The sequence below is a fragment of the Amblyomma maculatum genome, chromosome 8 (genome assembly GCF_055883805.1).
Source record: "Amblyomma maculatum isolate TAMU_Amacu chromosome 8, ASM5588380v1, whole genome shotgun sequence".
Taxonomy (NCBI): Eukaryota; Metazoa; Arthropoda; class Arachnida; order Ixodida; family Ixodidae; genus Amblyomma; species Amblyomma maculatum.
In genome coordinates this window covers 88,497,874-88,740,373 of record NC_139351.1, presented here as the reverse complement: position 1 = coordinate 88,740,373, position 242,500 = coordinate 88,497,874, and the positions used below count along the sequence as shown (strand labels likewise).

General features: G+C 46.0%; 13 protein-coding genes, 1 long non-coding RNA gene and 1 other non-coding gene across 18 annotated transcripts in view; 10 read left to right on the top strand and 5 right to left on the bottom strand.

Annotated features, from left to right (window-relative positions):
• LOC146181736 (uncharacterized) overlaps positions 1–8,835 on the bottom strand; it is a 17,061-nt gene extending 8,226 nt beyond the window's left edge. For both annotated transcript variants that reach the window (XM_084575540.1, XM_084575541.1), the window contains exons 1-2: positions 8,583–8,835; positions 4,826–4,912 (exon numbers count right to left, since the gene is read on the bottom strand). In XM_084575540.1, the coding sequence (XP_084431666.1) occupies positions 4,826–4,912; positions 8,583–8,739 (244 nt within the window). In that variant the 5' untranslated portion in view covers positions 8,740–8,835. The remainder of the gene's footprint in view (positions 1–4,825; positions 4,913–8,582) is intronic.
• Positions 8,836–14,710: 5,875 nt separating this feature from the next.
• On the bottom strand, positions 14,711–14,782 carry TRNAA-UGC (transfer RNA alanine (anticodon UGC)). The gene has a single exon. It is a non-coding gene; the product is annotated as a tRNA-Ala (tRNA).
• Positions 14,783–15,001: 219 nt separating this feature from the next.
• mRF1 (mitochondrial translation release factor 1) lies at positions 15,002–24,612 on the top strand. The gene is made up of 7 exons (XM_084576740.1): positions 15,002–15,458; positions 15,791–15,882; positions 16,732–16,915; positions 18,844–19,007; positions 22,360–22,477; positions 23,126–23,262; positions 24,375–24,612. The coding sequence occupies exons 1-7, from the start codon at positions 15,002–15,004 to the stop codon at positions 24,573–24,575; spliced, it is 1,353 nt and encodes a 450-aa protein (XP_084432866.1). The 3' UTR covers positions 24,576–24,612.
• On the bottom strand, positions 24,612–32,107 carry RpL12 (ribosomal protein L12). Its single transcript, XM_084576741.1, has 5 exons — positions 31,941–32,107; positions 31,733–31,806; positions 31,457–31,637; positions 29,982–30,181; positions 24,612–24,698 (listed from the first exon to the last, which is right to left on the bottom strand). Exons 1-5 carry the CDS (start codon positions 31,975–31,977, stop codon positions 24,693–24,695), a joined length of 498 nt encoding a protein of 165 aa, XP_084432867.1. The 5' UTR covers positions 31,978–32,107; the 3' UTR covers positions 24,612–24,692.
• A 2,337-nt stretch (positions 32,108–34,444) lies between these two features.
• Mtr4 (exosome RNA helicase Mtr4) lies at positions 34,445–63,165 on the top strand. Of its 2 annotated transcripts, none has more exons than XM_084576735.1 (26): positions 34,445–34,634; positions 34,853–34,966; positions 35,073–35,139; positions 35,915–36,093; positions 37,105–37,279; positions 37,681–37,771; positions 38,315–38,439; positions 40,255–40,353; positions 40,481–40,589; positions 41,397–41,528; positions 42,069–42,148; positions 45,635–45,745; positions 47,607–47,708; positions 47,799–47,924; positions 48,077–48,227; positions 48,917–49,089; positions 49,673–49,747; positions 51,363–51,491; positions 52,148–52,258; positions 53,470–53,562; positions 55,278–55,373; positions 56,123–56,286; positions 57,640–57,802; positions 58,532–58,694; positions 61,340–61,444; positions 62,850–63,165. In XM_084576735.1, exons 1-26 carry the CDS (start codon positions 34,516–34,518, stop codon positions 62,900–62,902), a joined length of 3,105 nt encoding a protein of 1,034 aa, XP_084432861.1. In that variant the 5' UTR covers positions 34,445–34,515; the 3' UTR covers positions 62,903–63,165. The 2 variants fall into 2 exon arrangements, with proteins under 2 accessions (XP_084432861.1, XP_084432860.1); XM_084576734.1 differs by having other exon boundaries at positions 42,069–42,152; positions 45,639–45,745.
• Fdx1 (Adrenodoxin-like protein 1, mitochondrial Ferredoxin 1) lies at positions 57,822–65,631 on the bottom strand. 2 transcript variants are annotated; one of them, XM_084576739.1, is made up of 7 exons: positions 65,388–65,631; positions 65,237–65,291; positions 64,978–65,084; positions 64,614–64,701; positions 64,485–64,537; positions 62,994–63,097; positions 57,822–57,840 (listed from the first exon to the last, which is right to left on the bottom strand). In XM_084576739.1, the coding sequence occupies exons 1-6, from the start codon at positions 65,536–65,538 to the stop codon at positions 62,994–62,996; spliced, it is 558 nt and encodes a 185-aa protein (XP_084432865.1). In that variant the 5' UTR covers positions 65,539–65,631; the 3' UTR covers positions 57,822–57,840. The 2 variants fall into 2 exon arrangements, with proteins under 2 accessions (XP_084432865.1, XP_084432864.1); XM_084576738.1 differs by lacking the exon at positions 57,822–57,840 and adding an exon at positions 61,309–62,918.
• Positions 65,632–65,805: 174 nt separating this feature from the next.
• LOC146181730 (VWFA and cache domain-containing protein 1) lies at positions 65,806–137,754 on the top strand. The gene is made up of 28 exons (XM_084576733.1): positions 65,806–66,451; positions 72,679–72,741; positions 105,402–105,550; positions 106,089–106,195; positions 107,242–107,380; positions 108,376–108,520; positions 108,737–108,872; positions 109,263–109,349; positions 109,611–109,748; positions 110,982–111,082; positions 111,826–111,958; positions 112,364–112,513; positions 113,011–113,134; positions 113,834–113,960; positions 114,480–114,648; positions 116,006–116,148; positions 116,726–116,823; positions 117,752–117,946; positions 118,337–118,459; positions 120,811–120,913; positions 121,363–121,461; positions 121,899–121,964; positions 125,328–125,414; positions 126,002–126,117; positions 131,056–131,172; positions 132,841–132,986; positions 133,672–133,902; positions 134,623–137,754. Exons 1-28 carry the CDS (start codon positions 66,077–66,079, stop codon positions 134,982–134,984), a joined length of 4,029 nt encoding a protein of 1,342 aa, XP_084432859.1. The 5' UTR covers positions 65,806–66,076; the 3' UTR covers positions 134,985–137,754.
• Position 137,755: 1 nt separating this feature from the next.
• Positions 137,756–141,075, bottom strand: LOC146181729 (calponin-2-like). Its single transcript, XM_084576736.1, has 6 exons — positions 140,753–141,075; positions 140,018–140,172; positions 139,634–139,700; positions 139,410–139,514; positions 139,312–139,344; positions 137,756–138,506 (listed from the first exon to the last, which is right to left on the bottom strand). The coding sequence occupies exons 1-6, from the start codon at positions 140,804–140,806 to the stop codon at positions 138,312–138,314; spliced, it is 609 nt and encodes a 202-aa protein (XP_084432862.1). The 5' UTR covers positions 140,807–141,075; the 3' UTR covers positions 137,756–138,311.
• A 25,097-nt stretch (positions 141,076–166,172) lies between these two features.
• Positions 166,173–169,680, top strand: LOC146181728 (uncharacterized). Its single transcript, XM_084576728.1, has one exon. It carries the CDS (start codon positions 166,274–166,276, stop codon positions 167,624–167,626), a length of 1,353 nt encoding a protein of 450 aa, XP_084432854.1. The 5' UTR covers positions 166,173–166,273; the 3' UTR covers positions 167,627–169,680.
• Positions 169,681–178,586: 8,906 nt separating this feature from the next.
• On the top strand, positions 178,587–180,043 carry LOC146181727 (uncharacterized). The gene has a single exon (XM_084576729.1). The coding sequence runs from the start codon at positions 178,669–178,671 to the stop codon at positions 179,842–179,844; it is 1,176 nt and encodes a 391-aa protein (XP_084432855.1). The 5' UTR covers positions 178,587–178,668; the 3' UTR covers positions 179,845–180,043.
• Positions 180,044–194,065: 14,022 nt separating this feature from the next.
• On the top strand, positions 194,066–201,070 carry LOC146181726 (uncharacterized). Its single transcript, XR_014700280.1, has 3 exons — positions 194,066–194,222; positions 195,595–195,720; positions 200,207–201,070. It is a non-coding gene; the product is annotated as an uncharacterized LOC146181726 (long non-coding RNA).
• A 2,112-nt stretch (positions 201,071–203,182) lies between these two features.
• On the top strand, positions 203,183–209,483 carry LOC146181725 (gamma-interferon-inducible lysosomal thiol reductase-like). The gene is made up of 3 exons (XM_084575840.1): positions 203,183–203,229; positions 207,036–207,585; positions 208,831–209,483. The coding sequence occupies exons 1-3, from the start codon at positions 203,183–203,185 to the stop codon at positions 209,263–209,265; spliced, it is 1,032 nt and encodes a 343-aa protein (XP_084431966.1). The 3' UTR covers positions 209,266–209,483.
• A 9,495-nt stretch (positions 209,484–218,978) lies between these two features.
• Positions 218,979–221,212, top strand: LOC146181724 (gamma-interferon-inducible lysosomal thiol reductase-like). The gene has a single exon (XM_084576731.1). It carries the CDS (start codon positions 219,206–219,208, stop codon positions 219,899–219,901), a length of 696 nt encoding a protein of 231 aa, XP_084432857.1. The 5' UTR covers positions 218,979–219,205; the 3' UTR covers positions 219,902–221,212.
• Positions 221,213–234,996: 13,784 nt separating this feature from the next.
• On the top strand, positions 234,997–235,764 carry LOC146181723 (gamma-interferon-inducible lysosomal thiol reductase-like). Its single transcript, XM_084575839.1, has one exon. The coding sequence runs from the start codon at positions 234,997–234,999 to the stop codon at positions 235,762–235,764; it is 768 nt and encodes a 255-aa protein (XP_084431965.1).
• Positions 235,765–238,790: 3,026 nt separating this feature from the next.
• Positions 238,791–242,500, top strand: part of LOC146181722 (gamma-interferon-inducible lysosomal thiol reductase-like) — a 4,401-nt gene continuing 691 nt past the window's right edge. The window contains exons 1-4 of the mRNA XM_084576730.1: positions 238,791–239,074; positions 239,968–240,247; positions 240,392–240,511; positions 241,541–242,500. The exon at positions 241,541–242,500 is cut by the window's right edge and continues 691 nt beyond it. Coding sequence (XP_084432856.1) covers positions 238,791–239,074; positions 239,968–240,247; positions 240,392–240,511; positions 241,541–241,720 — 864 coding nt within the window. The 3' untranslated portion in view covers positions 241,721–242,500. The remainder of the gene's footprint in view (positions 239,075–239,967; positions 240,248–240,391; positions 240,512–241,540) is intronic.

Here is a 242,500-nt window from a genome sequence, read left to right as displayed (position 1 = left end):
TGATTATGAACTGTGCCCGAGGCTACAAACAGCGAGGGGGTCAGATGTCAGAGTGCTTTTAGAGGCAGCAAACATCTGCAGAGTGGCACAGCCGCAGCCATATATTTTTGTAGGCTGCAGGGAACTGGGTGCATTCGGGAATAATGAACATGCAAGTCTCTTTTCCATTCTGTTTTCTTTTTCATTATATTGGATTTTAATCTCTGACCATAACGCCCAAATGTGCAGTACCAACAGCTTTTCGGACATATAACCAAAACTGTAGGTTAATAGGAGAACACAGGCAAAATCGAGAGTGCCAAAAGTAGAATAGACCATGTGGAAAGCAAGGATCAAATTAAACGAAACGATTGCAGTGAAATTGCTGTATCGAACGAAAGCCCAAACAGATATTTAACAGCAAAAAAAATGGCAAAAAGATTTTTCTTGCAACGATGAATTTCGATTAGGGAAACTAACGTAATTGTTTAACGTATGAACAGTCAAATAAAAAACAATATATTGCTCAAAAAATACGCCAAAGCTTCAAGATATGAGAACTGACCCTGATCCAAAACAGACGTCAAGCCCCTTGTCTCTGACACGGGGCTTAATTCTGTTTAGGTAGCTATATATACATATATGAGCTCATGGGTCTTAGTCCTCCAGTCCTCAGGCTGGCAAGTATCCAAATCGGGCGAAGACAGCTGCTAGCCCGAAAAGAAGTTAAAGAAAACAGGTTTCTGCCAAGCTAGACAGCCTGTCACCTCTTGACAAGCGTCCGACTCTATACAAAGAAGGAATAGTGGCTCACAAGCAGCAGACTTTCTGGGCAGGAGCTTTTTTTCTGAGCATCAAACATGTGTAAACAATAGCGCATGAAAGCCCCTCGAGGAATTAGTGAGCAGTTATAAGGTTTCGTTTAGGAAAAAAGAATCGGTGTTCGGTTAGGAGTGAAGCTTAGGAGTTTTTATTTAAAAGCCGTAATGGCCATTGCTTTATCTTTAGGCAAATAAAATTGAAAGAAATGCGTAATACAGTAAGGCCTACCCACCCCAAGAATGGCTCCTGTACCGCCAATCTGTCATCAAAGGTCTAAGGTCAAGTGGTGGTGTGCTATGGATGGTACACAATATATATAGCCACGTTTCCCTGCGCTCGCAGCAAGTAGCTATAGCTGCGTTATTGAAAAAAAAAAGTGTGACGTAGCTATGCAATATTGTGAGGGAAAGCTTCACTATGCCATGTATCAGTCAAGGCCGACTTGGCAGGCCCCTTGACTTTCAGCGAGCCAGAGGTGCACAGCCACTGGACATTAGACCTTTGGCGGCAGATATGGCCTCAAGTGTTCCCTCCTTTGTTGACACCGTCCTCGATTCTGTATTCACGAAGATGTAATCGCTGCAAGACCATGTCTGCCCGTGTCTAAACCTAAGCCTAACTAAAGCAAAACCAAGCAAAACGACGCTTCCGCTTCGCCTAACTTGGTTTTGCAGGGTTAAACATCAGCCAATTTTAAGTACATATTGATATAATTGCTGTAAGCTTCCTATGATCACAGCGAAATTTTTGTTTCTGGAACTTGTCCTGAAGCGTTTTTAAACAATTGTCAGGCAACTGGGGATCATAGTAATTTACCTTTTATAACCATTCTGATATAAATGGTCTAAGATTCCAATGCGTGCCAAGATTTTGCTTTTGAAGTTTGTCCTACGCTCACAACGAGTAATTACATTATCATAGAAAACAAAAGAGGCGCGTTTTTTAAAATTAATCGTAAAAGAAATCTAAAAACCTGCCGAGTGAAGATGGGATGATATATCCATTGTTATAGTGATGTTAAGTATGATATGTAAAAATTTTCACTCAATAACTTTTTTTTTTTTTCAGAAAATGTACAAACTTTGGGGGTTTGCCGGACTGTATGCGGTGTGAGCAGTCATGCTGAGAGCTTTATGAATATCAGGAGCATAAATAAATAAGAAATCTAATCAGCCCTTAGGTTTTAGATATCATGGGTTTTCAATGACGCGAGCCAAAAAGACATCGCTATTTTATAACGGTCGCGAGATCTAGTGTGGTTTATTACACCTACTTGGTCGAACTGACACAAGTCGGTCGAACTGCATAACGGACACCTTTCGCGACATTGCCTATAAAAAAAAATCTCGCGGACAAGTTTTTCTGGCTATGGACTTGACTACGGAGGCGGAGCTATCGTCATGGTGTTGCTACACCGTGTAGTTCTGCTAAGTTCTGCATATCTCGCCTCAGGTACGGTTTCAGTTTCAGTTCCGCCTTGACTTGAAATGTCTTCCGAGTCTCCAACGAAGCAGAAATGTATTTCCTTACACTGCTAAAGGTGTAATGAACGCATATTTATGGTTAATGAATATCACGTGCTACGTACGCTGCCGAAATAACAGTATTGCGAAAGTGCGCAGAAACTGACGGGTAGACGCAGATGCAGCAGCCGACGTACGCTTCGGAAGATTGCCGGCAGATGGCGGAACCATCCCGTTTGCGCGTTGCCGTTTACTGATATTAAAATGCGCTGCACTAACGTTGTACTGGCCTATATTGTAGTACAATCTTGATGTAATAACAACATAGGCACTTCTGCAATGATACAATATTCCAGAGCACGATCCTCGAAATTTTTCAAGGAACTCTGCTGCGCAGTGAGCTGATGCGTTTTGGCTCTATAGCTATATCTGCATAACCATAAAGTATCGATTTCGCTGTCTATGCTGTAGATATAAATATCTAAAAGGTCAAGCAAAACGTTACGGATAAAAGTCTCTGGACCGCACGTCTGACAATTTTGGACTAAAAGGGTGATGTAAACAAATTATCACCTTATTTCTCTAAAACAGATTAAAACTGAAGTCCAACTTTCAGTAGACAAATATGGTCCGAGGTAGGGTATCCGAGAATACTGGCCGATACGAAGGTTGTGCGCTTTGCTTGCTGTTGTCCACAGACTATTGCCCCGATAGTACATTTGTGATTCACCGCCAATTTTATTGTTTTTTGCCACAAATACAGTCACTATACTTTAACAAGATGCATATGCTATTCAGCTTGCCCAGGTTTCTATTATTTGGCGCTCTATAAAATAAAGGTAAAGCTCCAACTATAGAATAGTTTTAGGCCCATTTTATTGCAAAAGCCTAGCCTGAGAATTCTGACATCACAAATGTTTGCCCAGGTTTTAGGTTAGCCCGGTTAACTTGGTTAACCCGGTTAATCCGGTATAGAAAGTTCGTTGACCTAACTGGAGTGGTCGAGAGAAGAAAAGGGATAAGAAATGTGGTGTCTATGTTGGTCCCCTGCACTGGCGAAGAGGAATGAGGCGATTAAACTGACTGAAGTCAACTCTATTGCACCGTCGTGTTTCACACCTTGTGAAGCGAAACGATGTTAAATATGCGTTTCTCGCAAATGAAAACGCTTAGTCGTTTGGTCTGGATATTGGTCGTAAGTATTTATGTACTAGTGCCCCAAAATAAAACTAAGCACTCGAATAATCCAGATTTCGTTTCGCGGTGCGCTGTGCAAGCGGATGGGCCAGTGTATGGCTTGGGTCTGTGTATAGTTACCTGGATATGTTCCGCTTGACGCTCTTGGTGTTCACCTCATCTGCAGCCTGGACGAAGGAGAGCACTTTTTCCACGGCCCGTGCTCCGTTTTATTTTAGGGGCACAAGACGGGTACGTACTAGTATATGTATATGTATATGTACAGGTGCGGACATAAGTAAACGGAGCACATTTTTCCGCTCAAATTAAAATCACGCCTCCTGCAATGGATATAAGAAAACAATATCTGTGCATTTGAAAGGGCACTGGATTCTACTACCGGTTCGCACATACTACGACTGCCAGTTTCAATTATGCAACGCATGAAAAATTTTGGAGGGAAATTGCATGCTCCGTTTACTTTTGTCCACTGTGGTACATATGTATGTATGTATGTATGTATGTATGTATGTATGTATGTATGTATGTATGTATGTATGTATGTATGTATGTATGTATGTATGTATGTATGTATGTATGTATGTATGTATGTATGTATGTATGTGTGTGTGTATATATGTATGTATGTATGTATGTATGTATGTATGTGTGTATGTATGTATGTATGTATGTATGTATGTATGTATGTATGTATGTATGTATGTATGTATGTATGTATGTATGTATGTATGTATGTATGTATGTATGTATGTATGTATGTATGTATGTATGTATGTATGTATGTATGTATGTATGTATGTATGGCTTTGCCTATACTTTCAGTGTCACGACCTTTACTAGTTTCAAACGCGACACATAAATACGTATCAAGAAACGTTTCCACTTGGATGTAAATAATATATGGAAACGTAATATGCTGTGAAATTCCGAGGGAAGCGAAATTATGAAAAAGTTAGTTTTAGCGAATTCAAGGGGCTGACCTGAAATACGGGGGTTTTGCTCGGATAGCCACACTCGCGCAGTTCGATTGTTCGAACATAAATATACCAATCCTTTCGCGGTTCAGATACACACTATACTCGCCAGTTTCAAATGGCGCAATAGAGCAGTAGAGACATCAAATTTTAGTTGCGAATCCCGTCTTTGGAATGGGCGGTGCATATTACAAAACACGAATGGCCACATGGATTGTGCTGAAAAGCCGTGAATTTAACTCGTAACTACTTTGCCGATATTGGTATTGCAACATTGGTCGTCTTGAAAGTTTGTCGACGTTGTTCTTGCCGACTTTGCATGTGTTGCGCTCTGAAAATGACAGAGATAGCGGTGCAAATGGGCGCTCGTAAAACCAAAATCATACTTGCCTGATACGCCATTGGCGATAACCTTGGTCGTATTCTTAGCGGCGGCGAGCACTACTCCTGGGGTACTGGCAACCACCGAAGGAAGCTCTGACGAAAGAAAGCAATGAAGAAGATCGTTCATCTCTGCTGCACTTTAAATCCTCGCACCGTGACTATAAAAAGGTGTATTTGCCTACAAAAGCGTCCTTCGCCAGTGCGGTTGCATTTTTATTGCGAAAGCAATACTGCTAGCACTTCAAGCCTTTGGCGTGTCGTGGCGCCTCCATACATGACCTTTCACCTGACCGTGTGACGTCACGCCAGACCGAGAGACGGGGCCCCAGCTCGCGTCATCGGATGGTGGCGGTCAGTCCTTACAGGATTGATTGATTGAAACTTTAATTTCCACCGATTTAGGAGGCCCCCTACTCCCCGCTTCTGGCACGCAGGCCTGAGAAACGGGGGCTGGAACCTCCGCGACTAAGGACTGGCGAGTATACATTGGTTATTCGCGGCCTCAGCCGCTAGGCGGACGGTTTTTTTGCTGGTCAGCGGGGACGTCGCTTCGCAGCAGGGTTACCCAGGCTTCTCTACTTTTGATGTTGTCCCTAGCGCCCGGAGACTTAGGGCATTCCCAAAGTATATGGTCGAGGGTCCCCCTCGCTTCGCAGGCTTTACATTTATCATTTTTTCTCTCATCTATCTGGGTGTGAAACAACCAGAGCCGCAAGTGACCGTGTGACGTCACGCCAGACCGAGAGACAGTGCCCCAGCTCGCGCCATCAGATGGTGGCGGCGAGTCCATACACAGCGCTGTGTCGCAACCGAGAGAGGGCGCTCGCTGTTTGTGAAGAAGAAGAAAAATGAGCATGATAGCTACTGCTACCACCCCGTTTCAAAGGGGACGCTCCTATATTCCATCCTTCCATCCATCCATCCATCGAACGCTCGGTCACCCGCAGCTAATGGTTTCGCTGAATATTTGGTTCAGCAGCGTTGAGCTCTTGTAATTTTTCGCGCAGCCCAGCAAAACAGTTGAGGCGTTTAATGCGGTTGACGGCGCAGCTGAATGGGAATCACATGCGTCTCATATCGACTATCAGTCGTGTCAAAAATGAGTTTAATTAGGGCGGTAAGATAGTAATTTGGGAACACTTGCTTGATATCCTGTCCGTGGCGCGTGAGGTTGCATTCTTCGCATTTTCGGACCTATAGTTGCAATCTTCGCAACTTCGGACTTATAGCTGAATTCTTCGAAACTTCGGACCTATAGCTGCATTCTTCGCAACTTCGGATCTATATATTTTTCTTCGCAATTCAGACATATATAGAAGTATTCTTCGCCTGCATATCTATAGTAACAGTTTTGCAAGCGTGTCTGCACAGCTCAAGAGATGTGGATGGTATTAGTTGCCGAACACATTCTCGCCTATAAAAACTGATCATCATCGAAGGAGAAAAGAACTGAGTTTAGCCACTTGCTTGAAGCGTCGCCCATGATGAGTATAAGAATTTTTTAGCGTTTCCCAATGAGTATGGTGCGTCTAAAGGTTTGAAGGCATTATAGTTATTGATTTCAATTTTAACACGAGCTAATTAATTAAGGACAATTAAAAATATTGCTGTTTGTACCCATGCTCACAATGTTGCCAGTGACCAGCTCTTCACCATGCCCCGTAACACTTTTTTAGAGGTTCAAAAGAATAGACATTATAAAGGACGATATTTAAAAAAACATTATCAGTTATCTATTTTACGTGCATATATTAATTTATGTGTGGTCAGATAGGAACTATTCTTACCTCCTGCTTGCAGAAAGCTTTGTCCGCGACAAGTACGATAACGTTTTCGCTACACTTCGCAAGGCTGCATACTGTCGCCCTGCCTATTTAATCTATATGCAGAGTGCATCATGAGGAAGGCCGGTCTGGACGAGTCTTCAGCTGGAGTGAAGATTGCTGGAAAACGTATCAACAACCTTAGATATGCGGATGATACCACTTTAATGGCAGAAAGTGAAGTGGAACTCAAGAGACTTCTGATGCGCGTACAAGAAGAGAGTGAGAAGTTTGGGCTTAAACTGAACATTAAAAAGACGAAGATCATGGCATCTTGCCCTATCAAGTCCTGGATCATCAATGGACAAGAAGTGGAAGCTGTGACAGATTTTCTGTTCTTGGGCGCCAAGATTACCTCGGAAGGAGACTGCAGCCATGAAATTAGGAGACGCCTGCTTCTGGGAAAGAGAGCAATGGTTAGCCTTGACCGCCTAGTAAAGAGCAGAGACATTAGTCTGCCAACCAAGATCCGTATAACTCGTGCTATGGTCTTTCCAGTTGTGATGTATGGATGCGAGAGTTGGACTGTGAAAAAGGCTGACCGCCGAAGAATTGACGCGTTTGAATTGTGGTGCTGGCGAAGACTCTTAAGAGTTCCTTGGACTGCCAGAAGATCAAATCAGTCGATATTGTCGACCATAAACCCTGACTGCTCATTGGAGGGTCAAATTCTAAAGTTAAAACTCAGCTACTTTGGTCATCTGATGAGAAAAGAGGAGTCGCTGGAGAAAGATTTGATGTTGGGAAAGGTTGAGGGTCGCCGGAGAAGGGGTAGGCAGCGAACGCGATGGTTAGATGGCATTCTCGAGGCATTGCAGATGAAGCTATGTGATGTTAAGAAGATAGTGAGAGACCGGAAAGCGTGGCGTGACATGGTCCATAGGGTCACGAAGAGTCGGACACGACTGAACGCCTGAACTGAACTGAACACTTCGCAAGGATTGTTCTGCAACTTTGACGGAGCATATGAAGACATTGGGAATGTTATATAGTTTCATGCTCATTTTATCAATAGAAAAATTTGTCTAATGAAGAGAAATACGTTCCATTACTTGCTGTAATACCACCAGAGCCAGCGCAGTCGCGTTCGTCGCCATACGCAAGAAACCTTTGAAGCGCTCAAAATATTTCTGGGTTCGAGAGAAAGAGGGGCGTTTCTTGAAGTTCATTTGATTGTCGGAGCCTAATAATTTTTATATTACAATACACTAAAATGATAACTGCAGTTGTTTACTATGGGTAGTGGCAAGCGCCATGTGTATTACTCCGCTGAACAGTAAACCGAATCAGTTATTATTATTTGACAACACCAAACAGGACAGATGCGCCGAAACTCTTGTGTTCGAATTTGTTTTGGCGGGTAGCTTTTTTTTTTTTTTTTTTTAGGTAACCAGGAAAGCCTTTAAAATGGTCTACTTTTTGTCGCGGAGTAATTGCATGTGTCGGTTACTTCAGATTTGAGTTGTATGTGAGTGTAGTAAGTTATATGGATTGAAGTATTGTTCGCGACGATTACGGTGGCGTTTTTCGCTACGCACCACAAGACTTTCGTACCGTTGCGGAGTGTTTAAAGTGCATCTGAGGAAGTTTGAGTATAACAGAGCGACGTACAGTGCGCATTTGACTGATAAAAATTAAGGTTGCTGAACACAGATTTTTGGAACTGCATAAGTGTTGGAAGTGCTGTTTAAGAGTGTCGCACGCAGCTCCTTATTTCGTCAGGAAATATAATTTCAAAGAGTATGTCTCGTTTACACGCTTATAATTTTGTCTTTTACAAATAAATAAAGGCAACATTTTCATTTTTTTATATATATAAGATGCCATTCTTGGTGATCGATGCTGCTGGCAGCATCGGGTTATCCGATTTACTTCAATTCTGATTATTGAGAATTAGAAACAAAGAAGAGGCCTAAACGAATAATCAAAAGTGGACTCACTTCCAATTGCTCCGGTAACAGGCGCGGTCAAGGTTTGCGCTGTATTCACCACAGCTTCTGAAGTGCTGAATACAGCGTTTGTCACCGGATTATCCACGATGGGTGAGGTCACGTTCTTTACCGTGCCGATCAACGTTCTTGCAAACGAAAACACCATCGTCAGGCAGGCGGTAACCCCAGCAGGCCCACCTCGCAACCAGTTCAGAAACCGATCGTATTTCTGGGCGCTCCAGATGTAGAGGACTGAAACAGCGTGCGCCAAACGACGCAAGTACCGAGAAGCGACAATACAGTGTCCTTTTTCTTTATTCACTTTTTTTGTCCTAGCTCAAGACGGATTGCGGGTAGCCCTTATGCATGGTCAAGTGTATTGTTGAGAGACACGAATAGACTTCCTCTAACAATGGCAGGGCGGTACAGCTCGAAGAAAAAGAATTACTGCAAACAAAAAGAAAGGCAAAGCTTACTGCGTCACGATTCTTTAGTCGCAGGTACCCCACTCACGAAACTCCATTTCAAAATCATAGCTATATTTCTTGATTTCATTTTTCGGAAGCTGGGGCTAACCTATGCGCTACCTACGAGTAGCAAAAACTCTCGTACGTTTGGGGGACATACTCCGCCTCTCTGAGTCAAATAGATTTTATCAATAGTTTATTTTTCTAGCACAGGTGACGCGACAATGTGTCGACATATGCATGTTTTGTGTATTTTTCAAAATTGTAAAGGGAGCATGGAGTTTCCTTAACTCATGGGATAGAATTAAGGTGCGCTGTCTGCACATGAGTTAAGGGGCCGTTACGAACCGCCTTCCAAGTAGCTTATAGAAAACATTATTTTAACCTTACGTTTTTTTAAGAACTGCTATATTTGTTATTTCCTAACGTCATGTGCTGTGTGATGGCGTTACTGCAACACCCAGGTTTATCACGCAATGTACTTGTTCTGACTAGAACGAACGCGTCAAGCAAAAATAATGTCATTGCCTAAAACTAGTGTAGGATATTTTATTTACTCAGGCATATTAACAAATTTTAATGCATCTAAAATGTTTATAGTTACCGTTTGTTTGCATAAATGTTGAAATACTATTCAAATTAAACACATTACGTTCGTCTTGCCTTACTAAAGTGACATAAAGGACAACAACGTCAAATTACCGTTATCAGTAAAAACATTAACTCTCTGGAACTTTCCTGGCTCTGTTAACGTTTGCTCCAGCAGCGAAATATGAATTTATCAAAGAGAAAATTGGATTTTAAAATCTTCCTGCCGAGATCCAAACTTGTGAAGCCCTTTTTGGAAAAAATTCGCGATCTGGCGCCATCTTGAAATTTACGGCCGTGTTGTGTAACCTCCGAGATCCGCGTCACAAAGAGAATGGATACATGCGCATTTTTCTTGCGAAATTTACCGCTGATCGCGACACAATTGTATCTTAGTTTTTTTTTTTTTTTTTGTCTACTTAAAAACAGTTCTGAGGTAAACAAGTTTTCTGTGTGATTAGAATGCAGCACAGCATTGATGCTGACGATTTATACTATACTTCATCTCACAAGATGTTTGCAGCACTGCGAAAGGCAGAGGCACCCCTGTCCAATCAGGATCACGCGCACTACAATAGGCAATTGTGCTCCTATGTGCCTCTCGCCCTCCAAATTCGCTGGGGTGACAGTAGGAGCCCAATTCTCTATTATAGTGCCCAGGGACGAGAGGCACTTAGGAGCACAATTGTAATGGCTCCCTTTCGCAGTGCTGCAGATATCTTGTGAGACGAAGTATAGTCCTCAGTGTCCCTGTCAATTCTCGACGTTCAGATTGTACTGTAGGGCAAGTGTATACTACCCGTTCTACAAGCCTAACTACATTTGAAGTGAGAACAATTGGCCGAATATTGTCGAGATTAAAACCGTTCTCCTGGCCTTTCAGTAGTAAAATTATTTTCGCTAATTTACAATCTTGTAGAATCTAGGCTTTTCCAAAGACCAGTTCACAATCTGCAAGAGGTCCGAGAGTATTTTCAGCATGGCAACTGATACTCAGCCAACCCCCGGAGTAGCAGACTGCAGACAGATAACTATAGACACCAATTCAGATGCAGACACTTCAGTGAAGTGAACACCCGATGAAATAGGGTCGAACAAAAGATATAGTGTGAGTTTGAAAACGAGCAGAAAGACTTTGGGCTATGGATTCCAGATCTTTTTATTCTCTTTGTGAGACAATACGTGGCGATATGAAGGGGGTGAACATGTTGGTACGTTCCATGTATCTATAAAGATATTTCCGGTTGACTGGGTTAGACAAATAGGCGTTCAGATTTGCATTATATTCATCCTTAGCCTTAGATATTGTTATTTTTAATGAAACTGCAGATAATTTGTAATCTATCCAGTTGCAATTGGGCACTGTTGTGCCCTATAGGCGCTTCCATGCGGCTTTCCTCTGATGACTTATAGCGCTGCATTGTCCATCACATGTATACAATAGGATTTTTCGCATTCTTCATTCCACTAGTCTTGTTTTTAATGGCTGACCGAACTATTTATACTGTCTGCCGAGTTGGATCTAACACTGAAGTCAATACTTGAGGACTGTTATTCGAATCAGAGGGGCCAGCGGACTAGAAGACCACACCTAGAAGTTTCTTGAACAGTGTAATACTGACAAAGTTTTGTTAAGAACCGGTTGGCCTAAGCGGAATGCACGCAATGGTGAAAGTGAATGAGCAGAGGTCACTTGACGTACCATAGTCAATTCTAGACCACGAAGATGCTCCAATACCGCAGCTAACATTAAATCAATAGCTGAATGAGAATTTGCCCTCATATAAATAGTGGTGCTACTGTTGTAACAATACACGTCACTTGTTGAGATACAAGACCAAAGAACTGCCCACTATAGTCTGTTCTGAAGCCCTGTATACAGCATGATGCGAATTGAAGTCCCCAGCCAAAACTACATTTGAGTAGAACGTTATGCAGTAAAGCACCTAAACCGTCCGCCCTACGGACACCTGCGGAGAAGTAGATATTTGGAACAGGGGAACACTGCAGAACAAGGGTTTCAACTGCAAGTATCTCACATCAGGTCCCATAAGTTCATGAGACAAAGTGCGATGAAACAGTTTCGTTGAAATCAATGTTAACAAGCCCCGTCCACCCGTTTAGGTCGCTTGGGCGATCAGTTCTAAAAACACCAGAAATTCTTACTGTGAAAAACAATTATAATAGAAGAAAGCAAAGTTTCCTGCAGTAAGATAATGTCTGGAGTGAATTTAACAGTAAGCTGCTGTAGGTAGTGGGAAGAAGATGAGATAGAGCGACAATTACACTGGAGTACAAATATTCCCGTTTGGATTATTGCTTTAACAACCATAGGCAGCAACAGCCTTCAACACATCTGATTTCTTTGTAATTTCCTGGGAACCTTGCTTAGTTTTGACATGCGAATGATCTGATTTAGAAGGAGAGGAGGAAGCACGACGTTTCTGAGATCGATGGACATGTCATCTCAATGCCTGAGGGGCCAGTGCTTTAGAGAGGGAGACTGGGTCAGTACCGTTTACAGCCACAGGCATGGACGCAGATGGGGTGGTATAGGTTGAATATAATCTATTGTGATATAGGAGGTAGGACAGGTAGACGAGAGTACCTGTATAGCCGATGAAGCAGCTTGCGGCGGAAATGACTTGTGACAAAGCGTCGCTGAATGTAATTATCATGCGGTCAAGTACACCAGCGACAGCCTTCTCCACCGCAGCTACAGCCGACTTTATATCATTGTCTCAACATCAGGAGTGGTCATGCGGACATTATTTGCGCATGAACTGTATTTTGTTAAGTACGGAATAAGCATCCGTGCACGAGCACCTGTCGCGCTGAATGATGTCTAAGACGCTTTGCTTATCCGCTTTCTTTGTACGAGTGGGATCATCAGCTGTGTGATCGCACCGGCAAAGGCATGCAACTAATTGACTCAGAAGTGCAAACATATGAGGCTTGATCACCGCCGCAAACGCGACAGCGCGTTGCAGACCTAAAAGATTTGCCACTGTGTTACTGCATCGAGGATGCAGTAACATGGTATGTTATTGGCCAAACTTTTATCTTACACGAGTAAGAGGACCCTGCAAATCTTGCGATAACTGACTTTGTTGGTACGCGAGAGCCCCCCTCCTCTCTGCTACAGCAGTAAACTGAAAGCATACCAACACCGGCATCATATGGAGGTCAATACCGCGTTTTATTCCTTTCACGCAGGCAAGTTCCTCCGGAATAAATGCTTTCACCGGCAGTGAGGCAAAAGAGGTGCACTGCAGTAAGTCTGCAACACAATCCAAGTAATCTGATTTGCATCAAATTCCTGTCCTGCCAAATGATCTTACCTCGGCAATGTGCATATTGGCTGGTTGCAGCATTCAGCTGCTCCTGGATCAGACGGAGTTTTTTTTTTTTTTCTTTTTTTTTATCACATCCACGAAGATAAGCTTGATACCATTTTCAGAAAAAAGATTTTAGCGGCATGTTGTCAGCCGGTAAACTGGCGAACCAGGTAACCGGACCTGTTCTCGGGAAAGACATATATCCATGGTCGCAGTCCTAGATAGACATATGCCCTAAATTCAAAGGGGAACCCTGGCCAAATCCCCGGCTTGCGGAATGACCACGTTAACAAGACTAAGGGGCAGGCAGTGGATCAGGCAGGAGTAGGTCAGGCAACCAAGAGAGGCGATGACGGACGGGTGACTTGAGAATTGGGGGCAATTCGCAAAGCCCATATAGTTGCTGTGCCCTTAGATAATGACACATACCCACGAATAAGGGGATTGGCCACACATGTACCTTGTAGAAATAGGTATGATGTCTGATATGAGATGCAAATTGGTTGGTTGGTTTGTGGGGTTTAACGTCCGGACCTTGCAGCCTATTTGGCCTCATTGTAGAGCTGCCAGCCCTTTATTGATATAGTTGCTTTGTAGATGCACAAAAATGTTTAAGACGGTCTTTACGGAAGTCTTGCTCTATGAACGCCGCAAAAGCGCGACATTTTGGATTTTTTTTTTCGGGCATTTCAACACAATTGTTTCGACTTTCTTACTTTCTTTCCTTGCAGCCCATTTGGCCTCATTTTTATGTATTATTTTATTATTTTTTTTTTCACAGCAGCACGGCATCACAGTGCACAACAACGGAGGCAAATGTGCCCTTTCCGCGCAAACGACGTCTTGTGCACGCGACGTTTCGAAACATCAGGAATGGCATATTGCGCACGTTGGGCAATCCAAACCGCCTATGAAACGTCAACAGAATTTAACTGGCGGTTCAAATATGGGAACTTGGGAAGAAACAAATTCTCAGGGACATCTAATTAAGCATTAGTATTCAAAATTCGAAATTTAGACCGAGTTGTAAATGAATGCGATCAATATACACAGAAACACTTCCGGTCCTAGAAAATATTTTCGGCCTGCGCTGCATTTTAGTTAATGAGGTTTCTAATGATATCGTACTGAAAAAACACAAAATTGCAACAGGCAGCGTCGCGTGCCGATTTCTAAGCCTAATCTGAAAAAATAAAACGAGAAGTCTCGACTTCACATAAACACCCTTTGCACTTTCTATTAGCCATGCACAGAGTGAATTTTTGCGTGCAGGGAGAAGGGAGTACAACGGCTCCAAGCGAGTATTTTAGCTCGGCTTTTGTCGTCCGGCCACTATATTGCGGATCGATCCCTCCTGCCACAAATAATTTCGACAAACAAATGCATTTTAATTCACTATTTCGACCGGCACAAATCGAGAGTGCGTCTTTGTCGGAAATATGCAAGCCGCGTGCTACTACGCAATCTCGTCGTTACGAGGTACGTATCTTGTTTGCCCAATGAGGTTTAAAAAAAAAAAAAAAAAGTTTTTCTATAACCTCCTTGTCACACTTCTCGAGCTCTTCCAGGATTCCCTCGTCATGGGATGCAATTTCGTTATGACTGCGTAAGTCATGCTACTCAGTTTCATAACACTGGTGGTAATGGATCGAAGATGCAAAACGGGAGCGGTCACTCTGAAACCATTTTAGAGAACTATGTACAGCTTTTGAAACACACTTGCGGAGAAACGCAAAAAAAAGTGTGGAGGTGCCGGGGATCGAACCCGGGGCCTTTCACATGCAAAGCGAACGCTCTACCACTGAGCTACACCCCCAACTCACTGTTGGCGGTTTAAAAAAATTATTTAAACATAAGTTTTCGTTTTATTTTTTGTTGCTTTTGTAGTTTATTATGGTATTAATGCCGCGCAACACTCCTCACATTTTATACATGCATTTCTTTGTTCTTGTTATTATGTCAGCCTTCCAGCTTGGCGCCCTTGTGCAACCAAAAACCCAGAGGCCACGTGATCGCACCATGTGATTTGGTGAAGATGGCCGCTTCCATGACCAGACGACAAACCATTTGCAGTTTGCGGATTTTCACTCATGCACGGATTTCGCTTAAGCAGTTATTGCACAGCAGTGCCTATCAGTCATCTCGAACGTTACACAGAAGCAGTGTTGGTCTTATTCCTTCACATCGAGGGATAGAAGCCTCGCTATCACGAACATGTTACCTCTTCGCATCGACGCCGGACCGGCGTCCATTCGCGACACTGCCAGAGAAAGACAGCCTAGCTGTGGATCCGAAACTTTTGTTGAAGTACTTCCAAGTTGTGGCAAAAGAACTGAAAGACATGGAAGCAGAGCTCCTTCGACGCTCGCTGGATGCGAAAAGGACCAAAGAACTCAACGAAAAAGTGGCGCGACTGTCCGGCGTCGTGCGGTTGTTTCAGAAAGTCAACGAGCTCAGAAAAGAAGTTGATGGACTCAAAGACTTGGAGAAAGGTTGTCTCTTGCCTGCCGGCTTTTACCGGCCCTTCGCTGAATGAATTGATATATCTTTGCGTAACGGTAGCGCTTTTATGCTACCTCTTTTAATTTACTGCTACACCATATCGCCAGGGCTACTTTGCTGATCATGCGGACAGGATAGTAGCTCTACGTTTTTTTATGATGTACTTTTCCTGAACTCGTGCACATTTCGTGTAGTTAGCTGCTCCGCTTCCTGCACAGATGTGCTACTTCGCGGGAGCCATAATTCCTGCATGAGCAGCGCTTCAACTTTGTGTGTGTTCTTTGCTGATTTGTTCCTGTCTTGTTCCTTCAATTCCTTCCAGACTTTGCCAAGACGGGCGACAGTGAAATGCTGAGCATGGCTCTAGATGATCTGAAGAAATGTGAAGCTGAAATGCAAGACCTTTACGAACAGGCGAGGAGCTTGCCATTCCGTCTTCATTCATAGCTTGCGGCCGCTGTACTATTCTGGCCTACCAGAACGTCTGAAGGCATTGAGTATGCATTTTTGGTGGAGACAAAAAGAAGTAAGAGCGCCAAAACAATGGCTGCTCGTGCATGCTCCATTAATTCTTATGTGTAGGACATTCAATGGGTACATTGGAAGGAAGAACGAGGCTTCTAATGCATCAGCTAAGAATTCTCATTTATCAAGTCTTACGTGCAAGGGATCTCTGTCACAACTGTGAGCCTTGTATATTTTTATGAAGTTTTTTATCGAGGCCTGTGATGAAAGAGCAAACATATTCATTAATTTATCACCCTGTGTTGAAGAACAAACATATAATGTATTACTGAAACCTTGGAGTAGTACAGAGTAACACATTTTGTGAAATAAGGGGCTGATACAGCACCTATAAGTTTTATGCACAGTGGCTGAGATATGTTTTTTCATAATACACTTAAAACTCGAATGATTGTCTTCGAATTGTCAATAACTGACACCAACATGTCTTCTGAAGTCCCTGACGCATACATCTTGTGCAGTACAATTGCATTTCATTTACCTATCTCTTAGCCATTTGGTGTCACGGTGTTTTACAAGGAATAGTTGCTAAGCAAGAAGATGCTTTTTTACCAACTACCTCCCTGGTTAGTTTAGATGTTGTAGAAACTCCACGAGCGTCTTCGGAGTAGAGCATTCCGAAAACCTGCCTGAACACTATTTTGTGGCCCACTGAAGATATAACGAGTCAGCTTGCAGCTGTAAATCTTCACATGCATGGATAGTTGCTGTTTCATAACACACTCGTTTCTTGTGCAGATTCTTGAACACATTGTTCCTCCGGATCCCGTGGACTTGAGCGAGGTGGTGCTTGAGGTGACAGCTGGCGTTGGGGGCCAAGAGGCGATGCTCTTCACTGGGGACATCCTGCAGATGTACATGCGCTACTGCAAGTGGAAAGGCTGGAACTGCACTCCTCTGGACTATGAGGCTGCTGATCAGGGTATGTGGCCTTGGGCTTCATTTATAAATGGCTGTTCAGATTAGCCTAATGCCTCCGCATTTTCTCTCTCCGCGACACTCACATACCTCGGGCCCTTAGCAATGCTGTTGCTAGTGGCCCGAGTTTTCATAGCAACAGCAATGCCATTCCTAATGGCCAGACTTGGCTAACCCTAAATTTTGACATCACTTCCATCACACTTTCTTTAATGCATTGGGAATAGAACGAGCCTCTTTTTAGTTGTTTCCTTCCTCCAAGCTCAGCTCATTGTTACGGCTTTACAAAACACGGTATTCTCTACCCTGGGAGGGAGTCTGCGCGATTTCCTTTATCCTCACGACTATTCAAAAAGAATTTCATATTTCGTAAAAAGACTGTCGCTCACAACAGGTGGCCTCCCACGTTTTTTTTGTTTTGTTTTTTTTTTTTTGGTCATCAAAATCTGTTTTTTTGTTTTGATAATTCATGCTCTACTTCACCATGTTCTGTCAATTCATGGCATCTTCGTCAGCAGCATGAGCCCCCTTTTTTTTTTTTTTTGCCTGCCGGTTGTTTCCTTCCTGCATGCAGAAAGCATACCATGAACTCCACTTCTCATTCGGCAACAAGGTAGACCAGTGTCGACAGTTCTAAATCATGCTGCTGTGCCGGGCACTGATACAGCAAAAAGGAAAGAGGGAAGCATGAGGTAGAAGATCAGTGGCAGTGCTGCCATCTCTCTACAGGTTTTCGGGATGTAGAAGCTGACTGTGATATATTCTTACCTTCCAAATGCACCTCATACGTGGGGACGCATTCCTGTCCTCTTGCATAATGATGAGCTGCAAGATGGATTGATAAATTAAGCAGGTTGGCGTCATGATGGGTGTAGTTGGCCCCTTATTTGATAGTTATAGTTATCAAACTTGTGGAAAACTGATGGTTGGTACTTTCTCATCATGGGTGTTGAGTGCCAAAGGGTGGTAGGTGTGCGCATTTTCTCAGTGATGGCTGCTGTTGCTTAAGTTTGCATTTGTACAAGTGTTTTAGAATGCACTGCCAGGGCATGTGCTTGAAAGTGCACAGTGTGCCTCATTTCAGTTTGAAAAATGTTTTATTCACTGTTAAGGTAATGCTTGTGCGTTTGTTCGCTTTGCAAGTTTACTGCATAGGGGAAAATAATCACTCAGTGGGGATGTATTTGCTAGAGTTGGTTGGAATGTGCTGGCACTAAATGGTACAGTGGCTTGGCAAGTTGATTTTGATTTTTTCTAATCACAATTCTCCTGTACATTATGCATCCTTAAACCTAAGAGCTGGTACATACTTGGACTTATCGGGCCATTATAGGTTTTGAATCTTTCCGAAACAAAAAAGAAAAGGTGCAATGCAAAGGCTGATTAAAATGCGATACCTATTAAAACTGCGTCGGTGAAATCTTTGTCAAAAGTATGGAGGCTGTTTAACACGTGGCTATTATGTGGTGACTACTGCATGTCAGCATTCTTGCACCACTGCCGATATTGGCTTGGTTTGGTTTGTAGGGTTTAACGTCCTAAAGCGGCACAGGCTATGAGAGACACTGTAGTGGAGGGCTCCGGAAATTTAGACCACCTGGGCTTCCTTAATGTGCACCAACATCGCACATTAAAGAACCCCGGGTGGTTGAAATTTGCAATACTGTTGATAGTAAGCAGGGCTGTCCATGAGAATTCTGCCACATGGTCCGACAACTGGTACGGTCATACAGTAAGTGGCCTGCATGCTTTCAGGAGAGGTTTCTTGCGTGTGTTCGCTTTATAAAAGGCCATGCTTGGAGCTCAAATTCTTGCACTTCCGCTGAACAAAATATATAATTGCTAGTACCTTGGATCACTATGAATGGCAGTGCCGATTTGTTTTGAGCTCCGAAAAGATGTCCGTCCCCACCTGCCTGTTCCTTTCTTCAGGTGGAATTCGGCATGCCTCACTGAGCATTGGAGGCAAAGACGTAGGCAAGTACCTCAAGTTTGAGAGTGGTGTCCACCGCGTCCAGAGGGTGCCAGCAACCGAGAGGTCGGGCCGGATACACACGAGCACCATGGCCGTTGCCGTGATGCCAATGCCTAGTGAGGTGAGATGCACAAGTACTAGTTGCTTTCAATGGTTCGCACACAGCACCAGCAGGACCATCAATTTAAAAGGTCACTGAAACGGTACTTGCGCTAATATTATAATGCAAGAAATCGGTAGAGGTAGTTGTTGCAAGTATTTAGGTCAGTTTTAAAATCTTTGCTTGGAGCCTATAATTTACAGTTTTTAAAAGGAGCTCCTAATGATTGCCCACTACTGATTAGGGCGACACGTCCTCGCATGCAGACTTCCCCAGTGACGTCACTGGGGCTAGAGCTGTTCAATACTACTAGTTGTGAAACTTCCCATAGGGCCCATGTATAAAAAAACTGCGATTTTGATTGGCCAAAATTTTGAGGTATACGAATAGTGGTAGCACCTGTGACCTTTAATCGAAATTGCGTCTAGGTTGGAATCTTTTGGATTGTTGATAAATGCACAACCACCTGGAAAATAAAATTAGTGGAAGAGTTGCAGTAACAAGAATTTCTGACATAACAGCTGTAGAGAGATACAGTGGACATTAGAAATAAATCAGCCTTCGGATGATTGGCACTGGGTACCCACGGCAAAATCACAAATGAGGCGGTACAGGCAGATATGGGCTGGGCATCTTTCGAAGCACGGGAAGCTCAGAGTAAATATTATATGAGTAATGCTTGAGGAAATTGGACAGTAACAGGCGGGCAGCTAAAGTATTTAAATACCTATACCTAAAAAGCGTTGACTCACATTGGAGGAAAAGAAGTAGGAAACTAACCGGTAAGTATGCTGGTCACAAGGACGGAGAAATAAAAAGCATAAAACAACAGGTGAAAAGCACAGAAGGTAAAAGTTGGATAAATTCTATGGAAAAGAAACAGAGTGTAGGACTATACCAAAAGCGGAAAATGCAGATCAGGAACTCAAGAGGCAGTGCCCTACTTTTTGAAGCTAGATCAGGGTGCCTTAAAACATGCAGCTACAAAAAGAAATTTAACCACGAAGATGACAAATGTGAAGTATGTAGTAAATTCATAGAAACAATTGAGCATCTTATATTCAAATGTGATTGTATCCATTAGGATGTCGATGCAGGCGCAGTCACTCTTCCTGAGGCCCTGGAGTTTAGAGATACCTGTGGTCAGGTGAATGAATCTGTGGTGGAAGCTAACAAAAAGGGATTGGAATATTGGTGGCTTAAAAGCAGAAAAGTGACAATGTTAGTAATGTAGAAATGAAAAATTGAATAAATGGAATGATGGTATAGTTAACCTATCTAAAACAATATTCAAGATATAGGAAAAAAAATGAGCATGAAAGCGACTGCTGCCACCCCGTTTCTAAGGGGACGGTCCTATGTTCCATCCATCGATCCAACCTAAAAAGTGCTTACTAAAGCTAATCGCTTTTTGAAGTGGAGGTTCCTCACTGGTATGATCTACAAGCTCTGATCGGGGCTTGCTGGGCGCTCCCATTCATTGGACACTCCCAATTGATATGAGCAGGATGGGGTGGGGTGGGTCGCGTCTTGTTTCGTTCATTTTTTCTTTTGTGTCGGCGTGTGCCATGTTCAAGAGGGATTGTAGGAGCCTCATTTGCGATCGTGATATCATCTATGCTAATGCAGCTAGCTTGCATATTTTTGTGTTATTGAGAAGACTTATGGGATACCCACTGCTTGTGCTTATTTTCTAGTTTTAGTGAAAAGCTTTTCATGTGCCCAAAAGTTGAGTGGGACTTCAAAAATAATTTCCAAAAATTGGCTGTGGCTGTGAAATTTACTAGAAATCTTCTAAATGGATACACATCTCATCATAGCTCAAACTATATACACATTGTTTTTCCCACTGATATACCGTTTCCTCTAAATCTACTGGATGCAGTGTCATGAAATTTTGTTTGTAGGCACAGTTACTATGCAGCTGGGACTAAAATTTTATGCTTTGAGCAAGAAATAGATTCGTGTTTTTTCTTCCTGGATGCAGTAACATTGTCACCCATTAATAACATTTTCTTTTAATACAAACTGATTTAGGGTATTGATTTTATTTGTAATTGAAATTTTTGGGAAATTGCATTTCTTTTATAGTTGCTGAAATCAGGTGGATAAACCTCCCAAAATGCTGATAATGCATTTGAAGATTCCCCTACCTTTCTGCTCAACATGGTCATGAAAAAGGATGAAAAAAAGCATTGAAGTTGAAAATCCTAAAGTGCAGTGTACTTTCTCAAATAACTTGAAAGACTTACTCTATCAGAAGGTCATAAAATTATATATTTTTGAGACCAAACTCTTTGCTTAAGGCCTTCTGAAGCAGTATTAAGAACTGGTTTAATTTTATATCATTCCAGGGCCTAACCTTACTGTGTACATGCAACAGAGTGCATGAGCTCAAGCTGTTTACTGAGAAGACTATGGTTGTTTGTGCTCATTATTCTCCTGTCAGATGAGCCAATACACTGAATTATGACCATCACATTATGGCCAGTTCATTACTCTATCCAGTGTTAGCTGGCACCGGTATTTTATAAAGAAAGCAGTAAAATCCCAATAAGGAAGGTTGTCAGGCAGCAAGACAATCTATCCTGTACTAGTCACCACTTTCTTAGAGGAAGTATTCAGAGCTGGATTGGGAACAGCTAGGGAGAAGGGTTAATCGAGAATACTTTAGCAATCTGTGATTCGCTGATGACACTGCCTTGCTAAGTAGTTGCAAAAGTTAATATTCTAAAAGCTAAAGTAATGTTCAATAGCTTCGGAATAAAGCAGCATTTTACAGTAGACGTGCTCAGAGAAAAGGGCAATAAAAAGTAGCAATTGTTATAGCATATCACATGGGATTCATACTTGCCTCACATGCATACAGATACAAGTTGCAATCAGAATGCCTCTAGGAACTGGACATCACTTTTAGGCCGCTTCAACCACTGGTTTAACGTTGCCACCAATAACCTTTTAACAAGGCCGCATTAGAAATTGCTTCAGGCAGTATCATGAAGCAGCTGAATGACTGAAGAGGCTAAAAAGTTGAACAGTTAAAACTTTATCCCGCCATAATGGTCCACTTCCGACTGTACACCCACACTTGTAAAAACACATAGAGCACCAACCAGCCAGGCCTATTAGCAAATGATAAAAATATGCTGAGGCTTCTTTAATGGTTCAGTAGTATTCAGGCTACAGAAATATATTACATAGGCACACCACAGTTCTTTGTTGGCACCTCAGAATCTAGTGGGGAATTGTGTCCCGATATTCTCTTTCATCACTGGCTTCTAAACTGCACCATGTTCTTAGGCTAATGCAACAGGAAGCTTGACAAGGGTTAGTGTTGCAGCTCTCTGTACTTTTTTCTTTTTTGCTAGAATAGGTCGATGTGGCCCTCAACCCAAAGGACCTGGTCATGAAGACAAAGCGTGCCAGTGGGCCAGGAGGCCAGCACGTCAACACGACCGAATCTGCTGTACAGATTCAGCACGTCCCAACTGGTGAGGCACCAGCGATTCGAGCTTGCAACGTGGTAGCTGCTAGGCTTCACATGTGAACAGCCAGTATCATCACTACAGCTGAGAGGCATAATCCTCTCGGCTAGATGAGCGATTTAAGTAAAACGGTGCTAACCATATTAGAAAACCTAAGCATCACAAGGCTAAGCCGTGAAACACTTGGTTGTTGGCATTTTCGTATATTCGCAAGCACGTGGTTGAAAAGGATGTGAAGACTACACCACGATAATGCACTACCTATTTTATTGGCAAAAGCATCTTTGGGCATTTTAGGAAACATAGCGCAAAGAAGACTAGTACAAAATGAGGGATACACACATGAGCGCTCGTGTGTGTATCCTTCATTTTGTCCTAGTCTTCTTTGTGCTACGTTTCCTAAAATGCAAATGCACCAACTCGCCCAATTCAGCATTCTTGTGCAGTTCCCATCTTTGGGCATTGTCCATATGCGGCTTCAGCCCTAACCTTACAGTCCCACTATGCTGGGTCATAGTTGTAAATGCTTCATGAAGTGCTCAGACTAAGCAACTGTGGCGAGGACACTAGAATATTTTTTTTTTTTTTTCATGTGAATGTAGAGAATCATGTAACACAATGACAGTTTTTTTTTTCTCCCCACTACTGCAACAGGCATCATGGTGGAATCGGCCCAGGAGCGTTCACAGCTAATGAACAAAGAGATAGCACTGAAGATCCTTAGAGCCAAGCTGTACCAGATGGAACTCGACAAGCAGCTCAGTCAGCAGTCAGCCCAGAGGAAACTGCAGGTAATGTGCACAGCACTTCCTCATAGCCTATGCAATTGAAACCATGAAAGCAGCCCGACCATTTAATTGCAGCGAGCTGCGCAAGATAATCTATCATCCAGTTTCAATTTTAATGCAGTGCCAACCAGGTCCGACACTGGCATGTTTGAACAGTACTTTTGGTTTGGTTTTGTGGTTTAACGTCCCAAAGCGACTCGGGCTGTGAAACGCCATAGCGGGTGACTCCGGAAATTTCAACAACCTAGGGTTCTTAAACGTGCGCTGACATCGCACAGCACACGAGCTCCTTGCTTTTCGCCTCCGTTGAAATGTGGCTACCGCGGCTGGGATTCGATCGCGCATCCTTGGGCACAGCAGTGGAGCGTACTTACCACCGCACCACCACGGCGGAGCATTTTGAGAAGTGTTTTCTACAATACAGTAGTAGCCTCCTAAACATTCGACCTAATGAGCTATCACAGTTCCTGAGGAAACAGACTAACTGCAGCTGTTTTGAGCCTACAACAGAAGACATTAGTACTCTTCCAACATTCACGCTGTTCCTAAATTATGGAATAAACAGCCTTTGCTCGCTCCATTGCGCAGATAATGCTGTGCTGAAAAACTTGGGGCTAGTTGACTTCAGCCAAGTTTGGCTGCCAAGAGTACGAGTTCAGGAGAACGGGTCTGCCAAATGATTTTTTTTTTTGCAATTTTGTCAATTCAGCTTCAGTTCAATGTCGGTATTTTGCTACTAAATCACGCTGATGAGGCTCCTCCCTTGCCGCAAATACAGGAACATAGCACAAAACTGTTTACCCCCTCTCATGACATTGGATAAGTCATCACTTGATCAGCAAGACGAAGCCCCAATGGTTATTGTGTTGCCAGTTCTGTTCAGGGAAATTTCATAAACATTCTGGCCAAATTTGTGGGTGCCTAGAATTTGGTGCACCAAACTTCAGCCAGTAGAAAGTAATCTGCAACTGTCCACTGTAAAGAATTGCTAGCTCAAGTTCCTTCTACACTTAACAAAATGTTTGCAGTCAGTTTTTCTTTGCGAGAATTTACTGCATGCTGTGTTTGGTTACGAGCATCAAGCTGAAGCCTGCTCCATTCATTGAAACCTCCAGGTGGGATCACGAGGACGCTCTGAGAAGATACGGACTTACAACTATGCGCAGGACCGCATCACAGACCATAGGATACCTATCACAGTGCATAACATCGCAGAGTTCCTTCAAGGAGAAAAAATGCTGGACAATGTGATACAGAGGCTGCTTCAAGAATCCAGGAAAGAAATAGTCCACGAAGTTCTCCAAGCAGTGAAGTGACAAATTAATAGAAGCAGATAAAAACTGAGACAACTGTTTTAAGGGCCTTTCTTTTTTTTTTATTTAGCCCGCCTCGAACTTGTGAAGGGGCTCCTCTGTACAAGCCTGGCGCTGCATTCACTCCTGGAAAGACAAAAGGCATTGTGCACCATGAACAAAATGCGGCATTCGAACACGACTCAAAATTCAATTTAGTGCGGAAAACTACACAGAAGGCAATCGTATACCACTATGACCACAAATGGATGCACTCCACAGTTGTCAAATTTAGCTAGTCTTTGACAGATCACTGCTGCCATGCCATCCATTTCAGGACATTCCCTAGAACGGAAGAGAAAGCTCCTGGAGCTTATTCAATAAGCTAGTGTTTGTTCTCAACAATGCAACAAAATGAGCCAGCAATGTGGCACATGGAGAAGACATCAAATGACAACGGCCACATTTGTGCAACTTGGGCACAGATGTATCAGCAGCAAGAACGGTTGTCAAATGCTGTGCTGCATCAGTATCGATGCATTGCCGACATCTACAAGACCGCAGCGCCGGTGGTGTTTCATTGCAGTGCACCGCATAGTTCAAGGCTGCTCTACAAGGCCTATTCAGCCTTGTATGCAACATATATGGGTGCATGCTAATAGAGATAACTTGACAGCAAGAATTCACAGGGCCATTTAAAATTGCATCATGTGTTGGCAATGCAACAGCACTACAAGCTGTTGCTTCATGTTGCCAGTGCGAGCGAGTGCATTTGGACACAGTGCCATCGAGCATGTTCGACAAGCCTTTCGCCAACAGTTAAATATTGTTGGCTCGGATGTCAAACCACTCCTGAACCACACGTAGCAAGCAGCATCCAAACAGGCTTTGAAGCAGCGGTCTACCACGTAGTACCTAGCACGAGTGGTTACAAAAACAACAGTCACATCACTAACAGTGCCCCAAGCTAGATTAGTGCCTTGTGCTTCGCATGCTAGCCTTGTACGGTTTACAGAGCCACATCTGGCTTAGCTGCGCCAGTTAGTGTTTACTGTCCTGTGCCTATTGAGGGTAGCATAGTGCTAGTAAAATCGCCATGGTGGTACAGATATTGTATCTTATGTACTAGCCTCCACGCTAGTAAGATATTGCACATTGCACCAGCGTGCGCACTCTATCTTGTTAAAGCTGCAGTGCTGCACTACCTGTTCCATTTTACAGTATGGCTGTTTTGTTAGCCTGCAATAAATTCTGTTGCGTCTCCTGCTTCCTCTTCGGGAGAGAATACCCTGAGACACACACACAAAACCAGAAAAATTCGACATTATCCAGTATAAGAACACTTCTGATAAGCGAACAGTGTGACAATTACAGCTGCTCCAATATCTTGGAAGCCTCCTCAGCAGCATTCACAGTGCGATGCAGTGTCAGTGGCGTCCCCTAAGAAGCGGCTGCATCATGTGCGAGACGCTTCACTCCACTAACAACAAACGGCAACGCATGGAGAGGTGTGCAGTCAACCCTGCAGCAAGGAACTCTGGCATAAGTAGGGCTATTTTGACAATCTCTCGCCGCGCCAGTCATACGTAGATGTGGCTTCACTTTGAGAGCCTTTCCGAAATAACCAACACAAGATCTGTAGCGTACGTTGCCATAGGCTTACATGGGTGTAAGCAGGCACTACATCGGCGGTTCAAGTTATCTGGAATTTACTGTACGACATAATGAGGCCTCACTGCAAACATGCCTTCAAAAAAAAGACCCTCATAGAATATGCTCAATGCAGGCTTGAGCATTTTGGAGCAGCTTTGGGAGCAGTAATAAAACCATTTTGGAGCAATATGGCTTTTTAACACTCTTGAGAGGCTTCCTAGTGATTGACACCTTTGGCGTACAAACCCATAACGCTTCAAGTATGATTTTGTCTGCCATAGGCCTGACAAGCTTGCCACTAACAAAGAGGTTTGATGGTGAAGTGCCTGCTTGTTCTCACAGCAGAACCATAAGAATAACTCGTGCAGTTTTTGCAGTCGGACAAGTTTCCTAACGGTTCACAGTAGTTTGCGCTATCTCGCTGGTGATTCAAAAGGCTGAAAGGAAGTGCTGTGTCACACACACAGTGCATTTTTTTTTTTTTCAATTATTCCCTTGAATCACCTGTGGCTTGCACTAAATTTACTTGCGAACAAATATTTATTATGCTCCATGCTTCCCTTCCTAACAAAAATTTCATTTGTACCCAGTGTAAAGAAAAATTTTTTAACATCGAAAAAGTAAGTTCTCTTTAATTCAGAGTTCTGGTCAATTTCAACTGACAGTCTAATCTTTCAAGCATTTTTTTTTTAAACTCCCTTCTTAACATAAACTCTAGATAAATGTGGAAATTTTCGCTTCTAATCAAGTTCAAATCATTTAGTCGTTTATGCTTGTGCACTGTAGCATTGATAAAAAACATCTGGGGGACAGGAGCTCTGTCTATAAGGCTATGATGCGAAGTGTTGATCACTGGAGCCAAGACAATTGCCTAGGTATGTTGTGGTGGCTGATGATAGCTGAAGGTGCAGTTTGATAGGACTATATTCCGTTTCATACATCAAGTGCAACACTGCCAAAGCTAGAGTTCTTGTTTGCGCTCACCGCATCCGCGATGAAAAATAGTGCCTGCTCTTGACAAAAGGAAATAATAGTTGCTTTGTCTGCAAGCTTAATACATCTTACATTTGCCATCAACTTCATAAAAAGTACCTTTTTTAAGGAGAAAGGATCGGATTCGGTGAATTCGTATGTTTTGTTTGTAGTTTTCATTGGTGTCACGTTTTCCCTGCCCCACAACCCTGCCAGCTGTGCCCTCCGCGCTGCGCAACGCAGCGACCCCGGCTGCCTCTTCAGAGCAGGTTTTTTATATCAGATCCGCACTGCGAAGATGTCCAGGCAGCCGAAACAAGTTAATGCAAACGTGTATGCTCGGTTTAGAGCCCATTTCCGCAGAAATCACTCTGCCTCAAAACGAGCGCATAGTGATACGTTTCTTTCCTTTTTGTTTTTGTTTTTTTTGCGGACTACTTGCATAGCCTTCACTGCGCTGAAGGCTATGTATGAAACGGAGTATAGTCTGTCGTCGTCGGAGTGAGCGCAGTCTCAATCGGTACATGCCACCATGTTTCACTTGCGGCTGAGGTCAAACCAAGCGCCCAGAAAACGCGCTGCAGTTTACTTATATCGCCAACATGACATGGCGACTGCTCGCGGCGTACCTTTCAAGTTTGGCATCAAACATGCGACTTGAAAGAAAAGCTACAAGGCAGAGCAAACACAGTCTGGATGACAAATAAAAACGCCGCTTAGACTTGTACAGCTTCTTGAGGCCAAAATTCTTGCCTCTCGATCTTGGAGGCCAAATTTGAAAGACATGCAAGCAGCAACACGCCAAGTTGAATTGCCTATCAAGACTGTGCTCATTCGACAGCGAAAGGCAATCCTATCAAACGGCGCCTCAGCTATAGTCAGCCCCTGCAAACATACACCGCGGTAACTGCCTCTGCTAAAGAGGCTAACGCTTAAGGTACTGGTGTTAGTCAACTCAACAGCATGGCATGGACTAAGCATGCTGACGGCTGTACATTCAGTTGCAGGCACTACCTTTGGAAGCCTATTGTAATGAAACACCTTGCAAAATTGTTTTAAACAGAAAAGCTGTTTTTCCCATGGCTTTCAAAGTTTAAAGTAATTATAGTCACACGCACACAAGTGCGATAATCGACAATGGACATGCACCAGAACAGAGTGCAAAAGGAAGTACAGGGTTGTCCGCACTTAGTTGGAACACTGTCAATGTCTTCGAAATGCCATTGCACCCGATGCGGCCACATATTGAAGCGGAGTGTGACAGCACAGAAGAACTTGGAGACCGTGCTTTGAATGGCCTGCTACCTAGCTTTACTGCAAAAACTCTGCCGAATGCAGAAGTTTTGTCCAAATAAACCGATTTCACCAAGCAATCTGTGCATGCACGCACATTAAGAATGTGCCCCACCGCCACGTTAGCTGTAGTCATCACCATCAACGGGAAACAAGCATTGCAGCTGTACAGCCATTGTCAAAGAAGAAGACGTTTCGCCATGATACTACTTTGTGAAAAGTTTTTAAATTATCCCGTGAAGCGAAGGGACATTTGCTGATACGTGGACCGAAGTACTCAAAGGAATAACCATTATTTCCCAGTGAAAAGAGCAATGAGCGAGCACTATGTATTAAGTGCAATGGCGCCGATATCTCAACATGAACAGAACGAACGATCTAAAGGCTGGTTCACATGCAAGTGATTGTGCAAACTGAGCGGCAGCGACAAGAGCGAAAAATTTCCGGGTTGGAACTATTCCGCTAGAGCCACCGTGGCAGAAATCGCTAGCGTTTTCGCTTGCATGTGAAACAGGCTTAACGCCGAGTATTCCGGTACTCTAGGGGTAAGTTCACGTGAGGATTCCCACTATTACCGTGAACATTTCAAGTGCACATTTTTGCGATTGCCGTTTAGGATGGAATCAAAAATGCACCGTTAGAGCATGCTGCGAATTTATCTGGATCACTTTGAATGTCTCCGCAGATGGTTTCATTTTCTCATCACGCACAGCCAAACCAGGTAAGCACCTTTGTGAAAGTTAGTAGGCTAAAAAGAGAAAGGGCCACTCAAGCTTTGTGCGCAATTTCGCCAGAAACGAGCCTCCAGTTGAGATTTTAGATTTTTTCAAAACGGTTCACATAAATTTGCAGAATACTATGCGGCAGTGCGTCTCATTTGGGTGTTATTCATGTTTACTCACACTTGTGCTTTTTACTCGTCTGTGCACCTTGTATATATTGCTTGCATCGGTTTCAGTAAGAAGCACTTAGTGAGGTCACTGTCAGGCATTGTGCTGTATCACAGCTTTACCAGCTTAGGTACCAGATCAACGCGGCACCGGAGCTTACGGCACCGACCCTTTTTGGGCTGTTTGCACCAAACACAGCAGGTAAAACTGCTCACTGCAGACCGTGAAGAAATAGCAAAAAATGCCGTGAAACCTTTCAAACGGATAAAGAGGTGGTGGTAGTAGCGACACCTGCACAGCCACAGCAGCATAACTACAATGACCAGAATGCATCGCGGCTGTGGCGGCGTAGCGAAACTTCCAGTGAAATCTGTCTACTAAGCCTACTGAATGCCAACTTCATAACTTCAAAATTGCCTTGGTTCCCCTGTCCACAAGATACCCAGTGAGGCAGTTGCCGAGGCTTTCCTGCCCATGGAAGAGACTTCACACACAATCAATGCCAAACTCCTCTGAGGAGTTTTTTCAAAGCTGTGTGCTATGCATCAACAGAATGCAGACACAACCCAGAAAGATACCTGGGCGCAATTGCAGTTCTACGTCACACACCACAGCCACTCACCTCAGGCACTTCGACGTCCCCGCTGTTCACCTTGTCGATAACGTCATGAGGGTGACAGCCGTCGACGGTGCAGCCAACTGACTGGCACGTGCCCAGGATTTCCTTTACGGTACCAGAGAGGCTTCGTGCCATGGAGCGGGCGCGCATTGTCCGTGCAATCGTCAGGATTTCATCGAATGTGAGGTTCCCACTGTGCTTCACTGAAATGAATCACGGTGTAGAACAGTATGAAATCTCTGCACTAGCAGGTGACTTGTAGCAACTGCACAAAAGTTGCAAACTGAATGTTACACTGCCTGCACAGTATTTCAGCATGTTTCTTGGATCAAAACTGCACAGCAATACAGTGAGCTAGCTACCGAGCATTTCACTGCTGACACTGAGGAGTAGAAATGCTCATCCTGCAACTGCTCGACCAGCTGGACCAAAATCTGTATACGGTCATCCACCTCAACCTTCGACAAAGCTCAGTGTCACCAACAATCAGCTGAGCACCTTATGCAGGCATCTGGGAAGCTACGTCCCCCGATATGCTGCCTGCTACAGCACATCTCTGCACTTGCTTCATCCTGTAGGAGCAGTCACCGGCACATGGTAGCACATGATAGAGCTGGGCCAACCGCCTACTGCCCTCACCACACCTACACAATAGCTCACTTCATGCCTGCGCAAGGCGATCTGCTGGTGGCATGGAGGTATATTCAAATGGGTAAGATGACAGTGAACATGAAACCTGGATTTTTTAACATTGCTTACTTGTTTTGCTAAAAAGGTAAAATAACCGCCCACAAACCAGAAGCAATGAACGTCACAGCTTAGCAAGAACAGGCCTGTCTATTGCTTAGAGACTCGCTTTATCACAGGATGGGCCAAGTACCCGTTGAGAGGTAAAATGGGAACTGCTTTTCACCAAAGTTATTTATTCTAAGAATGGCTGCAATGTTTAACCTAAAGACAATGGCACACTTTTACTTTGAATGAACCAGGAAATGATCAGTCACTGAATTTGGCTGCATCCAAACGCTGGTTGCAAGGACGCTCAAGACCGTTTGTTTAAGCAGGTGAGAAGCACTGGCCCCCATCAAGTTGTGCAACAGTTCGTACACGGTGTTGCAGCATGAACTGCTGGCAATGGAAACACATTGCTCCTATTACAGCAGAAATGCGCGTGATGCGACATGCGAGAGTTGTGTATTTATGCATGGCAGCACTACAGCTCCAGATTGCACTGAAGAGCCTACTGTACCATGCCAAGGAAGATTGCTTTTCCCCAAGGAACTTACTACCGCAAATCAGGCAAGTAACACATCTAGCTCATCGACAGAGAAGGTTGATTAAGTAGCATTACTTCCACCAGGCGCCACTGCTAGCTTGTTAACGTTTCAGTCGAACACCTTTGGAGTGCGCATAAGCAGCCGTTCGGACCCTACACACATGTGACACGGCCATGAAAATGTACGACAACGGGTCCTCACCATTCTTGACTTTCTTCCTGTCACGTGGAGGCTCTTTGAGGGCCTTGATGATCAATGAGGCAGCGCTGGGCACCACTTCGATGGTGGCCTGCCTGTTTTGGATGATCAGCTTTACCGTGATCTTCAGTCCTTTCCAGTCCTGAGTCGCCTTGGCGATGTCGTCACCGACTTTCTTGGGCGACTGCAAAGGCCGGGACGAAGAGGGGTCAGTCACGATCTCGCCGTACTTGGCTGTCAACATCGCGAGCGCGTTTAACCAAGAAACCAAAAACCTACCAGACCAAGGGGACCAATTTTAGGCGCCAAGGCAGATGTAGCTCCTACTTCACCGCCGACGGCTCGCAAGCACACTGCGTAATTACAAGAAAAAAGGTTCGAGAAAGGAACACCATCAGTACACAAGCCGCTATCTTGCAAAAGCGGTAACGAAGGCACCGTCGGCATGGGCTTCTGCGGAGAAATTTTCACAGACAGAAGCACTCACCGACTTTAATCTCCGTAGGATCAAACTTCGGAGGCATTGTGTGAAGGTTTTGATAGCAGTGACTGAAGAGAAATGCAGCAGTTTACGTTAGATTACGGTGGATTGCGAATTCCCGACAAAACCACAGGAACTCGGCAGTAGCCACCTTGGAAAAGGAGGCAAATTTGTTGCCAACGCGGTATGTTGGTTTCGCTAAATCGCTATATGGCTAAATTTGGCGAAATTGACAAAACATTATGCAAGAGTTTCTGAATACATTCAAACTCAAAACCGAATTGTTTTTAAATCTAAACAACTAAACGCAATAAACAGTTTTTTTATAATATTATTCGGTAACTTTTTGTTTTTGAAATTTATTTATGGTTTTGTTTTCAAGAGCTCGCTTTGATGCTCGCGCCGCGTGTTAGCTACGCGGTGGCTAAAAATACTGTAGCGGGGACACTTACAACGCAGTTCATGAACTTGCATAACACGTACGGCGTAATAACTTTTCAGGCACGTACCTAATATAGTCATTTATTTTTGTGTTGCTGGTGTAAGAATTTAGCGTCGTTCAAAAAATTAGTCACCGCACATATGTGGGTGGCCTTAGGGAGTATGGAAAAAGCAAATAAGAGTAATTAATTGCAGCGCGAAAAACTAGTTAAATTTAGTTCAGGTAGCCAAGAAATTTTCTCTAATTTTCTCTAAGCGGCGTAACATTCTGTAAATCGAGTCAAAGGATGCTCATGCCAGCAATGGCGCTGCATGGTCATGGACCATAGTGGAATGATTCCGTATTTATCTGTCAGAGTTGTGAAAAGTTATTCTGCGCAAACTACTGGTAATTCAGACTCAAATACCGACCACAAGGTAACGTACGTTTGGTGGCCTACATTTTTCGATAATGTAGTTCAACGTAATTGGCGAGCAGAGATCAGCCGATTATACAGGCCGCGCTATCTGGAGATCTACGAGGAAACAAATATATCCATAGGAAGCAGCGGGCATCGCAGTTCGCCAGATGGCACAGCCTGTCAAATTGGCCGATAGCTCACCAAAAAAATTAGCCGCAGTTGACGATTGCAGTTTTTCGCCGATTCCCGAAAATACAGGTAATTTCAGACGTTAAATGATTAAATACACTATCGAAAAGCGTAGGCCATCATAAGTTACTTGTGATAGCTATTTGAGCCTGTAAAATACAGTTTGCGCTCGGACACATAAATATATGCGGAACACGCGCTGTATATAAGGCTGGCATATTTAGAAACAGTGTGATATCGCACCCACTGGAGGAAAATTTCTTCTTCCAATAGGCAATTAAGTTTTGTCATTTTAAATTGTTTGCTGTCGCATCAGACAATGACGGCTTTAATACTAGCCGCATTAGGCAAAAAGTACCCCACCTGACATACTATAAATAAAAATTGCCACTATAACTACCACCTATGTGCGAAATGTGGGCCTGAGCAAGCGAACAAGATTAGGCCACGGGAATTTTTTTTTTTTCTTGTAATAACTGCATGCTAGCAGCACAACAGCTGCAGTGGCTTTCATTTGTAAAAGTGGTCATATGAGTATCGTCTGCTGGCCTGCATATATCCATTTGTGGGCATTTGGTCAGCAGTATTGGTGGGATGGGGGTATTTTGCCTTGTTCGATCGGAATAATTCGAATATCCATAAAATAATGCCCTAGCAATGACACTGGTGGCGCCATCTCAATGCCTTCCAAGCTTAGAAAGCTGCAACAGACAAAACTCTCCAAGTTCGGTGAAGTTTTAGGCAAACCAGGTTTTCGTGACTATTACTGACAGCAGTCGATCAAACTCTTCAAACTTTCCTCGAAACAACTCCACCCGTCTATTTTCCTTCGCCAAATCTGTAGGGAAATATTGATGCAAACTAATCAAGGTGGCGCCACCGGTACCATAGCTGGAACAGTGGCTTCTTTTGCTTCGCCGTCTCCGTAGACGATGTTGATATTTAACTGATTAAATCACTGATCAGGCAAGTATCCCGGATGTGGTATAAAATCAATACTGCAGACTGGATGTCGTTTGTTTCATTACAAACTGGGAGAAGCGTATCCTACGGTATGCGCGCAACATACGGGATATAGCGGCGCCGGGAAAAGAAAGACTATTTCGTAAAAACATATCTGCTCTTGGGAGCGGTTTCTTCCGTCTTTTCTGGTCTGTTATTAAGTACCGCATACGATGTGTACTTCGAATTAAATTTGTTACTGAGGCCACGGAGCAAGAAACGGTTTCTTGCTCCGTGGCTGAGGCATTGACTGAGGCAAATGTACCGGCTCAAACATGGTGTAAAAAAAGTAGGCTAAATTAAACCTGTCTATGAAATTTAAACACGAACTTTCCGGAGGTCTAGCCGAGAAAAATTTCTTTCAGGTTTTTCTGATCGACGCAATTCTCAGTATTTCAAAAAAGCTCGTCGGAAGAGCCAATGCAAAGCGCACGTCTCTACGTTAAATTTGATTGCAGCGCCCTCCGCCCATTTTTCTGCATGCAGAGTTTCAATAACATGGCGTGCGTTGACCCACTAAGTTGACTTTGGCATAAACATTTAGCAGTATGGACGACCTGTTCAGTGTGTTTGACGATGCGCCAAAATCTTCATCAAAACTGTTATCTTCTAGTTGCGTGAAAAAAGAGGATGTCAAGAAGGAAGAATCAACGTGCGAAAATGATGGGTACGTTGCTATATTGCGGATTTCTGATGTCTCTTGCGCCCGATGCCTCTCCGAGGCAGTGACCATCAAACACGCTACACTGTTGTAAAATTGAAGACGTCGTTGTTCGAATATCGTATTTCTTACTTGAAACTGATGAATTGACCTAGAACACGTCGGAATTGCATTAGTAACTTGAAAAGGCTTTCACATTTCGCTATCTCAAACCCTGTTTACAGCGCCCATGATTTTGTGCAAGCGGTTATTGATGGCAAGAGGTCTTTCGACGGCGATCTTGAAGAGGAACCTATCAGCAAAAAAAAGAAAGCATCGGACATCTGGGATGATCTTTCGTAAGTCTTTAGCGGTTGTGTTTTCTTACCATGTTTTGTGTCGCTAGTGGTGTTCGCGCGAATGGGGTGTTGACGTCATTTGCACATCGTCGCTTTTCGTTTCCAGTCCCGCTGACTACCTTCCGCACGTTCACGTGCATACCGTTGAGGGAGTTGAAGGATGCGTTCACGAGGTGAGCTTTCTTGTACCATTAACGCGCAGAATGCCGAATACTACGTCTGCTTGTCATGGTAGGAGCGCCGCACGACACTCAGATATTCCGAGGTAGTTTGACGGGTTAATGGATATTTTCTTTTCCAAACGAGCACTTCGGTTGACGAGATGCACTAACTTATTCATGAGTTAATTTAATTTCTATATTAATTTCGACCACCGGTGGTTCTTTGAGGCGCGCGAATATCTTGGTATTCAAACCCTGGCAGTCGCCGCGGCGGGTTCAAATCTACAGGCACGTGCTCAACAGCTGACCGCTATAAACACTCGAAAACTGTGCGATTGTAATGTGACAACGTTCGATCCAATTCTGTGGCCTCCTCGCCTTGTGTCAACCCATCCCACCTTGCCTGGTAGCTGACTATAATCGCATAACTACGTCTTGGTCAGCGATTGTTATTTTTTATTTGTGCTGGCTGTGTTGCTTTTTATTTAACTCATACTTTCATTCTGTCTGAGTCATATCCACTTTATTCAGATTAGACCACATGCACTTTCTGAAATCATTAGGTAACCGGGCAACGAGATTTGGGCTCTGTTGTGAAGGGTCATGATTATCCTCGCACAGGCAGCGTTTGCTTACACAGCAGCAGTGCACGACAAATTTAAAGAAAAACACATAATATACATTTTATGTTCTGTTTCATGGTTTAAAGTTTTAAACAGTTCTAATTTGGCATCATGTTTCTAATGTTATGAGTAGAACAAATAAATGTTCAATTTTTGGTTTGCAGGTTGCACTGCCTGAAGGAACAGAATATGTGCCCTTGAAGCGCAACGTAGATGGGCCCGCGGCTCGGGAGTACCCCTTTATCCTGGACCCGTTCCAGACGGAGGCCATCCTCTGCCTGGAGAACAACCAGAGCGTGCTCGTTTCGGCCCACACATCGGCCGGCAAGACAGTTGTGGCTGAGTGAGTTCCTCACCCTGTTCGCAGTATATCCATTAGCTTGAACTGCTTTCTCCTTTCACGTGTTTAGAACTTCTTACTTGAGCAAACGTAAAGGGAGGCTGAGGAAAGACTGAAAATAGCCTGTATCAATAGATTGCTGTGACCACTCCTCCACTAAAGGGCCTCTGAAAAGATATTTACTAAAACTAGAAAATGTACACAGACAATAGGCATGCCATCTACCCCCTCCAAACTGCAAAAAAAATTTAAGTTACCTAGCACCGAACATATCGGTGATCGAAAATGAAGTTCCTCCTTTCCCTTCTCAATTTAGCGCATGCTGGCGTGCAAGAAAAAAAATTAAGAAAACAAGTCATCACGCCACTCCACCGCACCCTGTCCCGTCCGCATCACTTGGGAGCGTCCAGTGAGTGGGCACACACTGTAAGCTCCATTGATGTCATAGGGGAGGGAGTTAGGGGGGGAGTCGCATTAACGGTTGCAAGGAGTCACCGGAAGCACTTTTTGAAAATTATTTTAAAATTATAGGCTCCAAGCAAAGCTTTTAAATTTGACTCGAATGCTAAATGATGGCTTCTGCTCCCTCAGTTTATAACTACAAGGGAGCTTTTGTAGAGCAGGAAATACCAGTTGACATAGGTGTCGCCATCACCTGCTGATTTCGCAGCTACTAAACTAGAGCATGTCTACGGGATTTTCAGTGCAATCTCTGAGGCCAGACTACACCATTATTTGCATCAAAATAGTGATCGCGGAGGCCTTTTTGGTGTAGATATCGATTTGTTTCGAGTGGCAGAAGTTTTCAGTGCAATTTTCCTCAGAATTAGTGTGTCTTGTCAATAAATAATTTCTGTTATCAGAAATTTTGTGGTGTCGCCTTCAGTGTCTAATGTGTAGGCTTTTAAGCTGTACACGGAACATAGTAACTCTCTTGAACAAAGGAATGAGCACGTTTCCAACTTCCTCACTGTTGATTCATGTGTCTACTGTGTTGCTGTTTTGCCTCTGCAGGTATGCAATATCTCTGGCATTCCAAGAGAAACAGCGGGTCATCTATACAACGCCAATTAAGGCGCTCAGCAACCAAAAATTTCGCGAGTTTTCAGACGATTTCAAGGATGTCGGTCTGATGACGGGCGATGTCACCATCAATCCAAGTGCCAGCTGCCTTATAATGACCACAGAGGTGAGTCAATCCTATTTTCTTTATTCAAGTGGAGGTCTTGTGGTAGAGCATCCGGTAAAGGGCCTTTGTTAAAACTCGCCGATTGCGTTCTACATTGATTTGTCCCGGTGCACCTGTCACCCCCTTAATTTGTGGAGGGTTTAATTTGTCAGATGAAACAATTAATTTTCATTTGCATATAGAAACCTAGAGCATTTAGATCTGTTTGTAACGCACATGTTATAATTGGGCCGTAAGTACAGTAGAGCCTCATTATCATAGTGTGTAATGGGACCATTCTACTATATTGCTTTCTCGTGTTTAGATTGAGTGTATTTTTGCTAACCTTGGTTTACCTAATGCTTTTCTTTTGCCCCCCCCCACACACACACACGCACACACACCCACTTCCTACTCTCCAGATCTTAAGAAGTATGCTGTACAGGGGGTCGGAGATCATGCGGGAAGTAGGATGGGTCATCTTCGATGAGATCCACTACATGAGAGACAAGGGTAAGTCAGAAGTGCATGTGGGTGTTGGAAACCTCGCTTGAAGCTTCAACGATGCTCTGATAGACATCATCTCAGTGAGCTGTTCTGGCTTTCTTGTTTTGTGTGACGACACATAGTTTCTAAAAATTTGTAACACTGATTATCCTCGCACAGGCAGCGCTTGCTTACACAGCAGCAGTGCATGACAAATTTAAAGAAAAACACATAGTATACATTTTATGTTCTGTTTCATGGTTTAAAATTTTAAACAGTTCTAATTTGTCATCATGTTTTTATTGTTATGATTAGAACAAATAAATGTTTAATTTTTGGTTTGCTGGTTGCACTGCCTGAAGGAACATAATATTGACGACACTTAGTTTCTAAAAATTCGAAACACTGCTGTGTTGTGAGAATGTGTTATAAATTTTCTATCTGATGGAACGGAAGACGGAAGTGACATTCATTATCAAATTCTTCCAAGAATGAAACATAAAATCAAGTGCTGTGGTGACGCTTTGTGGACTTGGAAGATGTGACCTTGCGCGTTTACTGGTCGTGCAGAGCGAGGCGTTGTTTGGGAGGAGACAATTATCCTGCTTCCGGACAACGTGCGCTACATTTTCCTCTCGGCTACCATCCCCAACGCAAGACAGTTCGCTGAGTGGATCTGCCACTTACACAAGCAGGTGAGAGCTTGGCGTGGGTGGTGCTGAGGTTTCGTAATTTGTCTGGGCCTTTCGTTCAGGCTCGGTTGTTAGTTGTATAACTAACGACGAAAGAGTGGAATCGTTACGTCTCAACGAACTAGAGTGGGAGTCGTATGATTTTGACCATCTTGTGGTGGGCGGTTGTGTTAGCTCAGTGAACTTTTGGTAATTCAAACCTGAAGTGAATCAGAAATATGTTCAAATGATGGACAGTTTAAATTCACAAGAGGTCTCTTTAATATAAAGCACGTGGTATTGGTGGTATCGGAGCATCAGTTCATGAAACGAGAAGTCTGTTCTTGGTAAAAACCATTTCTGTATCTTTCCGTGGCTGCATTGAGGACACCTGTCTGGCAGCAGGAGACACGTTTGTTGTTGAGAAAACTGGATTTAAAAATTTGCAAGTGTATGGCGATGTTGCTAAGCCTCAGAGGTAAGCATGTGTCTTGATGCACTGTGACACATATTCTGACCTTTTCTTATATAAACAGCAGTGTTTTTCAGTAAAAGCCACTAGTTTTATAGTAGTTTACATTAGCAGACGGACTCCGCGGCATCCCTTCGAGCAGTTCGAATTAACAGGAATATGCTGTACATGCTTGCTGCCTTTACTGGACACTTGGACATATCCGATTTGTTTTTGTTTTTGTTAACGTCTTATTGTGTGTAATTTTTTGGTTAATTGACATTTATAGAAGCTTGAAACGGAAAAGAATTGTCCATAGGGATTTAATATGAGCAATGAAATTTCTTGAGGTTGTCGTGTCTGATATTATATTTCACAAAGGTGTGATGACTTCACGACTTGCATACAAACAAACATTTGCTTGCTGCGATGAATAATTGCTCCGTTGACATCAGGGAACAGAAACAACCTGATAATTTGCGCATAACCTACTTCAGTATTTGATTTTGAAGGTGTATCATATTCTTATCATTAGTATTTGCATGCCATGCATTTTGACACAGCCAATGCTGCATAAGGTTCAATTATTTTGCGCTGATATAACAGCCCGGTGCACCTAAGATTAAGGACAACACATAGTTTTCTCCAAACATGCTGAAGTTATGGTTTGGTTTGGCTTGGTTTGGGGGTGGTGTTCCCAAAGCGACTCGGGCTATGAGAGACGCCGTAGTGGAGGGCACCGGTAATTTCGACCACCTGGAGTTCTTTGACATGCACTGACATCGCTGGAGGTATGAGGGGCGGTTTACATTTTCAACATGCTTTGTGTTAAGTACCATCAGTAGCCATTACCGATCATTCTGCAACTGATGTTCACACATTACTCAGCAAATGCGATAGCTGAAAGTAGTCATGATTGTTGCTGATGCTTTTGTTCATCATCTTCCTCTATGGGCTGTATGCTCACTTTAAGGGCGCATGTTTAGCTGCATCACAAAGGCAAAGTGCAAGTTTGCTTAACATTTTTTTTTTTTTTTGCCACATTGGTATCGTTATGTCACAAGTTGTCTCAAAATTCAAAGCATCTTACTGTGTTTCCGTTTTGTGCCATGTGAGGTAATGGGTGTGAAATCTTTTTTTCACTGGCATAATTATGGTTGCTATAATCTTTAGCGTGTCGTGTAGCATCTAATGTGCAGCAGTTGAATGCACACTAGCGTACAGAATCAAGGTTTCGGTGAGACTGCGGGGAAAGGCTGTTGCTTCGCAGAAGTGAATTTCTGTTGCATGGCCGCAACAACACATTGCTGCAGGTTTTGAAAAGTGACATTCTTGAACACTCACTCCTGTTTTCTTCCCTTCGTGTTCTTTCTGTATTTTTCGTGTAGCCGTGCCACGTAGTGTACACAGAGTATCGTCCAGTGCCCCTACAACACTACATCTTTCCGGCTGGGGCCGCAGGCCTATACCTGGTCGTAGACGAAAACGTGAGTCGCTCCTCCTTTTCTTGCGGCATTAATTTTTTTTTTCTGGGGTGTGAACAGTTGTTGGCTTGCCACCTTGTGTCAGTTTTGCACTTTGGGCTGTTTCAACGCTCTCATGTTTTCATGCCAGGGCAACTTCAAGGAGGACAAGTTTAATGAAGCTATGGCTGTCCTCCAGAACGCTGGAGACGCTGCCAAGGGAGACTCAGCTCTCAAGGGACGCAAGGGAGGATTCAAAGGTGCCCACATCTCCTCACTCGCTTAGTTATATTAAAACGAAAGCTTTGCTAGCTTTATTGCACGAAACTCCGGTTGTGTGGACTGGATGGTACCCCAAAACAGCTTCAAGTGTCCACAGAAAGAAGTGTGACAGATACTGCATCTTTTCTTTCCTGTGAACCAATTATTATTAAATACCTCTAGAGGCTTGTACTCAGTATCAGTGTTGCTAACTCTGAAATAGAAATGCACAGGAGGAAGCCCCAAAACCTGCTAAAAACTGATAAATTCAATATTTGCATCAAAATGGTAATCTTTAAGCATTTTATTTTGCTACCTGGTCTACAAGCAATATAGCCAATATTATGAATATATTGGAAACCACTTGGCCACACCACTCAGTATTACATGACTTGAAGGGTGGGTGTATGCGTGGCAACAAAGGAAAACAATGTATTGATAAAATTAGCATTTGGGAACCATTTGCACTTTTTCGTACGTTCTTGCAACTAAGTTCCTGTGGTAACAATAAGACTGTCACCTGGCTGATTTGTCGCAATTTTTTAATTTATTATTTTTATTTTGCACGTGACCTCGTGCATACCACATGATCACAGCATCATTAAAAATAAAAGAAGAAGGTTTTTGCGGCAAATCGACCATTGAGGTGTGCCCTCAGCGGTATTGTTTCGTGAGCTAACGTTCGATATCCACGTTTGGCAGCGTTGAACGGCTTGAAATGTTTTTCTTTAATTAACTGGTCTGCATAAGTGGCACCTAGATACGTTGCGGTTACGTACACCTTCGGCGTCTTGTCCTGTCCACAGGAGAGTCCAACTGCTACAAGATTGTCAAGATGATCATGGAGCGTGACTACGCTCCCGTAATTGTCTTCAGCTTCAGCAAAAAGGAGTGCGAGGCGTATGCCACCCAGATCGCCAAACTGGATCTGACGACTGGTGAGCTTTCGCTCTTTCTTACTCTGGCTTCTTATGCTTAAATATGTTCTGTGTTTTTTTTTTTTTTACTTCGTTCTGCAGTGCTCGCAAAACCGAAGCCCTTTGTAATAAAAGTTGGAAATAGATTAAATTCAGGGCAGCACAGTGGGCTGTGGAAAGGGAGAGGACAAAGATAAGCTTTAGAGTAAGTGAGTCGAAGAACAGCTTTGGGCTAAGGCTGTGATAGGAAAAATCGAGAGCAACAAGGACCTAGCAAGATGTCTGATAAAACTAACAGGTAACCAGTGGAGGGCTAGAGCAATGTGGTGGGTTCCAAATGCAGGACAGCATAGGCTGGGGAACTTGAATTCAAGGGGAGTGAGGTGGAAAGAAAGCTTGTTTGGATGCGTTGCGCATGGGTGAACTTGGGTTTAGGCACTAGCCTTCCTTTTTATGTTCATGTCATGTCACTGGTCGCCGTGGTGAACACTTAAAAGAACAAAAAACGCGGCCTCGGCATCCAACTGCTAATGGCGGTGGGCATGTTGCTTTATTGAACAGCTCATGAAAAGAAGCTCGTGCAGGAGGTTTTCCAGAATGCCATGGACTCTTTATCCGAGGAAGACCAGAAGCTGCCTCAGGTAGGTGGCGCACGGTACAGGGATGCTGGCTTTATGCAAATTAAGCTGCTGAATTCTGCCCGACCTAGCCATTCAGTCAACCAATGACATTTGTCGAACACCGGATAGATCTCAACTTATTGGGACAACAGTACAATCATAAAAGCCCCTCAAACTTAGCATCTTTTTGAGATGTCCTGCAAAATGGTTGTCTGCCATGAATATTAATCTACGGCAGAGAGTAGGCAGAATGAGAGGATTGTTGACAACACAACACAAAATGAAAGTACTCTTGGGGGAACCTCAGTACTCTAGCCTGTGTTTTGATTACTTGACCTCGCAGGTGAAGACGAGTCCTCTTGTTGAAACATTGTCTAGTGGACTGAGGCTCCTCCTTCAGCTTGGCTTGTTTTAATCTTTTGTACCATTAATGTTGTGAGGACATAGCTGTTGCCCACTGGCAAAATTCAAGTTTGGTTTCATGTGATGAGATTAAATTTTGATGATGTATCCTGGATGTGAGAAGACGTCTTGTCCTTGCAGTGGATACTCGAAGCGTTCTTTTCTATTCTGAACTGCTGGTGTACTAGTCTAGGAGTTGACATTTTGTATTAGTAGTTGAAAATATGCTTGATTGTCCTAGCATTCGTCTTAGGCGTGACGCTACTGAGTAAATTAAAAACATCTTCCTTGCATCAGCTACAAGGTTTTGTACAGGGGAATCTCACCAATTCGAACTTCCAATTTATTCGAACTGATCTTTCGGCCCTGTTAATGGCACATATTTTAGAAAGGTTATGTTTCTTTCAAAGTCCACAAAATTCAAAAGTTGCTGACTTCTACAGTAGAACCTCGGTGATACGAATCTCACGGGGCCTCGAAAAAATATGTATCATCTAAACATTCGTATTATCAAAACGAAAGAAACTAAGTATGCAGAGGGATTGGAAAGGCAGCCGCGCAGGTCTGTTTACAGCCGAGAAGATTTCTTACGGTCACGCGGGCATAGCTCGCCACTTGTGGTTCGCACAGAGTGACAGGCAATCGCGACGTCAGCAATGGGCGGGCCACGTTTCTCCGCATGCTTCACATAGCCCACAGACTGTTTGCGCTGCATACAGCGCGACTAGTGGTCGTGAAACCTACGTCGAGCAGCCCGTGCGCGCCTGCTGCGTGCGCTGCAGACTACTACTCACGGCCAAGCGCCACAGCAAGCTTTTCGCATTGTGAAAAACGATCACAATGCCGGCGATGTGCAATCCACCCGCCTACGCGTACTTCTCGCGGCGCGTATAGCGTGACAGGAGGTGGCAATATGCAGGCCCCAAACTGCTCGCAGATCACGATCGCAGAGCCAATGATGTGCAGTCTGTGCGTGCTTGCCGCGTGCGTTGCAGACTACTACTCACGGCCGTGCGCCACTGCAAACTTTTCAAAAAACGATAGGTATGCCGGTGATTTGCGGTCCACCCACCTCCGCATACTTCTCGTGGCGTGTATAGCACGACAGGAAATAACGGCTTGCGGGCCTCCCAGCGTCACAAACTGCTTATGATGCGTACATGCAGCACGGCTGCCGATCATGGAGTCAATGGTGTGCGGGCAGTACATAGTGCTCAAGGTTGCAGTCACAGTTCGCGGGTTTGTAGTGTCCGTAGTGCTGCGGGACGGTGTTCGGAATATCTGAAATTTCGCACATTGTACACAATGCACTCCGGCCGGGGAATTTCGCAAATTTGTATCATCCCGAAATTTGTATCAATCGGATTCGTATCACTGAGATTTTACTGTAGTTAAATTGTCAAGTTGACTGTGCTGCAGTAAAATCTCGCTAATCCGACTTCCATTAATCCGGATGCTCGGATAACTCTAACCAGGTGTGTGGTCCCGACCAACGCCAATGTAAGCAAGTCTATAGCATACGGACACTTGTTAATTTGGACATGGATGGGTTTATATCTGTTGGTTTGGACGTGGTGCGCTTCGAGGTGCGACTCGTGATTGACCTCATAGACATCCCCTAACATGAATTGCATGGAACAGTAGCACCAGCAGACTTCAGATGTCTAGTTCCGCGATTTCGAACATGCTTCACGTGTCACTGCTTTAATTTGATTTTGGAACAGTGCCGCGCCGTTTTACACGTATGTACATTTTTCTGTCTTGCATCCACGTGCTTCCTCCACTCTTTGAGTACGCTGACCGTTGCGTTTTGAGGATGCTTCACCACGGTCTAAGCAGTGAAGGATCCTCAAGACACGGTGGGGCCGTTTGTGAACAGGCACCACTGCTACTGCGTCGTACTGCGAAAAGGGCTGCAGAGGCGCTTACGATCTGGGAGCAACTTTTAGACATCCTCGACAATATGCGCAAACCAGCACACGTGACAGAACCGCAAAATATCTCCGCTGTTACTTAGTTTTCATCTCTATGAATGAGTGCCCTAGCCCATTAAAACTTAAGGCATACAAAGCATATATCAGACCCACACTTTAATATGCCTGTGTGGCATGGGACGTATATACATCAAATGACACCCAAAAACTTACGAATATTTAACGCTCAGCAGCCCGTTTTATTTTTAATCGATACAGACATCGTGATGACTTACCTTCATCTATGATTCTTCTTGCCGGCCTTGATATACTAAATGAAAGGAGAAAGAAAGCCTGTCTAGCCTTCCTTCAATCGTTAATAATTTCCACACTTGGCATTAAACCTTAAACCTACCTGAAAAAAGATTCCTCCAGATCCTCTCGTCATAAGCACTGTCTTGCCTTATCACCTATATTTGCCTGAACTAATATATGTACAAATTCTCGTTTTTTCCACGAACGATCGCAGACTGGAATGCCCTACCGTTTGACTCGCCGTTTTTATCACCTCCCAATTGAAGTGTCATATGTTCTACTGTGCATTGTATTCTTTGTGTTATCAGTTCATCGCTGTGGAAAATTCTTTGTTTTATTGTTTTCGAACTACATGACATCTGATGTAAACGACCTCTCCTGCTTGGGCATGTAATATGCCTGCAGTATTTGTTAAATAGAAAAGAAGTATGTATAGACAGTCATATTTTAGTCACCCAGTGGATAAAACGTAATGGTTTTAAGCTTTTGGTTGTTCTGTTGTTAAACACCATTCGATAATTCAAACACTTTTTATGGTGTTTTCAAGACTGAATTATTGACTTCCAGATTTGTCTAGCAGATTTGTCCAGATTTGTCTGGAGAATCCAGATTTGTCTGGCTTACAGTGTGCACAGGCTTAGCATGAATTATACAGAACTTTGCCTGGAGCACTGGCATGTCTGGCATGGTAGTACGTCCAAGCCCCACGTGGCATATCGATCATGCCGGCGGTTGTAATGGACGCCGATGGTTTTGGCCGGATAGTATATGATTGTGCTTGATCGCTTGTTTTCATAACTGTTTTTGGCCGCACACATTGCAGTGGGCTAAACTGCTTAAAGCTCTTTGTTCCACTGCTCTTTGCTTGTTTTTCCAGGTAGAGCAGGTGTTGCCGCTCTTAAGGCGAGGCATAGCCGTGCACCACTCCGGCCTGCTGCCCATCTTGAAGGAGACCATTGAGATTCTCTTTGCAGAGGGGCTCGTCAAGGTAGTACACACCACTTTCAGGGTGGTTTTTGCCGGAGCCGTGAAACACACTCTTGCAAGCCATTCTTTAGAGTCATTGGAAGGGCTTTCAGAGTACTGTATTCCTTTTCCTCGCACCACTTAGCATGGGAAATATGTATGGCAGATGCAGCCCAGTGTTTCTAGAAGTGTGAGCACCAAATTTTGTGGAGACTTTCATAGTAGCGCATTAATTCAGACACCATCCGTTTCAATTTTTGGGCAGTTCGAATTGCACAACCTAGTCCTTCTGCTCAGTTAGATTATGCGTAAAACAAAGCCCATCAAGTTGAATGTGAATTGGTTCCACCGCCACTATGCTTAGCAGAGATGTGGAGTGGATAGAAACATCCTGCGATGGAGAGGACAGGTAAATGAAAGTTTGGCTCCCTTCGTGTTAGCGGTAACATGGCATTGGCAATTATATGCAGATGACCCTCTGAGATTTGCGTTTGACTGTAGCTCGGGTCATTTGTAGTCGCAGACCTCGAAGGCTTCAGTAGTCTGTTGAATTTGCTTGTGCTTTTGGGCCTTGGGTGACAAGACCTTTGCCAAAGTACAGTCACTGTCACCCAGAAATTATGTGTGCGAAACAAATTGGTACCTTCACTGATGTTTGTAGCGTGCCATCGCTTAGTGATGTGGAGAGAGAGGAGAGGTGGGTTGAGATTGTAGAAAAAAGAGGTTGTATCTCCCACCTCCAGCTCTTTCCCCATATCATTCCCTTCATTTTATTTACTTAATTTTTTTTTTTGCAGGATCAGTTGTTATAGACAGACCTGTAATGATGAGAAACGGAACACCTGTCCAAAGCCTAGTTACTCTATTAACTCGTGCAGTGAGCTCACCTACATATATCTTAATGTACATGTCATTTTTTGAGATGACCCCCTTTCCCCTCACAATATTGTCAGAATTCTTGGGCGAAAGAGGAAAAAAAGTATTTGGTGAGAAAAGTTGTACTTTGTTTGGCTTTCATCAGTGAATGACTTCTGTGTTTCCTGTGTGAAGATCTGGGAGGTAGCACAACAGCGTCCCACTGTTGTAAATCCATTGGTATTGCAAAGTGAAATTGCAGTCAAATTAAACCTTCCAAAAGCTATTTTTTTTTTCTGTTTTGCTTGTAGTAAATGCATATTTTTTAAACAAGCGGTTTAGTAAACAGCGTTTGTGTCGTACATCCCACGAAGTTATGCCATCACAGCATGTGTGCAGTCTAGTACATCTCGGAAGTGGGCATGCTTTGAAGATGGCAATATGGTGCTTTTTGGCATGGCCCAACCGCCCTTGGCTTGGGGGGACGTAGAGACAAAGTGTGTGGAGATATTCTGGGAAAAAAATATATATGAGGCTCGCCCGGCATGTAAATAAAAGTGAGCAGGAAGCAAAGGCTTGTAGACACTGCGTCTACATGCTTGATGTGCTACGCACATTTCTAAACCTTTTCTTCTGAATTGACACTGAAGCCTTTTGTCTTCACCCCTTGCATCATATTCGTGCAAATGCGGTACTTCTACAAGGCTTAGATTATAGGAGATAGAAAACTTGGCTAACATGAAATGTGATCAACTGCTGAAAATAAGTCATTGATGTGCATGTATATACATCATGGAATGTTTAAAGCGAGAAAAAACATTTTTATGTGTATCTATTCTAAGCTGACAATGCTTTTTAATGAGTAGGCAAATTACCATACTGCATTCGTCATAGTTGACAACAACTTGCATAGTTGGCATCAATTTCATGGATCCGCTTACATTTGGTAATGCTGTAGCTATAGATGTAATCTTTCTTGTTTTTTACCGGTGTATTTCAGAGCACTTTCTCGTTCTTGCACCGTACAGGCACTGTTTGCAACGGAAACGTTTGCGATGGGTCTCAACATGCCTGCCCGCACTGTCCTTTTCACCAACGCGAGAAAGTTTGACGGCAAGGATTTTCGATGGGTGAGGAAGATTCTTCCGTGGCGGCGGCCTGCTTGTTGCCCGGATGTGAATTGTTTTTTTATTATTATTATTTATTATTTACTCATTCAGGTCACTTCGGGAGAGTACATCCAGATGAGTGGCCGTGCTGGACGGCGTGGTTTGGATGATCGCGGTATTGTTATACTCATGGTTGACGAGAAAATGAGTCCAAGTGCTGGCAAGGATATCGTCAAGGTGAGAGACCGTTCAGGGGCGGCCTGAAATGTGACCCTTTGGAAACAATTTATGCTAAAGTTGAGCTTATGTTCAGTGCATGTCTTCTGCACTGCATTCTCTCTTTTCTCTTGGCTGGGCGACTGACATAATCTAGCTCCTTTGGCCAACAGGGCTTGCCCGATCCAATCAACAGTGCGTTCCACCTGACGTACAACATGGTGTTGAACCTGATGCGGGTGGAAGAGGTGAACCCGGAGTACATCCTGGAGCGGTCCTTCTTCCAGTTTCAAAACAACGCAACCATACCGGCCCTTCATGATAGTGAGTTTAGGATGCCTTGAATGTGGGAGGTTTTCCCGTAATGGACTTCCAATTCATTTTTGATCAGTATAACCAAACTTTTTCATGCTAGGCTTGTCTTGGCTTCAGTTGCATCAGCATATGCAGGAAAAAATAAGCCAGCCTTTATGCAGGGCACGTATACAGTGGAACCTCGGTGGTAGGAATCTCACGGAATCACGGAAAAGATTCATATCATCCGAAAGTTTGTATCGTCAAACAAAAATCGGTATGTCAAAGTATGGGAAAAACACTCACGCAAATCTGTTTGCGGCTTTGACGGGCGCCTGCAATACCTGGCGGGATATAGGTGTCTTCTACTTAAATCGTTGTCCGTCTTACTTGGGACACCCCGTATAAACGTCCTATAGTAATGATTACACAAAATGCAGTGAACAAAGGGTCAGGTGAAGCTTCGGTCGTAGGCCAAACTTGTTTCATGTGAGCGATATCATCTTCCTTCCCTCTCTCTACTAATTGTAATGATAATTAATGATTATTTCGCAGAGAGGTTTTTTTTTTTTTTTCCAAGCGAGAGACAGTTACTGTAACTGTCTGTCTGTAATCTCTGGGACTGTATTTACTTCGAATTGAACCAGTGAGCTTTGAAAATAGGCAAAAGCATTTCCAACTTCCCCATGAGATTGCGTGCTCGCGCCTTCCATTTGCAGAGCTGCGGAAGTTGGAGGCGGAGCTGGAGTCCTTCCAGATCCCAAACGAGATGGAGGTGGCCTCGTACTACAAGGTGCGCCAGCAACTGGCCTCCCTCTCGCGGGAGCTGCAGGCTTTTCTCACTAAGCCCCAGTACTGTGTGCCTTACCTGCAGCCGGGACGGATGGTTCGCGTGAGTGCCTTCTACTTCGATCCTTCCCATCCTTTTTTTTTCCGCTCCTAGTTTTCCATCATTCACAAAATGAACCTTGAGGGGCAGATAGTTCGAGCATCTGTCTCACGTGTGGAAAGTGTGGTTTGAGCCCTGTTGCCACCGGATGCCCATTCGTTTTTCAATGAGTAAAAAATTTATTCCGGCCTGGCAAGAAACCGTCAGTTGTGTTGATTCCCCACCCAGCTGCCGTTTGCCTTTAAAGTCGACCCTTCAATATTAGAACTCGGAGTGCACCAGAAATCTGCGCGAATAAACCGACTGTCCTGCGAATTAATGAGAGTTAACTATATTATCAAATTGCAGTGGAATGCTGCTGTTTGTTGCATAATGGATTTGTGATGCCCTCTGTATGTAGGGAAGAAACTAACGCTTTGCCGTACGTGCCCCTGAGCAGAGAGAGCGCCACTGTGCGATGTGGCAAGTCTTGCATCGGCCATTCCAGTCAGTTGTCGTCGAATGTTGCGTCGCACAGTTGTCAACACGCGTCGTGACAATATTTAGCGAGTTTCCTTGCGTTCATTTTGTTGCATTTCTTTTGCAGGTTCACAATGGCGAATATGACTTCGGGTGGGGCGTCATCGTTGGCTACTCGAAAAAGAAAGTGGTTGCCCAACGAGTGAGTTGCCATTTTTTTCTCTCCCTCTCTCTCTCTCTCTCTCTCATTCGATCAACAACCCACAGGAAGGATTGTATCATGGCTCTCAACAAGCCTTGCAGAGTACCTGTTAAGTCACCCATTAAGTGTATCTAACTTGCTCATGATTAGTGTGATCCAAGATAGGGCGTGATAAGTGTACCATTGCACTGGATTAGGACCGACCAAGTGAGGTTAGGCAGTATGTGTTGACACTGATTACAATAGTAATGTTGGTGCAAGAGAAAGGAGTGGCTTGTTTTGCGGAGGAGATGCACAGCAATATAATATGGCTGCTGCCTTGCTGTTTTTGGAGCTTCGTTGAAATTCTCCCATATTTTTTTTTTTTTTAGTCGATATTTATTGCCTCAGGGCATCAGTAGGTTATGAGATGAAGGATGAATAAATGATTTCTGTGACATGTAATTGCCATAATCGCCAGACAAGGCGAGGTACACCCTTTGTCAAAAGTTCCCAGGGGGTCTACTTCTGAGCCATACTATGTGGCTTGTAATGCATTCCCAGGTTCCCAAACTCTCTGAAGGCAAGATTTTTCGTCCTACCCTTTCCAATGGCTAGCACTTCCACGATTGTTAAAGAAGTCATAATATACGGCTTAAAAGCAAACCCTCTGGGATCTAAACTTTTGACAAAGGCTATACATGTGGCATATCCTTGGAGAGTATGCACTATGTGCAGTGTAAGAACTGTTATGTTGACACTTTGTCCGACACATTGACCAAATCTCGTTTGCTGTGCTGTACTCGTGGCGCCATCTGTCAGCATTTCGGGCAAGTACGAGGAGCGGTGATTGGTTCATCAGGCTCACAAAGCCATGGAGCTGCCTGTATCTTAATGCTCCTGCATTGAGATGCATTCTGGCAATATGCGCACAATATATATATATTATATATTAACAAAACCTTGAGATGCCACCGAAAGCAGGGTACAACATTTAGCAATGTGCGCTGCATAAGCTCCACACTGCTGATAACACGAAGTGGCACTGGCGGTTATTCAACAGTGTCTCTGCACCGTACCCCCGCTGCCGCGGTCGGTGCATGCACTAGAGTGTAAACGTCTCTGTACACACTTCACCGCAGCGGGTGGTGAGTGTTGAGCACCTGTATATTGGTAAATTGTAGTACTGTCAACATTTGGTCCACTTCCGACTTTTACTGATCATTTGCCTATTTGTCTAAAAGTTCCTCTACTCTTGCCCTTAAAGCTGGCAGAGTAGGTTTTGCATAGCTATAGTTAAAAACAACACCTATAGCATTGACATCTTATTGTACAGTGTTACACAGTAACTAGGAGTAAAAACCTGACATTCCTAGTTTAATTCAGTACTGGTTTCATTAAAAAAAATTATTAACCACGAATACCGCTCTTGCAGCTTAAAGAAAGATATTTCATCATTATCCATGGCATAGTGTATGCAATGAGCACCGTTACATTTCCTTTTTTTTTTCTTACCTTTAATGAACGTGGTAAAGCTAAACTGCTGCTGTTGCTTATTGCTGACACACAGAGTGGCACGGCATATGAAGATGCAAAAGTGAATTGTTGCTTGGTGTTTGCATGTGTGTTTGCTCAGGGAGAGTCTGGCCTCAAGGAGCCCATGGTGATTGCTGAGGTACTCCTCAATGTCTCTAAGGAGAGTGCCCAGACGAAGCTCACGTCCAAAATGACGCCACCCAAGCCGGGAGAGAAGGGGGAAATGCAGGTTTGTCTATGCTCTCCATCACACACTCATTCACTCCAGTGTATTGCAGTGCTTGTGCTCTGCTTATATTGTTGGTACATTGGTTTCAGTTCAGTGCAGTCTGGCACATTTTAAAGTTTCGGTACACTTCGAAAGTGTAGTTTTAATAACTTTGATATTGTGCAGATACTTTAGTTGTGTATAGCGACACATTGTTTCTTTTTCTTTTTTTTTTTTTTGGTGTGTAGCACTACTAGCTGCATTCACGAATTTTGCTCATGTCTGTTCGAAGCCGTTCACTTTCTGTATCTCTCTCGCTGCCTGAACTTGAAGTGGCGAAAGAGAGTGGCAACGTGCATCACGCGTTTTAGCTAAGGGGGAGATGCACCCAGTGAGAAAACGGGGACGTGTCACAGTTACGGACGCCGCGGTCCAGATTACAAGACTGCGTTCGTTTGTCTGCACTAAATTGTAAATAAAAAAAACAAACAAAAATGAGCAATGTGCAGGTAGTGGAATCATATGCGTGGTAACGTTTTATATCAAAGCAAAATATAGCATAACAGGCTGTAAAGTGCTCAGAAATGTACAGAGTGATGTAGGCAGTGCCGCGCACCTACTTCGTGTTTGCAAATCGGCCGTAATATATTTTTTTCTTCTCATTTGGCTGATTCCAGGTAATTCCCATGCCCATCGACAACATCAGCAAGATGAGCTCAGTCCGCCTGTTCTACAACCAGGACCTCAAGTCTTCTGACCACCGAGCTGCTGTCTTCAAGTCCATCAGGGTGCGTTCTTGGATTAAGTTTGCCTGAAGCAGCGGACACACAAAACACGACAAATGGCTCTGGAGCCGCCGGTAGAAAGACGCGGCAACGGCAATGAGATAATTGACTACGAGCCGATTTATCCAGATGTGCACGCGGTGACCGCTTACGTTTTTTTCAAACGGCCCAACGGCTGTGGCTCGGCGAACCGGGTCACACTGGCGCTTTGTGGAGATTGTGCACGCATCCTGCAATGTAAGCAATTGTCGATTACAACAGCTCACTGTTGCCACAACTATACTGGATCACCATTTTCATTCACTAAAACCTGTGAAGGCTGCCGCGGATGGCGCGTCGACGGTCGGCTTATGTCGTTAATTTCGGTCGCCATAGTCGAGACCACGGAGTGGCGCAGCAGTGAAGTGCTGCTTGGTGGTTTTATACGTAGTACACGTTCGTATCAGAAAAGACATCATCATCATCAGCCTTTTCAGAAAAGATAAATGTTATCAAAAGGACTGCCTGATATACTCATGCAACAGCAGCGTACGCCTGCCCAAGTGCAGAGCTTTCGGAAACGGTACCTCCCGCAGGTACGCCTTGCGCGACTTCCAAAGGTCACCACCATGCGCCACCTCCTCTGCCTGCGAATGACAGAAAAAGTAGTGTTTAAAAATGAATAACAAACCGTTGGCTTTGTTCCAATGGTTTTCAAACTTGGGAGATTGCTCAAAAGCACTCATACTACACATGGAACACATTTATCAGTGGCCTTACAAGCCTTTCTTTCTGTGGCCCTTTAATAAATGGCATTTAGACTGTGCATGTAGCTGCATATGGTGGTAGTGGTTCCATGCCTTAGCTCTTATGTGGACATTGCAGGCACTACTAAAGTTCAGGTTACTTTAATTTCATTTTGACTTTTTCTCTTCACTCTTTGAGCCCTTATTTTTATATGTTCAGGACTGTGGGTTTCAGCATGGCAATTTTTTTTGTGTGTTTTGTTATAAGCTTGGCTTTTATTTCAAAACTTGTCACACTTAGCTGGTAGTCTTGGTTTTGGCCTTCCAGTGATTGGGTTGACAATAGGAGGGATTGTTACCATGGACTGCCATTTATGATTGTAGTGAAAGGCATTTTCTGCTGTCTTGGGGCAAGAGATTCGTCTCCTTATAGCATTCGTGGCACTCTTCACTGATTTTATTTAATTTCGTTCCATGAATCTGTTTCAGGAAGTGGAAGAGAGGTTTCCCAAGGGCGTGCCGTTGGTCGACCCTTTCGAAGACCTCAACATTAAAGACAGCAACATGAGGGAAGTTGTCAAGGTGAGCAGTGTGGTCACTCTGTGAAAAGAGCACGGATAAAATCTAGATATACCTTTTAAGGTACTGCACGCTCTGTGCAAGGGCAGTGTATGCAAAATTTATGCGAGATTGCGTGTATGCGCAGACAGTTATCCTTGTGCCACCCAAGAGCCCGGAAACTGCATGCACTAAAATAGAATGGTAAAGCGAATTTCTCGCAGGTTTTTGCCACATTTCTGCAACAAACGGCATGGTGGCACCGCTACCTCAGATCTAGTAATTTGTTTTGTAGGTTATGGACAACTATCTGAAATTTCAAGTCAGAATAAACTTTACAAATTTAGTGCTGTAAATTGTAAAGAACTGTTGGAACGTAACGAAGCCTTTCTAACTTCATCACTTGAGGGTATAAGAAGTGTCCACTCTGTCAATGAGACTCACTTGAGGGTACGAGAAGTGTCCACTCTGTCACGAGACTCACTTCAGGGTACGAGAAGTGTCCACTCTGTCAACGAGACTCAGAAGATGGGTTTAAGTGATTGTGAACCATCAGTAATGGAGCTTGCCAGCTCTGGCAATGGGATAGACTTGTATGAGGACTGAAATATGTGTCCGAATTCACCGAAGTGTTGAAGGTTACCATGCGGTGATGCTTTCCTTGTGAGAGTTGCTGAAAGGCATCTGTCCCTGTCAAACCAAATTCAAACAGTTTTCGGTGCACTACAACGATGAGATAAAAATCACAGCAGATGCCTCAAAGCCGGCAAATTTAGTCGGGGCAAGGATTTCGTTGTGCACGGAGGACAAGGAAGCATGGCCCAGTGTGTTATGTTTTCTTTTTTTTGTGTGTGTTAATGCTTTGTGTCTGTTATTGTAGACAAAAAGGGGATGTGAAAACTTGATTTGGCATGCATCTGGAATGTTCAGAACGGCTATGGGGCATTTGACTGCATATGTGACAGCGAGTATTATGTAAGCTAAGCTTGTTAATGATCCATTGTGAGGAATCATCGCCGCTTACGTTGAGAGGGCATCGTAGATTGGTTAGCGGATTGGTTAGTAAAATCCTTGTGACCGTTAGCAAATTTGCATTGCTCTAGGTACCGACTTTGGTCGAGCTTTATTTCAAACGCCTGGTTTTGCCAACACCATCAAAGTATCCTGCGGCTGAGGGTTCTTTTATGTTTTGGAAGTTGCAGCTTCTATTTGACTGTGCACAGCAGTTTGATACTCTCAACTCTTTACTGTGAAAAACGACTAGCACTGCGAAATCATTTAAACTTTTCTATTGTGACGGAATGTGACGAAATGAGCTGTAAAGAGTTACTGCGTTACTACAGCAGTTTATACGCACACCTCTCTACTGTGAAAAACGACCAGCACTGCGAAATCATTTAAACTTTTCTGTTGTGACAGAATGAGCTTTAAAGAGTTACCGTGTTGCTTGGGCACTAAGAGGCGAGAGTAACGATCCTGGTTACCATCTTTGCCACCTTTACTTGTGAATGTGCCCTTTTATTTCACTTGTGAACGCATAAATTTTTCTTAACATTGGCTTCTTTTAATCAGTTTACCACTCAGGTGTTTTTTGCATGTTTTTGGGAAGGAAAAATACTGATGTGTATTCTTAATGCATGTAAATGCAGTATTGCATGCCGTAATTTTCTCTAAGGTAGTTATCGATAGAAGTTTGACTGCTTTGTTTGACTGACTCTCGGTTCTTGGGTCGTTTGCAGAAAATCGAGGCTTTTGAGAATCGGATGTATGCCCATCCGCTGCATTCAAGGCCGGATCTTCCAAAGCTCTACGGAGAGTACGAGAAGAAAATGAAGGTGAAGTGATGATGAAGGGGTTTTGCAGCACACATCTTTGAGGCTAATAGCTGCTTATTGGATTGTGTATAATGAACTTGCCTGTCAAAAGCAATCGGCCATTTGCAGTTTGAGGCTTCCCTAACTACTTAACAGAGTTTTTGTTCCACTAGTCTGTACTAACAGAGCGTCTGTGTTACTGGTTCGGGCTGTTCAAATTTTACCATCTTAAACTAGGGCTCTGTTTTTTCACGCCCGAAATGTGGAACAGATTAGAGGAAGTTTTATTACCCTGAAGGTCCAGTTTTCCAGAAAATGCAGCGTCAGTGTTGTTGTGTTGCGCAGGTGAAAAGTCACGAGTACACCTCTGGCAGATAGTAGTGGCAGGCATTTTCTTGGGTGGGCTTTTCTTTTGAAATGGGATGGTGAAACGGGGTTTGAACCGAGGACCTTTAGATCTCAATTCAGAACCGCTGTGCAATGCAGGCGTGCTCGCACGGCTCGGTTAAAGTGGGGCTTCACGTCTATGTCAGGTGGTCTTTGACATAATGCGGTAGCTTGTGACTATATGCTAATCAGTACATGGGAAATAGATGCACAAATTAAGGAAAGTGCATGTACAAATCAAGGATCTTCGAAAGAAGCCGCAAGTGCATGTTCCATTAATGCTATTGTGTCATGCCCTTATGGGCAGATATTAACTTTTCCCCAAGTTTTTGTTGTTTGTTTGACCTAATTTTGATGTGCCTTCTGGACTGTGGAACCCACAGGTGGCACAAGAGATTAGGGATGCGAAGAACGAACTGAAGAAGGCGAAGGCGCTGCTACAGATGGACGAGCTGAAGTGCCGCAAGCGAGTCCTTAGGCGGCTCGGCTACTCTACGGCTGCCGACGTCATGGAGATCAAGGGCAAGGTTGCCTGTGAACTGAGCAGGTGAGTGGCTGGTGCTGTTTCAATCAGGCGCGACTCTGTGTCGCTTTGGAAGTATCATATTTTCACACTTACTGGCTGCGACAAAAATTGATAAAATGCGTTTGAAAAGTGAAGGTGGGGCCATAGCAGTTGTTTGAGGGGGAACCTTTTGTCACCCCTTAAAACCTCTGTAGTTTTCGTCATTGCATTTTTGTAAAGGTGGACCAGCGAAATTGCATGCAAATGTTTAAGGAAGTGTTCAGTTAGTAATGTGTTTAATCAGATTCCCCAAAATAATCAGTGAAGGTGAAGGTTGGGAAATCCAACCGCATCGAAACTACATTGGACCATACTTTAGAACTAGGCACTGTATACTGCGAGGTGTTTAATTTTGTTACCAGTACACTGTAAATAGAATTCTGTTACATATTAAAATTAAGTTGCGTGAAGCGGCAAAGTGGGCAAAGCATGGCAGATGATGCTCACTGTTAAGGATGGTCGGTGAGGTTGACTCCACCGCACGAGAGAGAAGTGGCGTGGTAAATCGTTGCAAGACACTGTACCGTCACCTCGTCACGCAGCTTCGTGCCCAAGGCTTGTGCAGCCAGGCAGTCTCCGCTGACAGAAGTGATCGAAGGGCTTCATTGGGACAAGTGTCCTTTGCTGGGCTGTGGCAGCGTTCAGTATATATTGCGTGTTCATGCTGAACTTGAGTTCCATATACACAAACAATATTGCTATACTTCTACGAGGGATTTACAAAGAATGTTCTGGCTGTTCAGTATAATCAGTAATTTGATATATTAGGGCTCAGCTATATTTCAAAAGAAAAATGCCAATCTACAACTAATACAATGCGAAATTTTTCTCCCTTTTTGTGAGAATTGTACGTGTAGACTAGTTATTTTAAGTATACGAGATCACACATCAGCCCTTCTAGGATAAGAAGTGTTATTCTGAAAGTACTAAGCGCCACACAGGCTGTAATCTGCGGTGGTGTTGGACTGTGAGCCTGAACCCGGCCCCACACCATGAACACGTCTGATGGCTGTGGTGCTTCTCTGCACTTTCATCCGTTTACCACAGCATTTACCGAAACTTTCCTGAACTGGGACACTCTGTTACGTATCACAGTAATAATATATATTTAGTTACCAGAATATGGTGTCCTCACAAAGCAGGCTCTTTTCATAGAGAGCTAGAAAGCATAAATTTTTACTGTAGAAACTTGCGTGAACTGTGGTGAACCGGTGCAGCAATACAATGCTTACAAGTGTGTGGGTACATAAATCATGTCAAAGCTGTGGCATTCGTTTTGTTGCTTATGTTCCAAAATGCTGGCTTCCCTGATCTTTTCTTCCTCTTGCTCTGCAGTGCTGATGAGCTCTTGGTTACCGAGATGATCTTCAACAACACGTTCAACGACCTCAACGTGCACCAGGCTACGGCCCTGCTGAGCTGCCTCGTCTTCCAGGAGAAGTCGAACGAGATGCCCAATCTCACGGAGGAACTATCAGGCCCCTTGCGGCAGATGCAGGTCTGTAGGCCCTCCAGGTTGAGGTTGATAAGATTCTCCTAGATTGGATCATCGGGTTGAGGGAAGGAAAACGACCGCGGTTAGCTTGTCTTTGATGCTTCCAGTTGGATATTGAGGAAAGGGGAAAACAACTGTAGTCATGACACGGTGATCAGCAGCGAAGCAGGTTCAGAAATTTGCTGTTACTGGCTAGCCTTAGCTGGCACAGGGTAGGTACAATAGGAAGCCGCTTAGAGAGAGGCAATTGCCCTGCAGTCTAATATATCTATTATGACGATGACTACTGTGCAGAGGCTTGTCTTCACTTTCAAAGGCTTGCCTGTTCACACTGCAGTAAGTTGCAAGTGTCACGTGGACAATCAGACAACTGTAGTCATGACATGGTGATGAGCAACGAAGCAGGTTCCGAAATTTGAAAGAAGTCTAATAATATCTAGCTTAGCTAGTCATGACGATGATTAACGTGCAGAGGCTTGTATTCAGAGGTGTAAACCTTCAAAGGCTTGCCTCTTTGCACTGCAGTAAGTTACAAGTGTCGCGTGGACAATCATCGCAGTCTCAAAGCTTTCTTTGATCGTATTACGAGCCTTGGTCATTTTGCCTCGCTATTAATTGCCTCATTTACAACTGCACACGCTTTGGTCATTTTGCTTTGCTGTTCGCGATTTCATTTTTTCTGTGGCTGTGCATGCCGCAGCAATTAATAATGGATCTGTGTTGATGGTGCAGGAAATAGCCCGGAGGGTGGCTCGGGTCACGAAAGACGCCAAGCTGTGCATAGACGAGGACACCTATGTGAGCTCGTTCAAACCACACCTGATGGATGTTGTTTATGCCTGGAGCAAGGGAGCCTCCTTTGCGCAAGTCTGCCGCATGACCGACGTCTTTGAAGGCAAGTGCGGCGGGCCTAAAAAAAGTGAACGCTTTCTCGCCTTGTTTTAAGAGGCAGCCGTTGGAACACGCTGCTTTTATATAGCGCCAAGAAGTATTGTCCCCATGGATTTTTAAGCCCATTATACCTAGTGGCACGGGCAGAGGCACATTATTTTGTTTTTTGTTTTTTGGGTAGCCTCACCATAATATATTTCCCCATGGATTGTAGGTGTGTATATGTTTCTGCGTGTGCTATTGTAGACGGAGCGCACAGGCTCGAGCGGCATGTGGTGTAGGAAGGGGGAAACCACAGGCAGTTATATAGTCCTTTCAGGCACAGTGTCTACATTTGTGGGCGTGAACTGAAAACTATTGAATCTTGCTTATAAAGTGCGCCATTTCCAAAAAAGCGGATGCAAAATATATGCCCAGATGTCTGCACAGTCTTGTATAAGAAGAAATCGAGTCAGGCTTGTGAAATGCGCACAGGAATTCGTCGCTTGGTAGATGGCCCTGCATTTTCTGTAGCTCTGGTATGTCTCCAGTGAGCGTCAATTTTCGTCTTCATCATCGTTTTTTTTTTTTTTTTAGACTAGCAAAATGTGTTGATTTGTTTACATAATGACCTATTGTGACAGGAATGAGCCAGAAGAAGTGCCTCAACTGAGACTTTGAAAACAGTGTGAAGTCGCAATATGAGCGTACACATGAGAACCTCACTGAAGCAGCGTAATAAATTAGTAGGGAATGTTGAATTTCTTTAGAGCGCTAGAACTAGAGCTTCCACTCAGCCGTTTAGCCGTTGTGTAATGTTTGAAGCCTCCAGGCTCGTGCAACAGCGATGCTTGTGTTCGTTTCGGTGGTGTGTGTGACATCACGAGACCACATGTAATAGTGAACTGGCAAGAGCCGCCAATTTGGCCGGCACTTCTGAGATGGGACCCCTTGGATTCAGAATCGGACACGCCAGGCCACACCTAGGTCGCCAGTAGGCATGACCATGCGGCTTGGTTGGAGTGGAAATTTATATCTCTGTCAGGTGGTGTTTGACATAATATGATAGAAAACACGACTGTACGCTAATCAGGATGTGTGGCCTGGAGCTGAAGTGAAAACCGAAGAGTGCTAGCAGACCCAATTCACATTTAGCACACTACTTTGCCCGTTATTGTCTTTTGTGCAGTTTTGGCATGCTAACATAAATCTGAAAGGTGATTGTAGGTGTGCCATAAGAATAAGCCTGCCTTGCTGGTGCTCAAGTGCACAGTTTGATAGATTGAATGTTCCACTGAATGGTAGTCCAATAAACGCGAACACCAACCCTTAAATATCCTATGGGATTTTCAAGGGGATATCTGAGAGTTTGGTATAAGCAATAATGTGATATATCCAAGCTATTTGATATATCAGAGTTCGATATGACAGGATTCGATTGTAATCTATGTCTATTCCATCTTTAAAGATAGGTGCTGCCTCTCCTTTCAAGTACATGGCTGTTACAATGAACCTGTAGTATTTCCTGTGTTTTATGTTGTTTATACAAGCTCTGTCTGGTTTTCATGGGATAACCTTCTAGTTCTCATGAACCTTTCGGCTATTGAGCATGAGGACCCGAGTTCAGTCTTGGCTGCGATGGCTGCATTTTCGTAGAGGTGAAATGCAAAAGGCATGCGTATGCTTTGCGAAGAGTGCGGTGCATGTTAAGGACGCCCAGGTGGCTGAGAATAATCTGGACCCCCGATACCCCACTGCGGTTCCACTGTAGTCCACAAGTTGCTTTGGGATATTGAACCACACAGTCTATGGCTTTTACATTCTGGTTGTAGTACTATCTGCATTGTTGGCATCAGCATTGTGAGTGAAAAATCACGAGCATGGATTTGGGAGGTGGGGGAGAGGGTGGTGTTTGGAGTGGTAGTCGGGTGTTGCGACGTCGTGAGACCACATGAACATGGCGGAATTGGCAGGCACTGCCTATTCGGGTTCACCTTTGAGATTGGAGAGTGAGATCGGAATCCAGCCTTCTGTATTGAGTTGAGTATACGTCAGGTGGTCTTTCACATAATGAGGTACACTAATCAGCATGTGTGTGTGATAACAGAGGAACAAATAAAGGTTACTGATTAAGCGAGTAGCAAGGTGATTGGATGCAGACGAAGGTGTGCAAGCCCCCAGTGCTGTCGTGTCGTACCCATAGAGGCAGAGCTGTCACCCCTCCCAATTTATTTCAGTTTTGAGAAGACAAATTAAGGGAAGTAGAGTCTTAGCAAGAATATGCAATTGAAATTGCCTGTTCAAATAATCTTTTATGACGTTTGTGCAGAGAAGTCGGAACATACATGCTCTGTGAAGCGTTACAAATGCCATGCAGTTCTTTTGCATTGCCACTTGCTTTGTGCTTAGCCACAATATGTAATTCACAGCACTCTGGTAACCAACATTGTGACAAGAAGAAAGCACTCCTTGCAAAGTTTCATATATTCCTTTGTCTAGCTCAACAAATGTTTTTTAAATCGACAATAGATCCATGCCCACGCTGGTGACTGTAGTAGTAGTTCGCTAGTTACTAGCAGTACTTTGCTTCTTCATAGGTAGCATTTCTTTGTAGCGCTGTAAACCGACCAACAAAACAGTCACGTTTGGTGCCTTTATCTTTTTCTCCAGGAAGCATAATCAGGTGCATGAGAAGATTGGAGGAGCTTCTGAGGCAAATAATTCAAGCTGCAAAATGCATAGGAAACTCCGAATTGGAAAACAAATTCTCAGAAGGTGAGTCGTTGACATCTAGTTGCCATAGCAAAGCGCTGCTTATTTGTTTGTTGATTTTGTTGCATTCGTGAAACAGTCTGTAGTCGACCAGGATATATTGAACACCATGGGGATAATAATATATTTCGATGTTAAGGATAATAGTAATACACAAGGTCACCGAGAATACACTGCGCACACCCTAGTAACATGCTTCTGGCAGTGCACCGCTCTGCAAGCTGTATCATATGGTTCTTGGAACAGGCAACTTGCTAACATATGCGTAATCCTGTTGCCAGTGCGCTGTAAGTATAAAAACAATTAATTAAAAATGACGTACACTCGTGGTTCCAGTTTAGCACGTACAGGCAATGTGTTGCTGCTGCTCTTTTATTGCCCCTTTCATGACCGCGGTCTACACAAGGATTGGACACAATGAGTAATTACTCCCTTAAGCAGTTATAAATAGAACTGCGCTTCCGCTGTCTTCAGTCCACACTATGTGGTTGATCATTTGTGCTAAAGATTTTCCAAAGAGAATTTTCAGCTCGTACCTTTGTGGTGGGATTAATCCCTTGTGGCCAGTATTTAAGTCATATCAATATAACATTCAGGCACCCACTTTTTTTCTACTCACTGCAGAGAGTAGGAGTCGACCAATGCGCAGAGCACCTTTCAGGCAGTCATGTAGTGCTTTGCCGGTTTGCAGTGGGCTTAATTTACGGCTATGTTGTCTGTGGCTAAAGCTGTTTATTAATGGAAGCCCAGAAGAAAAACAAAGCGAAAACTGAAATTTTTCAGATTGCTCTTTAGTGCACCTCTAAGTGCACGGACAATTGTACTATTCGCATCATACCGTATTAGTGCGAGAGCACTAATCCAGACGTTCAGAGCCTAGTAAAACCATCTAGCAGCGTATAACCTTTGCGTGTCCTCAAATTGGCTGCGCTGTGCGGCATCAGCGCCCTCTCGCTCTTGCCTGGGCGAGTACACTGACTTCCGAGACAGTACCTTGTCCAACCAATATCTCGGAGGCAACATGTAAATGCCATGGGTGCTTTTGCTCATTATAACTAAATTTTAGTAGGGCTGAACTACCGCCACTCAGAAAAAACTTTTCATTTTGCAATTAAGAATTCGTACAGCATTTTGGTCTACTGCATGCATACCTATGTAGTAAACGAGCAACAAAGAAGCATGATTATTCGTGATTTTTATCTGATGTCATAGTATATTAAACCCAAAAGATGGCGACAGTTCTTTCTGCTTGGAGCTTTCAACTGGTTAAATTTATCATTTTTCTGCTAATTCATATCACGTTCCACAAGAAGCAACAATTTCTCTTATTCAAGAAAGGAATTCTGGCTTGCATTATTATTCGTGATTTTTACCCGTAAAAATAACACAATCTTGTTCTTCGTTCCAGCTGTCAAGCTTGTCAAGAGGGACATTGTGTTTGCTGCCAGCTTATACTTGTAGAAACAACTTGCGTCCTCTACAAAAAATTAACCATCAGATTATTGACGATCAGCTCTGTACAGTGAAGCGGCTGTATTATACACGGTCATACTTAATGTGGCTGAGGAACATGACCGTCAACGTAGAAGTTGCGAGTGGCCTTTGGAAGTGTCACCACCAAGCCTTCCAAGTCCTTGGTCAGCACAATCTGACAGCCTGTAAATAAACACCAGAATGCATCGTCGCACAAAACTGCCTTTACACAGTAAAGCAATTCCTCTCGATGCTCACTGTTATTGTTCTGGACACAGCGACAGCTTGAGTATGTCTCGCTGACACTGTTGTCGCAATCAACTGAGAGAAGAACAAATAAAGGTGTTTTGGTCATCTAATTCTATTTTTTCTCCTTATATTGCATCGCATTTTTTTGTGCGCAAGCAATAAATAGACATTATCACTTTACTATGTATTGCAGGACAAACTCATCTCCCTTATTTCTCCGAATAACCCTGTCTTGTGCCAGCTGTGGTCATCTTATCTCCCGCAAACTTCCTAACCTCATCCGCCCACCTAACTTTCTCCTGCCCCTCTTAGAATCCATATCATTAATTATATGACCGACCATCAGTTCTGTTTTTGGATTAAATGGGCTGCCAGTGTCCATTTACTTCCTCTAGATTCCAACTGGGGCATCACTAACTTGTATCTGTTCTCTAGCCCACTCAGCCAACTATAACGAATTTTTATTATGACTACAATACCTCCTAGTGCGCTCGGTGTGCCGCAAAAGTATTCATAACAAAGTTTCACACTTCTCAGAAAGCAAGTTTTGTAGTTAAAAGTTCAAGCACGATTAACCCCCTAGCAGGCTTAGACGAGCCAGATTAGTCGCATGATTAATCCAATAGCCGGTGTCTTGTTTGCATCAAGTAGGGCCTAATACAAATTTTTTTGTTTAGCCATTAGATGCTGTTATGGGCACTAAACGACTGTTTGGCTGAAATTTAATTTTAAAAAATGTCCTTTGGGGGTTAAGTACCATGACGAAACTCTGTGTAGCCGTCGAGGGGCATAGAGTAGAGACGGCGGGCAGTGCCGTAAATTCATGCGATCGATGTTGACATCACATGTCACATGAATGTAACATGTGCATACTAAAGTTTCTAATAAGCAGCAGCACGCCACCAAAATGTCACAACTACAGCGCTCGACTTTCTGATTGAGCCCGTTTGTCATTTTCAGCTGTTAGTAACAGCCACCCCTTTTCCAGTTCCGATTCCAGAAACTTTGAAAGCGATTCTTGATCCGCTGTCTTCTACTATGAATGTCATATTTTGGCTTTAGAACTCTGTTGATGTAATACTAAAAAAACCACTCCTTTTACGGAGTGACAAATTTCATTGCAGTTAACGGTAAAGTTATCACTTTGCTTTACATAGCTTGCTGCGTTGTTCTCCGTTTAAGTACTTTTTTTATTAGCTTCTACGTTTCTCACTCATAGGTGAGTACCGGTAAGGTACAGCTGTCACTTCATGCTTTCCTCTTGAATGACAACACTGGTCGGCTGCCATTCAGCAACTAAAAACCGATAGCAGTTTCTCACCTAGCCTGGAGTTTTCTTTCAGGAATGGCGCAAGGTCCAGAAGGTCATCCTCCCTACAGATGAAATTAAAATGAAGCTCATATTTCATGCTTGTGTAACTTCACTTTTCGAAAAAAAAGAAAAGATTACTTTTCGTCAGGCTCTGGCAACTTGTCGTAGTAATCCTCTTTCACGTATACGTGACAGGTTGTGCAGGCCAGGGAAGCTTCGCAAGCGCCTGCGAGAGTGAAGACGTTATGGTTACTTAAGGTGGCAAAAATGCATTAACAATCCACAAGTGGCGTAAAGTGAACTTCTTATAAGCACTATTATTAATTTAATTTTATAAAGAAACTGCAGCCGTGAGGCTAAGGCGTATTCGTAGCATTCTATGCAAACACGAAGGAGGCAGCGAGAGCTTTCCGTTGAAGACGAATTCCTCGAACATACTGAAGTTTACCGGACTACACAAGTGAGTTTACGTTTGATAGGACAACAGTGCACAATGCCATACCCTCCATCTCGACGCCATGTCGATGTGCTAAATAGAGCAGATTATCGCCAACTTTTCCACGCACCGGCACCTTCGATCCATCTTTTTTAACGAAGGTAACGTTGACACTGAAACGGAGAACCACAGGGTAAGTACACCCCGCTGTGAAGCGGCTAGTTGTCATTGTGCCATCATAAAAACGGCCCATAGACACGAGAAATGTTGGCCATACAGTGAAAGTTTAGCATCTAGCATAACATAACCACAATGAAGTACTCACACTTCATCCTCTGATTTTGGATCCTTCCACTCGTACCGCACTTCGCAGCAATGCCCTGTAAGTTTAAGTAATGCATACAAAGAGATTTAGGCAAAGCCTGAGAGACACAGAAAAAAGTTTTGCAGAGATGTAGGAAAAATGTTTTGCTTACTGTTTCTTGTGTACAGTGACCTCCGCGCTCGTACGCCAGCTGAGACTGGGTGCGAAAACGAAACACTGACAGGTATAATCACGTGTTTAAGGATGCTGCAAGTGAGAAGTGTCCCATATTTATTAGCCAAGGAGATCATATTGCCTCTCATCGATGATCAAGCTTGTCAAAACACGATTTACCATCAATTTATCATCTCCGTTTTGCCTTCATGTTTTCAAATTGCGGGCGCCGCCATTTTGATTTGTAGGAGAGCGGTAAAATGTTAGTTGTAAACCCATAACTTCAAGTAGTAAAGTTCAATAATAATTTAAAAACTGCGTAATATTTTAAAATATTTCATTCTTTATTTTTAGTACTTAAATTTTTATAAAAACTTCACTTGTTTCCTGGCCAATCCTGGTAGCGCTAGGCCTTCACCGCCCATTAATGGCAGACGCCGTTCGGACGCAAGGTGTCGGACATGCGGCAGTCGGGCGGCTCGTGTGATCTTGTGTTGTGGTGGTCAAGTCGTGTCTGTGCAGCCGCCGCGGTGGTGTCGTTGGTGGTCGACCTGGCGCGATGAATCGGCTACGCCGGACGACGGTTACGTGACGAAGTCGCACCAGCGAAGCTGGCCTCGCAAGCACCGCCGGAGCTGTGGGCTGTGCAGTGCGGCGGCGGTGTTTGTTGACCCCCCGAAAGGGAACATGGCGGCAGCTTCTTCCGAAATTCGGGCCCTGCTGCGGACCGCTCTCCTCCACTTGCTCGTCATCGTCGCTGTTGTGTCCGATTGCGTTCTGTGCGCGGGCCATGGTGAAGCGAAACCTTCGATCAAACTCTTCGGGAACATTAGCAAGTTCGCGGACCGATTGGAGGTGCACGAGTTTCTCAAGAGCAACTTGTTTCTCCCGTCACCGCTCGCCAAGGAAGCATCGGCGTCGTCAGCCTCGTCTGCCGACAGTGCGGCCGCCGAGCGACAAGATGCGATCGCGGACAGCATATACCTGCAGGTGGAAGCGCGCTCGCTGGGTTCACACTTGCGCAAGATCAGCAACGAAGAGCTGGGAGTCACTGCCATGCAGGTGAGCGACCGCGCGACACCTGTGTCTTCGCCCGAGAGCAGTGCCAAATTTTGTTTAGAAACGACAGTAAACGCAAACAACAGAAAAGAAATTAACCGTTTGGTGTCAACTTCCGTAAACAAATGCACGCTTGTGCCTTTATTTTAAACGTTGCCTCTTACCGATGGTGTTTCTGCTATTGAAACCACGGGCGCTAGTTTGGATAGCTCCGGACTTCGGTTACCGCACGAAGCTTTGCGACCCATTTCGTGTGTGCCTGTCAAACGACCGGGGACGGTAATTTCCTGAATGGAGTCGATTACTGCTTGCGGCGCTGATCGTCTTTTCGGGTGTTGTGCGCTTGTGTGTGCGCCGTTTTCTTTCGCTAGGAGAGTCCTCTCTCGCTGCTTCGGCTGCCCCCGTGTTTGCTGCCTGCTGCTTATTGATTGGAAATAGGCGAGGCTGCTTTGATGCGTGCGGTCACGTTTTCGCGCTTCTTTCCTGTGTTGCAGCTCGCAGCTCACGTGCCGGTGCTCTGTGATGGACCTGTGCTTTTTTATTTCCTTTTTTTTCCGGGGAAAGAGGGTTTTTCTTACTCTGCGTTACGCCTGTCATGTGAGAGAAGCGATCATCTCGGGCCTCCGAAATAACGGTCTGATCGCCACAGTTTCTATCATGTCTATTATTATTATTATTATTTATTTATTTTTTTTTTTTTTGCCGGAACATTGCCTCGAGTACTAACAGAGTCTTTCCGGCGGTATTTGTGTCCATGAGCGCTCAGCATTTAATTGATACTTTCGTTCAAGAGAGTTGATTCCTGTTAGCAAACTGAACGCTTGCTGACACCCGACCAGCTCCAGCTCGTTACATCGACTGATTCATTTCCTTCACCGACTTGGTCCTTTCCTGTTTCCTTTGGCGATTTAAAGTCATTTTCTTCTCCCATTCGTACAGAAAAGCCCAGTCAGTGCAGTGCGCTCTCGCTTTCATCTGCAATCAGTCGCCGGCCGTTTAAAGAGCCTCAATGTCGCTGAAGGACCTTTAACAGAGCGAGTCTTGGCACCGAATGTGTGTCTGTGTGTGCGCAAATGATATTGTCACACTGACGCGGCGCTCGAGTTGGTCGCTTTATCGGAAAAGCGGAGCTCGATAGCGCGCGCATCCTCACCGACCTCCCATCGAGCGGACAAAAAAGAGTGTTTGCCGACCGTGATCGTGTTGGAACATGCCTCGCTTTGCCTGGAAAAGGAAGTAGAAAGTGGGGGGGGGGGGGGGGGGGGAGATGACTGAGTCACGTGATGTTACATTAAGGAGAGAACTGTACAGTATGGTCAGAATAAGACCCAACAGGATTTACTATCTCTAAGAAAACTTTCGAGCAGGTGTGGTACCTTGGAAGAGACCTTGTGCAAGGTCGTCACGCTCCCAGCTGTTGCTAATGTGGATCTTTTGTTGCTGCTGAAAGCTTTCTGCGGGTTGTATGCCCCATTATTTTCATGCACACGCTACGTGACAGCTCACCCACTGTTGCTGGCTTTGGGACTAAAGACTCGGCTCTAATGTTGGCAAATGCGTTGCATGTAGAGAAACTGAATTATGTACTTATGCAGCCGTAGAAGACCATGTGCTCTTCACTATGCTTGAATGTGCACCTTGTATAATACTTCTGCCATGTGTACACAAGAAGTGGCAATGATATGGTGTTAGGCGTGCTGGTTTGTAACGATGGGAAGGCATGTTGTGCAAAAAAGACAACCACTTTTTTTTTTTTACAACATACCTTCCTATCGAAATGACAGTGAGTATATAAAGTATTATGTTTGTAATGCCAATGGGCTCTTTCAAGAGCAGTGCCACATGTCCAGGTTAACATTATTGTATGTCAAAAAATGTAAATTCATGAAAGCCAATGAAAAAATTGTGGCTTCTATAAAGCACTCTTTGTTTGCACAGAGTTCTGGCAATATTGTTAAAATGTTATGCCAAAATTATCTTGCATAAACAATCTATAGTATGCTATTATTTGGCTAGCCCAAAAAGTATCCAATGAAGCTATGTGTAATGTACACATAAGCCAAGAGTAACAATCTATAGTATGCTATTATTTGGCTAGCCCAAAAAGTATCCAATGAAGCTATGTGTAATGTACACATAAGCCAAGAGTATTAAAGATGGCGCCAGCCGCAACAAAAATTTCGTGGCGATGCCTTGTCTTGTCTAATTTAATTAAACCATTCGTTACAGTATCTTTTGCTTGTGGCTTTAATTTAAAAATGCCATTGTGATGCTAGTGCTCACTGGGGAGCCCCAGTAGGTCGAAATTAATCCATAGCTCTCCTCTGCAATGTCTCCCATAGTGGATGTGCGGGTTTGGGATGTTGAGAAGAGATTCAAAACTGGATATAAAGGCCCAGTGTTTTTTGCACAATGAAAACCTTTGTGCCTAAGTTACCCTGCCCAGCTGCCAGATGGTATGTCAAAGTACAGCTTTCACCACTGCTTGCCTCTCTCCACATGTAAAGACGCATGTTGCGGTGATGATAGTCTTATACCTCTTGAGCCAGAAATTCATAACGCTGTGGCATCATCTGGTAACATCAGCTAAAGGTAATTCATCAATTATACTAATAAAACATCACTTTTCATTGAAATGGAGATTTAAGAAAGCGTGAATAACATCTAAAGCTTTCGAATGGTGAAAAGACATGGCGCTCCACTATGGCGTCCTTCACAGCCTGGGCGGCTATGGGATGTTAAACGTAATAAATCAAGCACATTTTAGAAAGGTTGAATGTTCACAATCCATGGTTTTGATCATCAGGGCAACTGCTAGCTGCTTAATAAATATGTTTGCAGCAAATGTGTTAAATACATTGATGTGCCTGTAGGTGAAGAAAACTTCCTAATACCAGCTGTTCTTTCTTTTATATTTTCAATTCAAAAGTGTTCATAAATACGAGTGAGAGCAAGATTTATAATCATTTGCACGAAGACACATACTAGGAACACCCACTGTGACGGCTTTGATGCTTGGCTGCTGGTCCTATTTGTTTAGATTTGAACCCTGTGCTGGCGGACATACTTTGGTGGAGGCAAAGCACATGAATGGTCGTGTGCTGTGCAGTGTCACTGCACATTAATAAACTCAACATTGTTTTAGATTAAAATGTGGAGCCCTCTGCTATGACGTCCATCATGCCCCATGCGTCACTTTGGCACATTAAAGCCCAGAATCCACGGTTCTCATTTTATAAACACCGTGTTTGTAGGTGACGATGTGGAAATATTAGAAATTTCTGAATATTGAATCAAATTTCCTCATATTCTGTTTGCTTACTGAGTCATATAGTTCATATGGAACTTTATTCGAACCGAATTGAGTATGGGTGCATATTTTTGGGTAATTGCTGGAAAATTCAAATATGGCATGTCATAGATTTCTTAGGATGATCTGGATCTTAGCTAGTTACTTCATGTCACAGGTGAAACAACAGGCATGAGGCTGTCGTGTTTTGCTTGACAATCGTTTTGATAAAATTAGAGGGTCTCTTAGATGTCTCTTAAGAGGAGAATGGCAAAAGCCTACCCTTCATATCCTATAATTTGCCTCCCATCATTAGCCTCTTGTCGGCATTCGTTGCAGTGCTACATATAATTATAATTGGTTTAAAAGAAAGGAAACGCGCAGTATCTGTCACACACTCTCCGGCAAGTGTGAGTTTGGACGGTACACCATCGCTCCTGTTGCGTGGCGTTCCTTGGCGCGCGTTCAAGTGTGGCATTGAAGATGGCAGGGACGCATCCCACCTTGGCCAATCAGAACGCCGAAAAAGCGGGACACACTTTGTCCACGACAGCATGAGCCATTAAAGGCTTTTGCCTTAAAAACAGACCTTAATCTCCGGTTGCCACATGATCAATCTGCAAGGGGGGAAGGGTCAGTGTTGCGGAGCAACCCATTCAGTGGCACTGTAACATTCATATGTGGCTGTTCTCTGAGGCTCTGGCTCATATGTAACTCTCTGCACTATTCTTCTGAGATGTAGTGCTAATTAGCATGCTGTCAGCAGCAGCGAAAGGCAATTTTTCTGTATGAATGAGCATTGCCCCTGGAATTCATCGCCGGCCACTACTCGGCAAAAGTGAAATTACGCAGAGCATCGCTATGGTCTCCAGTACAAGGCATCACCGAAACAGGGTTCCCTATTTTTATCACGTGCTTGCCCATAGGGGGCTGGAAATTGGAAGCTATATGTGCACATGCCTCTAGAAAGTTGGTTGCACGGTTTTCCGGTGCGCAGATTAGGCATGCAGCATACCTAATGACAGTTTGTTTATGATCGGAGCGAGCAAGACCATAGGAAAGATCAAATTACCTTCAGAGGGTCACGTGTTTTGTCGAAGCAGCTTAGCAATGTGCATCCTTCCTGTGAGTGAAGCTGAATGCACAGTTTTCCAGAACAGGCCTCAAAAACTGTATGTACCACTATGTCAGTTTTAAAGGGGGGATGAGGGTCTTGAAAATGTTTCCTTTATTTTTGAACATATCTTGTTGAAACTTCACATGCAAGTGCAGAACAGAATGCTGATTTTAAATATGCATTTACATTTCAAATATCTCAAATGAGCAAACAACAGCAATGTTTGCTCGAATTTTCTTCTAGATATGGACCGACTGTCACAGCAAATGAACAAGGAAAATTTACATTGTATAACCATGTTTCAGCCATGTATGACAGCACTGTAGATGTTTTTCATATCACGCTTCTAAGGTTGTTGTCTGTTTTGACGCCATCTCAAGTGAAGACTTGCAGTGGTATCGAGTTTTCTGTCCGTCAACGACGAAAGAGTACGTGTTCTCAACAAGAAAAAGCAGGCCTTGTTTTTTTTTGTCACAACGCATCCACAGCAGTGGCTACTGTGGGAGCGTTTCCTTGGTGTACCAAGCCTGTCGTACCCAGGACTTGCCTGGGCAAGTGCCCTTGTATGTTACTCATTATTCTGCTTCCGATGTGGACATAATTTCGAGCTGCGGACATAATTTCGAGCTGCCCGGAAACAGTTCTGGGCGGGCTAGCAAGAAGATTGCTGTTGTGTCGTTTGGCGGGAATAGCTTTTGACTGTCAGGCATAGCACTTTGCTTTTTCATACAGTTATCTGTCTTGTGCAAAGGTTTGCACAAGTAGCGAATATTCCCAAAAATATTCAAATCATTTTTTAATAAATGGTCCACATTCAGATTGGTTTTGAAAGGATAACAACTGCAGATTGGGCTAGTTGCTGTTGCTTCATAATGGTGGTTTAATAGCTTAAAACACACAGACCAAGAAAGAGACGAGACACACGAACCAGCGCTGAACTTGCGACTGATTTTTTATTATTGAGAGGAATCGCGTCATATATACGCACACAAACAATCAGTGCACATATGCAGTTTCAACAACTTCAAGAGTTGGTAAAAAGGAAAAAGTCTTTAAAAACATGAGTGCATCTGCAGAACTGCTACCCACTATACAGCATATTTATTTCCCAAAGATATAATAAGACAGAAGGTGTACTCAGCCACCTTTTACTTTTTCTGATAATGTGAAAAGCTTCAGCTACTTCTCTAGTGCGATAGTCAGGATGAACGAACAACATACCCATGTCATCAAAAAACGGCATGCATTTGCACGTAAAACAATGGTTCGCTAGGTTAGTTTCTTTTTGAACTAGTTAGCGTGCTCCATGAGCCACACATTACAGCAACGGCCAGTCTGGTCTATGTAGGTAATGCCACAAGACAGAATAACAAATAAAAATAAATAATAAAAAAATGTTGTAAGTTCAGCGCTGGTGCATGTGTCTCGTCTCTTTCTTGGTCTGTGTTTTGCGCTGTTAAACCACCATTCTGAAAAGATATTATTTGCGCACTCTGGTTAACAAGTGTGGGATAACCGCAGATTCTAAACTGTCAGTGAAGCCCCATGTTACCTTGAAAATATATCGCGTGAAACTTGCAATTAGCAAAGCTTGAATAATTTCAGTGTTGTTTATAGTAGTAGTTAACACCTGCCCTTGAGGCACAGGTCTATGCAAGGTATAATCCTTCTTTTCTATTGGCTTGATGTGGCTACAAGAAGGAATTTTTTTCTATGGAACTTGGAAAAAGTATGAAGCATTTAGTTTGTTATGATTGAATGTGTCTGAGTAGATATGCGCCTATGATTTTAAGGCCCGTACTCATGTGCGTTTTTCACATGCAGGGAATCTACGATGAGCTGCCATTCACCACAGACAACTTTGATGCAGCCAAGCAGCTTGATGAGGTAAGCGTGTGTAACCAGTTTTTCCTTCATGTGATTGTATGCGATTGTTTGTTATCCTTTCTTATCAGTTATATTTCAGGCAAAAATTTATTACACCACCAATTTCACATTTATCAGTGCCAAAAAAAGAAATAAGCCGTGTGTGTCACTATGTGATTGTAAACCCCACTTATCATTACAAAAAATAAGCATTCTCCTGTGTGTGAGAGAGAGAGTGAGTTACTATTGGCTTCCTACGAAATGGCTGGGGATAAAGTGTCCCTTATTTAGGGGAAGGGGGGGGGGGTGGATGGCTAATATTTTGTGTGTGTGTGTGTGTGTGTGTGTGTGTGTGTGTGTGTGTGTGTGTGTGTGTGTGTGTGTGTGTGTGTGTGTGTGTGTGTGTGTGTGTGTGTGTGTGTGTGTGTGTGTGTGTGTGTGTGTGTGTGTGTGTGTGTGTGTGTGTGGAAAAGAAACGTAATACCTGATTTAGTGTGATATGTAATATAATGCCCTCTGTAACATCCTTGATTGAGGGCCTTTAGCAGTATACTGGGTCAAAAGTAGAGGTGTGTGACTATTCGGAAATTCGAATAGTATCTGCTAATCGATTTGCACCGCACTTTCACTATTCGAGCGATTTGCGAGTAGTTCGAATGGTGAAAACGCGACTCGCTTTCCTCCTAAAGATTCAGTACTCACGAATACCTAGTTGACCTAACCAATTACCAAACGGCAGTGGACACATTTAGTAATTTCTGTTACGTGTTGCTGTTTGTGTTACTGGAGTTTCAGAATTCCTGCCGCCAACAGTGCTCTCAACCTGAAAACTAAGGCCACATGTGGTCAAGAAAGAAGGGTGGGACTGAAGCGCTGGGCTCAAAGCGCCTGCGCAACCGCATCTGCGTACGTGCAGCGCGCGCGGTTCGCGATAGCGTTTGTGTAGTTGGAAGCCCATCACGGCAGTCCGGCGTAATTGAATTGTCTACCAGCATTTAAGGACAACGCCGTAGCGCTGTCTTCGAAATATGGCGCGATCTCTGCTAACTCATCTGTGAAGTATAGACCGCGGCTTTTACTAAATTGTTAGTTTCACCTGGTGCATCTCGTTTTGAGTTTGCTCCATGTGCTTGATCAATTTTTTCTTGGATTTGTTGGGCTACGTATACAGCCATTGGCAGCGCTTTCCGGCTGTGGCCTTACCGGTGTGTGGGCTATGAGCATTCAGTTACTCTGTATAACATTTCATCCGGTGCTGGTCATCGTCAGCCATTCCCTGCGTGCTATTATACAGCGCGTGGGTTCAAAGAGAGCGTTTTCGCCCACCGAACGATCCGTTTCGTCAAAACACGGGAGGCGTCGGAGAACCTGCACCGCGAACCGCTGTCGCCTACGCGGCGATCCCCTTGTTCATCGTGTACCGCCATCCGTAGAGCATGCGAATACTGAGCAGCCCGTCTATCCTTGCCGCATTTCGTTCCTCAGTGCTCGTGTGTAGGCGGCATTTGCACCGTTCCCGCAGTCGCCGGCGCCGCTGTACAACAACAGCCTCTGCTTATATGAGCTCCGCTTCTCTCGGCTGTGGTCCCTTGGGCCCTACTTCGACCCCCCCCATCCCGGTTCGGCCTGTTGGTGTGGTGGTGGAGCGCCAGCTGGAGAAAATATATATCCGCCTGTGAGCACGCGTGGCAGAGAAGAGGCGGCGGTCTTGGTCTTTTTCCCCCTCCTCTCTCTCTTCCTGACCGTCGCACCCCCTTCCCCCATCAACTTCTTGAGAGTGGCGCCTTGGCAATGATGGGGGGGGGGGGGGGGGGGGTCTGCAAGGGCGAGCACCCCGTAATTTTGGGAGAGGAGGGGTGCCAACGGCGACTTGAGTAGCGGTGGCGGCGGTGATACCTCCCCCACCTTCCACCCTCATTCTCCTGACAACGGCTCCCTCTGTCTTGTGGCGCGCGGATGATGAAGTCTTTCCTGGAGCCCCTCATCCCCTCCGGCATCCTTTCTCTCTTGAGACCCCCCCCCCCCCCCCCCCCCGCTGCATTTTTCTTCTTGCGTTTTCATTTTCTGCGTGTTCTGTCGCTTCGCTTGGTTTTGGCTGTCTGGTTGGGCCCGTTTCGTTTCTTCTAGGGTTCTCTTTTCTGTTCGTCGTATCCTTTTCTTCGGAGGGAGCCGTCGGTTTCTTGAGGAACGCCGGGAATTCGTCTCTTGAGCGGAAGTAGTGTGCTGGTTCTCGCGCTTTCTTACACCGTGATTAGGTTCTTTCCGCCTGCTCCCGTCGTTTGCTTCAGCTTTACGTTTCAGCGTCTTGCTGTTTCTGCACTCTCCCGTTCATTTATCCCTCTCTCTCTCTCTCTCTCTCTCGCATTTCGGCTTCGTAGTTCAGGACACAGCAGGCATTCAGTAATGAGTGGAAGGGACCGGACAAGCGCAAGCAGCTCCCGACAAAGGCGCGCGGCCCTGTTTCTGCGAACCAGACGTTCGTCTCCGTGTTCCAAGTGCAAGAGAGAGCACGATAAGAGAAAAATAAAGTATACGAATGTTGCCAGGCAGTCACCTCTCTCGGCAGGATTTTATTGTCTGTCCCGAAGCCCATGAAGCCCGATTTGCTTTACAGCTTATTTTCACTTGACCCGCCGCGGTGGCGCAGTGGTTATGGCGCTGGACTGCTGCACCCAAGGATGCGGGAATCCCTGCCGTGCGGCGGCCGCTTTTTCGATGGAGACGAAGAGCAAGGCGTCCGTGGGCTGTGCGATGTTAGTGTACGCTTAAGAACCCCAGGTGGTCGAAACTCCGGAGCCCTCCACTACGGTGACTTTCGTAGCCTGAGTCGCTTTGGGACGTTTATCGCCAAAATATATTTAATGAGCCCCAGCATTGCTCAAGCAAAGAATGAACTATTGGCAGGAGGCAGGGAAGTAAAAAAGCTGTAGGATGATGGAAATTAAGGCTACCCCTCAAAGCCATCTCTCTATATCCAAAGCTGCTCCAAAATGCCCGAGCCTGCTTTCACCCGTCAACCTCCCTCCGCCATATTTACAAATGGACAAAATTGAGGTTGTGCTGCAGTCTGCGATCCCACGGTAGGCAAAAAGCAAGGGAGCGGCACTGGCACCAAGCTTGTTGAGGCGCATTGTTGTGGTCTAAAGGCGCCTTTTTTTTTTTTTTTTTTTTTTTTTTTTTGCAGACGAAATATCCATGTGGTCAGGAATTTATTATGCCATGGCATAGGATCAAAAGGGATCATGTAATACCCCATATCTGGGGGCTTTGATGTGTATTCTAAATGAGGAAAATAAAGTAGATATGCACAAGACAGGGAGCAGAAATGTCATGCCCATTAATCTGAACTCCAAATTTGTATCGCTGCTAGATCGCATCGAAGTGGCAGACTCGACATTTGAATCTATCAAGTCAAATTAGGTAAACGCATTAAGTGAGACTAGATGTTCACGTTTTTCGAAGGCCGTTTGTCTTGTCAGAGATAGTGGGAGGTTGGGAAGGCATTGAACTTGCATAAAAAGGAATCAGATTTTATATTTATATTTTTTTATATATTTTATATTTTATAGATTTTATATTTCAGAAAAAGAAAACTGCAGTTATCAAAGGTGTTTTATCTTAGAAACGTGCTCCAAAACGTAATTCAAATGCTCCAAAACTCTCGTTTCGTTGCCCCAAAGCTGCTCCAAAATGGCTCTACTACTGCTCCAAAATGCTCGAGGTTGCTTCCACCACAATATATTGCTCTCTTTCCACATTCAACCATTTAATACAACTTTTGATCGCTTCATGGGCTGTAGATTTAAGAACATCTTAAGGAGTATCCAAGATTAAAATATATTAAATTGTAATGAAAAATGTGTGTACTAAATGCCACCCGGCATTTAGCATGTACGTTTATCTCGCCCAGCCAACCTACCCTCTGCAGTTCGGGCTGACTTAGCCCGATAGCCGGTTTTCATTTCGGCAGGCCAACCCGACCCGACTTTGTCGGGCTCATGTATACCCCCTGATTGATCGTGCTTTCTCTATTTGTCCCCTGAATTTCTAGGATTTATCTCCTAGTGTTCAGCAATGTGAATCAGACGCAAACCGCGCGACCTGAAGGCTCCTGAACAAAACTATAGTTTTGTTCAGGAGCTTTCAGGTCGCGCGGTTTGCGTCTGATTATATAATCTGATAACAGTTATATATAGTCTGATAATAGTCTGATATATAGTCTGATAATAGTGTATACACTATTATCCGCGCTTATTTCCCTTTGCGAGTCCAGAGCTGTGAGGTAAACGTGATCGACATGTCGGCCCTACTAAAGGACATCGGTCTTATACGCGTTTCACTTTTATATCTGTTTTATTTTTTTCCTCGCCTGCTCAGATGGTGACTGCTCGGCGCGGCGACGATAAAGCGCGCATGACGAAAGTGAAGTCGTGTTTACCTTCGCCCGGCGAGAAGTATGTTTTGTTTGCGGAGTGGCGCCGGCGGTCCGCGGTAGGGGGGGGAGTTGTATTTTGCGGCTTCATTTTCCTATCCTTTCTTCTCTTTTTCTGCCGCTTTATACCACTGGCAGCTGCAGGCTTTGACGTCGAGGTTGACATCCGGCCAGAGGTGTCGTTCTTTTCCTACTGTAGGGCGGCTCGAGCAGTGTGCCGTGGAGCAAGTCGAATCAAATCTTATACACGCAGCTGCTTCGTTAGGGGCAAAGCGTTTTCAAGTCGAATCAAATCTTATACACGCAGCTGCTTCGTTAGGGGCAAAGCGTTTTTTGTATCTGAGCCGATCGCACGGCCAGAAGCTAGAGCGCAAGCGTATTCGGCTCTACACGAGTCCAAGTTGTTAGTGATGGCGGCAGTGGAGTTGTCACCTTGCCGTTCTTTCGCCCTTCTCCACTCCGAAACAAAGCGAGCGGTCACGATGAACGCTCCGGGTGCTCCGAGAGGTTTAACGTCTCAAGGCTCTGCGTGCGATATCAGAGACACCGTAACGGAGGGCTGCAGATTAATTTCGGTCAGGCGGAGTGGTCCAACGAGTACTTCACATTGCACAGCAGCGCGGGCGTGCTTTACGTTTTGCCTCCAGCGAAAGGCGGCAGCTATTCAAGCTCGGCATCTGAACGGCGGGAATTAACCCTGGCACATGCGTCTTTATTTTGTTGCTTATGCACAAGTTTTGAGAGGCACTCGCTTGCTTCGAGGTGTTCGCTTCCGATGAGTGCTTGGTGTGCGGCGGAAACGAACGCGCGACGGTGCGGTCTCCGAATCTCTTGCCGGTGACTTGTCGTAGACGTTCTTTAGCCGTTTATGTGCCTCCCGTACCTCTTTTCCCCGATTTACAACAAAGTGGCTGGATTGAGACTTAAGGACGTGTCATGCACAAGCGGGCGGCATTCGTCGACACTGGTGGGCGTTGTGCTCGCGCGCGGGTTTCGCAAGTCACTGCAGTCGACCCTCTCGCTGCTTTCTCTCCTGTATTTTTGTTTTCTTCCTTTCCCGCGGGCAATGACGGTAGAGCGCAAGCGTCATAAAGCGTGCGAAGCGCATCCGCAGTACGGTGGTAGTAGTAGTACCGTATCTCACTGGATGTACGCGACGATCAGCTGAATGCGAGTCCCTTGTGCCCCTCTTACCTCGAACCGCGCCCCTCTCCGAGCACGGAGCGTCGTTCAGCGGCGACTAGGTGAATGTACTGCTGCTGCAAACACAAGCGGACCCTTGTTGAAGTAACTCCCCCGCTTCTCGCGCTCGAGTCGCGACGTCGTGACCCTCCGTATGTCTCAACGTGTCGCAGTGTGTACGTCTCGCCGGTGCGCACGTAGTCGGAAAGGCTGTAGGTACTTTTCATTTCGAATTCGTCTGTGGGGCGTCGACGCTGTGTGTACGTTCCGTTCACGGAGGAGAGAAGGGGGGGGGGGGGTGCTTACTTCCCTCCCTCATGTTCGTTCCTTCCTTAAGCCATCCTCCTATGTCTCCTTTCGGTTTAATAAAACAAACGCTGGTCATTGAGGGTCGTCGCGGAGACGGCGATGCTATCGCCGGCGGGCGACGAGACGGCGGATCTTTCTGCGTTAGGCTTATCTGCGGCAGGCTCCTCTCTGAAAGGGAAGAAACAAGAGGTCGTCTCTGTTACCTGCCCTCCGAGCATCGGTATGTTATTACAGCCTGTATAGGTATGTTTCGGGAACTCGGGGCGTAGTACTGTGCGCGCTAAACTCTGTCGCGTGTTTGCGCGCGCGCGCATCGCACAGAGGACAAATAGAAAGGTATGCCTGCATCGCCAGGGTATCGCGTTCTGGTCGCAAAAGATTGATATCACTTCCATTGGAACCGGAGTTTTATAAGCTGACACAAATATAAACGAACACAGGTGGCGCCGCCGCCGGTCGATTTCGCAAGTGTCGACACCGATTTTTTGGACACGGATCTTGGAGGCTACGCTGCTGCACTGTTCACATCAGAGCTGTGGTATACCCGTCTTTTTCTAGGCGAATACGTTGCGAGTTTGCATCTACTGGCGTGAATATTTGTAGACAACGATTTTCTAAACGATAAGTACGTTTCTGCTACCGGACGAACGCCAACATGTCTATAGAAAGAGCCGGGGAATCCGTTCATACCACATTAATTGGGTGGGATAGAAAATCCACCGAATCACGAGCTCTCCGGCTGTTCGGATGCCTGTATCATCGAGGCGAATGTAGCTCCCATTCTGGTCAGCGCGAGTGTTTATTGCATTTTTAGCTATCGCAGGAGACGCTGTGAGAGAGATGTGGGTCCTTAGGTGAGACCGGCGTTCCGTGCGCTGAGCCCGCATACACGGTCAAACACACATCCTTTGAGGTGAGTGATAGCGATGCGTCCTACCGCCCCCTGTCCCTCCCTCCCCGCGCTGAGCACGTGGAAGCATGCGAGTTCGAATCCAGGCCATGGCTGCCGCGTTTAGATGACGCTGAAACGCTTGCTGCAACGGGGACTAGCTGAGAGTGCTCAGCGGGCAGCAGTATGCACTGAAAACTCCGCCCACAATTCAGTATTTTGTTAGGAATAAAAGTTCCCTCCTCTTCCTTTTCCCTTCATTATACATCGTCCCTCATGGTCATGCGCAGCTGAACACCGGCTCGCATAATACATCTTTCTTTTCCCCTTCACTGTCTCTCTCTCTCTTTCTTTTTAATTTACTACTCAGTCGCCCTGCCTGTTTGTCCTTTTTTTTTCCTCTGGATGAGGCTACGCTGCGTCGCGCGTCGCCCTCGTCTATTCTCGACCGTCTGTAGCTGCGAACTGCCACTTTGGATATGGCCCACTCAGATTTGCTAAAGGACGGGGGGGATATCGTGCTAGAGTGTGAGTGAAAAACGTTTATTTCTTATATGGCGATTACATAATGAGGGACGAGGAGTGGTACCCTCAGTCCAGGGTCCCAATAGCCCTCGCTGCTGCTTCAGCCCGGCGAACGAGCAGACGCTGGTCCTCCAGGTCGGGTGCGCGAAGGGCATTCTCCCAGTCCGCCTCACTTGGCGTGAGTATACGAGGGGCCGCTTGAATAGCTTGGCACTGGCCACCCTGTATACGCAGTGCCTGGTGTCATCGACGGTACCGGAATCATGGAAGAATGCAAACATTATCCTCATTCATAAGAAAGGGGACGTGACACGACGACGTCCATCCACCGCCTTCCTCAAAGCGTGTTCCTCCAGCAAGCAGCAAGAAGAAATCGTTCGCACAAAAATGGAGGTCTACTCTCCCTCAAGAGCTGGGCGTCTTCTACGTTTTACTTTTTTTTCCCCGCTCTTTTCCGTCCTGTGCGTTCGCAGCTGGGCTTGGCTCACGACGAGGAGGACGTGATGTGACCACACAACTGCTCGTTTCGTTCGCTGGCTGCTTGCCTTAGCGCGGCCTTGTTGTTTATTTCTGCCGTGACCGTCTCTGCGGATTTCTGCTTTCTTCGTCTTTTTGCCGGCTTATTCTTCTCGTGGCTTCCTCGGAAAAGCGAAGCCTCGAACGCGATGTGACTGTTTTCCGACGGCGAAGGGAGTTTCGAGACGTCCTGCATTTTCCTCACCTTTCTCAAGCGCGTATGCTCCCAGGAATAACCTAATAACAATAATAATAATAATGGTAATATTTCATTCCCATTCTTGGCTAACAGGTGTCGAAGTGCTGTTTGCTTGCCACGGTCGGCTACAGCTCAAGAAAGAAACGACAAATGCCCCGCGGACTTTCGGTCTCCGCACCGCATGTTCTTGTGGTTAGGTAATGTTATCGCTCTCTTGGCGAATTTACTCTCGCAGCGTGTTTGTTCGAGGACCTGATATCGTATTCCTTGGCTCTTTTCACTTTTTTTTTCGCGGAAATGTCGCGACGACTCCAGCCGGTCAAAACTTCAAAATTTTTTTATCTTCAAAACTATGACGCTCCCTCTTTTTCTTTCCAGGAATTGTAGCTCAAGCCGCGGTATCGTTGGTGGGGTATTCTTCTCGGACCGTAGCGCATGTCCCCGCCTGTTCCCATTACACAGAAGTCCGAACGGTCGTTTATTTACTTATTTATTTTTTCGAGCGTCGCGTCTCTCCTATCGCCCGGCTCGGTTTCAGAACTGCACTGCCGAGGCCGCAACAAAACGTTCCGGCCTCCGGTATGTACGGGACGGCTCAGCCAGAGTGTGAAAGTGCGGCTCAAGAATGGGAATAGGAATTTGCTTCAGCTCAATGTCTGTTTGTTGCTGCCGCTGCTTTTGTTGCTACTGCTCCGCCGCTTGTTCGACAAGAGTCGGCGGTTACTCTTCTTTTTCTTCGCCATTCCTCCCTTCCTTCGATGATCATCTCCCCTTTCAAACACTCTCTTTGTGGCAACATTCTTTATGCATTCCGTCCGCACTGGCACACCCCGCTCAGGGAGGGAGGGGGGAGCACGCAAATGATATCCACTCCGCCACCGCCTCAACATCGCTACCTTTCGGACGGTCGTTCTTCGATGTACGCTTGGCGAGCCGCCCTCGCTCGCAGGTTCGGTCCGAAGCCTTTTCTGCGTCTTTTTTCTTTCGCCGGTCCGCTTACAACGCTACCCGCTGCTTCTCTGTCGCCTCCTCTCCCAAATTTCGCACCTCCGTACACGGCAGCCTGCGTTCCCTTCTTCTGTGCCTTGCTGGCGGCTGCAGGGCCGAAGAACCGCCGTGTCCGGCGCGCCGCCGGACCTGTCTTCCCTCCGCACACTCCTCTACACCCGCCTCCTCCCGGAGTCCGCTACCCCGCTGTGTATGCATGTACCACCTCCTTGCTCACCTCCATCTCTGTTCCTCGACGCCTGTGAGTCCCTCCGCCCTTCTCGCGTGAAGACCGGTATAAAAGGAGAGAAGGATGCGGCGGAATAAGGCGTGTGTGTGTGTGCGTGTGGGCAGGGGGGGGGGGGGGGGGTTCAGCTTGATTCTTGCCGGACTTGACGAACCCCCCCCCCCCCCTCCCAACCGGCCAGTAGGAAACAGAGACTATCCTCTTTTCTTCCTTCATACTTCCATCTCATTTTCATCCTCTCTGACCTCCCTTGTGGAGTCAAACTTTAGAACCTCCTTTCCTACATGCCAGAGTTTACAAAAATTACAAAAGGACGCATTGCCGGAGGGAGGTGTGTATTTGGGAGAGAAGGTACGTGTTTTGGAGCTGAGGGGGGGAGGGGGGGGGGTGAGCTGTGGTGGCTGCACTGCTGGACGGTGGGAGGTAGAGGTAGTGGGGGCCGGAGTTTTTCATCCACGCCGAGCCTCCGCTTGCCGTAGCTCCCGGCGGCATTCAAGAGCTGCGGCTCTTCTCCTCTCATCTGTCCGCCCGCTCCTTCTCCTTCGAAATGAAAAACACAGAAAGGCAAGGAAGGGACGCGCGGCGCATCTTTTTACGACCCTCCTCAGCGCCTTCCTTCCTACAGTGCTGGTACTTGGCTCTTCCATATGCTGGTCTGGCGCGAAGTGCCGCTCGGCTTCTATCGCGGCACCGCCGTCTGACCCCTACCGCATCCGCACCCCCCCCCCCCCCCCCCTCCTCCTACCCGCGTTGGAAAAGAAAATCAAATAAAAACTGCCTCTCCTTTTGGTCGTCTTGCAAGCGTGGCGTATGCATGGTCGGGAGTGTTTTTTTGACCTCCTTTATTTCTTTGTGTCGCGTTTGAAGTTTCCCTGCTTTCTTCTTTCGTTCGTGGCGGCGAGTTGTGCGAAAGGAGCAAGGCTTACTTTGATGTCTTCAGCGCCTGCGCGGTTCGCCGCAACGTGGCCGTTGGAAAGAAGATGGAGAAGGTGGAGAGGGGCTCCTTTTGAAGACGCGGAGACGAACACAACCGCAATCTTTGTCCGCTCTCTTCTCTCGGTGTGGCGAATTCGTCGTCGCCCGAAGCGCACGGGCTGGCTTCTTTTAGGCCTCCGCCCGCTTCTCCTCGTTCCTTTTTGACCGGAGATTATTTATTGTACCTCTCTGTCTGGAGGCCCACTCTACAGCGTCGTCGTATTCGTGTGCGCCCGCTTGCACCTTTCTTTGCTTGGTTTATTCATCTTTTTTCCCGGGGGGGGGGGGGGGGGGTACTTGGCGGACGCAAAGCCCACTGGCCGACGCCGGTGGCTCAAGTTTATGGCCCGCAGTTAGCTTCAGCCTGTTTTCGCTCTGCTGGGATTCGCTTGCCAGCTTCTACGTTTTCTTTTTCTGTCCATTTTGGGTGTTTTCTCCGACGAACGTAGCCGTTGTTGGCTGCCTTTTCTCTCTCTCTCTCTCTCTCTCTCTCTCTCTCTCTCTCCCTCCCTCCCTCCCTACCTGCTTTCGAGGCGTCCCCTATGGTACCTTCTCGTAACCGTTGCTCGCCTGCTTCTTCTCACCTTTTTACCAGTCAACCCTTTTGTGTGGGATTGTCCGTTTGTTTTTGCTTAATCGGTTATTCATGGCTGCGATTGTGCTCAGGTACGCGGTTGCGTCAGTTTCTCGCTGCATCAACTCTTCCCACTTCATCCTGCTTTGTTGACACTTTGGTCTAAATGGGGAGAGCGCCGTCGAAGTTTGTTTCGCGTTCACCCCCCGTGGATCCAAAAATCAGGGATGGTGTTGAAAGTGCTTGTGCGGTCGATACTGCGCACCTTCTCGAAGGCATCTGCTCTGAAAGCTGAACATCGAGCAAGTCAGGTCAGTAAGGAGTAGAATTGATTTAAAGGCGCAGTATTTTTCGCACTTCTATCTGTAGACACCTGAACCGCGCCGTAAGGGAAGGGAGGACGTTGGGAGAGAGAAGAGGTGCCGTAGTGGAGGGCTGCGGATGATTTCGACCGCCTTGGGGATCTTCGCACAGCACAGGGACGCCTCTTCCTTTCGCCTCCATCGAAACGCAGCCGCCGGCGGTCGGGATCGAACTCGGGTACTCCGGCAGAGTAGTCGGGCATCTTAACCACTGCGCCACCGCGGCGGCGCCAACTCAGGTCGCTGGCATACATGGCAAAATTACTTTTGAAAAGGAATTAAATTGCATTACTAATTACTTTGCTGAAAATCACAGAAAAGTAATTAAATTACGTTACTCATTACTGCTCCCCAAAAGTAATGAAATTACATTACAATTACTTCTACTGAGTAATTCAATTACATTCAAATTACTCTCTAGTTTCCATAAATGCAAAAACTAAGTAAAGCTATTAAACAAAACAACAACTTGTTCTCCAGAGCATTCTAGTTGACTATGTTCTGCTAAATTCTGTCTCCTTTTGCCAATCCGTTACGCTGGCTTCGGATTGCAGCACGTCGTTCCTGCTTTCGCGCACTCTACTTTGTTGTCTATTGAAGGAGTGGTGGCGCACTTTAGTAAAAGTAATTTCGAGAGGAATTAATTACTTTGCTGCGAAATTACTGCCAAAAAGTAATTCACTACATTACTAAATTACCAAACTGAAAAAGTAATTCATTACATTACAAATTACCGGAAAAGGTAATGAAATTACAGTAATTGCATTACTGTAATTCAATTACTGCCATGTCTGGTCGCTGGGCAGCGATTCGGGCTCTTTTGCAGGATTTCTGCGCCAGAACCTGGCAAGTCCTCAGAAGTGGTGGGCACTAGACCGCAATCTTGATTTCTGATTTTATTTCGGCGCTTCATGAGTGTGATGGAGGAGCTTCTGAGTTCAGAGGTAGGCGAGAAACTGTGCACACGGTGTAGCCGCGACAAGGAGAGAGAGAGAGAAAAAAAAAAAGGTTGCTAGCGGACCTATAAAGGCTTCGACAGGTCTCTCTCACAAGGTGAGGGTGTCAAGCAAAGCGCAGCGCTCTTAGAGTCCTCTGACGGCGGTTTAGCTGGCGGTGAAAATATCGAACTGAAATGTTATGGGAGGGTTTTCAAGATCGGTAAGCGAGGCTCGAATGGCCGGGACTCCAGTCGTGGTGACGTCTGGCAGTTCGTTCGATGGTAACTGATCTTCTGGCGATGCCATCTCGGCAGACCGAGGTTACTGTGCGAGTGCCCTCTTCACCCGTGTGGAATGCGGCGTCAGTGTAAACAAAAACAAACAAAAAACGCTTGCTTAACGGTTCAATGGAGGCCTTGTGGAAATTTTCGTAGCGTCGTCAACGCTGAGCATGCCTGTTTGGATCCATACGCCTGGGTAAAGGCTCGACGTCAGCAACAATAAATTTCTAAAACAGCTTGAGACTGGAGGTCGGATTCAGGTGAGTCTCCGTTTGTGAGGAGGAGTCGCTTGCCTTGGTACGCATAGTAATGTATATGTCGCAGAAGATCAGTGCTTATCCCGAGAGCTTCGTTGTACAGGTTTTCAATCTTAAGAAGTTATCTTACCTGCGCGTGGGGACAAATTTCTGCCGGCTTTTCCGTTCTTCCGAAGCTAGCCTATGCTTTTTTTTCTTACGCGCTGATCATTTCTTCAACTCGTGGGATGGGCGAATGACTATGTGAATGGGAAAAAGCGCGCAGAACGAATGAAGCGCTGGATTTCTGTGGACAAAAATTGGGCTATCTCTTCTTTGCCCTCGTTCGTTCTCCCCTTTTGTTCCCTAACTCGATATCGGGACGGTGTAGGGTTGCGCGGTTTCAGTAGGACAGACCATGCTTTCCTCACGACGGCCGCTAACCCCCGTCCACTAACTGAGAGCGCCGTAGCGCTCTGAATGTTCTTTGACATACGCACAGTAGTTGACAGAAAGGCTCCATTGACGTGGTTTGGAGGAGGGTGGTCCAGCTTAGCGCAAGAGGAACAAGCACTTGAAAGTAGGCGCGTGACGGACGCCATGTCCTCTCTTCCGAATCGCTGTCTTACCAACTGGCCCAAACTTTCACATTACTCGAGCTGAGTTAACGTAACGTAACAATCGACTGATTCATTGCGGGGCGTTTGTTCACCGTGAGAGGTCGGGGTTGGAGGCGGCGGACAATTGATCTGTCCACGGTTTTATAAGGTCGTGCACTTGCTGTCGCCGTGGGCAGGTGGCTCTTAAATGCGAATACATTTGTAATAGGCGCAGCGATCGAAACGCCGCGGGTGGCGCATCCACGCATCTCTCTCCATCCTTTCCCGCTCTCTCAATTGGGAACCCGCACCGAACGTGTTCCATCGTACACGGGCGGGTGCGCGAATCCTTGCTCACGAACGACGACCACCTCCAAGCAAGCGAGCAACTCTTTTCCGTTTCCCACGCGTGTATCGCATTCGTTTCTTTCCGCCGGTTCATCTATCCGCAGCCTCGTGCAAAGAGTCGGGCCGAAAAACGCAAAAATAAATAAATAAATAAATAAAATGGAGGAAGGAAAGAACAGAATCTACCGCGGCGGAATTCCTAATAGAGGGCGAGCTGACTCGTAGCGCGTACCTACGTACCAGCCTGCCTCCACCTGCCTGCCTCCTGGGGGAAACTGCTTCGTTCGAGACTTTTTTTAATTTTTATTTTTTATTGCGGCGGCAGCTACTACTCCATTGGACTAATCTTGGCGTTGCGCGCGCGACGACTGCGACGCCGGTGCCTTTGTGTTTATAACTCGTTCCCTCCCCCTTTCGCGCGCGCTCCGCGCTGAAATTGCTCTCGGACGATCCTCGTTCCGTGGCGGCGACGGTGGCGGCTTGGTAGAGGCGGCCGTTGCCTGCCTCTCTTTGGAGGAGAGCTCCGAAGGCGCGCATTAGTCGCGCTTGATTGCCGCTGCAGTGGCGGGACTGTGCGGAGACGGAACGGGGCCTCGCTTGCGTTGTATGCCCGCTCTCTCTGGATCTTCGTGGAGGGAGAGAAGTGGGAAGAAGGGTAGGGTTTAGATCTTTGCCGGCCGGGGCCCGCGCGACGGCAACGACTGCTGTGGTGCTGTTGCTGCTGTTGCGGCCGTCGCCGCGTCGGCAGCAGCTGTGACCGTCTGGTTGCGGCATGCGCGGCGCGCGCTGCACTTTGGAGACGATGGTTCTTCGACCCCCGTTCCCCATCCCCTAGTCTTTTACGTCTTCATGGCGCTCGACACGACGCCGCTTGTGTGGTGGGCCCCTCGGAAGGAAATAATAATAAAAAGGTGTAATGGCACGAAAGCTGCCGGTGTCGTGACCGCGGTCCGCCCCTCAACCCCCTTTTTATCTCTCTTTGCCCGTGCGCTATTATGCGGCTTCAGCTCTCGCTTCAGAGCTCGTACTTCTCCGTGCTGCCTTTCTCTCCGCCTCTACTTTTACACCGCGGTGTCGCGTCTTTTTGGCGTCTTGTGCTTTTTGTCTTCTCCTCCCCCTCGCGGCTTGCTTTTGTCGTCCGCCCTGCATGCCGGTTGTGCGTGCGAGTCGGTTCAAGCGCCTGAAGACGGGCTGTTAAGATTGCCTCTGCTCAATCGCGTTATTTTGAGACTCTTAAAAGGGTTTGAACACCTCATGGTAGGAGGATAACGTTTTGCATCATTAGGCGCGTACACCGAAAAAAAAAAACCCCCCCAAAAAAACCGTCTTGTTTGTCGTAAAACTCTCTTAAGGACGTCGCCACTGGCCGCGAGAACGATCCGTTACATTATTGAGTGTGTCTTGGGGTTAAATCAGCTTTTTTTTTTTTCTTTGCGCGCTTGTCCTATACATAAACACATTGGCGATCCTCAATAACGACATAGTTGAGTGATCGTTTTTTTTTTTTTTTTTTTTTCCAACCGCAAGTTTGCCTGCTTCATACGACTGTATTGTTCAAAAAGGCGCCCCGGCTGAAAAAAAAAAAGGGGGGGGGGGGGGGGGGGTAACTGGCACTCATGTGGGGGTCAGCGGCGTCGTTTAGCGTAGTTCCAAGGGGCTGCGTTGCGTGTGTTGTACGGGGTTTTATTACAGCAGCTGGCTGGGATATATGGGGGGGGGGGGGGGGGGATTTTAATACACACCGTACGCCCGCCAGGCGCCTCCACTGGCGGCGCTGCTAGGGCTTCCTAGGTATTGAGGGCCTTTAATCCTAGGCGCTGCGTTCAGCACCACCAGTGACCCACGCGCGATTTATTAAAACGAAAATAAACAAAAAAAAGAGGAAAGAATGTTGTCAGCCGCGGCAATTGCTATCTAATAAATCAAGAACCCGAGCTGTGTGGCTGGCAGAGAGGAAAGGGACAGGAAAAGGGTTGCGAGGAGGCGGGCAGCGGGAGCTTTGCACACAATATACACGTTGGAAAAGGTAAGCTTGTTGTTGTTGTTGTGGCTGTAGGAAGAAGGAAAAGAAAATGCACGGGCCTGCCACTGGCTCTGCAGCTGAGCCACCTCCGCCGCCTCGTGCAGGCAGAAGAGGAAATAGAGAAGAAAGAAAAGGAAGAGTGAGAGAAAGACGCGCGCCGCAACAACAGCCGCCGTCCTCCACCGAAGCGGTGGAGGGTGCAATGACGGCCTACAACAGACAAAAATTCGGTGGCAGGTCAGCCCCCGCCGCAAGCGGCGGTGACCCACCTGTCCCAGCCCCATATTAAGCGAGTTCGCGTCGCTCCCGCGCAAGTATCCAAGCGGTGTCAAAAAAAAAAAAAAAAAAAAAAAACGACTGCGTGCAAGTACAGAGCTTCTGCATTGCAGGGGTGCCTGACCCTTTTGTTTTCGAAAATTCACCCGAGATCGAGTGTCGAATAAGAGAGATACCTTTTACTTGGAGAGACAGAGAGCCCTGCCTTGCAGAGAAAGCGATTTAGAGATTGGAGTAGAGTAGCCAATTGTTTGGTTTTTCACAACCTTAAAAAGAAGGGGGAAATCGAGGATTTACACCGCAGTAAATATAACCACGACAGCAGAACTAGTTGCAACGCAGGCGTCTTTAATTTCTGCTCCCAATGTCGGGTCGGAAAACCGTTCAACTTGTACGTTGCATAGAAACATCTCGAGCCGAGAGAATAACCTATTTACCTTCCTATGAGCAACAACAACGCACTTCCACATTTTGCCACCACGCCTCCATACATGTGATCAGGAACTAAAAACGTCCCGTATTATCGGGAGTGAACAAGGTTGTGCTTGTTTGTGGGCTGGAATCGGGTCTTTACTGTTCTTCATGCTAGTTTCGAACACCCTGGCATCGTAGATGTTGAATAGTGGGACTGTAGGAGACGTTTTTCACTTTGCTGCGAGTACATTGTAGATACAGGAGATTTCCTACACTGGTGTAGCTGGTGTAGGTTAAACAAACGGCGCTTTTGTGACACGACCGAGTGAAGTAAATGCCGCGAGATTACGCGAGATCGCTTTTTCTCTCTGTCTTCCTGTGTGGAGTGCTGTCGTCCACACGCTTTCAAGACAGTGTCAAACTTTGCGGGGTTTCGAGGGATTGTGTGAGACTGAAAATGCCTCGGGGAAGCTATCTGGGCGCTGTGCCCTAAACAGTTCTCTCCTACGAAGCAGGCCAACGCGGTCTCGGCACCATGCAATCACAATCGTGGAACAGCGCTGGCCGAAAGCCGAAAGCAGCGGTCCGCGACTGTTTAGGTGGTTCTGGACTGTTGCGCGGTGTTGGCTCGTGTTGTGTCGCGGAGAGGGAGGGGGGTACACTATTAATACTGGCGGCGCGCGCGCACGCTCAGGACGCCTCCGGAATGGCGGAGTGGATGGAAGAAGCCGGGAGAGGGCGGAAGGGATTTAGCGCCGCGCCTGGCGTCATCGTTAATTCCTAATGACGGCCGGAGGAGGTGCGGGAAGTCGTAATTAAGCGGGACCCTCTCCTGTTCGTTCTTCTCCGAAGAGGGAATTGCATTGCGCGTGTGAAAGGGAGGGGGGGATAACCCCCCCCCCCCCCCCCCCCCCCTCCTTTTTCCAGCCTGCTGCCGACTACTGCCGACTTGGTGGCTCCTCCTGCCGCCGGACCGGGCGTAATTAATGGGCCGCTGAGAAAGATGCGGCGTCGACCGCTGCCCGGCGCTGCGGGCGTTCCATCGCGGCCGCGGCCTCTCTTCCCTTGATGCGCGCTGTGTACGTCCGTGCGGCAGGGAGAGAGGAAGGTGGCACAAATGATGGCTGTTGTTTTGGAGGCGCCAGGTTTTTGTCTTCTTTCCTTTCGTTTTACACTTCCCCGTCTGAGATCTCCCTCGGTTGATTTTCCGGAAGAGTTCATGCCCATTATACTGAAGACTGTATAATTGCCACCGGGGAGTACTGTCCGCTTTATTTTGCGTTAATTGCAGCATTTTTTTTTTTTTTTTTTTGCTGATCGTAGGCACCCCGTTCCCATGTTACACCTATGAAAACTCGGTTGCTCTTGATCCTATGCAGATATCTGGTCGTCACTCTGGTTTATGGTGAGGTTTACACGGTGTCCAAGTCTTGGAGTTCGCGGGGAAATTTTACACGCCGCCGTGATAGTACGTAGTCTCCGGTGACTTGCAAGTGCTTAGCACGCGTCCCGTGCTTAAAACAGCAGTTTCAGTGAAGTTTTTATTTCTTTTTTTTCCCTGTGACTGGGGGTTCGTGTGTTCTCTGTTCGTTGCTACACAATCCACTACGTTTTTCGTCTTTGCGGTGGTCAAGGAATTTGTCTTATATAGCCGAGCAAAACATTGGAAAGCGAGCCTGGGCTGTTAATATAGCTCGCTTGACAACCTGGCTCAGGTTTTTAATGCTATTTTGTTTACACCTATAGGTATAAAAACATCGGAAGACAGCAACAGCCATCGTCAGGGACCCAAACCAACGACTTCCTAATGAGGCGATGAGCGGAGCATTCTCAAGATCATTGCACGACCTGCGACGCGGCGGCGTACGCTTGAAAACTGTCGATGTTACATCGTACCTTGCGAGTTTAGCTTTAATCTCGCAGTGCTCGCCTCATATGTTACTTCACGCTGATCGTCTTGCTTCTGTTGCGTGCTTAGTGCTTCGCTCTTTTAAATATTTTCCTTAGCTTCACGCGGTCAAACCCAACCTAGAACGTTGTGGCTTGCATGACCTTGAGGTTGGCATAGCGTAGCAACAGCTCTCCCACAACAGGTCATACTGACGGACATTTGCCACCAGGGTGACATTTGACCGGTGAGTATCAATGTCAACTGTAGATGTCGCCCCTATAGACGAGCGTCTTACTGACGTCAGCTGTCACTCGTTTTAGCTGCGGTTTTAGCTCCGTTTAGCCTACGTTAAAACCCTGCCGCTTTTTCGACTCGCTCTCTTTTTGGCCGGCTGTCTGGCGGTCTCAGGTTTTTTTTATAGCCGCCTGCGTTCGCACTAACGAATCCCTCATTGGAAGCCCATTCTCCGCGCGGTCTCGAAGCCGCGAGCCGCCACTCCGTAGAAGAAAAATAAAGGGAAGGGGGGGGGGGGGGGGGGGGGACAGTTGGTATGAAAGGATAAGAAAGAAGAAAGAAAGGGCGAAGAAATAAAGAATGCAAATCCCCTCCCCCCTCGTTCTCGTAAGCGCTGCGTCCGCCTCGAGTCGACCCCTGAATAGGGGGGCTAATGTGTCCGCAGAATAGCCGCCACCTTTTCCTGGCCCTTTACCGAGGCCGCCGTTTCTCGGACAGTGTCGGAAGGGGCATGTGTGTAGGCGATCCTCCCGTGAACCGGTGACAAAATGAAGGGGAAAAAATTTTTGAAGCAAAAGACAGGGGCCTGCTATCACGTGACTCCGGGCCGCTGGAGCAAATGATTTGTTAACGGTGTTGATTGGCAGATGTCCGTGGCAATGGGTATGGTTTCGGAGCTGAATAACGACACGTTGCATGATGCACCCATCTTGCGACATTTTGCTGTGCACCCTCTATTTACGGAATCTGGTAGACCGGAGAATGTCTTGAAGCGCCAGGCTAGAGTTGACGCTTCTGGCTGTCGGTCAGTTAGGACATATATTATGGTGGGGTTGCCCCCAAATGTAGAGCTGTCGGTCAGTTAGGACATATATTATGGTGGGGTTGCCCCCAAATGTAGAATAATACGCCTCTGCCCGTGCCACGAGGTATGACGGGCTCTTCAGTTAGGACATATTTTATGGTGAGGCTACAAAAAAAAAAAAAAAAAAAAAAAAAAACATAAAATAATGTGCCTCTGCCCGTGCCACTAGGTATAACGGGCTGTGGATTATGTCATCTCGCTGCCAGGATCACTGTCGGCGGCAAGCTAAACTTTCTCCGTCATAATTTCCCTATACCCCCTCCACGGCAGTGAGCCTTCCTATATAATAAAGGGCTTTCAACTCGAGCTGTCTAACGAGCGACTTTCAACTCAAAATCGCGTTGTCTTCGAGAGCTCGGACTTGGCTGCCAGCCGTGTCGACTCATCCGCTCCTTGAGCCACCCGCCTCAAGCTCGGATTCCAATGCCAACCTCTGGTCAAACGGCTTTTGTGTAGGCTGTGCCGGCGCCAGCGAGAATACTGTTCACGGAAGCTCAGCGGAACAAGGAAAAGACAAACGAGCCCGCGTTTTTCTCTCCCATTGCTATGGTTCCATTTCTTCCGAGCAGCCGCTTCCCACTCGCTGAGACGGGGGTGCCGTCGAAGCTAACAACTACTTCTAACACCGTGAAGCTAACGTTGGTTTTGGGAGCGCTGACCCCTCAGAGACGACCGCCGCGTACAGTCAAGAACTGGAAAAGCCGTCTCTGTTAATTGGGAAAGTGCTTTAAGAGACGACACCCTCTGTCGCTTGCCGCGCGAATATTGTCGGTCGGCTTATGAGTCTCCCGAGGCAACCCGCCCTTCCCGACGAGCACGACGGAGCGCGTTGAGCAGCGGATAATAGGCGCATTCAGCATTGTGCTTACCAGAATCGCTTACCCCGTTTCGCACGCCTTGAGTGCGTTTGAGGAGCTTGTCCAGCTCCGTGTCTGGGAAGAATGAGGGGTGCCATTGGCGGGCGTCTACATGGATGGAACCACGGCGTAGATGCGCCGGGCGCAGCAGCCGCTGCTATGAGACATCGTTTGCATGCATGGCTACACGTCGAATTTTTCGCGATGGTGCTGCCACCTACGTAAGCCCTGGGACTCGGCCACTTTTCCGGTTGCAACGGTTCCCGGTTTCTCGCCAGATCATTCTCCCAGCTGTGCTGCAACGCTGTCGCAGCCTTGTCAACGCCGTCGCAGCCATGTCAACGCCGTCGCAGCCATGTTAACGCCGCTACTGGGAGCGGCCTTTCCTCAAGTACTTTCATTCAACCCTGTGACGCCCGGCGATATATACTATATGCAACAGAGCGCAAAAGAATGTGAATAATGTTTATGCCTGCTCGCAAAATTACGTGGATTGCTAGCATTCTTGAAGTCTAAGTCGTCTGCGACGTATTTATGAACGAGGGGCTGAAGTGAAACAGATGCGGGAGGCTCTACACAAAATCTACGCAAAAGTTAAGCTTAAACTGGTGAACACCCTGGGATATTTGTTGTCGTGATGCTGCATTTGCAAAGATGATGGAGCAGTTTTGAATTCCGCTCTATACTTCCTGCATATTTGCGCGTGTTTTGTGACTTTTAGGCGTTCGGAAATTACAAAAATTAGCGCATGTCAGTTACCGGCTAATTAAAATTTTCCGGTTTAATCTTCCAGTGTTGACATTCCTGTGATAGACGGGCGGGCGTTTAGTGATGAAATCCTGGAACTCCGGTGAGGGAGTGAGTGGAAGACATTAGTCCGAAGACTTCCTTTTAAGTCGAAGGATTCGTTTGCTTTGGACTGCACTTACTACACCGATGCGGTTTCTCCGCAGCCGTCGACGTCGTGTCTCCGGACTCACGTTGAACGAGCGGTGGCGTGTCGCATATTTCGTTCCCCCATTGTCGACCACGCCGGCGTCATCGGATCATGTCGTCCATCCCCGCCGCCGGATGTCCTTTGCCGGTGTAATAGTATATATAAGGCGGCGGAATGTCTGCCGTCACCACGACGCCCCCGTCTGCAGAGACAGGACGCGGGCTCGTGTTAAGGGGACAACAAAGCAGCGAAATAGAAATAGGGCGGGCAAGCGAACAGTACACTGCACCGACAGCAACCGATGCCGGCGACCGTGGCGGCGTGCGGCGGCGACAATGGGCGGCTCGCGCTTTGGGCCGCGGAATAAGAAGCCTAGGTTTCGCTTTCCGCCTGTCCCGCACGCAAAACACAAAACTCGAGGACACTGTCGGTGACTGTCGGCGCTGGGACGGGGGAAAAGGGACACTGGTGACACCTTCCGTTGGCCGTACCGCCGCGACCTGATATTTTTTTTTTTCTCCTTGACAGGCGGGGGCGGCCGTCACTGGGCGGATGCCTAGGTCTCCGTCCATATGCTTGCCCGCATACGCATGTCTATTGTGCTTGTCTGTTGTGTTAGGTGTCGTATTGCTTGAAAACAATGGGTTGATGCTTCCTTTCAAGAACGCTAAAGCTCCGTCGTCTTGTTTTTTGGCCAACCCTGTTTGGATTTTTTTAACTCGTAAATAAGATGGAAACTGTCGTGGATTGGATTGTCTGTGCAGTTGCATCGAGCGCGTTTTTTTTTTCTTTTTTTTTTTCGGTTAAGCGATGTTTGGGGCTCGAGAAGTCAAGTCGCTAATTGTTGTCCGCGGCGACGCGCACGCCCGCTTTCGAATCGCGGCAGTTCTCGCGCCGATTCGCGCGTTTATTTATTTATTTATTTTTTCCCACGGTTCGTGTGCTGCCCTTCGTCTCCGTTTGCACGGATCCTAGTAGCAGACATGGCAGTAATTGAATTACAGTAATGAAATTACTGTAATTTAAATACTTTTACCGGTAATTTGTAATGTAATGAATTACTTTTTCGGCTTGGTAATTTAGTAATGTAGTGAATTACTTTTTGGTGGTAATTTCGCATCAAAGTAATTAATTCTTCTCGAAATTACTTTTACTCAAGTGTGCCATCACTTCTTCAATAGACAACAAAGTAGAGTGCACGAAAGCAGGAAACGACGTGCTGCAATCCGAAGCCAGCGTAACGGATTGGCAAAAGGTGACAGAATTGAGCAGAACTACAGTCAACTAGAATACTCTGGAGAACAAGTTGTTTTGTTTAATAACTTTACTTAGTTTTTGCATTTATGGAAACTAGAAAGTAATTTCAAAGTAATTGAATTACTCAGTCGAAGTAATTGTAATGTAATTTCATTACTTTTGGCGAGCAGTAATGAGTAATGCAATTTAATTACTTTTCTGCGATTTTCAGCGAAGTAATTAGTAATGTAATTTAATTCCTTTTCAAAAGTAATTTTGCCATGTATGCCTAGTAGCGACAGCAGTATCTCAGCCCGAATTCGACAGTTATGTGACGAGGCTGGGGGAAATCCCTTAAAGACGCCGTGCCGCCGCTTACGGGTCTTTCTTTTTATTTTTTATTTTTTTCCTACAGCGCCGTCCGTCATGTACTTCCGAATGAGGGATCCGTATGCGGGCCCTAGGTGACTTATGAGGCGAGCGGGCCGGGCCGGTGGTGAATTCATTCCAGACGGCGATTCAGAGGAAGCTTCAAAGTCTTGGTTCGGGGGCGACAGGCATTGAATTGATTGAAAAGCAGGGGTAAGAGTTACTAGGGGGAGGGCGACTTTGTCGGCTGTCGCTTTGCGCCTTTGAGTGAGAAGCTGCCATAAAAGCGACGCCATACCCCATTCTTAGGTACGTGGTATCTGCTTGACGTTGTGTGGAAGTACTCGAAACGGGGACGATGTTTGAACCACTTTGCTGACTCCATGACAAGCGGTTAAACGGATGGTCCTGAAAGCGGCGTATGTGTTGCGGCCCTTTCTTGACAACGTGATTTCTTTGTTATTGCTGTTTTTTGTTAGGTTATCGTTAGGTGCTTCCCATTTTTCGCGAGCGACTGAGGCAGTGTTTAGTCCTAATTCGGTGTGCTCGCTGAGGCTTTCAGAACGGGATGAGCGGTTGTAACGACAGCTCAGTGTCGTATCCGACGCTTCGAGGTTGTCTCCAGAGGTCATGGTTAGCCTGGTTAGGGCTAATCAACCTTTCGCTTCTGAGCCTAGCACGCTTCCCCCCCCCCCCCTCCCTATTTCCTCTCCAAAAAATAAAAGTATAATAAAAATGTAAATGACCTGCAGGGCGGGCACCGTCGCCGCATTGATTACTGTTGGGCCCCTTCCGAATGACGTGCTGTAGGTGCCGAAACGGGCGTAGTTTCCCCCTCCGCTTTCATGTCAGCTGCCTAATAGTAGCCGGGTGTCGTGTCTTATGCATAAATGCAGATTCTTTTGCCAGCCTGCTTTGATGAACAACGAAGAAGAAGTGGCGGCCGAAAGGGGTTCCTTGAGGCCGTTCTCAATTCCATGCCGGCAGGGGAACGACTACGAATGCCGCCTTCCAGAAGCGTTTTATCTCGGCGCATCCGGTGCTGCTTGCCGCCGGGAATGGAGGAGGGGTGTAAAGCAGAGGACGCCGCCTCGGTATGGTGGCATAGCCCTCGGCATGGCACTCTTCACACCCCTTGGGAGTCTAGAGGAGGAAGCCCCCTGCGTTTGAAGCGTAGCGGAAAACGCATTGGTGCTGGTTTTGGTTAACGCGAAATGGGGGGAAATTGTAGTGAGGGGAGGGTAGAGAAGATGCCAGGACGTGCAGCGAAGCGAGAGAGGGGTAGAGATTGGGGTGGCGCGTTTCAAAAGCGTTGCCGCTCCTCACGGTGACGGGAGGAAGCCTGTGGTGAGAGAGTCGGCGTCCTCCCGGCGGCGGATTGTGTGCTCGTTGGAGCTTGTCCGCCGCGGACTTAAAAACGGAGGCCCCCCTCCCATTAAGATAAGCCGGGTGCGGCGGTCGTGTCGCCTTGTGTTCGGGGCGCGCGCCGCCGGCGACCACACAACGACTGACGACGGCTTCTTTTCACCCCTCCCCCCCTCCTTCCTTCTTTTCTTTTTCCTATTGCCAGCAGCATCGGCGGCAGATTTGTGACTTGCTTGGGAAGCGCGCTTCTGATCTTCTCAGGCGTTGTACACGTTCGTTAAGTGTTTTTCATTTTTTTTCCTTTCTAGATCTCATCTGTGCCGTTCTTCTTTCGGCCTCTTCGAAGGCTTCGTTCGTTCACGATTCCTGTCTCACCGATTTTAAGGCGAAAGCCTTTAATGGCTCATGCTGTCGTGGACAAAATGTGTCCTACTTTTGCGGCGGCTCTGATTGGCCGAGGCGGGATGACGTCATAGAGTCTCGACCAATCACAGCACCACCACAGTATGCGCGAATGCGTGCCTTATATGGCCATATGTCAATCAATGATCAATTACTAGTTAATGACTAATTTGTTCATTAATTACTAATTGATGAATACTTATGTAATTCATTAACTAATTTATTACCAATTCATTAAGTAATCAATCAGTTTTCTACTTAATAACTAGCTAATTAATGACTAATTTAATGAATTAATAATCAGTGCCAGTTGCATAGCAGAATGCGGTACTCAGGCTTTCGCCTTTCACTACTTTAGTCGCTAAAGTCCCTCGTAATTTTGAAATGTGATCAAGATGCAATCGCCTTTTTCACAGGGCCACTAAGCGCATGCGCGCCTCTCGCCTGGTTGCAAACAAACCACAAACTCCGCTGCGCATGCGCAGTTGGCCTCTGCGATCGGCGCAGCCGGAGCTGATCTCGGGCGCCATGCACAGTCCATATTCGGAACAGGTGTACACGACAGATGGCGGTAGCTGTCAAGAACACGTATCACCATTTCGCAGGCGGCTGCATCTCACGAGGACGTTTTCAACCAGTATCGACGAATTCTCAACCACTCCCAGAGGGCGCCACATTCCCGGGTATTCAGGCGCAGCTTTCATGTCCGAAGTAGTGAAACGGGAAAGAAGGTTGAGCAGCATGTCTCTTGTTTCCCGAGGGATTTTTCGGCTGTCGAGCAGCACGATGAACTCGAAGCTTTCTGGACGGAAAGCTGTTGGTGGCGCGGCCTGTTCGGGTCTAAGAAAATCATGCAAGAAATGCTAGGGAGGTGATGGGGACGGAGAAGTTCGAGCTGAACCGACCACCCTTCATCATCGGACAATTGCATTCGACATTGGTGTAACTCTGCCAAGCCAAATGAAAGTAAATGTGATGTGCACAATGGAGACTGCAGCTGTAACGAAACCGTATGTAGGAAGCGATAGACTGAAATTATGATTATATGTGCGGAGTGCATACTATCAAGAGCGCACCCTAAGATAACGGTCATAGCTTCATTGGTTCGCGTGCGGGTGTCGCTTAAATTTGCATGTGAAAAAAAAAAAAAAAAGTCGTTGTGTTCACTCCGCCCAGCGACTGCATTTTTTCGCCCTGCGTTGTTGCCGCCGACCTGTCTTCCGACGGATCGGGCTGTAAAATTTCGTGTTTTCTCCTCGTCTCCCCACCTTCCAGCGTTCCTTTTTCTTTCTCGTTTGTCTATCTTTTGTGGCTTTCTGCTCCACGAACCTCTGCGTTTCCTGTATCCTATAATGGGCGCCGAAAGACGTTCAAGCACCGGGAAAACGACTGTGTCCTTCCCCATTCTCCGCTTGCGGAATGAGCTTGCTTCCAAGACTGCGACACGATGGCGAAGCGGCACAAGAAAGGCTATATGCGCGACATTTTCGGCGGAAGAAGCTCTGCCGACCAGTGCAGCGGCGTCCTTCTTTTCTTCTTTCTTACCCACTCCTCTTTTTACGGCAACGTATACATCCGTTCCCAGTAAACCTTTCTCGGTTTTTCCCTGGGCGGCGGCGTGTGCCTTTGCCGCCTGCTTTTACACACCGGGCCCCCCCTTTTTGTTCTTCTACAATGGCGGCGCATTTTTACGGCGGTGGCGTCGCGCTTGGGCGAATCTTTATTTATCTCTCGCTGTTTGCCCACAGGGCACTCACTCCCCGGCACGCCGTGGCCTGTGTGCTAAAACGGACGGAATATGGCCGCCTTTCTCCTCCTTTGTCGGCGGTGTCGTCTGCTGCTTCGCCGCCGCCGTCGTCGTCTGCTTCTTACTGCGTTTTTCGTCGTCTGCGCGCGTTAATCCTAGCTCTTTCCTGCGTTGTTTTTTCTCGTTTCCCGGCGTATTTAACGTTGGCGCTGCGCACAGAAGATGAGGGAGCGGCGGATGCGCAGATATATATACGCAGCGCGCGCCTCATCCAGAGAGAGAAGCCGCTTTTGTTTGTTCCGGAACAACGGTCTTTATTTTTATGTTTTAACCGTCTCCTTGCCGTTCTGCGTTCCCTCCGGGCTTGTTCGCTTTCCGTGTGCGTCTCGCACCGCTGCCGCCTATAGGTTACCTTCCCTTTCACGTGCTTCGCAGGCCTTTGTCGGCGCGGATCACATTTTACTCCGATGGCATCTCTTCCTATCCGGTGTGGCTCGCGGATTCCTTTCGCGTCGCGCGCTCTTGTGTGCCGGAGGATGCTTGCACTATCTCTTCGCCGGGTACAAGTGCGCGGCGTCCAGCTTAAGTACAGCAAGTAGCAGAATGAGGCTTTCGCTGCTAGCATCTTTTTCGTACGGGCCGTTCTGGGAACACGGGTTGAACCGCCATCCTTTGACGGCGGCGAGGCTTTGGTTGCGGCCGCATGCATGCGATGCGTAGCTCTCTAGCGCTGACATTGAGGACATTTTGGCGGCGCTGTATGCGCGGTTGGAGTCGCAAGAATTTTTGTTTTTTTGCGTGACGCGTGCAGACGCAGACTATGACTCGCTCGCAGACGGCGCCTCAGACGAGACAGCAGTTTCTCGCAGGCGAATGCAGACGACGCGTGCGCCTCACTCCACTAGTTCAAAAGACGGCGAAAATAAAAATGCCACAGAATTTCTAGTCTATTTCGTTGAAGACAAACTGCATTGTCAGAACCTCACTCACGCGTTTGTACGCCTTCTCACGGCTGCTGTGTCGTCCCGCATTGCGATCACGTAATCGGGTTTCGTCGCGTCGTTACTCGTCGTGCACAGTGGAAGGGGACTCGGATCGCAATAGTATGTTTTCCGCGAGAACCGATCCAGCCTGTGAGGGAATCGATGCATGAGAGGCAAGCAGTACCCATTCGCTCGCCTGGTCTCTTTTCTTTACTGAGCGAATTGGATTATCACGTACAACAGAAGACGGGGAACGTGACTCCCCGCTCCTCTATTGTGCCGCTCCCACTCCCTCCAGACCCGTCGCAGGCGACAGTTTTCGGACACTACCGTGGCGAGGTGGGAAGTAATACTAATGGGATATCCGACTCTTTGTGACAAAAAGGGGAATGCCGGCTTCTCGGCTCAGGCCTCTTGTCTTCTCGAAAAAGGAGACGGTTCTTCCATTCTTCCCGTCCCGACGTTAGATTGAGAGCTCGAATCAATTCATGGTGTGCGGCGAAGCCCCCTTTTCCGTTCGGCCTGACGTCTGGCGGGTCGCTTAAAGCCGTCTTCTCTCCGGCGGCGTTCCGAGTGCGCGAGCGCGTCACTAATGGAATCGAAACACGAACTTAGCACGCACACAAAAGACGGGACGCGCGCCAGGATCGCCGCCTCTCGAGCGAGAAGAATGGGCCAGTGCCGGAACCATTAGCATTAGCAGCGCACGAATTTCAGATGAACAGGAAAGGGAGGGAAAAAAGATAGAGTGGGGTGGGGGGTGGGGTGGGGGGGGGGGGAAGCTAGAAGAGACGTAGCTACGCTCCGCGTCGTCTTTCTGTAGTGTAGTGTTTTTGCCGCGGCCGCCCCCCTCATTTCTCGTGCTTTCCGCTGCCGGTAGGCGGCGTCCCGCTCGCATCGCGCGCGCGCTTTCTCGCCCTCCCTTCCTCTTTGGTCCGTCCCAGACTTGGCGCCTCCGCTGACCTCTGGAGGTGTAATTCGTTACGGCTCACGCCGCGGATCGCTGCTGCTGTAGCCTGTCTTTTCGCCGTCCCCCCTCGCTGTTCTTGATGCTGCACGGCGGGGCATCGCGTATTACTACCCCTCTTCCCTTCTTTGCACCCTCTCTCTCTGCACGTTCTTTCCCTGGCTTTGCTCTTTATTGCTTTTTTTTTTTTTTTTTTTTTGCTGAGCGTGGTCATCATTGCGCATTTTCTTTTTTTCTTTTTTTATCTTTCGGGCTTCCTTGCTGTTGCCCTTGTGTTGTGATGTGTTCTCTGACCGCTGCTCGTGTCGATTGGGGTAGGGGGGCTTAGAAGCAACATTCCCGTCGTGACGGTTGCGGTGAAGGGAGCCGGTTTTGGCACCACCCTCGCTCTCTTTCATTTTCCCTTGCTACGAATTTCATTCTTGCGTGCGGTTTCTCTTGCCACCGAATACCACGAAGACGGTGTATGTGTGGGAGAGAATTCGAAAGGAACAGTCTTCCTCTTCTTCACCCCGTCCGTCCGTGCGTGCATGCTCTACACACCGGGGTTGTCTTTGGACGTGTCGCCTTGTCGGTGCGCATGTCGCGGAAGAAGGTAGACATCTGTCCCTACAGGCCGAGGGCCGAAGAACTCTGGCCGAGTCGCGGTCCGCGCTGAGTTCAACGGTCGCAGGCGGGACTGTGCGGAAATAATTCGAAGTGTAAGGAGGTTGGCTTGTCCGACTGTCATTATCGAATGAACGCAATGCAGGTTTTTGCTTACTGCTAATCGGTAGCTTCTTGAATAAATGGTGCTTATGCGATAAATAGATGCGCTGATCTTCGTGCACCGCAAAAACCGCCTTATGTCAGCCGAGCACAACACAAGGGACTTAATTCTTCCTTTCATGGCTGCTGTTATTAAAATGGATCACAATGATCTTGCCAAGTTGATCATTCTAGCAACTGTCTATCCATCTTATGTCGACTACAATTCATGAACAAAGCTACCATATCTGCGTGGTATCAACCCCAAACTTGAGTGATGTGCTGCATAATTCGCTGTGAAAGTATTATTCCAGCAGAAATTAAATGCTAAACTGGTCTATGCTGTAATTGAGGTGCACATCAAAAATCCTCGTGCAGTAGAAGTACCAGAGCAGTGGCTGATAACTTCAGCAGCCTCTTCTGTGATGTGTTTTGTACATTGCACAGCATTGTTTCAGCGTATAAGATTTTTCCTAGGCAGTGAGTTGTGTGATTTGTTATTGGACAATCGTATAACAAAGGCAGTTGACAAGAGGTTTGATGCGGCTTTGAAGAATAGCTGATTATTCACATTGTTTTAACCGAACATTTGCTCTAGATGCTTTTTATAGATCATGTGGGCCACGTTGCATAGCTGCTTGATGTCTTTTCTGCAAAAATGAATCTTAACGCTCGTCACTTTGTGACCGCAGTTCAGGTATTTTGTAATGCACAAAATTCTGTGTTTGTTACTTCAAAAATTCTCTGCCTAATCATTCCCAGCCTGCTCTTTAGCTGTGAAAATCTCCAACTTAGTATTCACTCATATTGGACATTGTCAGTGTCAGTGTTGCTGCTTTAATGATTCGTCATCTGCTTGAGCGCCCTTCCCGGTTGGTTTGCTTTCATTCTTGCAGTCTTAAAATTTTGTTGCTCTGGTTTTTTATGATGTGATTTGTAAACAAAGAAAATTTGTTCAAGGATTTCAACTTCAGAAAATAGAAGTAGTTCTTTAATTATTCTATTGTTGGTTCTTCTGTTTGCAAAATCATGATTTCTTCTTAAACAGGTCGTTCCTTGTTTTCATTGTGTGTTCATTTAAATATGTCCTGGAGTGAGCGGCTTCATTCCCAAGGTTGGGCACCATTGCTGGTGTTATGAGTTTCATCACACGCAGATGGCCCACAGTTCTCGCACTCCCTTCTTCAGCTCTTGCCACATCATCTTAAGATTCCTTCAGAGTCCCAGCTTTGCCTGATACGGCCCAGAATGTTGTTGCACCTTCCTCTGTGGGCACTTGCTCTTTATCTTTCATGGCTCCCTTCTTTATCTGAGGCGAGAGATTATGCCTTGTGCGTAGGATGTATTCAAGTGGTTGTTGCATTGTCTTAAGGTGTGCAGTGGACTTTTGTTGGAGGACACAAGACTCGTAGGTGATCTGTAGGTTGTGTTCCTGCTCCGCGACGTCTCCCATTTTGTCTTCTTTTTGTTGCTTCCCATTATCTTCATGCCAGGTACAGCACTCAACGTACCTTACACTCAAGTGCCTCCTCTTTCATTGTCTTAAGACGTTGAGGGGGTACGTTCAGCTGAATTCTGTCAGCATTCTTTTTGTTATCACTGAACAACGGATGGCCCTTGTTCTCATGATCTTGTGCCTCCTTTGTTGCACTCGAGGTGACAATGGGAGCAGGCGGTGATAAAGACGACCAGAGAATGGTGACCATGTTTGCGTCTTCACTTTCTTGAGTTAGTGCTAGCAGTATGGAAGCCCTGCGACCGAGTTAGATTGCCCTTCACGGAAAGAAGTATTTCTTTAAGAACGAAGAGGAGGACACTGGGCATTGTACGCTGAATCTCTTCCATGAAACTGGGTAGCGTTTTGAGCAGTCTTGAAGGGGCCCTGCCTCACTTTGGGAGCATAGTCACTAAATCGTTAAGATTGTGTTGTCACAAACATTTGAGGCAAATGTGCTTATATGCGCGGCTTCGAAAGTTGGCGAGCCCTTTCTAGAGCTTTTTTTTTTTAACTTGTGCCTTTGTCCGTGTCGTATGTATGAGTACCGGAAATGGCTGTTGGTCAGTATTCCTTTAGACGTCGTATAGCTGCTGTAGCTGTGGCCAGACAACCGTGTCATGGTGGTGTGTCGGGAAGCACACTGGGTGAATTCCCGCTCGCGTCGGCAGCCTGATATTGGGACCAGTGAAGGAGCGTGGGCCTTTGACTGTACAGATGTGACAAGAGAAAAAAGGAAGGCAGGAAGACGTTGCAATTCAAAATTTAACGGCCTCTAATTGAGCTTCCGCAAGACTCGTTCGAAAAATTCTTGCTGGAGGATATTTCAGAAGCGGATCCCGGTAAAGACACCACAACTTTGGATCACTTTTTTTTTTTTTTTTTGTTCTTTGGAATGGTGTTCAAGGCAAAAATGTATATGAGGCACAATGTGGAATTCATCTATGCCAGCTGAATTATTTCCAGTCAAATTTTATCTCCAGCAGTTTCTGTTCCAACTGCTGAACAGCAGCTCTGACGTCACATATAAGTACAGGTCATGTTAGTCATGAAAAAAATCTGCCATAAACATTGATGCTTATCTCCTTTCTTGCGATTCCATCTAATGTGTAGGCTTGAGTTAAGCAGTCACCATACTCTACTTTCTTTGCACCTCACTGATTTCAACATGTATTTGATGTCATAGCTGCCAGTCGGCATTTCATCCGAACCCGAAACTGCACGAAAGAAACATTCACTTACAATTTATTCAGTGCTTTGTCATGCAGTCCACATGGATGTTTATCTTCTGTAATGACCTGTGTGTCATTCCAAAAACAGAACACACAGCAAAACTTTGGTCTCTACTACTTTAAGACCCTGGAAAGGATGCACACCAGTTTTTACACATTAGGCTTTGAAGGAAGTTAAAGGCACCTAACGTTATCTGAATGCACATTCCTGGCATCCTTTTGTTGTTTAAATAAATTTCAGTTTTGCCCTTCAGTTCATCGCATCTGGCAGCTCCGCAAGAAGAAAATAAAGATTTGCTCTTTGTCAGTGATTTTTCCCTGATATTGAAATCTAATGTTCGCAGTTAAGAATGTAGCAATAAGTTAAAATGAAAGGGTGCCATCAGAAAAAAAAAAGATTCTCATATGCACGCTCACATTTGTTTATGTCTCTTTGATCAGTTAAGCATGTGAACATATCGGTCAAGCTGAACAGTGTTTTTGGGTGTTTTTCTGAGCGCACTTTTACAGTATGTACGGTTACTGCATTAGGTACCTCAGTCCGGGCACATTGTCTTGAAGCAGTGTATTAAAGGTGCCCTGAATACAGTTGTTATCCCTTTCCTGTGTTTCTAATGGTCTTGTAGTATATCAGCACAGCCCCATTAGGCACTTTCATCGCAATAGCCCTTGCTTTTTTTGTGCAAAATGTTTGCTGCTGGCTGGTTACCTTACATGGAAAGAAAGGGCGTTATAATAAATAAGGCACTGTCAGTGCATTGTGTGTGCTGCTGCATGCCAACCCCTGTACAGTGCTGTTCACACTTCAAGGGAACATGCTGGCTAGAGTGCATGCTTGATGGATATTGTGCACATTAACCTTCCTTCTGTAAAGGTCTGCTTGACACATCATACCCATCATCATCATCACCTATACCCACTGCAGGCCTTCACCCTGCAGTGGGTATAGTCAGGCTGATGATGATGAACATTGTTACTCGCATTAATTTCTTTTTTCGCAAGCTCAAAAGTTTCTTTTTTTCTTTCTGTTTGTGCCTCGCAGATGGCTGACAAATTGCACAAGAAGTTGACGTCGTACGTGGCCCTTCTGAACCGCAGCTCAGACGTTGTGGAAGAGTTGTACAGGTTTCGACAGCGGTTTGCTCTGCCGGCGGTGAACCCCTGTTGCCTCATGGATCCCAGTGTGCTGATGTGAGTCTTTTTTTGGGCTAGCAAGAAATTTTTCTCTATGTTTTCACTTATACTTAAATTAAAAGACATTACATGTGAAGATGAAACATTTTTTACACTTTGTGCGCTTTTTCAGGTGTTTGTATGTAGCATAGTTGTATTAATTTCTTTTCAAGACAAGAAGGGGGCTGACTGTTTTCAATTCTATGTTTTGTTTTGTTTCCTCGCTTTTGACCAAATATAAATGTTGGCAATGCTGCGCAAACTGTCCTCTTAATTTTAAAGTTACGACGTTAAAGAGCGCTTTTAAAGGTATGCTTAGCGTAAAGTAATAAAAAAAAATAAATTGCAGTTGCTGGCTGGGTTGCAGTGTGATGCTCACACCATATTCGTGGACCTTTGGTCTCATCTGATGCTTTAATATTACAAATTGGCCCTTGCTTGTTCAAGGGGCAGAAGTTGTACTTACACGTATGGTAAAGCATGCCTTGCCTGAACTTCTTAGCAGTTGCAGTTGTTCAAAGAATGAGCTAATTTTTTTTTTTTCCCTTTCTTTCAGGATGGACAACCACTTTGGCACCGAGATCACCAACTCGACCACTTGTGACACTGCCCCACTCTCCCTTCCTAAAGGTGTTTTCAGTCCTGGCCCGAATCTCACTGATGGTAAGGCTCTTGCCTTTTCATTTGTTGGTCGAGCTTCAGCCTCTCAAAGCTGGCATTAGATGTTGATACTGGTGATCTAGTCATGATCCAACTGAACAAAAATGTCAGCACTGGCTACCTTTCTTCACCTATGTAAAGCATCAGGAAAGTTGTGAATCATTGCAGCTGTAGCATTTCTTGATTGCATATGATGCTCAGTACAACAGGTTAGTGCCTTGTCTTTTTTAACGTAGTGAATCGAGAAGAGCTATGTTTAGTTTTGTTTCATTGCTGGGAGAACATAACTTGAGCTTGCTCATCGAATTAAGGTGCCTTGTGTCTTGTAATGTAAGGTTTTCATTGAAGTGCAGTTTTTTTATTCAGGTAAATTTTTTCTGGGCAGTAGGAATATGTTAGATATCACCGTAAGCATTTTGGCATGTCACAATTCACTTTCTTAAGTTGCATTTTACATATTATTTTCTTGTTACAAATGAGCCCGTTGTCATGAAATATATTCATGGTAGTGTAGTTAATTCGGTTTTTAAGCATAATGTTTTGACAGGTTAGCAGTAATGTTCACAAAACAGTTCTGGCGATTTTGGTTTTCTACATAACACCTGTGGTTGAAAATTTATATGATATCGCAGCGTATGTCGCTGCCACGCTTCAAGATCTTATTGCATCCCTTGTTCTGGGTGGTTTATTTTGCTCCATTCTCTTTTAACCAGTGCGTAAGGTTTCTCCCTAGAGGAGAGCACAGTGGCCACAAGGTTTATGCATATTTGAAAGTCAGGTCTAGCAGTAAATCTGGTGTTCTTACGTGCTTTGGTGCCATTTTTAATAGATTTCTTTTTTTCCAGTTCTCTCACGATACCTTTTGTGAATTTGCAAAAATGAAGGCTGTGACAAACTTAGATTGTTCAGAAGCGAAGCCAGTGAGGTATTCCCTATAGCAGTGCCGTTGTCAGAATAAAGCGCACGGTGGAATCGACGTGCTCGCCCATTCAAACCGACTTTTTTCGTGAAACCCGTTGCTTTGCTGAAGTTTTTGCCTTGTCGCGCAGTGTTCCGCAAGAACCTGGAGTCACGCCCCTCTATCAAGTGGCAGTACTTTGTGTCGGCTGCTGGCATCCACACGGAGTACCCGGCCTACAGCACCGTGAGGAAGTGGTCGTGCAGGCACGTCGACGACCTCCGCCACAGGTCGGTTGGTAAAGAACAAGTGTTCTTCTGTGGTGTACAATACGGTCCACTGTTAAATGGAACGTGGGATCACATGGCCTAAATGCTTTGCAAAGCGCTGCCGCTGATAACTGTTAAGAATGGGAGGCGTTATGTGCACGCTCTAGAAAAGCAGCCAGCCATGCTTACTGTGCATGCACCTTGTGTGATTGTCGCCCGGTCGCTTGGGAGTGCGTTGTAAAGCCTGCCGGCCACGCGGTCTATGTTCTCTTTAACAGTGGACCGTAATGTATGAGACTCGTATTGAGCGTTGCTAGGTCTTGGAAAATGCTGCTGCCAAAGTTGAGAAGTGCTCCCAGGACTCTGGGAACAAAATGGGAAATAAAATTGTGCGGCAGTTGCAAAGCAAAAGTGCAAGAGTGCGTGGCAAGACAGTATTTGCCGTTATGGGGCATGCAGGGCGGACAAATCGTCTAGCTGTTGCCTATCGTATATTAATCCAAACGTGTGAATAAGTGTAGTCCTAATTATTTTAATTGGGCAGTGGGAATATCTACACCACCAGGCAAAAAGCATCACAAGGTTGGGATGCGAACAAATTTTTTTACAGACATGGCAATGGAAGCCTTGGTTGAGAAAAGTGGCAATTGTAATGTGAGTGTGTATTCAGTGCTAGATTGTGTGGCCTCTTTGTGTGATGATGATGTATGCATTGCACATCAAACAAGCATGAGTTCGCTCGGACACCGTGTCATAATTCAAGGCTTGCCAAACTAAGGAAAAATTGTTGGGATCAGCAGAATGCACTTTTTACGTGATGAAAGAGGAACCAAGTTTCATTTCGTTTAAACACCAACAAGCAGGTTTGTCAAGTTCGAGAACCCGTTATGTCAGTGTAGCTTTAATGAGTGTCATACAGTGAAATTGTGCAGGCTGTTTTATTCCTTTGCGGTGAATCAGAAGGGCAGCGAAGGGGATATGCTCGTGACCTTCTTGCACTTGTTAATTCTGCCCAGGGACATTTACCTGGCAACGGTTCAACCGTACACAAAGCACGTGGTCATTGTGATCGACCACGGCAACTCTCTCAGCCCCAAGCAGCTCATGACGGCCAAGGCTGTGGCGAAGTACGTCCTGTCAACACTGTCCCACCATGACAGGGTGAGTTGCTCTAGTCCCATTCATCAGGTGCCTCTTCCACAATCACATATTGAGTTTTTAAAATTCCAGCCGCTGCTAGCACAGCAGTTTTTAAGTGAGCTCAGTGGAGCGTTAACTGTTTTGCTGTTGTAGTTCTTCATTTAAGTAGGAAAGAGTCTTCCTTACTATACGCGTCATTTGAACGTGTCTGTGCTTTTCCGCGTCTTTTTCTCCCAGGTTGGCCTCATTGGTCTGTCAGGCAAGCCGAAGTTTCCCCAGAGTGACAAGTGCCTCTCCAGGGAGATGGCGTACGCCACTTACGAAACCAAGTACCACTTTGGGCGCTTCATAGACTCACTGCAGAAGGCACCCAGTAGGTGTTAATTCCACGCATGAAGACTGTAATGTAACAGAGACTGCTCCTGGTTCTCACTAGGGTTTCCTCCTTTACATGGCGAAATTCTGTGCAGGACCCAAATATAACATTATCTTCTCCACCTTTTCGAAATATCAACAATTGTAATAGTGGCCATGTCGGTTGCATATTTTGCAATGCCAGGAACGCAGCGGCACTTTGCAGTTAACATACTGTTAACTTGGATTTAATTTTAAGCCAGACATTGCTGTCAGTACTTCTACGTTCTCTTCTGTGGCATACATGGAGCGTATTGGAGCAGTGTACAGCTAGTTGTACTTGATGTGTTGTCTAGTGCTATGTGCTGTGGGAAAAATCCTGACCGTTCCACGCACTCATTACTCGCAGATTCCACAAACCATCGAGTTGGGTTCAGCAAGGCATTCGAAATGATTCAGAAGAGCCTCCGACCATCCAAGAACAATTCCAAGCAAGGTTAGTAGATTTATTATTTACGTAACTTGATTTTTTTTACCTGCCGGCCAACCTTGAGTTGGTTTGCAAATGTGGTAGAATATGGTTGGTTTTCACCTCATGTACTAGTCTGCCTAAACAACTACCAGGCCTAACCGTTATCAAATTAGTAGGTGTGGCTCTGTTTAAACGCCAGCCTACAGTTTTGTTGTCAGTGTTGCAGAACGTCTGTTGTCAGCCGTTATTGCTTGTCTGCTCTGACATGACAATTGCATTATGCAGCCGAGGCGCTGATTGTCTACGTGAGCCGTGGTCTGCTCTCGTCGATCGCGGATGCGCGGCCTGTGCTGGAGACGATTGCGAGTGGCCACCGAACCAGCGGCCATCGTGTCGTCATCAACACGTATGCAGTGATCGACGGTGAGTACAGGTTTCTGTTCTGCAGCTCGTCGATCAAGGTTATGTGCAGATGTTTAATGTGTGTGCTTTCACTGAATTGGCTGATTTTGTTTGCCTGTTGTAATATATTATATATATACTTTTTGAATTTGTATAGTATGTCCAGGTTATCTTATAGCGCAATGATGTGTCAATTAACAGTGGGCTACCCGCCGTGGTGGCGCAGTAGTTATGGCGCCCGACTACTGTTCCCAAGGATGCGGGATTGAATCTCGTCCTCGGCGGCCGCTTTTCGATGGAGGCGAAAAGCAAGGCGCCCGTGTGCTGTGCGATGTCAGGGCACGTTAAAGAACTCCATAGGGTCGAAATGTCTGGAGTCCTCCACTACGGCTTCTCTCATAGCCTGAGTGAAATCAAATCAGTTAACAGTGTGCACACTCTGCAACCAATATATATATGTTTTTTGTTAACTACGTCGCACCCATCTCTCGTACGTGCTGTCATCCTTGAGCATTTACTAGTGCGCTATGGATATATGATTCTCTCTGGAAAGAATGGCACATCCACATCTTATGATAGTTTGTACAGTATGAGGATATCCTGTGTGGTGGTATTGTTGATGCATTTTCAGCTTACAACATTGGCTCGTGCCCTCAAACAGGGAAGCATTTACTTTCACCATACAATGCAAAGACTGTAGTCCTTATTGATAGCCCTTATTGAAGGGTCTCTGCAGCTATGTGGACATTTCATAGCTATATTCTCTTCATATTTTTTTTTCTATTTCGTTGTAGCTCGTTTGTCTCCCAGGTGATGTCATGTTGGGCAGGAGCAAGGCACTACACGCACACAAAGCCAAATGGAAGTGGTGTGGATGGAATTGGAGCAGAGATAGAAACTTTTGAGAGAATAGCTTGGCAGGATACGGCGGCAGAGCGAAGCACATGCCTCCACATTCAGTCCAGCTGTGGCGAGATTGTACAATTCTGTCATAAGATAATGTTTTAAAAATAGCTGGATTTTTTTTCCTCTTTTACAGTAATCATCAATTTTGTTTTCAAGCAGTAAGTGGCCATGGCAAAAGATGATGCACGGTGGGAGGTCATTATTTGTCATATATACATATGTCGCACCATTTTTTAAGACGAATTGAGTGAGAAGTCTGAAAAACGAAATACGACATGTATGCCCTAGACAATGCACTACCTTTCGGTCAACTCCTGTGCTTGATTGAGTGCCTTGTTATATGCGCAGATGGCAAGCCCATCATGTACGAGACGTCATTTCTGAGGGACATTGCCGAGCTGAACTTCGTCAAGTACAACGTGCCTGGGGTCCCATCTCCAGAGCTGAGGGTAAGGGCGCTGTTTCACAAGTGCCGGTTTCCTCGATGCACCTGCCAACTGCATTCTACCTTGCAACCTGTGTCATTCTTATCAACCCCCACCATATTTTGCAGGACCTCTGAAAGCAGTTTGTAAGTGTTGCCGCTTCTTTTTTTCATGCTTACTCGTAATGGCCAATTTTTTTGCCTTAATGCAGAAGCTAGCCATAGCAGACATGCTCAGTAAGATGCTCTTTTCAGTTTCTTTCTCACTTATTTTGAAGGGAAATTAGAGGGTGGGGGTCTTCCACAAAAGTCGAGTGGACAATGGCTTAGCTGTACATCTTGGTTAAGAACTTACAGAGTGTGGATGTGAATAAGCACAGAATTTGTCGAATGTGCTTAATTTATTTCAGCAAAAAAATGCTGAAAACCGTGTGCATGGTCAGCTTCGTTATCTAATTGCCATATTTACTTGTACTTTGTGCCATGTCAGCTACTCATAGGGAGAGCCAAGTGGGCGCAAAAAAGTAATCCAAGCAAGAGTTGCTAATTGTGTAGGCAGAACAGTTTTTGCTGGGGTAAAGTGCTGCAATGTTGTTATCACCTAGCATCTATACCCTGCGCTTCAAAATTTTGCTGCTGAAAAGGAATGATGGGGCTCAGGCCACAACTCCTAAGTATTCCCCAGGCCAGTTATTGATTACCAGATAGAACCGAGTCATTTCTCATGTGGTTTGAACCAACTCTTGTCTCGCCATTTGCTGAATCCAGGGTGCCATGGTTGCGGTCAACTCCACTGAAAACCTGAGTTTCACCATGGGCCAGTTCTACTCTGCTTTGAGTTTCCACCGGCATCCGACGTCCCTTCACTTCTCCCTGCCTTGGTGGGATAACGTCAGCAAGGGTTAGTTTTCTTTTCTTTTTCTTTTTTTTTTTGCTCTTCTGTACATGTGATGAAATTCTGACTTACTCCGATCTATTTAAACCTCTTCTTTCTGCATTCTGCTTGCATCCCAGCTCAAGGCAACCTACAGCTGATATTCAATTAAAAACAACTGTTTACTTATCCCCTCCGGATGCAGTTGTCGTTAGCGGTGGCAGTTAATAATTAAAATGTCATTCTTGAAACATGACTGCTTTTTGAATTCTACAAAGCACTAGCAGCGCTATATATAGGTCAGCTTGTCTTCTAGCATAGCTCGGTGTTAGTATTTTGGAGTGCATTACATTTCTACTCGTACTATGTGTGAATACGCCGATCTTTTGGTGGCTGTTTCTCATTGTCATTTGTCATGTGACTATTTCACAGACCTGGTGATCAGCATCAGCAAGGCAGTAGTTCACCACGGTGTCCTCCTGGGTGTCGCTGGCATTGACATCTCGGTGTCGGACATGGCTGAAGACATTGTCTACTTCTCCAGGTCTCCCGACACCTACAGCTTCCTTGTGGAGAGATCGGGTAAGGGGAAACGGCCGGTGGGCAGCTTGCTGTCAAGGCGAACTTTCTGCAAGAGTGCAGTAGCATCAGCTTTCCATTAAGCTGGTTAGGAAACTCTAGTAATTACACCATATTCATGCAGCTGTTCCAGGCTGATAAGACCATTATCTCATAGAAATTATGTCCACAGTTTCTTTCTCATAACAAATCTGGCTTAAATCTTTTGGCATGAGAATGATTTGAGCTCTAGTTTTCTTTGCCATTCCGAACCATTTATGTATACCTCTTGCTAAGTTTTGTGAATCAGATTTGAAAAATATATATATCTAATCGACCTCTGGTCTTTGTCGGGTTTCTGATGGAATTAGGATGTGCTTTCAAAAATTTTACTTCACAAGCTGGCTGAGAGCAAGAGCCAGGATGTTTTGTGTTCCTTTTATTTTTACTATTTTTTTCTTGATTCAGATTCTCTGCTAACATGCATTGTTGTTTCCATTTCTTTGTCTCCCTTTGATCAGGTGTGGCCATTGTCCACCCGGCTCTTTCCAAGCCCTCATCGGTGTCGGAGCAACCCATGCACACCGACATCCTCCACTTGGAGAACAGGCCCGGATTTCACGCACTCCGACAGGACCTTCTCAAGTGAGTTGCCCCGCCTCGTGTCTTTGTAGTCCAGTTCACTCCTGGGCTTACTGCAGCCATCCGTCAAGCAGACAGCTCCCTTATCTTTGCATGCGTGAAGAGCTAGATGGACTCTAGAAAAGCTGGAAGTTATGGCAAGCGCATATTGCCGAAGTGCTCCTTGTGTTGACGAAAAGACTTGTTAGTCATGCTGCTGAAAAAATGCCTGGCATATTGTGCAATACTGGTGCACTGCACCTTCTGTTAAAGAGAATGCTGAAGATTGTGTTCATTTGGATGACTGCGGTAGGGAAGCAGGTTGCATTTTTTTTGCATTTAAGCTTCAACAGCAGTGTGGAGCCAGGCAGGTGGGTCAACCACCTGCCTGGCTCCACACTGCTGTTGAAGCTATGACTTTTATCATTTATTTGTACACCATGGCGGGAAATCATGTATTAAAGGGAAAAAAACCCCAGGTGATTGAAATAATACCACTATGGTGTCCCTTATAACACGAGTCGCTTCGGGCCATTCAACCCCCATAAACCATAAACCAGATTATACCAACAAAAATAAAGTTTATTGTATACGTACTAGCTGAGGATGAGCGTGTACAAATAGTTACCTTGCTTTCTCTGTGCTTGACAAACAGGGTAGTTGCTCTGTGGCTGGTGTGATAATAGTATTCAAGGTTTCTGCTCTGTTTCTCTGTTCCAACAGTGGTTCCAGTGGCGAAAACAAGCTCACGCTTGCGTCGGTGGTGGAATCCCCCGACCATGCCACCAACTTGGTCGAAGCAGAGCCAGCGGAAGAGCAACTCTCTGAAGTCGTGTACCGTTGGACCAGGGTGAGTTTGATCACCTCAACATTGTATTGTTGAATTTTTCTTTGCTTTTAGATCTCTCTGCTTTTCTCTTTACCTTACAACACAGCAGACAGATGGGACATGTTTATTATTAAAAAAAATAACATTCTTGAGGAAAGAAAATACAGAAAGGGTAGATATAAGGAAATTATGGTGGAATTAAGTAGGTTTTCCTTCTCTGTCTATCATGCTTCTAGCTTACTTCTTTTGTAACCTTATTTGGTTAAGTGATTGCTCTATCATTAGCTTACTTCTTTGGAACCTTATTTTGTTAAGTAATTGCAAATGAATGCAAGGATGCCTGCCTGTGGTTTGGTCACTTACATTCTCTGTTCAGTCACGTCAAATTAAAAGACAAGAAGAGTGGAACAGTTTCTTAATAACCAAGAATGTGGGAAAAAAAGAAGAGAGAAAAGAAAGAAGAAATGCCATCATATGATTCTAGATCACGATGTCTGTGCCAGTGTTTCGATGCGTCACATTATCTCGCTTACTGTGCAGGTGGCTGGTACACCCTACGTCATTGCCATTGTGAGCCTGAAGCCGAGCCGACAGCAGCCGGTGCTGAGGGGGACGGGCGACATGCCGGGGGGCGAGTTCTACTACCACCGGCTGGACCTGGTGGCTCCCCCCCAACTGTGCCGACACATGAAGCAGCTCTCCACGCTGGGTCAGTGCCTGACCAGTGACACTTGTTCTTGTTCACTACGTGCTTAGCGTCTGCCGGCTTGAGTTCTGATTTACCTAGTACATCTGTCAGTGATGGTGAAGACTGATTTCTGAGAAGATATGTAGTGTAGAAACGCATGCTTTTAAAAGCTGTATAGCATGTGTCAGGTCATTTTGTGTTGAGCAAGGTTCTTCACATCCTTTGTGTAGCTCCTTAAAGACCTTTGCCTCTTTCTGTATTCATACAGTCGTACCCGGATAATTCGAATTTTGGTTATATAGAACTCACGGAATATCCTTTTGAAAATCCCGTGTAAAAGTACGAGAAAGCTGCGTCGTATATCGAACTCCGATTTCACCGGTCGTTCATTATATCGAACTCCGCACCAGGCACTGGAAGGTGTGCCTTCCCCAAAGACGATCGCATTTCCTTCGGGCCATTTGCTACGTGATGTTTTCAAGCGACAAGCGGAAGGAATGAGAGAAAAAAGTTCAGGACGGCTGGTCTAGAGCAGTGCCGCGCCCTTTCCCCAAAGGCACACGCATCTGCGATGATCTGATAATTTGCCGCGTGCCAGCACATGATGTTTGCAAGCCATGTGAAGGAATGAGAGGCCGAATGTCTGTGTATGTCTTCCTTTCGTCCTTGTCTAAGTCTCACTGTTCTTCTTCAAAATGAGAGGCGGTTTGGCAACGGTCGGTGCGGAGCAGACACAGCCAATGCAGCCGTGATGTTCGGGAAAGGGGAATTATTGCAATAGAGCAAAGTGCGAGGGTGTGCCCACTCTTCTGCCAAGCTTTCTCTCCCCCTTTCCTCTCTCTTTCCCGATCTTCGTTTGCAGCAGCACGCATTACGCATGCGCCGACGAGCCAGCGCCGACAAGCCAGCTCAGCCCGTGGCAGACAGAGTGTCGGACGCTTTCTCCAGTGCGTGTTGTGAACCCTCTGTGCGCCGCGGTGACGTGCGATGCGCGTCTTGTGTCGTCGTGCTGAACGTGCAGCGTAGCTCAAGCTATGGCGGCTGCAGACATCAAGAAGCAAGAAGTCTAGACCAGCCGTTGCCGAACTGTTCCCTCTCATTCCTTCCGCGCGTGGCTTGAAAACTTCACACGGCAAATGGCCAATGGTGATGTGGTCATCTTTGGGGAAGGCGCACCTTCCAGTACGTGATGCGGAGTTCGATATATCAAACAACTGGTTCACTTGAGTTCAATATAACCAAAATTTTAATTATCCAGGTCCAATATAATCGGGTTCGATTGTATTCAGAAAAATTGCGCGAAACTGGCCAACTGTGACCCACTCGAAAGGCTGCGATGTGACCTGCCGGTTGACTGTTCCATGTTGTTGCCTTCCAGCGGGCAGCACGCTGTTCCTGTCGGCGGCCTGCTTCCTGTCGCCCTTTGAGTACCTGTCTCAGGAGGAGACCAAGTCCCGGGTGCAAGGATACATGGCCTACCTCATCGACACCACCATGCTCATCGCCAACCCAGGACTCAAGGTACCTCTCTCTTGTGGCCACTGCTGCTTGGATTTTCTCTTGTCTTGTTCCGCCATTGTGTGCGTTATTTTTTTTACAGCTTCAGCTATTACAGCCAGATCTTGCATTATCATCTGTATGAAACGATATTGCCACATGGGGATCATTGTATATGAGTCAAATGACGCTTTTGTTACGTTACTTGTCATGTCACCCACTTAACTGTCATTGCTGCATGAAACGACATCACCTCATAGCAAGGCCACTTGATCCTTTGTCATTCGTCACATGGCTTGGCTTGCTTTGGCGGTTCTAGTTGCCGTTTAGCCATTAGCAGTTGCCTTTATGTACAGTAAGTTAACTAATGTTAGCTTTCTACATTTATAAGTTTGTCACATGTAAAACGGTGTAAAATTACGATGCCGCGTCACGTGATGAGCAATTCCGTCCTTATGCCGAAGTGCGCAGCCATTGCTTGGCTGTTGCATTCGTGTTGGAATGATCCTATGCCTGACAGTTGCCCTGCAGTGCTAGGGCGTGACACATTTCACGACTGTTACTGGACGCAAAGTGTTCTCTTGGTTTCGTGCTGCCGCAGCCGGACGTACGAGACGAGGTGCTGGCCATTGCCCGAATCACACCCGAGTGGAAGAGGACCTTCGAGAGCAGCGAGTTCACCAAACATGTAGTGCGAAGGTATGTCCACTGTTCTTTAATGAACATTGCTAGGTAATCTCTAGCAATGGGATGTATTTGCTGGACAATGTCATTAGTTTTCTGATATCTCTCTCTCTCTCGCTCCTTTTCTTTTTTTCGTTTTTTCTTAGAGCAACACGAGCAGTTAGCTTTTCCACCAATAGCAAGGTGAAAATTCGTAGACAGCTACTCTGGGAGTGCGTTGGTTCGACTGCTCTTTGAGCAGTAGTATGTACAGAACCCCTTGTTTTCCTTGTGATCTCATTGATGCCCCATATCTGCATTATTAGCAAAATTCTAATGTAATCCACCTTATTTATGTACAGAAGACTGCTGGAGTAGTTAAGGTCCTTCTATTCAGGCCTCTTTTCTTTTCGCGGTGCTCCCTTTAGTACTTGTGTTTTCCTCTTCATCTTCTTTCTTTCTTTCTCCCTTCCCCCTCTCCTAAATATTTTTTCCTTTAGTATAATAAAAAAAATAAGTGAAGAAGACCATTTCATTGTGTTTTCTTGTCTTGCCTCCATTTTCTTCTATTGGTAAAGAGATCAAGTTTTGCTAGTAACTAGTTTCCTTGTACAAAGCTTGGGAGCAGCACACTCACACGCTTATTATTGGTAAGCGAAGAAAATGAACACTAATGACGCATTGTTGGTCAAACGCGGAAACCCCTGGACATGCTGCCTCAACAGCTTTCAGCACTCTAGCAAGCGCTGAAAGAAGAACAACAGAAACCCAGGATCAATGAAACCGCATCTTCGGCCAAAGTTGGTTTTGCCACCTTGGAAAAGAGTGGGACAGCTTACTTCCAAATTCATTAAGCTAATGAAACATGACAATCTGTGTTTCATCACGCACAGCATGCAAGCGTCCCACAGTGGACATAGTCTGGACGACTACAGTAACGGCGACAACAATGTTGTTCATGCAGGTATGCAGCAACATCGTGCGGCGCGATGGTGGCCTACCCTGGCACTGTACTGGAGCGCAGCTACGACCCCACCGAGAGGGAGTGGTACACGCGGGCGCTCGAGCACCCCGGCAAGGTGGTCCTCACGGCACCCTACCTGGACATGGGGGGCGCCGGCTACATTGTCACCCTCAGCCACACCATCTACCAGGCCAAGTAAGCACGGTCATCCTTATTCTGCTGCATGGTGCTGGGCACCGACACCCGACGAAAATTTGGCCTGTAAAACGCCATGAGTGAACCCCGCAATAATTCACAGGTCCCGTAACATGTCATGCAACGGTTTGTGGGTCCTTTGCATTAGAAACTGCACGAATGGCCCCGACTCAGTTCTTAGACCGCCGTATAAGTTATGCAGCTTTTGCCATAAAAATAGTTTAGTGATCTTCTTTGCTTCATTTAGATGTTGTTCAAGAAAAATGCAGGCCAATTGAGTGACCTCAAAAGTGCTGCTTGCTAAAGTTTTGCAATCTTTGACAGTATGGACTTGGTCCATTTGCGTCATTCTGGATAGAGTGTGCTGACTGTGACTGATGTGCAATGCAGGCCAGATGCCCTGCACAGTCCCTCAGATGCAGTTGTTGCAGTCATCGGCATGGATCTCACGTTGGGCTACTTCTATAAGCTGCTGACGGTCAACATGGAAGTTTGCGAACAGGACAAGATAGCGTGAGTGTCTTGTTCTGCTGTCTCCTCTTTTTTGCCGTTCATAGTCTTGGCCATCATTGCGAGGGTGGTTGGAATTGTGCTTTGAATGCTGAGTACCATACCAGACAAAGTATCGCATCTGGAGAGAGCTTTATATGTTGGGTTGCTTAAAAGCCATAGACTTAAGTTGAAGTAGACGGACTGGAAAATTGTGTAAAGAAGTCTTGTGGAAGTGCATTGCTGTCTCCATATCTCTGTGCTTTTATGGATAAAAAAAAAGGTTCACAAAATTGTCAACGTAAATGGGGAGACTTCCTCATATGTGAAGATTAAAGTGTAACAAAACTTCACTAGAAGCAGGTGATGACAACTTTTGGCTGTGTAATTTTTTTTTTTTTTTTTCTGTCTGATAAAGTTGAGATGTTATTGAATTTCTGTTACATTTCCGAATGAAAGAGGCTTCAACTTTGTTGTCTCATTTGGGTTCCACTTCCCTGGGGTAAATAGTGCAAGGGAAAGAAATACATTGCTGAATGAAGTGGGGGAACTATGGTATGTACAGTCAAATCATCTGTTTGTGAGGCCTCCAAAAATTTGGTAATTTGCATTGGAAGAAACAGTGAAACTCTAATGTTTTCGTTGCCAGGAGCTAGTTTTGTTTCCTGACTTGATTGTTTGTGGCTATGGTTTGTATACCATGGCATAGACAAGGAGAAAAAATCAAAAACAGCTTTGAGGTTGAGTGTGTGATTGCTTTTAAACTTTGTGCTACTTACAAACATGCATGTCACTGCCAAGATGCTAGGCTAATCTCGCAGAAGAGCTTACTTTACAGGATGGTGGTAATTTAAAAAAAAAATCATTGTATGTACTACTGTATTTACTCGCATAATGACCGCACTCGCGTAATGATCGCACCCCTGAATTTTGAGGTCAAAATTCTATTTTTTAAATTCCCCGCGTAATGATCGCACCCCGAACATGGAGCCGCCTGGTGGTTGATCTGCAGTCATCCCGCAGCGAATGCATTCCGACGAGTTCCCAACCTAGTCTAGTAACGTTGGAGTTCCCATGATTCCATGCTTTGCGGCGTTCGCCATTTTGCAATTCGGCAGCGTCGTAGTGTGCTTTGTGTTTTTGTGCGAGTTTACACCATTTCACCATGGGGCGGTATGCCAGTTACACCGCCGCGTTCAAGCTCAAGGCTGTCGACTATGCATTGGAGCATGGCAACCGCGCTGCTGGTAGGCATTTAGGCGTGGACGAAATGAGGATACGCTATTGGAAGAAGCAGCGCGAGAAGCTGATGACTACGAACAAGGCACGGCGGGCTTTCCGTGGACCCAAAACGGGCAAGTTCCCTCGTGTTGAGGAGGCGGTCCTAGAATACGTGAGGGACCTGTGCAAGGATGGTTGTGCAGTGTCATTAGAAATGCTACAGACGCAGGCGCGCACAACTGCCAGGAAGCTGGGAATCGCCGCAAAGGATTTCCGCGCTAGCTCCGGTTGGACGACTCGCTTTATGCGACGGAATGGACTTTCCCTGAGGCGGCGGACGTCGTTGTGCCAGCGGCTCCCAGTCGCGTATGAAAGCAAAGTGATAGACTTCCATCACTTCGTCACTAGGCTTCGCGAAAAATGCGGTTACCTCATGTCGCAAATTGGAAACGCCGATCAAACTCTACTGACATTCGACATGCCCCGGAATACAACTGTGAACGAGAAGGGCGCTCGGAGCGTCCTCGTGGAGCAGTATCCCCGACGAGGTAGTGGCTAAGAGTTTTAAGAAGACAGGCATATCTAACGCTTTGGATGGAACGGAAGATGACTTCCTGTGGGATTGTGAAGATGCTCCCAGCGACGACACTGCCGTTTCCGATGAGTCGTGCAGCAGTGAAAGCGAGGATGGCGAGGATTCAGACTTTGATTAGAGTACTGACGAAAAAAAATAAATGGCCATTGAGCACTCCATGTGATGCTTAATGTGCGTGTTTATTGCGAAGGTAAGCCTTACTCAGCTTTTATTTTTGGTTGTAATCGAGATATATGTTGCCTGACCTGACCTGCAACTTGTTTGCGTTTTCGGTGCTCAAAAATTTTTTGTAGAAAATTTACCCCGCGTAATGATCGCATCCTGAAATTTGCGTCAGTATTTTTAAAAAAAAAGTGCGATCATTATGCGAGTAAATACGGTATATTAGGTTTGTGTGTGTGTGTCTGACTTGCAATACCTGGTTATTGATTTCACATGCTGGCAGGGAAGCACGTCTATTGAAGTGGAGGGTAATGGTCGTCTATATGCACAACATTGTGCAAATTGCTTTTGGGGCTGTTACAAGTTTCTGACCGGCATTTTCTTTTTTTCCTGCTAGGTGCTTCATTGTCGATGACCGGGGCTACCTGATCGCCCACCCCAGTCTCATGGAGCCAACCCTCAAGTCAGCTGGCTTGGAGCAACAGCACATCACCCGCAAGGTAGGCACTGGCATTTGTTTTTGTCGACACAGAACAGCCAGCACATTTGCATCGTGGGAGCTTCTGCACATGCAAAAGTTTCAGGCAGTCAGACAGGTCAAGTTGGACAATATACTTAACCCCTTAATAAACCTTTTGCTTCTGTTGCTTTAATGCAGCATTTTTTCAGTCGGACAATTGGAGTGGCAACCAGTTAAAAGAATTTTATCTCCTCTTTAGTCAGTTTATAAGGCAAACACAAATCTTCCTCTTAATTTCGTAGGAGGGAAAAAAGCAGCTGCATTCATCCTAACACTTTTCACTTTTCAAGAGTTCTCCAAGACTCATTTCCAACATTTGTAGGCTGCTTTGAGGTGAATGTGGCAGTTAAGACAGCCCTGAATCATTAAAAGCAACCTCATGCTGTTGAGTCTGCGTTCTGGTTCAGATTGCACGCTTGCATTGTGCAGGAACCTCTGGTGGTGAGTGACATTGCCAACCACAAAGGATTCATGAAGAAGAAGGAGTGCAACCACTACGGAGACTGGACTGTGCAGAGGTTCTACAAGGTGAGCTTTGCTTAGTTTGCCATTAATTAAGCTTAGTTGTCTTGAGGTGCGGCAAAAGGAGGCACCCTTTTGGACCAGAATGTGCATTTTTTTTTTCTCAACGGCGTAAGCTTCTGGAAGCAGTCTCTAGACATATGGAAGCACATGAAGGTGTGACTGTAAAATAGAACTGTCTTTTAGCTCGAGCAGAGAGAGTGTTGGTACACAGACTCCCTCATCTAGTGATGCAAAGATCTACAGTGTGATAACCAGAGGTGGTTGTAAGTGGTCCACAAAACAGTGCTAGTTGTGTTTGGCTTTTTGTTGCGGATATTCTTGTGTTGTGCGCCTCCTCCTAAATGCTCAGAAAGTCACCAGCCTTATTATTTATTATTCCATCATGCTGGGGTAGACAAATGGAAGAAGAGGAAACTCATTTTATCTATCTTATTTTTCAGCTCAACACCAGCCTCGAAGGAATCCTCACCAACTCCGTACATGGCGAGCACTGCGCCAAATACCAGGTGAGGGCACTGCTCTGATCGAATGTGCGAGAGCCGTAAATTCAGCATCATGCAAGAAGCTTTAGGCCTAATCGTTGAGCTTGGGTTCTTTTTTTCTTTCATTTTTTTTATTGCACATTGCTGCAGAAATGATTCGCTTAAGGGGGGACACGGGTCTTTGGGACCAAAAAATGACCAAAAAACCGATTTTCTGAAAATGGCATTTTTGGAATCTGTGGCTATTAATCTACAAGTTCACCAATTTTCTTCTTCCAGAAGTCAGTATTTTCAGCATAATAACGAATTGAAATCATCGCGCGGGCTGAATTTGCGCAGCAGCAGACGGTAAAACGGCACATTTTTCGTTGCGCGCAACTGCCGTTCCGCCGGACCGATCTCGGCCATGTTAGGCTCGTTTGAAAGAGCGCTTTCTGGGTTTCAATTTCCCGCCGCTAGCGCTTGTCTGCCCTCAATGGCCACTGAGAAAAATAACCACAAAGAAAAACGAAAACGCGGCATCTGATTCGCTGCTGAGCGCACGTGACTGCAACTGAGCCATCCGATTGGCTGATTCTATCGCACGTCGTCTGCTTGCGGCGGGCCAGCAGCCGTTGAAAGCGTCCGAGACGCCATTTTGTTCTGAGTCGAGACCGAGGCGAGACGATGCCCCTCAGTAAATTCCGCTCGCGCCACAAATTCGGCAAAAAGAAGAGTGCGCGCGGCGACAACTTTCGGAACCGTCCTGCGGCACCCGAAAGCTCCGAGGATGTGCAGGAGCCAGCGGCAAGTCAAGAAGTCCCCGCGGCCGAAATAGGCCTAGCGAGCTCGGCGGCGCCTACGCCCAGCGGACGCGTCCGCCACGACACGACGATGCTGCAGCCTTCGGACTTGATTGAAAAGAAAAGAAAAGCCGAAGGAATGCTGCAGGAGCTGGGTTCAACCGCAGCGACGAAGAGGAAAGCGGATTTCATCGCCACTTCTGACGCCCGTCTTCTTGACGCGACCGGCGGTTGCCGTGCGGACGATACGACGTTCACTGTTGTGAGTTTGGAGTCGCTGAACGAACTGTTGTCTGCTGTGAAATGTAAAGTGTGTGGCGGGGATGTCCATATTTCAAAAGGAAATCGTGAATATGGTCTAGCCGTTAAACTCTCTCTCGCGTGCGTGATTTGCGGGGACATTTCATCGGCATGGAGTTCGCCGCGCGTGCAAGGCAGCCAGAAGATAAATCCGTTTGCCGTGAATATCCTTGCTGCACGCGCGATGCAAAGTACCGGACATAGGCAAACGGCGCTGAATGATGTGTTTGCGGCGATGAACATATCTCATCGTGGCCTGCACACGAAAACGTGGCAGGACTACGTAAAGAGTAAGCTGACGCCCGCAGCAACACGCGCAGCCGAAGGAGTGTTGAAAGACAGCGCCCGTTCTGTTCGGCAACTCTATAACGAGTTGAACCTTGACAACCCCGGGAACATTTCTGTCTCTTTCGATGGTTCATGGATGACCCGGGGTCATTCATCCCACATCGGTGTCGGCGCCGTAGTAGAACTTTTTACTGGACTGGTACTTGACTATGTAGTTTTCAGTAACTTTTGTGCTGGGTGTGAGCGTGGGCCCAAAGAAGGTGACCCGTCCTATGAGGCGTGGAAAGAAAGCCACTTGTGCCAAAAGAACACGGACAAAAAGTCCGGTGAAATGGAAGTTCAGGCCGGACTTGTTTTGTTCGAAAGGTCACTGCAGAAACATGGCCTTAGGTACACGACCATGCTCTCAGACGGCGATAGCCGCACATTTCTTGCATTGCAAGAATCAGCTGTGTACGGCTACATCGAAATCAGCAAAGAAGATTGCACAAACCATGTGCAGAAGCGGATGGGAACGGCCCTACGCAATGCAATTGCCAAGCATAAAGGTGATGCAAAAGAGAGCTTGAGTGGCAAAGGAAAGCTGACAGGCGACCTTGTCACCAAGTTGACATCGTATTACAGCTGGGCCCTGAAGTCCCATGCTGGAGATGTTGGGGCAATGCATAAGGCAGTGATGGCTACCTATCATCACGTAACCTCCAATGATACCGTGTCAAATCACACCCTCTGCCCGACAGGCGCAAACTCGTGGTGCCGCCAGAATGCTGCTGCAGCCAAGGGAGAGCCTGCTCCCAAGCACAGATACAGTTTGCCACCACATGTGTGCAAAGCACTTTTGCCTATTTATGAGCGTTTGGCAGACCCAAAGCTGCTAGAGCGGTGCCAGCAGGGAAAAACCCAGAACAGTAATGAAAGCTTGCACTCCCTAATATGGTCACTCGCACCAAAGGAGCGCCATGCGTCACTGTTCTCCGTTCAAGCAGCTGTTGCGGAGGCTGTTGTCCGCTTCAATGCAGGAAACCTACAAGCATGCTCAAAAATACTGAGTGAGCTAAATATGAACCCTGGCGTCCAGAATATCAGGAGGATGGCTGAGAAGGACAGGCGCCGAACAGCCGAATCAGTACGCAAGCGTGCCTCTGCGGAAAACATGCATCGGGCACTGAAAAAGCGGCATTCTAGTCAGCCCAAGCAGTCAGATTACATGCCTGGTGCATATTAGCTGTCTGCAAGTGTAAATATGTATATATCTTTTCGAAATTTTGAATAAATTGTGCCTAGTTTGTTTTTTCCCATTTTCTCAAAACTCAAATTTTGGACACTTGGCTGGTTTAGTTCGTCGATATCTCTGCATCTAGGACAGATAGAGATGTAATTCCTTTTTCTACATAAAGCTGAAGGTGCAGTGAATGCAATGATCGAAGCAGAATTCTTTATTCAAGCTTCAAAAATTTTTTATTTTGCCAAGTTAATTGAAGCATGATAGGCACGTATTGAAGGACAACTTTCAAAGTGCAGCAAAATTGCTAATAAGAGTAAAATGGAAAAACTGCTTTGATCATTGCACTCTCTGGTCATTGTACTGTACCGCCATGCATTAAAAATGATGTTTTATAGAGGCGTTTTTTTTGCGCGGAAGTACTAATTAAATGAATAATTAATATTATTATCTCGGGAATTAACTGACATAGAGAAAAACAAGTTACATTTTTGAAATCAGCATAAAAATCTGAACAAGAGGGTATGATTTTATCAGGATTGGCTTTAAAATAATGAAAATAGCTCTAAGACCAGTGTCCCCCCTTAAGTTGCAACAGGTGGAGCCACAGGTCAAATTAAGAAGCGCTGTTTATCCAAAAAAAAATGCCGCTGAGATCAATCTCCAGCATTATATGAGCTGTGGACTCTCAGCTGTTGCTGTTAGATGTCCCGCTGCCGGATCTGGCAGGTGTATCGTATGCTAGTTCTCATGGATGGATCGTGATGTATGTGTAACCCCCTGCCCTCTTTCCAGATCACTGCCATCCCTGGGACCAATGCGTTCTTGGGCATTGTGAACCACACTTGCGATACCGTCAGGGCTTTCTGCCCCTGCAGCATGGTGGGTGCAGCTTTCGTTTCGTTTTCTTGCTCCATTTGTTGCCCAGAGGGTGTTGCTCCTCAGGGAACCTGATTAACAAGCATTCAACAGCAGTATGTAGATAGTAGTACATGGCTTGCGTGGAACTGCACACCTGGCTTTTACCACGGTGTTCCCTAGATAATGCCAAGGCCGTGGGAAGCTATGATGTGCAAGGCAAGCGCTCCATAAGGCTGGGTCCAGCCTCCACCTTCCCTTTTTTCCCATTTTTGCCTTTGGACTAATTATAACTGTTAGTTGCTAGTGGTAGGCTAGACCACTCTATTAGCAGCCGTTAATAATTTAATTTGTGCATAGCTCTTTTCGCATGCATGTCTGGCAGGAAGGGATTGCAGCCTAGATGTGCAGAGTTTCTCAATCACTAAAAAAAATAAATAAAAACCCTGGTGACGGCAATAGGTGAAAAGAGGCAAGAATGGAGAAGATGTGATCTGTCTATTTGCATTTTACTGTGTAGATAAATGAAGGGATTCCTCTGCCCTTGGTTGCTTTTGCAGAGTTGCATTAGTTGAAGGTGCCTTATCTCTTTGGTCTTGTTGTTGCGACAGGTCGACCGTCTCTGCCTCAACTGCCACCGCATGGAGCAGCGGGACTGCGAGTGCCCGTGCGAGTGCCCGCTGCAGATGAACCTCTGTACCGGAGATCTGACGCACAATGAAGACAGGTGCGTCCATGTACACAAACTTTGGCGCGCAGAAGTGTAAAACTTCAGACGTTTTTTATTCCTGTAATATCTCCATTGAGCACCTCCTTTGACAAAGTTTAATCTTTATTACATTCCGTACTCATTTTCCTAAAGCTTGCTTCTCTTTCTTTTTCTTTTTTTCCCCCCTTATGTAATTTTGGATCAGGCAGGCAGTCTCCACTGACCTCCCGCGGACCTGCGGCTTGTCGGTGGGGAACTGCTGCTCTCCCACAGATGATCTTAGTACTTGGAGAGAGATTGCCATTTTTGGAGTGTCGTAAAGGAAGTGCTAGCTAATGAAATTAAGTACAATGTGGGGTTAGTTATGTTAGGTGAAAGCCTTTAATGGCTCATGCTGTCGTGGACAAAGTGTGTCCCGCTTTTGTGGCGTTCTGATTGGCCAAGGCGGGGTGCATCCCTGCCATCTGCAAATGCCACACTTGAACGCGTGCCAAGGAACGCCACGCGACAGGAGCGATGGTTTGCCTTCCAAACTCACACTTGCCGGAGAAATTGTGATAGATACTGCGCCTTTCCTTTCCTGTAAACCAATTATACAGTAGAACCCCGCTGATACGTTTTTCATGGGACCTTAAAAAAAAAACGTAAGAGCCGGGAAGTAGGACAAATTGAAAAATGACAGTAGTGGGCAACTGAATGCATTTATTGCCATGTTATTACTTGAAGAAGTCATGCAGCGTTGTCTGTCGCATCTTTTCGCGTCCGGTGAGTACAACTCGCTTCTCCAAAAGTTGCAGTGCCATGTGGCTCTCGCGATCGTCGCGAACGTACCTTCTGAGAAGGTCCAATGCCGCCACAGCCGATGTAAACGTCGGTTCCGGCTGCGGCGCATCCTCCTCCTCCTCTTCCTCTTCGTCGCCACTGTTGTGCGCGTCTACACACTCGGCCACGATCTGGTCGATAGTCATCATTTCGGAGGTGGCAACGGCATCATCCACAGACACGTAATCGTTGTACACGATCCCGTTCGCGCCAACCGCTTCCATGGCCGTGTCCAGTTCGCAGTCCTCAGGGGGTTCCGGGGTTGTCCACGGTTCCTGGTTCTGCTGCGCTGTCTGCGTCGCCGAAGCACTTCGCAAAGCAATTCCTGACCGTTGTGGCGGTGACAGCACTCCATGCCGTGGCCAGATAGTGCATGGCATCCAGGATCGTAATGCCAGTTGGCTGTTGCCCACGGTCCACAGAGGCCAGGGATCGCTTCACGATGCATTTCCTGTAAAAATGCTTCACGTTTTTGATGATGCCAGCATCTAAGGGTTGAAGGTGGCTGGTCGTGTTGGCCGGAAGGTAAACCACCTTGATGTTCCGCAGCGACGTAGTGTCCTTAGGATGCGCGGAGCAGTTATCTAAAAAAAGGACGACTTTTCTGTCCTGACAGCCCATATTCGAGTCCATGTACGCGAGGAACTCGTCAAAAATTGCGCACGTCATCCAAGCCTTGCTGTTGTTCTTGTAGTGGCAGGGCAGGTAACGTATATTCTTTAGGCAACGTGGGTTTCGAAATTTGCCGATGACCCACGGCTTCATCATCTCGGAGCCATCCGAGCTGCAACACAACAAAACGGTGAGACGGTCTTTGCTGCATTTTCCGCCGTGGCAAGCCTCGCCTTTCAACCTAAGCGTCTTTGAGGGCTGTACTTTGAAAAAGAGGCCCGCTTCATCGGCATTGAAAATGTCCCTAGGTTCGTAGCCGTCAATAATGCGCGCCACGGTCTCTTTCCAGCTGCCTACAGTAGCCACGTCCACGCTTGCGGCCTCCCCATTCACGGTTCGGTAGCAAATTCCATGCCTTCGTTTAAATCGGTCGATCCAGCCGTTTGACGCACTGAAATCGACGATCCCGAGCTTGTCTGCTATCTCCAGTGCTTTTTCGCGCAAAATGGTGCCATCAAAATTAACACCTGCAGCTCTGGCTTGCTTGAACCATTTGTACACCGCCTCGTCAAGCTGCACGTGCTCCGCACCGCGGGCTTGCTTGCTTTTGATGTCAAAGGACCGGGCATTTGCTTCGATCTCGTTTCTTTTCGAAACAATAGAGTTGAGGGTGGATGGCGTAAGTCCCAGTTCCTTAGCGATGCACACCTGCTTCCGCGTTGGGTTTGCATCCACAGTGCGGAGAATATTCAGTTTATCCTCCAAGGATAGCGCTTTCTTGATGCCATCTTGCTGTATTTACGTGCTGAACGGTTGGCACGCGCCAGGTGGGCGATTGAGTGCGCTGGATGCGTGTGCACATGACTGCGGAACGAATTCACAGCCGGAAAATACACGCGGAAAGAGTCCTAAGCTCGGCAATCGTGAAGTCAGTCGCACACACACCACTTGGCTTTTGGCCTGAACGTGGCTACCGAATTGGATTCGTGAGGCTTCATGAGGCCGTTCGACCGACGGTGCCTTTAAAGTGCAATAGTGTAACGAAAGACATATTTCAGTGCACAGTGACGCAATGTGTGATGTACTGCTCTTTTCCTTTAACTATCCATTTCCCCCTGTGGCGTTGACAAACGCCTGCCCTGAGTCAAAAGGGATCAGGACTTCTCACTTACTTACTTACGCTAGGCCAAGCCAGGCCAAGTCAATTCGCCGAAAAAGTAAACATGGCCGTCGCTGCTTGTTTTTCGGGTTGGCTTGGGGTGTGAGTTCACAACGTATCATGCGGGAACGTGTCCCAAGCTATGACGTAACAGCGGGGTTTCTAATACATGGAAGTCTATGAGAGTCATGCTGGGACTCGACCACAAGGACGTAGCAGCTGGGAAAACGCAGCACCCGGGAACACAACAGCGGGGTTCTACTGTATTTATATAGCACTGCAACGAATGCCGACAGGAGGCTAACGATGGGAGGCAAATGATAGGAGATGAAGGGTAGGCTTTCGCCATTCTCCTCTTAAAGGCCCACTGTCCACCCCCCGGTCAAAAATATTTTCTTCCCCGGTGACTGTGAGACTTCGCCCCTGGAACGCAAGGCCGCAAAATGTTTTTGAAAAGAGTAACTAATAACGCAGTTACAGCCACCGCAATCACCCGATTCTATCCTGCCTCTCTCCTTCCGTTCCCTCGCAAAGGTTTTTCACTCTCCTGCCCGAGGTCGTCTAGCCTCCGCAATACAAATTCCCCTTCCTCCTCCGCGTTTGGCGGGAGGTGAGGCGTGGCTCTCCGCGAGCGCGAAAAAAAAAAAAACGGTCGAGGGAGCGCGCGCCGCTGGATTCAGTCTGGCCGTGGTGAGGGAAAGCGCGCTGCGAGCGGTAGACACCCATCCTTCTCCCGTCAGTCAGCTAGACGAACCAATGGACGTCGTTCCCGATACGTACGTCATTATTGTGGCCCGTCGGGCCAGCGCAGGAAGCGGTGAAGCTGGCTTCTCAAAGGAGAGCATGAGGGAGCTTTGAATTGTATTTTCGATGCTTTGCGGCGCGCATGTCGCTGTAGAATTTTGCACAGACTATCTCCGGTATCTGATCGAAACACTGGGCTCCTTTTCTTAAAAGGGCCTTCCCTGGACAGTGGCCCTTTAAGGGACATCTAAGAGACCCTCTAATCTTTTTTTTTTTTTTTTCATGAAAAAAAAAGGCGATGAATCTCATTTGTGCCCGTATATGCTTTCCTGGTAATTTTTCCAAAATTTGCAGGACAAGAAATAGTGATGTCTCAAGCTGTGTGTTTATGTATGTATACTTTATTAAGGACACGGGACTTTCCTCAAATAGAACTCCATCCAATTTACATTCTTTGCAAAACACTACTGTGTAGCCCCTCCTCAGCTTACTGATGTTTGCTCATCGGCAGGGCGTGCATTCATTGTTCAGGAGATAAGGTTTAGAAAAGGAGCTCTCTCTGGATTTTTTTCTTGCACTCGATTCAGACGTGCCGAGACCAGAAAGGACTTGCATGATTACCATTTTCAGTCGAAAATGGCACTATGGCCTTGCTTTCGGGACTCGCGTGTAAAAAGAGGACAGTCTTGACAACACCGCAGTTTGCTTCCGACAAAAGAGCCGTACTGGCAGCACCTGTATTCACAGTTGTGACAATGGGAGGAGTCATTGTTATTGGAATGCTCTAATGTATCTAACACTGGCAGCAGGCCGCGGACAAAACTCTCGCGCAGCATTGCCTGGAAATTTTCGTACAGTTAAATCTCATTAATTTGAACTTGAAGGGACTGAGAAGAATGATCAAATCTCAAAAGTTCGAATTTTTGTAATGAATCAAGAACTACATTCATACTGATTAGGGGTGTGCAAATATTATGAATTTCGAATGTGAATTGAATGTATTTGTTATACGATTCGCCGCAAATTTACTGCACTGCACACTTCACCGCAATGTTTGACTGTGTGGGAATGAAGCATCTCCAAAGCGCGACGGGGCTTTTTTGCGAGAGGGCCTTACCAACAGTGTGCATGGAGCGAAGCTTGGACGAAACTGGGAAAAAAATGTTGTTCTCATTTCGCTTTTGTCACAAATACAGACAACCATTGTGCAGGTGGTCATCAGATTACTGTAATGCAAATGGTTTCCTTTTCAGGCCTATTCGATAATTCGAGCTTTCGGTTAATTTGGGCATTTTTCCGGTCCATTGAAGGCCAAATTAACAGAAGTTTACTTTATTCAGCAGTGACATGACAGCTCCAGCAAGTGTCTTGCAGGCCCTCCCTGCACAAAACACTGATATATGGAATGCTGTATATAATTTACACTAAATTGCTCAGTACGGCATAACTTCTGTGCAATCATAAATATTTGATATAACTCGTATCTGGATGCAGCCATCCTTTGGGGGCTCGTTTGAATAAACCGGCAGGAAACCCATAGCACATCCGAATCACCAAGCATACAACGCCCTAGGCTTACAAGGGCGGAGTTTAATCACTGTGGATCGTGTTCCTTGCAGGAGCAGCAACTGCCCGCGCTTTGCGAGACCTCCGCAGCTGCCCAAGCTGGAGAGCTACCACTTTAACTCGCTCGAGCAGTGCTTCAACAGCGAGTGCAGCGCCAGGATGAGCGAGAAGTGAGTTGTAAACCTTGCTGTGCATTTTGGGAGACGTTTCCTGCATTCTTTCCAATCGTCTCTCTTGCTGTCAGGATCGTTTCCAAAGTCAGAGCTAAAATTGTGTAACGTATGATCTCGATAATGTGACCACAAGTGATGCAAATTTCAGCATGGTACATACTTGTAAGATTCCTTGGCTTATCTTTGTATGCATTGTGCAGAAATTTTGATGTATACTGGACACTCCCCTGCTCCACTACGGACAGCATGAACTGATGATGCTGTGACCGCCACTCATGCATTACACGCCGCAAACACCAAGTGGCGGCACACTGCCATAAATTATGCCCATCAGCCACAATAGGTTTACATAAATGATGTCATGCTTTGGCATGGGGACATTGCTTTTTAAGGCAAAAGCCTTTAATGCCTCATCGTTGTCGTGGACAAAATGTGTCCCGCTTTTGCGGCGGCTCTGATTGGTCGAGACTGGATGATGTCACCAGCCGCCAAATTCGAAGCAACCGACCAGAAGTCTTATGCCCATCCACCATTGAATCGACCTTGAATTGAAACCTTGTCTCCCACCGGGGATTCGAACCTCCATCCCTTTGATCCGCCGCCCAGTGTTTTATCACTGCGCCATGCCCCGGATCGTGAAACGCTCTTCAAAATTCCCCTTGTCTACAGTGAGAATGATAGCAAGATTCCGCAAGTGACAGATACTGCACATGTCCTTTCCTGTAGACGAATTATAGAACGCCGGTGAACTTTAATGCGTTCAATGAAGTGCTGGTTGTGTTCGACAAGGGGCACGCGATGTACCGTCACGACAGGTCATGACGTCACAAGGCGATTCATGCATATATGAAGCTGACCCCACCGGGCGTCCAATCCTGGCGTCCGTGCACTCTTTCATTTGCTGCTTCCTCGAACGCCGCACCACACGGCAAGCAGAAGAAGAGCCACACTTCTGGGAGGTGTTGGTACAGCAGGCATCAGTGGCATTTGAAATTTATTTACAGGATAGAAAAGGTGCAGTATCTGTCACAATTCTCTGCGTACATATGTACCATGCCATAAAGGAAGGGAGAAAGGTGAAATAGTAGTCACCGTCTTTATATCATTCACCGCCACATTTGCAACAAATGCAGCACTCAGGCTTTCGCCTTTCACCATTTTAGTCGCTAAAGTGTCTCGTAATTTTTTTTTCTATGACACGAATTTCTGGTTATTCAAATATTTTGTGCAACCACTTAAGATTCTTGTCATCCGAGATTCTGCTGTGTGATCTGCCCATCAGAAGCAAACTCGCTTTTTTTTTTTTTTTTTCAATTTCCTCTTTGAATTTTTTCTCTTGTTCTTGCTTAATGTTATCCTCTTGGCAACATTTTACAGTTGTGGATAGTTTGAAGGACAAGAGAAGAACTGAAAGACAATGGCATTGGCATATATCAGTGGCTTTCTGCCTGTGTAGGATTGGGGTAGATATTTATATAGTGTACAGAGTAGAATGTTACTTACAACAATACTTCTGCCTCATAGATGTGTGCCGGCAAAATCCTAACATTATCTGTTTCAAGAAACAGAGCGTTCAGATTACAAAAAGCACAATGTTTTCACGATGTATCCATATTGCCCTGTCCGGATGTCTCATGCCACTTGGTGACCACATCTTTCTCGCAGGGATTGCTCGGGTGTGCTCGGCTGTGAGTGGTGCTCTGTGGACATGGACGGCGAGACGGCCCTGAAGACGCCCTTCTGCCACGAGCAGCCCAAGTGCTTTGGCGGCGTGCTGGGCGCCCGGACACCGTATGCTGACGAGATCATTGGTGAGCTTTGACTGGTTGCGAAAACATCTTTTAATTTTTACGCTTTGCTTTGGTGAAGGATTGTGGCATAGTCTTAATTGCCTCTTTCTGAGCTTTGGAATTTGCAACTGCAGATTGAAAAATTACTTTGTGCTCTCTACTTCCCTTGTTTCTTTTCTTCTCTCTGTGTACAAAACAAACTTCAGCCGGTGACTCGCATGTGTGTGGAGGTCACCTCGAAAATTCTCCTTTTTTGGCATATGGACCTCATAAAGCCAGACCAGGAAGTTCATTTAAACTTCGCTATTCTGCTATTCTTTTCTGGGATGTGAAATGGTTTTGGAAGTTCCGCTAATGGGCAGCTATTTTGGTGCAGTACAACTTAAGAAAGTTTTCAGTGGCATTTCGGGAAACAGAAACCTTTTATTGGCGACGTCTGCTTTTGCGCCTTCGCTACTATGGTACAACTATGGCTTTTGCAGTCTATGTATACACCGCGAGATGATGATGATGATGAAAAGGAGAAATCATATTAATGCCACTCCGTGCACTCAAGAAAAACCGACTGTCCTGCATCAAGTAAGGCATCGGCCCATGATTCTTAGCGCGCCCATGGTGGCTGAAGTGCAGCGCCCTCAGTTTTCCCTCTAGTTAGTGTAAGAAACTCTAGGCCTGACAAGCATTCACTTGCCTTGCCATGTTGCAGGTGCTCTCGGGGACGACTTCCCGTACATCCGCAGCACACCACTTGGACCTGTGGCAGGTGGCATGATTGGAGCGTTCTGCCTGGTCGCCTTCCTCGTGTACTGCTACAAGAATCGAGTGACACGGAGCTCGTCGAGCCACTACGCCCTGTCTTACCCGAGTGCACCCTTGCAGGGCGGTCAGGTCTTCCACGACATTGACGACTCTGACTTCCACGCAAGCCCCAGTCCCGGTAAGCTCCGGCTGCAGTTGTTAAACAAGTCTGAGTGTATTCCTAAGTGCTCAAAATGCACACTAACTAGTACATAGACCAGGCTTCAGGCCTATAACCATCGCTCTTGTGGATACTATAGACCTGAGGGTCTTGCCACAGGGCTCATCATGGGCACGTGAAGAGCCCAGAGCAAATGCCGGTTTGCTTGGAGTACTGTGTAAAAAAGGAGAGGTTCAGCTGAGAGAGTTCCTCTTGTCACGCCTGTGGAGAATGCGCACACTGTAAACACTCGGATTCAAATTGTGGACAAGTCCACTGCAGGTTTATTGTTTGCAACTTGGTCTTCCAGTACTGTAATTGAGCTACTGGTGAGACAATGGATTTATTTTTAGAAACAGCAGAGAAATGAAAATACGGATCACATGTGGACAGGAATTGACTTACCTGCCCTCATGTATGATGCTTCGAAAGACCAAGTGGCACTGCAGAAGTTTTTGTTGTGCAGAAGCGGACATGCAGTACAACCTGTCCACAGTTTTCGCTGTAGAAATTGGCTCATTATTCAAGCTCTTTTCAACTAGTACATAGAACATTCTGTGTGCCGAGATTCGTGTCTCCTTTGTTCTTCGTTTTGTCCTTCTAAAGGCTTTGATCTGCGAAGCTGATTGATGTTTGCACAGTTGGTACAAGTGTTGTAACCACATCGTAACCTAACCTTGTTGCTCTGCTCGCTCGCAGTGGGTCCCCACAACCTAAACCTGGCAGGCTGCACCTATGACAACCGAGTGGTGGTGTCGCCGTACCGTGTGAACACCGCCTACCGGCGGCCCCCGGGGGGTGATAGCGACCACGGCTACAGCACCATGACCCCGCACGAGGACTCTGAGCACCTACAGTACTTCGAGCCACTGCTGACGAGCAAGGAGAAAGGGCGCTCTCCACCTCAGCAGCCTTCGCTCAGCAGTCGCGCTTCATCGCCCTCGCAGCAGCCCCTGACGTTTCCAGACCCTTCCATCACGAGGCTTCCCAAGAATGTGTGCATGGTGGGAAAACGCAACTCCTTCCAGGCCAGCGTCGAAGTGCACGCCGCTGTGCGGTGAACACAAGTGGTCGCCAGGACAGTGACAACTTTGCGTGCAGGTTACGTGGACGTTGAACTCGAAACTGTTTTCACTGCCAAGTGGGGTGGGTGTGCGTGGAATCTGAGAGGGCGCTGATGTGGACGTTGTTCACTGCAATGTGTTGCTACTGGCCGCTTCAGTTTTAACGCTTGTGAGAAGCCATTTGGTGTTATGCAATCTTTGTCACTGCACCTTCTGGTTAGTGAAAAAATGCGAGAAATGCAAATGCAGCAACACTGTGTTGATCGGATCTCGTTCGCTCTGCACGAGCAGTGTCAAATTAGGGCAGCTGCCTGCTGGAACGATATTTCCACACTAACAGCCCAGTATACTTGGAACAGTCATGCCCATCAGTCGGAACTTGCGTGGTCGATAATTTATCTTGTGGATGCAGTTAGTGTAGGACGATGCTGCGAGCCTAGCAGTGTATCCTGTCATCAAACTCTGTTGCTGCACCTTGATTGTGTGTTGAATGAGGCTCAAATTCATGCTGTCTTGTTCATTGGCTGACATGTCAAATGAGACAAACAGTTTATTTGTTCATAAAAGCACTGTGTTTGTGCCATGCCGAGTGCAGTAAACGCATTAGCTACCACTCTCATTGCATAGTGCAAAGGCTAGCCTCATAATTGATGAAATCATATCTGTATTGCCATTAGCGCATAATTTGATTTGTCCATTGTCATCTTATATGCAAGTATGAAGGCATTCAGTCACAAAAGCTTTTATTTCCTGTGCAAGTTTTGAGTGTACAGTCGTGTTCAGTATTACCTGCAACGTACAAGTTGTAGTCGGAGCTTTCTTCGCAAAATGCCAAGGACCCTGTGGATGTTGTAAAGTTGTATGCATAGCAACTAATTGAAAGGGGGGGGCTTTCAGTGGTGTTTATCACGGCGCGTTCACTTGCTGCCAATGTGTTTGTTGCACTTCATGCCGAGCACGACTGTACGTTTCTCATCGCGTGTAAAAGCTGCTTCAGAGTTGGACAATGGTAACACTGAAGACGAGCAGCCAGTTGCGTGTTATTTCGCAACTCCGTTTATTGACAGCCTGTCTCGCAGCCCAAAGAAATACTATTACACTTCCTTGCAGGCTTGTGAACAAAGCGGATGCTTTGTGACATCTGCCCAACAGGTTGGCCTGTTGCCAGGGGCAACGATGTGTCAGCACTGACGACTCGTCACTGCTGTTGCAGCTTCTCCTATGTGCTCGTTAGCTAGGCCAAACTGGCTCCTGAGGTGCTTCCCTAATTATTTTTATGGTTGCTGGGCGACCACTTTTTTTTTTTACCCTGAAATTCTGCTATAGTTCCTGTTACCCTAATTGCCAGAGACACAGATATGTAAATTTGCAAGCGGGTGCTTATGCGTGCATTCTGCATTTCTTAGGTGAAACTGCCAATAGTTTGCTGTGTTAGGCCATGTTGACGGCAACTTTCTATGGCACGATAGTTGTGTGACGTATGCTAGCTTTAGTGGAACTTTTTATTTATGATGGCAAGCCGGTACTATTTTTACCAGATGTACAGTAAAGTAATATGGTAGGGGATGGATTTATGGGTCATTCTTATAGGGGACAGTCCCATTTGAAGGAGGGAGAGGGTGAATGCATCCCACTTAAATTCATCCCTGCCATAAAGGAGGAACAAGTACTAGATCTAGGTAAATATAAAGCTTGGCCAGGCCGAGTGTGGTGCTTATTCAGGATTTATTGGATCATCTTTTTGACAGTAATTAAGATGTAGTGTTTCATAACTGAACCTAGCATTAGCATCTCGTCAAATTTGAATTCCAGCAACATCGTTTGTACACTGATATGCAACCAGACCCAGCAAAATGGGCAGCACATTCTTTCAGCGCTGGCCTTCACGTTTTTTGCTGTGCCTCATGAGATAGTAGAGACTTTCAGCCTCTGGTATTAGCTCTTCTCGCAGTTTTATTTTTTACATCTGTACATAGGCCGCTGTACATAGCAAAGTGGTATGCAAGATGCTGTTCTTTTGTTTGTTTCGTCCATCTGTCATCGTGCGCGTTGTAAATACGAGTTTACTCAGGTTGACTGTCTGAATGAGTTGTCTGTTGTGCCAAGATGATTGCTATAGCTTTTTTTGTTGTGTGTGTGTGATATAGTTTTAAGTTATTGAGAGCTGTGCTTCCTGCATACAGCCAACTCTTCCACAGATGGATTCTTATCCCAAGGAGCGCTGTGTGACAAGCCATCTTTACAATTATACAATGGAATGACAAATTTGTGAATGTGTGCCAGTAAATTATTGTATGAAGACGATTGTAATCAAGGTTTGTGCACATTTTCCTCCCCAGTCGTGGAATTGTATGCGTGTTCTATGCAAACACTCTGTCAGGTTGACTTGGATATTTGTATAGACTTCTCCCATGCACCCCTTCCAATGACTATGCACAGAAGCCCTTTTGTTAATGCAGATCGTTATAGTGTGGTCTTCGATTTTGGCATGCATATTCGACGCGTGCCTTTCCTTTCTTGAAGAACAACGCAGGGCTTGTTTCGAGAACTCCAGTAGACTGTTAGAAACCTCGTTGTTCATTTTACATCAAATACTTTCCCTTTTCAAAGCGGTAATGCTTGGCATTGCAAATTGTATTGGAAACTTGTTAGTCAAGCAAAGTCTTAACGATGCAAACCTAAGGCACATGACTTGTTTCAGCGTGGTATAGTATAGTGTTTTTCTATGGAAATCTGCAAGAATAAAGAACAACCTATGAACAAGCCAGTTCTGCTTTCTTTTCTGTTTTATTTTAATGAAGCAACAGCGGAGCTAACACACATACTCAACACATCGATAATATGATTTATCTCAAAATTTCAAAATCCTAATGTAAAAATTAACTAAGCCTTTCCCAAGAAACCAGGGGAAAAGACTGATGCAATACTTCTGAGAAAGACTGACAATGCAGGTAAACAGATCCCTGCAACTTGTACAAAGGCTGGCCACTGCAACAAACAAGGTTCCTAGGGCGGAGGGCTTTGCGATGCACAACACATGACAGGAAGGAGCACAAGTTCACAGGCCAACAAGGCAGTGGGTGGTTGGTCGACTTCTTGATGACAGGACGGCCAAAGCCCTCGTCACAGGTGTAAATGCATGTCTACTCGTAGAAGTTGGCACAAAACGCCACCAAGGCCACTCGTGTGAAAAGCACTGCACAAGACGACGTGTTGCAGGAGAAACAACTTTCTGAAGAAAAACTCGATGGCGGTAGAAGGAGATGAGGGGCGCTAAGGCGAAGTTTGTCAATCGCACTTCCGAGGTGCAAAGGACGAAGTTGTTCATCGGCCGTCGGGCAGAATCTGTCTTGAAGCACCGTACGGCGTCATTCCAGCTTGCGACGCACCCTTGTTGGTGCCAGACTGTAGGCCAATGATGGTCTTCCCGAGCTCCAGTTTCTCCTTCGTGAAGTCCCTGCGGTTTTCGTCGGCAACTTTGACCCCAATTGTGGGACCTCTGAAGCCCTTCTTCTGTGCCTGCAGTGCAAACAAGAAACTTGTATAGCGGAAAAACTGAAGCCAGGTGAAAGGCAATGCAAGACCAGTCTATAAACAAACACTCAAGTCCGTGACATAGTAAGTAGTTGCATAATATCGGTTCAAGCACAAACTTCCAAGCTCAAAATAAACAACACAAAAATTTAGAGTAGCAAACAACTCAAGTATTTTGCTTACCACAAGCCACCTTAAATTATGGAGTATTCAGATTACAGCAGTAAGGGGCTAAAGCTATCATGTGCCGAGCAGAGTTAAATAAAAGCTTGCCATGTTAAAAGGTGCAAACTACTTCAAACCTAGCCTGCTTTAAATCGGCCTTTTGATTTAGATGCATGACCAATCGAGCGTATATTTTCTCCTACGAGGAATGCTGGGATGAAAAAATGTATTCATAGCAAAATATGCTCAAATGTTTCTTCCTTGACTTTACCAGTTTTGTGCACGAGAATAAAAATGTGGTTGAGCCACAGCTCGTCTCCACATGATACACCTTAAAATGATTTAAAATGCTTGACTGTACTGTCGGAACCGCACCCTTAAAAGTTTCTCTGTACAGCCAGAATCAACCAGTTTGATCAAGGCTTTTGTACAAACATGATCAGAAGTGTATATATAGAATGCAATAATAAGAAGAAAAAAAGTTCATTTCATAGCAAAAAAGTTGGGGCTGACAGATGCATCCTAATTCCAAGCGTGCAAGGAGTTTCTTCATAAAAGTCACATTCCAAACTTTTCATGGCAGATCTACGAAACAGCCATACAAGAGGAAGAAAGTCCAACTTACCAGGCCACCTAATGCAAACATGCAGTTGACAACCTGCAAAGACAAATATGCTGCACTTATTCGATGCTCTGAGAAACACGGCAGAAAGCTGGCTTTACCATGTAAAGGTTTTTTCTCTCGTACAAGTCATTCACTTGGAAAAGGTCATGAGATTTGAGCCCATAGTCCACGCAGGCCTTCAGAAACATCTCCAAGTTTTCCCTCTGTGCAAACAGCGAAGAATTACGTCATGAGTGACAATGTCATGTTGCCAGTCATGAGTGACACACTGTTGCCAGTACTAAGTAGCACAAATTTTCACTTGACAGTTGAAAAGCTCTACCTGTTTGAACGGTGCTTTCATTGTGTTAATCTTTGACACGGAACCAGGTTGAAGTCTGTTAATAAGCCTGCGAACACAATGTTAGAAAAGCGAATTAGAATCACTTACAAAACAGCACTTCCCGCGTTGAGGTTATTGCGATATTACACGATTAGCTGCAATTGTACCGAGATTTTTGCACTCGTTTTTCTTCTGACACTTTAAAAAAGTGAGAACGTAAAAAAAGAAAAAAGAAGAGAGTGAGACGTTACGTCAGCAACGTTACGAGGAGTGGCGTGATCCCGAAGTGTTAAAGAAAGTAGCAAAAGTCCGACACAACAGCGAGTACAGTATTATACATGAGCCTGCAACTTTGTGGAGCGTTGTGCTGGCTAGCATGCTTACGTGCAGAGCGCCGTCCCGTCTTTCAAAACGTCTGCAAAGTCCAGCTGGTCTTGGAAGCCCTTATCTGGATTCAGCGGCTCCAGGTCGAGCTCCGTGACAGCTCGAATCCAGTCGAGAGCCTCAATGGCTCTCGGCATTTCGAACTTTGCCTGAGCCTGCGGGGAAAGACCGACATCGCGCCACTACATCACGTTCGGAGGTCAGTTGCGCGCGGCACAATTTGCGGCCACGGAGAAAAAAGAAAAAACCGTGCCACCGCGCTAACGACGTTTCAAGGCTTCGCCACTCAGCTCGCACAGTTTTGAACAGGAGATAAAAAAAGACGTAGTACACGCGCGAACCAGCGATGCGTTTGACGTTTTCGGCTGCCACGGCGTCTCGCGCTACCAGCCAAAAACAATCGAGATAAGCGCCGCCGAGGCCGGTTCGAAAGCGTGTGTGGTCGTTCGGAAAGCGCAGTACTCGTTACAGCACATGGAGACGACACTCCTACTCCTGCAAAAGTCGTTACCGGATACACACACATTCCGTTTTGTTGTGCTACCGCAAGCAAGGCGCGCTTTCGACGTGAATGGCCATTTGTGAGTGAAACGATGCGTGACAACGCGCGCGCGCGTTTCTTCGATGCTATGTAGTGGGCAACCGGTCTGACAGCCGTCCGTCCCGCACGTTCATGTAAGCACTACGGTATTCGCTACACTCTCGCGAAGAGTTTCGTCGAAGAGGGGTGCTCACCTTCAGCATACATTCCCGGCTTAATCCGTACGCAGGACCCTGGAACGCAGCCATTGTGTAGTCAGCCGAAAAAGCGTCGCTTTTGTTTTTAGCGGACTATCGCGGGCCCCGCACAGTGCGCCAGACGGCGGGATGAATTTTTTTTTCCGCCGCCGCTGCCGCAGCCGCCACCACCGAGCCAGAAAGATTTGCAAAAGCTGGGCGTGCACGTCGTAAGATGGCGGCTATCGGCGCCGCTTGACCAATCGTAAAAGTCCTTGCATCGCTGCGTCACGGGGTCAGCCAATGGGAACGGCTCTTTCATGGAGTTTGGAATGTTTGCGTCACCGCGCCGCGCGCAAGCGGCTAGCGAAGCAACAAGTGTCCGACGGACTTGCCGCGCCGGTTGCGAGGGCCCGAATTACTTTCTCTCTTTTATTTTTTGTCTCTCTCGCTCTTTCATTTTTTGTATGTGTGTTTACTTCCGCCCGCTCGCGCTTGGGTGCTTGGGTGTCCACGAAAAATGCCGATAAACCAAAGTATTTTACGCGCGGCTGAATCCCTTTTTCTTTTTTCTTCGCGGGGACAGCGCTGCGGTGTGTGTGAGCTGAAATCGCAATGCGCTTACACGCGATATGGAGTTGAGGGGGCAAGCATGCTACCGACGGGGGAGGGTGGATGGTCAAGTGGCCGGAAAAGGTGACTGCACTCTGCCGTGACAGCCGAACTGACGAGTGCTGCCGTCGTTGCGAGTCGCCGTCGTAGCGTTCCCTGCTCTGCAGCTCCTCGATGCTTGGTCGATGCCGAAGTTTTTTTTTTATCTTATCGCCTTCCGTCCAAGCATACGCCAGCAATAGGCCTTTTCCACGTCAGGGATGGAGGAGCCGTAAGTCGTGACCACAGCGTGGCGGACTGCGCATTGCGTTCGATGTCGCTTTCACGTTCGCCTGTTGGTTTGCAGATTGATCTAAAAGGTGGTATCAGAAAAAAAAAAAAAAAAAAAAAGAAAGAAAAGAGTCGTTTTCATGCGTCGGAGAGACGGAATCGAACTTAGCAAAAAAGGCGACGAGAACGCGGAGATGTTGTGGAGCATAAACGTTCGTTCCTACACGCTTTAGCGTATTATGCGAATCAGGTGAAAAACAACGTGGACGGGTAGTCGGCGCAGGGACTACTACTGATGCAGGATTCTTAATTTTTGTTTGTTCATACATTATGATGAATCGAAAAGCTGACACGTAAAGGCATGCTGAATTTCGTATGGTTCCGAACGGTGTTCACACTGTCAAGTCGACATATGTGAATCGTCATCGCTCGATTTGGTACTGGATACCTCTTTTGTTGGTTCAATGTGGTCAAGAGGGCCGATCGAACTAGCCATTTGTTTGCTTTGTATTTTGTGGTAGTGATTGCCACTCATCCACTTTACGTAGCCGTGCTGTGACGATTGTAACGCTGGGGCATCTATTTAACGAAAACTCGGTTATAACGATCGACACGAGTCATCCTTTGGGTACGCACTAAATGAACACTGTATGCTGAACGAAATGTCTTTACATCTACACGTTAAAGGCATTGACATCCAGGGCTAAAAATCTTAATTTGCTACTCTTGACTTTGCAGAAGGTATACAGTGTCCTGAAAGGCAGACCGTTTCTTCACATGCGAGGGTTGCATTTCCCATGCTCAAAAGCAGATAAATTAAGATCTAAGATTGGCGCACGCTAATGCATATTCTGCTGCGACCCGTGAGGTTAGCACTACTGACAGCTCGAGTTCTGCTTGGCCTGGACAGAAAAAAAGATGTCCGAAGTTTCAAACGTGTTTCGCTATAACTGCTAGGGCTAGTCGCCTTCTTGCAATCTGCACGAAATGACATGTCCGCGACTGAAGTACACGTGCAGCGTATATATAGATCACCGCGGACATATGTACCTCTTATCAAGGGCCTCCAAATCAGTGTTTCAAAAATCGTGCGGTCCTGAATCAGCCAGCTTGAGTAGTCGAGCTGAGGTGGTATAAAGTTTGGTTTGCACTGTTTAACGTCCACGCAGGCTCTATATTGGAGACGCCGTAGGGGAAGGCTCCGGAAATTTTAACCACCTGGGGTTCTTTAACGTGCACTGACATCGCGCAGTCATGAGCGCCTTGCTTTTCGCCTCCATCGAATAGCGGCCGCCGCTGCCGGGATTCGATCCCGCGTCCTTCATCAGTCGAGTGCAGCAATCACAACGGCGGGGCGTCATGACGTCACACTCAGCTTCATGACGATACCGTCGAATCTATACACTCAAACAGGGCAAATATATAAAGGATAATCGTTGATCCTCACTTTCTCTTTTTATAGAAACTCATTTTAAATATAAAAAAGGTTACGGAACAGTTTTTCTGCTCCTCATGCTCGCTTTCTAACGAACCAAACCATTGCAACCATCCTCCAATTTGCCTGAAGTTTCCAAAAACAAGTAATACAGTTGCAAGCAATATAAAAGAGACTTTATCAATTAGCACACTGCTGACAAAGACACATGCATATATAAGCGACAAGGCACTTGCATCTGCGTCGAAGTTAACGCCCCAATCAGCATCATAAATCAGAAAAGTTAGTTACAAAAATGAAATCGTTCTAACTTTACTAATCAATAATCATTGAGTGAATGCGGAAAATGTGCACCTTTCACATTAGACTGTCTAAGTATATATTTAGCGCAGTATTAAGGCGCGAAATATCGGAAAGAAACGTCACTCGTTGCTACAGGTTGGCATTACACATGATTGATGAGTACTGCTAGCAATATCATCGTAAACACTGCACGAATTTAGCGAGCCTAAGTTAACCGGTATCAACGGGTGCACTTTTCAGCAGGCGGTCGCTCGAGGCGTGTGCAACGTTGCGTATCGAAAACACCTTTTCGCGCGTGGCGATACTTCCCGCCCGTTTTTATTTTATTTTTATTTATTTTTTTTCCCTCTTTATCTGCTGCTCAATCTACGTGCTACAGCTCGAGCATAACGGTCCTCGTACAACGACGCCGGTACTGCGTATCGCGGTTTCCGCGCTAGCTCCGTTTCCTTCCCGCCAACAGCAACGCTCTCCCATCACTTCCTTTCCCACCGTTGCCGCCGCTCTACTTTCACTCTTTACGCTACGGATTCTTCCATTCTTTTGTTTTTGTTTTTTGCTTATGTCTCGAGTTGCGACGACGAACGGTCGACGCCGGCGAGAACCACTGCCGGAGGACATCCCGCCGCATGGAGACGAGGGGAAAAAAAAAAAAGCCATACAGTGGAGGAATGGTATGGGGGAAACAAACGAATTCAGAACAGAAGGACGCGTTCTGTTGCTACGCCCCTGTCTAATTCCATGCAGCGTGCGGGAGCCGCTACACGGTGCGCAGGAGAACGAAGTACCGCATTTTTTTCCCATATTTTCACAGTATACGTCGTTTTTCTTTTTTTTTTTTTAGAAAATTTGATCACATAAATCAGTTTTCTTTTTTTTTTTTCTAGAGTTTGCAGTGTTTTGATCCTGTCAGTGGCGACGCCCCTCATGGAGCTCATAAAGCGAAATTCGATACTCAAAGAATGCACCGTGCTCGAATAAAAAAAATCCGGACTATCGCGCTACCTGCGGCATACACATATACAATATTAACTTGTTCGACAAGCAAAAAGTGCGTAAATCTAGTTAACTCTGCAGTTCATTGGTGGCGCAACTATCTGCCGACTTCCAGAAATTGGTCGCTCAACATATTTCGCTTCCGAATGTGCTTTTTTGCAGCTGGCACGAACTTAGTCGCAAACACAGTAATGCAACTGAGGGTGGTGGTGGTGGTGAAAACATTTATTTAGGGCGAATATATACAAGGAAGTATGTTTGACACGGAGTCTTGCCCCAGCCTTACTAACACTAGGTGGATTCCCTAGACAGGGACCGCTAGTGCCCTAGTATTCCGTTCCTGCGGGAGCATATACAGGAACACTAGGAACCCGCGCACGCTGAGTCAAGGCCCTTTGGGCCTGTGGCGCCTTCCTCAGAACTGCACGGTTTTATCGCGCAGAGCACCGGACGCGAGCGAACAACAGACGGTGGGATAGAGCTGTCGTGGCGCGGTCTGAAGCAGGTGATATGCAAGGGTTTCGGTAAATCTGTGTCAGGCGCTCTAAGGACGAAATAGAGAAATGAGAGAGGTAGAAATTACGGAGCGAGTGGATAAGAAGATTAGAGTGCACGGTGGGAAGCACTCCTCGGCTTCAACGCAGCGTGAAATCGAATTACGCTTGTTCGTGCTGTGGCTGCACACGCACTCGATGAGAACTAGTAATCCGCAGACCACGAACGGGAGCCGGCGTGCGGAGCATTACGGAGCGGATAAGTGCAGCGAAGATAAATGGGTAACGGCGGTTGTGATTGGTAAAATAATAATAAAAAATTAAAGAGCACTGCAGAATCTGCATTGGAGTAATGCGAAAGCACGGATGCTGTTGTTGGTTACTTCTAGTTGCTTAATTCACTTCTTTTTTACCCATTATAGTCTTTGGTTCTTTCAAATTGCGCGAATCCCTTCCTATGCACTTTTTTGGCTCGACTTCAGGTTGCGTGACGTCACATCCTTGACGTCACCTCAACTGACTGATTTAATTAACTATTTAGTATTTGATGCATCTTGACGTCACCCTAATTGACTGACTTAATTAACTATTTTAGCATTTGATACATTCAAATGTGGCGCCAAGCCATTGGCTAATAAGACCATTTTCGCCTTTACTTTTACATTTTTGCCTCTAATTAATTACCTAATTACCTTTTTGGCCTAATTATTTCTTCGGATACAACATTACGCCAGCCTCTATCGACTGACACCACTCATTAACCTCTAGCACTTCTCAATTACTCACAACTGCTGCGGACAATTTTTGAAATTTGCCTCTAATTAATTACTGAATTAACTTATCGGCCTAATTATTTTTTTCGGACACAACATTACGTCACCCTCTATCGATTGACACCAGTTATTAACCTCTACCACTTCTCAATTACTCACAACTGCTGCGGACACGATTTTGCGGACGCGGTCTGTGGACAGAAATCTGTGAACATAGCGAAGTAATGCTGTCGCATTGAAAAAAAAAAAAAAAAACAGTGATGAGCGGGATGACGCACTTGACTAATGCTTTGGTAGTAGCAGAAGTAAGTGCTTATTTTATTCACATAAACGAAAAAAAAAATGGAAGTAAAAAGATGTTTTCCAGCCCTGGTCTGCTATCTAATCACCAGAAGCACCTGAACTGGGGCTGCGGAAGTAAATGAATAGTAAGAGGGAGAGGAAATCAAAGAGGTGAGCGACAGGAAGAAATGACAGGGTAGGTAAAAATAAAAGGTTGGTTCGGTTTATGAGGTTTAACTTCCCGAAACGGCCCAGGATATTCTAGACGCCGTAGTGGAGGGCTATTCGTTCGGCGTTTCGTTCGAATCACCTCTCTTCGTCTCTGTACGGCAGCCTCTCGGAGGGCTGCGTATGCTGGATGATCGGATTCGGTCTGTCGTCTTCGCAACCTTTGAGGCGCAGACGGTTCACGAGGCGTCTCGCCTATCACCCATGACGACTGCTGCCGTTAAATTAACAGGAACTGTTGCGATCTGTTGGCACCAGCTAAGGACCAAGACCGACTGAAATACAGACCTGCACAAAAAACAGGGTCCTATGGCACCTCGTGCGCCAACATTCGTTACCTTTCTCGTCGTTGAGGGCGCTTGGTTGACCTGTTCGTCTGTCATTTTCATCATCATCAAATCACAAATTAATATAAACAAACTGTACCCAAATTAAAAAAAAAAGATCTTCGCCCAAGTTATACTTCTAAAATTTTGCCTTTTTGTATTTTAGCGGAGAGTGTTTATTTTTATAATGTTTTTCTCTCGCTAGAAGACATACCGCGATTCCGCTTTGTGCGACGGCACTGCAGTTACTCGCTGCACATGCGCAGAAGAGGTGCTTGTGCATTACAGCGTGGACAGATAAATAAACTATAACGACGAAGAAAAAAGGACAGAACTAATAGACCCTTCTTATTAACAGGTTTGCAGTAGCGCCAGGTTACCCGTAGTGTTCGTTCCCTAGCGGCGAAGGCTATGAACTAGAAGGTGCGCGCTGGAGCAGTGCTATCTGTGCAGGTCTGTATTTCAGTCGGTCTTGCTAAGGATATTTAATCGGCATTTAAACGACATTTCAAGGTCCCTGGTTCGTTCGCGGGTTTAGGCACCAACAGATATGGTGGAATCAAAGAAGAACGCAATCAGCCTCTCGCCTATGCCACTTATGGAAGCATCTGCCCGAGCGCATACGCGAGCGCGAGCGCGCTAGCTAGGGCCAAGTCGGCGCTTCTTTATTTTCAACAGCAGCGGAGGTTAGACAGAGCGAGCGCCACGACACCTGCGTAGCTGCGGTTGAGTGACGTCATGGTTGTCCCGTGATTAGACCGAGGTAAACACGCGGTTAGAGCACCACACCGAGATCAATGAACCGAAAGCCGCCAAATGGCTGCTGTCGCGCCATCTGTTGTCCGCACAGGAATCGCACGCAGTGCAATCTTATTTGCCATATGCACCTTGGTTTGTGATGAGACACATGGATGCAGTCGTCGGTGGGCTGGTACTTTCTGCTGATTTATCAATGCTTCTTGTGGTAGAAAGCGTTTTTCTACGGTATCGAATAGAGATAGTGCAGCGCATGCAACAAGGCCGTGAATGAAGCTCTGAAATTCTGGCTCAGCAAGTGATGCGCGCATAGTTTCGGAATGTGTAATATATGCTAATATCCGCATTTCGCTCCAAATGAAACTTTGTTAATTGCGTTGCGAACGGTGCTACAGCAATACCACTGAAAAAGTTCTTGTTCTATTCGCGCAGGTGTGCGCCACATATGAGATTAAAACATTTGAATTAATTAGCTTGCACACATATATTTTCATATTAGCTATGCATATTATTTGTAATTATTTGATTATATATACTGCGGAGCCATTTCATTTGCCTGCAAACTTGATCGGTAGAGTTTTATTCCGTGTGATATATAAAAGAGCGTAAACATGGTTCGTCTTCGTCTCGTAACAATATTTTCAGACAAGAGCAAAATAGTTTTGTGTGGCACCACCCTTCGAGGACGCGTTGTTTTTTCTCCTTGCAAAATGGTGCATGCCAGCTTGGCACTTATAACGCCCCGCTTTCACTCCAGAAGTTCGGGTAAAACTTGCAGAAGAGTGAGTGAGTGAATAAACTTTATTGAATTAAGACAAAAACAAAGGTAACATAAGTGGGCCCTTAGTTCAGAGCCACAAGAATGATCTAAAAAAAAAAAGAATTAAGCATCCGGAATGACCTTGTTGATATGGCACACGAGGGCCCTCCAACATATGCCACCGCGTCTGCCCCTTCAGGTGGAGCGAGCCACTCCCGAAGTGAACTAGGTTGATAACTGGGTGGGAGAGAGTTTATGTACTGTTGGCGGGAAGAGGTGCAGCTAGTACATTATAAATCCGGCGGACGTGTGGGGAAACGCTGAAAGGCGAGGAAGCTGGTGAGCACCACCAGCGCGAGCATGACATCGTGGCAACCGGAAGTACACTCGGATGACGTATTTAGTATGCCTCTCTCCGGCATATGAGTTGATAATGTAAGGAGGCGGCTCGTTTTCAATATCTCAGCTGTCACGCAAGATAGAACGAAAAATTTTTGCGTGAGAATGATCGGAGGTTCAATATCTATCAGTATTCTGACGTTTCTTACCCTTGTTCACGGCCGCTTACGTGGCCCTCTGTTGTGAAACACCAGCGTTGTCGGCCTATAGATATATATGGAGAGCTAAACAAATCAGAAGAAAGAAGAAATGGGCATGGGCAGGACATGTATAGTGCGAAGAGAGGATAACCGATGGTCGCTGAGGGTAACAAACTGGATTCCAAGGGAAGGAAAGCGTAGCAGGGGGCGGCAGAAAGTTAGGTGGGCGGATGAGATTAAGAAGTTCGCAGAGGTCAAGTGGATGCAGCTAGCACAGAACCGGGTTAAGTGGAGAAATATGGGAGAGGCCTTCGCCCTGCAGTGGGTATAGTCAGGCTGATGATGATGATGATGATGATGATGATGAAACAAATCACGATCATAGCTGTAGCAGTTGCTATAGTTGGTAGGTGACCTCACCTGGCTTTTATTCGTCGGCGGGTTGTGTGACGTCACGGGACCACGTGACATGGCAGAAGTTGCCAACTGGGGTCGCTCATTCGAGGTGGGAGGCTGATATGATTAATTGACCCTCTGACGCGTGGATCCCGAGTGAAATACGTTACTTCCAGGTTACGCAGGCGCATTAATATGGATTGATTAAAGCGAGGCTTTATCTCTTTATGTCAGGCGGTCTTTTACATAGTGTGGTATAGTTTATGACTGTATACCAATAAGTATGCGTGAGATAATTGATCTACAAATTAAAGTATTAATGGTCAAGTTATTTTGGATTGGAAAACATTTATTGTCAGCAATGAGCGATTTGTGGGCGCTACACTTAGATGGCCTCAAGTCCGTTGCTCTCAGCGACCTTTCGAGCCCGCTCTGTAGCCCGAACTTGCGTTAACGGATCTGAGCTGGCCAGCAAATATGTACGCGAACGTGACCCTCACGAGGATTCATTACGGAAGCCGCTAACCCCTAAAAAAATTTATTGCAGAATAACTAGGAGCAGAAACAAAAGAAAAAAAAAATGAAATAAAATTTCGTTCAAAAGAAACACGATCCTTGCTCCTCTGAAAAAAAAAAAAAAAAAAGGAAAGAAAATTCCTCGGGTTTAGGTTCGCCTGGATAGCACTGTCTGTCTCGTGCAGCCGCGGTGAGTTCTGGTGGTTTTCGGTTCCTCGTGCACGAAAAGATGCAAGAAGACCCTATAAGGGTTCGCGCCGGCGGATACGTCGTCATGGCGTCCTTGCGTCGTCGTCGTCTTCGCTCGCTCGAGCTCAATAGGAGCCTTTGTTCGGCGAGGAATGCGCTGCTACCCGACGTCGAGCCGGGAAATATACGATGCTGCGTCCTGTCACGGGGCCACTCCGTACTACCTCCCCTCACCCCTCTCCTCTTCGGAGCGTATCGAGTGTCGCGCGCTCCCGATTTGCGCTCGGCACACTCTCTCTTTTTTACCAAGTTTTGGTTAAGCCCGGGCGCCCACGTGCTGGCTTTGTGTCTTTCGCTAGAGGAGTGCAGCGCTGCAAAAGTTGGAACCAGCGTTAGGCATAAAAAGCGGGTGAAATTAGCTAAATGAATTACTTTGCTTTAAATTTTTAAAATAAAATTGGATAGTTGGCCTTTTTTCTTGTACCTCTGTGGTATTTGCCAAATGCAACCAGGCTCAAAGTTTTGCTTTTCAATGTAAGGCTTCAAAGGAAGTCAAAACGTCTTAAAAATGAGGAAATGCGCTCGCCTTTACCTTGGAGAGATTTGCAGCTTTGCAAGGGGCAGTGATCTTCCACCATGAGACTGAATGAATGAATGAAAAAACTTTATTCATGAGACTGAGAAACAGACCCTCAGTTTCTTTTGGCAAAGACTGTCCGTAAGCAGAATATATGTGTAGCTGACAAACCCAAAGGCGGATATATAGAACACATTTTTTCACATCTCAGCTCGCACAAATGTTGAAAAGAGAGATTTAGCAGAGCGCAATCCACTACCTCGTGAACCGAAGCGTCGAAGCGCGAGGTATACGCATGCGCACTTGGCCACAAGGGATGTACAGCAGCTGGGTCCCTGCGTAAGCTGATCGAGGATTATGCTATGTTAAATCTCTCCAATGGCAGATGTGTGCTTAACACATCGAAGTGAGGGGTAGTTTAGTATTTAGCAGCGCCTCAATTATCCACAAAAGAAAAAGAAAATGTCCTTGAGGTCCTCGTGCGATCCTCACACTTCAACTTAAACTTGTTCTCACAGCCAGTTTCAACTGCGGTCTCCGTAAGAACAGTTAGTGAGAGTCTGATATGATGGAGGGATAAAAGGAAAGCCGGGAAGTGTACCAGACGTTCTTCAGACGGTCTGTTAACGTATGTGAAGATGAGTGATGAGGAAAAAGAGAATTGATGAAAGGGGGGAAACGAGTCCGCCATTTCCGCTGATTGTCACAGCTGATCTTAGTTTGATGAAAACAATGAACGACCATCAAATGTTTCTTTATGCATCCGCTCAGCGTGTGGCTCTTAAAAATATAACGGCGCTTCGATGGCTTATCTGGACAAGTGTAGCAAACCGGCGATAAGGGAACCATAAGATAGTCCATGTGACGGCCAGATAAAGTGTGACGGAACCTCTGCGAATTCGGTCATTTGTACATTGCGCAATATTGTCATGCCAACTGAACATTTCAATAGAGAGATATAGTGTGCAGTGCGCAGCGCAATGCTACCACTTCCCAGTTGCCATTAATTCGACAGATTTATTGGTGAAGAGGAAGCCGCTAGATAAGTGACGAGAAACATGGGGAAGCAAAATTTGATAATGCCTAAACTCAGCGGAATTTTTATGCATTTGAAACCGCATTTGCATTTGATTTTTAAGAGCATGCAGATTTGTGAAGGTTAAGATAGTTTTCAAAGAGAAGTATATTATTGGACCTCGTCCCCGTCACACCACCTCTTCAGAAGAGGCACTCTTAGTATTCGTTCATCAATCCATCTCAAATAGTTAACGAATGTGGCCGATTTGAAATAATTATATTGAGAACGGACCGCTAGCTTCTCCAATGCTGCACGCTTTTAACAACGCATGATCAAATTCGTACGACCGCCGGCGACGCCATTTTATACACGGGCTTCTGTTTGCTTTCGAAAGATGATCTATATTGAGTGGTGAAATCGAGTGCGCCATGAAAGTACCCGGGCTTATGCCATGTGTTTGTCTACGTGAGCTGCTATGCGGCCCTTTACAAGCGCAGGCCATTTTTGGACACGCGGTGGCAGGCTTATTTAGATAACACGGTTCGCGGCCGCCAACGTTGCGCGACCGATTGCAAGGGAAGTCGTGTGCGTCGTCAGTGTCGTCTGCTAAACTCCCTTCCTTTTTGCGACTTCTGCGCGGAGTAGCGCGGAGGCGAAGGAGGCGCCATCGTACGGCAAGTTTCAGCACGAAAGAAACGTTGCGTAGTAGGGACTCCGTGATTGCCGTTAGGACTTCATCTCGGAGGATGTGTGTATTGATTCCATTCCGCGGAAGAAAGTGACAAGTATGACTGTGATGCGTTAGCCGATCGTTAAATTCGAAGTGTTTGCTTCCAGATTTTTTCAGGCTTTTTGTTCTAGTCCAGGAAAACATTGACCATAGCTACAGTGAGTTTGAAGTGAAATCTTTATTCCACTGAATTATGCTTTGTGGCGGCTGTTCACGGCACTGTGCCCTGTGACTGTACCTGCAAATAAAATATAAATTGTCTCGCGTTAGGAGCGCTTCGGTTTTGTAACACTAGTAACGATGGTGCCACTCAAATGCGTCCTAGCGCAGCTGGAAAGAAATTGTTTTCCGCGCCCTGAGTCATAGTTTCTCAAATCGCCAACATGTGGCATTGCCATCGCTACGAAACACGGTTTTGTGCGTGAGGGCAGGTGTACAATATCGAGATCAGAAATAAATTGGAGAGCTGGAGGAAGAGTAGAACATAAGTCTGCACGGCAAAACCGCAAACGAAGCAGTACAGGAGATGGGCAGAGCATCTTTCAAAGCACGGAAAGCTAAGAGTAAAATATTACACGAAGAACGACTCGGGAAATTGGATTACGACATGTGGGCAGCTAAATTACGCATTTAAATACCTATACCGAAAAAGCGTTGGCTCAAAGCTTTAAACGATTGGTAAACAACTTAGAAGGTAAAAAGTTGATTATTACCTGTATGGAAAAGAAGTAAAGTGTAGAACTGAGTCCAAAAATGGAAAATGCGGATCAGAAATGTATCGTTCTATGAGAATTCAAAAGGAAATTGCCCTATGTTTTGAAGCGAAATCAGGGTACTATATATATATATATATATATATATATATATATATATATATATATATATATATATATATGATTTTGTTCGCTCAAACCACGACTGAGAGCACCACAATCGCGACGCACAAATGCGCTAGCCACGTGGTATTATTTGTATTTCGCGGGCTTTCTTCTGAGCCCGGAAAAAAAGATACACGTGAGACTTTCTTTATAGCAATTAATGGAATGGGGGTTTCTGAAGGTGCTCTACAACTTTCCAATTCTTATTTCTGGTCTAAATTCGATATTTAATAAATTAGAGAAATTAACATAATTAGCTAATTAAGTAATTGCCAAACAAAAAATTGTCTGTAGTGCGCAAACAGGCTGGCAGTTGTATGCAATTGGTTTTACGTACCTACCTGAAATAAATTATTTTGTAACCCTTGGTTCAAGTTAGCTGGGACACCCGGTATATATATAATACATTATATATTATAATATTATAATATATTATTATTATATATATTATAATATATCTATAATATTGCCACGTGCCTAGCGCCGCGCGACAGCCATGTTTGGTGCCGACGACGACGAAGCGGTGGTTGGCACGAGCGGCGCGCTGGTGCTGGACTCTGTGACTGTGTGTTCGGAACTACAAGCCGACCTTATTCTCGGGTCCTCGGCTACGTGTACTTCCACGGCTCCCTGTGACTTCAGTCGTGACAATATATATATATATATATATATATATATATATATATATATATATATATATATATTGTCACGACTGAAGTCACAGGGAGCCGTATATATATATATATATATATATATATATATATATATATATATATATATATATATATATATATATATATATAATGTGTATATATGTATATCAGTACATGTGGAGTGTTTTGAAAATCCGTAGAAACAATTGAACATCCTATACTATACTTTATACGGTATTCACCCCGATGTCGATGCAGTCACAGTCACTTTCCGTGAGGCCCTACGGTTTAGAGAAGCGCGGTTTAGAAATAACAATGGTCAGCAGTGAATGAATCTGCAGTGGAACTTACCAAAAAGCAAGCGGATTACTGGTGGCTGAAAATTCGAGAGGTGGCATGGGGTTATGAGTATAGTAATTAAAATACAATAAAGTAAATGACGAATTTATAAAGCGATTATTATAATGACATTCAAGAAATATTTAAAAAAAAAAAGAACCAGAGCACGGTAGCAATTCTGCGATCACCCCGTTTCAAAAGAGACGCTATTCCATCTATCCATAGGTTGTCTTACGAACATTCGTTTTCATTCTCCGTGATAAAGTGAAAGCAGCCTGTATCGAAAACAAGGTTTCGCAATTTTGGTGAAAAAACAAAAACAAAAACCTGTTATAACCTAAGCACATCCATCGGGAGTATATTAACAATGTTTTAGCTCGTTCTGTGAGAGCAGCAAGCAAAGATGACCAAAATAGTGCGATATAACTTTTTAAGCAATCATAAGTAGCTCACGCGCGCAGACAGAGCCACTAATAGGGCAACCGACAAAAGCCTCTCGCAGTGTACTCAACGCCTTGAAACGCATTATGTCCTGTGCTGTGAACGAAAATTTCCTCAAGTATATCCAAATATCTCCATTTTTGGTCCATTTCCCTTGCAGCTGTATGGAAATCCCAGTAATTTGACTAGCAAAAAAGAGAGGAAATTGGATTCTTGAATGAATGAATGAAAGAAAGAAAGAATGAATGAATGAATCAAAACAACATTAATTTACAGTTTTGTACAGGGAGTGTACGGGAGCAGTCCTTCATGGGCCGTCCCTTACAATCGTTGGCGTCAGCCCATTGGCGTCGGCCGGCGGCCGCAGCCCGGGCCCATTCGACCATTGCAAGGCCCGTTGCACCGTGAGGTCAGAGCAGCCGAGTAGGGCTGCTTTCCAGTCCTCCCTGGAAGGGTTGGGTGGGATAGATGTGGGAGTTTTGACATGCCCGCGCCTTGTGGAAAATATCCGAGGACTGCGGGGTCAAATTATTTTAATACTTTTGGGCACAGTGAGATACCGGGCGATACCATATCGTTACTGTCCGGTGAAAGTGCTGGTAAGCGTACTGTCCTCGTTGCACCGAAAATTCATCGCCGTGCCCTGGTTTCAGAGGGAGCTCTCAAGGACGTGTGAAATTCTTGCGTATAGAACCCCAGGTGGTCGAAGTTTCCGGAGCCCTCCACTACGGCGTCTCTCATAGCCTGAGTCACTGTGGCACGTTAAACCCCACAAACCAAACCAAAATTCTTGCCGTGGCAAACATTTGGGTGATGCTGTCATGCGATGCAACAACCACTGGGAATGAAGACCTGATACGTCTTTGCCAGTCCTGTGCACATTAAAGGAAATCAGTAACCGTTTACAATTACAAATACTCCATTTCCAATGTAATTAATTACAGCGGTGAATTGCAGCCCCAGAAAAGTAGCTGATGTTTACAGAATGACAATCGATTACAATTCCGTTACCTTTATTCGAACTTTATTGCCATGACACAAATTCGCTCAAACTGCAGTAAACTTCAACAGGGGGAAGTTTTGGGCCAGTTGGTTCGACATAGTTGTGGAAGAAAAGAAACCGCGACAGAAACAGAACGAAGACGAGAAGTGGACAGGACGACAGGGCTCTCGTCCTGCCCACTTCTCGTTTTCATCCTGTTTCTGTCGCGGTTCCTTTTCTTCCACAACTATGCAATAAACTAGTTCGGCTGGCTTGAACGTTTTTTACACGTAGTTAATTTTCAACACGAGTTGTTTTTCAAAGTCGTCGTCATTGATTTTGCAACGTTTCCACACACACACACACACACACACACACACACACACACACACACACACACACACACACACACACACACACACACACACACACACACACACACACACACACACACACACACACACACACACACACACACACACACACACACACACACACACACACACACACACACACACACACACACGCACACGCACACGCACACACACACACACACACACGCACACACACACACACACACACACACACACACACGCACGCGCACACACACACACGCGCACACGCACACACGCACACGCACACGCACACACACACACACACACACACACACACACACACACACACACACACACACACACACACACACACGCACACACACACACACACACACACACACACACACACACGCACACGCACACGCACACACACACACACACACGCACACACACACACACACACACACACACACACACACACACACACACACACACACACACACACACACGCACACGCACACGCACACACACACACACACACACACACACACACACACACACACACACAACAACCCTTGCGCACACGCTCGTAGTTACACAAAGTTTGATGCCACCTTCTAACTTCTCTTTGACCCGCCGCGGTGGCTCAGGGGTTAAGGCGCTCGCGTGCTGAACGCAAGGACGCAGGATCGAATCCCGGCCGCGGAGGCCGCTTTTCGATGGCTGCGGAAAGCAAGGCGCCCGGGTACGGTCCGATGTCAGTGCACACTAAGTCGCCCTTCACTAGGCACCAATTTGGCTTCAGAGGAATTGCAACGGACGGCAGAAAAAGCTACACCAAAAATGAAGACCACGGAGAGCGCAACATGCCAGGTAGCCATGTGCATCATCCTGCGGCCGAACAATTTGACGCAACCAATTCTTCACAGACGCTTCGCCCCTGTAACCTTTTCTGCACAGAAGTAATTTATAACTGGTAGCCAATTACAGGAAAAATAGGTGAATTACCCGAAACGTAACTTGTTATAAAGAATAATCAATTGATTATAAATGTACTAAAAAATGTATTTAATTACGAGTAATCGATTACAAATAATCAGTTTCGTAAAACTGTGGGTTGAATCAAGCATGAAAAGTTACTAGCGTGTGTGAGTGTGTGGCGGGTCAGTTCTGCATTTCTCAGTAAATGGAGTAATACAGCAAAAAGTGCCAGACCAGAGATATCGCGAAAATCAAGAAGCAGGACTTTTCTGAGCAGGAAGTTTGGGCGTCGGATCCCGGCTGCTTTTTTGTATTTTAAACTGATATCATCATCAGAACAAACAAGGGTAGGGGTGAGAGCAAGGAAGGAGGTGAGTGCGCGGTCGCGGTAAAAGTCACACACTATGAAAATTATTCGGAAACAAGTCACGATCGGAGCCACTGGAGTGCGCTTGGGAACGTGCTCGGCCAGTGTATGCGTCAGACTGAGCGCGATTGTACAGGGTCAATCACACTTAGCGGGAACACGGCTCCGCGTTGGCTGCGCACGTGCGGAGCACCATTTCGCCATTAAAATGGCGGATGACACGAAAGCACCACTTCGAAGTCCCCGTACTCGTGCGCCACGCAGCATTGATTTGGGACTGCGTTATGTGCAATGGCACTAAGTACGTGGCTTAGCGGAGCCGTGTTCCAGCTAAGTGTGATTGACCCTGTACATGCAAGGACGTTGCTTGCTCGACTAACGTGATGACCACACCTAAATGGCACCGAGGTTATGAAAATCAAAGTAGATTGCAATAGAAAGCTTTACCATCGTGGGTGCCGCCTTCGTGTCGGGCGTGTCAGCAGCGAATTGGTACATCGAACCGCAGGGTGTGCCTTCGAGATTGATCGCCGATAGCCGAGCCAGCGTGCTACACCCCGACTGTACCGCTGCGCTATGGCATTGCATCTGACAACGACCACGACACGCCTGCGCCTTGCCGATGCCGTAAAAGAACCCGGCGGCACGGTTTATACATACGAAGCAACGAAGCCATACCCGCTATAGCTTAGCATCGAGCGACACAGGTATGTCAGCAGCGAACTTGTATCTGATCGCAATGTTCCGCATACCAAATGTGTCATTTCCACTTGCGCTCAGCTGCGGCTGCATGCCGCCGAGGATTGAAAATGATTGAGAAACAGCCTACTTACTTTAATTGCTTGCTAAATGAGCTGATGGCTAATATTGGACAGCTGAGCCACGGCTGAGCTGAACATTTACTCAATTTCAGGGCGAAAATTTTTGATACAATTCAAGCTAGATTTACCGACGCCTGTGAAGATCTAAAACAGTCTACGCAAAGTTCACATTGCGTCTAAAAATGAACAACTGGCTCATGCAAGGGCAAACCTGATAGAGCTGAAGCAATACCTCACTTCCTTCACTTCTTTTATTTATCTTCCAAGAATGAAAGAAGGAACTGTAACAAAGGCGGTTAGGCCTGACGAGGTCACAGTTCCCCAGACTGTGAACATCAGCGAGCAATTCAGAAAACAAATACCGACAAAGCAGTACAGCACACAGCCACACCAAAATCAAAGGATTGAGACAGGAGGATCTTCAGAATGTCTTGATACCACTTTAGTTGTTGGCGAAAAAATAAGAATCAAGATTTAAACTTCTCAAACTGACATTGTACACAGGGCACCTACAAAGACAAAGGGAATTGAAATGTTATTGTCAGGTCTGTCATACCCGCGATACATTAGTGGTGCGGGCGGAGTCTGACCTTGGACTCCATTTTACCTTGTCAGGTCTGTCAGTCGCTCTTTCCGAAACATGGTGCTTCACGGCGCAAAACAAGACAACGCTAACTGCAGCATATTTCGGCTTAGAAGACACAACCGCAGTATGCGTAAACAACCGCTTATGCGGGGTACTGCTGATATATTGCTGAAAAAGGCCGCCACATAACAGGGAAAAAACACACAAAAAAAGTGGAAATTTTCTGGATCTCACAAGAAAAGGTTCTTGTCCGCCAAACTGAAACATCCTCTGTCGTTCACGTTTAAAGAGAAGACGACCTCATGAAAATTGTATATACTTTGACTCTGTGAATGAACGCTCAAATGTTCTTGGTCAATGAACTAAATAACTTTCATACACAGAGCAATAACCTCGGGCTTCCGCCCCGCCGCGATGGCTCAGTTGTTAGGGCGCTCTATCACTGTTCCCAAGGATGCGGGATCGAATCCCGTCACGGCGGCCGCTTTTCGATGGTGGCAAAAAGCAAGGCGCTGGTGTGCTGTGCGATGTCAGTGCACGTTAGATAACCCCAGGTGGACGGAACCAACTCATACTTATCATTACGCTTGTAACAATCAAGAACTGGAAAACGATTACATGCCAGTTGAAAGATATTTATACTATGAATAGTAGGCTGAAACTGCAGATAAACAAGTCAGTTCCTTACCTTAACGTATTGCAAAACTAAAACACCTGGAGTACAATGCTCAAATATCGCATTAGCAAGTATTGTGACAGTCGCCCGATTTATTTAACAAATAAATCCATGGCTGGTGTTAAAGATTTTATTTGCCCATAAACTTAGAGAGGAAGGCTCATGGGATTAGGTATGCTGGAGCATTTGAGGCACTGATGTGCAACTCAGATCCAACCATCCATATGAAGGAATGATTTAAACGTTGAGCTCGCGTAAAGACAAAAATTTATGATGTGATGGCTCTGAATGTCATACGTTTCTATAGCTTGACGACATCGTGCAAATTTCTAAATTGGGCGCGAATTGCAGAGAGCTTCTCTATATCGTAACCCAGCCCACCCCCAGAGTCGTACATTCATGACGTAATCAACGTGCGAGCTAGCAGCTAGCACAGAACCGGGTTAAGTGGAGAAATATGGGAGAGGCCTTCGCCCTGCAGTGGGTATAATCAGGCTGCTGCTGCTGCTGCTGCTGCTGCTGCTGCTGCTGCTGCTGCTGCTGCTGCTGCTGCTGCTGCTGCTGCTGCTGCTGCTGCTGCTGCTGCCGCCGCCGCCGCCGCCGCCGCCGCCGCCGCCGCCGCCGCCGCCGCCGCCGCCGCCGCCGCCGCCGCCGCCGCCGCCGCCGCCGCCGCCGCCGCTGCTGCTGCTGCTGCTGCTGCTGCTGCTGCTGCTGCTGCTGTTGCTGCTGCTGCTGCTGCTGCTGCTGCTGCTGCTGCTGCTGCTGCTGCTGCTGCTGCTGCTGCTGCAACGTGCGAGGCGAACCTCTTAAGGCGTTAAGGCTCGTGGCAGATGTTAATCCAGTATATGAAGTGGTCCTGCAATGTTCTCTGGCACTTCAGTCCCAAGTGCGACGCCTGTACAGGTTCTCCAACAATTGACGACTACCAATAGTGCTAGCGGTGTGACATGCGTGTTCTTATATACCTGCGAGTACGTGTCACACGCAATAGCACCGCCCTAACCTTCTACAATAGAACCAGTTGCGGCATATCCGCACCCGAGCAACTACTACCTCTGTGTCGAAGCTCGGTGGCCCGAATGTGGGAAACCTTCTACCCAACTTAGTTTCAGTTCGTGAGGATGAAGACCCAACAACATGGGATCCGCAATCCACGGGTGACAGAACACGCTAAATCACCTACCACATCGTAGAAAATCATTAAACTACGCGGCTACGATATGGTGCTTGTATAGATGTAAGAGGGAGTATATGTTGCTTAGTGGTGCAGTGGTACAGCCCGGATGTGGCAGGCGGGAGGCGATGGACTCGAGATATCGTCGTAATCAAGGTCCCCAGCGTATACAGAACACGCGGCCCCCTATATTGACGTTCCCTAAGTATCGTTGACGTCAGCCAGAACAAAGTAAAAGTTGTAGGCAGGAAGGAAAGACCTGCACTTGCGGAGTCTTCAACCTCTTAGTTGTTGGAGTATGTTTGGGTCGTCAGAAGTATGCAGCTGTCACACGGTCTCGCGCCATCACCCTCGCAAAGGCTTCAGGTGCCATCGACAAGCCACGATTCTTTGCTCCATTGCCACCGCGCTAGCACGTCTTCCGCGACAAGAGATGCGGGAGCTAGGCGACTGCCGATCGCCCTTCTGGGGGCTGCAGGGCGTAGCTAGTGTGCGCGTGTGTAAACGTGCCTTTATAAGATTGCATTACTATCAGTGTAAACGTATTTTACAACTTCTGGTGTGTTAAATGGATGCATCTTTTCTTTCTGACTTTATTTTATTGGGAGAGGAGGAGGCGAAATTTGCAGAAGCAGTGCTCTTTATAGCCGGTAGGTTTCTCTGTGTGTTTTTGCTGTTTGTTGACGGCTTTTATTTCTGCGAATTGTAATTCAAATGTCGTCAATCAGGTTTTCCTTTTGCGTCATTTTTATTTTTATTTTCTGTGTTGGTTATCACTCGTCTCTCGCGTTTTTATGTTCTTTTAACTTTTTTTAAAGATCTCATCCCTCGTCCTGTCTCCTTTGTCATCCTGGCACTAACCGATTTCCTGCACTTGTTTCTTCACATTAATCATCGGTATTATTTTTGCGTTTCACCTTTGCGTTTCACCTTACCCCCCCCCCCCCCCACCTTTTTTTTTTTTTTTTGACACGCTCATCGTTTTGTATTAGATTCATCTTTAAATTCGACAATAAAACAACTCTCTGAGAAATAATATGACCTGTTGCCGGCGCCGTCGTGTCCCTTTTTATTTTCTAATTGTCCTTTTTCCTGAAAACAGCGCGAATTGGCTTGTTTAAAAGCCTTGTTCACTGAGCTTGTTAACTGTGCCTATACGATCGAGGGACCTTTGAGCCTCGAGTTCATAGATAGACAGTGCAGCCTCCCACTCCTCAATAGTTGGCACTGCGTTTGGGTCGTCAGGTCGATTGTTTAGACAAGTCCACACCATGTGGAGCAGGTCAGCCTTCTGCCTGCAGAATTTGTGGTCGCATGATCAGGGGTGTATTATGTTTAAACGGACGAGTGAATTGTGGGTCCTTGTCTGCAGGAGTCACCTTCTAGCCTCCTCTACTTTCAAGAACCTCTTAGCTGGGGTCGGGTATTTTCTGGGACACAGCCTACGGTGTTGTAGACTATGCGTATGCCGGGAGGGAGGAGGGGTAAGGTGGAGCGTAGAATGTATGGGTCCACACTTGCACCAAAGAGTCTTCGTACCCTTTGCTAAAAAGTCAAGAAGTCTCGTTGGTCCAAGCTGAATAATGGTGGATATATGCACGTTTGGGTCAGTAGTTGTGATAGTGTTAAGAAAAAGAAATAAAAAACAACGTCAAAATGCACGGTGGCGCCTTCATGCTTTCGCCCTAACGGTATGGCAGCAACCCTAATTGCCGTCCGTTACATTTATTATATTTTCTGCTAATTTGTTTTCTTCTAGAAAAATTATCCAGAAAATTATTGTGCGTCTAATTTTTCACTTGATTAACGTCACCTTAAAAAAAGTACTTCCCTGTTTTTCGCCGAAGTTAACTGTCGGCTTCATAAAATAAATGTCGCTTGAGCGTTCGGTTACAGTTCTTATTGCTTTAAAAGAGTCCATGTTAGGTTCCTTAGGTGTGGAAATGTGATGTATTTTTTTGTTGAACAACTATTAAAGTTGGTACAGGTATTGCGTCGTATTGCGTACGTTTTTAGAGTGACCTTCTATTTAAGCACCTTTGTCAATCAGGATTTGTAATATTCTAAAGTAACCAGCGATTATAGCTTTACAAGCTCTGTGTATTACCAATGGTTTTCTTACCGCAGGCATATGAAAGCTTCGATTTTAGCAAATATAAATATAGCTTGGCTGCTAGATTTAGCTTCCACAGAGCAATTTTTCTTCGGCATGCTGCTGAAGTTCTATTATGGAGTTAATGCATAATCCGCCAGCGTTAGCATATCCAAAGTCCTTGTATTTTAGCACACAAGTGGAACGCTCCTCCAGATCATGCATCACTTTACTTTTTCTTTCTTTAAGTCATTTAGGTCGATGCACTTCAGTGATTACGTATAAACTTACGTCTAAGGCCATTGAGCTCGCAGCAGCTGTTATTTATTCTCCCCAACTACTATCTGCTCAAAAGTGAAATTAAAAGCCGAAGAAAATATTGCTGGAATGTTCAGTAATACGAATTTGCACCTCAGCTGTGGCTTCACATTAAACGAGCTTACATTAACACGACGCCACAAAATATCGCTTGCTGTACAAAATCAAACAATCAGCATTTGTGCTGCTATATCGGTAACTTTTTAGCTCGGAAACTCGTTCTTTTTACCGAGGAGGTGAAATGTTAAGGATCACATTACCCCATAAGAAGTTAGAGGAACAAGCCACTGGTCAATCCAGGAAATTAGAGGTGCTCTCAGAGGAGCCAGGATGCTTTCTAGCCATCTTAGCACGAAGGGTATGACCGCAGAAGCCTCGTAGGTCGGAAGGGTCAGAATGGTCGAAAGATTAGGTGGTTGAGGTAACGCAAGAGCCAAGAAAGAAAAAAAGAAAGAAGAAAATTTGTCGAGTACACTAAAACCACTCTTGCAGCCGTCTAAGAGCATCGCATGTGTCCGCTGAGCCCGCATTCAGGATCAGTTGAGCCCGGGCGGCATGACGTGGGCGCCATGATTTGGCAGTAAACGTAACTTTCTCTGTGTCAGTTGGGTCGTTCTGCGTCAAGCAGATTGAAAACCAAAAACAAAAACGCAGCTTTTCTCCGTGATCCCGTCTCCAAAATAGCGGCTTCTGAAGTCTGTGCAAGTCGCGCACAGCAGCGAGCCTACAGTTTGTGTACTTTCACATTTTTTGCAGCTAGCTTAAAAAAAAAAAAGTAAAGAAATATAAGCTTGCAGCTGGTGCGGAGTTCACAAAAGAAAGGCTAAACACGCACTGCGTTGAAACAGCGCCATTGCAAACGCTGGCTTATTGATGACACTACAGTGTTCATAACACCTTTCACAAGTTGTATAGCTGCAGCAGGATCCGTCCGAATACTTTCGCTGCCATAAGTGTAATGATCTTGACCCGTCATCTGATTCTTTAGTACGGGCAGTAATATCCATCAAGAGCATGCTTTAGAGCAGCGTTATTAGGAGAGTGATGCCTCTCTTTTCATGCTACGCGCATGTTTTTCTTACTACTTGTAGTATCGGACGGGACAGCTGTGACGAAGGGAGTAGAGACTCAATTGAGCCTGACCACGGCCAGAGTGCGACTGGTGTTTACTGCACGAGCGCACGTATTTATATAGGCTTGGGACACGTGACACAAGACAGCCAATAGACAAGTACGCACACACGCAAGCAAGTATACATAGTATGGACAATCGCTACACCGCCAACCTCTGCGAATATCTAAGCGCAACTGGACTTCACTCCTTCTTTTAACTTTCTATCTCCTGCATCCCATTCCCCCTTTCTCAACTTATGCCTTGTGGCAAACTTTTCGAAAAAAAAAAAAGAAGTATATAGCCGATTCATGTAGGCGATACACGAGCAAAAACTCATGACATAACATTACGTTCAGCAGTGTGCAGTCTCCAAACGTGAACAAGGATGTTAATATCTGTGAACGCGAAAGCCAAGTGCGCCAGTGCTTACTTTCGCTCAATTTTGTGCAAAAATCAAAATGAAAAGAGGCGATATCAAACGGTCTCGTAAAGCAGTACCGCTAAATTAGCTGATCTTTTCTCTTTTACACGATACGCACCTCTGTATTCAGGCGACGTACCAGTTAGTTGACCGATACCTCCATACCTCCATACCACAGTTGACCGATACCTCGATAGCTCCATCATCACACGTACGTGGCTTCCTCTGCGATAGCTCCACACGTTTGGTCATAACGTCATTGTTACTGCAGTGACTGGAAATGTGCCGTGTTATATTGTCTATGTTACAAACTAATAAGTCTTTGCTTAATTAACCAGTTCATCAAAGCTCAGAGAGAAAAGTTTTAATAAATTCGTCACTCAGAATAAAACTTTACATGAATGAAGTGAAGTGAGTAACACAAAATGTACCTCTCATTTACGAGTGAACTTTATTTACGTCATTGATTTCTTGAACTCCGTCCGTTGACAAAACATGAGGGCGACGCTATTTTGTCAAAATAAAATTCACTCTTGAGAATGCCAATGTCCGATGACCCTTCTCATTAAATCCGCCCCTGTGCAACGTGTAAGAACGCATGCTTTTGTTGCTTTAGCCAATGAATGCTTCGATTAGCAAAGTAACAAAAATTCGCTTGAAGCGCTCGACGCTCCATTGATCAAAGCCCTCTTCAGCTGCTTCTTGCAAAGGACGTAGAACTCACATGACTGTTCGACATTCTGGCTCCCACTCGCATTTCATTAGAGCCTGCATTTCAAGCGCACAACACCGTGGCGGCGAACAGCAATGTCAGAAACATGGCGATTATGAGACAGTGTGTCCACAGATTCCGCTTTAGCGTGCTGGCGGCGATAACACATTTAATTTAAGGATAGGTAGGAGTCTGGGTGGTTATGCGACATTGCGTTAGAAGAGATATGTATTGCGCAACCTGGCTCATTAACACAGGGCTGTAAACTGTAAACACAAATTATCCTATAAGGGGGTAAAGGGTTGTGAAGTGTCCTTTAGCGCACTCCGTTTTAGGGGCAGGGTAGACTGCCCAAATCACGGGGTAGATTTTCACTACTAATAATGAGGAGTATACTTACTGTTGAAAACGGAAACAATTCTCTCGTCAAGAAATTCAAGAAATGCAAAGTTCTTGTAGTTATGCTGATGGTTTAACCGAAGCTCTATATCTCTACCCTCAGCAATATTGTTGCCGCGTTTAAAAGCCCCTTTAAATTCCTAACTGCATCAAGTAAGCACCCTTTAGGTGGGAACATGTCTCTACTGCCAGCAGTAAGTATCCCGGATATTCAGTTATCGAAATCTATGCCGGTACATTAGTAGCGCATACATTGCCTCTAAAAGAGAGGGCGTTCGAAAGCCGGTTACCCTCTTTTTACTCCGCTCTTGTTTACAGTGCATAGCAACGGATATGGGCTCGGGAAGAAACAGTGCCTGCTCGTCATTTTCTCCTTGCGGCGATGCTGGCGTACTGCGTGCTTAGTGCGGAGTGAAATAGTCGGGCGTAACGAGACCACAATATAGACAGAAACTGAGGAGGACGCATGGTTTTTGAACTATGTCATTAATAATGCATCTGCCCTGTCAAATTAAGCCTCACGGAATACGACCTTTACGATGAGGGCAGAAAACTATATTCATGGGCTGCATGTTTCGACCTTCTTCGCAGGGATCGCTGATACGTGCCTTGCATGGGCATTCGCCGAAACTTTCTTCTGATTCTTTTCTTTTTTTGTCTGCTTTTTTCTTCTTGTCTTCTTTTTATCTGGAGTAAAGATAGCCAGCTGAATAATGAGCCGCTTGCTTTCGTTCGCTTTGACTTTCTCAGTACTTCTTTTCTTTGTTTTGCGAACATCTCGAACAGCTCACCTTTGAAAACAACAGCGATGTATCCGGAGACTCATCTACACTGCAAACATATGCGCCCACATAAAAATAGCAGAAAATTAAAGTATATCAGCGGAAAATAACAGATGTACACATGTACCAAGGCGGCGCTCTTTGACTTGTGTGGAACGTTGAGACTCCCGCTGAGGAGAGCTCAGATGCGTCGCCTACCAGCTGTTCTGAGCCGTGCCCTTTAGCACCCAGCAACGCGCACATTCCGCTCGCCGTCTTAGTCGACATCATGGGTCTCTTGAGCGAAGACAAGGAGCGTAAGCGCAAGCGGCCCTTCTGGGTCAAGTACATCTGCATAGCCGTTTGCTTGGTGGTCCTCGTGCTGCTGGCATTCGCGCTAGCCTACCCTTTACGCGTATTGTTTTCAAACCCGACAAGCGACGCGATCGAAAAGGCGGACGTTAAGAGTAACGAAATCAATGACTCGGCACCCGATGGCTTCCGCGCCAGTAGCGGCGGCTTCAAGAGAGAGCACCGTTCAACCCAAGAGCCTCCTCCGTCGCAGCCTACACCGACGGCGACTACGCGGTTGCCGACGACTCCCGTGCCAACGGTCACTACTCAGTCGCCGCCGACGACTTCGACCGCGGTGACTCCGTCCAGAACAGCGGCCACGGAGTCCTCAACCGGAACGGTCACCAAGACAAGAGGAACCTGGCGCAGACATCCGCGACACGTCACCGTTCCGCCTCCGAATAACCACACGAATGCGAGCGGACACAAGGTGCACGTGTGGGCGAACCGCACGCGTCAGGTGCCGAGCACCATCACGTACGAGGTGTACATGAGGAAGGTGAGCGTGCAAGTGGTCTACGAGTGTCACTGCCCGCGAAGCCGACGCTTCATCTATTCCCAGCTGCTGCCAGTGTACGAGAAACTGCGGGATTACATGCACCTAACACTTCTTCCGTCTAGTCAAGCTAAGAACAAGGCTGTGGGGAACAAGACTGCGGGGAACAAGACCACGGGAAACGAGGCCACGGAAAAGAAGAACTTGGGGAGCACGACTTCGGGGAACAAGACTTCGGGAAATGACTCGGCCACCGACGTGGAGTGTCGGCGCGGCAAGGACGAGTGTCATAGCAACATGGTCCAGACATGCGTCCTCAACCATGTGGAGGAGACGCTTACGGCCGTCAAGATAATAGCGTGCATGTCAAGAAGTCCCGACCCGCATCGCGTCGGGCGCGTCTGCGTCGAGAAGCATGGGCTGCAGTGGACGCTCATAGATGCCTGCGTCACGGACAAAGGCAAGTTGTACATGCTGGAAGTGGGCAAGAAGGCATGGAGCATCACCGGCGGTGTGGGAAATGTGCCGCTTGTGACGGTGCAAGGAGAGATGTCGTACGCGATCCAAGTAGAGGCACAGACGAACCTCCTGGGATTGGTGTGCGACCACATGAAGCAGGACCACAAGGCTTGCGCTGGAAGCCGCAACAAGACGGCAACTTCGTCTTCGAATGAGTCAGGCGAGAACCATACGACTGCACCTCACGTCACAACCACTGCGCCAAAAGCAGCGGCCCCTGACGCGTCCGCGCAGGACGACGACCACAGCGTCACGAGGCGGCGGAGCGTGTGACGAACTACTCGTGTGATACATTTACCAAGTCGGTTGATAATTGTATAGCCTTTAATAACCGGCCTCTTTTCGTTACTAATTTTAGAGTTGGGGTTTTGCTTTCTTCATAATGTTTTAAAAGGGCTTGCTGTTCAGATTGTTTTATTACTGTCCAATTAACGACTTCCATAAACGTCAGCATTTTTGTGAGTGTAGCTAATTGTCTGCATACCCAGACAGTAACTTCTGAAGGAACATTGATTCTGCAAACGTTAAAACTTGTCGCCCCTCCCCCCCCCTCTCCTCCTCTCCCCTGCACCTTTTTTAGCTAAAGTTAGTTGCAAAGATGACGCAGTCGACGAATTAGACCATAACTAACAAAGAGGACATTTCTAAACTTTTAAACCGGTTACTGATTACATAACGAAGAGTTTATAATCTACACTCAAAGGACGAAATCTTGACTCGACTGAAACAATGGCTGTATATATCAAGTAAGTCGAAACACCTTACAGTACAAAACAAGCCTGGAGCAGGATCTCTCATAAAGGTCGTTGTACAGAATACTCTCACAGTATGATCCTTTGCACAGCTCCTATCTGCTTTGTTCGCGAAGACTTGAAAAACATGCCTGCAGCCAAAGAATTGCCGAATGTTTCTACCGTGTGCTACTCTGTAATTATTATATGTAACCCTCGATTGCTTTAAACAGGATTGTACAACAAGCATAGCTGTGTCAGCATTGTGAGAGAGAGAAAAAAAAAGAAGGCATATGCGTGGTCTATGCAGACAAAAATCACAAATTGTCACCCGTACCTTATATTTACCATAATACCAGGAGTATTTTAAGCTTCCTGCTTAATGATGCTGCTGAATTTAGCGGTACGTCTTAGTCAGATTTTATGCAATATACAACCGTTTCAATAGTAACCGAATTCAAAGATTTGTTAACATTTGATGTTTTCATCAGAAGTGCGCCTAAAAACGTTGCTGGGGCTTGCCAAACGTTTGCATATTTTCCCCACGAACCGAGGTAATGAAACAGCCTAGCTGTGAAAGGGCGCAAAAACATAAAAAGTTTATCCCTCGGTTCATGACCAAAAGCAGTGCAGTTGAGGTATTACACAAGCATGCTGACGTGACTGTATGCCGAAACAAAACTGTCTGTATTTTTGTTTTCGCTGCATCCCTTTTCTTATTCTATCATACAGCTGCTTATTTTTATATTGATTTTTATATTTCATGTTTTCTCTTTCTCTTTACTTGTGCCCCGTTGGCAAGACGCGCGATATAGACTTCATAGCCACATGATCGTCTTTCTCTCTCTCTTGGTCTCGAGAAGCTGCACAGTATACGCCGCTGGCGATGCGCGGCAGATGTCGCTCGCAGTGATTGAGGTCGGCGACTTCACACTGGCGACGCCGCACCCTTCGTATTGTGTTTAATAACTGTGGCGAGCCGACACATCGAATATGCAGAGACAACTGCAGACACCTGTATGGTTGTGTATTCTGAATGCAAGAGTTTGGCGACACTGTTCCGAACCCCAGTTTCGCAAGTCTGACATCGCTGCTACTAATATGCTTTATACCATTAGAAGGCGTTTCTCTAATGGCATGCAATGTGATTCATATTAGCAGCTTTTTTTTTTAGCATTGGACATGTGCGAAACAAGCCGCGTGTTCCTGAATCTGTGGTTATATCCAATAATTCGTCCCACTTATTTAGTTTAAAAGGAGTCTACTGCATTATAATAAACGAAATGTAATTCTTCTTACTAAAAATTACAGCCTAATTTCATTATGCAGGTTGTGCAATGACGGTTACACCGAAAAAGAACTGCAGATCACTTTGGAATTCATAATGATGGAATAACTGCATCGTCATGGGCCATGGCTAAGACTTCCTGCTCTGTAATGTTGACACAGTAATTATTTTGTATCTGCCATGTCTACCGTTGCTTGTAGAGATTACCTTTTTAGGGAGGCGTTTGTATCAGAAAGGGAAGGCAGCACAGTGATAAAGCATTGTGATGTATTTGTAGCAAGAAAAATAAAGAAGAAAATTTTAACAAAGTTTTGTATGTTTCATTTGGCTAGATGCTAGGGCTGGCGAACTGCACGCATTTATGAACTACATTTGCCGGTATATAAAGGTCACGTTTGAAGTGATTGAAGAACATGTGTGAACTGACGTTTGCCAGTCTGTACCTGCTACTCAGTACATGCAAACATAATTTTAAGTATTATCTCCCTTTGCATCATTAATTAGTTTGCCTATTGTGGTAGCGACTAAAAGGGACTCATACCACCTTTAGTAGTTATTTGATATTGTGTAACTAGATGGGCCTAGTGCAGTTGTCACGTTCCAACACTACATCTTTATCTGGAAAAAAATATGGAAGCCCTTCATGATATCAGTTGACATTTCATCAGTAACAGAGCAAATACTAGAACATCGCATGAATGTTCTTTTCATTGATACACCTCCCCTTCCCCCCCCCCCCTCCCTCCCCCAGCTACTCTGCCTTATTTTCGATGTTGGCATAGACACTCGCACCCCGAATGTATGTGAAGGGTTAGGAGTGTTAAGGAAGGATAGCCGTTGATGTGTGCTACATCTGCTACGTTGCTTCACTTCGATGTCATTTTCTGTAATTCAATTTTTGCACCACGCGGCCTAACGTCAAGCCTGTCAGTATTTAAACTTAAGTTCGAATCTATATTTTCTCATTGAAGGCATTCAATTCTCACTGTTACTGAGCGAAGAACGGATTTAGTGGAGACATTCGCCCAGTGAGAGCGTGGCGGATGATATGAGGAGTACGGAAGAGGGAAACAGCCCAGCAGGATCCACCTTATTATCCTCCCTCACCCTAAGGTAGGGTGGTGACGGCACGGTAGGGAAGGTGAAGGAATAGGAAAGCGGGAAACGTTTCTATAGAAGAGAGGGAAGAGCGGTGTGCAGGCGTGGAGGGCGAGAGATTAGTCGGTTGAGTAGGTGGCGCGGCAGGAGCGCGTCAGCTGTGGCACAGCACGAAGAATAAGAGCACTGCGGGAGAAAGTAGAGGCTTTTCGTCCTCAGTGCGCATGCGCGTTGGTAGCCCGCGGTAGGCACTAGCGGTATGCGCTCGCGAAGCGAAAACTATATACCAAGGCGCCCCGCATATGATGTGACGACCATTACAGGGTACTCGCATTACGCGGCATAACGACATTTTGCAAGATTTTTTTTTTCTTACAAAAAGATGCAAAGTGGTTACCTGCTTACTGCTTACGCTGTGTTGCTGAAAATACAAACTGGGTGCCGATTTCATGTAATAATTTGGAGTTAGGGTAAAGTGGCAGCACTGACTTATCCTGACAAGGAAAGCTGCGATGAACCCTTTCAGGTGGTTTTGGTTCCCTATTCTCTTTGCTTTCATGGAATAAGAGGTTGTTTTTAAATTATGAATGCAGCAATACGCGCGAAATTTGTACGCTTATTTTGCAATATTTTGAGCCCTAAATATTTTGCAAATGTGTGTGGTTTATCTGCAGTTGAAGTTATTTGCTTGGCGTGAACTTTTCAGCATAGTTTTATTATCATGTGGATGAAGGCCCAGTAAAATATGAGGCCGCTCTCTGCTAATTCTCGCTCATTTCTCAGCCGACCTTGAATGAGGGATGGCGTCGGTACCGAAACGATGGGCTTAAATAAATTTTCGTTAGTGTTACGGTTTCTCGACTATTATGACAGGGAAGCCCGTGAGCCCGTCATCACAGAAAAATCTATATATTACGTAACCTACCATCATACAAGGTCAGCGCTGGTGAAAAACCAGCAGATTGAATTGATAAATTAATAAAAAATAGCAACATAGTAATCAGAAAAAAACAAAAACAAAAAACCTTACATGTGAAATATGTCCCATCAAAGTTCTAAAAGAGGGCCAGAATGTATATCCAATGCAGTTGTTTCATAAAATGTGCACGGACGACGTACATGCATATGTGCATGTAGTTATAAAGCTTTCGGTAATTAAATTTTCCTTCAGGCTTGAGCAGAAGTGAAAAATGTCTTCAAATGACAGTAAATGACAATACTTTTTGCCTTGTAGAATAAATTTAGTTCCTCAAGGTTTAGATTGGTCTATACAATATAACGTCTCAAAGCGATTCAAGCTATGACGTCGCAATGGAGGGCTTTGAAAATTTCGACCGCCCGGGGTCTTTAATAAGCCCTGACATCGCAATGTAGATGGGCGCCTTGTTTTTCACTTCCAGCGGAAACCGGCCTCCATGGCCTGGCAAGGCACTATTGGTTTAAGTATCTTCAATGTGGCTAATTGCTCGCAAAAGTGTAGAATGAAAGGTTTTTGTTCTTTGGCAAGATCTGAAGAGTGCGCAGCTGTTATTTACTCGCACAGACTTGCACGTCCTCCTGTGTGTGCCTGGAAGAGACAACATATGTAACTGTCACTCGGTGTTTTTAAAGTGCTAAGGAAAACGGCGCAGATATAGGCGTTTTATCTATAATGGGCACTCTGATTGCACCTCCATAATTCGTTATGTTTGCAGCAACCCCGCCCGGCATGTTTTGACATTAGAGTTAGCATTGATTTTACAGTAACATGGAACTGGAATGGTTTCCTGAGCTAGTGAAGGATGTGCTCTAATTAGCATGCCCTACGTCATCGTACAGCAGCACATGAGTGTAATAAACAATAAGAGCTAACATGCTTTTATTATTCTGAGGTCTAACATATATTTTATTATTATGAGGTTTACGTTACCAAGTTTTTAGATAATATAGAGGCTGACGTAAACAATATTTTCCGACTGCTGGCGCTCCCCACCGAGCGTTGAAATTATAATGTAGAGCAGAATTATTGTTGACAACTACAGAAGAGTTTACCATGCTCTTCATATGAAACTCTATTTTAAAGGTCGTATATACGTGACGATTTAAGATTTCGTTTCTTTTGCAGAAAATTTGTCTTCTCTTGGAAGTACTTGCGACGTTTCTCGATGTGGACAGTTTTCTTTTTCCCCTTACAAGCTGAAGACCTCGAAAGCTGTTGTCTGAAGCCGCGTAAAAGACGGGGACAAGACGATACAGACACCACGAACGCGTCTTTTCTCTTTCTGTGTTCCGCAGTGTTCCAAACTCGACCGTAAACGAACTAGCGCTGCCTGTTTCGCTTAACCAATTTATATTTCCCGCCAAAGGTTAAAAATTGGGAGGATGCTTAAGGTTCTCCTTAAGATTAGACGCGACAGTGCCCTTAAAACCGTCTTTTCATTCTGCGAATTTTTGATATTTAGAGACTGGCACACAGTTTGGTAAAGAGTTAAACGTCTTTGGATGGTTTGGGTTTTGGAGAAAGAAGGCAGTATGTCTCACTTCTTGGTAGACACCTACACTTACAATGAACGGCATACGATTGGAGCTACATATGTCGTTGCTTCAAATTCCCATCACAAACTACAACTCCAACTTAACTAGCAGGTGAATGCTGAATTGAAAGCGAAATGTTTCGACATTATTCTCAACTCTGCACAATGAACGGTTGCATCACAATTTTGATGCATATTCAAGTGCGTAATTTTTTCTCGACGCGTTTTTTGCAGTACTGGGTTATGGTGACGGTAGTGGCGACGGCAACACGCTGCGCGTACAATATGCGACCATAAATCAAACAGTCATATTGCAACATCTTGGAGGCGAGCGTGACGCATCGTCGCGCCTGCCAATTAACAGAAAGTTGGTATAGTGACTGCGCACTCCGGGAGGTCGGCGCGGCTGGGGTTCATTCCAGTCACCATTGTGCGACGAATAGGGTGGAATTTTCGGCTATAATTAGCAATTTTAAGGCGAAAGCTTTTCTATGCTTATGGTGAAAATATCGCGCCCGCGAGATTCCGCGGGATGTGTCCGCCAGAAGTCACAATATATGTTCTGTCGTCGACATTATTTTCCCGTTTGAGTAGTTAGGCCTAGTCCTCGTAAAACGCTCCGTAGGGCCAAGTGTAAGTCAGTTCAGCACCGCATGTCGATGAGAGGAGTCCTGAGATGCCAATGTCGCCGACGACGAAACCAAAGAAAAGGAGGAAAGAAATAAATAAAATTATAACTAGTACACAAACATGCAATGTAGAGGTAGAAGAAAAGATGGAGAAAAGGCTTTCGCCATTAAGCTCTTAAGCAAAGCTAAGTGCAATACTGTAGCTTTTTAGTTTCGGTGGGGCAAATAGTAGAGAGTTTTAGTTTACCGTGCATGTTAAACTAAAACTCCGCGATCCGCTACCGTGATCCGTCACCGCGTGTTCCACTGCGCATGCCCAGATCCTCTTGGCACCGATAGATGGCGCCACATACCGAATGTCGGCACATAGACCTGCCGCGTCGGGGCCAATCAGCTTGTGCGCTCCGTCCACGGGTGGTAGAGGGTCACCGTGGCGGATCGCGGAACACGGTAAACTCTCTAGTAACAGATAAGTCGGTCCAGGTCTGTGCTTGACTGAGCATTTTATGTGAGATGCCAGCGGGCATGGGTGGTTCATCCATGCCGTCAGAGGTGCCGTAGCTCAGACGTAGCTCCATCATCACACGTGGCTTCTTCTGTGCTGTTCAGAGAAGTGTCGCCGTGAGCATAAAAACGGAAAATGCGCAAGTTTCTATGCTCCTTTTCTGCGTCTCAAACATGGCGCCCTCTGACCTCCGAGCAGGCCACGTAGTAACAGCAGAAATGTTAGCAATCCATGTATGAATCTTCGTCCTCTGACCGCCTAACAGCGCACACTACAAATATAGCGTTAAGCCTGCAGCTGGCAGCGCTCAGAAAGAAAAGCCTTCGTTTCGTAGCGGCGCGTTCTTTGGTGTATTATACACATGAGGAAACTATAGCAGAGAACGAACAATAACCTACTAAGGTCGCCCGCTTGCACTGAAACCTGTCACCGTCACTTAGCTTTTCCGTAGGTGGCAACTTGACCCGTCATCTATCTCTCGTGCTGTCAGTAGTCGCATTGCAGGATAATAATTTAGTGTGGTCCTCTAAGGAGATACTTAGAACAAAGAAATGCCTGTTTTCTCATCCCACGCATGCTTTTAAAGTTGCGCGTAAAAATGTACGGCAGCGAATGTGGTTCTTCCGAAGGAAGACTGCCGCTTTTTGAAGACTATCGCTTGCTTTCGTTACTGCCCCATAATATTTTTTTTTTAAATCCACATCCAATACGGCGCACAACATACTACCTCGCAACTTCCTACTCGCCGAGCACGTTTCAAATGGCAAAATTTGAAATTTCGCTTAGAAACGATCAACACCCTCATCTGATTAATGCGTCTTTTAGCTGCTTCATGCAGATTCAGAGCTCCGAAGTGCCAAAGCATGCATTACATTACTACTTTCTGACTCATACTTGCATCTCATTACAGCTTGTATCCAAGCGTGAAGACCTAGGCTGCGAACATCAAGGACACAAACATAGTTTTTGCGCCAAGCATGATTATTGGGCGTTCATATGAGCAAAATTACGAATGGCGGTGCACTTGGCGAGTCAGTATTGATTCATTATTACCGACCGCTAATAACATACTGGGATTTTGCAAGGAACAGATTGCAGTTGCTTGTTTTCGTATCTTAGTTTCATGCCTGTTTTGTTTATTCCATCGAGCAGTACTGAATATAAACGGGTTTAATGCATGGTGACATGCGTACACAGCCAGTAGCCGCAAAACCATGGAGGAAGAAAAGGTTTACTTAGTACGTGGTGCAATTTTTAAAAATATGAAATGTCTTCAGCTCATATTCTCATTGCTTAAGTGAACGGTGCTCCCAAACCGTGTGGACGCCGGATGAAACTAAAGCTAATTGAAGCCGACCGAAATTCTCTGTCGAAATCGTTTTCAGCTTAGCCGCCCCCTTCCACTCTTTAGGACTTTAAACCCTACAAACATAACCAAACCAACCTTACTTGATCGCCGTTCGAATCAACGGCATTAAAATTACAAAATTTTTGTTTTTAGACTCCAGAGACCACTCTTCTATGCCCCATTGCCGTCTATCGCTGTGTGTTTTATAAATGATACACGACAGGTGCTAACGGCTTTGCCGTCATCGCATCATCATGTACCTGTTCGTTCTGCGTGTTCGAAGGCCCGGCAGCAGCGGCGGTGCACCCGTGCCAGTGCTTTAGGGAGCAGGTTGAGCCTAAGAATAGGAAGTCCCCTGTCGAAAGGTGTCCTGCGTCGTCTTTTCTAGTCCCCGAGTTTCTCACGTTATTCGATGCGATGGAAGGTTAGTGCAACCGCACATAAGCGGCGTTTACATGGACCCGATAGGGGCTGTTTGAGTTGAGTTATATGTCAAAAACCGGTTCAGAGTTCATGTAAACGCTGCCGGGTCGGGTCGAGGGGCGAGTCCAGTCAACTCCGGCCCGGTGGGTGGGTTGACTCGACTTGACCCCGCTGCAAGAAGCATGTAAAAGCGGTCGAGTTGAGCCATATCACAGTTGGAGAGAGGAAAAGTGCAGAAAACGCTAGAGATGCGCGAAAAAAACAACAACCGGAATCGGGTACCGTCTGCTAGTTCTTCGCCTCGACGCGAGGTGGCGCCGTAATCGCTGCTCATCGGGTGGGGTTCATGTCAACTCGGTCGGGTCAAGTCTACTCAACTCGACTCCTCAACTCGACCCCAGCTCTCGGGTCCATGTAAACAGGCTTATAGAAGTGAAAAGGTGCCCGAACGCGCCGTTACGGTCGAAGAAGAGCTAATCAACTTTATGGCACGTCAAGCAGCGAAAGCTACAAATGACCCAGAGTGGAGCTTTCTGGCTCAAGAAAATATAAGTGGCCGAACGCGACTACACGTAAAGCATCGAAAGCGCCGAGGCATGCCGAAAGTGCCCTCCACGCGAAGGTGAGAGGCTGATTGTGGCACCTCTTCAAGGCGCGAAAGTGGCCAGTGCGACCAACTGAGCGCTTTACTCAGCTCAATTGTAGCGTCCTTCCATGCCGCCAAGGGGCTGGTTGATAATCGTGAGCGACAACCACCATCTGAGTCATGCAATGTCTTTCCTTGGTCAGATATTTAGGGGAATCCCCCAAGGTGGAGTAGATTTGTAATACGGGAGAAATTATTAATTGACATCCACCCAAGCCCAGCCGCACGGCTACAAAGGAAAGCTATACAGCTTTTTCTGAAACTTCGTAATTAAAAACAATTCGCCCTGACCCGGGGATTGAACCCGGGACCACCACCTTTTCGGGGCAGTCGCTCTACCAACTGAGCATGGACCCAACAGGAGCGGGTTGAGTTGAGTTATCGGGTCCACAACCGGTTACAGGGCTCATGTAAACGCTTTCGGGTCGAGAAGTCGAGGGGTCAGAGACGAATCCAATCCGGCGCGAGGGGTGGGTTGTCTCGACTCGACTCCGCTGCAGGAAGCATGACGCATGCTCAGTTGGTAGAGCGACTGCTCTGGAAAGGCAGTGGTCCCGGCTTCGATCTCCGGACCAGGACGAATTTTTCTTTAACTACGAAGTTTCCGAGAAAGCTGTATAGCTTTCCTTTGTAGCCGTATAGCTGCGCTTGGGTGGATGTCTGTGAATAATTACTCCCTTATTACGAATTTACCCCACCTTGGGGGATTACAATAAATATCCGAACAACACCATTCCCACTTCGAGTTATTGATTAATTCGCTCTCGCCCTACCATCTGATCTGCTGACCGTCCTGGTTAGCTCAATTGGTAGAGCGACTGCCCCGGAAAGGCGGTGTTCCCGGGATCGATCCCCTGATCAGGAAGAATCTTCCTTTAATTGAAGTTTCTGGGAAAACTGTATAGCTTTCCTCTGTAGCTGTATGACTCGCCTTGGGTGGATGTCAATGAGTAATTACTCCCTTATTACAATGTCTCCTTCAATGAATTTCGCGCTTGCATCTACTAACGAAATCGAGGTCACTGTCGTGCTGTTAAATAATTAGTCGTCGACCTCTTTTTGATTACTGATGGCTACTATGAAACCTTGTATATCACGTTCATTATCAGTGAAACATATACAGGACACCAGATAAGCTGATTGTATCTGCATTGAAATCGCTGTCGATAGTCGATACCGCTACTGAAAAAATTTCTTCGAATGGCTCTGGGACTCACCGCACACAGCGCAACAACCAGGAACTATGGTATAGTTCTTTCTGTACCGCGAGCTTTCTTACCGTGCCATAATGATAAATCAACTTGATCCCTCTTTCATGCAAACCAAAATCCCGGCGCCTTTCCCATCAAACTGATCTTGAACCCAGCTGCGTTAAACGCTTCAAATTATTTCATCTTGCTTCACTACACACATGATATTTAGGTTTTAGTTTGTTTCCTTCACGTTTAACACTTTTTACATTTTTCATACTTGCTTCCTTGCATATGTGATACCTTGTTATTTTTAGTCCATTTCCGTTACAAGAAGTCGGCACTTTTTTAAGCGAGTACTTAAATGAGCCGTTCTAGGGTAAGCGATATTTTCACGCACTTCATTTCATACTTCATTTCATACTTCATTTCATACTTCATTTCATAGAACTGCACTGCATTTTAGCCTTCATTATAGACTGAAATCCAGGGTAAAGGCTGATGTGCGCTTCAGCGGTTCATGCGCAGAAACGTTTTGCTAAGCCACGCAGCACAAACTCCGCCCGAGTACGTCGGTCGAAACATTATACTGTATTTCGTTTTGCATTTTCTGCGCGGTAATGAAGTCAGACTGCTAAATGAGCCGCTTATTTTCGACACAACGCTGCTACTAAAGTTTTTTTTTTCATCTGCGAAAAGCTTTGAGCGCACGACCTACAAGGATAGCGAGACATATGCGGCATCTGTGAAAGCTCGTTTGCAATAGACGCTCGCGCAAAAGTTGCGACAGATTTATCTAATTGGCTTAAAGGAAGCGGCGAGTACCACGTGAGCACGCGTCCAAAGACGGCGCCCACTGGCTTTTTCTGCTCGCTTGGATACAGCTGAAGAGAGCTTTGATTCATCGCCTACCAGCTGGTCTGGAGCCGCGCCCTTTAGCCTGCATGCCACGCGCACAATCCGGGGGGGGGGGTATCGCAGTCGACATCATGGTTGCCGCGGCTGAAACCGAGCAGCGCAATAAGAAGCGACCGTTCGTGGTCAAGTACGTCTGCGTAGCAGTTTGTTTGGTGGTTCTTGTGATACTGGCATTCGCAATGGCTTACCCTCTGGGCTATCTGTATGCAAAACCAGCGGCAGTGGGCAACGCTACCGAAAATGGTGATGTAGAGTGCAACACAACCGGTGACTTGGCTCCGGATGACTTGAAATCTACACCACTGCAGGCTACACCATCACCGATGACTCAGAAGCCAACGGCCATTGCTCAATCGAATGTGGCTCCTACCAAGGTGATCACGACTACACCAGCGACCAAGGCGACTTCTAAATCGGCAAACAGAACTGGAGTGAATGGACTGCGACGCCCGAAACACGTCAACGGTCCATCTTCGACCAACGACAGGAAACCCAGCGACGAAGAACAGGAACTGCTCGAACACCATGAATCCAGCAGCAGCAAGGAAGACGTGTCCGGTAAAAAAATAACCCTGCAACTGGTCTACGACTGCTACTGTCCACGTAGCCGCCAATTCATTGTCTCCCAGCTGCTACCAGTGTACGAAAAGCTTCGGGACCACCTGAACCTCACCTTGATTCCGTCCAGCGGAGTAAGAAACGAGACCGCGGGGAACAAATCGTCTACCGATGTCGAATGTAAAGCCAGCAGCAAAGAGTGCCACAGCAGTATGCTGGAGACTTGCGTCATGACGCACACTAACGAGACGCTGACGGCCGTGAAGGTCATCGCGTGCATGTCCAGCAGTGTCGACCCTCTTGGAGTTGGACGCACCTGCGTCGAAGAGTACGGGGTCGAGTGGGATATGGTGCAGCTGTGCGTTACCGAAAGGGGGAAGCTGTACATGCTAGAATTGAGCCAGAAAGTATGGCGCATCACCGGTGGTGTGGGTCGAATGCCGTTGTTGTCCCTCCAAGGCAAGACGACGCACGTTGTTGAAGTTGAAGCGGAGACGAACCTGCTGGAGCTAGTGTGTGACCATATGAACCACGGTCATGAGGCCTGCCCTAGAAGCCGAAACGGGACGGCTATTTCTACGCCGGGCGATGGCCCCAGAAAGGAGACCGTGAAGAAAGATGATGCGACGATAGGACGCCCTTGATGGACGTTTACCAAGTCTGTTGAGAAGCAGGTTGTTACAGCCGACACATTTGTGTTTCGCCTTTATTTCCTTGATTTTAACTGGTCCCTTAAAATAAATGTTTCGTTCTTTTTAGCTCACTTCATCGACAGGTGTTTAACACCAGAGGTTTAATAAGCGTAGCAGTTTATCTGGAAACCCACGTAGTCATATACTTAGCGTTCTGTGACCTTCAGAATCTCTCAGTGACACAATCAGTTCACCCGGGGTGGCCTGCTAGACTGAGTCAACGCAGTCTACAGTTCGACATTGTTCCCCGTAACTCCAGTAAGTGCACGAACAGCGAACGTTTCTGAACTGTTCTAGTGGTGGCTTACAAGTATACGTCCAATAACATATTATATAATGCCTTAAACTCGATTCAGACCACCGGATTGCGGATTGACCATGCCGATCGCAACCGCGCGTGACGTAAATGTCATTACATTGTGCCATTGGAGGTCACTCAAAGGAGTGGTTTGCATCACATGCTAGCGGTCCGCGATCCGGTCCATCCAAACCAACCTTAAATTAAGCATAGACATAAACGGTTATAGTACATGTTGCTAGCTTTGCTGCATACCTGTTCATTCAATAAGTTGAGAAATAACCCACGAGACTCAAGTATAATGTACTACCGGAACTCGCAATGTTTACGTTTGCTACCTAGCAGTGTTTAGGTTTTCTACATGTCAGTGAAGGAACTTCAGTAGTGCAATTTCCTTTATGTTAAGTGGTTTGTTATTTTACTCCGGAAGAAGCTTTTTAATCAATTTTTTTTAGACTACAGGTTTGTGAAAGTTCAGCATTTTCTTACGCACAAATAAAAATAGTAAAATTTGTTCTGCGTTCGTTTTGTCTTCGTTGTTTATTGCCACCGATACAACTGGAGTCTCAAGTAAGGTCTTTCAACCAAGTGTACATTGAGTAAGATGGAGTCCAAAGACAGACTCCTCCCGCACCACTAATGTATCGCGGGTGACCAAGTGGTACAGTTAGTATGTTTGAGTCCATAGACAGATTCCTCCCGTACTATATTTACACAGATGGTAGGATACGCTGGAGATTAGCACACCACAGCGGACAGACCCAGCTTCCTCGTCCTCTTCTCCTTATTCCGCCAAACCTCATCTTTCTTCAATAAGGACCGCGGGAAGTGCGTGACACTTCCCCCTTCGCAGACGATGCCCGCCGGGCGAGTCAAGGTTCGTCACGTTGATAGAAGGGCTTCATGCGGGTCGCGTGGACTACTTGAGTCTTCCGAGAACGACGTCCTTGGGTGGTCACGCGAGAGACTACAAAGTTTACTGCGCTGAGGCGTTCCAATACAACGAAAGGGCCAGTATAGTGGTGCAACAGTTTCTGGCACAAGCCGCGCTTACGCAACGGCGTCCAAAGCCACACCAAGTCACCAGGGACATAATTAACATCTTGATGACGCTTGTCGTAGCGTTGCTTGTAGCGTTCCTGGGAGGCTAGAGTGCGAAGTCTAGCGAGTCAACGAGCTTCTTCAGCCAAAGAGAGAGTATGCGCTAGTGAAGTTTCAGCAGGGAGTGAGAAAGGCAGAAACGTGTCCAAAGTGCTTCGTGGAGGTCGTGGATAGAGAAGAAAAAACGGACTGTAGCCTGTCGTTTCGTGCTTAGCAGTGTTAAATGCATATGTTATAAACGGAAGGACTTCATCCCAGTTTTTGTGGCGGGAGTCGACATACATTGCGAGCATGTTGCTAAGCGTCCGATTGGTGCGTTCGGTAAGACCGTTTGTTTGTGGGTGGTAAGGAGTTGAATGGCGAAAATGGGATGAGCAGAGGCGAAGAAGTTCACGCGCTTCCCGCGGTCCTTATTGAAGGAAGATGAGGTTTGGCGGAATAAGGAGAAGAGGACGAGGAAGCTGGGTCTGTCCGCTGTGGTGTGCTAATCTCCAGCGTATCCTACCATCTGTGTAAATAAACGTCGTAACAAGTGTGGTGGAGTTTGCGGGCTACAGATCACCACGGAACCTCTCCTACTTCGCCGGAGCAGAAGAATAGCTGGGCAAACAGCTGGAAGTGCGTGACAATATGTATAACGGGCAGAGAAAGTTCCGAAATTGTAGATATAAATGAACAGGTCCATTCGGACAAAAGGTTTTGATTGGAAGTTATTAAATGAAAGGGGGAATGCTACTAAAGCGACCCACAGCCGAGGAAGCGGGCCCGGGGAGACACCACGTACCTCCCCTGGGAAGTAGCGTATGGGATAGGTTGTAGGTGAAGGGGAAGTAGGAATGAGGATAGGGTTATGGGAAGTTGGAGGGGAATGTGGGCAGCGTAGGATTTTGACTGACAGACAATTTGAGTCGAGTTCCAAGTGGTACAGTCAACATTTTATTTTGCGCAAGTAAGTGTCGGAAGTGAGAAAAAATGAACAAATGATAAAAGTATGAATTTGCATTTTCAGCCGCCATTTGGGTCTGTCAGATGCGCACTTTCTGTAGTTGAAGTTGTGGGCGATTCCTCTGCCCGAGGGATGCGCACGACAAACACACAGTGGGCCGTATAACAAACATCTTTAATCTCATAGGGGTCGTCGAAGGCGGTGCTAGGTCGTCGTCCGGGGTGCTGCAGCCTGCGGGTCGCCTTCCGTGGAGAAGCGCCAGGCGCGAAGCAGGAGCGAAGCAGGAACGAAAAGCAGGAGCGAAGAGAGCGAGACGGCGGCGCGTGCCTTCTTTTATAGCCCCCTCGCGGGGGACCGGTTATCCCCGAACGAGCGGGGAGAGGGAAACAGGCAGCGCGCAGGGAGCATTGGGAAGTGGCGCGGCCTTCGAATGCGCGGCGCGCCACGGTCCCTACAAAGTGAGTTATGGTATGAAACTCAATTCCAGGCTGATTACACGAGGTTTTAATGATTTTCCTTCTTGCAATCTAAGAAGGCACAAAATTAGGTGATTATCTTGCATGCCAGTGAAGAGAAGCCGATCCACATCTAATAGGCGAGACCCACATTTAAGAGTGCGCTTGTGCCATTCGGTAACAACAGGCAAGACACTGTTAGTGCGGTACCAGAAGGTAAAAGCAAATTTGATATTTATTTATTTTAGGCTTATGGGTTTTAACGTCCCAAAGTGAGTCAGGTTGTTTCGACCACTTAGTTTTAAAGAGAACAGGAACACGCGTTGTTTGCGCTGCAAAAAAAAAAACCTCTCATACACCACAATAGGAATAATGCTCTAACTGCACCATGTCATGCGCAGTGTGATATCATCACATTATCGCCAAAGGCTTTTGGTGGTAACAAACGGATTACTTCTGTTGAAGCATGATATCCGCTGAAAGCGCCACGATGCCGAAGTGCCTATGGAAAATGGTTGGCGAGCTATCCGTCAGTCGCACACTTCAAAGGCGAAGTGTTCTTGCCTTCGTCACAGCATTGCCGATTTTGTGCTCGACGCCGCGAAGCTTGGCTGAAACGCGAAAGGTCAGACTAACTGCCGTCGGAACGAACAGAATAATTAGTCTCGCTCTCGTGTCTGTCGCGTCAAGTGATGTATGGGTGTTTGCAAGCATCACATCGGGGGGCCACTTTGTGGAATGGCACGAAACAAATATCGAGACAATCTGCGGCGGATGATTAAGATCAGAGAAAGAATGAGCGAAAACGGGAATTATTTTATTTTGCACTGCTCATTATGATATATTGGATCCCTGTAGTTATTGGTAATTTAGACCTTAATTAGCCAATAATGTGACAATTGAGCGAGGCTTGCAAATAACGTTATAATGATAGCTTGGTGAAGGGAATTAGTTTAACCCGTAACCTTCTGGAAATAAATTTATTCATCATCTTCGCCATGATTCGTCAATTGCCTTGCTGGGAAAAATAAATGACTTAAAGGTATGGTGTACACGTTATGAAAGGATTTTCACAGCTCTGGCTTAATAGATAACAAAGCGTTCTTCGTTGAGTTTTCACATTTCAAAAATAAAATTGTAGATGTTCAACTATCCTTTAACCAAGCTTTACGAGCATCACTCATCGGACGCAGCCGCTGTCGCTGCTGTCGATTCGATCTTGGATCGGTCTTGCGCTTGCTAAGCTTCTCGTAAACGGGCTATTCTGGATGCTCGTTTTTCGATGGTATCGGCAGCTTGTCTGGCACGGCTGCGGTCTCTGTGTTTAGCGAGATGGCATATGTGTATACGTATTTAAAACCTAGGTTAAATGAAGGAGTTACGCAGATGGACCATCATGAAGACGATGATGCTTACTACACATCACGAGAGTGTGCTGCAGTTTTACACGAGGCGTGATCGGCTGCGGCGATAGCATAGCACTCTTGACGAAGATGAGAATGTTTGCTGCACAACGCGAGAGTTCAAGGCCAAATGTTTTGAGCCAGGTGACCTTGAAGGTTGGCATGGAAGCAGTAGAAATTACGCGCTAAAAAAAGATACTATATTATATACACAAGAGGCACAGTAATGAGGTGCATGCGCCTAAGTCTGCTTTAGTTTCGGTCGATAGGTGTAACCGGGGAGAAATGAAAGTGCCGTACTCTTTCTCACAGTTCAACGGCACGGGAGTAACTTGTACAGATGCCATTATAGCCATTAAGGACCGCAATCTTCCCTGCCCACTGTATTCATACGCGATGAATGCGCGTGCCCAGTTCATGCGAGAGTGTGATCGAGCGCAAAAAAAAAAAGAACGATGAATCAGCTTTAGTTTGAATGGAATCAGCTTTAGTTCGAATGAGGTATGATATACGAAATCGCTTAAATAATTCAAGAAAAAAAGCCTTGAAGTACATGACCAGCATTCTCTAGCATTATTTTTCGCTAATTTTTCTCGCATGTGTTTTCTGACAAAAACAAATCGGCTGCTATGGTAACCGGTGCCATTCTTCTGGGCCCTGTGCACACCTCGTATCTTCAACCCCAGGTTGGGCAGGCTAGATGCAACACGGCCAAGCATGTATGGTGAGAATCCATCGAAGTCTATATTGTATTCTAGGGGGCCATAAAACTTGGCGCAGCGTCCGGAATTAGGTGACCATGACCACCAGTATTAGGCTACGCTGGGATTTAGGGACGTATAGTCGAGGCCTGTTGACCTCTTACTCACTGAGGGAGTTCGGGTATAGCATATCTAACTGCGTGGTTTAACCGTATCATGTTTCAACAGCATAGTACTATAACAATAGTAGGGGTACTATATTAAGAGGCAATATCTAGAGTAAAGGGTCATCCATTATTAAGGCGGACACGCGAGCTCGTGACTGGTGTACCCAAAGCGCCAGAGGGTCCGACTAGGCCTTAGATCTAAGCAAAGTGCACCTGGCAAAGAGGGATGCGGAGGTGGCGCTTCGCGTGCTGTGCTATTTAGTTCGATGCGCAGCTTAATCGGAAGCAGTGGCGATCCCAAGGGTTGTTTTGTAGCGAAAGCTACACTAGGCTAATCAGCGCCGCATTTCGGGAAGGCGTCGCTAGTCATTACTGTGCATGCGCCGTAACCATGGCAACTAGTTGCTCCGAGCCCCGCAAGAAAGGAAGAGAGAAAGAGAAGAAGAAGCAGGTCAAATGGAGCAAGGATACTCGGGGGACACCAAGAAGAAGAAGAAGGCAGGAAGAAGAAGAAGAAGGAAAAGAAAAAAGAAAGGAAAAGGAAAAGAAAAACGAAAAAAAAAGAAAAAGGAAAAAAGAAAGGAAAAGAAAAAAGGAAAAGAGGAAGAAGAAGAAGAAGAGAAAGAAGAAAAAAAAGAAGGAAAAGAGAAAGGAAAAGAAAAAGGAAGAGAAGAAGAAGGAGAAGAAGAAGTCAGTCAGATGGAACAAGAAGATTCGGAAGACGCCAAGAATACGCGTCGAATCGCCGATCACACCATACGGGTTGCAGTCAGTGCATGTGCGACGAGAACATTAGAGTCGGACTTTGTGAACAACCTGTTTGGTAGTTTTCGCTATGCATATCTAGGCTTAACCAATGTCTGCCGTCATAAATTTCTAAAAGGGGGGGGGGGGGGGGGTGCGGCCTTTCTTTTACCAAGAAGAATAGAGAATATAACGACTTTTTGCGTAGTTTTTATTTGTAAATTTTTTTATCTTTCTTTTTGAGCAATGAATTATGCACGAAAAAGATATTTTACCAAAAATCATTCTTTGAATATAACGGTTACGTGAGTAACATTCATGCATAAAATATTATATTTATCGCAGTGGCAATATTATAACGAATGATAGCGCCAGTCATAAAGAGGAAAAGTAACTGCCAGTAAAAAGTAAATATTATCTTAATATAGCTCTTACTTCGAGTGATTCAAAAAATAAGTGTACTGTTTTTCGCAGACGCTTATTTCACGAAAGAAAAGTCCTCCGTCCCTAGGACAGCGTGACAAGAGTTCCCATAAGAATATATAGAACCTGGGGCTTGTTCGACCAAACGACAGACCTATGCTTGTTCGTGCTGATTGCTTCCCTAAAGAACTAGAGGCAAAACAATTTTTTGTTTCTACTAAAATGCCTCTCGAAGGTATCAAGAGATCTCATGGTTAGCTATCAATTTGTCATTTACAGAGGGCAGGCGCAGTTCGATGTGGGAGGTTTGCCCAGAGACGTACATTTAGACGCTAGCATTCATTCGTTCGCTGACAGCAAGCCAGATATGAGTCACTGCGAGCAAAACGAGCAGAATAAACGTGGAAACGCTAGGGACGGTCAAGTAAGCTTGCGAACTGCTAGATTTGTTGCGCCCAAAAGTACAGGGTGTCGTGTAATAAGTAATTAAATCTGTTTCGCAATTTTTCTTCATCTTCTCTTTATGGATGAATGACTCTGGTGAAATAAACGCCATCACCAGACCCTTCCGTTATTTTCGCTTATTTTTGTTTCGCTGCGCTGTTGACAGAGTCCATTGTGATTAATAAATTTTCGCATTGCTGCCTTCAACAGGATATTGTTCGAGCTACCGAGTGTATATATATATGTTAGCGATTCGCATCTATCTTGGCCCTCCTGGGCCACCACGACACACGCAGGACGACGGGGCAACTCCTTCCCTGACGGCCCCCCTGGTTCCGCAGCCATCCGGAACCAGAAGGTAAGACAAAATACCAGGCTGGCAGTCGACAGAGTTGGCTGGGATACGTCAGGCCACCGTACTACGGCCAACGTCTAATCTTAGCCCTAGCTGGTTGCGTCGAGTGTGTTGCTCAGTAGTATGATAGCGCGTGTGCATGACGCGCCACTTTTACGAACTGATAGCAGCAGCGGATAAGTAACCGCGTTGGCTACATAAGCAAGGTCAATGTACAACTGGTCGCGCAACTTGGAAGAAAGCGCGTGCAGCTGCCTACTGCCAGCGGCATCAACTCGATGATGAGGGCTCCTGCGAACTGTGAGGCAAATTACTAGCGCACAGAAAATAAGAACTGCCAGAACTCCAAAGAACTAGAAAGCAAACATAATATTGTAACCCGCGCTAACCGTGTCAGTTCTGGAGGGAGAAGAAGACGAAGTTCTGCGGAGTGCGCGTGGTTCTGGGACGCCGCTGCTTTTGCCTGGTGAAGCGCCTGCTCTCTGCCTCCTGTGCCTCAACCCCGTCCTTTGACCCTGTCCTTCTGGACTGCCGTCCGGGTAGCGATAGAACCCGTGACATTCTGGTGGAGACGCGGGGTAAATGCAGCACAGCCCCTCAAAACCCGCTACTCTGAGTTCGCCCCCAAGTCTCAGCCGCCGCCCCTTCGACGAGGAGGCCGAGATACGTGCCAGCCGGCGACTTCAAGGACTTGCTCCTGAATTTGGTCTGTTGCCGAACTCCGGCTCACCACAACTTACAATGGCCCGGAGTACCACGACCCAATGTCAACAGACGGACTCGTTTCTCGCACCGTCCGTGGTGTACCTACCGATGGCTCCTCGAGCGGCTGCCACGTTCCATGGCGATGCCTCCGAAGATGTGGAGGATTGGCTGGAGCAGTACGAACGTGTGGCCCGCCACAATGGCTGGAATGCCGAAAACTGTCTTCAGAATTTGTATTTCTGCCTGGACAGTACGGCTCGGCACTGGTTCGAAAACCACGAGGCCTCCCTTACATCCTGGGACACATGTAAGGAAGAGCTGCGACGGACGTTCGCCAATCAGTATCGGCGACAGCGAGCAGAAGACCTTCTGCAAACACGAGTACAACGACCCGACGAAACTGTAACGAGTTTTGTTCAAGACGTCCTACGACTCAGCTCCCGTGCCGACCCCCGTGCCACCGAGGAAAAAAAGGTGCGTGCACTCATGCGGGGCGTCAAGAGTGACATTTTCGGCGGGCTTATTCGTGATCCGCCGACTACAGTGGCACAATTTGTAAATGAGGCGACGAACATCGAGCGAGCCTTGGTTACGCGAGCGGACCATTATCGTCGCCTTGCTGGAGGTCCCAGCGTTTCGAACCTTTCAGCTGCTCGTTTCCCTGTTGGTTCCTTCGACACCGCAAGCCTACGCGAGATCATCCGCGAAGTTGTACGCGAGGAAATACGGCAGCTGCTTCCACCTGCTGATGGTACGGCATCCTGCACCCTCACGGATGCTGTCCGCGAAGAAGTACAGCGTGCCCTTTATCCACAGTGCTCCGTTGCTTCTTCACCTACTCAGCCCCCTACTCAGCCCATTGAGACTTACGCGTCCGTTGCTAGTCGCCCGCCGCCGCAGCAGCCACCACCGCCGCCTGCTCGTCGACAGTACTTGCCTGCACAACCCCGTACCCCTGTGTACGATCTTCGTCCGCAGCAGCAATGGATGAGCAAGGCTGACGTGTGGAGGACAACCGACCAACGCCCACTATGCTTCCACTGCGGAGAAGCAGGCCACGTCTACCGTCGCTGCCCTTACCGCGAGCTTGGTCTTCGCGGTTTCCAGCGGAATGCTCCCCGCCCGGAGTTCGGCGAGCAACCCCGCGACATCGCGGATTATCTGCGCCGTTCACCACCACCCGACCGGTCTTCACGTCGCGACCTTCGCTCGACACCGTCCCGCCGATACGATTCTCCCCTTCGCAGCAATCGATGGCAAAGCCTGTCCCCTCATCGGGAAAACTAAGCCCGGCGACGTCTGGAGGTGACGTTGCCGAACCCGTTCCTGTTAAAGAGCCTCCACGTTTTTCGCCCCGCTCCCCCACGCGACCCGACGATCAACCCGACGACCTTCCCGACGAACTTCGCGCCGAACTTCTCGCCGAACTTCCCGCCGAGCTTCCCGCCGAGCTTTCCGACGAGCTTTCTGACGAACTTCACGACGAACTCCCCGACGGAGCTTCCGACGACCGTCGCGCCAGAGTGTACAATAACCTCGATGTTGTGATCGACGGATACGACGTGACGGCACTCGTTGACACTGGTGCAGACTATTCTGTTATGAGTGGGGAGCTATGCCGCCGACTTCACAAGGTAACGACGCAGTGGGATGGCCCCGATATCAGAACCGCTGGAGGCCACCTCGTGAGACCAATCGGCAGATGCACTGCTCGTATTGAGATTAACGGTCTCAGGTGCCCGGTTACCTTTGTTGTACTATCGAAATGTTCCAGAGACATTATTCTCGGAATGGATTTTTTGAGTGATTGCAGCGCTGTAATCGACTTTACCGACCGCCGCCTCACGCTTCGTCAACCTCGATATACCTCGGCGCAAACAAAGCCCCAAGTTTGCACGGCACGCGTCTTGGCGGAGCACGTAACCGTACCGCCCCAGTCTAGCGTATTTCTCCCTGTCACGTCCGACCACGTTGCTTCTGGCGAAGTTCTGCTGGAAGGAAGTGCTCAGCTGCTTCTTGAACGGGGTCTTGGTGTTGCTCGAGGTATCGCGCAGCTGGATACTGGCTGCGTACACGTCCTAGTCACCAACTTTTGTGGCACTCCACAGCACCTTACGAAAGGCACGGCTCTCGGTACCATGGAGAGCATTACCGCCCCTATTCAAGTTGTTGCCCTGTCCGAAGGTGCTTTCTCCTCCTCTTCGCAGCAGAACGATGCACCATTGTGTGTAAGCATTGCACCTAATCTCTCTGTGAGCGAGAGGGCCAAATTGATAGCGCTGCTTGCAGAATTCCAAGACTGCTTCTCTACGTCATCCGGAGTTCGCCAGACGACCATTGCCAAACACAGAATAATTACCGATGACGCTGCTCACCCTGTTCGTCAGTCGCCTTACCGAGTTTCTTTCAAAGAACGTGAAGTTATTCAGAACCAAGTGCAAGAAATGCTGGCCGACGATATAATCCAACCCTCGCACAGCCCATGGGCAGCTCCAGTGGTACTAGTAAAGAAAAAGGATGGCACTCTTCGATTCTGTGTTGACTATCGCCGTCTCAACAACGTCACCAAGAAGGATGTTTATCCCCTTCCTCGCATTGATGACGCACTTGATCATCTACGACATGCCCGTTACTTTTCATCCATAGATCTGAAAAGTGGTTACTGGCAAATCGAAGTGGATGAGCGCGACCGAGAGAAGACTGCTTTTATCACCCCGGATGGTCTATATGAGTTTAAAGTGATGCCGTTCGGCCTCTGTACCGCCCCAGCAACCTTTCAGCGCGTTATGGACACCGTCTTGGCCGGACTGAAGTGGCAAACTTGTCTGGTCTACCTTGACGATGTTGTAATCTTCTCAAGCACGTTCTCCGATCATCTTCTTCGCCTGAGAGCAGTACTACAAGCTATAAGAAGCGCAGGCCTCACTCTGAAGCCAACAAAGTGCAAGTTTGCCTACGATGAATTAAAATTTCTTGGCCACGTCGTCAGTAGCGCGGGTGTTCGTCCAGATCCCGATAAAACAGCCGCCGTCGCCTCCTTTCCTACACCATCGGACAAGAACGCCGTACGGAGGTTTCTGGGCCTCTGTGCTTACTATAGGCGCTTTGTTCCCAATTTTTCTCATGTCGCTGCACCGCTTACTCACCTCACGAAAGAGAACGTCGCCTTCCAGTGGTCGGATGAACAGCAGCGTGCATTCGACCGCCTTAAACAAAGCTTACAGACCTCCCCTGTACTCGGGCATTTTGACCAGGACGCCGAGACTGAAGTTCATACAGACGCCAGCAACAAGGGCCTCGGAGCCGTGCTCATTCAAAAACAGAACGGGACCGAGCGTGTAATCGCTTACGCAAGTCGAACATTATCGAAGGCGGAGACTAACTACTCGACCACTGAAAAAGAATGCCTCGCGGTAGTTTGGGCGATTAATAAGTTCAGACCCTACTTGTACGGACGCCCATTTCAGGTGGTTACCGACCATCACTCTCTGTGTTGGCTCAGCACTCTGAGAGACCCTTCAGGACGACTTGCACGGTGGGCACTTCGGTTGCAAGAATTCGATGCTACAATAGTTTATAAGTCCGGTCGCAGGCACACAGATGCTGACTGCCTCTCCAGAGCGCCTATAGAATCAGTATCTGACGGTCAAGACGACGAGTATGAAGATGCTTTTATAGGTACCATAAGCACGGTCGATATGGCAGCGCGGCAGCGACACGACACTGAACTCCGTGAAGTAATCACCCATCTGGAAGGTCAAGAAGGCACCATTCCACGCGTCTTCTTGCGCGTTCTGCCCGCATTACGTCTTCGCAACAATGTGCTATACAAAAAGAGCTTCGCAGCGAGTGCGAGGTCTTGGCTACTGGTTATTCCGGCTGACCTGCGTAATGAAATTATGGACGCCTGTCATGACGACCCAACTTCCGGGCATTTGGGATACAGCCGAACACTCGCACGAATTCGTTCCAAGTATTACTGGCCTCAACTTGCTAAGACTGTTCGTCACTATACCAGGACCTGCCGCGAATGTCAAAGACGTAAGACTCCGCCCGTACAACCCGCAGGACATCTTCACCCCATTCCGCCGCCTATGACTCCGTTCCAGCAGGTAGGCATGGACCTGCTCGGACCTTTTCCTACGTCCAACTCGGGACACCGCTGGATTGCTGTTGCTACGGATTACCTCACACGGTATGCCGAATCGCGAGCTTTACCTTCTGCAACAGCGGCTGATGTAGCGAAGTTTTTCGTCGAGTCCATCGTCCTCCGTCACGGTGCTCCCGAAGTCTTGATCACAGATCGCGGTGCCGCGTTCGTGTCCCAGCTAATGGCAGAGATCTTGCGTTTAAGCAACACGCACCACCGCAAAACTACCGCATACCACCCCCAAACGAATGGGCTCACAGAGCGCCTTAATAAGACTATAGCCGACATGATATCTATGTATGTGGACGTCGAGCACCGTACATGGGACGATATTCTTCCCTACGTAACTTTCGCTTATAACACCGCAACTCAGGAAACAACCGGGTTTTCGCCGTTCCGCCTGGTGCATGGCCGAGAGGTGATTACCATGCTTGACGCCATGCTTCCCCATGAGCCGGAGGCCTACTCCTACGACGATGTCCAACTGGTAACCCAGCACGCAGAAGAAGCCCGACAGTTGGCACGACTACGCATCCAAGACCGCCAGCACGTCGATGCACGCAGGTACAACCTCCGGCATCGTGAAGTTAATTTTGCACCTGGTGATAAAGTGTGGGTGTGGACTCCCGTTCGCCGTCGCGGTCTCAGCGAGAAGCTGCTAAAACGTTACTTTGGCCCATACGAGGTCGTTCGCCGTATAAGCGACGTGAATTACGAGGTGATTCCGATTGTTCCGAGCACATCTCGTCGGCCCCCTCATCCTGAAGTGGTGCATGTGGTTCGCCTCAAAACTTACTGTGAACGCTAGAACCACGTATTCTGACTCTGAGCTCTGCTCGATTTAACGTTTCAGTAACGCTGGAGCGCGCATCGGGACGATGCGCCTTTCAGGGGGAGGAGTAGTGTAACCCGCGCTAACCGTGTCAGTTCTGGAGGGAGAAGAAGACGAAGTTCTGCGGAGTGCGCGTGGTTCTGGGACGCCGCTGCTTTTGCCTGGTGAAGCGCCTGCTCTCTGCCTCCTGTGCCTCAACCCCGTCCTTTGACCCTGTCCTTCTGGACTGCCGTCCGGGTAGCGATAGAACCCGTGACAATATTCGCGCTCAGGAATGAATGCAGTTTTTGTTTCTTGCGTAAGAAAAAAACGTGTCACATTTTTAATAATATTTTAACTTGTTTCTAACGGCCTCTCTCGGCCACTTATTATCCGCTGCGTAGTTGCCCAAAGCTCAGATATGGCTCAGACCAAAGCTTTTTTTATGCGCGGGATGGGTGCGTCATCGGCCCCGGTTCAACGTTCATCGTTGCGCGCTGCGTACAGAGTGGGTTATCTGTAACAAACAGTCAGTATTTTATTATGCTAGTTGTGGTAGAGCTTTACAGCAAGGCTAAGACTGTCTGTGCTCGATGAGAAACTGATTGCCGCTGCATGTGCGCATTTCCGGACGATGGGACAATGCTGCGTCACAGCTCGGCGGCTCGGTTCGGCCTCCCAGGCACGTCGCAAAAGTGGTGGCTTGTTTTACGGATACACGTCTGCATGAGCGGCGTATCGCTGCATGTTTTAATTGAGCGGTGAAGGTGAGATTTTATTGCCCCCAAGACGCGTGTCGCATTGCTCAAAACCTTCCGTTCCGCTCCCTTTGCTGCGTGTTTTGCTTGTTGCGTCCTATTACCGCACCAACGTTCGCTGAACGTGCTTTAGCTGTTATTACAGTGATGTTCCTATTGTCAATGGGATATTTCTCATGAACATGTTAAATGCTTAAGTTGTAAATTTGTAACCTCCCCAGACGGCCACTGACGTCCGACGGACAACCGAACTCGGCCGCAACTCGGCGGCCGATTTCGGACGTCCGCCGGAATTCCGGCGTACGTACGAAAGCGGATGGTCGAATCCGTTCGCCCAGCGGACAGCCGCCGTACGTCCGCCACTGGATTTGCTTTTACACAGCTATGATATAGTTTGTAGTCGTCGTGCTCGTCTGAACTGCGTATAAATCAGTAATGCCGTCAAGTCTGCATTATATGATGCCAGAGCGAATCGATGCGATAGAAAGCGTTTCCATTAAACAGTTCTTTTTATTTTCCGCATGTTTCATCGTTGAATTCTTCCATCCAAAATTTTTGATTAAAAGTTAAATGACCATTAAACATGTTTCTATCATGATGCTTCGGTGAAATTTTAATCAGTGGCTGAATAGACGCAGCAAGCTGCAAGCTCAGAAAGAACGAAACCGAACCTATCCTCAAAAAAATCTGAAATGAGCCAATCCAATCCACCTGACAAGTTGAAGTTTAGTCATGGAAGATGGCTTCACGTTTCCGTGTTCTGCGTTTTCTGCGCAGTTACAAATACCTACGGCTGTAATGCACTGCTAGCATTGTTTTTGCTGTGGCTTGGTGCGGCTGGCACACTTTGTTCACCCGCTGATTCCAAAGTAAGTATTTCACCGAACTTTTGTTTCTTTAGTTGAACTTTTCGATGCACCGATAGTGGTGAGCTTTTGCGTAAGGAAACAGCTCTGTACAGCAGCCGAACGGTCGAGTGTTTTAGGCGAGACTGACAGGATGGCTCCGCGCCGACTAACTAAAGTGCAGCCTCAAGTCTGAGGGCCATCTTTTCGGCATTACTGGACGCTGCGCCAGTAAGCAGCGCAACTTCTCTGTCTCTGATAAAGGAGTGCCTGCCCGAGCTTTAAAGGAGTTAATTTGTTAACCATGCGCAACGTGCTGAGTTGTAAAAACTATACGAGAAAACTTTTGCACTCCTCGAGCCTATCGTGCGACATGCCTACACTTGTGAAAACGTCGCGAGTTTTTTTTTTTTTTTTTTTAATGGACAGCCGCTGATCTTTCTCTCTCGAGCTTTACGGCAACTACAGTTTCTAGAAGGAACGGCTGTAGCTACTAAATAACTAAAGGTTTAGTACTCTCCTTCAGCTTTGACAAACTAGGACAGCACCTTGCGCATGTTGGTTATGCATGTGGGACCGAACCGCGCAGAACAACCGCACAAGGAGATGAGAGAAAAAAAAAAAAAGTCAGCACTTGTCTTTTTCTTGACCCGTTGTTCTGCGCTGTTCTGGCACGAATTTGACATACCGCCGCCGCGATACAGTTGGGCTGTGAGCTCTGGTGCCTGCAACGCCTTCTTTTATGCAAAACAGGCGTACTGGGAGGCCATGCAAGCCGCGGGCTCAAAAAAAAAAAAAAAAAAAAAAAGAGTTGAGCAAAAGTGAGATGAAAACAAAATTGTTGTTGCTTTGACCTTACAGATATTCAAAGGCTCCTCAGAACTTCACTGCATTATTGACTGCGAGATAATGCCAAAGCTGCACTAGAGCCATGCAGCACCTTATAGTGCATGATACTGAGCTTATGTGTCGCACTGAAAGCTCTTACCATGTTCTTAGATTATCATATTAAAGTAGCTTTAAACCCATGCTTGTTAATACAGTGATAGCCATAAATTGAATCTAGGGCATCATGCTCACATACAAGGCTTCTGATAACCGCTGGTCACATGATGCGGGCTATAGCAGAAACCTGTACGTGGTCATCTTACAAGCATTTGTGCAATTGATGCTTTTAATGTGTTGTAAAAGATTTTGTGTTCTGTTTCTGTATGGGAATGCTTTCCTTATTGAAGGCTAACATTTGGCTTGCTACAGCAAAACCTCTACCTACTCATCCTAAAAACAGCACCGCAGTTGGTGCTTTTAATGTATTGTAAAAGTATTTGTGTTCTGCTTCTGTATGGCAATGCTTTTCTCGTTGAAGACTAGCATGAGGCTTCCAAAAATTTTTCAGATGCCATTTGCTGTAGCCGATTTCGTAGGCCAACAGGAAGCAGCACTTTGAACATGGAAAACTGTCATCCACGGGGGAAAAACAGCAACATCCCTTTGCATTCTCATTTCTTTGGTATGGCTAAAAGTGAGTATTGTATCATTATCTATATTATTAATATTGAATCATGATTGTCAGTGTTGAAGTTGTTTGAGCGTGATGATTTTAAACACACAGGACATCCCTTCGACATTAAGGTTTTAGCTTGTTTACATGTAGGATGTAGAACTGGTTTCAACAAACTTTATGCAGCAAATTCTTTTTACATTGTCCACCATGTTACTTTTTGTCATTGGACACAGTCGTCCACTCTTAGCTTGAATGGGAATGTGTGGCATGCAGTTTGCAAAATAGCAATGCATCCGTCACAGCCATGCATCAAGGCTAAGTGGCTTGTGCGTAGAGGGACCAGCCGCTCCAGCTTCACGTCATCTGCCTCTTTGCTCCGGTGTGCAGACGTGCATTGAGGCAAAGTGGTTTATTTGTAGAGAAACCAGGAGCTTCTTTGTCACATCTGGCTGTTTGTTACGGTGTGCAGATGCGCATTGAGGCAAAATGGCTGATGTGTAGAGGGACCAGGAGCTGCTGCTTAACGTCCTTCGCCTCTTTACTACAGTGCACAGCCGTGCATTGATGCTAAGTGGCTTGTGCATGTAGGGTCCAGGAGCTGCAGCTTCACGTCTGCCTCTTCGCTCAGGTACGCAGGTGCGTATTGAGGCAAAATGGCTTATGCATAGAGGGACCAGGAGCAGCTGTGTGGCGTAGTGTGTATATTTGCTATGGTGCGTATCGAAGTACAATGGGGGGCTCATGTGTAAAGGTACCATGAGCTGCTGTGTCATGTCGTCTGCCTCTTTACTATGGTGCGCAGGCATGCATCAAGGCAAAGTGGCTTATGCACAGAAGGACCAGGAGCTGTTGCTTCACATCTGCTATGATGCGCAGCTGCGTATTGTGGGTGGTGGTGGAAAACATTGCCATCAGATACAAATACAGGAGGTTACTAGCTGACCCTGAGGGGGCCTGTCCTGACAAAAACAAGGGGTCCCTAGTTTGGGACCCCAGTGGTGGTAGAGGGACTAGAGGCTGGTACTTCACGCTGTCTGCCTCTTCGCTACGGTGTGCAGCTGCGATGGATGCAGTGGCATCTCAAAAAGTGGATGCCACGCACTCGCATGTTCAGCCTGAGTGGACGACTGTGTACCTGCTATAGCTTTGTTATTCATAGAATAAACCTAGGCCAAGTTGGATAAATTATAGCTCACCTCATATGTGGTCAGCAAAGAAAAGCCACTTCAGAAAATTTGATGCATTTACTGTCATAGGGTTCTTATTCGTATACATGGTACTGACAAGTCAGATTCTTCACCCTCAGAAATGCCAGAAAAATAACCAAGGGTGCGTCTGCAATAGTCTAGCTTGCTCTTTCTCTGCAGACTTGAGTCAGATGTGTGTTCCATTGCTGTGGGTGGGACAGGCGTGAATCTTTGATTTTAAGCTTGCAACAAGTATATTATTGTAGTTTAAAGGCAAAACGGTACTAATAATCATAGCCCCCCGTGGCCTTTATCCCCTTTTAATAGTGTTGCTAGACACTGAATTACTAGTTTACTCTGCACTGTTTCTGTCTAGTTAATGTGCGGAGATGTACATATATTTATATGACTTGGAGTTGTCGACTTTGTACTTAGAAACATTGTAGTGTTATCTGATGTGTTGCTTTCATTTCTTTAATGATTTCTGTAAGGGATCGGTGGGTATGCTAGGCACCATTATTAGTCTGCTCTTTTTTGGGTCACCTGTTCAATGCCCAGCTGCGGCCGTCTCCCACTTGCCCTTGGACAGGAGGCGGAGAGACGCGCACAGATAGGCAGCTACAGCAGCTACAGTGCTTAACGGAAACGTAGGCAGAGAAGGAAAGAAGTCCCCTCTTCCGAGGACTTTGCTGTCGCACTCGAAGACGCGGGGACAGGCAGTTTGTTCTCGTTGCTGTCTCATGTAGGGGGCTCATTTTTATTTAAGGAGCTTTACGAACAGTATACAACTAAGGGGTCCTTAGTACTAAGCGTACTAAGGGATCCTTAGTACGCTGACTGGACCCATCACCCGGAGGCAGCACAGCTTTGAAACGAGCACCTCTTTTGGAAGAACTGCTTATCGTTCAAAGAAAAAACACTGTCAGGTTGAAGGGTGTAAGGCCCTCTTCCTTGTTGGGGAGCCCATAAAAGTGACAATTATTCAGTGCAGGCGCGCTGAGTGGGGTCTCGTTGAGGATTCCAACCCTGGATGTTAACAATGGTGGGAGATAGCGGCGTTGAAAAAGGGCAAGTGTGTAACAGTGACGGTATGATGTGGGTTGGCTCTTCTGATGTGGTCCGCAATGGTGCTGACTCGGACGCCAATAATTGCAATAATTACCCTGTAAAAGGAGCCGCCAAGGATGCAAGCTTTGGGCAATGGTTGCGCACGTGGGACACCGTTTTGATGGGTTCTAATTATTTATTTTCTTTTTTTTTTTTCCTAGGGGAGAGAGTTTGGCATGTGACCTAGTGAGCCAATCATTTCGAGGTCCATTCTCTAAATTCCGTTTGTTGTGAAACGAATTTGTTGTCCCTTTTGCATTGCTTGTATTAGGGAGAGGGTGAAGAACTTATGAAAGTGGAAAGACATGCCAAAATGTTTGTTAGCCAGTCATGTGTGAGTTCGTTGTCATCGGGGAGAAGAAATGTGGGCGAAGTCCCGAAGTTAATGAAACGGCCCCGCGGCCTGGAGAACTCGTTCTGAGCTAGATTTTGATCTCTTTACTCTTCGGCATAGATCATAGTCATTGTTTCACCTGTTGTAAATACGTACATTCATGTATAAAATTTTCAGTTCATCTTCCTCTCCGTGTGCAAGTTGTTGTGGCCAGATGCAGTAAATTCACTATTTTCATTTCTATATAATGTGCCTTTCTGAAGATGGTGAGCTCTTTTGTTCAATCCTGTAAGAAAGCTGCAAAGCGCTCCCAAATTTTCCACAAAACTGTGTGATATCTTTAATACTAACTGCGGCTTGGTGTCACTCAAAACATGTAATTGAGGTAGATTTCTTCCCCCCCCTCTTTTTGTTCGTTCAAATGAGGATCAGCGGACACTAACTCTTGCTTTTGTAATGCCCTAGGCCCTGCCTTAAGGTAGTAGTCCAATGTCGATGCCATTTTTATAGCTATGGCTGTCCAACAGCACTAATGTCTTTTATACACTTCTTTTACTAATCTCTTACCCAAGTGGTGACTTATACTGCGGGGGCGAAAGTCTGGACAGTATGTCTGTAGATTTTGGACTAGAATCGCGATGTAAACGAATTGTGACCTTATTTCTCTTGCACACATGAAAGAACTAACGTTCAACTTTCACATCGACAAGTATGGTCCCTGGTCGATGTGAAAGTTATGTGCTTTGATTGCAGTTTGTGTAGTCCACACGCTTGTCCCCGATATTACATAGGGGCAAATTAGGCGCCTTTACAGGGGCAGTTTCTTTGGCGCCCACTACCTTCCCCATAAAAAAGCTACAGTGTTTCTTGTGAACAGCTGGCTGCATTTATAAATACCATTATTTTTTTTTGTAATTTGTTGTGCATAGTTGAGAAATCCATGACATACATCCATGCTGCATGCTGCCGGTAATACATCAGGAGCTTGTGGTTATCAGCTTTTTGTGTTTTGTGTAACTATAAGCCTTGCTATTGTAATGTCACATATAGCGCTGTGGGTAAACAAATAACTTTATTTTTAACTCTTGTAGAAGCATGAACACTGCGCAATCACTGCGGCGGGCTATGCTTCCACATTGGGCTTTAGCCACATGTCAAATGTCTATCTTTATTCTGCTGCAGCAGCTTGCATGTTATCAGATAAGTTAATTCGTCGCAGCTGCTCTAAGGAGACGCTTTCTAGACGCTTGTAGCCTAGATGTTGATGTCGATATACCCCCGACACGCCCAGGGAATGTCTTCAGTAGAGGGTACATGGAAACCAGCGAAATGTGCAGTTTACAGAACAAAAAGGTAACAATTTTAAATGATGTTATTATTGATCACTTCTTTTCAGAGCAGGAACAATGACTAGAAATCTGCCTGTTAAACCGCTCAAAATGCAGGTTTCTGCCGCCAATGCGTACCTGTGTAATACTGCAATGCTCTGGCTGTGCTTTATGTTCATATACAGCATCCTTTATGCTTAATATCTCTGCATGTGCACTCCATGTCTTGGGCATTGCTGAGGGCGCATAGCAGCAAGCATAACATGCCATGTTTGTTCAGAGTGGCATGTTCAAAGAGACGACATAAAAACATTAAAATACTGAATGCCAGGTTCTGGTCAAACTACGTTTGTATCTTTTGTTATTCTGCATGGGTTTTGCTGCAGTTATATGACCTTTCTATATAGTATGTGACAGTTCTGAATGGAGATGCATGCGTACAGTGCCATCTGGAAAAAGCAATTGAGAGAAACTGGCAGTTGCCCTTGGAGATGTGTAATCAAAGTTCAGCACAGATAACTTGAATTTCATTTTCCCTTCTATTGCAGGAGGAGCCCAGCCTGCTCTTTCCATCTTAGGCCTGAAAGACTAGCAACAGCTGATCGAGCAAATGCACAGGATAGTAACTGCTCCTGGAATCCCGGCCTGCGGAGGCCGCCCACACAGAACTCGATCATCTCGCTAATTCTGAAATATTAGGTTTCAATAAATACCTTTTCCTCCACCACCTCCCCAAGGGAAGAGCTGTCACAACCAAGGATAATTAAAAAAATTATTCAAGTAGATTCTTAATACTCCAGTTGGCCTGCATTTTACCATGCCATTCCTTAACATCGATATTTTTTTTAGTGTAGACTATTTATTCATGCAGTTTTTGCAATAAAGGCAAAAAAAATGCTTTTTTTACAACCTTGCATGCTGGTATGCCTATGCACTTAGCATGTTTTCAGGAATGGTGCATTTGTGTAAAGCTCAGCTAGCATATGTGCCTCTTTGATGGAAGTTTTATTTGCACACTACTGTTCAGTGCTTTGTGTGTGAAAGTAAAGCAGACAACAGGAAACTTGAACCTGTTGCATATTCTATTGTCTGCTTTACTCTCACGACAAAGGCATTGAGCACTAGTATGTGACTGAAATTTCCATGGCACATGCTTGCTGAGCTTTACACGAATGTTATTGGCAAGTTTTTACACTAATAGCGGGCCCTGCAAGCATGTTCCGGGAAACGTCCGAATGTCCGCCTCCGGCTGCCCGTCGGACGTCCGTGGGACGCGATCCGGATCCACGAACGATAGTCCGACGGACGTCCGCTGTACGTATATCGAACATAACCGGACTTCCGTCGGATGTCCGAAGGTCCGAGAACGGACGTCCGTCGGTCGACCGTCGGACGTCTATGGCCGTCTGGGTCACATTGACTCCTCTCAGTGGCAAATGAAGCGCGAGTAAAATAATGGAATCATGAACAGGGCGAGATTTATTGGAGCAAAGCTATATCGTAGATATTTTGACTTCTCAGACGCATTAACTTCTAAATACTAGCAATCCCAATTTGAATTGCTTACCTAAGCTCTTACAGGTTGGCGTTCTAGCGCTAGCGTTATTCCGTTCGTTTGTTTTTTGTTGTTCTTTGACGCTGATATGTATACTTTGTTTGTTAGCAAGATCTTTTACCCTTTTATAATCTCACCGCGTCTCGTTTGGAGACCTACGCTCAGGTCATTTTGTTATCACGAGGATTTGATGAAGACCGTGACGAATGAGCGGTGGTCGCTCTCCTACACTTAGATTTCATTGTCGTGAAGCGTCTATGTAAGTAACCGTGAATTAATAAAGCCTGGCTTTCTGTGCAGCGCAGCTTCACTCATTTATGCCCTTAGTGAAATGCCTCAAGCCATGTGGTTCTATCCATGTGCTTGCCGAATTCACTTGAAGGCCCTTGTTCACAAACGTGCCCGAAGAAATAAGCCCCAGAATGCGTTTACATGACGCGCGACGAAAGACTAGGCTAACGACGACGGAGGCAGAATGATGCTATGATAAGGTGGTTAAAGATGCCGTAACATTTCAGTTAACGTAAAACTTGACAGTAGAAATCCATGTCAAGTAAAGTTGGCTGAACAGTTACGGTGTCCATTTTTCTGCCTTATCCGAGCATCGTTCTGCCTCCGTCGTTGTTGGCCTTGTTTTTCGTTCATAAGTAAAAAGAGAATCAAATTCCCCGCCAAAAGTACGTCACTGTGACGTCACAAGCAACGTCACGTGTTTGTTGTGCCTCACAGTTCGCAGGGGGCGCTGGGAAACTAAAGCCTCGCTCAGAGTCGACACGCAGGCTTCTATGGGAGTTACGCTACCATTTGTTCTTCTACCATGACATAAGCGCGTCAAGAACGAATAAACGGCATTTCTTATCCTGCAACTGGTCTCGGCTGTTCCTTCGAGTACGGTCAGCTCGGCTGCCGCCGCTACAAGTAGGTGTTTGTTTATCTTGCTTTTAAAAACTGCCGGTGGAAAAATGTTTTTATGTGCTGGGTGAAATATGTACCAAGGATTTGGGGTGGTGTGTGTGTGTGTGTGGGGGGGGGGGTGGTACCTCTTCCCCACCCTTCTAGGACCGCCACTGGTCGGACACACTAAAGCTCTGAAGAGGCCGACCGCACGTTCTCTTGTTCACGCTTATACCGATTTCCATTGGGCGAACAGGAGCTCTTTTAGCTGCACTAAAAGTGCTCTCGCGAGTTTCGGCGCCTACCAGTAGTCAAACAGGAGCAGTAGCGTTGTGTTCTATTGGCAGAGGAGGCGCGCTTTTGGGGTCCCGAGAGCAGCCGAGAGTAGTCCTCGGTGCTCCGTCGCCAGCGGCGGGCGTACAGGGAGAACGGAGGAAGTCACGTGACCTTTTTGACGTCACTTCTGGTTATTCGCCCGGAGCCCGGGCCCGGGCAGGACGGTCGAGAAAACATCGAGGAAGACGGCAGCGGTGGTGTTCCGCCGGCAGATACGGGCAACACAAGCGCGGGAAAAGTTTGATCACATGACGCCTGACGTCACGCGTTCCCCTCGATAAGCCGATACGCTGCTCTCCGAGCAGCGTGAATGTTCCGTTGGGGAGACGAGAACGCGCGTCCCCAGTACTCTCGTGCGCTGCTCTGGCTGCTCGTTCCTCTTGTTCCTTTTTGCCCAATGGAAACCGGTACTAGATTGGACGGGCCTGTACAATAGCACCTCAAATAAGGTGAGGCGACCAAAAGTAAAGTAGAATAATATGCCTCTGCCCGTGCCATGTACAATAGCACAACAGAAGTATGCCACGCTCTTACCTCATTTGGTTGGAAGAGTGACGGTGCGATGACGTCATCAGACTGAGGTCACGTGATTACCGCCGGATGGAATGCGGCATCTGTTGTCACGTGATTGAGGTCTGTAGATACGGGGTGAGCTGTCTTCTTTTCGACACTGGTTACGACGCAGTGTGCAATAATCTTCCCTTCTGTAGACGCACGGGACAATTTCAAACCAGCCTAGATGACGTGGCCTCTGTCGCCGTACGTCATCGCCGAGAGCATATACGCGTACGTTCTTGACAAGAACGATATCCACGGGAGTCCATGGATAATGCTCTGGGTAATTTAACCGCTGATGCTGTGAAGAATGTGGGCCTGAAAACGGGTAATTTGTGGGGAAGGAGAGTGATGAGCATTTTTATTAATCATTTATTCACCCAAGGCGCGAGCGAATTGTCCTGGAGGTTTCTCTTACGGCACTTGTCAAATGTGAAAAAGAAGATTCCTCTACTTAGGTTTCCTACCTCCATGCGGGGCAGAGTTTCGTCCCTGTGACGCTTGCTAAGAACAATGTTTTCCAGCCAGCCTTCAGTTGTTATAAAGGGTTTCATCCTGACGTCCGTTAGGCAAAAACACTTGTCAGCAGAACGACTTTTGGCTCATTAACTGCTAAAGGTACACGCGTCCTCCTCAAGCGAAGCTGCGTTCTTGAACATAACGCAAGGAACGGGAACATTTGTACAAGACTGTCACAAAAGTAACATAGATTCTTATTTTCTGCGCAGTTGATGGCCGCCTTGGAATACATGCGCGCTCAAATGCGTACATATGTCAAGAATATTTCTACTCTTCACGTTGTAAACTCCACATAGTTGGGAGTCCTCTCATTACTCTGGTTCCTTTCGTCCTTAGCAGGTGCTACTTGTCATGCGTGCATCTGCGCTCTTTCACTTTCCGCACGTCACTCGGGGCCGACAGAGGTTATCATCTGCGGGCACAGTTTCTTCAAAGACTTGTCGCCTACCTCCTTCCCACGCGCTTATGCAGATGACCGGGGAAGTCAATGACTGGAGGCCAAATGCACCGCACTTCTGGCCCCATCACATCCAACTCCCTTCCCTTCTATCTTCATTCCGCTAAAGCTGGGATTTAAGGGCTTTACAGAGTCTTTGTTGTCGTCATAAAAAAGAACTCAGTGACGAAGCTATGGCCCGTTTGCTGCAATTATTTTACTCATGAAGTCTCCGCGTGTAAAATACCGACGAAGTCTAAGCTAGCACAAAATGCTATTTTCTAGCTCCTTACTTCCTGAATTTTTTTTTGTATTTTTAGATGTTTCATCCCTTCTCCCGAGTTCCGCTTCCAAGGCGGTTATGCTTGGCGTTCTATTGCCTTCGTATCAGGGTAAATATATTCCAAGGCTTCAAGCAACTCCGTTTATTGGGGAAACTCTATGCGGCAGGCGAAGTGAGAAAGAGCGAAAGCAAGCCGCATCTATAGTTTTCTGTTAGGACGACACGCTATGCATGAACGCAGGTGAACGTACCAGGAAGTGAGTGTCATGCTCACAACTAACACGCCGTATCAAACCTTATTCTGTAGACTTCGGTGAAGTTTGGAACATATCACTTTGTCGAACAAACTACAGATATGAGATGTTTCGATCTAGGATTCCCCCAATTATTAACCAATTTGCGATTGTCCTAGAAATAACCGGTGCTTTAAAATGCATCACTATGTTCTTTCAAGTTCATTTTTTCTTGTACTGTTCCTGTGTTTGATGAACTATATTAGTATAGAATTTGATCGTGCTATTGTTTCTTGTTAACTGCTTCAAGCATATTTCTAGATGCACTGTTGTCTGAGTGTATTGTATGCATTTACAGACGAATTTTGAATGCGCTTCTTGATCACGTTTCTGCTTTCTACTATTTAGTTTTTTGTATTAGCATTTATTACTGCTTCCCCTTATAGATATCGCGAATCGTGTTTTTTTTTTTTTTTTTTTTTTGCAGTACCCACCATATATGTCTAATCTAATCTTGCATGTGTCAGTCGTTCCTCATTATTTTGTTATTCGCTGTCACAACTGCCTGGCCAGGGTGCGTAGTCCCAGTCAAGCCTTTAATCCGGCGTTTTGGCTACGTATTCCTTTCAACACTGTAATTAATGTATTTGAAAAAAAAAATTGAATAGATGTGAAATCTCGTTTTAAACGACGTCGTTATGTTTATGGTGACGGAAAGGGCAGCTCGAAGAAGGCTGCATGGACATAACCGGTATCCTAAGGTCATTCGATACTTGGAGCCAATTTTCTAACATTCACAATGGAGAGGGCTCTGACAGGCACCGGTGGAATACTTTGTGACATGCAATGACGCCTTCGGTTCACAAATTTGTAGCCCTGGACTGATGGTACCGGCCACGAAGAGAAATCGATGGCACCACATGCTTCCTCAGCGTCGGGAGTATTCCTGAAAATGCAGTTTTTTCTCCTCCCACTTTTTCATTAACTCGACCGAGAGCTTGAGTGGATGGAGTACTGCACGCGTTGAAGCCATCGCCTCGCGCTGATACCGTCAACTCACTGCAAACCGTACTCACAATCGCTTTCTATACTACTCCTAACAGGGTCATTGTAACCAGGCACGAATTACTTTTAACCTGCGTATACCTATGCTACCGCTTTTAATGTCTGAATCTATGCCACTACTTGGCTGTGCACAAAAATGTGTTATTTAAGTGTAGAATTTCGTCCACTAGTCGCATTCGTAATTTCGGGTTAAACGCGAATTGAAATTGCAACTGCTTCATTATGAAAAAAAAAATGATTTTAAGGAAAGCCTTTGGCGCAGTAAGTGTTCATCTAAACCGTGCCGTGAGGGAAGGGGGCAAGGTTCGGGAGTGAAAGAAAAAGAGAGAAAGAGGAGCCGTAGTAGCAGGCTTTGGAATAATTTGGACCACCTGAGGAGGAGGTAAAATTTTACGCAATCAACGGTTTCTAAGGCCTTCACGGCAAGTACGGCGTCGCTGGAGTAATCTACACAGGACGACAGCCTGAGCGCGCCCCACGGTCTGAAGCGGCCGCTGCAGGGCAGGGTGGCGTAAAAATGTCGCATGGTTTTAATGTGCAGTGATATCGCACAGCGCACGGGCATCGTGTTCGTTTAAGCCCTATCGAAACGAGGCCGCCGCAGCCTGATTCGAGCCTGGACACGCCGACTCACTAGCCGACCACCGTAACCAGTGAGCCGAAGCGACATGTAGACCAGATGCCGACAGCACCAATATTGAAGCAAAATTTTGCGAAGGAAGGCTTAAACTGAAAACGGAAACTATACGTTTTCCGCACTTATGAAAAGGCGAGCTATCTGGAGGCAGTAAACCATGACGTGAAAGCCGTTAGCTGGGGTGGAGCTCCTGGCCTCGAGGGATGGGAACCTACGGGCGTTCGCAGGTTGTGGCGGAGGCTCTTTGACACAGGGTGTCTGCTGTTAGAGTTGTGGTCCTACTGGCTGCTTCAGAACATGACTGCTATATACGATAGCGTCTCCTCTTTCAATCTTTCGTCTTACAACTGGTTCATCTATCTGCTGTACGAGACATAACAAGAGGCAGTGATGATGGCTCAGCCAGAGTCAGTTGCAAGCCCGTTCATTTTCCTTTCCTCCTTCCTTCAGTCGCAACAACAATATTAGCTCCGTATATACACATGCGGGAATGCGGCGGAGCTTTACAAAAGCTAACAGAAAGTAAGTAAACACATAAAAAAAAAGCCGAAAACACTTTTCTCTGTCAAGCTGCTCCCTATATCTGCGTTCATCGACGAAGCATGAAGGCGCTTTGTAGAGCCTTGTTGACATTTGAAAGAGTAACATTGCTTACACTTTGTATAGCAAAAGCTGCGTGCATCACAACAAGTGAAAGGAATGGCTTGAAGCAGAGAGAACAATAAAAATCGCTATCATTTGCGAGGACCTGAATAAATCCTTTTGAAGTTATATCTCTGTTGACTGCCGCCAAAGGATGAACTGCCTTCGTGGCAGATGGGTATTTGCCTTGTGCACGTTTCTGTTCGTCTGTCTGCTGCACAGGTCCTCAACTACCAGGGCAGCTAGGTCCGTAAGCAGGCTTTTCAATGACATTGATGGCCATACTGACCATGTCAATGACGTTGACGATACGAACCCCGAACATCCCAGCAAGAAGGATTACTTGACAACTAAGCCGCCGCAGAAAGAAAAAAGTGACACGCAAAAATCTGCAGAGGAGACTGTAACCACTGCCGCGACCACCACCACGCCACCGACTACGACGAAGGCACCCGAAACAAGCACCGCTGAATTGCCAACAACGCAACTGCAGAACACGGCACCGGGATCACCTGGCTACGGGGCGTGTGACAGCCCGACAAAATCTCCCAAGGACTCTCAGAAGCCAACAGCTCTTTCAACCCCGGATAACAAGGTCAACGTCCCAAAAACGGTTTCCTACGAGCTATTCTACAAGAAGGTGACCGTCGAAGTCGTGTACGAGTCCCACTGTCCAAACAGCCGCAAGTTCATCACCTCCCAGCTTTTACCAGCTTACGAGCAGCTCCGGAACTACATGCATCTGACACTTTTGCCTTTCGGAAGGTCTCAGGTGAGCGATATTAAGGCGAAAGCCTTTAATGGCTCATGCCGTCGTGGACAAAATGTGTCCCGCATTTGCAACATTCTGATTGGCCGAGGCGTGGGGACGTCATAGAGGTCTCGACCAATCACGGAGCCCCAGCACAGCATGCGCGAATGCGTGCCTTATATGGCCATATGTCAATCAATGATCAATTACTAATTAATCAATTAATTATCAATTATTGATTATTTATTAATGTATTAATGAACTAGTTATTGATAAATAATCACCTAAATCAATATCTAATTGATTATTACAAATTAGTGCCAGTTGCGCAGCAGAATGCTGCCCTCATGGCTTTCGCCTTTCACTACTTTAGTCACTAAAGTTCCTCGTAACTGTTTAGGCTAGTCTAATGTCGCAGTGTACGATGTTCGAGGCGAGTAGAGTTTCCTTGCTATTTATTGTCACAAAGGTACACCAATTGGTTTGTATGGTAGTCTTAGCTACTCGGTGCGAGCGAAGGGCGAACTTGCAAGGCAAGTACTTCGCTACGCATCGAAAAGGTCGGACCATTCCAGTCGGCATTTACATCGCCCTATAGTCTACAACATTTCACTGTTTGCTCGTGTTAGTAACGGACGACCAATTAAGCTAGACTTAGGTTACTGTGAAGAGATGTTCTCGAAAGTGATGCCTCATTCTGTAAAAATAGCCCATATTATCACCGTTGCTTTTACGTAGTGCTGAAAGCAGCAGTTCAGTAATTTTATTGTCCCGCCGAGGTGACGCAGTGGTTAGGGCTCTCGACTACTGTTCCCAAGGACGCTGGATTGAATGCCGGCCTCGGCGGCCGCTTTTCGATGGAGGCGAGAAGGAAAGAGCCCATGTCTGTTGCTATATTAGTGCACGTTAAAGACCCCAGGTGGACAAAATTTCTGGAACCCTCCACTACGGCGTCTCTTTCTGGAACCCTCCACTACGGCGTCTCTCATAGCCTAAGTCGCTTTGGGACGTTAAACCCCATAAATTAAAGTAAACTAAATTAAACAATAACTTCATTGTGGGAACAAAATGCGGGCTAATTTCTTCTTGCTGCCATGGAAAAAGTATTTTGCTCTCTTCCTATCAGAGTTCGCCCGCAAGATATATCTGAGCAAAAAAATGTTATCTTTAGAAAATGAAATCCAAGTATTATACCTTTATGTCAATTATAACTATCCGCCGGGAGTGGACTGCTCGAAAATTACAGTATTTTTTCCTCTTGCCCAGATGAGCAACGCTCGGGGCGGTAACCCCAGCTTCAAATGCACCAGAGGAGACATCGAGTGCCGAAGTAACATGGTCGAGACTTGCATCGTGAGAAACGTGCGGGAGACTCTCAAGGCCGTCCACATCGTCGCCTGCATGTCCCGCAGTATCACTCCATACCGCGTCGCTAGGCGGTGCGTGGAGGGCCGCGGGCTGCAGTGGAGCTTCGTGGAACAGTGCGTCACAACCAAGGGCAAGCTGTACCTGCTCGAGATGGGAAAGAGGACGTGGAAGGTCGAGCGCAGGGTGAACAGAGTGCCGTTAATTGTGGTCGAAGGTGAGAGGGACTACGCCGTGGAGATGGAGGCGCAGACCGACCTCACTGGACTTCTGTGCAAGCGTATTCCACACAGTGGTGAGAGAAGCGCGACTTGCGCCTCCAGGAGGCGCAAGTGAGGAGCTAGACGTAAGGTCTTTTGATTTGGAGTGTAAAGGTACTCTTTGAACCTAAGGGGCAGATTTGAACATCACTTTTCTCCGTTGACTGCCTCTGTAATCAGCACTTTTCAAAAACTTGATTGGCACTCTTACCTTCTCTCCGAGACGTCTGCAAAAGACCCGCTATGGCGAGAGATTCTTCGGTGTGGAGCGACATTCAAGGGCCATGTTTTCGGCGGCTGTCCTCTCAGCATTTAAATAAATCAATCAATCAAAAATAATCAATAAATCAATCAATAAATCAATCAATAAATCAATCAATAAATAAATAAATAAATAAATAAATAAATCAATCAATCAATCAAATCAGCCAATAAGTCAAGACGTTTATTTTGCTTCAGAAAAAAGGTAACGATAGGAAAAACTGCTTTGGTTTGGTTTCCAGCTTGACAAAACACCAGCCACACGCTACTGTAATTACTTGCACAGCACAGTTTTAAGAAATCAGTAAACAGTGTTGCAGCAAAACAAACAGCTAAAAATGGTAGATAACAATGAGATTAATCAATAAAACAGACAATGAAATCATAATTTATCAACGCCCTCACTGCGTGTTCAATATTTTAAAAACATTATTGTGCGTTATTGTCAAGATGTCTAATTGTTTTTCATCCAGATAATTGGGAGCATTTGCTAATGTATGTTTAATCATTCCTTTCCGTACATTGCACGAAAAAAATGGAATAAGCCATGGTGATTGATAACAAAATGAATACGTATTTGCTGTTTTTGGCAGCTTTGTCAAAATCAAAAAACGACGGAGATTTTCCTTGTTTTGCGCTCTTGTAGGTTCGTAATAGGTTATAGGTGTGTATGCCTTTTGCTTTTGCCCTGGTATATTCCAACAGTGTTTTCAACAATGTAGGTAACCCCTTTTCTGTATCACAGCAATTGTTTTTCTCAGATTTGGTGGTTTTCCTCCAAACTAGTCTGCAGTACCGTAACTGTGAATTGAAGAGGCCATTATATAAAAGCTTTCTGCAAGTAAGTGGGAGAGTGCGATAGTTTTTGTTTACAATACTTAATACTCTGCTCGGTTTTGTCGACATGCAATATTGGGCATGCGCAGTGGGAAATTTTGCTAGCACGTGCATTCCCAGTAAAAAAAAAAAAAGCAATTGACTTCAATTGAAAAATTTCCAATTGGTAACAATTGGAAAATTTCTAATTGCTGCCAATCCAGTAGTCAATTAGTACACAATTGCACCTACTGGACCAATTGAAACTCCCCTTTTCCAACCATAAGGTTTCATGAAGGTAATAGTACCCGCTAGACGTTCACTTGAAATACTTCTACATTCAGGTGTGCAAAACGCTCAATATAAGGTACATTAAGGTGCTAGAAACAAACAAACAAAAAAGCCCGATTGGCGTGATTGGCGCGTATGGACGGCACTCACTCATTGTGCCCACATTTTTACGAAGGGATGCAAATCATGACAACTACTTGCTTTCGCATAAATCAAGACTAGCAAACAATCAAGCATAACACTCAAGGGACTATATCATACACTGCTAACATAACCCAAACACATATTCATAGAACACATTTGCTCCCACTTATATATACCATATATTTGACTCTCATGCTGGGGCAAACTATGCCTGTTAGTTCAGCGCGCCTATTTATATTTCAACTGCAGAAGAGCGCGAATGATATATACAATTCCGCAGAATAATGTCTTGTAAGCTCTTAATATAAAAACCGTAAATATTCTGCCGTGTTTGTCAAACATGAAAATGTTCCCATGAATATTTTGGACGCAGTTAGGCAGACCAGTTGGAGCTAATAGCAAAACCAACTGTTTTTTCTAAATGGTTTCAGTCCAGTTGGACTGTATTGCAATCAATCATGACTCAATCGTAATCAATTGGAGTTAGTCATTTCCCAACTGGTCTAGTTCATTTACATTGGCAAGTACAATTGGAATCAATTGGTTTGTCCTCTCACTGAATTATTTGAATGAAGATTTTCCCAACTGGTTCCAACTGATTCCATTTGATTCTCATTGGTAAGGCCAAATGGAGTCCGTTTTTTTTTTTTTTTTTTTTTTTTTTTTTTTTTACTGGGCTGTCTTCTCCGTCCTTCAGCATACCAACACTTCCCCGTTCCTTGCTTACCTCTTTGTTTCCCTGCATTGTTTCCAAAGCTTTGCCTACGTTACCCTACTTGCGAGATATTCGTTGGTTTTATAGTCCATCGATAAGGTTAGAGAGGTTTGTAATTTGGTGCCTCTAACAAGACAGAACTTCGAAAGCTAGCCAAGAACCAGAAAGGGAAGACAAGCCACGTAGCGCGCTGACTTACAACTAAGCATTGGGATGGGTGTACTATTTTCATGTCCGGATCGCTTGTCTATAGCCTATGCAAGCGAATTATCAAGCGGGTTGCAGCCCCGTCGGATACACCCTAAATAATCGCTATAGACTGATTTCCTGTGCTGAGGGCGACCTGTATTCGATCCCGTTGTCTCGCGGCCGTGCAGGCCAACCGGCGGTTATCTTAGTAAGAGATTATCTGCGCACAACTAAAATGTGACGCAGCGAATCTCACGCCGTCCGGTCGTTCACTGCCGAGATTGCAAATGCGCTCCTGAGTTGAACAACACGAGCGTGCTGTGCAGGTGCGATGACAAAATCACGCGAGAAATAATTGAAGCCGCAAACATCGCGAAGCCGCAAAGAACGCAGTGTCAGCGCCCTCTACATATCCTTATAGGAAGTATTCAAATGACATCACGGGTGCCATTTTGTGGTACAGAGCACAGCTTCTGCAGTGCAAGTCGAAGCAGACAGTGCTAAGGAGATTAGATAAGCTGCAGCCTTTCGCTGTGCTACATGCACCACAAAATTGCGGCAACTGTGATATATTGTATACTGGCAATAGAAAAAGGATTTCGCTTCTTGTCGGGAGCTGGAAGATCTTGGTTCTCCTGCGTGATTTCTTATGCCGATGAATGGTTATCGGGCTTTGGTGTTCTGCTTGTTTTCTTGACGCTGCTGTATATTTAACGAAGTGCCATGGAAATAAATATTCAGTTGTAATCAAGCACTGTACATGTCACGAGTATCGATCATCTTCCCTTTCTTGTTCTTGTCGAGCTTGCACTTTTTTGCCTTGTAATGAACCAACTAGCTCCAGATGTGTTCCGGTTTTTTAACAAGATACTTTGGCACCTAGGTGACTTTGCCTTTAAGGTGGAGTGGTTTGCTTTCAAGAAAAAAATTAATTGGTACATTTCGCGAAATTCTGACATTAAATTTGTATAGGTTCCAGGATATATATGTATATAATTATTTATAAGAAAAATTTTGATCACTCCACTCAGAATCTCAGAACTGCTTTCTTGATCGTTCTTTAATGTCGCTGAGCGGAAACATGATTTTCGAATTTTTCTTGTTTTTGAAAAATAAATAAAACATGTTTTTCACGCATTGTTTTACATCACGTCGTAGAAAGTTTCAAAACCCTTTTTGTTCATCCTTTTTCATGCCACTTTAAGAAGACAGGTCGGAGGTTTCAATTTCTGTAACTATATATATATATATGTATGAAAACAAACTTCTCCACAGATGTTAGCCAATACGGTTTACAATGCAGGACTAGAATAAACAGCTTGAGCAAATTTTTATTTTTTATGACTAAAACATTTGTGGTTTGTAAATGTATTGCACAAAAGAGAAAACGAATGCCAACAACACTACTGTTTGTTTAAATCAAACCATTCTAGTCGTGGTTACGTAGCGTAACCATATGTACTGTCATGTAAAAATAAAGGACTATGTTTCAGCACATTTAGCAAAAAAGTTAAGGAATGAAAATAAATACTTAAAATATTGCGCAAAATTTAGTCTGATGTGCAATATTTTAAAACCTGCAATATCAGAAAATTTAGCAAAAGTCATAACGCGCACAAAAAGTTCTTCGTAAGCTCAGCGATTTTGCAGCAGCAATGCACCCAATAAACTCCATAAATAAAATAGCTGTAAGGGACCCTTTGTGTCCCAAGCCTGTGGTGTACAGTTTGCGAGATGCGAATTCGCGAAAAAGAAAAAAAGAAAGTATTTCTTTGTTCCGCACTAGACGGTCAGCTGTCATTTTGTTAATGGATCGAGAACGCTTATCATTTATGGTTCCGTGCTTTTTGTTCCTCTCTATTGCTAGACCGCGTAGAACTATTATTTTCCTCCCACAAAGCTATGTTCCGGAAACTATTTTCCCCCAACAGTACACACTGGCAATCAGAATTCAAAACAGTGAAAAGACCCTTTACCATGTAGAACACTATTTCGCACAAAATTAGATGATTTTTTTTTTTGTTAGGTCCTATACTTTGCGACTGCCGTATAAAGCCTAATGCAGCTGCTTTACATTTTGTTTCCTTAAAGAAATTTGATGCGTATACGACGCGAGTGGAGGATAAAAAAAAATAACATCGCAGTCGCGATCCGAGCCCTTTTTGTCATGTCTCAAGCGCTTACGCCACATTCAACAAGTCGCAGCTATATCAAACATGGCAGTACTCGAGTATAAAATCCCTTGATGATTTGAAAGTAGCGACTTTCTGTGAACTATGCCGCCGCGCCGCGCACCCTCGCCGATCCTCCTCTCTCACCTCTCCCATCGGACGGTGATTGGCTCCGCGGGCGGTCTCCGGGAAAAGTGCGCGAAAAGTTCGCTCTTTTTGTGCTTTCGTTTTTCGTTGGCGCCATGTTTTGGGCAGTGGCCGCTGCTACGCCCGAGCTCCGTGACATTGCGCGCTTGCTCTTCGCGTTATTCGCGCTCCTTTAGTGCAGCACTTTGCCCAGTTGCTGCGCATTTCAGTGAACAAGCCGGCGTGAAAAAGGAAGCTTTGTTCTTTTCGCGATTCCGAGCGGCAAGAAAGACACCGTTAGAAGAAAAAAAGTGGCTGCACAACATCGGCCGCAAGAACTTTACGCCGACGCAGACTGCCCATCTCTGCGAGGTACAATCGACTGTGTATAGTGAAACTGCATGCAAGCGCATCACTAATCTGGCAATCTCACTTAATTCACTGATCATTTTGCGTCGTTATGCGTGCTATTGTTTTCACTTCATGGTTCCGCTCAACGTGCTATAATAGCGACGGCTGATGCATACAATGCGCATACATTCGCATATAATATCCTCGTGTACTTCTTCCTCTTCACACCCACTTTAATTGCTGAACCTAGGTCTGTCTTTTCAACGATAACGCGTGCAATGAGGGAGATTATTAAGCATTAATAGGCTTATGTCGCAAGAAAGCGTGTTGAAAACTCGTCCACAGAACGTGTCCGCAAAGCTATATATCCGCACATCAAAAATTTCTTTAAGCCCTTAAAATTTGACGTTGTCCGAATCTGGCGAAAATTGGTGTCTAACCTAACTTGAATGTGGCGAATTCAGTAGTTACGTCCAAATTTCGGGACTTCCCGCAAAATGCAGCCCCATGAACCCTCTGAATTTTACCTCATCCGAATGTGGCCAAAATCGATGTCTAACCTATAATTTAGGTATGGCGAATTCAGTGAAGTCGAATCCAAATTTCGGTGGTCGAGAGGGATCTTGGATGACGGGAAATCGGTGCGCGGAACTTAGGCTCTCGATTTCGGCTCGACATTACCTCAAGGTCGCCGACGGCGGGGGCTAAAAGCGTTTCAAGCTTAATAGAAAAAAAGTTCATATTCGTTTTCAAGCCGCCGCGAAAATTCTCAACTACAAAAACGATTAAGCCGTTGCATGTGCACTGCGCGGTGCCAAACTCAGACTGAACCTTAATGAAAAATCTTAGGACGACCATCAAAGCAAATGTCCCAGCAGACATCCCGCTACTAAGACTTCACTCGCGAGCAACTTCATAAACTGTGCTTCCGCGAAAATTAGTTCGAGGTGAATCTAAATTTACCTAACAATTGGTATGCTGAAAAAATTCTGGAATGTTCAAATATATTGTAAATATTAAGCTTCATATACTATGCCGTGTTGAGACAGACGGCAAGGAAAAGTCAAAAGGAATGTGAGATGTATGCAGTAAGTGGTTTTGTTCGTGCCGCAAGCGCTCTTAATTGGCACTTTCATTGCGCGTACGAGACGCTAACTTATGTGGCTCGTGGTAGTCACGCGTGTCGCATATCTTACTCGTGATTTTATTCAATCACAGAGTGTGGAAAAAGCTCGAACTTAAGAGCGCGCGCATGTGCCAGTCAACTGCCCGGACGGCGAGAGAGCGCTGCCCAAAAAAGCGCGCCGTGTGCAGCGCGCGCAGCCGGCGGGAGAGGATATTCGAGGAGGAAAACGCCGGAGTGGAGGAGAGTGTCGCTACTTTCAAATTATTGAGGGGTTTTACTCGAGTAACTCCTCCGACGCCACCTGTCGTCAGGCAAGGGCGCTCCGCTACATTTGAGGAACTCATGTCCTCCAAGATCACCCGCGCGCGCGGAGGTGATCTCGGGCGGAACTACTCGCAAGAGCAGTTTGGAAGGAGCCAGCTGCGCTTGGGGGACTAGTTCGATTGCAGAGAGATGGCGCTGCTGGAGAAGTGCTTTTAGACAAGGTGCCTCGTTGCCAGGGGGTTACATTAGAAGGGCCTTGCTGGCCTTGACGAGATGATATGCAAGAGATGCCACGTGTTGCAGTTGTCACCCCTGTGTTCTTTCGAGATTTATTTTTGTTCGTTCGTTTTTGGGAGAGCACAACTTGCCTTCAAAGTTGTCGTACACCTCCATCGTAAGCACATCTAATGTCGACAACATATGCCAACTCCCTGCACATACAGACTGAATACACGCTTCATTGAATTTCATTCAATGTAGTTTCTTTTTTTCCTAATATTTCTAAAATAATTGATTACATTCAGGACAGTGCGTTCAGTGTTTATGTTATCTGGCCAACATAACTTGTTTAAACATATTTGTGAAACACCTAACATATGTTTTCAAATAACCCTTCTAAGTACCATGTTTAGTGCACTAAACAGCACTAAACTTTGCGCTAGAAAGCAGGCAAATTAAATAAAAGGCGCTGACTGCTCCTCGTACAAATGTTTTGGCCTTGTGGAAGTTTTTAAAACCTGTAACTGCATGTGAAAGGACCCATGGTCCCGAGAGGCGCCATAGCCATTATTTGTCGTAATGGGAAATTCTTGTTCTGACGTGTTGGCTAATGAATATTATAAGCTGGAGGTGGGAGTGGCATAGCGTTGTCGATAGGTGTACATAGCTATAACTTGAAAATGACACTAACCATCATCACTTATTCCAAGATGGCTAAATGTGCCTTTCGGCGAAGAAGCACTTTATGTGACGATATACTCTTCAGTCTTCATAATGATTATCTTTACTGGGAAGAGCATATCGATCGTCACAGAAAATGTCTATATATGCCATTTAACGAGCGCCATTCTGAATTATTTATCGAAATAACAAACAAACAAGCAAACAAACGAACAAAGAAGCGAGGAAACAAACATACATCAAAGTAAGAGTAAAATGAGACAAAATAAAACAGCTCATTCAAATGGTCGCATGCCTACTTGCCAGCCAAACACGCTCCCGTCAACAAACAGATGGGGGCTAAACTTGAAATGGAGTCGTTTAAAACGTCACCGCCTTTCGCTATGATATGGAAACATATGGCGGTTGTGGTTTGTCTATTGTTCTGCAGACTGCTGATTTCTGAACAGCAATTGTTCATATAGACACTAGATAACGTAAGCAGATACCGCTGTATCTGCTTACGTATCTGCTTTGCAGATACCGCTGTATCTGCAAAGCATTATATATATGGCTTGGATGCGCTTTTTTTTTTTTACGGTAAGAGACCGCTATCATTTGCTGCAATTCACGTAGGTATGTTGATAAAAAAATGTATATCAAGCTGTCGTGAACAGCTTTCGTTAGGGGTTGTCATGAACAGCCAAACAGAAAAATATATAAAAAAAAAATTTCGTGCCAGTGGAAGGTAACACGAACGCTTGACATGGACGACTCTTTAAAGCGCTGAACTTCCGCCTTATTTTGAGATCATCGAACCACAGTACCCAAAAAGTTCTGCAAAAATTCGATACCACATGCAGTGAAAAAAAAAGAAAAGAACACGGCAGCTCATCACGTTGAATGCAGTGCTTCTCTACATTACTTGGATTATGGCAAAGTTTCTCTTAATTACTTTCTTTTTTCGGCTTTGGCTCAGACGCAGATCGATGGCATGACGTAACTGACGAGCGATTTCAAATATCAAGTTCAACGCTTTTGTGTGTCGCCCTTGTAGATGTATCAATTTATGCTGTTACGAGAGTAATGTCCAACAAGCTTTTTCAACAAGCTGTTTTGCTCAAGCTAAGGACATCCCGTATACAGGGCGTTGAAAATTATTCTTAATTTTTAATGAGGATTGGTGTGGAGGCGGACACACACTAAAATGGAAACTTCTGCCACCCATAGTCTAGCTGAACTCCAGAACCAAAGTTTTTAATGGAAACATTAGATAGGGTAGTGTATGTATAGATTTCTCAGCTTGGTAGCGTTCTGCCGCCAGCGAAATATTTGGTTCCAAATTTCCAGCTGAACCGTCAAATATTTGCATGCAATTAAGACGTCGTAACTGACGCGAGGCTTTTTTTTAAATTTTTTTTCAGTGATGCAGTTATTGCGTCTGGTGTTTCTTTGATTTATTTACCCGAGAGGAAAAGAGAGGAACCGTTATCAGATTCATTTGTGGCTACCGAGGAACGAAGCGCTACGCGCAATAACAGCTGGACGACATTTTGGGCCGATCGCTAACACTACTGTGCACAATTACGTAGATTGAGTTGCAAATTTGGAAACGAATATCTTGGAACACAGATATCCTCCCAGAATTCTGCCATACGGAGTATTTGTTACTAAACGGAGTAGCTAGAGCATTCTAGAAAAACAAATGCTTTAAAATTTTGACAGAAGCCTGCATGCTAGCTATTGCGACAGAGAGTAAAATTGACTGCAGTTATTTAAAGGGTACTGACGAATTTTGTCATCTCACAATGTCGCATTGTGTCAACCTTACAGCATAACATAACTTATGTTCAAAAAAGGCCGTTGTGTGCTGCAAATCGTAGGTGTTAGAAAAATCCCGTTAGCCTTTATGTCAATACCGCATAAATAGGTTGCACATTCATCCGCAAATTCGAATATATTGATGTGACCTGGTGACACCTTCACAGTAATTCATTTAAAACAGCTCTATTCCTCGTCAAAGCATTTTACGCTTTTTCACAGTGTTTTCATGCATTTCACCGCATTGTGTTTGGAAAGAATTAGGATGCCGAGTTCGAATAAGATCTAGAGCAATTTTCGACCGCATTGTTTGCGATCTGCCTGTACCTGAGTAGAACGGTAACAATACCGAGAGATGCTGTCAGGCGATTAGGAATTTAAGTCGAACCGCCAAAGCCAGTGCTGCTGGAGTGGCGAAGACGCATGCAGTGCGAAAATGATGACGCATGGGCGCTGTGCTTGAAAAACATGCGGAAGACAGCTGCGTTCCTTCTGCGAGACGTAGAGGTTAAAGTTCAGTGCAACAAGAAAGCGCCCTTGGAAATGAGCTAGAGTCTGTTGCCGTTGCCGTTCTTGCTAAATCCGAGCGCATGCCTACTAAATGTCACCTCCTCCGCTAAGCATCGCTTCGCTGTTCGCTCTTTCGAGCTCCTTGAATCCAGCATTGTTAAGTGCAAAACGGTTCTCCGCGTAGTGACCTGGAGGAAGTGACGGGGCGTGACGTCATTTCCTACGCGAACGCGCTCTCCTGCCGTTCGAGACAGCTGCACAATCGATGTCTCATTGTGCCCGAGGGAAGCGTCCGCGTGTGTTGTAGGTGATAGTTGTTCTTCGCCGACGCGGCCACCGGGCAGCTCGGAATATGAAGCGTGCTCGCTCCGGTGGCTCCTTGAGCCGCGGCGCGACGGCTCTGCTCGTCTTGTGCTTTGCAACCCAGATGGTGACAGGAGCTAATGGGGCTTCCGTTCCTGGCAACGGGGAGAACTCCGAAACCGACGACAACGACCTTGGGGCTGGACATGAGGCAGGAAAGGCTTACCACAAAGCCCAGGTCCAGGTGATCCCAGCAAAGGAAATAACACCGATTCAAGAGTTGACGACAACAACAACGACAACAACGACCACGACACCAGCCCCCGCTCCGCCCGAAGTTATCTCGGTGACGATAAAGAAAGTCGAAGTCAAAGTCATCTACGAATCACACTGTCCTTTCAGCCGACGGTTCATGTATGGTCAGCTCTACCCGACGTACACAAAGATGAAAGACTTTATGAACCTGACTATTCTACCCTTCGGTAAGGCTCGCATAGACAACGTCTCCGCCGAGCATCCTCACATCACCTGTCAGCACGGAAACAACGAGTGCACTGGAAACATGATGGAGACTTGTGTCTTGCACGTCGCCCAGGAGCAGATTACCGCCGTCAAGATCCTGGCCTGCATGTCCAGCAATTCACAGCCGCATCTGGCCGGCCCCAAGTGTGTGGAAGGCACCAGCGTGAAGTGGACCAAGGTCCAGGAGTGCGTCAATCAGCATGGAACCCAATACATCGTGTAAGTGGCAAAGCAGACCTGGAGTTTACAGTCGTACGTCGCCCGTGTTCCGCTGATCATCATGGACGGGATGAAAGACAACTACGTCGAGTACTACGCCCAAAAAGACTTCATGAGGCTCGTGTGTGAACATGTTCCGTACGAAGTGTACGACCAGACGCCTTGCTCCGCCAGCGTGGGTAGGCGGAGAAGGAGGAGGTAAAAGGAAATCATCTGCACTCTCTCTCACAATATGTTGGCACTTGAGCGGCAGCTGCAGCTGACTTCAAGACATCTCAGGTCGAATTGTCAAAACTTTAGACGTTGCTGCCTCCATCATCGGGAAATCTTAGTCGCCGGAGTGACACGCATGAAGGAGTTCTTCACTTGTTAAAGTGCTTTGAAAGTTCAGCCTGTTTTTCGGAGGCTTCTGCTGTAGCTTCCTATCTTCTATCAGCTGAAACATATTGTGAGACCGAGTACAGGCCAAACGTTTGCAAAGGAGTGCCGACGCAGAGTACAGAAATATACAGGAGGTGAAAAAAGTGCAACCAAACAAATCATTAATTCTTGTAAATTGGTTAGTTAGTCTCACCCTGCATCTTCGTCTTTGTTAAAAACATGCAATCTGTTGAAAGTAGTGTTTGTCAATAGCATGCTGACCATGGATTTTCAGTCAGTCAGTGACCATTCACAGGGCGACGGGGGGTGTCACCGTGTTCAGCGGTGAATTCTTCAGACACTCCTAAACTTTATCTGCTTATAGTAAGGCTATAGAATCATTGATAATTGATTGATGTTTGCTTTGTACAGCCTAGAAACCCTGAAGTAGGCAGCACAGTGGGGTCACCAGGTGGCTCGATTGTTGCACCGTTCTTGAGCGAGATGTCTGGAGTGATTTTAAAATTTATATTCTCCTCAGCTGTCCACAATATTGCAGTGGTTTGCTGAGGGCACCGTTTAACTAGTGAATTGAATTCTACAAAACAATATCTAATTTCGTTCATAGCAGGGGCCCCGGAAAAAGTTATGTATGGAATACCGCAATGTTTTAGGCATGTGGTTTTTCTAGCGCGATGAATCAAATCTGACTGCCACGTCTACAGGTACGCTTGTTTAGGGCCGTTCACAGTCCTCGAGAAAACAGTCATGTGAAACAGCTTGTTGTCAGCCTGATGAGTGCTTGCTGCATAATTGCCTTGTTGGCGGCTTCCACGATGCCATCGCCGAGAGCAAACTGAACAGCTGTTTTTATGTTTTCTGAATTTCGCCACATCAGAGGCCAGATATTTCATGTGTGGGTGGATGGGGGAGGGGGGATTAAGATAGTTCATGAAAAAAGGGCAAAAAAAAATGTTTTTTTTTGGTTGAATTAAACTTTCAGAATAAGCGAAAAGCTCCTTCCAGAAGCTGAAAATTTGCGGTTTAAGAATACGGATGCTGCAAATCATGCATTTCAAAGACTGTAAGCAATAGTTATGCCCTAGTGCTAGCCACTTCTCTAGACAGCAGAGGTTGTGACAACGGTTTAAATTCGGTTATAATTGGAATAAAACTGTCTTTAATTCCACGTTTCAATTGTGGCATATATATTAAAAAAATGGATATCTTGCCAATTTTGTCCCTAATAACACATGAGGCCTCGGTAATTCCTCTTGGTTTTTACATGGAACTAACCGCAGAGTTGTTTTATGCACTAGGAGCTCATAATCAAACTGTATGGACGCATAAATCTACGATATAACAATAACAACACGATTGCTTCTTTTATCTTTTATGATGACAGAAGAAAAACGCCTAATATCTAACATCATGTTAGCTGATCACGAAATACTTTTTACAGGCTATTTTATCACAATTGAACATAACGGCAAAGCTGCAACACTGGTAAAGGCTGTGGTATTTTTTTGTATATTATGCTGCCGCGACTACTTAACATTGTCATGTTGTAACATATGGTCGTACCAATACGTCTTGACAACCATGAAGTCTGCTGAGACTGCTACGATTCACATGGTGCATTAAAAATCAGTGTCAAAGTCGGCTACGGGATTCTGACTCGCTCTGAGAACAAACAGTAGCAATAAGACGCGATGAGAAGTGCGAGGAAGTGACGTACGTACTTACCTCTTTTCCTTCCGGAGTAGAAAAATCACGCCGCCTTTACTGCACACCGTGCATACCTCACAAAGGATACTTTCTTTATTTTTCTGTTATATTGGTTATATAACCAATATATTGGTCTTGGTTATATTATATTGGTTAAGTAACAAAACAAGGAAACTTATGCAATGCAGGGATTTGTACTGGCGTTTCCTATTTTCATGGAACCGATTTTGACAGAACAATAAAACAGCTGCAATACCATTAGCTGTGTATTGAATGATTCTCCAGTATTCCGAATAGATTTTGAGCGAAAATCAGAGTCTATGGTTGTACTAGGCGATACAGATCGACATATCTAAAATCCGCACCGAATATGTAGAAGTAATTTGAGCGCTGCGATAGAAACAATCATGAACCAACAAACAAAAAAACTGAAAAGGGTATTTAGGCGCCAAGGGCAATGGCGAAAAAAAATGGCAAAGTTATCTCGAAAGGTGCAACAGCTGACAAACTTTCATTTTGTAGTGTAGAATGCTACAACCACTCACTCGTCCTTCGTGCTTTACGTTGAACACACGGGTATTAGAACCGCTGGTAAGTTTTATTCGTCATGAATTCTTCACCCATGTTCTGTTGTAGATCAATTAGAACATTAGCATATCAATTCCGAAGAAACATCGCCCGATCCAGTCTGTTAAAAAGTGAAAGAAACATGAAAAGTGGTAAAAATGCACTAAGCGTCTTATCTCTTACCCAATTTTTCTTTCTTATTCTCACATTTACGTATATTACATCACTAGTTGCGGCGTTTCTTTTATAGCTCGAGGTCGCGGGTTCGAATGCCTGCCGCTGCGACCTTATTTTAATGTAGCTTAAAACAAACAAATGCTCATGTGTTTCGTGATGTTACTATAAATTAAATATGGACAGATAGTCGAAATCATGCTGTGTCCTCCACTTCAATATCCGTATTTCTATCCCTTCTATCACTCCCTCCTACAGCCGTTCCGCCACCACGTTGCTGACCTGTCCAGCGTGATACAATGTTATTTATTCTGTCTACAGGTTCTTTTTGCATTATTTATCAATCTAGGTTTTGACTGCTTTACGTTGTTGGACAATCGAACGCGAGAGTTAAACTCTTATTCTCACCCCTTTGAAAGTTCAGGAGTTCATGGAGCACTACAAGGGCCGGAATGTGCAGGTGGAAGCAAGCTTTGCCAAATTTTGGCAAACGTTGTACATAAAAGACGAAATAAAAAGCAAACAATGCTTAAAGACAGGACAGAAGAGAAGACAGACACATGCTCTGTGTTCTCTTGTGCCCCGTCTTGTTTGCGTAGTTGCCTCCTCAACGGAAACCAACCAGACCTCGTCCGCGTTATTCTACAAATATGGGCATAAATTTAACTACATTTCTTCTTCGAACACATGGAAGACATGTTTTTGGCTGGGGTAGACCTGGGGCAGAAGTTCCGCCGCCTGATCAACCACAAGTCACCTCAGCATCTGGCATGCACTGAATAAAGAAGTTTTCAGCGTTCTTCTCGGTAAATTCTAAACGATATTTTGTAATAAGCCAGGTTTCCTCTCTAACTGAACCTACCTGGCTAACCCTCAGACCCATATGCCGCATTTCAGCACCTGTTACTTGACTGCCCAGATAGCAAATTTGCGGACATTGTCTTGTGCTGTTGTACCAGACCTCTCCTTATACTATTTGTCGACTGGAAAGAAATAGGAGAGGAGAGCGAGTGTTATTTACTATAGCTGCTCTCTAGAAGGCGCCATTACGGCTCGTACCGTGGTCGATGTTCCAAGTGTTTCCATCTCCAAAGTTTGAATGTTGGAGATGAACACACTGGAATGCCGTGGACAAATTTTGCGTAGTAATTCTTCAAAAACTATCAGTGCTGTTTTTGATACGCGATGACCTGAAAAACAAAATTACAAGGGTTCAACGCTGCTGAACCAAATATTGAGTGAAAGCGTTAGCTGCGGGTGACCGAGCGTTCTTCTTCTTCTCTTTTTCTTCTTCCTCAGCCCACATATAAATCCTCACTTTCACCAACCCACCATATGAACATGCCTTAGTGGCCTTTAGGGGTAACGTGAGTGCCAGGGTCCTAGCAGGCTGATTCTGACATAACCGTCCCATGTGAAACGAGAGAGAGAGAGAGAAGTTGGCAGTTCCTGCCAACTGAGCCGCGGCTCCGACCGCGCCACGCCGCCCGCTTAAGTTGTGAGCCAATCTCTCGCTTTTGTGTCACGTGGAGTGGGACGTGACACAAAAGCTTCGCGCTCACCTACTTTTACGCATTTCTCATTCTTTTCATATCGCGAATTCTCTGCTCCAGGAAGGCAGTAAACATGCATGCATGACATTCTGCATTTACTGAAACAAAAAAGTTAAATGAATAACCGCCAGGTTGGTGGCCGTAGATATTCCGAAGGTAGTTCTCAGTATTTGGGCGAATAAATGACATGAAAGGCACTTATACGAGGCAGCCGGCGTCAACGATTAGAGACACGGAAGCCGTGCTCTCCACTGTTACTTGGGACTGGGCGCCCATATAATGGACACAGTAAACATCGAGTAAACGCACTATTGAGGCCGCCGTGTCGACGACGGCCTCGGGACAGTTCCTTGCAAGGACGACTATATCGAAGACCAGAGTCTTCGAAGGACTTCCCTGCGTTGAGGGTGCCATGTCGACAAAAATCACGCGACTCCCCTGACTTCTGGGCGGATACATGAACTGTGCTGTAAAGGAAGGGAGGAAGGCAAGAGTGTAAGAAGAGACAGCGGTGCTGTAGTGGATGCCTATGGAGAAATTTCGACCAGGTGGGGATCTTTATTAACAAGTGAATTGGTTTTACAGGAAAGGAAAGACGCGGCATATGTGACACGTTTTTCTGCGGGAATCTGCACCGCGTCGTAAGCGAAAGGATGAAGAAGAGAGAAAAAGCTGAGTAGTAGCTAGTGGAGGGCTGCGGACAATTTTCGACCACCTGGGGTTACCCACGCACCTGCCAACCTGGCCACATATTCAACGACACACTAAGCGGAGCTCAAATAACTGTTTATAATACCCCGAACTCCATTACTCGGTAAGGTTACAGGCACCAGCAATTCACCATTCCAGACCTCACATTGGGCCGAAGACTGCAAGATGTCACCTGGCAGGTTGCAGATGAAAAACTACTCGGCGACCATCCCATTATTGAAATCACTGTCCCTGGCTGTACCCGTCCGCGTTAACGTAAAATTACCAGCACAAAGTGGAGTACCTTTTGCAATATTCGCGACATCTAATTCCCGGCATCTTACTACAAAGAGACTATCGACTGCGAGACAAACATCGTCTGGTCACCCTGGCAAAATGAATAAACAACTCCATCCCCCTCCAAGCCGCGACGACTCCCTCCCTCCCCCCCCCCCCCCCCCTCTCACCGCCCAATTTTGGCATCGAGAAGGAACAGCCAGCTGCCCCACGTCCGCTTCTTAAGCCAGCTACGCTCCCACCACCGGGTAAGCCAAGCCCTCCACTTCTCATATCCCCTCCCAAACCTTTCTCCCACACATCTCCCGATTCCACAATTGTCACATCTGAAAATTATATGCGCCACATAAAAAATCGGAATCACCCGATAATCTGGCATCTTGCAGAAGAAATTTCCGCTATTCGCCAAGCATTCGAACTTATGTATACCCTCCTTAGTAATCTCCTGCAGGGTGGCGAACGCATGGAATTCCGAACTAATTCTCTCAAACGGCCCCGTCAATCTACATCCACTGAAGCATCTGTTGCTACCTCTTCCCCCCCCCCCCCCCCCTCTTTTTCCCTGAGAAGGGCGCTTACATAGCTCAAATATGGCATCGAACAATAACATGCACATTTTATAGGGAATAGTAAAAACCTCAGTACCAATCAAATCCTCTTTATACAATGGCTCCTGTCTTCACCCTCGCAGCCCCACATCATTATCATTCAGGAATCGCGTGCTCTTAAAGGTATTTCGGGCTACCATGTCCCATTAGTGAGTACTTATATTCGTCGGGATCTCCGATTTGAAGTCATCAACGTCCGCTCCCGTCTTGAACGTCACCTCACGGCATTTACACTGAATTCTGATTACTCATCTCGCCATTTGTTCATTATCAATTTATATAATCCCCCTACAGAGTACAGGCTTTTAAAACCGCTCATGCACTTCAAGATTGTATCGAGACTTGACCTTCTTGATAGGTGGCGACTTTAATGCATCACCTGGGGATATTTAACATGCACTGACATTGCACAGCACACGGAAGCTTCTCCGTTTCGCCTCTGTCGAAACAACCCCGCCGTGGTAGCGCAGTACAGCCCCAGATCAAAAACAGCCACCATCATGGTGTTCTGTGTAATACGAGTTGGCTAATCTCAAGCGCTTTTAGTAATGTAACAGCAGCCAAAGTGTGATTGTTTTTAGAATGTTTCTGTATGCTGCAATAATAATAAAAAAAAAAAAGCCGTGGTAGCGCAGTGATTAAGAAGCGACTACTACTGCGGAGTACTCGGATTCGAACCCGACCACTGACAGTTGCGACTACTGCTGCGCTAAACATTGCTCGAAATGTAATAGCCACCCCATTTTCGATAAAACTATTGTGCTTGGCACATCGCGCAATCAACGTACAAGAGAAATTATAGAAGCATATCATATCGCGAAAGGAGGGGATAAGTGTGTTATCGAAGCATCCATTAACTTAACAAAAGTAGAGATTACATACCTTGAATCAGTGGTCAAGTAGATTTTGCACGTGTTTTGTGTATCTTTGCAGACTTGCTTTTTTCCACATTTTTGTCAATTTTGGTAAATTCACCTTCTTTATTTCATTTCTTTGATAATATTTTTGTACCCTATATATTCTGAGCATTTCTAATAAAAGATCAGTTGTGAGTAAGCGCTCGTGTGTGTATCCCTCATTTTGTCGTCTTCTTTGCGGTACGTTTCCTAAAATGCAAATGCACCAACTCGCCCAATTCAGCATTCTTGTGCTGCGCAGTACCCGGGTTCGAACCCGACCACTGAAAGCTGCGTTTTGATAGAGGAGGTGGTCTTTAATGTGCATTGAGATCGCACAGCACAAGGATGCCTTTGCATTTCTCGATCGAAACGCGACCGCTGCGGTCGGAGTCGAACGTGGTTGCTGATGATAAATTCAGGTTAAAGGTCACCTTTATACTTTAATAATAAAAACTGAAGTGCTAATGACAAGTTTCTCGCCCCTCTCATTTTCTTCTCTTTAATTGCTATCCCTCTTTACTTTGCATTGTGCAATTTTTCAGTTTGCACCATTTTATAGTATCCTGTCGAATTAGAGAAGAATGAATTAAAAATTTAGGAGGAAAAAGGGAGTTAGAATATGATCTTTATGCCATCGAGCCTTGGGGCGCTGAGCGGCCTTTTGCGACGTGGCGGCCGAGTCTTCCCAAAGGCTACATATGTTTTTAAAACGTTTACGCAAAACGCAAAGAAATTACATTCGGCTGAGATGTACGGGTTTTGGAATTCCGGATCAGATGACGTACATTGCTTTAGCAGAAAAAACAATTAGGTTCCCTGCGCCCTGACTGCACAGAACAGAGAAAATAATTTTTGCCTAGATTGATAACCCCTGAGGGGCTAAATGAATTCAGAGAAATAAAAGAACATGAAGCAGACGTCTCGCCTCCCGATTTTTCAACACAATGAAGAATCGGGAGGCGAGACTTCTGCTTCATGTTGTTTTATTTCTCTGAATTTATTTTTGTTAATTTCTTATTTTTTGTTTTATGTTCGCACAATTCTCGAACGGAAATAACTGCGGCTCCAACATGAGCATGTGTTTTCATTTTAAAACACCAACGTGATGCTTTGTAATTGGGAAAGTGAAATCAAAACAGAACAACTTTGTAGCGTTAGAGGATATATGTGTTTACGAAACCAACAAACATATTATTCGAGGAGAGCTTTCTTTGGCAATGGTGCCAAAGCTGCGATGGCGGAGATTTCCTCGTTGTTGTCGCCCCGCCGCGGCGGTGCAGTGTTAAGACGCCCGACTACTCTGCCGGAGTACCCGGGTTCGATCCCGACCGCCGGCGGCTGTGCTTCGATGGAGGTGAAACGCAAAGGCGTCCGTGTGATGTGCAATGTCAATGCACGTTAAAGATATCCATGGTGGTCGAAATTTTCGGAGTCCTTCCCTACGGTGTGTTGCATAGCCTAAGTCACTTTAGGACGTTAAAATCTACAAACCAAACCAAAGCAAACTGAACGAACCTAGTTGCTCCGACTGCAGGAAAGAGGAAAAGTGGATTCACGGGCAAAAATGCGCAGCACAGATATAACAGAAGGAAGAAAGACGCGATGACAACTGTGCTGTGACGTCTGCGTTGGCATCTTCTTTTTTTAAGAGCATGCACCAATTAGCTAAACTAGGCAACCAGAGTGCATCACTTGGCTCTAGCTGAGCCACCACCGCTGCCTTGTGCGGACAAAGGAGAGTTGAGAGAAAGAAAGAAAGAAAGAAAGAAAGAAAGAAAGAAAGAAAGAAAGAAAGAAAGAAAGAAAGAAAGAAAGAAAGAAAGAAAGAAAAAAAGAAAGAGAAAGCGAAACATGTAGCTCGGCCTTGTCTAGCCGCTGTCACGGCTTCGGTTTCAGTTTTGCCTTTATGCTGAATTAATTTAGTAGCAACGAAAGGATGCAGTGTGTCGCCACCATCTGCTAAAACCTGACTTTCCTGATCAATTTTAAATATCAATTCCTGATTAAACCGCGAGTTATTCTCTCGATACTGGCGGCGCCAAGCGGTAAGCTGCAGAATCTGCCAATATCTTAATACTCGTCTCTGGCAGTAGACTTCCTCTTTAAAGGTGTGACTCGTAGCATACGATACCACCGTCATATAAGGCCCCGTTGTTGTTTTTGTTGTTGTGGCTGTAGGATGAAGGAAAAGAAAATGCACGGGCCTGCTACTGGCTCTGTAGCTGATCCACCTCCGCTGCCTCGTGCGGACAGGAGAGAAAATAGAGAAGAAAGAAAAGGAAGAGAGAGGGAAGATCTTATGTTTTTGTTTAGTTGTCAATTGCTTTAATACATTAATTCAGTTTGTGTAGGACATTTGGCAGTCCACACTGAATCCTGGCCAATCCCCCTTCTTGGGTATGTGCCAAATATCGAAGAAGAGGAAGAAGAAGAAGATGGAGGAGAAGATGGAGAAGAAGAAGGAGGAGAAGAAGGAGAAGAAGGAGAGGAAGAAGAAGAGGAAGAAGAAGAGGAATAAGAGGAAGAAGATCAAGGGGAAGAAGAAGAAGAGCCGTCCACCCCCGAATCGGTGGCGGGTGCAATGACGGCCTACAACAGATAAAAATTCGGTGGCAGGCAAGCCTCCGCCGCAAGCGGCGGTGACCTACCTGTCCCAGCCCCATCAGGGCAGGCGCAATATAAATGTTATAAGGCCCCGCCTTGAGCACGTCGTATCAAAGTGCCTGCGTGGCTTAAAAGTAGCACAGATTTACGAATCATTAATGTTTATTGCGAATATTGAATGATCGTCACAAGTAATATCGAAGGGGACAGGAAACGAAATACCGCTGGAAATATAGCTGGGGCCGTATTACGGACCGCTCTATAATTGAGAGCGCTCTAAAACGCCCGCTCCTATTGGTCGCCGTCGCCATCTTGAAAAGTTGCGTCACGGGATGCTGCGATTGCGTCGCGGAGGCGAAAAAACAGATGACGTCGCGCACCTAATTATGCCCGTAGTTTTAGACTATTTTTGTAGAGCGCGATGAGACGATCTAAAACGTTTTAGAGCGAGTTATAGAGCGAAAATGGCGGCGGCGTCCGCGGTGGAGTGGTGTGAGTGGTGGCTCCGGCGCTGAAGCGGCAACGCCGGCGCGAGCAACGACGAAGGGCGGTGTGTGAGAATGCGTTCTACTTGTTCGGCGAGTTGTTCCGACGCCTATTTCGACTTGAAAATGCGAAAGCGGAATGGTGGTGCAATGAATGCGCCGATGAACTGTGATGAAGCTCGCAGTCGACCGCTCTTGGCGGTGCGGCTGTCATGCGTGCTTCGATCTTTTTTTTTGCCTCCGGAGGATTTCGTCTACAGGTAGTCGGCCTCTCATAACTGATGGTGAGCAAGTGCGTGCGTCAAATGGCTGAACTCAACTACTGCAAAGTTGGCGCTGAAGGGTGGTTGGGCTCCGCAGTGCGCCCAATGCAAAAGGCGGAGGCGAAGGCGACATACAGTGCAAAACGAATGAAAACGAGCGAGGTTGGTAGTGTACGCTCAACCGCGTTGCTTTTCCCCGTGCTCGTTCTAACTAAAGCATTTGTGTGTGAGACGTTCGCGTGGACATAAAAGTTTATTTTGCCTGTGCTCCGCGATCGATCTTTCTTTTGTTTCTGTTTCCTAAAGAAAAATAAACAAAGCCCCGATTACACTGCTTTCGATATGATTTCTCCGCGCATTTAGGACAATCACACAGTACCTTGACATCAGACGATGCGCAAAAGCCGGCACTATAGCCGTGGAATCAGCTGTTTTACTGAAAATCGCCATTTTTACGGTTTGTTTACCTCTGCCAGCGCGCCCTCGCGGCAAAAGAAGCTACCCACAAGAGCGTTTAATTGCAAAACTGCAGCTACTCCTTGATTTTTTTTATGACATTGAACTTTAATTGTGGCTTCTTGAAAATATAACACTTTAGTTAATTTATTCACACGCTATATCTATAAAAAAGATAGCAAACGGCTCCTTGACGTGCGAATAAACCTGTTGCCGTGAAAATAAGCGGCCCGGGGCGGCACCCTGGCGATCATTGGTTGATTCCAATTTTCGTCACGCGTTGACGTCTCGCCGAGACGTCACGGCGTCGTCATTTTGACGTCACGCTCTATAACTTTAGAGCGAGAACCGTAATTCGGCCCCTGTTCAAATGAATTACCAATATTTATCTCGTTTTTTTTTTTTACAAATCTCGTGTTTTATAAAATGTGTTTAATTTCTTTCTTCAGCCAGATTCTGTGTGCAGTGCGCCCGCTCGGTTCAAGTCACCTAGCTTGTCCCAATTTATTTCCACATGCGGCTCCAATCTTTACGATGCAACACTAAATTGGCATTCACATAGTCTACTGACTAGTGTAACTCGATTGATGCGCTGAACTAGCGACTAAGGCGCATTTTTACCTCACCCACCTTGAGGCTTGAATCTCGCCCCAACATAGTTCCAGTTGTGTCGCAAGGTGACGGAGCATCGGAAGTGTACGCGTTTCTCGTAGACGCATACACTTGAGAGGAAGGCTACCTTCGGAGTGCGCAGTTCATGTCGGTAACCCGCTGATCTCTCTGCGATGCTATGCAGACCCTGAATAAATTCCATTAATTCATTCGAGGAATAAAGTAATAGCGCGAAATTGAGACAAAATACAAGACCGACTCAGTACAGCGCTTGTCCTGCGTCGGTCTTGTGTTTTGTCTCAGTTTGGCGCTCTTACTTTATCCCTGAAATGGTATGCACCATCTAGCCCAAATCAAAGTCTTTATGGATTCATTCATTCATTCATTCATTCATTCATTCATTCATTCATTCATTCATTCATTCATTCATTCATTCATTCATTCATTCATTCATTCTAAATCATGCGTTTGGCGAATGATGGCCTTAGTTGCCTATGCCCATGTGCCAATAAACCTAACACGACACAACATTCATTCATTCGCCCCCTTGATCGGATAGGAAGGAGGTTGGGCGGAGGGGAGGGGGGGTCTGTAGCTGATGGAGAATGCACTAAAAAATTAAGAGCCCGTTGCAAGACTTTATTTTCGCGTAACGTCGTTGTTCAGTCGAATCTATGGCTTGAATGCACAACTTTACGAACCTAAGGCTTAAGCGCACCGACGCTAATTACTCCTTAAGATATTAAAAAAAAAAAACAAGCAACGAGCGAAAATGCTTGCCAAATTTTTTTCGAAAACCAGCGAGAACATTTCCATTCGCAAAAAAAGAAAGAAAGCCACCTGCAAAAAGCTTGGTTCTCTTCACCCAAAGACGGCGCCAGCCCCAAAAGGGAAGAGAAAGGTCAGCAGCTCAGCGCCTTGATAAGCTGACGTGGGGGCTTTTATAAAAAAAAAAAAGAAAAGTGCTAGTGAACTGAAGAGCAACGTCACGAAGAGACGTCGTGGGTGCCGTCAGTGAAGCACAGGGCAAGGTGCTACTGCGTCAGGCAAGGGGATCTGAAGAAGAAATCTAGCCCTATAGATGCCACCATAAGCATGATGGGGAAAGGAGCAGGTAAATAAAGTGTCACTAATTATTGTATAAAGGATGTTCCTACTATTCAATGACTGATAATAACAGTTTTGTATAAACATGCTAAATAATAATAATTGTATAAACATGCTAAATATTAATAATAAAATAATTATTATTTAGCATGTTTATACAAAACTGTTAATATCAGTCATTGAATGGTAGGAGCATCATTTTTACAATAATTAGTGACACTTTATTTAACATACTACTTATGCTCTCACATAACCCCAATCTATATGAGCAATTCCCTGCTCCAAATCGTCCGATGTTCGGAGCCTGTGAATTGATATGGATAAGCATATGGCTGGTGGATATCTGATTAGAATGTTGAAACATTGCACAAACGCGAAAAAACCAGGACACTCTACTATCTTCTCTGTTCGTGTTGTCTCCCTACCTTACGGCGGTAAAATGTTTGCAACAAGTTAGCTTTTAACGTGGAGCTAGGATTGTTGTTCATGATACCTGCTAGGCCCACAACATGGGATAAAAGCAGCCCCTTTCAATGTCCACGTCTACGCCAATAGTGAGTGGGCGCGTATCCTTTAAACGAGGCGTTCTCCTACTACGCAGCTGTGGCCGACGTACTCGTAGCTGATCTAGAGTTTTTGCGCTTAAACAGAACATCGACCCAGAAGGGAAGGGTGCGTGCGCATGAATTAAAAGCACAGGCAATGCGCTCTGCACCAACTGACTCTTGAAGCCCGTATTTTTGAAATGAAATGTCACTGCCGACGTGGACTCCGCATACTTTTGACCGTCGGCGTCAGCGAAGTCGAAACGATAGTCATGAATGCGAATCTTGGGGCGAGGCTCAAGCCTCAAAGTGGGTAAGGTAAATTACGTGTCTTAGTCGATAGTTCAACTCATTAATTGAATTAGAATTACACTAGGGGCATGCGGCTGCCCCTCTCCTCTATAATTCACCATGTACCTTGAAGGTAAAGTAAATAAATAAATTCTGCAGGTTTTTTTTTGTCGCAATTCGTAGAAACAATATGTCTTACAGGCACAGCAACACATTTTCATTATACGCTTCATCATCCGGTAACGTTTCTGCTTTGTGTGTCCAGAACATTTAAAGTAATTAATTGGTCGGATATATTTTGCTCTACAGTGATTTTTTGGGAGGGGAGAGCAATAGCGTGCGGACATTATTTTTTTTCTCCAAGTGTGTCGTACTAATGAGGCGGCGCGACTGTCGTTCATAGGCCAGTGCCGAAAATTTAACTACTTCGCACAACTGATCTCGTTGACAGCTATTTCATATTAGCGGATAAAAGAAAAATATGCGGGGGACATTTAAGCTTCACCTTTAAGGAGTACATAAAACGCTATTTATTAAAACAAGAAAAAGCGCACGAGCTAATTTTCTCCGCAACGCAAAAATATTTAAGCTAGCACCGATCATATCGGCGATCGAAAATAATGCTCTTGCTGACCCACCTCAACTCAGAGCACGCTGGTGTGCAAGAAAAGATGAAAACAAGTAGCGACGGCACCCCACCACACCCCGCCCCGTCTTGCCCACGGGAGCGTCCAATGAGTGGGTGCAACTAAAAAAGACCCGATGACGTCATCGGGGAGGTTTCAGCGTAGGGAGGTGTCGCCCAAATATGTTGCGAGTGGTTGCCAAGAGCACTTTTTAAAAATTATTTGTAAATTATAGGCGCCACGTAAACCTTTATTATTTGACTCGAATACTCACAGAGGCCACATCTATGGATTTCTGTCATTATAATGTTACCGCGATATATCGTTTCAGGCGCTCTTTAAGGGCAGCCTTAGAGAATTCCCGCTGGCGACTTCCTTTCCGGATCTGGCTTTGACATGCGTGCGTTTAATTTCATAAATGCTTAACAGTTTATCCCTTAATTGTGTCTCTATTATCTCACATATACTCGTCAATCTAGAGTCGTAAGCAACTACAATATTATAAAGACCATATCCGACGTAAATATAAAGGTTCACTTAAACCAAGCGGCACAAATGTGCCTGCGTAGCCAATGAATGTCTGAATCGGGATCCAATAGTACCGGAGGGTTCGATTTCCCTTATCACCCTCGCATCTTAAAGTAGCGGCCAGGAGTTGGCAGGTGCTGCAGAATTTGTCCTGTCATGTCGTATCGTGACGTCACACACATTGCCGAGCAATCTATTTCTGGCCATTCCACCTTGTAACTGCCAACTCCCATAGACTTGCTCACGCATGTACGCTCGCAATTCCAGCGTCGATTCTTGACCGAATGGCGTTGAATGACTCCAAATTGGCCATACTTTATACGTATGGAGCCCTGCACTGAAGGGTGTCTCATGGCAGTGGTGTTGATTTGGCACGCTGAAATTGCCCCCTTACGGGGCTTCTAATAATTTAGCTTTAACAATAAAAGGAGTGAAGCAGTTTCTAGTTAAGGCGTACTACTGCTCTGACGCAGTTCGCTTCGCTGGAAAAAGTTCTTCATATGGCCGCAGTCTGAAAGCTCCCAGACATATTTGAGTCACTTGCTCCTCGGCTTAAGGTGTCTTAAGGTCGAAAACTATATTGCCTCTTTATCCCCTGATAAGGATTAACGTCAGCAGCTCAACAATAAATCTTTAAAGCTATATCACTGCTCTTGTTAAAGCATTTCTGTTAGGCACGCGGAGTTAACAACAACGACGAAGAACCATGACTTCCCGGCTCCGGGCGATCCCACCGGCCTGCCTGGCCCTGTTATGCTTGATCCTCATGTCTGCCGCCGCGTCCTCGGACGGAGGCCGGCCGCCGAATCGTGTCAAGGTCCAGGTCTTCTACGAAACTCACTGCCCATACAGCCAGAAATTTATCACCCACCAGCTATGGCCGACGTACCTGCGGCTGAACGGCCTTCTGAACGTCCGCCTGATCCCCTACGGTATGGCCAAAAGGAAAGAGAAGGTGGGGAGGGAGGGCCGGATGGTTACGGAGATAACCTGTCAGCATGGGCATCGTGAGTGTGTCGGCAACATGATCCAGGCTTGCGCGGTGACACTGTTCAAGGGCACATACAAGCTGATTGCCTTCGTCGTCTGTATGGAGTCCTCGGCGACGCCGCACAAGGCAGCTAGGGCTTGCGCCTTCCGCGTCGGCGTCGACTGGGCGGCCCTGAGCCATTGCACGTCGTCTAAGACCGGTCCGAGGCTCCTCCTAAAGATGGGCCGGAAGACAGCTTCGCACCAGCCGGCGGTTCGGTACGTTCCTTTTGTCGTTGTCAACGGCAAGCAAGACGAAGACGTCCAGAACAGGGCTCTCACAGACCTTTTTGGACTGGTCTGTTCCATGGTCGCCGAGCCAGTGCCCGCTGCTTGCCTCTCGAAAGACACCGCGAAGACAGTGTCTCCTAAAGACATGATGACGTCAACTGAGGTGCCCATGAATGCGTCATTGACTAGCGAGGAGACTCCTAATCGGACGTAGAAGACAAAAGGGAGCAAGAGACAGTTCTTTTTCTCTGTACCATGCATGCAAGCCACGTGTTACATATATTAAAGGTGCTCAATAATATCACCAGGCGCTCCTGTTTAAGGCATGCTCTATTGCACTTGTCAAAAAGGCTGAATATTCATTGGCTGGGGGGGGGGGGGGGGGGGGGGGCGGAGAGACAGTACGTTTCATATAACAGCAGGGGAGAAGTAAATACTATCGCAGTCGGGCGATGCAAAATACAGCCCGACGAGGACATGTTTGTGGCGCAACACTCTATAACATATTTCACGTCATTTGACACCCTTCACTGACTATATGCAGGAAGTTGCTTAACTCAAGTCACTGGTGTCATTGGTGCGGTGTCAAACTGGTACTCTGCACTGACAGTTCATGCTTGAACTGAGTTCGGTTGAAAGGAGAAAAAAGGAACCAAGGAACTCGCTGGAGTTGCCCAAGTTAGAAAATTCAGGGCTCTGCAAAATGATTTTGATGGCTCTCGGTTTTGCGATTGAACCTGAGTTGGTAGGGATAAAGAAAGGCTCGAATAAAGGCCTTCAGCTAGGAAAGTAAACAATTGCGATATAACGCTAAGTACGCACGTCACGTTAGGTATTCAAGTGCTCATTACGGCTCAGTTGAAGCCCAGCGACACCCTAGCGTGTGATATATGCGCCTGCATAATGAACTATCTCAGGTTTGGGTTTCTATCCGAGATTACTCATCAAATATGAACTGTTTGAGCTTAAATACTAATTTCGTATTTGCTTTCTCCATGGTCACCTCCATAGTTAGTAGGTAATAAGAGAGATGTACTAGCTGCAGGAAAATCAGTAGCTGGCCGTCATGGCTCTTTTTACCTCTTCAAATAGTTCCTAAAAAGAGCGATAAAGAGGCAGCATCTTTATTTTCCAAGTTCCAGCCAATGATCAACGCGCAGAGTCAGCCGACCGTTGACGCAGTTGCCGTTATCATAAGTTCCTTGCGTCATCACCGGCATTAGGCTGGGTAGGTTCACTAAACGGCAGATGCATGTCTTGTAATTAGCCCTGCCGTGTGCCAACTGCGGTGCCGTCACCTTAAATGAATACACGCAAATTTCATAACCTCGTCCGCCTGGCCGATTTTTTGCCGAAGCCTGCTATGTTTGCTTTGCCTCGGAAGGTACAGGGGGGGGGTCAAAAGTTCCCAGGCCGCAGGGTTTGCTTCTGGTCAGCATATTCTGACACGTGAGATCCCATTAAAGCTATAAATGATCTCAGAGGTTAGAATAATGCTTCTTCTACCTCCACATGTATTTTGAGATTTGGGGCCGTCGCAGCTGCCTGACTATACTGCTCAGACGCAGACCCTGTGGCCTGGGAACATTTGACCCCCACCGTACGTATTGCGGCACCCTAAGGGAAGCTTGCCTGCTCTGGGACTTGCATGATCTGCTTGTGCCAATGTTTTCTTCTCATATTTGTCGAGTTTGGTTTCCTACCCTCTCTGCTCTCATCCTGTCTCCACTTACAGCTTTCCTTACCACAAAATGTGTAGTAAAATAAAAGACGACAGCAGGAGCAGGTTATCCGCATTAACACCAGCGCTGGTGTCTGATTCCAAGAAAGAGCCCACTCGTCCTCAAGAGGTCTTTCTACACAAATTAAAAGCAAACGCAGCACATATATTTCGCAAATGGTTTCTCTTTAGGCATGAAACACTAAAGAATAACCAGATGTACCCACTGTCAGAAACAGTGCCCTGTAATAAATAGGTTGGCTACTTACGGCGCGCAGTTTTTAAGGATGCGAAAAACGGGGAATTGGCTTCTTCCTCTGCACTCCCATCTCTCCTAATTATAAAGCAGCATCCGAGAGTCATCCCTTCGGTTGCAACAAAGGATTCATTCATTCATTCATTCATTCCAAAGTTTGCGGTGATGCCCTCAATTTAATTACAACCCTTCTTGTTAGCTGCCAAACGTCTGCCCCGTAGGTGAGTACTGGCAAGATACGGCTGTTATGCACTTTCCTATTTATGGATACAAGGGTATTAGTGCCCTGGTTGTACTTTCCAAATGCACATGTTCGTGTTTGTAGTGTCTTTCTTCTGTGGTCGTCCTTATTGTGCAAACCCCCACCCCATTCCCTCATGGCTATTTCACTCCCGTGGTACGGATCTGCGGCCAAAACTTGCCACAGATAGATATATTCCCTCATCACCTCTCCGGCTGTCGTAACTGCTGATCATTTCTCAGATTGTTGAATACCTTAATTTTCTTTATATCGGTTCTCTCTTTCAGCAACCTGGCTCAGATGTTTTGGTCATCAATCATCTTTTGCCTTTTCTCTCCAATGTTACCAAACCGGGCAATGACATCATCAGAACCTCCCGTCTTTGTTCTGTATATCCTGTTCTTGGACTTTGGCAGTCAGAGGAGCTAGCTCTTTATTTCGTGATGCCTGTATTCACGTGATGGTTAGCACTGATAACTGCAGTTTCCCCTATACGGCTGGCGCACGCAGGACGAGATGAGCGAGCGCACCTGGAATCTGAACCCACAGCACCGCATTGTTCTCCATAAGCTTCTATCGATAACTCTTGCCAATCCAACAATCTGAATATCTCCTTGAAACTCGAGACGAATAGTAGTCGTGCAATATTGTCTCCTCGGTGTGACATCCTTCGAACGCTGTTTGCGTGAGTGCTGTAGGAAATTCAGAAGTGGAAGATGCCGGGCTAGTTGGTACTGCATAATGAAATAAAACAGCGCAACGAACGGGACGAAACACGAAGAAAGGGAGCGCCTGTGTCTTTGTCTCCCTTTCTTCGTGTTTCGTCCCGTTCGTTGCGCTGTTTTATTTCATTATGCTGTAGGAAAGCCTCAGCGGCAGCGACACTCGCGCATGGGGCGCCAAAAAGCGCCAGGATCCACGGGTCAACGCAGGGAGGGGCCCTCGCTACCAGCCGCCCAGCGGTCCTCGCCGCAGAGGGGCCCCCGCGTAGGAGCCCATGTCAGGGGCATCGTCGCTCCCGGCATGGCTCCCATACGCTCGTGTGGCTCTATTCTTCTGCTCATGTTGCTGTGGCTAGCGGCGCTGGCTGCGGTTGCCAGCGCCCGCTTGTTCAGGTCCCGCCGCATCGACTTTTCTCAAATTCCCAAGACGACGCGCATCCAGGTCTACTACGAGTCGCTCTGTCCCTACAGCATCGCGTTCATCACCGAGCAGCTATGGCCTACGTACGTGCGTGTGGGCTACCTCATGGACGTCCAGTTGATACCGTTCGGCAACGCCTTTAAGGAGCAGCAGCAGCAGCAATCGTAAGCAGAACAAGCGAGTGTTGGCGAATGGTTCATGACGTGATTGGTCTATGTATATGTCGACGTTTATTTGTCAATGAACTACTGAGCATGTGAACAGTCCTGATGTACCATGCGGTTCTGAGCCTTCTATGCTTTGCTTTATTGTGATTACAGCGCTATCACAAGCATATCAAGAGTTGGAAATGCTGTACTGTGAAGTTTTGCATTGTCGAGAACGCTATGCATAAAACAAGAATGCAAACTCTCGCTCAAGTTTGGTCATTTATGCCCGTGTAAATATTTTTGAGATCAAAATCTTGGAACCTTCTCTCTGACACTAAGACGCAATTCAGTCATCGTACTCCTGACGTCCATAGCGTATGCACATAGGTGCATACACTGTAACCCTACGGCGAACTCTACGACTTGCTCCTGTCAACGATGGTAGGTCTTGAGCTAATGTGGTCATGCGCAGCCCAAAGTAGCCTAGAGGTAACCATCTAATTTATGTTCCGACACTGAACGGGAGCTGCTGCGATCAAAACGGATTGTGTTAAAAAAAGGACAGGCAAGTCAAGACAGGTCGGCATTAAGAAACACTCTACGAATGCGATAGCCTGGTCACTAGTCCTGCGTTCGCTCTTTCTAGCTTCGCCTTCCTAAGACACACAACATTTAAGATTCTTCATAGCACTCGAAAACATGCCTCGGGAGGTTTCAGACTGTAAAACCACGGACACTGTCGTGACTGAGCCGTCTATGGTTGATTGGCTTGCAAGTTTCGGTTCTTAAAACGCCCGCACTAGCTATTGTTCCGAATGTTCAGCTCGGCAAGCCCAGTTTTTAAGTCGGGCTCAACTTGGCGTTAATGGCGGATATCCCCAATACTCGTGGCCTTCTCGCCTACGCAGAGGCGGCTCGAGTCGAGAGGAGCGCTTTGCCATCGGCCGCCGTCAGGGCCCGGAGACCAAATACAGCTGCCAGCACGGCCCCGAAGAATGCTTTGGCAACGTGGTGCAGTCGTGCGCGGCGGAAATCTTCAACGACACCATCCTGTCGCTGGCCTTCGTCACGTGCATGTCGTTGGCCGAGCGGCCCCACGAGGCAGGCAGAGAGTGTGCCCGTGGTATCGCGCGCAAGTGGAACGACATTCAGCGGTGCGCTACAGGCGGAAAGGGGCGCCTGCTTCAGGTGCGCCCGACCTCACGTCTTTGTTCTGTATATCCTGTTCCTGGACTTTTGCAGTCAGAGAAGCTTTTTATTTCGTGATGCCTGTATTCACGTGATGGTTAGCACTGATAACTGCAGTTTCCCCTATACGGCTGGCGCACGCAGGACGAGATGAGCGAGCGCACCTGGAATCTGAACCCACCGCACCACTATGTGCCCTGGATCCTCATCAACGGCGTACACAATGACGTGCAGCAGGCCATGGCACAGACAGATCTGCTGCAGGTCCGTCCCTTTTTCTGTGCCACTGACCGCCCACTGCCTGGCTCAAGAGTTTTCGAAGAGCGCGTTCTTTGACCGGAAGTTGTTAATTAACGCCATTTTTCCGCACGCCTCAATACTGCATCAGAAAACTATATCCGCCGATCATCCTTCGGTATACTTGTAGTTCCCAGCTATTTGTCAGAAATGCAAAACTAGATTTTTTACGGCAGTTTTATTTAACTACCGGTGCGAGTTTATGAAAACCATTATAAGAGACTTGTTCTCGTTGTGAAGCTAGACCGTTCTCATCAATATGTTTACAACAATTTCTTGCTACGTTGCACATAATTTCCTCACTACAAAAAATGATGCCCAAGAACGTTTGACCTGCATCTTTTCATTGATCGAGGCCCCTGTATGAGGCGTATTCAGCAGGCAGGTCAATTATGAAATTTGAGCGTTCGACACACGACGTACACAACGTTTACTATGCAGCGTTGTAGTCTCTTATAGCTTCCGTTCAATAGCCTTCCCGAGCATAGAGTCACTACCGGAAAAATTACGAGGGACTTCAGCGACTAAAATAGTGAAAGGCGAAAGCCTGGGTGCCGCATTTTGCTACGCGACTGCACTAATCAACAATTGATTAGTCATTAATCATAACTATTTATTTATTAGTTATTAATTAATAACTGATTATCGATTGCCATATGCCCTATAAAGCACGCATTCGCGCATACTGTGGTGGTGCTCTGCGATTGGTCGATACCTCTATGACGTCATCCTGCCTCGGCCAATAAGAGCCGCCGCAAAAGCGGGACAAGTTTTGTTCATGACAGCATGAGCCATTAAAGGCTTTCGCGTTAAAATGTCTACAGCACGACACATACTGCACTGTATTCAAAGCTTACTAGAAGTAGCTTGCTGCAGCATGGCAGTGTTCCTATTCAGCGAAATGTGGCGCGGCCCCATGATCCGCCTTAGCATCGACGCCTGCTCTTATAACTTCTAAGGGGTCCCACTGCCGGGCCGTACGCAACGTTTGCGCAGGTCGTGTGCGACTCGACTCCCGACGGCCGCAAGCCTCCTCCCTGCTTTGACGACATGGAACAGCGACACGCTCTACAGAAGCTGTCCGCCTCCATCGAGGAGCGGGCCGAAGACTTGCCCAACGGGGCCGCTCAGCGAATGCGGCTGCCGGTTGCTGGACACAGCCTCAAGGAAATGTGACACGATTCGCCGGGTCAAATTCACCGCACAATTAATTCCGCCCGCGATGGTCCCGGACTGCTTTTGGTCGCGCCGGTATAGACCTAGAAGGCGCTCGACAGGAAGTTCTGGCAATGGTCCAGTGTGACGCTCAACCGAAACCGTTTATACGGACAGAGTTTGGTAAAACTGCTGTTTCAAGTGTTGTTACACAAAGTATTCAGACTGTTATTGAAAAGACGAGAATCATGGTGTTCTTGTGCTCAGTGACCGGACGGGCTTGCGAAGAAGCACAAAGCGAGCAGTTTCTCGATATCTGGAATGAGATGACCTATGTGTGCGGCCGTATTTGCCGAGTGATATAATCGGACATGTTTCCTTGTCATGAGCCATGCATGCGAGAAGGAATGCTGTTCCTTCTTATGCATCCAGCTTTGCTTGTATTTAAAATCATGTTGATAAATTAGATACCAACCGAAGTCTAGCAAAAGCTTTTTCACAAAGCGGGATGAATTTGTGTTGTAAAGGAGGGTTTGGTAGGTCGGAACGCCCTGGTTACCACACCACGATGCCATATGGGTTATTCATGAAATGCCAACATACCTGGTCATTTGTTTTCATCAGCATTCGCATGGGAGGCAAGATATTAAGAACAGAATATATTCGCTAGCGCCAACATAGATCGTTGTCGCGCTGTGTAAGGCAATCCTCCTCACACAGCTGGTATTTGACCTTCGAGACATCATGGATGGACGGCAGAGAAGATTGCAGGCGCCGCTGCTCAAATGTTTTCGGTTACAA

Excerpts from the sequence above, each read along its gene's own strand:
- mRF1 (XM_084576740.1), top strand. The coding sequence starts at position 15,002 with ATGGCCGCTTCCATGACCAGACGACAAACCATTTGCAGTTTGCGGATT. Across the intron at positions 16,916-18,843 it reads CTATGAGGCTGCTGATCAGG|GTGGAATTCGGCATGCCTCA; the intron begins GTATGTGGCCTT and ends TCCTTTCTTCAG. Across the intron at positions 19,008-22,359 it reads TGATGCCAATGCCTAGTGAG|GTCGATGTGGCCCTCAACCC; the intron begins GTGAGATGCACA and ends TTGCTAGAATAG.
- RpL12 (XM_084576741.1), bottom strand. The coding sequence starts at position 31,977 with ATGCCTCCGAAGTTTGATCCTACGGAGATTAAAGTCG. Across the intron at positions 31,638-31,732 it reads AAATTGGTCCCCTTGGTCTG|TCGCCCAAGAAAGTCGGTGA; the intron begins GTAGGTTTTTGG and ends CGGCCTTTGCAG. Across the intron at positions 30,182-31,456 it reads CAGGAAGAAAGTCAAGAATG|TGAAGCACAGTGGGAACCTC; the intron begins GTGAGGACCCGT and ends GATTCATTTCAG.
- Mtr4 (XM_084576735.1), top strand. The coding sequence starts at position 34,516 with ATGGACGACCTGTTCAGTGTGTTTGACGATGCGCCAAAATCTTCATCA. Across the intron at positions 47,709-47,798 it reads ACGGCAAGGATTTTCGATGG|GTCACTTCGGGAGAGTACAT; the intron begins GTGAGGAAGATT and ends TTACTCATTCAG. Across the intron at positions 51,492-52,147 it reads GAGAGAAGGGGGAAATGCAG|GTAATTCCCATGCCCATCGA; the intron begins GTTTGTCTATGC and ends GGCTGATTCCAG.
- Fdx1 (XM_084576739.1), bottom strand. The coding sequence starts at position 65,538 with ATGAGAGGCAATATGATCTCCTTGGCTAATAAATATGGGACACTTCTC. Across the intron at positions 64,702-64,977 it reads ACATGGCGTCGAGATGGAGG|GCGCTTGCGAAGCTTCCCTG; the intron begins GTATGGCATTGT and ends TCACTCTCGCAG. Across the intron at positions 63,098-64,484 it reads GAAAGAAAACTCCAGGCTAG|GCTGTCAGATTGTGCTGACC; the intron begins GTGAGAAACTGC and ends GTTTATTTACAG.
- LOC146181730 (XM_084576733.1), top strand. The coding sequence starts at position 66,077 with ATGGCGGCAGCTTCTTCCGAAATTCGGGCCCTGCTGCGGACCGCTCTC. Across the intron at positions 66,452-72,678 it reads TGGGAGTCACTGCCATGCAG|GGAATCTACGATGAGCTGCC; the intron begins GTGAGCGACCGC and ends TTTCACATGCAG. Across the intron at positions 109,350-109,610 it reads CAAGAACAATTCCAAGCAAG|CCGAGGCGCTGATTGTCTAC; the intron begins GTTAGTAGATTT and ends TGCATTATGCAG.
- LOC146181729 (XM_084576736.1), bottom strand. The coding sequence starts at position 140,806 with ATGGCTGCGTTCCAGGGTCCTGCGTACGGATTAAGCCGGGAATGTATG. Across the intron at positions 139,701-140,017 it reads GACGGGACGGCGCTCTGCAC|GCTTATTAACAGACTTCAAC; the intron begins GTAAGCATGCTA and ends TTGTGTTCGCAG. Across the intron at positions 139,345-139,409 it reads AGAGAAAAAACCTTTACATG|GTTGTCAACTGCATGTTTGC; the intron begins GTAAAGCCAGCT and ends TTGTCTTTGCAG.
- LOC146181728 (XM_084576728.1), top strand. The coding sequence starts at position 166,274 with ATGGGTCTCTTGAGCGAAGACAAGGAGCGTAAGCGCAAGCGGCCCTTC.
- LOC146181727 (XM_084576729.1), top strand. The coding sequence starts at position 178,669 with ATGCCACGCGCACAATCCGGGGGGGGGGGTATCGCAGTCGACATCATG.
- LOC146181725 (XM_084575840.1), top strand. The coding sequence starts at position 203,183 with ATGACGTGGCCTCTGTCGCCGTACGTCATCGCCGAGAGCATATACGC. Across the intron at positions 203,230-207,035 it reads ATCGCCGAGAGCATATACGC|GTCCTCAACTACCAGGGCAG; the intron begins GTACGTTCTTGA and ends TCTGCTGCACAG. Across the intron at positions 207,586-208,830 it reads TGCCTTTCGGAAGGTCTCAG|ATGAGCAACGCTCGGGGCGG; the intron begins GTGAGCGATATT and ends CCTCTTGCCCAG.
- LOC146181724 (XM_084576731.1), top strand. The coding sequence starts at position 219,206 with ATGAAGCGTGCTCGCTCCGGTGGCTCCTTGAGCCGCGGCGCGACGGCT.
- LOC146181723 (XM_084575839.1), top strand. The coding sequence starts at position 234,997 with ATGACTTCCCGGCTCCGGGCGATCCCACCGGCCTGCCTGGCCCTGTTA.